Source organism: Pseudochaenichthys georgianus, chromosome 9, assembly GCF_902827115.2.
Source record: "Pseudochaenichthys georgianus chromosome 9, fPseGeo1.2, whole genome shotgun sequence".
Classification (NCBI taxonomy): Eukaryota; Metazoa; Chordata; class Actinopteri; order Perciformes; family Channichthyidae; genus Pseudochaenichthys; species Pseudochaenichthys georgianus.
The window spans coordinates 17,139,259-17,427,616 of NC_047511.1; the positions used below are offsets into that span (position 1 = coordinate 17,139,259).

Genomic DNA, 288,358 nt, shown 5'->3' on the forward strand with positions numbered 1-288,358 from the left:
AGCGAACATTTCACATTTCCGGACGACTACTCTGAGAGTATGATCAAACATAACATGGGATTTAAAGAACAACCATTACTTAATGGAGATGCAGTACCATCGGTCTTTCTGGTGTCATCACCGACCAGGACACCAGTTCGGCCAGTAGAGAAATCGCCCTCTGCAAGTGTGAAGCGACGGAGGAGCAGAAGTAGTGCTCGGAGTAAGAATAAGGTATGTTATAGCGCATTTCCATTGCAGCGGCTAGCCCCGTTTTAACGTCCAGGCCAGGACAGTTTTTGGTGGCCTTTCCATATAGCGTAGTACCGGCTAGTGTGTATTTCCCCCCAGTTTTTCCGGCTCCATAAAATCGTGATTCTATGGCCAGGGACAACGAAGCTGAGTATGCTAAACTAGAGAGGGAATCGCTAGCAAGGGTGGTACTACATGCATACATATAGTATCTTATATAATCTTCCCATTATACACACATGCATTTCCAAACATTTGGACTACCTATGTTGCAAATGTATTATCTTTTCAATTTACACACGGCATCTATTGCACGTCTGTCCGTCCTGGGAGAGGGATCCCTCCTCTGTTGCTCTCCCTGAGGTTTCTCCCATGTTCCCTTTAAACTGGGGGTTTTCTTCGGAAGTTTTTCCTTTACGATGTGAGGGTCTACGGACAGAGGGTGTCGTATTGTCATACTGATATGTATGGCTGAATTCCCCCATCCAATCTCTTCACATTGGTCAAAACTTGTTCCTCTGCTGACGAGTTCGAACTGAAATACTCCGTGTGTTGACAAAGTGAACGCATGGATGACGTCACGACCATCACGTGACTACTGAAAATGGCAAACATGGCGGCGGCCAGACGGAATATACAGGTCTTGATAAAAAAGAGCTATAAAATCATTATTTACCGGGGAATATCGCTGATTTCTTCAGGGTATGGTTTAAACATAACGTTTCACTAAATACTGAAGTTTTGATTAATTATCTAATGAGTGGACCATTCCTTTAAATGCTGTTGGCATATCAAATACAACCCTAACTGTACTAATAATGAAACTATAGCTATGCATGCGTCATCACAGCAGAATGCAGTCTATTAATTGCTCTCCTATTCCAGACAGTAATGGGGGATCTGGTATGGAGAGACCCCACAAAGATATCCTACTTCAGTGCTACATCTCATAAATCAAAAAACCTTCACTCTCATCCTCAGCCAGGCCTTTCCACATTCATCCTCTGCTGCACTGCATGCACTAAGAGCCAACAACAACTTCCTGCTCCCTTCTCACTGTTTACTGTAACAGTTGAGAAGATAAAGACACTAGAAAATCTACTGAGCTGTTATTCAAGAGCTGATTATCTTAGCATTGACATAAACATGGCAATGATTCCATTTAGCAAGCCACAAAGTCAAGATTTATTTTCAGGGCATACAACATGTACACAATTGTATTTCATTAACAAAAACCGTTTTAAAAAGACATCTGATTTTGACAGAAACAAGTAAGTGTTTGCCTGCAGTCCGTACAGAGCTGTTTTTAAAAAGGTCCAAACAGAGAGATTGCTGTTCCGACAGAGCTCCAACGCCCCCAAGCTTCCGTAAACATATAAACACCACCTGGCTTTCTAAATGTGGGCTGAAAATACACAAAATACACATCCCTGCCCGTCTATTCCCTCTTGTCGTATGCTGGCTCAGATCCTCAGAGGATTATCCTCCAAAAGTATCCGATACAGTCAGTCCCAGAACACTGATGTTCTTTTTGTTGGTGGAGATGAAGAAGCAAAGAAGCAAAGAAGCATAAATGTCCTTGTGTTGTTTATTTTGAAATGCGTTTCAATACTACTTGTCTAAACTGCCTCAATTAAGGCTGCTTTGATCCAGATAGCATTTGGAGTTTGTTTCAATTATCCTGCCAGTACTGTTCAAATATCATCTGTGTTTATTGAGCTTAGAAACTATTTATAGGCATGACATCCTCAAGCCATGTCTATAAGGAGTATAGTATTCTTTATTACAAAGTAGGTTACTTATACTTTTACATTATAACTCTTAATCAAATAAGAGCTGTTATTAGACTTGAATTACATGGATCATCATAGCAATTGATTAAAGTATGCTGCTGCTGATTTAAAATCCAACATTGTCCATTGGCTATAGGCCTTTTCTCAGACAACAACAATGTAGCCTAGAATAAAAAAAAAAAAATACCATTACGATTACTTAATGCTGGCTAATATCTTTTTCTACCTGATGGCTCCCTTGCTGAACCTCATACCTGTTTGGTGTTAAGGACAGCCTTTCATAATGTCCATCGATAATAAAATATTTTATTACATTTCATTTATATTTAGTTCAGACAGAATATGATTAAGAAGCAAGCCACAGCCGCTCTGCTCAACCAATATAAAATAAATGCACTTACTGTGGTAAGTGTAAAAGTGTTACCCTACCTGTGTGTTTCTGAAGCAACATTATTGCAAAGACATCAAAAGCTAATGGCCCTGCAAACAGATACTGACCCTTTGTATACTGTAAGTAGAAATAAATTGCATCGCCCTGCCCTGGAAACTTAAAGAATGTCTGAATCACTGAAGTGCCCATGAAGGTAAGTAACAATTGCTCACTTCATTTGTTTTGTTCTTGCTCCTAAGTCAAAGCCAAGAAACTGTATTTCCTCTCTCCGTCTTCACGACTGCCCAGCACCATTTGTCTGAAACTTCTTCTGTGTATCAGATGAATCTATGCTTCTTTGCAGCTGTAAGAATAAGAAAGTCCTTGTTTTACAAGTCAAGATAAGTAACAGTTAACCTTTAAGCCATATTGTTCTTATCATTAAAACACCTATGAATGGACCTGATTATTTCTGGCCTGTACGTCAGTGGATACTGCAGCACTAGCCAGGCCTCACTGTAAAGCTCCAGGAGATACGATACAGTAACCTACAAGGGCCTGAAAGGGGAAACTGTTTCTCAAGCAAACCTGTAAATTCCTAACAGATTTAGCTTCTGTGATTGAAGGCTGTGTTTTGGAAGAGCAGTTGAAAGAAGCTAGCAACACAGCAGGATTTGTTTCAGAGCAAACACAGATAACATGAGCAGACAGACAAAGGGGTCACTGATCCGAGTTTTACTTGTAACAGAGAAAGCACCAAGGCCTTATCGAAAGAGGTCTGTGAATTACAGTGAGCCTCTTGTTTGCCAGCCTGTGCTCAGCCAGGCATGATGGTGTACCACTTAGATTTATGTTCAACCGCAACTACAAATGTAGCTGTTGAGATCTTAGAGGATGAAGTCAAACAGAAAAGAAAGTTGGACTCTTTTAGTGCTGATATCAAGATCTTACCCGTCTTGTGTCCATGACTAAAGTTGCAAATAATCCATTTGACAAAATAACACACCCAGACTATATCTATAGAGTTTGAATGTACGGCACCACAACACCACAACGCTTTTACAGACTGATACAGCTTCTGCAGATGTAATCTTCAGGTGCACCATTCTCATTTATCTGTCATTCTCCCGGGGCGTCGTCTTTATCGGAGTTCTTCTACGGCAAGGAATTTGCAAAGACTGCAGATGAAACACGGAGGGTTTGGTTTCAGCAGAGTCACTACTGGCAGCCTTGAGAAGAGGAGATAATTACCCCTTTGACAAGCTTTGATCACAGGTACAGTTATTTTCAGAATGTCTGTGTTGATAGAACAATGAGATGACAGCCTTGAAAATACATATACATTTGCCCTAGTTTGCCCCCCCCCACCCCAATGCTTGGATTCTCAATTGAAGCTCTGTATAGCACACAAAGAGACAGGAATGACAAAATGAGGGTAGTTGACATTAGCTTAGCTGTACATAACACTCTTTTGATTTGTACAAGTGGAGAAAGGAGTACTGAAATGTTCTAGGGGAGAAAAACGTTGTGGGTAAGTCATCCATGACCTGTAAAAACTGTGGGTGGAATGAATCACTGGTTTCTTTTTTGTCAGTAAATTATTCAATAAAATGACACAGCGATCAGCCCTATGCTAGAATCAGTAGGAGGTATGAAGTAAGGAGTGATAACGCTGGTGGGAAGAAGAAGAAAAAAAAACTCAAGGTAAAGATGAAACCTCACCACAAAGTGCATGTCTTTGAAATTGCATCCAGACCACGGTGCAGCTCTAAGCAAACACGCCTCCCACACTACCTGCCTGGGCTAAACTAAGATGCGGCAAATTGTTGGCGGGGCCACCCACTTGTAGGAAGCACGAGAGCTTTGTGTGTGTGTTTGAAGGTCAAACATGTCGAGTCAGTCAGGCTTTTTTTGTTCCTTTCTGACCTCAAAATGTAAACAAAGAATCTTATGAGTTCTTTATTCCCTGTTTATCATGTCCTCTTTTCCAGTTCCACAATTAGTCTAATTTTTCGTTTGTAGTTCAACTTGCAATCCACCTTAAGAGCCATTATGCTTGTCCATGGTTTAGCGCAGAGGTGCCCAGTACGTCGACCGCGGTCGACCGGGCAATGCTGGGTAGATCACGAGTCATTCATAAAAAAAAAAATCCAGCTCCGTTCAAATAGACAAAACAGGTTTTGATCCCTCCTCCCTTGGCCTCCCTGCCACTTAATTCAGGAGTTTACTTGATTGACAGAAAAAGCGACCTATCGCTTTCCAGTCTGTTAACCCAGAATGCAAAGCGATACAAAATCAGTCAGTGCCGGGAAAACTCAAATTAAGTTCAGAGACAAACAAGAGACAAACAACAAATTAGTGCGGGACCGAGCAAGAAGCTAAAGACATACCACTTCCACCCAGAATGGGAGGAAGAATATTTTTTTGTGATCTCACATTCAAAGGTTATTTGCCTTATTTGTAAAGCAAGCGTCGCGTGGAGAGGCATTATCGGAGTGTTCACAAGGCATATGACAGCGACTTCCCTCCGAGGAGCGAGTTGAGAAAGAGAAAGGTCATGTATTATTGCTGCACAAACATTATCTCGCAGTCTTAGTGTCGCCAACTCGTTTCTAACATGCAAAAAGACAAAAGAAATGCGTCTATGGTCGGTGTATTTTTGATCTTTCCAAATCGAGACGAAGAGCTCTCTCTCTCTCTTCCCGTCGGTGTGTGCCGATGGGGGGGGGGCAGTTTACACAACACGCAGGCTGCTCCATGCAGCAGCAACAACACGGCGGGGATGGCGGAGAGAAGCGCTCCAAGGTGTGGTTAAATGTTACCCGTCTTGAGGTGGACAATGCTCGTTACAGAAAGTGCAATAAGAGTTTAGCATGTAAGGGCGGTAACACGAGCAATTTGTCTAAACATTTAGCAAAAAATGCACCACATTCCAGTGTGCGAAAAAGTACACGTCCCACCGTCCGGGACGTGTTATTTACAATATCGGACAAGTAGATCTTTCAATTGACTTGTCCGGCGGACAAGTGACGTTTTTCGCCCTGATTTATTGACAAATTATTGATAAATTCAGTTTACAAAAGGCAGAACTCATTCGCAAATTGTCCGTGTCCGCCATTGTTCGTTTAGAAATGTTAGTTTTGGTTCTGCTTGTCGATTCATAAGGAAATGCATCTCGCCGCTTTCTGTACAGTTAGACGGGGGCGGAGCGGGGTGGGAAGTGTAGTACAGTGGCAGGGTTGGGAAGCAAAACTCGGTTCCGAGTAGGAACAAATAACAATTGTCCGGTACCGGGATTAATAAGAGTTGTGAGGACAGGAGGCGAGGCCGAGCCCCGCGGACTGCAGCTTTCTCTCTATGCTCCGTATCAGCTGATCGCTGCACGGTGCAGCTCAGCGTCTCTCTCTCTCTCTTTCTACACACAGCGGATCCGCTGCCCGTTTAACAGCCTCATCTTTGTCAAACTTTCTTATGTTCTTTCTCTAACACGTAATGAAGGTTATTAAGCGTTTTAGCTCCTGAGTTGTTCATATTGACCACCATTTCCTTTATGAAGTGAAGCAGCCTCCCTCCCTGTGTCCTCGTGCTGTCCGCACATCCCCGGACCCCCAGACTCGGAGGAGCACAGGGATGTCAGTATTGTTTATGAAGCAGGGTATAGAAAGTACATTATTGAAATGAAAATACTATTTATTTACTTTTACAAACAGCATGTGTATTGCTGGACTATGAAGGGCCGTGTAGGCCAAAATTCAAACTCACCTCACACACACACTACTGAAAACATCTGGCCTTGCACACACACTACTGAAATCCTCTCACATTCACTACTGAACACCTCACACACACACTACTGAAAATTAAGCCTCACACACACACTACTGAAATCCTCTCACATTCACTACTGAACACCTCACGCACACACTACTGAAAACATCTGGCCTTGCACACACACTACTGAAATCCTCTCACAGTCACTACGGAACACCGCACACACAACACACACACACACACACACACACACACACACACACACACACACACACACACACACACACACACACACACACACACACACACACACACACACACACACACACACACACACACACACACACACACACACACACACACACACACACACACACACACACACACACACACACACACACACACACACACACACACACACACTACTGAAAACATCTGGCCTTGCACACACACTACTGAAATCCTCTCACATTCACTACTGAACACCACACACACACACACACACACACACACACACACACACACACACACACACACACACACACACACACACACACACACACACACACACACACACACACACACACACACACACACACACACACACACACACACACACACACACACACACACACACACACTACTGAAAACATCTGGCCTTGCACACACACTACTGAAATCCTCTCACATTCACTACTGAACACCTCACACACACACTACTGAAAATTAAGCCTCACACACACACTACTGAAATCATCTCACGTTCACTACTGAACACCTCACACACACAATACTGAAAATTAACCTCACACCCACACTCCTGAAAAACATTTTACTGAAAGGTTCTCAGTAGGGAATGTGCATGTGTTTCACCTATAGAGGCTTCTCAATACTCAAATTTCCCCTCCTCGACTCCCCTCCTCGACTCCCCTCCTCGAGACTTAGACCCGCCCACAGGAGATGCGAGCGGAGGACCGAGGAGGGGAACCGAGGAAAGAGGAGGGGAAGCAGCAGACGTTTAAAGAAATGAGAACTCCTCTCCTCTGAGCGGTCATATTAAAGCGACGTCCGTTCATTATTACGTGGCAACAGCTGCATCAGCTGTCGAGTGTTTTGTCATATTTTATAATCTCTGTTAGATCAGCTGAACATTGTTCCCCCACATATTTACTTTGAATTCATTGAGAGTGCGGTATAATGAGACAATAACAGGCTACAGATGCGGACACACACACACAAATATATTTATATAAATATATACAATTTAAAGTATGAGAGCACTCTCATAATAACGTAACACAATCAGAGACTGGATATATCCCCCCCCCCCCCCTCTCTGGTCGCTGAAATGGGGAATTGAAATTACGGGCCAAAAGTTGTATTTGCAAGTATTAAAAGTAAGGACATCAAACCAACTGAGACCCGTCTGTCCGCGGCATCTGCGCACTGTACAACACACACCTACACACTGTACAACACACACACCTACACACTGTACAACACACACCTACACACTGTACAACACACACCTACACTGTAGGCTACCACACACACCTACAGCTGCTAAAGCATAATCAGGCTACAGCCGTTGTGTATTTTATTATGTGAAGCACTAAATGGTTTTAGAAAAATATGGACTCTTTGTAGATATCTACTAAACTAAAGCAAATAAAGAGAGTAGGTCTGTTATACTGAGTGATATATATTTTACACACTGCTCTGCTTTCTGCAGGACCTCACAGCTGTTCTCACTGTAAACATCGCGTTGCGATGAGAGCAGGTTCTCAAATAATATCCAGGGGATGCATGCAGAGCTGTCATTGGCTGAGATAAGTCCGGCCGTGCGTCACGCCTCCACCGTTCCCGGAAATGCATCCGCGGAGGAGCCGTGGAGGAACCATCAGTGTATCCTCGGTTATAGCTCCTCCAGAGAGCCTCCTCGATGCTCGATCCTCGGTCCTCGGTGTGCATTTAGAGAAATGAGACGTCCTTCAAAATGGCGCGCTGAAATTCATTTCCGGGTCACTACCGGAGGACCGAGGAGTCGAGGAGTCGAGGAGGGGAAATTTGAGTATTGAGAAGCCTCTTATGTGTGTGTGAGGGGATTCTTGCTGTAACGGAAGTCATTCTAATGTAACGGAAGTCAGTGGTCTCTTTGCTAGCCCCGTTAGCTTCATTAGCTCCAGGCTGCTACTCCGAAGTGTTTGTTGTGTTGATGCCTGGTGGAGTATTCTTCATTGAAATATCGCACGTATCGTATGGCTCTGCGGTTCAAACAGACCGTCCATGAATGCAGTTTATTCGGTAAGTACAATTCAAGCACTTTATTTCTTACTTGTCTTTTTATTCAGCTAACAAGCGAGACGAAGCTACATCTGTGCTAACGATGCTATCCGTAGCATACAAGTTAAAACATAATGGAGAAGTGTAACACATTAAGAAGGTTTATACTGTAAAACATAAGGCTTCTCGGTGAGGTTGGTAAAATAAGGTCATGCTTGTACATTAGTTAGTTTGCTAGTTAGGTAACTGTATGCATTGTTATTGTTAATTTAAAATAGCTATGCTCGACGATGCAGACAGCTAGCGTCACATTAGTGTTGAAGAGCAGAGTACTGTATGAGATTAACCTCACTATAAGATCTGTGTATCTGAAAATATGAATCTCACGTTTCCAGTTGGTTCCAGAAATAACGTTGACGTAGATATTGCAATATGGTTTGAAACTAGCTGGAAATAAGGTCTGTGGTTGAGACGCATTTAGAGACGGGTCACGTTTTGTTCAGCCGGATAATATCCACATGTCTACCCTACTTTTATAATTTTCAAATCATAAATCTAGTTGCCATAAGCAAAATGCTAACGGTATGCTTAAAGGAGACCTATCATGCTATATTGAAATGATATAGTGTATGACCATACCTATATAAGGTATATTATACATTTTATTTTTCAAAATACCAAACAGATCATTTTTTAGTCATTGCCTCGTTTCGCTCATTTTTCGCTTTATTCCAAGCCCGTCTTTGAAAATTCTGAGCAGCAGCTGACCACGCCCCCCTGCAGAAGAGGCAGGCATGAGCCGCGTTACCATATGCTTGCTGTGATTACGAGTGTCGAATAAACATGTCATCTCAGAGCAATGCATTGTGTTCAAGCATTTATCAATTTGATCCAGAAACTGACCCTGAAGCAGCGGAGGTTTTGGTGGAGGTGCAAAAAATCTCGGTGCAACAGGACGTTTCTGAATGGTTTAGCTGACAAGCTGTTGTCCCTATTTATTTTACTCTGTTACGATGCTTGCTCCTTATTCCGTTCATATTTGGCTAATTAGCAAGAATGCAATGTGTACAGTTTTGTAACGCAAAAACAGCGATATATATATATATATTTATAAAGGGAGACATTCATATTTTTCAGCATATATACAATGGCCTCATTGCGTTTATTAATAGTTTACAGTCCTTTTCTTCCAACATCGTGCAACAACCGTTGGAAAGTGAATACCTTAGGATGATAAAAAGTATAACTCCAACAACACCTCAGTTGTCAGCAATGTGTGTAGTTTCATGTGTTTTTTAAAGCTCAGTTATTGACTTCTTTGTGCAAATTGCGCCACGATGCCTTCTGAACAGTGAATGTGTGCTGCATGGAGATACCACAGGTAACATTTTTGATAGCTTCACTAAGTTGTCCGTTTAGAGAATACATTGTTCACATGTCATTCAATATATGTTTATCACAATGTGTCAAGACGGATGCAGTAACTTGAGGACTCTGTAAACCTGTATGGTGGACCATCCTGGATTGGAGCCTGTGTGCCTGAATGTGTTCTCCCTGCAGAATGCATTGAATATTTACAGAGCTGAACCTGGTGGACTACAGTTGAGACAAATAGAGCAGTGAGTGGTTTGTTTGTTTTGACTGAAATTGTAAAACGAATGCTAATATTGTTCATGGAAATAAATACTGGTGTATATGGCTTTATGCAATCTTTCATTCTGTCATTGTACATGTACTATTATATTATATACTACACAGCAATGGCATAACACACCGATGTGTATGACAAAAAGGTCCACACACACACAACCTTATGCTTTTGAAATCAGAATATTCTTTACCCATCCAAACATGAATAATCACGACACATTTTGATATCAAACTGAACTTTATTGTCAAAATCAACGGTTAAAAAAACCCATAAAAAAAAAACTAAATGTAGCCTACTTGTATTTTGTATAAATGACACTAAATATTTTTACAAAAGCTTTGTGAGCTGGTGCTGGGGCTTCCTTGGATGCAGGATCAGAGTGGTGATTCCGGCCTGCGTTGTCCTCAGGATACGCAGGGAGTTTCCTGATCCGTGAAATGTCGATGTTGGGTTCAGACAGCAGCCAAATTGAACCGTGTAGCATACCCGGCGATGACCTCCTCCCTGTCAGGTCGCTCATAATGGTGCAGGGTCCACAAAGACTTGGTCGAAGATGATGTCCATCAAGTTGGCCACGTAGGGCTGTGCAATGGTAAAAAAAGCACAACAAAAAATGTGGTTTAGATTAGTATATGCATGTAAAAAAACTGAAACTTCTTTCTAATTTTTTTATTTTATATTTGTAAATAGTTGTATAATAAATATTTTAAACACTTACGGAATGTGGGGTCAGTCTTTACTGGTTTTGCTCTGCATTCTCCCTTCCTGGCCTTTGGGAACTGCAGTTTATACAGAGGGGTTTCCAGTGGATGTAGTGGCTTGTGCACGCCCAGCGTATTCATTGTAGTGCAGGGCTGCCAGGTACAGTCTTTCATTTCCGCCATGATAAAAAAAAATGTAAATAATAGCAAAGGATGTACAAATTGTCACTGATTAGTAAGTATGTGAGGTGCTGGCCTGTAAAGAAGAACACATAGTTAGAACAAAATCATCTCAACTTAGTATTCAGGATGAGAAAATACTATTTGGATAAATATAGTCTGAAATCCCAAAAGATGGGGCTAAAACTCTCTATTTAGCAAAACTCTCTATTTAGCAAAGCTCTCTATTTAGCAAAGCTCTTTGCTTAGCCTTTTCCAATCTGAGTTAGTTTTGAACTGTAACGTGCATGCTGTGTTTCTGACTCAATGCAGGTGATGTGTTGGAGAGGGGCTGAGCTCATTAGACTGACTGTAATGAGTGCTAGCCACTAATTAGCCTGTTGCTAGAGGTAAGGCCTTGTCAACAACAACAGACCAACGGGGCTTTAGCTCAGTTTTACTCGTGGTGTGTGTGTCCCCTCGCATACATACACAGTGTTGTATCCTAACACACCCCCATGTATATTCATAGTGCGCAAACAAGTAAACACACAAAAGCTTTACATATAACGCTGCAAAACACGGCATGTCTCATTAGCGTAGCTTAGCTTACAGATCGATGATATCTGATCGTTCTTACAGACTATAATCACAAAAGCGTTTACATATAACGCTGGAAAAAACGGCACTTGCCTACAGAAGATTACGTTTGTTATTATAACTTACTCAATATGATTGTAGAGGATACAAAATACTAATAAATAGGAGAATAAATACTTGTGTTATCGCCTAGGGCGTGGCTTTACAGCCTTCACACAGATCTCCATTACGGCAGTATGTCTGAACATGTTAGCAAATGCCTGATAATTCAAAAGACAAAGCAAAGACTGCGGAGCGTACAAAATAAAATGCTACAAAAATATATAAACACCTAACCGATTACTATTTGGGTTTGAGGCGACATTGATACGGCGAAGCTACATGCTACAAGCTAGAGATAGCTTTATCAGGAAAAACACCGCTAAATAAAAACGTACAGCTTCAAAATTGGATGTGTCCTCACTGGCCTGGTCCCGGATGGTTGGTATTGATCCCGGGTTTAGCATTAGTTTGGAGGCATATCCGTGTTGGACTTGAGAGAAGTTAATAAACATGTCCGTGGTAAAATGTTTGGAACACACAAACAGAAATCTTCCGTGGTCTTCTGGCACATGTCCCTTGTAAATGAAGTCTAGCCATAGATTCATTTCTTTTTCCACTGATGGCATTGCATGCAGTCCCCTGTCCCGAGTCTTGCAGCCAACAACAGCACAACGTTTAACTGGCTTAGACATCCTGGCAAGAGCAGGCAAAACACAGATGTGACTGGGGTGTTGATTTTTTTAGCCTGCCGATAGCCTATATGCGAATGAGAGGTTTGGCAATGCACGTGGCCGTGGCTCATTCCCCTGATAGGTGGAGAGTTGACCAATAAGCGGAGCACTTCTTTGTGACATAGAAAAGTATTGGAATCTGGATCCGTTTTTTTCAGATCCGTTGCAGTCCCTTTTTTAGAGATTTGGCGAAGGAGGAAAATAGAGAGGGTTGTGTTTTCTGACACTTGGTGAGTTCCCTGGAACACCGAGGACACATATTCATGTATAAAAAGACGTACAAAGGTGCATTTTGCATGATAGGTCCCCTGCAGCTGCTTCAACGTCACGCCGATTTAAGATCCATATTCAAACATACAGATTATAAATGGTACAAGTTGAAGCGTTTGTTTGAACAGTTTTCAGGAACTTGCTTTCAAGCAGAACTTGAAAATGTACATAAATAGCTGACGTTAATAATGCTAACTAGCGAGCTAGCTGTGTAGATCTGCTGCACTATTTACTACAGCCGGCTGTCCGCAGCCGACTTTATAACAGTATTAAGTGAAAACCATTCAAAATATTTTATAGAATAAATCCGTTATCCAAATCCCATAAAAACACAAGACAACCAGCAATTAGACAATACCCTGTGTCGGATGAATGCAAGCTGATATTGTCACTTTTTAAAAAACCTAAATAAGGGTTGTTCCCTCTTGTTTTCTCTGTTAGGATAATACTACAGAAAATGGGCTCCGCGGAAGGTGACACCCTTGCAAACCAAAAAAGAGAAATACAAGTATTTGTATTCCCCCCGGTCTGCACGTTTTACGTTGCTTAAAGATATTATATGATCGATGATCTGATTGATGATGTAATATGAATGATAAGTGCGACACGTCGGTGTCTTCTCTGCATACGGCAGTTTAAACTGTATTTCCTTTATCCTGTAATATGACTTGAGAGATTTAAACTCCGCACACTGAGTGGATCTCTTTTCTATAGACGCCGGAGGCGGGCAGCGTCAGGTAAAATAAGTTATTTAGCCTTCTCAAACCTGAGCCTCACGCGCCGCCTATGGGGGATGTGCTAGTTACTTATCCGACCGGCCCACTTCGGTACCGGCCCATCGGGATTCGTCCCGATGGCCAGTCCGCCACTGCACCCAGCCCACGTAAACTGTCAACGGGGGGAGCCTCGCTGCGGGGAAACGGTGGACCTAGTGTCCCGATCGGAGTGGGAATAATAATAATAATAATCCGTGCATTTTATCCATTCATTTCCCCAACATTGTGGTAAAAAAAACACACGTTTAATCCACGTTGGAGTACTACAACTACAAAAAGCATCGGTTTGTTTTCTCATCAGTAAATGCAGACCGGCTCAAACAAACGATTTTTAATCATCATCCTCACGATCATTTAATCTATCATATGTTCGCCGAATTGACATGAAAGCACTAATAAATGTAGTTTCATCCACTTGAGTTTATAACCACAAAAATAATCGATTTGTTTTTATATCACATCCGACGGGAGGAAATTCAGCAGCTCTCACTCCCGATTTTTAATCCTAATGTAATCATCATCTTCACCACGATCATTTATGTTTATGTCGCCGAATTGACATGAAAGCACTGACAAATATGAATATACTGTAGTCAACTTCATTAAAACGTTATTAACGTGCCTAAACTCAGTAATTCACCATTTACTACGCATGACACAACACACTTTGTCCGTGTTTGGCTCTCGAAGCGTTCCCGCATTGACGTCACTTCCGGCTTCCCCCCAAAACTTCAAAATGAGTCGAAGGAATTTCCCCGCGATGTTCGAAATTATTGATATTAACGAACGGTATCGCTTTTTTCTTTTTTAAACTGACGGTTCGGATTACTCGTTAGCCCAATATTTCATTGCACAACAGTTGTTGGGATGGTATCACAGGCTCTTTAAGGTAAGTGAACATGAAACTATTCAGCATAACTTTTCAATAATAATCTACGGTATTTATTGAGTTTTGGGATATTACTTGCATACAAATCTATACATGCCTTAAGGTTTCTAAAACATACAATATGTGGTAAATTCAACAGTTGGACCCAGCAAAGATTCACATTTTTGCACGATTTGTTATTGATTTGTTGCCGTTACTTAATTATACTTTTAATAAATTCAAGTCAAGCTTAGTTACATGTGATGGTAGCTATATGCTCTACCTGTGTGCCACCTCCGCAACCAAACTGTATTCAAACTCTTAAGTACCAGTTTCTATCTACTTTAAACAATTAAAAATACACAATCAACTACATTTATTGATATACCAATCTTTATTTTTGGGGGCCTCTTCTTCTTTTAAATTAAACTTTCAGACATGAGATATTGAAATACAGTAATAGTTTTGTCTATTTAAAAAAGAATGAGCCATTCCTTACAGTTAACTTCATATTTCTTATTGTCTAAAGCATTTATGACACACATTTCCCCCTCATATTCACAGTGTGGATCAATTGAGACAGTGTGGAGACCTTTGGGAGAAACCTCAGCGTGACGGATGTCCTGTCTGTGGGTTTGGCTGGAGAAGGTGGAGAGGTCTTTCTTGGGATGAGGACGTGGCCTGATGGAGGAGGACCAGGTCTGATGAAGAAACCACCTAACTGCATCTGTGAGCCCATACTGGGCTCAGCTGCCACAAACAAATGATGGTCCTGTTTGACTTTGTGTTCACAATAAAAGTGTAGTTTCTTAGTGAATGTCCTGTATTGGTCTTTAATCTGAAATCAGCTTTTCATTTTCTTCTTGCCCCTCTGAGGAAAACGGTGAGGCAGTTGTTGTCCTTCAGGTATGTCCTTTCCTAACAGAAATGACAAGAAACATATGACATTATTGCAGAGCAAGTGTGTTATTTATGAAACGTTTGTTTATTTAGCGGCTGTAGAAATAATGTATTTTTTAAATGTTAATGTTTTTTTAATTCATCACTTTGTACTACAAAGATAATCAGATAATGAATGAACAGTCTGCAGTTAATCAACATTAAAATATCTTATTAAATAATATTCAACTGCTTGGGTGTCTCACTGCAAGAACCACTTTTACCACGTCTTTTACAGACAATATGTAGAGACAAATGGTAGCAATTCTCACAATGTAAAATAATAATTGCCTTAAATACATTGAAATGTGAAAGCTGATTATAGTTGTTACTTTATCTATTTAAACCAGAACGTTTCTCGATTCCTTGTACCTTTGAGTCCATGCTGAGGTTCACTGATGTTAGGAATAGGTCTGTCTCTCGTGGTCAGCATCCTCTGGTCTGTCTGCCGCATCACCTGGAAACTTTAAACAAACAGATTATATATATATATATATTTCCCCGCGATGTTCGAAATATATATATATATATATGTATATATGTATATATACGTATATATATATATATATATATATATATGTATATATATATATATGTATATATACGTTATATATATATATATATATATATGTGTAAAGTAACAATGTGTTGGTCACAGACTTTTTTACATGCAAATGTCATGTGATAATCTTTTTGTTATCCTTAAAGAAAGTGCTGGATATCAAAGCCCTTACTGTATCTTATCAGTTGGATTGTGTATTATTGTATAGTTGTGGTCCTTTTTTATTTTAGAACTCGTTTTCATGACAGTCAATTTAAATATTTGTCCTATGCCATATTCACATTCATTTGTAACACACACGTAAGGGTAAAAGACAAACATCTTCAACAAATGTAAAGCAATGAATAAGCTTCATTGTCACAGAAGCACACATAACGTCATATCTAATATTTAAACAAATAATTTCCTTGTCCCTAAAGCATTGACTGAGCTATTTTTCATCCTCAAATGCAGGCATTAAGTTACATGTTCATGTTCTGCTGCCACAATAAGTCGGTTTCTCCAGTGTAATGATAATAAAATGCTAAGTAAGTATTGGTAATAATATTAATAAAAACAACGTTTGGGTTCGTTCGTTTAATATGATGAACGTTAACCAGTAAGCTTCAATAATCAACTCCAGCTCAACAAACCATATTGCAATATCTACGTCAACGTTATTTCTGGAACCAACTGGAAATGTGAGATTCATATGTTTCAGATACACAGATCTTATAGTGAGGTTAATCTCATGCAGTACTCTGCTCTTCAACACTAATGTGACGCTAGCTGTCTGCATCGTCGAGCATAGCTATTTTAAATTAACAATAACAATGCATACAGTTACCTAACTAGCAAACTAACTAATGTACAAGCATGACCTTATTTTACCAACCTCACCGAGAAGCCTTATGTTTTACAGTATAAACCTTCTTAATGTTTTACACTTCTCCATTATGTTTTAACTTGTATGCTACGGATAGCATCGTTAGCACAGATGTAGCTTCGTCTCGCTTGTTAGCTGAATAAAAAGACAAGTAAGAAATAAAGTGCTTGAATTGTACTTACCGAATAAACTGCATTCATGGACGGTCTGTTTGAACCGCAGAGCCATACGATAAGTGCGATATTTCAATGAAGAATACTCCACCAGGCATCAACACAACAAACACTTCGGAGTAGCAGCCTGGAGCTAATGAAGCTAACGGGGCTAGCAAAGAGACCACTGACTTCCGTTACATTAGAATGACATCCGTTACATTAGAATGACTTCCGTTACAGCAAGAATCCCCTCACACACACATAGGTGAAACACATGCACATTCCCTACTGAGAACCTTTCAGTAAAATGTTTTTCAGGAGTGTGTGCGTGAGGTTAATTTTCAGTATTGTGTGTGTGTGAGGTGTTCAGTAGTGAACGTGAGATGATTTCAGTAGTGTGTGTGTGAGGCTTAATTTTCAGTAGTGTGTGTGTGAGGTGTTCAGTAGTGTGTGTGCAAGGCCAGATGTTTTCAGTAGTGTGTGTGTGAGGTGTTCAGTAGTGAATGTGAGAGGATTTCAGTAGTGTGTGTGCAAGGCCAGATGTTTTCAGTAGTGTGTGTGTGAGGTGTTCAGTAGTGAATGTGAGAGGATTTCAGTAGTGTGTGTGTGAGGCTTAATTTTCAGTAGTGTATGTGTGAGGTGTTCAGTAGTGAATGTGAGAGGATTTCAGTAGTGTGTGTGCAAGGCCAGATGTTTTCAGTAGTGTGTGCGTGTGAGGTGTTCAGTAGTGAATGTGAGAGGATTTCAGTAGTGTGTGTGGAAGGCCAGATGTGTTCAGTAGTGTGTGTGAGGTGTTCAGTAGTGAACGTGAGAGTATTTCAGTAGTGTGTGTGCAAGGCCAGATGTTTTCAGTAGTGTGTGTGCGAGGTGAGTTTGAATTTTGGCCTACATGGCCCTTCATACTGGACATGTGTAAGCGTCTTTGAGTTTTAGAAAAGTGCTAGGCCTATAGGCTATAAATATAATAATAATAACTTTATTTGTATAGCACCTTTCATACTTTTCATACATTGCAGTTCAAAGTGCTTTACATCAGTACAAAATAACACATACAATCAGTGTAAAACAAGCAGCAAGAGCAAAGCATAAAGTGGGATAAAATAATTAAAAAATAAAAACATGGGGAATAAAACATAGAGAAATAGTGCAATGTCAATCACAGAGAATAGTGCAGTATAATAGTGTAAAATCAGTAAAATGCTTTGCTAAAGAGATAGGTTTTAAGCTGCCTTTTAAAAATGCCTAATGTATTGGCTTCCCTAATATTGTTGGGTAACATGTTCCACAGTTTTGGGGCGTAGTTTACAAAGGCTGCATCACCGATCTTCTTATGACTCTTTCTGGTGACCTCTAATAGACCTGCATCTGATGATCGCAGTGTTCTGGCGGGTGTGTAGTTAATTAGAGAGTCAGCAATGTAGCTGGGTCCTTGTCCATTTAGAGCTTTGTATGTGAGGAGAAGCACCTTACAATCAATTCTAAAAGTTACAGGAAGCCAGTGTAGAGTAGCTAAGACAGGACTAATGTGTTCCCTCCTTTTGGTATTCGTTAGTAGTCTAGCTGCAGAGTTTTGAATGAGCTGGAGTCTTCCAATATCTTTCTTGGGGAGACCAGTGAATAGTGCATTGCAGTGTCTAGTCGGCTAGATATAAAAGCATGAATTAGCTTCTCTGCATCATTTTGATTTATGAATGGTCTTACCTTCGCTATGATTCTGAGATGAAAGAAAGCTATTTTGGTCACTTTGTTTAAATGGGCGTTGAAGTTCAAATCTGAGTCCAGGATGACACAGAGACTTGTCACCTCCGGTTTAATCCAAGTGGTTAAACTTCCTAGATTATTTGTTAGCATCTCTCTTTTTGAGATAATAATAATGTATTATTATTATTATTATTATTATTATTATTATTATTATTATTATTATTAGGCCTATGTGTTGGAGAAGTGTGGTTGGACTCTGTCTCACAGGCAGGTTGCAGTGTAACATCAGAGGAGACTGGGCCAATTGTACATTCTCAAACTGCACCACTTAGAACTAACTAAACAATGCAGAGATTATTTTTATATAATTTTATTCAATAACCGTAACTAAATTCAACAGTATGAAGTGATTTGTAAATAGGAATACAGATTTGACTTAATGTTTTCATAAATATATTTTTCTCCCAGTTTGTCATGGGACTTATTTTTACCCTCTCAAAGAACCGGAATCGAGAACCGAAAATAACCGGAATTGAAAAGCAGAACCGGAATCGTTAAAATCCAAACGATACCCAACCCTATGTGTGATGCAGTAAAATGTTACCGCTCACTTACGTTAGCGGTGTCGTAAAAACCGTGGGAAAGTGTAAAATACGATGACGAAGAAGAAGATTCCAGTGGCCCCAATTTTTGTCCATTCTGGACAAGTGAAAAATGTATTCGGACAAGTAAATTGCCAAACTCACTTGTCCATGGACAAGTACTCTCTAAAAAACTTTTTCTCACACTGCATTCAGATGGAGGAATGCACCGGGTTCGACTGTCTTTCTTGTAGCTCTGTAGCCCGGTCCACGAGTAACGTTTCCACGTCACGTGTTATGTATGCTAGCAGCAACACACTCAATTATACAAACATGGGTTAATGATTAGAGGTAACAGAGTTATTTAGTTTGTTAAAGTTTCAGCTATTCTGTTTACAGTTCTGTCATCAGATTATTTAATACGATTTGTTAAAACACTGTTGTTTCTTTTGATGTGAAATATTATTTATTTAATTTAAACAAAAAGCAATGTTAGTTTTGTAAAAAATGTGTTAAGTTAATTTAATAATATATGTATTTTTGAATCAAGTATTCATCTTTATTGTCTTCATTGTTAGTTTCCACATGCCTAAAACAACCTCAAGCTAAATCTAAAAGTTGATGGCTAAATAAGAGCTTTTGAGAAATTGTGCAAGGCATACAGTAATAGTCCGAATAGTCAATTAATCGTTTCATTAATCAATAGATTAATCGATTATCAAATTAGTCGTTTGTTGCAGCCCTATTGTAGTTATCCCATGTATAAATAAAACGTGTTATTCAGCAACCCTTGCAATTTGGGATATTATTTTGGGTTGGTAGACCTCGGTGAGCTGGTCATTTCAAAAGTAGTGTGGGCACCCCTGGTTTAGAGCCTGACGTCTCCGCTTATGTCGCTGCTCTCCCAGCAAAGCCAACAGCCATTGCAAACTACTTCCGAGCTGTTTATTATTTTTGCTCTTTTACTTACAAAGCCACATTAAATAGCAAGCACAACTTTTGCAACACCTTTCTACTCTTTGTTGTATTCGCCATGAACTGTTGTTGCTCACGTAAATCCCGTCCTTGACTCTGACGTAAATGTCCTACATATGAAGCACTTGACTCTTTGTGCCAGGCAAAATATTGGTGGTGAAGTTGAACCAATTTTTGGGGCCAAGAGCCGTCACAGTGGAAACATCAAAATGTGTTTCGCAATTGGGCTTTGGCACTAAACTCACCGTGGAACTGCCAAGGTGGAAAAGGGGTATTAGGTTTTCATAGTCTTTAAGTGCATTCCTCCACTCCATTCATTTCCATTTTACCTCCTCCTGTATCCTACTCATTAGACCTGCACTGATGTCATTCTCATGAAGGCTCAGGTGGCTCAGTGGGAACTGTATCCTGCAAAGCAACGCCCCCATGATGTCGTTTCCCCCCACGTCACTGATGCCGTTCCTGTCCAGATCCACCTGTCGCAGACTCAAGTTCTCTTTCAGCGTGTCGGCCAGCAGCCTGACCCCTGGGTCTCCCAAGTTGTTCTCGTCTAAGATGATTTGAGACAGGGAGCTGTTTCCTTTGAGGCTGTCGAAAAGCTCCTTCCACGCCGCCAGATCAGCACCGCTGGTTTGAGCAAGCCCCAAGTACTGAAGGCATGAGTGGTGCTTCATGTATGATGCTAACACCTTCACACCGTCGCTGCTCAAGCCATTTCCCCCAATATCCAATTCTAAAAGCGTAAAAACCCTGAAAGAGCTCCACCTAGTGGGGAGCTGAAGAAGCATATTCTGCTCGGACGGGAAGAGCATGGCCTGCTGGATGGCAGCAGCAGCTCTTGTTGTTTGCTCCTGCAGCTCAGCAATTCCATTCAACAGGGTCAGCACTCCATGGTCACGCAGTTTGTTTCCAAACAAGCTGCAAAAGAGAGAATAAAATGGTAACCATGGAGATTTATGTGGATTCCTCCATGAAGCCATTTCTTTTAACAGTATGCCCTTGCACCCTGATACAAAATCATTTCCTCCCCTGTATGACAATTTCACATTGTTTTTGTATGTATTAGTTTAATTTGTATTAGTGATGGCTCTTTGAAGGGAGCCGGATCTTATGGCTCCGTTCCTTTCCGAGAGCTGTTCAAAAGAGCCAGGTTTTTTTTTAAGAGGGCGGGGTTAATAGGTTTATCTGCTAAATAATCACCAGGATAATGATTGACTGTATTGCCAGAAATCTACTTTTACTCACAGAAAATGTATAACTTGCTACATCTCTCAGCCAGCCAAACTACTACTCAAGCAGCATGCATTATGCCATCATCTATGGCAAATTTGCATTCAGGAGAGCAAGTTCATTTAAAGGCGAGTGGATTTGTGGCAGGCAGTGAACCAACGATAAAAAGAACGGCTCTCACCATGTAGGACTCGGTTCCTTCGTTCTTACCAAAGAGCCGTTCAAAATAATCGGATCGTTCGCGAACGTCACATCACTATTATGTATGTTTCACAGCTTTAAGAACTACAGAAATCCGACTCGGCCATGGTTTAAACATTTTATTACGCCTGAATTCCCATGATTACGAGTTATTTATATATTTTTCTAGAAATAGCAAGCATTTTTAATAACTGGATATAAAGCTAGACCTATTACGTTTAATTTAGTTTTCTTGTGCTCTCAACTGTATACTGTTGTTATCTTGAGAACATTTAGTTATCTTAAGATTTAGACAAACTTGTGATCTTGTTATCTGAACCACTTTTGTTATTTTAAACCAATGACGTAAACTACCTTACAAATGTAATCCGATCACATGAAAACAAAGAAAATGCTTAAACCATGTTTCTAGGGCTGCCACAAAGGTTGTTCAAATTGGAAAAAGATATCTGATCATCAGAAATGATATTGATAATTAGTTTATTTGGTTTGCTTTTTTTAAATTAAAACATTGAACATTCTCACACTTCTGAGAATATCCTTTAGGTTGTTGAGATGTATATGTGCATTTTGATCATGGTTCGGTAAATTATTTCATTCCTTTCATGAAAATGTTTAAACCGCCGTACATTTTTGGTTTATTTAATCAAAAAATATATGAACTACAGTCCAGATTATTTGCCTGACAATGTGGCTCAGACTTGTAACTTCCTGGAGTGTGCGTTGCTTGCCTGACAACTCCACAGAGCTGTGCTGAGCAAAGCTAACTAGCTGCATCTCTATATTTGATTCGCAGATAACAGAAGGTTATCACCAGAGGCATTTCTAATTCACATAAAAGAGATGGATTCTGTAATTCAACAGTGAAAGGCTAAGATTTTATTCTGCAATGATGAGGCTGTCCTTGGATTATAGCTGTGTCAGTTTTATACCGCTCTAAGTCATTGGAACTCTTTTTTTAAATTAAGTTACTGAATATTCAGCGTACTTTTTGAATACAGAAAAACTGACCAGATTGTCACTCTCTCAGATTTTGGTGTAACGCAGATTGGTGGCGCCTGGGACTTACTGTAAGCCTCTGACCTGAGACTTCACTCTCAGAACGTCCAGCAGGATGTGGGCCCCATATGGGCCGATAAGGTTCAGATTGAGGTTTAGCAGCGTGACCTCGGACAGGCTGCTCTTCAGGGCGCCCGCCAGGCTCAGCAGAAGTTCGTCTGTCAGGTCTGTGTTCCTCAGTACCAGCTGCTCCACCTCATCGGACGTGCTCAGCACCGTCATCATGGCGTCCAGCTAGGGACTCAAAACATGAGAAAGGTAGGGAGGAGTGAAAACGATAGTTACGTATGTAATTACGGTTCTATGAATACTGGATGACCGCCAGTAGCGGTGCTTTAGCACTGGATATATTCCGTCTCGCGCATGCGTAGGTCGAATATTTATATCAACAAAGTCACGTGTGACCTCGTATGACCCCGGAAGGCAGAAGTTCCGGTGTTGTCAACGAGTTCAGTCCTATGGAATCTTCTCGCGGAAACACGAGATTCCGAGTGACCAAGAAACTCTGGCGGTCATCCAGTATTCATAGAACCGTAGTGACATACGTAACTATCGTTCTATTTCATCCTTACTGACCGCCAGAGGCGGTGCTTTAGCACTGGATGACCTATACTAACAGAGTCACGAGGAAGTCTGAATACTCCCCCTGCTATAAGGATGGCCTAGGCTGACTCTGCAGGAGGACCACACCCAGCGGGTGAGGGGCGGCAACATTCACCCTGTAATATCTGGCGAATGTGCTCTGGGATGCCCATGTGGCCGCAGCACATATGTCCTTCCATCTTAGGGAGGAACGCTGTGTTCGGCCATAAGGTGACACCTGAGCCATCTGAGTTCCACCTCAGACACGAGCTGTTCACACAATGACGTCCGCTGGCGCATCATAAACACGTCGGATAGTGAAAGTGCATTCGGATTCTCTAAGTACCGCAGTCTCTTCTCCTAAGTCCTTTTTAATTCTCCTATCCACTATCCCTTAACCCCGTGACGTTTCACTCAGAGGTCAAGGAATAGACGATAGGGTTAGAACTTAGGAGCTGATTTTTAAACTATCCGACTGCAGCCAAGCAACACGCCGACCAGGAGCGGGGGCGAGAACACTGCCTTCACTGGTTGAGTTGATAACGAATTCCAGATGCAGCGTAACCGGGAGCGGGTGCAAGAACACAGCCTCCACTAGCTAACTGCTGAACGTAAAGAGTAGAGCAATGCTCCTACACGCCGAACACAGAGAGGGATGTACATGTCCTACACCACGTTACCAGCAGAGAGAGCGGGAGCGAGCACTGCATTCACCTAGGTGGATTAGATAAGGACATTTAACAGGGCAGTTTAGCCAGGCAGCTGCTGCTAGAATGAAGCAGTGCGTCTACCAGGAGCGGGGGCGAGAACACCGCGCTCACTGGTTGAGTTAATAACGAATGCCAGATGCAGCGTAGGCGGGAGCGGGGTGCGAGAACACAGCCTTCACCAGCTACCTGCTGAACGGAAAGAGTAGAGCAACGCTCCTACTCGCCGAACACAAAAGGTATGTAACTACACCCATGTTACCAGCAGAGGGAGCGGGAGCGAGAGCACTGCCTTCACCTAGCTGGAAAAAAAAAGAAGTTTCAGCAGGACAGCCTATCCAGTCGGCTGCTGCTAGAATAAAGCATCACGTCTACCAGGAGTGGGGGCGAGAACACTGCTTTCGCTGGTTGAGTGACTGTGTCCAGAGCCACCCCAATGAAGGTTAGGCTCTGAGAGGGGTTCAGACAACTCTTCTCCATGTTCACCATGAGGCCTAGCCGGGCGACATGAGAGAGAAGGAGAGCCGTGTCCTGGATCGTCTGTAACCGGGATGGTGCACAGATTAACCAGTCGTCTAAGGAGAGGGAGAGTCCGAATGGAACACCCTGAACTGGAAATGACGGCCTCTGAAGGCAAAGCGAAGAAACAGTCTGTGATGAGGCACAATAGGCACATGAAAATAAGCGTCCTTCAAGTCGACGGATGTGAACCATTCCCCCTGGCCACGGTACGAAGAACATCCGCTGTGCTCAGCACATGGAAAGGTAAAATCTTTAGGAACTTGTTGAGTCCCCTAAGATCGAGGATTGGGCGAAGTCCACCGCCTTTCTTCCTTACCAGGAAATAGGTCGAGTAGAAGCCATGGGGTCCACAGGCTTGATTGCACCCTTGGCAAGGAAAAACTGACAGCTCCTGATTTAGGGCGATTTCTTTTGCCAGGTCGCTTATGGTGGTCATCTTGACCCGGCTGAATACTGGGGGCCAGCGTCGGAACTGAAGCTTGTACCCTTGGGTTAGGTGGAAACCACCCAGGGGTCTGAAGCTTGAGCTACCCGGTAGTTGAGCTGCTGCTGGGAGAGATAACCAACAGCCGGCCCCAGACCCTCAGTACCTTGCCCCCCGGCCTCTGGCTCTGGGGGGGCGACGGTTAGGCACCGGATACCGAGGCTGCCTTGGGGGCGAGTTAACAGGACCGTAGCGGGCCAGCCCCCTCGTGGGGCGCTGAGGCCCATGGCGGGCACCGGGGTGAGCCGGTGGACGGAGAGTCCTATATGTCTCTGATAAGGGTGACTGTGTCAGCCAAACCTGGCGACGAGTCTGGACGAGAGTGGACATCAGGGGCCCAAGCTCTCTAGACATCAGAGCGAACGCCTGTAATGAGGCGTCACTGAGGCTGGTAGAGGAAGCGCTAAGAGCATCCTGCTGCGGGGAAGCTGAGAGGGCGAGCATGAGGTGAGAGAGGGAATTGCCTATACGGCCAATGCGCTGCATCGTAAGCCTTAGTGAGGAGGTAATCAGTGACCCGACATTGGAGTCGAGGTCACCTGGCCTCCGACCTCAGAGCTTCGTTAGGGGAAACTATGAGGGAAGCAATGGTAGGCTCAACAGCCGGTGTGTGGTCAAAGCCAACTCTTGCCGCATCCTGCCTGGCTGCCAGGGCTCGGCCATCGGACGCAAGACTGTAAAGAGCCTTAGTGTCCTCCAGCATGCATGTAACTCCCTCAGATACTCACAAGAGGGAGGAACAGTAAAGGTTGCGAAGAGTGCGCCTAAAGAACACACTGGCAGGCGCTCTTTCGGGCTGCTGCGCATCCAGCTGCTGGTGAGCCAGTGCCATGCGAATGACGGTACCCATGGAGCCGTCATCTGCCTCCTCCGAGGGACCATGAGCTGAGGTACAGGAGCCAGGCCCAGAAGCATGGGATGGGCTCTCCCCGTCATACTCATCAAATTGAGTGGCTGAAGCTGCCATCGAGAACACATCGTCATCTAGAACCAGCTCAGCCACAGGTGGGCAGCGGCGTGCTCTGCACGGGCACCAGAATGGAGAGCCAAGAGGAGTGACTTAATCTGGGCTAGCTCAGTAGTGAGTAGGTCCACCCTGGAGGACAGCCTATCAGGCTTAGTCCTCTTCTTGGGCGGTGCACCCGCAGCCTCTGCGGCCCAACGCCTAGGATGGGTAGGTTGGGCTGTGCAGAGTCGACTGTGCAGGGGGAAGGCCACCCTCAGTCAGTAGTTCAACCTCGGCTAGTCTAGCAGCTCCTACCGCACGAGCCATGATGGTGCAATTCATGCATGGGTCCTCCGAAAGGCCCTCCCTCAGATGCTCGAGGCCAAGACAAGAGGGGCAAAGGTCATCGCCATCCTCTGGTTAAAGAGGAGCCATACAGGTGTTAGAGCCGTTAGACTCAGCTGACTGTAAATAACTGGGCCAGGAAACAAATATGCAGTGGAGGGGAGTGAGCACAATAGTAGTTAGCTTGAGCGTGAGCACTCTGCTAACTGGGGTGAGAACAATGAAGTCAGTTAATGGTTTTATGCCGTGAGAGGAGAGCGAGAATACTCTCTCCACTAGCGCCGTAGCGAGTTAGCCTAAGCGAGAGCACTCTGCTAACTGAAGGATGGAACGGGCATTAAACCAACTGTGTGCAGTGAGAGGGGAGCGGAAACCGTCATAGAAGTGTTCAAATCTGGATCAGTCTGTATCATATCTGTTGCAGCCCCTTTTTAAGAGATTTGGGTATAGAGGAACATAGAGAGGGTTGTGTTTTCTGACACTTGGTGAGTTCCCTGGAACACCGGGGACACATATTCATGTATAAAAGACGTACAAAAGTGCATTTTGCATGATAGGTCACCTTTAACTTTGAGCGAGAGCACTCAGTTAACTGGAGGATGGAACAGGAACCAACTGTGTGCAGGGAGAGGGGAGCGGAAACACTCTTCACTAGCGCTGTATCAAGTTAACTTTGAGCGAGAGCACTCAGTTAACTGGAGGATGGATGCACTTTATATGTCGTTGCCACTCCTTGCATATCATGTATTTTGTTTTTTTACCATGTTTGTAAAATGTAATTTCCTTAAATGTTTTATGTGAGGGAATGGAAAGTAGCTCAAAGCTAAATCTGGCACTGTTACGCTTGACATATTTAAATGTCTTAAGTGTTTATTACAGTGCATGTCCCTGTCAAATAAACGATTAAATAAAATAACCAATTGTGTGCCGTGAGAGGGGAGCGAAGACACTCTCCTCACTAGCGCTGTAGCAAGTTAGCTTTGAGCGAGAGCACTCTGCTAACTGGGGATAGAACAGGAACTAATTGTGAGCTGTGAGAGGGGAGCGAAGACACTCTCCTCACTAGCGCCGTAACAGTTAGCTTGAGCGAGAACACTCAGCTAACTGGACGATAGAACAGGTAAGGAAACAAATGTATGCGGTGAGAGGGGGGCGGAGACGCTCCCTTCACTAGCGCCGTAACAGTTAGCTTGAACGAAAACACTCAGCTAACTGGACGATAGAACAGGCAAGGAACCAAATGTATACAGTAACGGCCCATCCACACAGCGGCGTGGGTTGACACTTGGCAGTGGGCGTGTCTGAAGCTTGGGGACTCAACGTGACCAACAACCAATCACATGAATCTCCCGCCCCCGACATAGCAAAAAAGGAAAAGCCTGGTTCTTCTCCACTATTGCCAAAATGGATGCCGGTTTTGTAGCAAGGGTAGCACGGGCAAGTGTAGTAGCAAGGGTGGCGTCGCTGTTGGGTACATCCGATACTCAGAAAACGTCTGCAACGGGGGGAATACCACGTTCTGGTCCAAGAGCTCCGCCTGGATGATGTACTGTTTTTACTGATAAACCACTCGTGATTTCAACAGGTTTTCACATGAACAATTATACAGAAGACAGCACATTATACATCGACATACATTAAGCTTCTGTATCTTGCGTATGTTGTAACTGACAAACGACATGAACAAGTGAAGACACAGTATAGCCATAACATACTTTAAATAACTTTTATTTATAATAATGTATATGTAATATTGTGAGTGAAGTGAGTGCAGTGATGAGTGTAAAACATGTAGTGTGGATCAGTATGGCTGTAAATAACAAAAAAAAAAAGATTAATCAGTCTTCCTCCTGCTCTGCTTCAAAAAATGCCTTATGAATGGCAAATTTCAGCCTTATTTTCTTTGCCATGGACATCCTTCGCAATGAAGGCAAGAGGCCCCGGAGAAACAACTCGTGCTCGTCCTCCTCCACCACTGGACGAGGTTGAGGTAGTGACATGGAGAGAACAGGAGCGATGGCTGACAGCAACCCTTTCTCAAAGGCGGACATCTCCCTTCCCCTTCTCCTTTTTCCCCGGCCCTCAACATTATCCTCCTCCTCCTCTCCTGCCTGCCCTGCCTCAGCTTGCTGGCTGCTGGCTGGCTGAGTCTCACCAAGGCTTTCATCTAGCTGGCTTTGGCTCTCATCCTCTGGCACCTGGCTGGGGTCAGGAGTAGTACAGGGGGGTGGAGGCAGGGTTTGCCGGGGGATATTGCTGGACGTCTCACGGTCAATGAGAAATGGGGTTAAAAAACCCATCACTGCCGTGAAACGCCAGGGCTTATATCCCCCTGACGACCCTGCCCCGCTTCTTTTTGCCTCCTTCTCCCTAGCTTTCTCCTTCCGGAACCTGTCCCTCAGAGACTTCCACCTTGTCCTGCACAATTCCTCTAATGAAATGAAATAATAAAGTTAATTTGTTGAACTACTTGAAGAATTGACTAAATTATGCCTACATTAATGAAAAGCAAATCCCTTTATCACTGTCAATTGCATAAAAGGTTTTACATTCACACTTTATATGATGAACATTTATGACATTAATGTCTATGGTGCTATTTTATGCTACATTCCATGCTGGCTAAATATACTGTCTATGCCTGCAAGCTGTCCATTCAATGTTAAAATGGATATATCAAATCAAGTTTTATTTATATAGCACATTTATAAACATTTATAAACGATTTTTGGTCGAGCCAAAGTGCTGTACATATAATAAAACTAGCCTACAGTAGAGACACGTTACAGCTAATACAACAGCACAGTTTGTTCAGAATATCATATATAATATAAACTCCCCAAACTGGCGAAAACCTACCAGTTCCACCCACTGTCTCTGCCACGTCCCTCCATGCCTCGCTCCTCCGGTTTGTATCCCGGTAAATGAACAGAGACTGATCATACAGCACCGGGTGATTCACTACCGCTATAATTAATTTCTCCTCCATTTTTTGGAATATGAGGAAAAGACCTGCGTAGTCTCTCCCAGCATACACCCGGTTTGATTGGCTAGCGCTGTACTGGCAGATTTGCATAAACGGGATTTCATTGGCTGACGCCTCCGTCGAGGCGTTGGAAGCCTCAACGCACGCCGCTGTGTGGACGGGCCTTAAGAGGGGGGCGGAGACGCTCCCTTCACTAGCGCAGTAACAAATTAGCGAGAGCCCCCGGCTAACTTGTACACAGTTATCTCATTAGCTTGAGAATAGATAGCACAATCAGCGATAAATGGTAGCGATCTCACCGGCTGACGTGCAGGAGCGTCTGCTTTTGACCGGTCCGGAGCTCCTAGGGTCCGAGCGGTGAACACCGCAGTCCCCTCCCTTGGGAGGGCGGACAGCTAGCTCGTCGCAGCCTTTGGAGGGCGAGCGTTTTCCTAGCCCGCAGCTCCGATCGAGACGGTCACAATGCTACAGGTAGCGATGAGCTAGAATCTTAATTTTCAATAAGCTAGCTTGGCTTCTACTCAAAAAGTAGTAACCTGCGCAGCGAGAAGATGAAAAAGGACTGAACTCGTTGACAACACCAGAACTTATGCCTTCCGGGGTCATACGAGGTCACACGTGACTTTGTTGATATAAATATTCGACCTACGCATGCGCAAGACGGAAGATATCCAGTGCTAAAGCACCGCCTCTGGCGGTCAGTAAGGATGAAATAGAAATATATTTTCTATTGCATGACCTTGCTGGCTTATGGGCTACCACATGATGTTGCAAGGATCACCAATAAATGCAAGTACATTATTGAGATTCTAGTTTATCTAATTTGCCAGGCAGAAAGTTTTGTAGGATACATCCATTTTGCATCATGATCCCAAGAATATCATTGGAAAACTTAAAAGGAGAATATGATGAAAAATAAGAATTCCATTACATTGATTTCATGGCCAAGGAAAGTTGAATCAATGTGTGTGAGAGTAAGCCAGAAACCAGTGAAGTCTGAAACGTGTGATGTCATCAGGAGACTCGCAGAATGTTTTTTTTCTTGTTATAACCAATTGAGCAGTTTCCTATTGTTGTGTTATCAGCTCTGGAACAGAACATTTCTACATACATTCCCCTGTGTCCTCTTAGTGTTATTCATATCATCTTTTCACAATTCATCATGTAGGCCTATAGGGAAGCTTGCTCATGTGTATTTATATTTTTGGACTGTCTTAGGCCTTTGGAATAAAAAAGTGATTGAAAAATGGGCCCCTTTAAGTAGTTTATAGTTTGAGTGTGAGAGCAGCATAACTCCAAAATGTGGCCAAGAGTGAGATGTGAGCGGGGCAGGTGCTGGAGGTTTTCTAAACATAAAGACGGGCCGAGAATACAGAGAGACATATGGTCTGGCTGTCGGCCACCTCCACCATGCCACTCTGCTAGACCTTGAGGAATTTTTTAGCGGCTATTGGAAGGTTTTTCATCATGATGGGAAAACGCCTGCCTGTCCCAGATAAAACTCAGTGACCATTTGTTACCACTATGTGTGTTAACCTCCAAATAATGGTTATTTTGTTACAATGTTAAATGATGCATGCTAACGAGGTAAAGGCCCTTCCTGTAATTGTCATAGATTAGATTTTTTTTAAATAAAAAAACATATCTAAAATACTGACACTGATATACTTGGCTATCCCTTTGAAACTGCTTTAATATATAAACGAATAACATCTTGAATTTCCACTTTTTCAGTTTTATCACATAAGGGTGACACCTCAGTGACCATCATTCAAAAATATTGCCTGTAACTACTTCACACTAACGGAACATTTGGCACTTCGATCACCAGTTCTAACGAACATGTATGCACGCTGCTGCATAATGCAGGAATGGGGTCATTTGGCTCCCATTCGGGTGATTTAATGCCAATAGCTTTTTCTGGCAAGAACACAGATTCACCACAGTAGTTTGTGTCGTACACACACCTGCGCCTGCAGGTCTTGTTCTCTAACAGGCTCTTCTCTGCCAGCACTCTGGCTGGCCGTGTCCTCTTCTTCCTCTGGCTCTCCATCAGGCTGCAGGACCGTGTCACTTTCTGCACTGCGCTCCACATCTGAGCCTGCCGCTCCAGGGAACGATGACAGGCTCTTCTGAAGGCGGCACCTCTCCAGGACTTGGCATTAAAGAGGAACAAAAACAACTCAGGCGTAATCAAACTTTCTCTCCTATTGCCAAGTGCACACATCGATATTAATAACCAGTGTTGGTGTGAGAATGTAATAACAAAATCTCATATTCAATTTGAGCATTCATGTTCAATAGAGGAAACAGATCTGCGGACTATTTAAACAGCAGGCACGTGCATGTGAAACAAAAAGATGAATAACCTCTCCTAGGGCTGGGCAAGATATCAATATTATATTGATATCATGATAAGAGACTAGATATTGTGTTAGATTTTGGATATTATAGTATAGGTTTGGCTTGTCCTGGTTTTAAAGCTGCATTACAGTAAAGTGATGTCATTTTCAAAATGTACCAGAATTAAATGATTCATGTTAATTGCCTTTTCAATCTTAGACGTTATATCTATTTTAATTGTGATTATTTATCAAAATTCACATAATGATAACATTTTGTTAAAGCATCAACGATCAACACTGCAATACTGACAGGATATCAATATCAAAGATATTGTGATATTAGTATTTTCTTCACATCGCCCAGCTCTAACCTGTCCCACATGTTGTATATCTTCCTGCAAGCACACATTGATCAATGCATCACTTATTAAGCAAATTCAACAATTTGGTTCTAAGTGTATTACATAAATCAGTAGCAGCACTCCAGAGGGATTTCCATGCTGCAGTTTTTTACTCACTGTTTGCCTTGAACCAGTTGTGTTTGTTCGGGCCCTTCTCCAGCGCGGTGCTCATTTCCACACATTCTTTATAGAAGTCCTTCAGTCTTTCCCCGTCTCTGTTTTTCCCATTTGATCCCAGCTCCTTCTGTTTCTCTCCATTCCGCTTAGTCAGCGCTTCCTCATCCTGCAATGAATCTGAGCAAAGAAAATGTCTTGTTCCTTAATTATGTTTTCAGCCGACGAGAAACATTACATGGAAATACCACATACAGATGGAATAAAAGCAGCTGAAATAAGAACTGTGCTTACAAAGAACTTTGCTTGTCTTGTTTAATGTCAGCTTCTCTGTCTGCAGCGCCATGACATCGCCGGTTGTTTTCTTCTGTATCTGTTCATGTCTTGGATTCAATGCTTGTTCTTCACATTTTACTGTCGCCGTTGACCTCTGCGAGACCTCTGAGCCCTTGCTGTCTCTTTCCTCTTCCATTTTATTTCTAGCTGTCTTGCCTTTGCTCTCTTTCTGATTAGTTTGACCCTTTCGTCGTTTCTTCTTGGAGGTCTCTTTAATCCCTGCTACAGCGGGGTCTTCGCTGTCTGTAGATCCACCACCTCCGTCCTTGATGTGTTTTCTCGTCCTCCTTGATAATTTCTTCTCTGGTTTGGCTGGGATAAACAGAGGTGATGATGGACATGACTCTGCAGAGCCTGCATTGGAGACACAAAATAAAAGAGAGAAAAAATAAATGCTTTGTGGGATAGTTTGTCTTTAAACCAATCCATTGAAATGAAGGACTGGGCCTGAAACATTTTTGATGAATAAGCTTTAGGAAGTAATGGAAAATTGGGACAATCATTTCCAGGCTATGTACCATTGCCAGGGCTCTGCTCTATAGGGAGAATCAAGTTCTCCTTTGTGCTGTTGTTCAACTGCTGGCAGGAGCTGTATTTGTTTCGGAGACTTGTACATCTGAAAAAGATGGAAAAGATGCTTTCATTATGACTCACATTCCCTCCCATGTACCAACACCAACACTATCCCCTCATGTCATGCAATATGCATCCTCCTTTGGCAGCCAACAATACATCAGATCTGCAGAGCAATGGGTTTACCCGATTGGTTTTGACTGGAGCTAATTTTCGAATATTCTGCCAATGAAATGCTGCCAGAGTTTGAAATCTGACCTGTAGCAGGGCAGCCCACCAGCCAGCCAGGCCAGTCTGAAGCAGCTCTTCCTGCCCTGCTGGAAGCCGGGAGCGTAGCGGTACTCGCAGCAGGAACTGATTCTGGCCACCATGATGCCGTTAACGTACAACGTAGCACTGAAGGGGAAGCCTCTGTGCCTCTGAGAGATGAACTGGAACTGCTCTGGGAAACATAAGGAGAAAATGTTATGAAACATTTGAAGGTTGAAGATGATTGTGTTTGATTGTTCTAACAGATCCCTTGTGGTTATCTGACTTTCTTTGCTTGGCTTGTGTTGACATGAAGGTCAAAAGGTTTAGAAAGGGTGTTCCTTTTGTTCTAAGCTCATGGTGTTTTATGACAATTGGCTTTGTAGCAGCAAGGACATAAAATATCTGATGTTGAAAGTATTTTGGCTTGGGACCCTGGACGGTCAGTTTATTTGGTAATCCACATCATTGTGAACCAGGAATTATTAATGCAATACAAATCAATGAAAAGTAAATATGACGTCATAAAAAAGCTTTGTTGAATACTATAGACACTTGCTTTGTTTTATTCCTTCATCTCACAAAGCTACAGAAGATTATGTTATCAGATCGCGCACACACACTTCCAGCAGAAATACAAAACATCTTTCTATTACATCTGCCTGACACCAAGTGATAGCTGTACAGTGTGTATCGTGATGTAGCAGCAACAAATATGTTATAGTCTTGTCTACTGACTTAGTTTATCAGGTCAAACATCAGCCCTCAGTTCTTCTTTCACACTACTTCAACTGCCTCAGGCAAATATCCTCACCACCCATTTCACAATGTTTCAACATGTAAAGGTGGATAACACTTCCAATTACACTCACCTATGACACTAAATACTATTTTGAGCACATTTGAAAGCCATTCTAGCAATACAGGCACATATTTGACAGCTCCTACCTCCGGGAGTCACCACGCCTTTGAAGACACAGATGTTTTCCCCTCCGTTGACCTGCTGGAGTACTTTCAGCTCATCTTGAGTTGACCCCAACACTGACCCCCGACGACCTTGTCCCAGGTAGGTCATTGTCACAGTCACGTTGGATTTCTTGGCCTCTTTTTGTGCCTTTAGGTTATTCTAATATGTTGGAAGAAGACAGTGGAAAGACCAAAAGGGTTGACTTTGAATTAGGTTTGATTTAATTGAACTTTAACAGATGTGAGATTACCTGTTTTTTGGGGTGATCCCCAGTCCTCTGAGAGTTAACCGACGAGAAAGACCCTCTTCTTTTGTCGTACAGGTAAGGACAGGACTGACTCAGCGTCCCTCTGAGTGAACTTAGACTCGATGCCTTCGTTGTGATGGCTGGCAGGTAAACATCGCCTTTACCTGTTCTGCTCGGACGGGTTGTTGCATCATCCAGCTTTTAAGGGTACAACAAATGATAAAGGGGTGAATCCATCTCACATCATATTTTGATCTTAATGTAAACCCTATAACCTTCTTTAACAGCACAAAAAACATATTGAAAGTAATTAATTCACGTAAATCGCTTTATATCATGGCAAGAGGACATTGAAAGTATAGTTATTGCTGATACCGTAACATTAACTTGTTGAAATGAATAATGATAAATAAATGAAATAAATCATAATAGTTGAACAAAATACATAAATATAGATAACATGACAATAAAATCAAACATCTTCGTAATTAGAAAAGAACAAACTAACATTTTGAAAGCATTTGTGGTCATAAAAACTCATTATCTGTGAAAAAGCTGAAAGCCTACCTTGTAGATCTCCACAGTGTCAGGGTTCTCGAGGACGAGGAGTTTGCTCTTCGCTCTGATCAGGCTAGCGATGGAGTGAATCATTTTAGCATCTCTCCCGGGCTGAGCTGGGATCTGAAAGTGAAACAACCCTTAGAGAAGCTAAAAGTAAGTGAGACATGGTTCATAATAAACTTGAGTCAGACACTTACAGGGGTATCTCTATCTCCCCCGTGGACCCCTCTATAAAAGAGATCCTGGAGGAGACTCTGGCTGTTTCTTCTAGTTCTTCTCATTGATTACTAAGGATAAAGAAAAAGAAAGTATATATTTGAACACACAGCTCTTAAAATACACCATTTCATGCTTTTAAATATATGATTTGACCTAATGCTGCCTGAGGATGCCGGTATGAACTGGTTAAACTACTGAGTGTACAAGTGGAAATTAATTATGTCTTAACACCAATAATTTAGTTTCCCCACTGTTAACTTACAAACCTCCTTTGTTTGCAGACAGCCTGTCAGTGACGTATCTGTAACATAATCACTTCGTACACGGCAGTGTCATCTGCTGGGCTGCAGAGGAGGCTGCCGGCAGACAGCAGACCTGGGATCAGAAGCCCCTGTATGCATGAGTTAGCCTCAGATGGTCAAATTCCAGAAATATGGGACTTGTGATGAAGAAGGCTTTGAAGTTTCTCAGATAATCACTTTACTGCAGTAACCATACCCACCATAACCTTCCTTGCACCCGTTAGTGGCTGGAAAGAGAACAACCTATTGAAGTTTCTCCCAGAGCATCAGCACAACAAAAATGTGGAAAAGAAACAACAAATAGTTGCCATGTGTTGATGTATTCAGTGGGACCAAATGTCATTCATATTGCCTTTGTACAATTTATCACTCACCTTTTTCATTTCCAATAAAGTATTCAGAACGTTCACTTAAGTAAAAGAAGTAGCCTGTGATGCACTAAAGATTTTACTGAAATAAAATTACGAAAAGATCAGCACAAAGATGCATAAAAAATATAAGGAATGATAAATGAGTGCATATGAAGTATTGTAATCCTTTAGTTTGACAAATGTTATTTATGTTATACCTTAAAAGTTGTGTAAATACATTCTCATCCTGAAGTTATCTGTCTGTAACATTTTGTGGAGTAGAAAAACATTAACATATTTTCTTTAAAGTTTAAAATAGTGGATAATGAAAATATTCAAGCAAAGTAAAGAACAATGTATAGTACCCACCACTTTAAACATGTTTTAAATGTTATTTAAAACTAAAACTATTCTGTGACAAACTAAAATAGCAATTCTTAGTACTGCTGTCTGATAAATACCTTTAATATGGTGTTTTTTATTTCCCCCCCAGTCACCATTTTCCCATCAAACCCTGACAGGACAGAGATCTTACCTGTTGTCTTGACCGGCTAAGCAGCTGAATGTCTCTTTCCACCAGGCGATCTGATACCTCCAGGCTGTTGATCTCCTGTTCTCTGCTCTCTTCACACGGCCAGCCGCCGACACCTGAGCAGCGGACACCTTTGGCACCGAGCCCCCGTCTGCTGACACTGTTTCCTCATCCATCTTTAATCTACCCAGACTTGGACATGTGACGTCCTTTATGATTATTTTTCTCATAAAAAGCTACATTAAGGTTTCATAATTTGGTTCATTTGAAATCTTTTGTGTGTCACTATCTTGACCTCAGTTTTTGTCAGGAGACTGATGCCAGTATTTTTGCTAACTGAATCATCGTTAAGCTGTGAAAACCTCTTATATTTGATCCCTTCCATGCCAAAAAGTGGGTGATTCATTATGATTGGGAAACACAAAAGACATTTTTGAACTCAGAATATTGAAGTGGAAAAATGTACGTCTGGTAATAAGAGCACTATTTTTACTAAATTCTAGGACTGTTAATTTTGTTTCCCCTCACTTCCATTGAAAACATGTTAGGAAAGTATAACTTCCTGACCAGTATCTCATGGGTGAGCAGAGCACGTTGGACCCAAGTGAAGAGAGACAATGGTTTGAACAGAAAATTAAATGTATTCAAGGTTGACTGGATATACAGAGACCAGAACACTTCTTATTAAACTCAAAGAAACCACAGAAAACCAGGATTTGGTTCCAATAGTCCATTTAGCTTAGGAACCTTCCTAACCAAGTGAAATGACCCGGAAGTACGTCAGTGGCAGCCATGTTAAGTGCCGTTCCAATTCTTCAAATGATAGCAAAGGAGGTTTCAAACTTCCTTTATAACCTCCTTTAGCTTAGGAACCACTGGACCTCCCTTGACGAAAGGAGAGGAGAAAATGCTGCCCCACAATGCATTGCAGCCGCAGCATTTGCCTTCACTCAACAGTCGGCCGTTCACGAAAACAACCGATTATGACGGAGAAATTATATCATGAAAGTTACGGTGCTTATTAAGCATTTTAAAACGTATGTGGTAAGTTGCCAAAGTGCTTTGTTTTGAACGTTCATCAGTATTAATCAAAAAGAGAAATATGAACGTTAGTTTTTACTGAAATTATCAAATAAAGTGAACATTTCAGTCTATACTGAGCTGTGTGGAGTTTGTTCAACTTTTAAAAGATGTTTGAATGGTGATATACACAGTGATAGATGTTAAGGACTAACATTTGTATTTATTTTAAGATCTTTTCATAGTTCATACAATCATACGTATTGGGATCATTGGTATTAATGTGGACCGGAGGGAGAGGGTGACGACGAGCATAAGTTTCACTTTCCTTTTTTATTTCAAATCCAACTTTGGTCATGAATAATATGTTTCTCTGTTGTCCACGTTCATAAAGCATAAAACAACAGCATCAGAGCACGGTGCAGAGTCTCTAGATGAGTTTACAGTAGTCCCTCCTTCTTATTAAACATCCATGTTGTAGTCCGCTGTATAGAACACTGTAGTTTCCATAGTTTCCCCACAGCAGCAGACACACATTCATGACGTCCGCTGGCGCATCATAAACACGTCGGATAGTGAAAGTGCATTCGGATTCTCTAAGTCCTTTTGAATTCTCCTGTCCACTATCCCTTAACCCCGTGACGTTTCACTCAGAGGTCAAGGAATAGGTGATAGGGTTAGAATTTAGGAGCTAATTTTTGGATTATCGGAACGCAACCCAGAACTTAAATCCATGCAGAACAAATCAGAGGATAAGACACAGCTGGGCAGGACAGGAAAAACACAAGGGCACCAGGTGAACAGAATCAGTGATCAGACAGGAGGGAAAACACAGAGACAGGAAGCCACACAGACAAAAGACAGAGGGTGAACACCTTTCAAAATAAAACAGGCAAACAGACAGATATTGACACAGTATGAACATCCACAAATTATTACAGCAAGGAAAACCTACATCAATGTTCATTTGGGCTCCTACATTTCTATTTTAAGAAAAGTTTGAAAAATGGTGCACGTACCATTCACACTTAATTTGCAAGTAAAAAATATGTAAGAAAGAAGAAAAAGGCTAAGAGGAAAGGCTAAAATACAGGTTTTCAGAAAAAAAGCAACAATAATTGTGCAAAAGTAAACTCTTTTTTTTATGAAACAATCCCAATTCAGGGTCCATTTACATGCTTTTTCCAGAGCTTTCAGGGTTTCTCCAGGGCTGAAGGTGAAGTCAATCCTAAGTGCCTTAAAACTGCATTATTTCTAAAAACCGCCAGGGGGCGACTCCACTGGTTCCAAAAAGAACCCGATTGTTGCAACCTGATCTCACCAGAATGTGTGACTCCACCACGACTCTTTAACACCGCATTGCGTGGTGGACTCACGAACTTTGTTACATTTACGTGTCTGCACCACGCAAACAACCCCAATGTAAAGTGAATGAGGCTCTTTTGTTGTGGTGCACACACGCATTTCTACAACATCCTGCAGTGAGCTTTTATTCTATAAAACGTTTTTTTAAATCTACTTTATAGCTTGTAGTAACTCACGGGAGGCTTCTTTTATTTTATTTGTACTCATAATAATTTAAATTTTTCGTCAGAATGTATTATGGTGCATTAGTTACGCATTTTTGTTCTCAAAAAACAGTGCATTGTGTGTAATACAACTGTGATTTTTATTAGATTAGTTAGTTTTTAAGGAAGGCCAGAGCTTCTGCTGTGTCCAATAGATTGTTCCCTTTAGTTAACGTTTTTTAAAAGAACATTATATTCCGATTTGATCATGTCCCCTTTATTGTATTACGGAGAGCAATGTGAGCATCCATTCCCATTGGATAACGGAGGATTTTACCCCGGAAGTAAGTATTCTCCTTACTGTCGATTGATTTTACAGTGCTATCTGCACTACTCATCAACTAAAAAATACCAGATTATCCTTGTTGATTACACAACATTGATTGGTTTAAGTTGTGTGCAATGCTTTTGTAATTTTCCCCTTTGATTCGGAGAAACAAATATTTGTTCAGTTTAGGATGGCCGAAGACACTTTGGCCGTTTGATTGGGGGTGATATCCAGAAGTCAGGCTGACTGAGGCTCCCAGGGATTGACAAAACTCCTTCCAAACTCGAAAGGTGAACTGGGGACCGCGGTCTGAGACAATGTCGGAAGGGATACCATGTAACCGGAAAACATGTTCTGTGAGGAGTTGGGAGGTCTCCAGGGCTGACGGGAGTTTTGGAAGAGCAACGAAGTGAGCCGACTTGGAAAACCGGTCTACTACAGTGAGGATTGTGGTGTTGCCCTGGGAGGGGGGCAGGCCGGTAACAAAATCCAGTGCGATGTGTGACCAGGGACGACTAGGGATAGGAAGGGGCTGGAGCAACCCTGCAGGAGACTGGTGGGAGGACATACTCCTAGCACACGTGGGACAGGCAGAAACATACTCCAGAGTGTCCCTGTTGATCGTTGGCCACCAGAAATGTCTCTTCAGGAAAGAAAGAGTGCGGTTTACTCTGGGATGGATTGAGAACCGGGAATTGTGGACCCACTGTAGAACCTTGGAGCGGGCAGCATCAGGAACAAACCAACGGTTCGGAGGACCATTGCCTGGGTCTGGTTGCTCTCTCAATGCCTCCAGGATGGTATTATTAATCTCCCAAGAGAGGGCGCCTACTACACAACTCTTGGGAAACATTGAAGCATCTGGAGGCTCGGGAGAGTCAGGAGAGTATAGCCTAGACAGAGCATCGGGTTTTACATTCCTGGAGTCAGGGCGGAAGGTGAGGCAAAAGTCGAAGCGACAGAAGAACCGAGCCCACCTGGCCTGTCGGGAGTTCAGTCGCTTCGCAGACTGGATGTAGGAGAGATTCTTCTGGTCCGTCCAGACCAGGAAAGGCTGCTTGCTGCCTTCGAGCCAGAAGCTCCCTGTTACCAACATCATAATTGTGCTCCGCAAGAGAGAGGCGACGTGAACAAAAAGCACAGGGATGGAGGATGTTATCAGGACCAGCCGTCTGAGACAAAACTACTCCTACTCCAGTGTCAGACGCGTCCACCTCCACAACAAACTGCTTCTCTGTGTCTGGCTGAATAAGGATGGGAACTGAGGTGAACAAGGACTTGAGTTTGATGAAAGCTCTGTTTGCCTCTAGAGTCCAACAGAACGTGATGTTGACGGAGGTGAGTCTGGAGAGAGGTGCAGCTACCTTACTGAAGTTCCGGATGAAGCGACGGTAAAAGTTGGCAAATCCAAGAAACCTCTGGAGCTCCCTCCTTGTAGTTGGGACTGGCCACTCCACCACTGCCTTGATCTTTCCAGGGTCTGCCTCCACCTTGCCCTGGCTGATGATATAGCCCAGGAAGCTGATCCGGTTCTGGTGGAACTCACACTTCTCCGCCTTAACATAGAGCTTGTTCTCCAGCAGTCTCTGTAGGACCCTGCGGACATGGTTCTCGTGTTCCTCCTGATTCCTGGAGAAAATCAGGATGTCGTCTAGGTAAACAAAGACAAAGCGATTAAGGAAGTCACGCAAGACATCATTGACCATAGCCTGGAAAACTGCTGGGGCGTTAGTGAGACCAAAAGGCATGACCAGATATTCAATATGGCCCAAATAGAGTGTTAAACGCTGTCTTCCATTCATCCTCCTAGCGGATGCGGATCAGATGATAGGCGTTTTGAAGGTCAAGCTTGGTGAACAGGGTTGCCTCTTGGAGAGGTTCAAAAGCTGAGGTGAGAAGGGGTAATGGGTACTTGTTCTTGACCGTGATATTGTTTAACCGCCGAAAGTCTATGCAAGGTCGTAGTAACTTATCCTTCTTGCCTACAAAGAAGAACCCGGCACCCACAGGAGAAGAGGAGGGACGAATAATACCAGCAGCCACAGAGTCCGTGATATAAAGCTCCATAGCCTCTCTCTCAGGACGGGACAGATTGTAGAGGCGTCTGGAGGGTAGAGGAGCTCCAGGGAGCAGATCAATTGGGCAGTCGTAGGGTCGGTGGGGAGGAAGAGAGAGAGCCCTCTCTTTGCTGAAGACCCAACGCAGGTCGTGGTAAGTAGCAGGAACACCAGTCAAATCTACAGATGCATCAGAGCAGACAACAGGATTTGGGGAAACAGAAGTTGAAGGTATGGCAGAACACAGGCAGTTAGCGAGACAGTGCTGATCCCATTCAATAATCCTTCCCTTAGCCCAATCAATGTGTGGGTTGTGAGTACGTAGCCACGGGTAACCCAAAACCAGAGGTGTGGAAGGAGAGGATATTACCTTTAACTGGATAAGTTCACGGTGGTTTCCGGAGGTGATTAAAGTCACAAGGGGTGACTGTGCTGTGACTGAGGAAATGATTTGTCCATTTAGAGCATAGGCAGTTAACGGTTCCTCTAGAGCAGGGGTTCTCAAAGTGCGGCCCGCGGGCCAATGGCGGCCCTCGGAAATGTTTCTGGCGGCCCGTGATAGTTAATGTGACACGCTGAAATGCATGTGTTATATTTTAATCCTCCATGGTTGTATCTAGTAAGAATTAGAATGGAATTTAAGAATGGTAATATTGCGCCCCCTGGGTTGTCATTCCTAAATTATGAATGACAGCTTGTGGAAAGTTTGCTAGACTACTGGTTGCATGGCAACTAGGCATCTCGCGAGTTGCGGTAATTGGTTAGTACAATAAAGAAAGGATTTGTTTTGGAATTATTTTGTGTTCCGTTTTTTCTTGGGCGGCCCTCAATCCAATATTGGGTACCTAAATTGGCCCTCACTCATCAAAACTTTGAGAACCCCTGCTCTAGAGGCTCCATGCAGAGTCCCAGCTGTTCAGCTAGCTCCTGGTCCAAAAAGCTATCCTCCGCACCAGAATCAATAAGACGTTGGACTCGTCAGGAATCCCAATCTCACTGACGAACCTCCCAGTTTGGCCGTACTGGGCAGTTGGGAATGATATACCCATTCTTTCCACAATACAGGCATTGGCCTGCACCTATCCGGCGCTGACGCTCCTCCGGAGAAAGTCTAGCACGACCCAGTTGCATGGGCTCCTCCTGAGAAGAGGTGCGCACGCTGGACGACGGGGGAAAAGAGGAAGGTCTAGACACCAAGTGAGCAGAGTAGGAGGAAAAAGTAGGAGGGCTTACTGAGTGAGGCTGGTGAATCCCTCCGTGTCCGCTCAGCTCGCCGCTCCCGCAGACGACCGTCCAAACGAGACACTAAGGAAATCAGCTCTGAGAGATCCGCTGGAACGTCTCGTGCTGCCAATTCGTCCCGAAGCTGGTCCCTTAATCCTCTCAAAAACACCGCCTTGAGAGCCGCCTCGTCCCATCGAGCCTCTGCAGCGAGTGTGTGAAACTCAATGGAGTAATCAGCCACTGTCCAGCTTCCTTGTTGCAGGCTAAGCAGCTTATTCTCGGCGGAGCCAGAGGAGTTGGGATGATCAAAAACAGCTGAGAACCGATCAGAGAAGCTCTCAAATCCATCGAAGAGTTTAAAGCCTCTGCCCAGGTTAAAGCTCTCCCGCGGAGCAAACCCAAAACAAAATTGATCCTCGTTGCTTCCGCAGCAAATGCAACAGGACGAAAAACCTTGTTACATTGAAACAAAAAACCTCTGCATCTCTGCATTTCTCCACTTCTCCGTGAAATGGCTCAGGATCGGTGATAGGAAAATTCTGGCGAGGAGAGGGCAAAGGAGCTGGACTGGGAGTGGCCTGAGATACTACCGTCGAAGTAGTGAGAGCGGAGATCTGGCACGCCAACTCGGAGACATGAAGAGCCATGGACCGGTTACTATCAACCAACGCTCGGATAAGCTTTTCGTGTTCACCCAGGACGGAGCCCTGACTTGACAGGGCATGAAGGATTGGGGTAGAATCCGCTCCGGATCCTGCGGGGTTCATTTTTGGCCAGTTCTTCTGTTAAGCTCCTCGTAAAGAGACACAAAACTTGAACCCGCTATGCAAGAACACTGGGACGGAGACTTAGGTGAAGTGTCAAAAAGACTGGATTTAATAAGTCCACAAAAAACCAGGCAGGGGACAAAGCAAACTCTGAACAGAGTGGGGAGAACGTGGAGCAGGGCTGAGATCGAGGTTGGGCTGGACGTGGCAGGCAGGACGGAATGGAATGTGGAGTTTCTGGAACAGGCAAAAAAGAGAACAGGATTAGAATACGAAAAAATCCAACAGGAAGAGTTTACAAAAGAACTAGAAAATCTAGTCAGCCGGAACTGGAGTTTACCACTGTGAGTATACGAAGAACTGGCGAAGTCTGATGATCGAACCGGTAATCAGTGATGATGAGAAACAGGAGCGGAGGTGAGTTGGCGGAAAACGGAAAGTAGGTCAACCACGCCCAGCCAGGAAGACAGACAAACAGATAGACAAACAAACAGAAAAAAGGAGAAGGAGATCCCGCAATACCTCACAGAAATGTTGTTACGGCCTCAACCTCTACTCCGCGGTAGTGGCTTGTGCTGAGACCCGCAACATGAAAGAATACACGCAATAACCGGTACTTGGTAACGAGCATTTATTGATAATCAGCCGTTTGCTCACACAAGCGAAATGGGAAACAAAAAGAGGTCTGGAGGACTGGCCAAAAGGAACAAACAGAAGGAGGGAACCCGAGCCAGCCACACCACGGGCCGTAGGACCCAGAACTCCCCCGCCTAACCAGAAATCAAATATAAACCCTATGGGAAACAAAATAAAGCCGCGAAAACTGGACTACCAGGTCCTCCAGGCTAAACATAAACACATCTGCAAAAATATGGCCTACAGCTCAAAATGGCAAAGAGGTATTCTAAGGACAGTGTCTCCGGCGTTAGGATAGGCGAGACATCCTTCTCCTCCAGCTTCTCTTTATATATACACACGGCTGAGTGGAATTTGGAACACCTGGGCAGAGGCGGAGCCAGGGGCAGACCAGGTGCACCTGGTCTGCCCCTGGTGCAGACTGGCAGACCAGGTGCACCTGGTCTGCCCCTGGGGCCCAGGTGCACCTGGGCAGAGGCGGAGCCAGAAAAGAAAACAAGGAGGGGAGCACGTAACACATGTCTACACAGACATCCACTCAAAGTCAACAATTTTTCTGAAGAATGTGCTGACATTTAGATTTCCATGCCTCTTTTTGTCTTTCGAGTCCGTCTCAGGATTAATGCCCAGGATGCACCTGAAAACAATAAGCCAAGACAACAATTTCAATTTTACATAGATGTATATGTTGCCTCATTTATTTTAAGGCACATGCAGCGGTGCCCCTTTCAATTTAAGTAAAACCTGTGCCAAAGAAAGAAATTAGTATTTAAAGCCAAGCAAGAGCGATACAAGCAAGAAAATCACTTAATTTGTTGTGTTATCAGAGGATGGTCTGAATACAGTATTTTACTGTGAAATAATACAGTAACATGTTGTGAAATCCTGGTAATCATTGATCCTGTACATTCACAGTAATTAACTGTGCCTGCATTGATTTCACTGTGACATTCAAAATTACAGTATTATATTGTGAACATTACAGGTAAAGACTGTAAAGTGGTAAAACAGTGATTTATTGTAAAATATTACAGCTAAATATTGTGAAATTATGGTAATATTTTACAGTGTAATTAGGGCCAGGGAGGTTTGCACCATACATGGCTGGTTGACAGAGGAAATCATCTCATTCACATGAGGGATTAAGAAAAGTAGACATGATCAGCATTTCCACCAGTGGATATAAAACATGTGAAAATAATTAAAATGTAATTGCTTTGAAAAAAGTGCCTCTCTGCCTGTGCAGTCTTTGCAACAACACTTTATGTAATGACAAAGCATTAGTAAAAAAAAATACAAAATGTTATTCAGTTTCCCATTCATGTCATGGGTCCTCGCCCTTGACTCATGTATGCATGGTATGAGTGTATTTTTTTAGTGTAATTTTTGTTTGCCATTTTTGCATTTTGCCTGCCTCCTCTTTCTCCAGGAGAATCTGCCAGTCCATTCTTCTCCTCCACCAGCCTGCCCTCTCATTCCACAGATCCCTTTTCCCCCTCACCACTACTTACCTCAGCCCACTGGATTGTTTCAATAAAATCAATTACCTTTTCAACCATCTGCTTGTCCCAGCGTCTGCTCTTGGTTTCAGTCTCAGAAGCCTGACAATTCATAATGTATTAACACTCACATTAGGTCCTAATCTACTGCTAACACATTTCCCTGCAGTGGTTATTACAAAATATGTCACTTCTTGAATATTATAAATGCATGATTGTAGTGGCCAATTGTCCAAAACAGGAATGTTCAAAGGCCACTTAGTCTAGGAGGCGAATTTGAGTATTGACTCCCGTATGTTCAAGAAATCCAAATACCTTGCTCGTTCCATTCAAGTGCTTTATTAGGAGGTTCAATGGATCAGCTGGTGGCCCAATGCCGACGTGTGTGGTCAAAAACTTTTTCCAACTTCCTCTCTAGACTTCCTGCTGTGTCACGCTGGCAGCGTCATTTATACCTGAGCACGCTACTACAATCTGCTTTCTATAAATAATAACAAAACATAAAATTAGAGCTATCCATAAGCAAGATAACACGTTACAAAAACAGTATAATAACAATTCATAGTTAGTCAGCTCATTGAAGTTCAATTAAAGAATATTCAATTGGCTCACCAAACCATAATTAACTACCATAAAATAATGTGCCTGAATGGCTCTTACATGATATAAAAAAAATGTCAATGTCAATATAAACAAAAAAAGCTGTTATACATGTTTGGAAGACTTTGAATATGAGTCAGTATGATTCATGCTTGAATGCATAAAACAAACATAAATGTTAAAATGTTTAATGTTTGTTATGCGTTATGCTTGCTATTTCATTACCATGTTAATTCTAACATTTTCATGAAAAAAAAAACTACTCACATTTTGTAATGACTTAATAATAATCTACTTCAAAATGTTAAGGCTTTTTATAACAACATGCAGTGAAAAGTTATAACTGCAGATGTTATTAAATAAAAAAAAGTAATAATGCATTACATTTTGTGCAGTACATACATATTACATAATCTGATCTGATGTTGTTACAGCCTTGCCATCACATGGTGTTATTGTAACAGCCATATTCCAGCTGTTGCCCCATAAAGACCTGCCTATTCCCTCTTCCTCTGTCCTCAGTTGTCTGAGTCCAGGCTCAAGGGCGTATGGCACTCAACTCTTTCCAGGACATGCCGGGGCCCTGCCTGCCAGTAGCTTTGCCGATATCTGTGTTGATAGGTAATAGATTAAGAGCGGTGAATCAGCTTAGACACAGGAAGTGCTCAAACATTTGTGTGAGTTTATCAAATTTAGAAGTGATTCCATGTCAGCCACAGCTTGTTACAACAAACCTGACTGATAGTGTGTTCAACAAACTTAAACTAGCTTTATTAAATGTCAGGTCTTTGGCAGGAAAAACATTTTTAATCAATGATTTTATCACTGAGCACAATCTCGATTTTATGTTTTTAACAGAAACTTGGATTGAACAAAAATAACAGTGCAGCTGTTCTTATTGAATCTCCCTCCCAACTTAAGTTTTATGAGTCAGGAAAGAATGCATAAGAAAGGGGGTGGAGTTGCTATTTTGTACAATGATTCCCTTCAATGCAGGAAGACATCTTATGGGAACTTTGCTTCTTTTGAATATGTGGCCCTTCAGCTGAAATGCTCCTCTCTAGCTCTGTTCCTAAATATCTATAGACCACCCAAATACTGTGCAAGCTTTTTTGATGACTTTACTAAACTGCTGTCTATAGTGTATATTGGCTTTGACCGTCTAGTCATTGTTGGTGATTTTAACATCCATGTTGACAACCCCCAGGACAGAGGGGCTAAAGAACTGTTTTGTGTTCTTGATAGCTATGGACTGACTCAGCATGTGACGGAGCCCACGCACAATAAGGGGCACACTCTGGATTTAATCATCTCAAAGGGTCTAAATATCTCTGAGGTTGTGGTGACTGATGTTGCACTCTCTGACCATTCCTGTGTTTTCTTTGAGAGCTCTATTTCTGTTCACAAAAATGTGCAAAAAGAGGTAACCACAAAGCTATATTTAACTGAAAATACTAGGGAAATGTTTACTCCACACTTGCCCCTGCTAACATCTCAGTAAATGAGCTAGTAGATCATTTTAATTAAAAAATTAAAAATGTTATAGATGCCATTGCTCCAACTAAGGTAAAGGAAGTGTCTGGCAAGAAAATATCTCCATGGAGAAAGGCCATGACCGTGAGAACAGAAAAAAGAGAGTGTCGAAAAGCTGAACGTAGGTGGCGAAAAACAAATCTCCAGGTTCACTTTGAAATCTATAAAGAGAGACTTGGCCTTTATAATTTGGAATTGAAAAAGGCACGACAGTCTTTCTTCTCTGACATCATTATCAAAAACAAAAACAACGCACGTGCCTTGTTTGCTACCGTCGACAGACTAACTAACCCCCCAGTGTCAGTAGCCTCTGCATTTCTATCCACCAGGGCGTGCAATGATTTTGCCTCCTTCTTCACTGACAAAATTCAGAAAATCAGACAAGCAGTCAGTGCCTCTGCATCAGGTACAGCAAATGTGTTGTCTCTGTGTCCACTTAAAATCAATTCAAACACCATGCCACAATTCCATCAGATTAATGATAAAAACCTAGAGGACATTATACAACTTCTGAAGTCCTCCTCCTGCTGCCTTGATATTATTCCAACAGGATTTTTCAAAGATGTTTTTCGTTGCATGGCCTCAGATCTACTTCATATAGTAAACAAGTCTCTTCACTGAGGTGTTTTTCCACAGGCCCTGAAAATTGCAGTCATTAAACCGCTCTTAAAAAAGCATAATCTAGACGCTTCAGTAATGAACAATTACAGGCCCATATCAAACCTCCCGTTTCTAGGTAAAATCATTGAAAAAGTAGTCTTTCAACAGTTGAGTAATTTCTTGCATTTAAAAAGCTGTTTGGATGTATTCCAGTCAGGCTTTCGTCCAAACCACAGCACTGAGACTGCTCTTGTAAAGGTCTTCAATGACACCCACTTAAACACAGACAGTGGCAGAACTTCAGTGTTAGTATTATTAGATCTCAGTGCTGCGTTTGACACTGTTGACCGCAACATATTACTAGACCGACTAGAAGACTGAAACAGTTCTAAATTGGTTTGAATCCTACTTAAAGGACAGAAACAACTTTGTTTCTATAGGTAAATACAAATCTGAGTTGACAAATATGACATGTGGGGTTCGTCAAGGCTCCATCTTGGGGCCTCTTCTCTTTAACATTTACATGCTACCACTGGCTCAGATAATGAAAAACAACAAAATAAGTTACCATAGCTATGCGGATGACACACACATTTACATAACCATTTAACCAGGAGACTATTCTCCAGTTAAAACATTGAGTAAGTGCATTGAACAAATCAATGACTGAATGTGTCAGAATCACTCCTGTTCTGAAATATTTACACTGGCTTCCTGTGTGTCAAAGAATAGATTTCAAAATACTGCTGCTGGTTTATAAAGCACTGAATGGTTTAGGCCCAAAATACATTTCTGATCTTCTGCTAAATTATGAACCATCCAGATCTCTCAGGTCTTCAGGGACTGGTCAGCTTTCTGTCCCCAGAGTCAGAACTAAACATGGAAAAGCAGCATTCAGTTATTATGCTCCAAATATCTGGAACAAACTCCCAGAAACCTGCAGGTCCGCTGCAACTTTTACTACTTTTAAATCCAGGCTGAAGACTTGTCTTTTTGTCGCTGCTTTTAATTGATACTGAGCCGTTGTGTTCATCTGTAAAGTGGAACTTCTGTGTGAACTATTCATATCTTAAACTGCACTGTAACTTTTTATTCATGTACTTTTTATTCATGTATTCTTTCTTTTAATGTTTCTTTTATTATCTTTTACTGTTTTTAAATGCCTTTGTCTGAATATCTTTCATTTTTGTAAAGCACCTTGAATTGCCTTGTGTTGAAAGGTGCTATAAAAATAAACTTGCCGTGCCTTGCCTTGAATAGTTGTAATGTGTGCACACCTCATCTCTCTCAAAAAGCCTGACCCTCGGCGCACATGCACACTGGCTTCATGTGGCTTCTTGTGCTGGGAACATCTAAAAGGGCCACTGGAGGGCTGTGTGTGCCTACTGGATCCATTACACCCATAAACTGATAGGGTGAATGAGTATATTTGGCTTGGCAGTCCAGCATTCGTTTCTGCCATGTTCACTGAAGCAACATGTCAGTTTAGTATGGGCTGCACAGTCCTCCGCCCTGCAGCATCCATGATGTGACACATTATGAGAGTGCAGTTGATTCGTTATATTCCTCTACCCTGCATCTTTTAAGGGCCTAATATTTGTAAAAGTCATCAATGATCAATGTAGAAGTACAAGTTGCTACGCCTAAGATTTGGAAATTGATTGTTGATTGTTGAGTTTATAAGCTGTGTTAAAGCCATATATCACTTTTTTATTGACAGTTTATGTAATATCCTGCCCTCAGGGGACACATTGGATTACTGACCATACATCCTGCCTCTCATTGTGAGAACCAGAGATGCAGAATACATTTCATTTCCTCCTTTTCTTTTCCTATGTATGATTTAACTAATATGAAGCAGCAGTGGTCTTTTTTGAAAGACGGCCTTCATGGAAGGAAACAATTATTTAGCATGTCCACAGAGACGGTGGTGAATCCATGTGTTAACATATGGCTGGGTTTACATACCTTGAAGAGAGCAGAGGAACTGACGTTGGGTGTTTTAACCATTTAAAGGGGTAGCTACCCCAAAAAGTTGAAATGCATATTGTTCCTCTTACCTGAAGTGTTACCTATACAACTAGATTGTTTTGGTTTGTTTCTGTGTGTAAGAGATCAATTCAAATCAAATCAAATCAAAGTTTATTTATATCACAAAACATGTTTGTCTCAGTGGGCTTTACAGATTAACAAACATGAAGGACATGTCTGCACTGCAGTCATCTAATATAATGACATCATGATATTGTGACCGAGCAAAATGTAAACATTACTAGCATCCTCCTCGCCTAAGCCAGTGGCGTAGCCCCCATAGGGCTCATTGGCCCACCCTGAGAAAGCTTCGGTGTTATTTATTTTTATTTTTTTTATTATTTATTATTAATAATAATAATTATTATTAATTATTCACCCATTGAGAATATCCAAGAATTCAAAGTGAAATTCAAGTGAACAAATATCGAGTTTTATTAATGTAAAAACTGATTGTTGGTTCCGGCCAAGCCCCCAGGAAGTGCGCCGGAGTCTGATGAGAATATTCGTTGTGGTCAAACGGCGGTACTACACTTCATTTAGGTTGCTGGGCCCGGAAACACTTTTTCCCATTGACAAAAGGAAAGAGTGGTCTGTAACTCGTTGGATAATTTTTTTTAAACTAAATAAACTACCCAGTATGAACACTTGTATAGCCCTTATTAAAAACATTCGTTCCTCAAGTTGTAAAAATGTGCTAATAACGTTATTCTGAGAGTTATTTCCCTCTGCATTATGAACGTGCATCTAACCCACGGGACCGCGCCGCCCGGCACGTTCAAGTTACGTGTTCAGCACTACATGCGTTTCTCTTTACCCATGGATGCACAATAACAACGGACCATATCGCCTTACTGCCATCCCACGGAGCTGTAATAATGGATATATTGCACATGTTTGCTGTAATTCATCATTTGTAAAATATTATACTACATGGGCTGTATGATGTAAATCTTGTACCGTAAATGTTGTATTCAATAAAGTTAATATTACCGACGTAGATTAACGTTCCTGTAGCTTCTTATTGCACTTGCAATTGTTTTAGTTACTTGTGGGCTACTTAACATGAATAATCACAGTTACTATCCTTTTACTCCATCACATTTCAAAAAGAAATAGGCTATTGTTATTTTAACTCCACCACAGTAATCCATCATCAGCTTTACTTTTTAGATAAAGTTTTAACTCACAATTGATCATAACAGGCTTCAACCAGTGGCGAGCCGTCAGGGCCCTCTAGGCCCTCTGTGAGGGCCTAAGATATTCTAAAAAATAATATTTGAAAACATTAAAAAAATAAAATGTTATTTTTAATATTTTTTAAATATTTTTTTGTTGTTGCATTTTTCATTAGTTTTACCAAAATAACTTGATTTAATTGTATTTAAAATAATATTTCAAATAAATACATCCTTCGAATCTGCCTGTTCAGTTTCTGTTGGAATGTGAAGGGTTAAATTCCGTCTCTGCAAGTTACTGTGAAGACGGGAGAGCTTGTTGGTCCCTCTCTACATTCACAGAGGGCCAGCTATAGTAACTCAACGAGAGAGTAATGTCAAATGAGAGTATTGACCAATCATATCTTCCCTCTAAATGGGCGGGCTTTATTATCGCGGACTTTATGACAAGTTCCGCCCGCTGTGAGGTCTATGCAAGGGGTGCAGTGATGCGTCCTAAAACCCGGAAGTAAGCTGCGCTCGGATTCCCTCGACAGAAAGCAGTGGAATTTCTCCATATGATTTTGGAAAATAGCTTGAAATAAGGTCTGTGGAAAACGAACCTGTTAGATAAATGCACGTTTTGTTCAGCCGGATAATATCCACATGTCTACCCTACTTTTATTAATTTTGAATCATAAATCTAATCGATAGATTTATGATCGATAGATTTATGATCGATAGATTTATGATTAGCATAAGTTCGTTCATGATGGCTCACTTCAGTGATAGTGATGACATCGTTTGCAAAATTATTAACCGAGTAATTTTCAAGATTGAGTTACAATGATAAACTGGAGTGGCAAAGGATCAGCTGAATGACCCGCCATCAAGTGCTTCATCCAAAAGGACAGGAGGATGGACTTTGTGTTTCAGTGATTTATCATCAAAGGTAGGCCAAAGTCATTTTCAATGTAGGCCGCCATGCCGACGTAATTCATTTGTAATTGTTACTTGGCTGTGGGTGCCCTGTCATGATAGGTGTTTATATAAATGGTGTTGTTTTGTGTGGTAGAGGGTCGCTGTCATTGATGCGTTTTGCACCCCGGTCCGCTGTTTTGATATTCCGCTGAAGTATACGCTGTGACGTAATATCTCTTCTTTTTTCTCGAGGGAAGGGGGGTCAGAGGGCCTAGGTATAAAAGTCACGGCTCGCCACTGTTCGAATCTGCCTGTTCAGTTTCTGTTAATTCTGTTAATGTGAAGGGTTAAATGCCGTCTCTGCGAGTTAGACGGGAGAGCTTGTTGGTCCCTCTCTACATTCACAGAGGGCCAGCTATAGTAACTCAACCAAACTCAACGAGAGAATAATGTCAAATGACAGTACAATTGACCAATCATATCTTCCCTCTAAATGGGCGGGCTTTATTTTCGCGGACTTTATGACAAGTTCCGCCCGCTGTGGGTCTATGCCATGGTCCAGAGCCGTATAATAGAAGAGTTACGACATCTCCGTTCACTCCAATGGACCACTTTTTTACAGCAATGGCGGATCGTGGAGCCTCTCAATCGTTCCCCGGAAGTTAGCGCCAAGGCTAGCAGAACTGTGGAGTTGCAGCATAATAGACCGTCCGTGACGGACTTTTAAAGGTAAGAAGAAGTTTAAAGATTTATATTGCGGATATTATCAGTACATCTGATTCTAATGAACATGTGTATTAAAGGATGTCAGTGGATTATCCCTAAATTAGTAGATTTAGGGAACGTTTACAGATAACGGATCAAGCTAGGATACCGAAGCAAGTTAGCAACACACGTTGAACAGCCTTTTAATTGTACATTCCGTTCTCTTAATGTAATTTCGTCCAACGTTGTTGAATTATAGAAGAGGGGCATCTAAACGGGATTGTATGCGGGGGTGGAGGGAGTTAAATATTAGATAAATATAACTTTGGTGCGTGTAAGAGTGAGTGTTTTTAGCAGAGCCATATTGTGTCCTTGTGATTCTGTTGATTATTACCTGTCTGTATAATGTTGCAGCTCAGCTGATTTTGGATTGATGGCAAAGGGAGAGGGACTTAAGTGAGAGTGAAAACACAAGGTAAGTTTAATACTACTGTTTTATATAAGTAAGCATACTAAACATGTATTCTATCACTGTATTATATAAGTAATCTTGTTAGTAACCTACTGTATGGCAGGTGGAGGGGCAGTGATGTTACAGGTGGAGGAGCAAAACTGCAAGACTGCAAACTCACAAGACAGAGAAATAAAAGTTTGTTCTCCAGAGAAGAGGTTGATTTCACTTCAATTTTTTCATATTTTCTAAAGATGTGGAAATGGCACAAAAAAAAACCTGAGAGCTGTAACCAAGACAACTGTAACAACATGAGTAGAGAGCCACCAAGATGTTTCAAGTCCCTCTCTTACTCCATTTTGCCAACCCAAACTTCCAGGTACATGACAGGACACCTTGCTTGTTTTTGTTGTTTGCGCTCCTCTGGCTGGGTGCTGGCAGGTGGAGGGCAGTGATCCCTTCCCTTCTTCCTTCAATCTTTGAGACTAATGTAAGTAGAAGACATGGCACTGTAAATGTTCGAACATTTAAAATATTATACCACTTAAAAATAAGAAATATTACTTTTGTTACTAAGAGTTCATACTTATTATACCTGTGTCACCTTTCACACTATCGCTGTGATCATGATCTATGGGCTTTGTAGATACAGGGGCCCTTCTCTTTTTGACCACAGGGCACGAAGATGGTGGGTATAGCCTCTGCTCTCAGCCTAGTCTTGCCCTTTTTTGTCTTGACAAACGAGTGACTTGAGGTTACTTCACACACAGAACAACTCAGTTTTGTCTGCCCACATACATATTCCATAGTGGTTGAATACACAGTATTAGGAAACACTTTATACTTACTGGACATGTTATACTCATTACATACTGTATATAAAATATGACCAGGAATGTGAGACAACTTTATAGAAATTCATATCACATCTGTTACTGATGCCATTTGTCATACTTTGTTAAACTCACAAATAATAAAGTTCCATAACTTCAGTTGGGAACAGAGACCACACCTTATCTCCCCAAGGCATTTCCCATCCAATAGGTGTGCTGTGTGTGTATAACCCTTTCTCCTGTCTGTTACTCCCTCTTTCAGCACAAGAACCAGAGGGGGATTCAGTGGAGCCTGAATACCTACACTGAGACCCTCACCCTGCACCCTGAGTCTCAACTCTCAGTGTTTTTCAAGCCTTTCCCTGTTTTTTTGTATTAAACAAAACATTAAGCTTTCCCAATGGTGTGGTTTTCGTTTTGTGAAAAAGTGCAAATGCAGTGTTGGTATATAATTACATCACATATTTTGTTGCTGTTGGTCGTGAAATTGCTCCTGCTTCCTCCGCTCTGTGTCAGTGGGGAAGCCGTACATTCGTACTCCTTTCTCGGAACGATTTGAGCATCCCCAGGCAGCACAGAAAACCATGGTGGCGACTAGGAGGCAGCACAGCACACCAGGACAACACGGAGGAAAAGGCACCGACAAACTGCATGATATGCTATTCAATGTTTATTGAATTCCATGTATTTGCAATGGATGTTCCTAAAACAACACATTTATCATCATCATCATCATCATCATCATCATCATCATCATCATCATCATCATCATCATGCTGCTGCTAGTCCTTTGATAGCCACCTGTCAGTCTCCTGTCCTTTCTGAAAGCCATAAAGATGACATTAGTCATTTAGATAACTTGTGTCCTGAATTACCATGGGATTACTGAAACTACCATGAATTCAAGAAAATGGTAGAAATTAATCTAATCTGAATTTTAAAGCATTAATTTAGATCCCCTCCCTCTAAATATATCAATACACATTAGAAAGTGATGCTCCTGACTACCATACAAGTTTAAGAAGATAATATTGGTTTTAAAGAATTCAAAGCTATAAATAAACAGCAACAGGCTCTTTAACCAAGGCACTGTTAGCCTAACATGTAAACTAGCTGTTCACACTAATCCTAATATTATCACTTAATATTAGCAAATTCTATTATTTTTTAAAACATATTGATGTAAATACATACACATATCGATTTGTTGTATAAATATTGCAAATCAAAACCTTTATTTACTAATAATTACCAAAAATCGTAGTTCTATCTCCTATTATCAATGCGTTCACATTTTCCGCCATGAACTTCCGGGGAACGATCCTCGTCTACATGAACCACGTGACGATAACCGTTTTTGGACTTCCGTTGTCGTAACTCTTCTATTATACAGCTCTGCCATGGTCTATGCAAGTGGTGCAGTGACGCGTCCTAAAACCCGGAAGTAAGCTTCGCTCGGATTCCCTCGACAGAAAGCAGTGGGATTTCTCCAGAGGATTTTGGAAAATAGCTCGAAATAAGGTCTGTGGAAAACGAACCTGTTAGACAGTGGTGTAGTGGGCGTTGGACGTCACGCGGGGGTACGCCGTACCCCCACTTATTTGGAGCATGATCTTTTTTGTAATAGTCTAATAAATATAAAATCATTGCCAGTGTTATCAGTTGCAAGTGTGTATTTGTTGTAATAATGACAAAAACATAATACATTTCACAGTAATTATAATACCAAAAAAAACGATTTCCTTAAAGGAGACCTATCATGCTATATTTAAATGATATAGTGTATGACCATACCTATATAAGGTATATTTATACATTTTATTTTTCAAAATACCAAACAGATCATTTTTTAGACATGCCTCATTTCGCTCATTTTCGCTCTATTCCAAGCCCGTCTTTGAAAATTCTGAGCAGCAGCTGACCACGCCCCCCTGCAGAAGAGCAGGCATGAGCCGGCGAGAGTCACGTTACCATGCTTGCTGTGATTACGAGTGTCGAATAAACATGTCATCTCAGAGCAATGCATGTGTTCAAGCATATTATCAATTTGATCCAGAAACTGACCCTGAAGCAGCGGAGGTTTTGGTGGAGGTGCAAAAATCTCGGTTGCAGCAGGACGTTTCTGAATGGTTAGCTGACAAGCTGTTGTCCCTATTTATTTTACTCTGTTACGATGCTTGCTCCTTATTCCGTTCATATTTTGGCTAATTAGCAAGAATGCAATGTGTACAGTTTGTAACGCAAAAACAGCGATATATATATATATATATTTATAAAGGGAGACATTCATATTTTCAGCATATATACAATGGCCTCATTGCGTTTATTAATAGTTTACAGTCCTTTTCTTCCAACATCGTGCAACAACCGTTGGAAAGTTGAATAACTTAGGATGATAAAAAGTATAACTCCAACAACACCTCAGTTGTCAGCAATGTGTGTAGTTTCATGTGTTTTTAAAAGCTCAGTTATTGACTTCTTTGTGCAAATTGCGCCACGATGCCTTCTGAACGGAGAATGTGTGCTGCATGGAGATACCACAGGTAACATTTTTGACAGCTTTACTAAGTTGTCTGTTTAAATACATTTTTCACATGTCATTCAATATATGTTTATCACAATGTGTCAAGACGGATGCAGTAACTTGAGGACTCTGTAACCTGTATGGTGGACCATCCTGGATTGGAGCCTGTGTGCCTAAATGTGTTCTCCCTGCAGAATGCGTTGAATATTTACAGAGCTGAACATGGTGGACTACAGTTGAGACCAATAGAGCAGTGAGTGGTTTGTTTGTTTTGACTGAAATTGTAAAACGAATGCTAATATTGTTCATGGAAATAAATACTGGTGTATATGGCTTTATGCAATCTTTCATTCTGTCATTGTACATGTACTATTATATTATATACTACACAGCAATGGCATAACACACCCATGTGTACAACAAAAAGGTCCACAACCTTATGCTTTTGAAATCAGAATATTCTTTACCCATCCAAACATGAATAATCACGACACATTTTGATATCAACTCGAACTTTATTGTCAAAATCAACGGTTAAAAAAAAAAAAAAAAAAACTAAATGTAGCCTACTTGTATTTTGTATAAATGACACTAAATAGTTTTACAGAAGCTTTGTGAGCTGGTGCTGGGGCTTCCTTGGACGCAGGATCAGAGTGGTGATTCCGGCCTGCGTTGTCCTCAGGATACGCAGGGAGTTTCCTGATCCGTGAAATGTCGATGTTGGGTTCAGACAGCAGCCAAATTGAACCGTGTAGCATACCCGGCGATGACCTCCTCCCTGTCAGGTCGCTCATAATGGTGCAGGGTCCACAAAGACTTGGTCGAAGATAAGGTCCATCAAGTTGGCCACGTTGGGCTGTGCAATGGTAAAAAAAGCACAACAAAAAATGTGGTTTAGATTAGTATATGCATGTAAAAAACTGAAACTTCTTTCTAATTTTTTTATTTTATATTTGTAAATAGTTGTATAATAAATATTTTAAACACTTACGGAATGTGGAGTCAGTCTTTACTGGTTTTGCTCTGCATTCTCCCTTCCTGGCCTTTGGGAACTGCAGTTTATACACTGGAGGGTTTCCAGTGGATGTAGTGGCGTGTGCACGCTCAGCGTTTCTGCCAGGTACAGTCTTTCATTTCCGCTATGATAAAAAAAAATGTAAATAATAGCAAAGGATGTACAAATTGTCACTAATTAGTAAGTATGTGAGGTGCTGGCCTGTAAAGAAGAACACATAGTTAGAACAAAATCATCTCAACTTAGTATTCAGGATGAGAAAATACTATTTGGATAGATATAGTCTGAAATCCCAAAAGATGAACCAAAACTCTTTATTTAGCAAAGCTCTTTGCTAAGCCTTTTGCAATCCGAGTTAGTTTTGAACCGTAACGTGCATGCTGTGTTTCTGACTCAATACAGGTGATGTGTTGGAGAGGGGCTGAGCTCAGTAGACTGACTGTAATGAGTGCTAGCCACTAATTAGCCTGTTGCTAGAGGTAAGGCCTTGTCAACAACAACAGACCAACGGGTCTTTAGCTCAGTTTTACTCGTGGTGTGTGTCCCCCCTCGCATACATACAGTGTTGTATCCTAACACACCCCCATTTATATTCATGTGCGCAAACAAGTAAACACACAAAAGCTTTTACATATAACGCTGCAAAACACGGCATGTCTCATTAGCGTAGCGTAGCGTAGCTTACAGATCGATGATATCTGATCGTTCTTACAGACTACAATCACAAAAGCTTTTACATATAACGCTGGAAAAAACGGCACTTGCCTACAGAAGATTACGTTTGTTATTATAACTTACTCAATATGATTTTAGAGGATACAAAATACTAATAAATAGGAGAATAAATACTTGTGTTATCGCCTAGGGCGTGGCTTTACAGCCTTCACACAGATCGCCATTACGGCAGTATGTCTGAACATGTTAGCAAATGCCTGATAATTCAAATAAAAGACAAAGCAAAGACTGCAGAGCGTACAAAATAAAATGCTACAAAAATATATAAACACCTAACCGATTACTATTTGGGTTTGAGGCGACATTGATACGACGAAGCTACATGCTACAAGCTAGAGATAGCTTTATCAGGAAAAACACCGCTAAATAAAAACTTACAGCTTCAAAATTGGATGTGTCCTCACTGGCCTGGTCCCGGATGGTTGGTATTGATCCCGGGTTTAGCATTACTTTGGAGGCATAACCCTGTCCCGAGTCTTGCAGCCAACAACAGCACAACGTTTAACTGGCTTAGACATCCTGGCAAGAGCAGGCAAAAACACAGATGTGGGTTGATTTAGCCTGCCGATAGCCTATATGCGAATGAGAGGTTTGGCAATGCACGTGGCCGTGGCTCATTCCCCTGATAGGTGGAGAGTTGACCAATAAGCGGAGCACGTCTTTGTGACGTAGAAAAGTATTGAGATCTGGATCCGTTTTTTTCAGATCCGTTGCAGCCCCTTTTTTAGAGATTTGGCGAAGGAGGAAAATAGAGAGGGTTGTGTTTTCTGACACTTGGTGAGTTCCCTGGAACACCGGGGACACATATTCATGTATAAAAGACGTACAAAGGTGCATTTTGCATGATAGGTCCCCTTTAAATAATGATGATTTGTCATCACGCTCGTGACCCTGCGGAGAGCTGGGGGTGTGTGTCAGTCACACACCCACTGGGGAGAGCCAGCTCGCCGCCCGCCGATTTTGCGGCAGCTCTTTCCCTCAAGAACGCTAAAGAAAAAGCTCTATAATGGCAGGCAAACATTTTTTACATGACTTCTTTTTTAAAAAGAATATAATTCACAAGAAGAAAGAGGCTAGTAGCACCGAAGATACAAGTGAAGCTGCTACTAGTACTACATCATCAGAAGAGCTGCCTAAAGACATGGATAATGCTAGCACTAACGTTAACGTTAGCTATAGCAACGTTCCCCTAGCTAGCTCAAACTCACCTTTCCCAGATGCATGGACGGAGGAGATGTGGCGGAGAAAACAAGAGGCATAGGCCTACCCGTGGATAGACTGCAAAGCTGGGAAACTGGGCTGCAAAGTTTGTTCATCCATTTCGGATTTATCAGTCTTCAAAACACAAGGGGTGTGTGTGTGTGTGTGTGTGTGTGTGTGTGTGTGTGTGTGTGTGTGTGTGTGTGTGTGTGTGTGTGTGTGTGTGTGTGTGTGTGTGTGTGTGTGTGTGTGTGTGTGTGTGTGTGTGTGTGTGTGTGTGTGTGTGTGTGTGTGTGTGTGTGTGTGTGTGTGTGTGTGTGTGTGTGTGTGTGTGTGTGTGTGTGAAGCAGCGCTGTCTGCTTATTTGTGCAGGCTAGGCCTAATCAGATTAATTTCAAATCCAGATTCAGTTGTTTGCATAAATAGGCTATATTTTTCGTTTCGTTTATTTAATAAGTTAATTTCAGGACAACTTTGGGAATTGTGTTTGTTTGTTATGAGTTTTAAATAGATTGAGAGAGAGAGAGGTCTGCTTAGTTGCAATACTGTAGTTTATGCAATTTAGGCCTATACATTGTTTTTGTAATTTATGTGCCAGTGTGTCCATGGTTTTGAATCTGTGTGTGTGTTGAGCGCAGCGCCGTCTGCTTTTTGCATAGTAACACAAGTGGGACAAAGCATACCGTTAGTTTCTGTGGACCTTTCTGCCCGTTTTGTGAGTGCACTGCACGCGTGCGCACTTGTGTGGCATTGTTTGGGATTACCTAATTCAAATAGCGTCCCCCCAGTAAAAAAATCCCCACTACACCACTGCTGTTAGATAAATGCACGTTTTGTTCAGCCGGATAATATCCACATGTCTACCCTACTTTTATTATTTTCAAATCATAAATCTAAACGATAGATTTATGATCGATAGATTTATAATTAGCGTAAATTTGTTCATGATGGCTCACTTCAGTGATAGTGATGACATCATTGCAAAATTATTAACCGAGTCATTTTCAAGATTGAGTTACAATGATAAACTGGAGTGGCAAAGGATCAGCTGAAGCAAGTGCTTCATCCAAAAGGACAGGAGGATGGACTTTGTGTTTGAGTGATTTGATCATCAAAGGTAGGCCAAGTCATTTTCAATGTGGGCCGCCGTGCCGACTTAATTCATTTGTAATTGTTACTTGGCTGTGGGTGCCCTGTCATGATAGGTGTTTATATAAATGGTGTTGTTTTGTGTGGTAGAGGGTCGCTGTCATTGATGCGTTTTGCACCCCGGGCCGCTGTTTTGATATTCCGTTGAAGTATACGCTGAGACGTAATAACTCTTCTTTTTTTCGAGGGAAGGTGGCGGGGGGTCAGAGGGCCTAGGTATAACAGTCACGGCTCGCCACTGGCTTCAACATATACATTTTTATATATTACCAAGTGGTTTCATGTACAACCCACACAAGTATCATGCTAAAGGAAGCTTTGTTGCTTGGATATCACTAGATCCTTATGTCAGCGTAATATAAAAGTACATAACGATTGATGTGTAATTTAGCATAATTTACTAGCTAGCTGCTAGCTGCTAACTGCCGCCTCGTTAATATAAATCCAGTGCCATGCTGTCATGAACGCGCGGTGCTGTTACGTGTACGTAAATTCACGTGCTTAATGTGAACGAGCCTTTTGGGCTACTTCTCAGGCATGCCGGGTAATCTGTGACGTTTCGCTCTCTCAAAAGTTGGGCCATTTTGTCATCATGCGCTAATGAGCAGCTCTCATAGGAATGAATGAGGCCCGCTGTAGGTACCAGATGTGTTCGGGGTACCAGATGTGTTCGGGTGTATTTCCGTCGCATCCGTCATATTTTACGGCAACTCAAGAGGGCCATGATGGTCAAATTCCGAACATTTAGACATAGCCGACACTTCATTCTTTACTTTGTCCGTTATTATATGTAGAAGATTATACTTTTTCTTCGCCATGTTGTTTCCATAGCAACAACTTCAAACAGGCATAGCCTACACTTCATTCTTTACTTTGTTCGTTATTATATGTAGAAGATATACATTTTTTCTCCGTCGTGTTGTTTCCATAGCAACAACTTCAAACAACAACAACTAACCGCTAGCCGCAAAGCTAGCATCACAGCCACTGCTCCGTTTTCAGAGACTTTGCACACGTTTTTCACAAACATTTCGTAATTATCTAATCTAGTGGCCTTATAAAAGTGTTGGCTAAGGTAACGCAGAATATATATATTTTTTAATTGTAAATAATTAGAAACATTATTTATGTGCACAAGTACATGGGACCCCACCATAGCACCCCACACATAACAAGCTCTCCCGAGTTCCTCCGGCTGCAGTTCCGCAGACGGCCGGTGTGTGGCAGCAGAGCGCTGGGAGCAGAGGGAGGTGAGTAGACGGATATGACGGATGATGGATGCGACGGAAATACACCCGAACATATCTGGTAGCCCGAACACATCTGGTACTGACACCGCCTCCCACGCTGTATCCAGTTCTTATTATACATCCATGGTTCCGGCACGCGCCATAATAACGTGAGAGAGGCAGAGAGCTGCCTGCAAAATAAATGATAGCTCAAAGTTCACTAATGAACTTTGTTTTTTTTTAAAAAGCCAGACTCCAAGAAGAGCCCCCACTGCCCTCATCTAGCAGCGATCGATACGATCATTTTCTGATAACGATGAAATAGCCCCGTCTCCCTCTCCCCACGTCTCCCTCTCCCCACCTCTCCTGCTGCTGCTGGGCTGTCAGAAGAAAAAAATGTTAACGGAAACTCTGCCGCACGGTTCCCTCGTCCCTTGGAAGAGGCGGAGAGGTGGGTGTTTTTCGGTCAGTCCGGAGAGATATACACAGGGTTGGGTTGTAACGGAATACATGTAACGGCGTTACGTAATCAGAATACAAAAATCAAGTGTATTCATCTGGCGTTACATTTGAAAAACGAGTAATCTGATTACAGTTACTTTCGTAAACCTGAAGTGAATACATTTTGGAATACTTATTGGATTTATTGGTGGAAAAGTTTCCTCACAAAATGTAATATTCATTACCGGCAGAACTGTGTGCACTGCGCTGCAGCGTGTCTGTGAGCGAGAGAGATGCAGCGTGTCTGTGAGGCCCCGCCCCCGCACGCAGAGAGAGAGATCTCTTTTAAAATATATCGAAAGTTAGAAACGGAGATAGTTAGATAAAATGTGCAAAAACGTTTATGTAGCATTTCTTTATTGTCGAAATGATGACATTTATAACGGGATCAAATCAAAGTGAATGGCCTGCTGCTGCTGAATGCATGGAGCAAGTGACTGGAAAAAGTTTTAAAAGTTATTACATCGTTTCAGATAATAATAATAATAATAATAATAATAAATAATAATAATGATAATTCATTCTATTTAGGGGCGCCTTTCAAAGCACCCAAGGACACCTTACAATTCATAACATATTCTAAGGAGACCTGCTCAAGTAGTTCCACATGAAACATAAAAACTAGGGCTGTCAAACGATTAAAATGTTTAATCAGATTAATCACAGTTTAACAATTAATTAATCATGATTAATGACCATTCTAACTATGTCAAAAGTATGCCATTTCTTTATGTATATTGTTGGGAATGGAAAGATAAATGAAAGAAGGCGGATATATCCATTTAACATACAGTATCTATGTTTATTATAACATTTTTCTGCGTATCAAAATGAAAGACAACCCACACACCTTTTGTAAGAGATTTTGTGGGACAACTAGTCCGCATTCCAAATCTCTGCGCGTCCCTAACAAGCTGGTTATCATACAGGAAGGAATCCAGAGCATACAATTAACCGTTTAACAATAATCTACTTTAATGGTAATATGACAATGCAATACAATCAATACAGTACAAATTCAATACAGTTATCTTTGGGATCCCACATTTACCTGATACTCACGTGAGCCAGCCAGAGGAAAGAGACTGAACACAGCCTGGTTCCTGTGTTTTATACATTGCTAACAATGGGAGGAGTTATCTGAGCCTCCCTTCCAGGCCTTTGGCCTTTGGCTGCCCAAATATCACCAACACCTCACTTCTTAAGTTTCCCCAATCACAGTAGCTTAGCTTCATTATCTCCTAGATCTGAGTTCACTGTAAGTCAAACCCTCACCTTTGCTGCTCTCTTGTGGTGTAATCTGCCGTTGCTTACCCTAGCAACTCTTAGGTTAGCCTTCGGCGCGCTTTTGTTTACTTCCTTATTTGCTTTCACTCACTTCCTTATCTGGTTTCACTCACAAGACTGCCCTTGTGAACTGTTGCGCCTGCTTGGTGGGTGATTTAGTGTGAGAACAATGAGTTCTGCAACCTTGTGGCTTATCAGTTTGGACATAACAGGATGCCTCTGTTCTTAATCTGGTTGACCCCGCGTATATTTTCACTGAGGCTCCTCAGAAGTTGGACTTTAACACCGTACTGTACTTTTCCACTCAGACAGCTCAATGTCTTAGCTTTTCCATGATAGGCCCACTATATCTTATATTCACTGCCACATTTGCCTTATCTTTATCCTTCAATCCCCCTTTTGCCCCATTCTAATCATTGGGGCAACAAAACAACGCTATTGTTTATGTACATTTATGTCAGCTGTTTTAGGCTTCTGTCTCTCTTTCCCACATTCTGCCATACGGTGGTACTGGTGGTGCTGTCGGGAAAGTGTCCATTGCTGCCGCTTCTTCTTCATCTTTGTTTTTCTTGTAAAAGTTCTTTGGTGTATCAGTGTAGGTGAGTGTCTCTTGTGTGGTGTGTGTATGTGATGCGTGTGGTGTACCGCCTACTTTGGGGGAGCGGTCCCTTGTTGTGCCTCCTCGCCGGCTGTTATCTCCTGGGCCGCCTTTGGTTCTCCTGTTGTCTCCTCCTCCTCGGTGATAGGAGTGTTGTCCTCTGGTTTCTCCTCCTCTGCGCAGACCACGTCCGTGATGAGGTCGTCTAGGGTCCTTCCCGGAGGTTTCCCCACTGCGCACTGATTCCAGTGGTACCAGATGTCTCCTTTTCCTTCCAAGCGGACAGCGTGAGATGTCCTCTGCATCACCCGATGGGGTCCAGAGAACCTGGGTCTCAGCCACTTGGGTCTGATTGCTTTCAGCCAGACGAACTCCGCAGTGTTCGCTTCGTGTTTCTCGGGTCCCCCTTTTGCCTCTGCAACCTGGGTGGAAAAATCTACCACCAAAATCCCTCAAGCCTATGCTCCGGGCTCTGGGGCCCTCAGCCGTTTGACCCACCACTGCGTAGGCAACTTGGAGCCTGTTGGTGGGGTGTCTTAAAACAACAGACGTCTGTGAACAGGTTTTCTAAATTACTTGTGCAGCTTCAGAATCTTAATACTTGGACTGTGCCAACTAAATAAGAACCCCAACATCTTTAGGTAAACTAAATAACATATTTCAATAGCTCTGAATTTCTGACAAGCATCTGTGTTTATTTTTAAATGAAATCCTTGAGATCCCATTAAAAATCTAAATATGATTTGAACTGCTAATGTTTCTTGTAAAGAAACACACTAATGTTATGGATTCAAAAACAACCAAAATCACGATACTAACAAAGTGAATGGCTTCCTGGTGATACTGCTTCTACCCGTCAGTGCTTAGATATTATCCTGCTGAAAAAATAAATACAGAATTCCAACAAACTGTCCTCAAATGTCTTTCTATTATAAATGTAGATGAAATGTATATCCCCATAATGACCTAAACAATAAAGTCTATGGCTTTTACTTCTTTACCAGACTAGTTACATGATGTTGTTTAAATTACATTGTGTCTCATTACATTACTATGTTTTAGCTTTAACTGTAAATATGTTCTTTCTACATTTCAAACCTCAGTTACTTTAATACCTGTTGAAACATTACTCACAGGTCAGCTTCTTCAGTATTCCATTCTGGAATTACATCTCTCTGGTAGCCCCTTGGCCACTGATTCTTTATCTGTGTTACCTGTTATAACTCAATCAATATTAGAGACATGTCAACATTCATAAAACAGTATCTTATCCCCAGATATGGAGCAGGTCAATTCTAAACCTGTCAATCAATGGTCAGATTGAACATCCGAGTTGGGGCAGCAGGTTCCTTTCAGTCCCTAAATCAAAAATGTACATTGTGAAGTTTACACTCCCCCTTTTTACACATTAACTCATGTGTAAACAAAATCCTGTATGGGAAGAAAACCTTCAGGTCATAATGGATTATAAGACAATACCAAACGTTTTTCCCAAATGTACATCCATCATTTCCACAGTAAACACTTCAGTGAAATGAAGTGTTTCTCTCCATCTTTCAGTCCTAAAAGAAACAGAATCTTTTTCACTTTCTGCAAACCACCACCTCCTGTGGGAGTGAAATATCATCAAGCAGATTAGAAACGGGTCACATGTGGGCGGTTTCCCCTTTTGTGGAATGTTTAGGAAACCTCCCATTTCACACATTATTATCACACAAAAATAATGTGTTAGTCCAAAAACATGCTTGATTAGTCATCGTTTTAAATCATGCAGTTGCACTGATCAGATGCAGACATACACTCACTCACACTCACACTGTCAGGTTGTAAAGTTAAGTTTGGTCAGGTACACCTCAGAGTCAGTCATTGAGAGTGCCTTCCCAAGTTACCCTGTCGGTCAGGGTCAAAGGTCAGTTGGTCTCAGTCTTTTTGGCCATGTATCGTGCTCTGCAGAGACTCCGATCTTCCAGCACAGGCCAGCATCCTCCGTCTATAAAAATCTGTATATATGGAGCGCCATCATTTATTAATTCACAATTACAACTATAATGTTCAAGATATCTCTAACTTTTCATTGGAACAGCGGTTTCCCAAATTCCCTGAAAAGTGTTAGCCAAAAAATGTCACTTCCTTATTGTACTACTACTATTACTGCAATTCATTTACACCTAATTAGTATTAAAATGACTAATAGATCTATTTCAGAAACTTGTGTACATCACTATTATCTTGTGTCAAAACATTACTAGGATCTGTAAAGCTCTGCTATGTATTCCATAACTCATTCTATCAATTTATCTTCAATTCTGGTGCACTTAAAGAACAATGTTACCCTCTTTAACAGTGCGTGGAACTCTGGGTGTCCGAACATGCAACAATTACTCCCTATTTCATCAAGGATTTAAAAACAGAAGTCATTTCGTATGTCCATCCGAAAGCCCTCCTATGGTAATAACTATGCCACAATGGTGAAACCAGTACCTCAAATTGAAATACTATATTTTGTTTAGAACCAGCTTTCCCTTCAACATGACCTATATAAATAAATATTTGTCTGATCTTATAGAGCTGTTACTAAAACTCTCCCTTTGAACTGATCAATACTGTAACAAATATAACAAACACTACCAAATTCACACATGAATAAAAAGTCGAGTGCATACTTCCTTCATGCCCCCCCCCCTTTCCTATCAGTGTGTTTTAGAATGATTTTTCACTTCACTTTAATAGTTCTCCTCTTTTCCGCTATTTTTTATTTACCAATTGACTAATTTATGGTCAATACATCTTCTTATCTTCACTTATTTATCAAGTCAATTCAAGTTCTTTACAATACATTAGTAGATACCTTGTGAAGTATTCACAATAACTAATCCCCTCTAGGATATGAAATCCATTCATCTTTAAGCAGATACTATTTCCTTATTTATCTTTTGTTCATGATAACAATGGTATAACAACCACACGTTTTACCCATAGCTAGTTTCTATAACAAGATTATTATGTGTGACATAATAATCAGATGTCTTGTTTGCTAACCAAGAATATTAAACTTTAATCTTTTCAGCATTCCAGACCATCATATAAACAAGCAGCCTCCTATCTAAACACTAAGCATTAAGGTTTCTACACCACCAACTGGGAAACTCTTGCACAATTATGCTGTAAAATCATTGCATCCTTCCTCCAGAACAATCTGAGACAAGCATGTCTCAAGATCTTGTCATAATGAGCACAGTCAGTGATGCAGCTGTAGTCAGTGGCAGGGTCCCCAAAAAAGCTAGGACCGGCCCTGGTCAGTGGGCTCCAAGGAAACTCTCCCTGGCTTTGAGATGAGGGAAGGAATCACTTGGCAGACACACGTTGTCCTCTGTACGGCAGAAATCCCCCAAAACCGCAGTACCTCTTCACACCACTGTTGCCTTGACAACGAGGCACAAGCATAATGTCAATATCTCCTCAGAGATGCATTCTTTGCACACTTCTTCTGTTCGCAGTGAGCAACTCTTCACCAACACACTGATTCAGAGAACCTAAAAGGTGGTGCAGAACTATCCAATGCTGCTGTAATCACATTCAGCTACTGAGAAAAACTCAATTGAAATCTCTCTCCCAACGGGTTACAAAATAAAACGGCTGAGTGTCTATATGGTCAGGAATGCTGAAACATGTGAATGTTAAAACAAATCAATGGCAGTAGTCTACCCAGATTCTTTACTCCATTAAAAGTAGTAAAACCACATTGTAAAATCTCTTTTGTCTAGTTGAAGTCCTGCTTACTTCATCTTTAAAATCTTCTTTAATTTGAAACCAAAAAAGGTCTTCCTTCTCCACCATGATCCCCACTCTACATCAAAGTCCATACAAACTGATGATTTATCTTTAGAAACCATGAGGAATGACAGTTCTCATAAAACACTATTGTTCCTTACTCCAGTTCTAAACCAAATGAGCCAGACAGGAAACCCCCTTTAACCACTTGCTTATTCTATTCTTTTTGAAATTGTTTATCTAAGTTGTGTTACAAGCAGGTTAGATCTGTAACAAAATACAAAACTAACTGTATTTAGCGCTATAATTGAAAAACAAGTAATCTGATCATATTTAATGAATATATATGTTTGAACACTTATTATTGCCGGAAAGGTTTCCTCACAAAATGTAATCTCCATTACTAAAGCTCAAACCTAAACAAATCATCACGGAACAGTTTTCTGTCCTTATCACTTAATTGTCTCAATACAAACTAAAAAGCATTGTGAAAACTCCCACTCTTGAGAACATCTCAACACTTTATTCCATCTGAGCACGAGTGTTTGACAGACACGCCCTATTAATCCAAAACGGTCTTTAATGGTATCAATTGTGGACTTCCTTAATATGAATTGTAAATGCAAAATATGTTCTCTTTAGAACACAGATAGGACAGTAGCTGCTGAAACTGGTTAATAGCAGTTTTCTGTCAACCTAGTTAAGCATGTTGTTGTTATATCTAGTAAATATATTTTTATTTCATGTTTACTCACAAAACAATATGACATTATTTAGAAAGAAGTTTTACTCTCTCTGAACTCTTCAAAACATCTACTTATCTTTCTCTTTCCTCCCTGTGCCCTGCAGCGGCCGGCTCAAGTTTCCTCTCATCAATCACCTGTGCGTTTGTGCAACACCTCTGTCATGCGTAACCATTTAACAGATTCATTCTGACTGACAACCTTATAACAACCTCCCGTTTACTTTCTACTCTTTCTTCATAAACTTACAAACACAATTAATGTCTACTAATGATATTACAAAAACACTAGGTGGAATAATCCACTATTATGTTCAATTTGAATCAAACTTTAACCTGCTTCATATACTCAGCAAAAGCTATTATTACTTTCCCTCAACGATACTGTATGCAATAAATGCCTCTGAAATATAAGTAAACTTCTCAGTAAATGACAAATACCACGAAATTCACAATGCAATGTTTCTTATTTATTTAAATATCTACGACACATTGATCTATTAATCTTCAATGTTATTCCCTCCTTTTTCAGAGGAAAGCTGTGAAGTGGGGGCTTTCTCGAACCCACGCCTCCAGCCTGACTTCGCATATCGTTATCTGACTTTTCTCCCTTATCTTATTTAACGTGCTTCCCCCCCCTTTCAGCCACTAGATGGCAGCAGCAGAGCACAAATGAGCTTCACTCTTCTGAGTGCATTGTCTGAGTTCCACAGACAATCGCTCACACAGGTATTTTAGGTAAAAATCACACAGATTTATTCCCCGTACAGTTTGTCCAGCTTGATAATGTGATGTTTATTTCAACAGACAAACAAGACCCCGCTTCGACACCCATAAAGAATGTGACCATTCCATGGGGCATCTTAGCGAGCCCTTTATCACACGTTAGCTTTTCAAATTAAGGTTTACAGACAAAGGGAAACGAGAGCCGGTCCCGTCACAATTTCGGTGAGGTTTGCGTTCTCTTTCCCCTCGATTGAACATATAGCAGACCGCTGGCACTTAGCTTTTAGCCTTAGTCTGCTATTTAACCCCAGTTTTAAACGGCGACCCGATCTAAAATATCGAGTTTCCAGGTTTTGTCGTGCAGGAATATAACCTCGCAACCCACAAACTGCACCGTTTCCACGCCACTCAGGAATAAGTATACCTGAGGTCCACGCCAAACTGCTCTATTTTACGTTACGCCAGGACTTTCTGTCTACCTTGCGATCAACGTTCACGTGTTTTATATAACTTTCCTAACATAGTAAAATATGCATTGTATATTCCATTTAAACTTCAAAAACACTGTGAAACGCCTACAGACAATCCTAAAGTTTTACCTTATTTGTAGTTGCAGGGCCCTGCTGATTGTCTGAGATGTCTAAAAGTGTTTGTTCCCGACCCATTCCGGTCGTCCGGATTCTTCCACAGCCTTGTTTACCAGGCACGTCGGGTCACCATTTGTAAGAGATTTTGTGGGACAACTAGTCCGCATTCCAAATCTCTGCGCGTCCCTAACAAGCTGGTTATCATACAGGAAGGACTCCAGAGTAGGGGTGGGCGATATTGAAAAATATGTTATCACGATATTTTCAGGCAGTATCACGATAGACGATATATATCACGATATTTTTTCATGTCGGTTATTATGGTTATTTTTCAAGTTACTTAACAGTACAAGCACCTACAAGGTAACAGAAACTAAAACAAAAAGGAGTAACAGACCAAAATAGCATTTCAAGCTGGATTTATTTCAGAAATGAAACCCTGAATGAACAAGTGAGCAGTGAACATCAATAAACATGAAAAGGAGGGTAAAACATAACTAAGTAAAACATAAAACATCAATGAGGAAAAGTCAGTGCCAAACAATTAAAATGTAAACTTTAGAGTAGACTTGAAGTGTAATAAAAGACTTTAGCATAACTGAAGGGAAAAACATAAAACGCCACAGCCTCAGTTATGTCTTTCCACCGTTTGCTAGTCTTTTCATAAGGAGCCCCTTTATGAAATGCCTGCCCTATGGTTGCTCGCTGCAAAGAAAGGGGGCGGGGACTTTGGGAGCGTGTCAAACAACCAACAACTCGGACTGAACGAAAGCAGAGGTGCGCTGACATTGTGAAATCGATCGGGCTTGATATATGGTGAAATTAAAATCAGTAGGTGAGGCTGGGGGAGCGGGAGGGGAAGAGGCTCTCCGTCCGCTGTCATAGCCCCCTGCGCCGCGCACGGAGAGCCTCTTCCCCTCCCGCTATTTTTTTTTTTTTTTTTTTTTTTCTATTTTTTTTTTTATCACGATAGGATGATATCTCTGAAAAAGCATATCGTGGAGACCTAATATCGTCACGACGATATATATCGTCATATCGCCCACCCCTAATCCAGAGCATACAATTAACCGTTTAACAATAATCTACTTTAATGGTAATATGACAATCAATACAGTACAAATTCAATACAGTTATCTTTGGGATCCCACATTTACCTGATACTCACGTGAGCCAGCCAGAGGAAAGAGACTGAACACAGCCTGGTTCCTGTGTTTTATACATTGCTAACAATGGGAGGAGTTATCTGAGCCTCCCTTCCAGACCTTTGGCCTTTGGCTGCCCAAATATCACCAACACCTCACTTCTTAAGTTTCCCCAATCACAGTAGCTTAGCTTCATTATCTCCTAGATCTGAGTTCACTGTAAGTCAAACCCTCACCTTTGCTGCTCTCTTGTGGTGTAATCTGCCGTTGCTTACCCTAGCAACTCTTAGGTTAGCCTTCGGCACGCTTTTGTTTACTTCCTTATTTGCTTTCACTCACTTCCTTATCTGGTTTCACTCACAAGACTGCCCTTGTGAACTGTTGCGCCTGCTTGGTGGGTGATTTAGTGTGAGAACAATGAGTTCTGCAACCTTGTGGCTTATCAGTTTGGAAATAACAGGATGCCTCTGTTCTTAATCTGGTTGACCCCGCGTATATTTCCACTGAGGCTCCTCAGCAGTTGGACTTTAACACCGTACTGTACTTTTCCACTCAGACAGCTCAATGTCTTAGCTTTTCCATGATAGGCCCACTATATCTTATATTCACTGCCACATTTGCCTTATCTTTATCCTTCACTATCAATCATCAAACCGTGGGGTCTTAATTCATTACGTGTTGATTTCTATCAACGGGGGAGTACTTCAGGAAAGTCGACAGAGGGGGTGGGCAGCTCGTGGAGTACTTCGTGACCACAGAGTGTGAACGTTGTGATCAGCTGTTTTAGCGCAGTTCTCCAGTGAGGGGGGGGAGTCTCCCTCCGCAGCCGGTTGGCGTAGTTTTGGCACAATTCCGTTGTACAGACCGACGTTAACAGCAGCCCTGTCTGTGCACACGGAGACCGACTCTGTCGTCCGGTGATCGAACCGCCTTCTGGAAAAGCTTCACAAGTACGTCGGTACGCAAATGCGCTTTGTGACACAAGTGACGGTACGCATTTCAGATTACGCACATAACCTGCGTACCAGTTAGTTATGTGCACCCCTGTACTACAGCAAAAGTATTCTCTGTCTGGACTTCCTGCAACAACACAACGTCGTTATCTTGATTCTGATTGGCCAGAAGACATTATCAAAGATGATCTATTGAGAAGTCGATCACTACGTGACAAAAGTTTTCAAAACCGTGGCTACTGAAATCAATCTTACTAACTGCTGTCTGTGCAATTTACTCCGCGCGAGTTGGCAGACTTTATTTTTGCTTACTTTAACATCATTTTTCATGGTGGGGCTAAGCCATTTCTTGGTATGGGTGTAGCCTACCCCAGCCATACCCTGGCGCTGCCACTGGTGGTACGTATGGGGCGCGGGCATAGACTGTATATATAAATGGACGTAGGGTCCGTGACGTCACCCATAGGATTCTGCAGAGTTGCCGTGAAGCCCTTAGTAGGCGGAGTCGGCCACTAACGGCTCGACAGTGACGTCAGAGTCTAACTCCCGCCTTCTCCCGCCTGCTCCAAATAAGGGCAAAGAGGCGGTGCTGAGGCGGAGCCGAGGCGGGACAGGGCGGGACCTGCTGCCACCGAGCGTGACATTCCAGACCTAGCTCAGGCTAAGAAGCTAAGCTAACATGCTCTCAGTATTAAGCTAACAACCTATGCTAACAACCCAGCTTGCGGTCACTGCTCCTCGTTCTCGGCATATTCTGAAGGTAAGATACCCTGTAACTTTACAAAACTTGTCCTTTTGATTTAAATGTTCTTGAACCTACACTATACAATTGTTTTTTAAGTGCTTCACCGTTTTTCAAATATAAATGTCATTTGTAACTAAACGTTGTAAACTAGCAGAGATATGGCCAGTGTTGCGTGAATTAAATGTGATTAATGAAATATGACTGTAGAAAAAGAAAGGTGCTTTTATATTGATTAAAACATTTTTATTTATTTCAGCATTAAGAAAAAAGAAGATGGCAACCTCCTCCACGCCAAACTGCACAACCTGTAAGTTGATGGTCCTGGCTTACTTTACATGACTTCAGATGGTTGACATTACACACAAACATACTATACATATACATGTGTGCACAATTGTAGATAAACAGCACACAGTATATAAATATATATATATAAACTGTGTGCTGTTAATCTGTTTTTTGAGGTTTTGCTCTCGTTACTTTTAACCATACAGGTGTGATTTCATAGTTATTTTGTATGTTATTGTCAAAGGAACAAAATGAGCAATCCTTTATACTTAATTTGATATTCCTCATTATCTGAAGCATTTGTTACTCTCATTTATTTTCCTCCCATAGTGACTGTATGGATAATCGGAGACAGCTATGTCCGGCGTGGAGCCCAGAGAGCTACAGAGACCATCGGCAGCAACCTTGGCCTCGACCTGAGGGTGTGCTGGTTCGGTTGGGGTGGACTGCGCTGGAGAGGTGTCCTCCCTTTCTTTTCCTACTCACTGCGAGGAAGAGCAGCCCCGGATGTCCTCCTCATCCACTGTGGCGGCAATGACTTGGGGGATGTGCCCAGTGTTCAGTTGCTGAACCAGATGAAGGAGGACCTGCACCAGCTTCACCATCAGCACCCTGGCTTGAAGATCATGCTCTCCCAGAGGCGCCGGTGGAGGGCTGGTGCAAATCCTGTCAAAATTGACAAAGCCTGGAAGTTTGTTAACAGTGTTATGGCTACTTTTGTTCATAGCCTAAATGGTGCCATTGTTGACCACTCCAACATTAGACATGACAGTCCTGGGCTGTTTTTGTGAGATGGAGTTCATTTTACCCCTAGGGGAAATGATATTTTTTTAAAGTCACTAGCCAATTGCCTGAAAGACCACCTCCAAAGACTGTGAACTGCTAAAATGTCAGTATCACTGTTTTTGGATTTGGCCTTTAGAGTATGTATTATAAGGCCCTTGCTAAGCCCAGACTGTCATGGCTAATGTTGAGTTAGATATTACATCTGTAGCCATAACACTGTTAACATGGCTGCTCTTCCTCTTCCCCACATCCCACCCCCCCTCTTCCCCCAATGGACTCTGTAGCTCTCCAGGCCCATGCTGGGCATGGCTGTCTTTAAAACCTTTTATTTTGTTTGTTATGATGTTTTTTGTTATTTTATTTGTTAAAATAATTATGTATTTATGTAAATATTGAAAATAAATTATATTCATATTTTCACTTCTTTTGTCTACTGCTTACTGAAAATGTTAGCTATCACATCCAAATGGGACTATCAAATGAAAGGATAAGCTTACCATACAATACAGAAAACATTACACATTAAGGCTCAACTCTTTTCCCAAGCCGGAGCAGTCTGAAAAGAGTCCCAAGTTTAAAAACACAAAATCTTGACAATGAATACTACGCTGTCATTTATCATGACAATGCAAACAACAGGAAGGTCTCCCCTAGTCCCATGTATTTTGGTATCAATGTCATAAGCATACCATAGAATGTAATTATGAAGTGCAATACCCACAATCCCTACAGGGTTGTAACGTCACAGAAGATAATACCTTTTAGAGAGTTTCTAAATTGTTCAGTATGCAGATACATTTTTTTTTACAATAGAAACATTTTTCTCCATAAATGTTCCCACATGTTGTGAGCATCAACTTTAAATCTTTTGTCAACAAATAAAAAACATCTTAATTTCCTTTAGGACAACATTTTGTTTATAACACCACTACATTAACAATAAGCATAGGAAAATGATAAATGTCAACATTTAAGATTGTGCTTTTACTCTTTATTTAATCAGATCTATTTCACATTGAAAATGTGATAAACACACATTGAAAATTACATCTTGCATTTTATGAAAAGTAAAGGTTTTGACTTAAGTACACTAGAAAATAAATTAAAGATGTGCAACACCTGTATCAGTAATTAAAATGATATAACTTATGTACAGGGTTGGGAGGGCTACTTGCCAAAAACAGTAACTTAATGTGAGTATCAAGAAGATATAAAAGTAATGTAACCTGATAACTTTATTTTTGTTTTGGATTACCTCAATATCAAATGCAATGCAAATAAACACAGGAGAGAAGAAATATGAATATGATTTTTTTACTGAAATGTATAATATAATGCCATAAAGCAGATTCAGGCAGTAGGTGTATAGATTCACAATGAAAGTATTATCCTCCAGAACAGTACGGCTTCCAGAGAAGAGATACCATTTGATCATTTTACAACAAGCACTATATGCTCTTTTTAGGTTTTGAATAAGATTGTAATCCTGAGTTTCCCTATTATTAGAAAAGTCAAACTAATGCGATTACATCTCTTCCTATGTATCTACGGATTACACTTTCCTTTTTTTCTATACGATCTTGATTCGTGTTCGATGTAATCCATTACTGCCTAAGCCAATACAAGTCATCACTTTTGGAAAATTGTCTCAAGTTATAAATGATGCCTTCAATGTCTTTCACGTGGAGAAGACATCCCATTGGCCGAGGCGTTGCAACTTCCCTCAAGCGTCCTACATGAAAGAAAGATCACATGTTAGAAATGTGTGCACAAACTATTCAGTATGACCCGTCTTAGTTTAAAGCCCAAGTGTAAGAGTGAACAGAGGCGGAGTTTGTTTGTTGGCTGCTGCTACCCAAACCAACATCCTCCTCACAAGCATTGGCTGTTGGAACGTCATTACGCTCCACATGTGGAACAACAAAGGCTTCTTCAGGTGTGCCTTGTATCATAATGATATTGCTCTGATCAGCAGCAAGACTGTTTTCACCACTACCATGGTCGACATCTGCAACTTCCTCATTGCTATTAACAGTCGAACTAGGAGTGTCACTTACCTCGTCATTGCTACTCACCTGCTTCTCCTTCCAGGCTGTTGTTCTTTGCCATTGGTGAAATAGAAAATGGTGGGCACTGCAGTGTTTTTCAGGCATCTCCTTCCCTAATAAAAATAATAAACAAAAACACATCAAATAACTTTTTGAGGTCTGTAGATATTCAACTTTCTTTTGAATAATGTTGTTTTAAATGTAAGAGTGCATTATAAAAGACAATAGAGGGCCAACATGTTAACTATGCAGTTAATCTATTCAACAATTACGTGTTTCCAAGATTCAGATTCAAAGGATTTATGTCATAGCACATAGGCTACAGTGTAGGAATGGCAATGCAAATCATCTGTCCCGAGCTCCTCCAACAATGCAACTTAGTTATATAAGACATAAAACAATAAAAGAAATTCAAAATTAAATTAAGAATAATAAATTAGTGCAGGCAGAAATCTATATACACGTAAATATAATAAGACATATGCAAGAACAGAATGTAAAGAATTAAATTAAATCATTTTTTTTTTTACAGTGATAGCTGTTAAGATAAATAAGTTATAAGATGACAACAGATGAATGAATGTTGCTATTAAAATAATGTAAAAAAAAGGTAATATAATTCATCTGTTTTTAACATAGAGTATGTGGGGGAAATGGCAATTCTCTATCTATGATAAAGAGTCTTTGCATAAATTGAAGAGAAATGTGATGGTTTGCAAAAAAAAAAAATCGATTTCTATGTTTCTTTACTTAACTGGCAAAATCTTAATTTGGCCTTTAATCAAAAGAACATTACTCATCACTGATGTCCAAGCTGTGCCATAACAATTATTTAGCATTGTATGATGTATAACATGTATTTAATTAGTAACAACAATTTACACTCACAAATGGAACCAAGTTATTATTATTTTTAAAAAGGATCTGTACCCATGAGTCCGTGCTGAAGGGATGACTCTCAAAGTGTTCACTGCACAGGCGAGAAGAAACGTTGGGGGTCCATTTATTCCTCCGGATGTTCAGCACCCACTGGTCCAGCCTGTCTGGATCACCTAAAGGAAACCTTTATTCAAAAATACATGAAAACCGACCCAAAGACAACAGGAGGGTTAATGCCATATTCACTTAATAACGCATGAACAACTTTTACAAATATTTCTATATAGTCTGTGTTGGTAAATGTAATCTAGGTTGCACATTTCCTGCTGAAATACATGCATGGGCCTACCAAGTTACTGCGTGGCACTTTGGTTTTGATAAAACAGTGTGGTTCCACTATATAAACGTTACATTCATAATCAAACGAGACAATATGCAAGATAAATAGCTATTTGTTGTTATTCTTAATGCTTGTCAGTCACACGTTAAGAAAATAAAATAAGTACCGATACATAGCAGAACAATTGTGGCGATGTTCAGCTTAATAAGCCTTGTTCAACATCATTTCTTTAGCTAATACTATAGCGGGCTGCAGGCGAACCAATTCCGCGTTTCGCTGCATTCCTTGATCTCCAGTTATAACGCCGGGCTCCGCCGCTGGCCGAAGCTAACGGAGCCGCAAAGGGCTAGCTACGGCTCCGGTTAGCTTCGGCGGCGGACTCCGGCGGCCACCACTGGGATAATTGGGTCCCCTTTTAACATTTGCTCCCATTTAGCATTATGGGCGTTATAGCCATAGACTATAAAAGTCTTACCCAAGGCTGAATCATAAACTAAACTGTATATATATACACATGTATAAAGGGTTACGTCCTTAGCTGGCTAATAAGCTACATAACAACCTAAGCTAACAAGCACACAAACACCTGCTAACGGGGTTAACATGTATAATATTATCATTTTACTCACCGAAAAAAGCTGAGAGTAGACTTCTTGGAAGTTCTGTTAGTACATTCAAGCGCACAGCACGACATCTTAATTGTCTGGTATATCACCACGAACACGGCTAAAGCTAAAGGGTCAAGTACAGTACTATGACTAACTAACGTTGTAGCCTCTATGGTTGTAGCCTAGCAGAGTGGACAAGTTGCTGTTAGCTGACAGTAAGGCATGTACGTGTCCATCAACGTGACCACGCCCTAATTAATGCAAAAACTTTAAGACCTAATATAAATAAAAGGGTCGTGTTAGAAAACAATTCACTCACAGATCCATAATCATGAAGGTGGAATCTAACTATATCGATAATAAAAATGTATGGAGCCAGGGACAGAAACATGTTTTTTTCTACTGTAAATTGGGGATTTTAACATGGGGGTCTATGGAAATTGCTCCTTTCTGCAGCCATCGCCTATCGGCCGATATATGAACTGCAGTGTGTGGCACTTCCGTATTGGCTTCCCGGCTGTTCCCCAGAGTTTGCCGCTTGGGCGCGGGCCATTCTGCACATGCGTTAAATGCGTTAAATATTTTAACACAATTAATTCAAAAAATTAATTACCGCCGTTAACGCGATAATTTTGACAGCACTAATAAAAACATAAACAGAACAACAAAAGGACATCATACAGCATCATTTACATAATTATCCACATAAGCAGGTACCAATAGCTTCCGATTGACTAGCATCCAACCGAGCTTTAAAAACATTTAGTGGCACCAGATTGTTCAGTTTCCATTTAATTTGCAGACTATTCCAAGACAGAGGAGCTGCGCATCTAAAAGCTGTCTTCCCTAAGACAGTCCTAGCCGTTGGCACATTTAAAAAAACCACTGCATTCGATCTCAGGCAGTAGCCACTTACAATTCTCAGAGAGATCAGGGAGCAGATATAAGATGGAAGTTTCCCTAACATGGCTTTGTATATAAAAATGTACCAGTGACTGAGCCTCCGTACAGTTAGTGAAAGCAAACCAGCCCTTGCATACAGGGTACAGTGATGGGTTAATGCTTTACAGTTTGTCACAAATCTCAGTGCACTGTGATACGCAGCATCTAACTTGACCAGGCAATTGGCAGGTGCATTCATATACATCAGATCCCCATAGTCCAGCACAGGTAAAAAGGTCACAGTGACTAGCCTTTTCCTGGCCTCAAGCGAGAAACAGGACTTGTTCTTGTAGAAGAAACCTAGCCTAACCCTCAGTTTTTTTAGCAGGTTATTGACATGAAGTTTAAAAGTGAGACAATCATCAAGCCAGATACCAAGGTATTTGTAACAGGCAACAACTTCAAGTTTTGTTCCTTGCGTAGTTACAATATCTAAAACAGGCTCTGGTGTCTTTTTTGCTTTTGAAAAGAGCATTACCTTGGTTTTATCCACATTTAAAAGAAGCTTTAATTCAGAGAGCTGAGTCTGAATAGTGTTAAAAACAGCCTGTAATTTAACAACAGCCTCTTTAATGGAGGGACCTGCACAATACATCACAGTATCATCCGCATAAACATGTAAAGTAGCTTCATCCACATTATCACCTACGCTGTTAATATATATGGAGAATAAAAGTGGTCCTAAAACAGAACCTTGTGGTACACCATTAGAAATGTTTAACCACTCAGAAGACAGTCCATCAAAATGAACACATTGGGACCTTTCAGAGAGGTAGTTCACAAACCACCCCACTGCAAGGCTGGATATGCCAATACTGAGTAGCCTCTGCTTTAAGATGCGATGATCAATGGTGTCAAACGCTTTGGAAAGGTCAATAAACAGAGCTGCACAACTCTGCTTATTATCTAAAATACTAGTAATGTCATTTACCACTTTCATTGTGGCAGTGATGGTGCTGTGTTTCTTTCTGCATCCTGACTGATGCTTAGACAGGATATTATTTATAGATAAAAACTCCTTTACTTGTTCACTCACAAGTCGTTCGAGCACCTTAGCCAGAACTGACCATTTAGAGATTGGCCTATAGTTATTTAAAATAGTTGCCTCCCCTCCTTTCAGTAAAGGCAAGACATAAGCAGACTTCCATACTTTTGGAATTGCATTTGTGCTGAGGGAGAGGTTAAAAAGAGAAGTAAGAGGTGGAGCAATAAAATCTGCAGCTATCTTTAAAAAGAAAGGTTCTAAGTTGTCCGGGCCAACCGGTTTCCTAGGATCTAACTTGGATAATGCTTCATGAACAATACCAATAGTTAAAGGAGTAAAACTGAAAGGGTTTTCCAGACCACATTGTTCAGAGTCAAGGATTGGAGCGTTCACAGAAGCAGAAGTACAGTCAGTGACAGAATCAAACATAGAGCCACAAGACACAAAATGCTTATTAAAGCAATTTAGCATAGTAGCCCTGTCTGATATAGTGCCAGATGCTGTGGTAATGCACGGAGGTAGCTCATTTGGGATATCACCAGTGGAAATCGATTTTATGGCTTTCCAAAATTTCCTAGGATTATTCAGGTTTTCTGTGGTAACCGACAAATAGTACTTTGATTTAGCACTTTTTATTTGAGATGTGAAGCTATTTCTTAGCTGCCTAAAACGTAGCCATTCTACCTCTGAGCCTGATTTCCTAGCCTTAGCCCAAGCATTATTTCTCTCATGAAGTAGACTGGACAGCTTAGCAGAAAACCAGGGATTGTTTCGTCCCTTCACTCTAAATTTACGCAGAGGTGCATGTCTATCTATAATTTTCATAAAACCAAGATAAAAATAAGACCATGCAGTTTCTACATCAGCACACAGATTGATTTTACCCCAATCAAAATCAAACAGATCATGTAAAAAACCCTGCTCCACAAAGTGTTTTTTGTCTCTCTTTGTGATGATACGTGGTTTAACCTTTTGGAACTTAGTGTCCCTAATTGTGGCGACAACACAGTGGTCACTCACATCATTAGCAAATACTCCCACAGATGAGTATTTATGTGGAACATTTGTTAAAATTAGATCAATTAAGGAGGATTTATTTGGGGACTTAATATTTGGGCGAGTAGGACTGTCTATAATCTGGGTAAAATTCAAAGAGGTACACAGGTTTTTAAAATCCTCTGACACAGAAGTTAACCAGTCCCAATTAAAATCACCAAGCAGCACTATTTCCTTGTAGGAAAGTTGTGATAACAGTTTTGCCAATGACGATAAAGAGTCCTTGACAGCCGAAGGGGCCCTGTAGCAGCCCACCACCATGACCTGTTGACCCTTTGTTACCTCAATATTCACGGCTAAAAATTCTAGCTGTTTACTAACAGATTTGGAAACCATATTGGTTACACAAAACTTATTTTTCACATAAATGGCAACGCCACCACCTTTTTTAGCCCGGTCAGTACGATATACACTGTAACCATTTATGTAAATGTCAGAAAAGTTCTATGGATTACCCTGAGTAACTGGGTCATTATTTATCGAAGAACATTGCTGTTGAGTTTTTCAATTGTACGTTTTCGTCACTTTGAGCACCAAAAGTCAAGAGCCATAACTCCCACCAAAACATTTGCACTACAAGTAAGACGTAACATATGTTTTTTATGAATTTGTACATTTATTCAAGTACTGTACTTGAAATGTATCAAAACCAAACAAAATATAGTATTTTTTTCTGAAATGTGCCATTTTGCTAAACGAGTAGTACTTTGTGCTTTAAGAAAGTGTGAATGCTGATAGGTTAGTGTATTGTTTAAAATGTGCACACAGTTCACAAGATCTGGCTTATTTAAGAAGTTATCGTATCATGTAAGCCGATGTCTGTTGCAGGGCCAATGAAACAATGATAACAACTTTATTCACTCAACATGGTTTCCTGTTAATACAGGCCTCCCCAATGATGTTCTAAATCATTGTGTCAACAATCCACCAGTATTGGTTATGAATCTTAATTAATAGGCTAATCAGTGATTGTATATGGATAAACTTCAGGTCATTTGTCTGTCAGACTTAGCTTTCAAATAGATACTCTCATGTCATTTGGTGTTGAACCAGTGATTTATTTTCCAAATGTGTTACCATGCTAGTTTTTTCACAAAACACAGAGATGCACAGCAGAGCTCTGCTGCTCATTGCTATAATGAATACATATCAGCTGCCATGTCTTCTCTCGTACTGTCATGTCAGCATTTCACCACTTGAGGGTGCAACAAGACCAATCACACCATCCAGCTATCTGTCATATTAATTCATTGCAGAGGAGGGATGGCTAGCAGGCCTTCTTGCAGCTCTCCCGGTGGTCTGCTGTTCCTCTGTGTCTCATTACCTCGCCGTCTGAAGTGCTGCATCATCTCCTACTCCTCTCAGACACACCGACTCGTGGCTGCTAACTGGCAGGTAGAGTTGAGTTTTCACACAACACTGGACCTGCAGCACAGCACACACTGCTGATCCTGCCAGGCAGTCTGGGGAGGCAGCAGTTTGGCACCTGGTTGCAACACTGAATCTCATTTCATCCAACGGTTCTAATTAATTTAATACCGAGAAGAAGCAGTACATCAGGGGACGGCGATATTATCTGAAAACTGGGGATTGGCAGATGGGAGAACCGAGTTTTTTGCACATTGATTTCACACTTTACCAATTAATCCTAGCATGCCGACACACAACACACAGACACACATTTACAAGTATGCCCTGTCAGCAACTTTGCAGTTAGCAACATTTGGAATCATTTGCTAATACATGACCTTTACTCTGTTGCTGCAGCCTTTTACTTCCTCTGGGGATTATTCTAAAATACTGTATGAAGCGAAAGATTTATATTCATTAACGCCTAAAAAAATTAAAATGTTAATGATGACAACATTCCTGGAAAATATCAACAAGTTAGCATTACTGACCGGGTAGAGCACCAACATGTGAGCCCCATTTAGCACCACATTGTATCTAATTAAGAATAATGGTTTGATGCCGACATCATTATGCATTTATATCAATTAAAGTAAACATCAATGACAAACTGCATTTTGATGATCATGAGCCCCTTTTGATAACTGTTCAGGTCGTCATGTAAAGGTACATCCAAATGTCAATCTTTCATAAGCTAAGCTAATTAGCTCAAAATGTGGGCCATGTCTTAAAAACTTAAAAAACATTTTCATATATATACACTGGAGGACAGTGCAGCATTTTACCATAGGCAACATTAGACCCTTGTGATCCATCCTTGGTGCATGGATGCATTTTCAAAAGTTAACTGTTTACACAGAAAGGTTCTTTACTTGTGTGTGTTCAGGGTTGTTAGCACCCACCATACATAAGGTTTGACTATAGGAAATCACAGTTTATGATATCATCCATCTGGGATCTTAAGTAATCACAACATCGATGGATGGCACGAATGGCCGGTTCCATCTGTCCACAGCGGCAGGGGGGCCGGAGCTGCTCCCAGTTGGAGACGGCGGAGCCATGTGTCAAACTGCCCCCTCTGAGTCTGTGACGTGGTGCAGGCCGCATGTCAGGGAACAGCTGACAAATGGAAATCGGAATGAGGACTAATTCCTAAAAAAAAATGATATCCATTATTTTATAGACACAAGCAATGGAAATGAGTTATTTAAGGGCCTACAATTATTTATATTAAATAACTATAACACTGTGCTGTTAATTCCATACCTGCCTTGTTTTCACATTACGTCACACAGCAGATACTGTGTCTGTTAAGAACTCAGGCACTTAGGAGGTAGGACCCAATTGCACGACCCGGGAGACAGAGGTAAAGTATTGGTAAGATACTTTATTTTCCAAAACAAAAAGCAAGAACAAAACTTTACAATAGCACGAAGAGAGCATATACCTGACTGTGGCAAGAGACAAGACCTTCCATGGCGAAAGACAAAAACGAACTGACAAGGAACACTGGGAGACTGGGGAATTTAAACACAGGGTAACAAGACACAGGTGGGAACAATCAGGGGCGGGGCTGACACTGATGAGCACAGGAGACACAGGTGAAAACAATCAGGATATTAGACACACCAGGGAAACTAACGACAGACAGGAAAACACAGGGGGAAAGACCAGACAATACACAGGGAGGAAAACATGACAAGGAGAAAAGCAAAACACCCACTACCAGACACACAAAACTAAAAACGTAACACAACACAATAATCGTGACAGTGTTAATTGAGTGTGATGCAATATATTCCATATTTGCGTGTATTTTCCACTATGTTATTTTTGGTGAAGTATAATCTTTCAAGGTATTTTCAGCCTTGTAATAATTTCTTATTTTTTACATGCAAATGTCCAGGTCTGATCACCTGCTGATATTTCACACTGCGGGGCAGTGATCAGGGGTAAGCTATGCTTTCTACACATTGAGATTGTGTTCTGGGATTCAACCTGACTCCCGGGGACATTTGCACGTGGGTTTGCTCTGATTTATACACGTGTTTTCCTAAACAGTCTGGGATCATATCTCTTGAAAAAGAGATCGATCTCAAGGGACAATCTGGATAAATAAAGGTTTGAAATATTAATGATATTAATATTAATATTATATATGAATGACCTGCCATCTGTCTGTCCTGATGTGCAAACACAGCTATATGCCGATGACACTGTGATAAATGTGCATGCCAACACAAAGCAAAAGGCTGCTGATAAACTGACCTCAGCTTTAGTGCTGATCACTAGCTGGCTACACCGCTCCTGTCTTCAGCTTAATGTCAACAAAACAGTTGGAATGTTTTTCACAAAAAGAAAATGCAGCATCTCAGGTGAACATATTAACATTGTGCCTCAGGTTAAGTACCTTGGAATCATTATTGACTCTAATTTAACATTCAAAACACAAGTCAAAAAAGTGACCCAAAGAGTCAAGTTTAGCCTAGCACATTTTAAATACATAAGAAACACAATGACATTGAATTATGCCAAATTATACATGAATGCCATGATCATGTCACATCTTACATACTGTCTCACAAGCTGGGGGCAAATTAACAGCTCCACACTGAAGCCACTAGCAACCCTGTACAAACAAACCCTCAAAGTACTGGACCAGAAACCTAACCGCTCCCATCACTGTACCATCCTCAACAAGCATAACATCCTGAGTTGGGAAGATTTAATAAAGTATAGGAACATCGTTCTGGTTTACAAAATCCTGCACAATACAGCCCCTCCACCTCTTAGCTCATTGGTTACTCAACGTAACAACAACAGACGGACCACTAAGCTCCACACGTGGCGACCTATCAGTCCCATTCAGGAAGAGTACTTTTGGTCAGTCATCATTCTCGGTCACAGCAATACAAAACTGGAACTCTCTACCCACTCAAATCAAAGACATACATACACATACCACCTTCACAGCTCACTTAAAAACATGGTTCACTGAGAACTACACCTCCTGCACACACTAGTCTGTGTTGAGTATGGCGTGAGTGTTACATGTTGTGATCATGGATGTTGCCCCTCGTTTCTGTTATGTGATTGTGATGTGCTATATGTGACATGTACTGTATATAGTAACGTGTGTTGTTTATTGTTCTCTTTTATCCTCACACCGGTATCTACTTGTCTTTCCTCCTTTTTATTTTATTTTATATATTTTCTTATAACTAATGCTGTTGATATATTGTAATTTTAAGGGTGTCTATTACCATCTGGCTGGGGACAACAGCTGGAAATTAGCTATGTCGGCTAAAGCTGTACCATTTACTGTTTTTGTGACAGTTCATCGATGGGGACTGTCCACGACACTATAAATAAATAGACTAAACTAAATGAAATATCCATCTCACTATGTGTCAGCCGTAGCCGTGCACAGGCGACACGTCCAGTGTGTGGGTGTTTTTTGCTTGCTGTGATTGGCTCCTACCCCCATTAGACCCGACAGGAAAATATGCTTTAGGCCTACTACACATTAATGAACTAAAACTATCTGTGGGGTGATTATAGAGGGAGACATCAAACCCAAATTAGTCAGCCTGGAAAGCGCATTACAATGTTTTTTGTCAATTTCATGATTCATATTTTTTCAAGTTTCCTGACACTGTTTCTGCTGTCTGACACATTTATTATTATTTTTACTTTCTGATTTGCTTATATAATGCTGCTCAATTGTTCAACCACCTGATTTCAAGTTTGTTTTACTTGATATACCTTTTTTATTTATTATTTTAAATATAATTTGTATTATTATTATTTATATATTTATTTGTTATGTTTCCAATGGAATATAACTTGTTCTCTCGGCTTGAAAGGTAGAACAGAATTGTAATTAATTTATTGTTATATGTGTACCAAACGTTATGAACCTCAAACATATTGTGGTTGACAAAATTATATTTATGATTTAAATATGTTTTATTCTAAATCTGTGTTGGAGTAGGTTACACTACACTCTACAGTAATATTGTAAGAGAATGACGTTACCTCAGCAGAATAGAAGAGTGATTATGTTACTACTGTACGGTATATTTAACCTCCATGGTGATACTGTAGCTCACCATCTGATGGCCTATTAGAAAACAGGACAACAATGACAGAGCTGATTAGTGTGTACAAAGAGTCAAAAGAGGGAGTACAAGGTCTGTGATTACATCAGCATTTCAGGTTATTATGTATCAGTGGACAATAAAGAATAATAAACTATGAATGCAATGACGTGGAATCAAACAATCTTTTCAAATAAAAAAGATAAAAGAAACTTTGTGACCTTATAAAAGATTATTAGTAGCCATCTTTGGAACTTCCACCAATAAGATCTAGATGTAAATCCTTATATGTCAGCATTGAGTACCAGAAATATAAGAAACACTGAGGGACAGTTAAGAGAGGCGCCCCTCAACCTCTCAGCTCTCAGATGGTTTCTGTGAAGTCATTCTAATGGAGTTTTACCCAGAGGAAATGAGTGTGTCTGACATGTGCCTCTGCAGTTCTATGTCTGCCTTCATCACTTAGTGTCCTAATGGAACAAATATCTGCTTTCTTTTCCCAAACAGGCAGAGTAGTGTGGAAGGGAGAAATATGTTGCTTTTAGGGTAAAAAGTACAATCTACTCCAATGATAAGAACAATTAAAAAAATGGCTTTTAAGTATCTTGCTTTTCAGGGATCATTTCATTGTTTGGTGATGGTGTTTTTAGAAGACTGTCAGGGCAAGTTTTAAAGTCATGTCACACTTGTCTCTAAATGTTGATGATTGACTCTTTGAGAATTGACACATGATACATGGTACATGATCAAACTATAGTGTGGTTTGAATTTTAGAGCCTATCAATAATTAAACTTAAGAAAAGTGTTGCTTAGAAGTTTATTTTTCTCTTTTTTGTCCAAGCTTCACATATCAAAACTACATCTCTGCAGTCAACAATGATATCATCTTCTTTTTGACACATGACACCTCATCATAGAAGAAAACCATCATAGCATCTTTGAGGCAGGGATATCAATTTATCCTGTGACAGCTGCTCTGATAGACCACGATGCAACAGGAAAAGCCCATTTGCTGTGCTACTGAATGTGTGAGCAAGAATCATGATGCTAATTGCTTACTGAAAAGCATTGAGGTTATTGAATTTAGAAGTATAAGACACAGTACATTTTAATTTGATGGTACCCCATTTGTTTGGTCTGTTTCGTGTAATCTCTCGACATTCCCCTGTGTAATGTAAGCTAAAGGTAACACTAGCTCAGAGCCTTTACAGTGGTGTGTGGGCTGATACTGAATAAAGCTCTTTTGAGACCTGTCTGAGGAGCCAATAACAACATGAGCCTGATTCAGCAGCTCACTAATGATCCGACTCGGTTCAGAATCACAGCTGCCCACACTCGGCTGTTGAAGTATCTGTAATCGTTTTATGGACGGCTGTTTGTTGATAGATTAGCAAGGATGTTATTAAAACCTTATTAATATGTCTACAGTTTTAATAACAGGAACACGTATAAGCAAACAGGAAAGCCAAGATCAGGGCTTATATGAATTCATTTAAAGGTGAAACTATTATGCACTAGTGATTTTATTTAAATACGTTGCTTCCATTATGTGTCTTCTTTCATTAGCTAATCAGATAACGTTTAGGAGAAAAAAGAATTGTCCTAATATTATTCATCAACTGAGGAAGTATAGTTGTTATATTTGTTAGATTGTTTACCATGTACATTTTGATATACTTTATTAATCTCCGTGGGGAAATTGTTTCTCTGCATTTGACCCATCCTAGTGTTAGGAGCAGTGTGCTGCCATTTTGAACGGCACCTGGGAGCAGTGTAGGGAACTGTGCCTTGCTCAGGGACACCTCGGTAGCACTCGGTCTTGCCGGGACTTGAACTGGTGACCTTCCAGTTGCCGAACCAAGTCCCTATCGACTTCGCCACCACCGCCCAAAAAATCAACAATATATATATATAATATATATCACTATGTATTTAAAACCTTTTGGTTTCATTCCTATCTGCTCTCGAGGTTTCTGTTGAAAGTATTTTTTCATAATATACAATTACATATAAAAAACCTGGCCTTATCCAATGTTTAGATTTTCTGTTTTCATTCTTTTTTCATTTGCAGCCAACTTTTCAGAATGTTGTAAAACATCATAATTTCCTACAGTAAAAACATCTTTGTTTTATTATGCTGTACAAACCATAAACACGTCCTAACTAGCTTGGCCTTTGAGCAACTTTACAAGGAACAGTTTTAGGATGAAGAATGTACAACATTTTACAGATATGTTTTAAGATTCTCTGTGTCCCCTATACTCCAACCAACATCTTTAAATATCCGGCACATACCATACACTTCTGTGAAAAGTGAAACCAAGTGAGGCTTCACAGCTGTTCACTTTATAGTGTCCTATTTTTCAGGTCCATTTCACAACCTCAATATCGATTCCCCTCAACTGGGCACTTTTTTTACAACTGCAAAAAAGAGATCTGAATAACCTTTAAAGATCATACGTGGTGATATCAGCCTAACGCTGGCTTAGTTGATGTTCCTTTTACACAACTAAAAATAGGCATATTATGTGAATTTGTAAGTGTTGTGTCACAGCAATACATTTAGGATGAAGAACAACAACACCGTTCTCACTAACTTTGCTCCATTTGACTGCCAGTTTAGCTATTGGCTTTGCAACAAAGTTTATGCCCCAACCACTTTAAATGTGAGGATGCATCAAAGAAGATATTTTAAGTACTTTTAGTAATGCAGTCTGTATCTGTGTCAGCACTTACCCCACTTTTAAACATGTCCTGTACAAGGTGTGAGGGTTTTAGTGAAGGGACTTATGTTATATGTTTGTAATCTTTAATGGTTTCATTCGTAAGACATCAAAAATGTACACAATATAATAAATCAGATAGCAAAGCCACATGCCTATCAGAATCAATAGAGTATGGGTGGTCTGCATATGTGTGTTATGCATTTTAAAGGGGATAAAATCATTAAAACGTAACATTACCCATTTAAAAAATCCTTTGAAAAATAATTTTAACATAAAAATACTTTAGTAGACTTAAACGGAAGTTGGAACATATACATTAATTTCTGATTTGCCATTTCAACAAAATTTCCTTCAATATTAATGTATTTATCCCTTCTCTGTTTTTTCTATTATTATGAAACATATTACTTACCCATCAACAAAAATACCCAACCAGCATTCAGACATATTTCAAAGATGATTTTCTCTCACTGTGAGGGCGGTGACGTGTTAAGGTTGAGGTTCACTGCCATGCTTCATTGTTATGACTGCTGATTGACAGGGAAGTCTCCCGGAGACAGCTACAGGAGGACGAGTCTGTCGTCAGCCAGCAGACACGCTCTCTGGCATGTGAGGTCCAAACAGAGTCAGCTGCCGGAGGTCTTCCCTCACGCACCACCACCAATCTGTGGACTACGTCACTCATGTCTGACTCAAATGATGGAGGGTCACCTTCAATGTGTACAATGAGTTTGATTGATACAAACAGAATATGGTAGTCAAATGGCAGGACAAATGGAGGATTTATACTTGTTCATTGGCAAGCTGTCCAAGGCTGATTTAAAAGAACACTCACTCATTCATGTGTTTGTTTTCCATTATGCCCATGGCACTAAAGTTCAATGATAGCAGAGTCTCGTCACCATGTGTCACCTGACTTTTGTGTAGATTTATGAGTGTGAGTAAGGGACTCTTCAAATGTTGTGTGCATTCGCTTTTAGACCCAGCTGTTGGTCAAGAAATAGCTGGAATGAGTGAGTCATCGGTCTCTTTTCTTCAAGGCTTTTTATAAAAATCTAAAATTACCCTGAAACGAGGGGTTACGTATGGTAACCGTTGTTATATAAGCACAGGCGGAGCCCTCTACTGGACTCTATGGGTACTACCTTATCATGTAAGCATTCACCTACTGAGACTTCTATAGACGTAGCCGGCACCGGGGCGGGCCTACCTGAATGCGCACATCTCACCGTATAAAAGGAGGCCTCGCCTCCTGACCGTCATCCTACACCTCTCTTCAGCGAGCGGTATAGGACAGACAGTGCTCCGAGTAGAGGGCTCCGCCTGTGCTTATATAACAAGGGTTACCATACGTAAACCCTTGTTATATCTCTCACAGGCTCCGCTGTATACACGCACTGTTGTCCGACACACCGTTCCACCTCACTGTCCCTGACTGGCTTTAGCGCCCGCTGCGCCTCACTCACCTCTCCCTCGGTTGTAACCGTGGAGAAGTCCGGGCTGCGGCTGAGAGAGCACATCCTGATGCGCTTACCTCGCGAAAAGTGTGCCCGGAAACAGTGCTGAGGGCTCCCCCCCATACGCCTATAGGCAGACGGAGAAAGGGGGTTCGGTCTGAGTGCCGCCCCGCTCCGGTCACCCCGAATCAACAAGCAACTCGGTTGCACCGACAGAGCGGTTAACTCGGACACTCTCTTGGCTGACGTTAAGGCAGTGGTTCTCAAACTTTTTCTGTCAGGCCCCCACTTTGGAGAAAGAAAAAAGTCGGGCCCCCCCCAACACAAATAGTCAGGCTCAGTGGCGGTGCCAGAGATTTATTTTGGGGGTGCTGTGGGGTAGCTTGACGTTTCATAGAGGGTGCTCAAACATTTAGAGTTTCCCATTAATGTACCGGGCGCGACAGTGGAATTTTCTACTGCAACAATCCCCACGCATATACACAACGTACCCGCAACTGTTACAATGAAGGCTCGATAATCAGCTCACGGCATATAGGTGTAAGCAGGGGTAAAGTGCTATTTTTACAGGTGGTGTGTGGACCTCACATAGGGGGGTCCAGGGACAAGCTCCCCCGGAAGATTTATTTTTAAACATTAAAGTTTAATGCATCAATCTGGTGCACTTTGAGAGCAACATGAAGAGATCTATGGATACCTCTCTCAACACCCATATGAAACAGATTTACTTTTTCTTTATGGATATTTTACAAATCAACCTTTTAAACTTTATTCTTTTTTTACTGTCATATAGTATTTCATACCTGTTTTTAATTTATTCTCTTATTTTTGTATAACTATAATGATCATATAAATGTGTGCCTCGGAAATAATTGTTTACATTAATGGTGACCAAAACGTTTGAGACCCACTGAGATAACACTGACAGTCCTTTAGCTCACTGAGTCTCTCAGTCTGACAGGAGAGGACTCTCCTCCACTTTGTTGTTGAAAAAACACCTTATATCTGTTAGCGTAGCTTGCTAGCACCAGAAGCTAACAACAACGATTTCCAGTACCGGTGCGCTCTCTCTCGCTCGCACACACACACAACATGGCTCGTTTCACACACACGCACAGTCAAGCTTTAATGAAACATAGGCTAAGGGGAGCTGGGGATATGCATCAGCTGCTTGTGTGAGTCGGACAGTGAATACTTTAGAGCGGCCGTTGCAGTGTGAGCTAACCGGGAGCTAACGGGAGAATAAACTCCCGTGGAAGAGCAGCCAGCACTGCAGCGGTCGGTAAATGCTGCAGAAACACATTAATAAACAATGAACCACGGCACTCTGGAGAAAAGTATAAGGTTGGAGAAGTGGTTATTCAATTTATTCTGGCTTCGTGTGATTAAAAGCAACACGATCATCGACCCGACGCAGTTGTTGTTGTTGTTGTTGTGAGCTGCCGTTGGGGGGCAAATCAGCGATGTAAACGGTGACGCCATGACGCAGCAAGGGCAGCTCTGGGGCGCCAGTGGGCGGTGTGCACAGAGCGGGAGCTGAAAAGGGAAACCGGAGCTGAACCAGAAAAGCTCCCGCTCGGAGCTAGAAACTGAAAAGCGCTGGTGTGAAAGACGCATATGAGGTCGTCAGGTAAAAGAAAACTCTCATGCCGTGGATGCGCAGCGGTTGGAGCACAGTTGCCGCACATTTGCTGAACGTGCGTGGGGATAGGGAGGAGCCAAACGGTAATCTGTTGTACTCGTATGCTATCCCCTGGAAGGCAAAATGCAGATTGCTCTGGAGCAATTTCCAAATGAAAGTATGCATCTTTCAGGTCGATGGTGGTGAACCAATCGCCCTGTTGCACTAGCCACATTAACTGTTCTCATTCATAACACTCCGTTCGATGTCTCACTATGGGATGCGCCTCATCGCGGAGCAAACAGAAGCATCAATCTCATTACGCCAATCCTGATTGGCTGGTGATCTTGACGTCAGCGTCAGGGGAAATCACCCCCTATAAGTAGCTTGCGCCACAACGCATGCGTCATTCAAACACCTCTTCTCGCTTCAAAGCACATCTCACAGTAGCCGGGCAAGCTTCACTGTCCACAGACTGAACCCAAATACCCATTTCGGTCGACGGGCGCTCGCCGGCTACTCCTTCTGCTTTTTTTTTTCCCCAAGTACTAACGCTGTTAGTACTTGGAAAAAAATCGACCTCGCCCTTCTCTACGAGAAAGTAAGGTAGGTCCGATTTTTTCAAGCTAGCAACACACTTGTTGCTACTGTAGCTCGCTCCCTCTCTACCGACACCACGGTAGCGAGGACGTTTTTTCTTTTCTCTTCCCCACGGAGGGGAAAAGGATTAAAAGAGGAGCATACTGCCACACCAGTCAGTATTCTCCGGGAATAAAAGACCCACACCGTCCTCTTTCCCCGGATTAAGGACAAGGGGGTAATACCTTTTTTTCCCGTCCCACCTGTCGAGAGCGGGCCCTCTCCACGCCACGAGGCGACAAAGATGGACGCCCCTCTCCCTCACACCAGAGGAGTCAGGGACTCGGTGGCTCGACTCGGTGGCTCGACTCTGCGGCTGCGGGTTGAAGATCTCGGGCACAGACACACACCAGGTCTGTTCGTCCTGCCTCGGGCTGGAACACGCCCGAGGTGCCATCGACAAGCCCGGCTCATGCGGACATTGTGTCCGCTTCACTGTGAAGAGCCTCTGCCGACGGCTAGCGAGACAAGCTAGCCTGTCGGAACAGGACCCCCCCATGTCTAATGGACCCGCCGGCCGGCAGTCAAGACACGGGGGCGTCTGCCACAGAGAGCGAACCCCTCTCCATGTCGGTCTGGGGCTCATTGTCAGCGATGGCCTCAGAACCGGAATCCCGCGCCCTGACAGGCCGGGACCCGGTGACGACAAGACACGCGGGAACGGGTTCTCACCATGTCCTCACCATGGTCTCACCCGCAGAGGATGTCCTCAAGTTGGACTATGAGGAGGACGAGGAGGGGGACGCCCTGGCGTTCCTCCTGTCCGAGTCGGATGACCAAGAAGAGGACACCTTCATGTCACCGGCTAAGGCTGCAAAGCCTGGAGCGAGGGCTGCTCTCCCAGGGCGACAGCACACCAGCTTCGCCCGGTCTGAGCATGGACCTGCAGGCCGTGTGCAAACGCGCTGCGGTCAGACTCAACGTTCCGTGGCCTGAAATGGCCAAGGAGACCTCCAGGTCCCGCTACGAGGGGAAGCATCTTCCCCAAACAGCGGGCAAAGGGAGGCAACTCCTCCCGGTGTTTCCGGAAATGTTGGATGAAGTGTCCCTTCAGCAACAAGGTCCCAATCCAGGGTGCCTCCTCCCTGGATTGCGATGGAATGGAGAGGCTCAGCCTGCTCCACATACCGCCCATGGAACCGCTGGTGGCCCCTCACCGAGCAGGAACCCCACGCTGCCAGCAAGGGCGGACCGCTTTCAGTCCACAATGACTGAAAAGTCCTATAAAGCTGCAGCGCTGTCCGCCAGGGCCCTGAACGTGTCCTCGCTGCTAACCGCCTACCAAGCGGAGCTCTGCGAGGACCTGTTGGGTAGCCCGGGAGCAGCCACTCTGGACGAGATGGCAGCGGTCACGGACATTTGCCTCCGTGTCCAGCGCTGCGCCGTCCAGGCCACGGGCAAAGTCATGGGGATCATGGTGGTGCAGGAAAGAGCGAGATGGCTCAACCTCACCAACCTCCCTGACCGAGAAAGGGAAGATGTGCTGGATATGCCCATCTTTCCCGAGGGAATTTTCGGCTCCGCTCTCGCCTCCATGCAAAGGAGGTGCGAGACGAAGAAGAAGGAGGACGAGGCACTCCACCTCTGCCTCCCTCGAAGGGTCCAGCCGCTGCCCTCGCAGCAGCAGTCCTTCACCCAAGCAAACTCTGCCAGGTTCAAAGCACCGGTCAAGCAGAGGTCGCAGCCCACCCCGAGTCCCCAGCCCAGGCTGGAGAAAAGGGCAAGTTGGCCGAGAAATTCTCCGGTTCCGGCTGCAGCTCAGGCTCAGCCAACCCAGAATTTCGGCCAGCAGTCGAGGAAGAAGAAGCGAGCGGCGTGACAGCCCCTCCTTTTCCCCTCCGTGACTGTGTTCCCGCCACCTCGAGAGATGCCTAAACACCATCCTCAAGTCCGCACAAACACATGTCACATGCTGATTGATTCCTCTGTCATAAAACATTTGCCGCTGACGTATCCAGGCTTCAGGCCGAGGGCGCAGCTCAAAAAGATGAAAAGAAAATCAATAAAACCAATAAACAGCCCGCCAATTCTTCCCCTTTTGAGAGCAGCTACGGCATCTCTCAAAAGGAGGATTATTGACAGGTCTGTGAAGGCACCACCGCCACGCGCACGCGCAGTGCCAGCTGGGTCTTTAAGGGCACCACCGTCACGCGCATGCGCAGTGCCGGCTGGGGCCGTAAGGGCTCCACCGTCACACGCATGCGCAGTGCCGGCTGGAGCCGTAAGCGTGACATCTCAGCCAAGCAGAGTCAGATTACGCAGACAAATGTCCTCGTAAAGCACCCGCTCAACATGGGTCTCATAATAAAACTAAACCCCGCGTGCCACGGCGTGCGGAGAGTATTGGTTATTATGTAATGCGTAGTGGCACTACACCCGACTTTTCTAGTGCGGGACGCGACTACGGGTGCTGTCCTTTCACGGAAGGTGGTCACCACGGACGCATGTCAGACAGGCTGATAGGGTATCTACGAAGGTCGCCCGGTGAGAGGTCTCTAGAGCAGAGACCTCCAGCGGGCGCACGTAAATTACCCGGAGCTTTTAGCGGTGTTCCCCACCCTAAAACGCTTCCTGCCTTCTCTCAGAGGACACCATGTCCTCGTGAGGACAGACAACACGATATTGTGTATGCACCGCCAAGGGAGGTTGCGTTGTCTCCAGTCACACACACTGGCACACAAACTGATCCCTTGGAGCGGCAGACGTCTCCTCTCTCTGAGAGCGACACAGGTACCGGGAGTGATGCACCTCGGGACAGAACTACTGTCCAGAGGTGCACCACTCTATGCAGACTGGACTCCACATCCAAGGATTGTGAGTCCGCTGTGGGTGCGTTACGGCGGAGCAGCGTTAAATCTGTTCGCATAAAGAAAAAATGCTCAATGACAGCTGTTCTCTTTAATGCACGATTTAAACGCACTGTTAGGCGGGGACACACTCGTACACGATTAACCTCCGGGTCCTCTGTGCGTGTTCCCACCCCTGGCTCTGTTACCCCCAACTCTGGCCAGAGTGAGGGAGCAACACCACACACTTACTCTGATGTTTCCGCCCTAGCCCGCAACGTACGGACTGGCGGAGATATATCAGCTGTTGTGCGGGCAGCCATGGCAGCCCCCACCACGCAGGGACAGATTGTCTCAGGCGGGGGGGGCGATCCTTCACCCACGTCCATAGCGCGGGACACTATGGGCCTGGCCCGTGAGCGGTACAATCTGAATACAGTGGGACTCCCTCAGAAGGTGATAAACACTATTCAGAGTGCGAGAGCTTCCTCCACCAGGTCTCTTTACGACTGTAAGTGGAGGGTGTCTTCAAGTGGTGCCTTCAAGAAGGACACATCTCTTTTCAATGTCCTGTCGGGGTGATTTTATCATTTCTACAGGACTTGATCGATAAACACAGAGCTTTCTCCACGATCAAGGTGTACCTGGCTGCTATTGCTGCATGCCATGTGGGCTTTGAGGGTAAGACGGCTAGCCAACATCCTTTGGTTTGCCGGTTTATGAAGGGAACTCGCAGGCTCCTCCCTGTCTCCAGGTCGCTGGTGCCCTTATGGGACCTGGCAGTGGTTTTAAATGGGCTCAGAATGACCCCATTTGAACCCCTGGAAGGAGCTGACATGAAACATCTGTCACTCAAGACAGTGCTGTTACTGGCCCTGGCATCCGCCAAGCGGGTCAGCGATATTCATGCACTGTCTGTACATCCCTCATGCACTCAGTTCGCCCCAGGGCAAACGAGAGTGTTGTTGAAACCCAACCCTGCCTTTACACCAAAGGTGGTTGGTTCGTGTACCCCAATTGACATTGAGGCATTTCCTCCGCCGCTGGTTTCGTCCGGGGAACAGCAGCAGGATCTGTTGTGTCCGGTCCGGGCATACACACATATATGGTCAGATCAAAAGAGCTTCGTCTTAATGACCAACTCTTCGTGTCCTGGGCTAACCCTCACAAGGGCAAGCCTGTTACTAAGCAACGGCTCTCCCACTGGATCGTGGAGGCAATTGCTTTGGCCTATACGAGTCAGAATTTGCAAGCACCTTCGGGTCTGCGGGCTCACTCGACTCGGGGCCTGGCTACATCCTGGGCTTTGTTCAAGGGTGTTTCCATCCAAGACATCTGTGCAGCGGCGAGCTGGTCCTCGCCGCTCACTTTTGTCCGCTTTTACAGGCTAGACGACTCCGTTCCAAGCGTGGCCCGAGCAGTGCTGGGCACCTTGTTGAGTCGGGACTCTACCTGTTAAATTCTGGTTGATCGGTGATTTTCGAGATAAGCTCGTCTGGCAATACGGGAGCTACAATATCCCATAGTGAGACATCGAACGGAGTGTTATGAATGAGAACTATAGGTTACTTACGTAACCCCAGTTTTCAGAGTAACATGAAGTGAGATGTCTCACCAGAAGGCCCTCCTTGCTATGGTGAAGCGAGAAGAGGTGCTTATTTTGAATGACGCATGCGTTGTGTCGCAAGCTACTTATAGGGGGTGATTTCCCCTGACGCTGACGTCAAGATCACCAGCCAATCAGGATTGGCGTAATGAGATTGATGCTTCTGTTTGCTCCGCGATGAGGCGCATCCCATAGTGAGACATCTCACTTCATGTTACTCTGAAGACAGGGGTTACGTAAGTAACCTATAGTTTTATAGTTAACATGCGGAATTTTCTGCAGGCAATGTGGCGATTCAGGCAGCGGAGATCTAGAATAGATCTGAATTCCCCTGTCTTCTTGAGAACCAGGAAGTACATGGAATAAAGACCCCTTTCTCTGTGCTGAGGGTGCACAACAGACACCGCCTGTTTTTGCACCAGAGCCTGAATCTCTGCTGAGAGGAAACCCATCTCCTCCTGGGATGACAGATTTATCTCTTGCATGCCTTTGAATGGAGGTGGGATGCTGCAAAACTGGAGTGAATAACCCCGTTTCAGCGTCCTGTCCATCCACTTTGTTAACACACACAACCTTGTGTTAGGGGACAAGCTCTCAGCTGTGGGGCCCCAGCTATGAAGCTGTGATACTCTCTGGTGACCCGTTCCGCCGCAAAACTCCCCGTGAAGGGTCGACACAAAAAGGGTCACATTTTTACTGAGGTCCCTGAACGCACCGCCGCGCTTGTGAGCGTGCGCTCCAACATAATGTCCCCTTTACTACTACGGTAAAGCGCATTAATCAGAGTCTTTCTTTACTCTAGGCGTAGTGTGTTCCCTGACAGTAATACGCCGGCCATAATGCCCCTGTACCTCCGCTCTGATATCACTTCCTGCGGTTTATCACTCTCATCTGCGCATGCCCACTAGCTACCTCCCTTACAGCAGAGCCATATAATATAATTCTATCTATATGGCGCTGCCTTACAGGAGCTACAATCGGGGCAGCGAGTGGGGAATTTGTACGGTGAACATTGTGTATGAGTGTAGAATTTAGATATCAAATGACACTCAGACTTGGATACAGATCAACCTCAGGTTTATTAGACTAGTGTTTTTCAAAGTGGGGGCCCACTTTTAAAGTTACATTTTATTTATTTTTTTGATTTTATTAATAACTGCATATCTATCAATCTATGTGTCCTTTGATGCCAATCTTTTAATATTTTTTACTTATTCATATATATATTTTTATTTTTGAAATCACACGACCGCCCTTCAAGCCAATCAGAATCAAGCTGTCGCTACTGAGAGTGAAACTGAGGCCGTTTCTCAATCTCGAGGATACTGGCTTCCAAGCCAATATTTCAAGGATGCTACGTCATCGAGTGCCGCCGAAGGACTGTTCCAATCTCCAGCACACTTGGAATTCCACCGAGGCCGCGTCCTTGGTTTGGGGGAAATTTCGAGGCTGCACATGGATAGACTTCGGCCGTTTCTCAATCGCGAGGATGCTGGCTTGGTAGTCGCATACTTCCAAGTCACTTCCTTCAGAAATGAAGCAAGTATACTTCCAAGCCACGGCTACGGAAAACGAAGAAGAATGGAACAGGCTAACAAGTGTGCCACTCTCTCTAACAGTTTCAACATAAACTGTACCAAAAATAAATACCTCACGATGTCTATCTAATTATGAACTTGCTTTACTTTCACGGAACACATTTTTCGTGATAACAAACAAATGTAACAAAGTAACATATTTACCAACACATGTTCTACGCCACTACATACTTACATTTAAATGTGTGCTGTGTCGGTTCAGCCATTCTCCGCAAGGGTTTTTAAAATTGGTCCGTGCGCAAAGCATTGTGGGGATTTTAAGGACAGGAAGTCTACCCATGTGCAGCCTCGAAATTTCCCCCAAACCAAGGACGCGGCCTCGGTGGAATTCCAAGTATGCTGGAGATTGGAACAGTCCTTCGGCGGCACTCGATGACGTAGCATCCTTTAAATATTGGCTTGGAAGCCAAAATCCTCGCGATTGAGAAACGGCCTTCGCCTCCTTAAAATCCCCACAATGCTTTGCGCACAGACCAATTTCAAAAACCCTTGCGGAGCTGACGCAGCACACATTTAAATGTAAATATGTAGTGGCGTAGAACATGTGTTGGTAAATATGTTACTTTATTACATTTGTTTGTTATCACGAAAAATGTGTTCCGTGAAAGTAAAGCAAATTCATAATTAGATAGACATCGTGAGGTATTTATTTTCGGTACAGTTTATGTTGAAACCGTTAGAGAGAGTGGCACACTTGTTCCATTCTTCTTCGTTTTCCGAAGCCGTGGCTTGGAAGTATACTTGCTTCGTTTCTGAAGGAAGTGACTTGGAAGTACGTGACTACCAAGCCAGTATCCTCGCGATTGAGAAACGGCCTGAGTATCTGCTCAGCTTTTGGAGCAAGTGAGAGCTAGTGAATATTTCGCTCTGCAGCTGGATGAGAGCACGGATGTAGCAAATATTGATGTTTATATATATATGAATGTAAATATGTTTATTGTTAATATTACTGTTGAATATTATATATAATATTATTAAGGCATAAGTAGCTTTAAAAAATGCTATAAATATATGTTAATTCTTCATATTACTGTTCAAAATTATATAATATTATAAAGACATAAATCACTTTAAAAATGCTTTAAAAATATGTTTGCTGTTGATATTACTGTTTAATATTGTGTTAAGAATGTTTATAACAGAAGACACAATGAATTTAATGAATGACAAACAAAAGATAAATACAAAAAATGTTTAGAACAATAACTGATTATTAATTATTAATACAAATATATATTAATAAAATGTATTAAGCTGTATGATTCATTTGTCATATTCTCCATCATAATGTACTCATAATAAAATAAAATAAATGCAACAGGGGGGTCCCCGCCAGACGATAATGCTAGGGGTCCTTGGCATGGCAAAGTTTGGGAACCCCTGTATTAGACAACATAGGGATCTGTGCATTATATAGGGAGGAGGCGGGATTCCCCCTGGCGTCCCGGATGGAGAGACCTTCTCCCCCCGTCGAGACGCTTCCTCCCCCCGCCAGTAGGTGAATGCTTGCATGATAAGGTAGTACCCATAGAGTCCAGTAGAGGGCGGAGCCTGTGAGAGATATAACTTCGTCTCCTCACTACTATGGCATACATACAATTTGGAGAATAAACTATTTATCAACACCTGTTCCTCTGTATAATGTCCACCTGTTGCTGTTACACATAATACAAAGTTCAGTTAGCCTCTGATACAGGGCCGTAGGAAGTAGGGGTGCTGAGGGTGCTGCAGCACCCTCTGGTGGAGGACAGGGGATCTGCACTTCCACTAGATTAAATACAAATATAATACAAAAAAAGCCGAATTTCAAAAAAGTCTATTTAATGAACAAGGTAAAATAAAATGTGACTTTGGTAAAGGACCAGATGTCCACCAAACAACATCATGATTTCTCTCTGTAGCCGGTTTTGAAGATAAATAATTTAATACTACTTTTCCTTTTTTTATTTGTCCATCTTGATGCAGGTCCAGGAAGACTTCCCCACTTTCACGAGGAACCTGTTTATGATCCAGTTAGCGGCCTGTCAGCAGTTTTTTTTTATCCTCACAGACCTAAATAAACCCATGACCTCCTAAAAATGTGGGATTTTACTGCCGAATGGCTCAAGCTGCTCTACGGGCAGTACAAGCTGTCAAGTTCACAAAAGGGCAAAATGAAAGCTGGCAGCCAAGTGTTTGGGTGTCTCTGAGCTCTCTGAGGAGAGTCTGTTCTGGATATTTCAGAGGAGAGAACTTTGATCATCTCAGGAGGGCCTTCGGGGAAGTCTCATATACTCCAATATGGATAATTCAGAGGATCTATTGTCAGTCTTTAAACCTCAAGACCTTGGAATCTTCTCCTGCTGAATTTAATCTGAAGGTCTCGTCAACAGGTGTAGAGCAGCTGCTTCACTTGGTGTGTGTGTGTGTGTGTGTGTGTGTGTGTGTGTGTGTGTGTGTGTGTGTGTGTGTGTGTGTGTGTGTGTGTGTGTGTGTGTGTGTGTGTGTGTGTGTGTGTGTGTGTGTGTGTGTGTGTGTGTGTGTGTGTGTGTGTGTGTGTGTGTGTGTGTGTGTGTGTGTGTGTGTGTGTGTGTGTGTGTGTGTGTGTGTGTGTGTGTGTGTGTATATCTATTGGATTTATCTGCATAATGCTAGTGAGTCAGTTAGCCCTAGAAGCCATGTACTAACAACAAAACAGCAGCGACTACATAACATTTGCATTCGACCTATCTTCCTCGACCTTCACGAGATGAATCACTATACCTTTTCAGGCGTTTTAGCTGGACACAGTTATAAATACATGCGTCCTGCTGCATGCTGTAGTCACGCAGAAGAGCGTTGCAATGGGTGAGAGATTTGCAGGAGGGAGCTGACGGGTTCCTGTTCAGACAGTTACACATATCTGGAGCCCTGTTGTGAGAATGTAAAATGGTGAAGACTAATGCTTCCGTCCCCACTAATGGTGCAGTCACAGTACACTAGAGGGAAACATCTCTATAACAAGCAAAAGCGAGTACCTTCATCCATGGAATCTTCACCACAGCTCACACATGCATGGTTTCCTGTTTGTGGTATCAATCACATCAATTAAGAAGAGAAGCTTATCAGATAACAGAAATCCTATTCGCCCCACAGTGAGGACATTTACTGTAAAAGGGAGTGTGCAGATAAAAGGAAAAAAGGAAATATGTAGATTAACATATTACATAAGAGAGGCAAGCACAGCAAAGAAGCACAATGGATATTAATGGAGTCACATCTGAATCTAAAATAAAGTACATGTCTGGAATTCCTCCAGCATGACAGTTGTCAAAAGGAAGCTGAACCAGGGTGTGACAGGAGGTCTTTGGTTTCAGGCTGAAGGGATGGGGGTGCAATGAATCATTGAAGAAGTTGCATGCGGGTGGGGGTTGTAGCCAAGGGGGGGTTGCGGTCAAGTACAATGCCGTTCCAAGGGGATGGCTGTGACAGGCAGTAGTTTAAGGAAAGACTGCAGGGAACAGAGCGGTGTGTGGAGAGATAAAGCAGGAGACCTGACTGACACCAAAAAGCTCCGTTGAGGCAAATCTTTACTGCAGAGCCTGAGCAAAGTGCTGAGGGGATAAATCATGGGGGTGTGCAATGAACAAGGGTAAGAATATTTAAATTGATTCAGAGACTCTTGGGTGGTTCTTTAAGAAATGCTAAATTGACTAAAGGGATGTTTTGTAATTGCAGCAAGGTATTAGCACTTGGAAGTAACAGCGTCAGGTGATATTGTGACTGTACATCACACGATTAATTAAAGCATCGTTTTTAAATGAGCTATACAAACCATGGTTTTATACATATATAAAGTGAAAATGTATACCATCAAAAATACTAATTTAAAATTGGTATATTGGTAAATATTGGAATAACATAAGCTTAATACTTCCATTTAGAGTAAGTTGTGACCTCAAAATCACTCAACATGTTAATTTCTACTTTATTATTCATTTATATTTGATCTCTGTGTGTTTCAGGGCGATCCTGGAGCCAGAGACCGGTCATAGGTTGATCAAAGACAGAAAAGGAGGGTCCCCTCGCAGTCGCCGCACCCCCTTGTCCCATCGCAGACAGCTCAGCAAGAGAAAAGACATGATGTTTGTGGGTCAGTTGCTGCATTCAGTTGTACATCTTAAAAGTAGAGTTTTAAAGCATACTGACTTCTTGCTTTAAACTGCAGCTTACATTGTTGTAGTTCTGCGCTCTGGATGGAAGGCAGAAAAGATAAGAGCCCATTCTTTGGAAATAAGTATTCTGAAATAAGTTATCTGGTTGCATTGTGGGGAAAAGTAGGATGAAAGGAAACAAGTGGCAACCTCCAGGTATGAAAAGTGAAGCCAAAGCAGTAAGTGCCTTGATCCTGCATTCTGTCTGAAGGTGACCTGACTCATAGGCAAAAAATAAGTCAGATTTAGAAGTCTATAAGAGAACGACCCTGATTCTCAATTGCTCGTTGCAAGCTTTCAAAACAAACTGATGATCAATATGTAAATTATGGTCCCATTAAAAGTGGAATATGTTAAAGCAGCATGTTTAAGGGCATGGCTAACTCGTGATTGACAGATCATACCACAATGTTGTCCAGTGCGGCTGCTATCTCTTTGACCTATTAGCAGTTAACAAAAGTAAATGTAGCATTATGTTTGCCTCAGACCTTGAACAGTGTTGGGTCCTACTGTATTTAACTTAACTCTCTCAAGTTTCTTGTCCCAAATAAACAAAATGGAAATATCTAAACAACAAGATGTAACTATATTTTGGCCTCTGCTGCATCCATTTTGAACATTTTTCATTTAAAATAGCCCTTAGAAGCGTCCCAACTCTGTGAAAGCCCTAATACATTCTTAGAATATACCTTCACAAAATGCTTTACAATTAAATGATATAGTTGCAAATCTTAGCAATGATTGTGATTCTCAAACTGAGCCGGCTAAATTAAATGTTTTGCGTGAACAGTTTTTATCTACTTTTAAGTAAACATGAGCCTTTTTTAAGAAGTTTGTAATGCTCATTAAATGTTTCAAAACATCATGGTCTTCTGAGACCAATTTAAAGACCATTTCCTGCTGAGTCTTACACTTTCTGCATGGCATCAGTGCCGTCAAGGGACTACTGTGGTCACCTTTGACTGTAATTGCTCCTAGAGGCAGATGCAGGGGAGGAATTTCTGTTATTATTGAGCCAACATATAATTCTCTAGACAACTATCAATGCTCTCCATTATTATGTGTTTCACCTCGAGCAGAGTCTTCAGAACAACAGTTCATCCCCTCAAGGAGAGTCAGGCAGGATGAAACCAGACACAGAGAGCTGCAAAGATAGATTATAAACTGTGTGAACACATTTAGCCTCTATAGTATTTAAATAACGTGATGATCATATTGAAGGAGAAGGGCCGAATCAACTTAAAGCGTATTACATAACTTATAGCAACGTTTTTGTGCATGCAAAAAAATAAAGTTATGAAAATTGGCATACAATGTCCTCTTAAAAATATTCTGACAGGTGACAAAATAAAGAACAAACCTCAGTGAAGGAGTGGAGGAACATAACACGCCTTAAAGGGGGAACTGAGAATAAAACATGCTGTGACTCCAGTCCTGTGGCCTTTTCAATAAGCAGTTAGAATCAGAGATGTTGTTAAACAGCATTCTGTCTACCTCCAGCATCAGAACACAAAAAAAGGAAATACATTTTGAACGATTTTCAGAGTTCAAGAGGGTTGTTAAGTCCCTGCCAAAAAGCTCTGGAGCTGCTCTGGATGTTGAGGGTTAATGTTTTTTATTTCATTTGTCACCCATCTGTGCATTTGCAGTCTTGTAAATGATTTTTCACTTTCCTGGATCGCACCTCTTTCTGCCAAGCATCACCATGGAAACCAGACAAAAAAGCTCAATACTATCAGGTCCACTTTCATTTGTTTACTGCTTTAACAGCATGTAGAGAACTGCTAAATAAGTGAAATATCATTGAAAAAACAGGAAGTACTGTGAAAGACACATTTTCTTCTGTCCCAATTAATATAGAAAGGAGGAAGAAGGTATGTTTTGACATAGAAATTGTATTTAAATAATGCGTTTTGTGTTGGCAGTGGGGGGATGGACCCAGGAGGACCCATCCTGTTTGGTAGAGCAGTTCTGTCCTGAGTACAATGAGTGGCGGGCTGCAGCACGCATGGTCAACAATCGTGGCAAAGTGGCCGTGGGCACGCTGGACGGCATGATCTACACAGTGGGGGGGGAGGACCACATCCGCTGTTACAGCAGTGTGGAGAGGTGAGACACAGTACAGGCTCTGGACGTCTTTGACTGACAGGTTGTGCATTCATTTATTTTGTATCTCCAAATGTCCAACTTCATATTCTCTCCCATGTCATGTTTACCTTGAGCTCCTCAAGGCAAAGGATTTCTTGCTCTGAGAACCTCATTTCAGCATTTAAACCCATTGTGTTTGTTTCCTCACATTGGATTTCATACCCGTTATATCAAAGTGCTGATTTAATAAGAGGCTGTGCATTTCTTATCAGAAAAGCAGCATCAATTAGAAATAAGAAAACACCTAAACACTTACTCCATGACAGAAACGTTTTTTAAATCAGGCAAGGCTGGAATGGCATCCAAAAATAATGAACATCGAACAAAACAAAAATAAAAGCTGTTATTTTGTGCTGTTGTATTTGCTGTAAAGTGTCTCTAGGCTATTTTTATTATATGTACAGCACTTTGGCTCGACCAAAAATCGTTTATAACTGTGCTATATAAATAAAACTTGATTTGATTTTCAATATCACAAATATACTTATTAACATGTTTTTTTCAATTCCATCATCACATACAGTACATATAACTAAATCACTTAGGTTCAGCATTATGACAGAGATAGCTCTTCATGTATGTGTTGTTGTTGTTGTGTACATCACTGAACAGCAGAGGTCAGCATTAAGGCAGAAATTCAATGAAGACCCTCAGACCACAAGCCATCTTTTTTTGTCAGAGGCGAACTTAAGCCCTAACTCTGGGATTTCCCTCAGCTTCATGTTGCCAGGGTATCTATTCCTCATAGGCTTATAAAGTCTAAAATAATCACACACACACACACACACACACACACACACACACACACACACACACACACACACACACACACACACACACACACACACACACACACACACACACACACACACACACACACACACACACACACACACACACACACACACACACACATCCCGCTTCCTCTCCTCCTCCTCTCTATCAGATGTCTCATAGGAACTGGCTCTGTGCCCACTTCCCACAGACAGCCACTCCTTATCTGAGCTGCAGCCAGCTGACCCCGTAATGATCCCCCCGTTTGGCTGCAGCCCAGCTGAGAACGACCTGTCCCAGACTGATCAGCTGTTAATGGCTGAGGGTTGGTGACAGCCGGTTACAGCACTGATATTTAGACGGAATTGCAGACGTCAAGAAAAACAAAAATGCCAAAGTGTTTTTTTGTGGGATGTGGGTTTCATATGATGGTCTTAAATGGAGGGAAAACATTTGTAATAGCCCCAACAGTGGAGAAGAAACACTGGCAGATGTATACAGATGCCCAAAACATTTGTATTTCTCTCAGTGCCGATGTCTTCCAAAAGCACACAATTGCAGACACCAAAAACAAGATACACACATGTATATGAAAGCATGTGCCTGTGTTTGTTCCACTCAAGTTGTTATTGGCAAAACCTGATGTCACACTTTGACATCCGCACTCCTTGACCCCCCCATTGGCAGGTATAACCCCAACACAGACAGCTGGAGCACAGATGTAGCACCCTTGAGCAGCCCCCGCAGCGGAGTGTGTCTGGTGGAGATGGACGGATACCTATACGCCATTGGAGGACACGATGGCATCGCTGCTATTAATACTGTGGAGAGGTACTGAGTGCTACAAAATATCTATCTCTTTTCTTGATATAACCTGTGAATCGTCTTAAGGGGAGACACTACAGGTACATATGGTAAAGATTTAACTTACATAACCATAAACCTTCCCCACATTTTTTTAAATGCAAATTAGTCTTATTCTAAATATGTGCTGCTTTGCTTATACTATTTCCAGCGAAAAAAACTGAACAATTATTGTCCCATTTGGTTACTTTTTGTGTAGATCTTTGTGTAACTCCATGAATCAGAAAATGCTGGCAACACCCAGTATAAATGTTTTAATAAATGTAATGTTAGACAAATATGGCTATTAACAATAGAATGACAAACCCCTTTGTACAAAAAACCATTTAAAATAAAATGTAGATTCAAATGAAACTGGCAAGTTCAGTGAATATTAGATTAAATGAGATGTCTGGCTCAGAGCATGAGAAATATATCATTGTAGGCAGCCTTTCAATTCATGTAATGTAAGATTTAATCAAATGTGATACATAAAAAGAAAATCAAAAATCCTTTTAACTATGTCATCATGACATCGATCTTACCCAAGTTCATAACTTACAGATGCTCAAATATTTTCTAAGTTTTCTAAGCCATTAACTAATTCGAACTTTACTAACTTTTGGTACATTTTGGAGGAATCTAAAGACACAAATAAACACAGTTACAGTAATTAAACAAACACCTTAATTAGAATTGTGAATGTTTTTGCCTAAAATATATCATGCTTTTGCCTCTAGTGTCTTGCCTTACTGTTAACAAACACTGAGTTCAAAACATTTCCTGAACAGTGGGACTACTATTTTTCCAATCAAAACAACAGAATTTAAAAGGCTTCTCTTGGTTTTTCTAAGAGATGATTTGTCTGTGTTTAAATCACATTTACATTTTTCATAGTAAGACAGGCTGTCTCGTATGTATATCTTGAGTGAAGTTATAATTATTTTAATTGTCTGACATCTCGCATTACTGTGAAAGCAATCTGAAGTGGCTGACTCAGAGAAAGGAACAAAGACATGGTTTAATTTGAGTTATGCAATAGCATGATTCTGAAAGTCAGACTACTTTGGTAAATTGGTGTTGCTAACCAGATTTTCTTTCATTGTTCCAGGTATGACCCGAGCATGAACACATGGAGCAAGCAGGCAGCGATGCTGGGCAGACGCAGTGGGGGGGTGGCTGCTGTGCTGCAGGGTCAGCTGTACGTGATGGGGGGCAATGATGGGGTGATGGCTCTCAACTCAGGTGAGATATGTGGTTACAGATAAAAGACCATGTTTGATATATCGTAGCAACTTAAAATCAGTTGTCTAGAGAGAGATGGCTGAGGAAACAATTGCTCAAAAACAGTGTTTGTGTGTTTATGCTCCTAAAATGTAATGCTTGAAAGCATGGCATACTTTTAGTGAGTAAGTCCCACTAGAGAGTAACATACAACCTTTAAAGATCTACAAGAGAGCATAAAAAGTATAAAACACATAGATGTCGTAAAACACTCCCTGGACCTTCTATAAAACACCAACACACAAGACATATACACTGAAGGGGATATCTGCATGTGGGTGACCTAATAACCCTTATAACAGTTTATCTTCCTTATCCTTATTGTGCATGTTATAAAACACTTAATTTCAAACCTTAACACTTTAAAATACGGCTTACAATACTTCAGGAACCCAAACGTCAAACCTCAGCTCTCACAAACTGTCAGCCCAACACCCAAAGTAATTCAATCTAAAATCAATTCAAACAGAGCGGTCCAGCAAATCATAACAACATAGAAACTGTCACTAACTAATGTTGGCCGTTTTTGTTTTGGTAAATTAATAAAAGGATACATTTATTCGAAAAAGTGCTCGCCATTGGAAAACTCAATTAAAAATGCATTCCAAACACTTGTTTTAATTGACTGCCAGAGCTTGTTGAGTGTTTGTGTTAATATGACTGGCATAAATTATACTAAAACTTTGAATCAAATAATAAACAAAAGCAGCTTCAAGCCATATCATGAATGTATTTATGTGGGAATGCTGCCTACCAACAGCCAACAGTTGTTTTTCTGTAGCTTGTAGGCATTTTGTGAATTGACTTGTTTCCAGTACTGATGGAAACAAAAAATCTCAGCTGTATTTGACAGCCTTTTGACTTGTGGGATGATTTACAGTAACACACACACACACACACACACACACACACACACACACACACACACACACACACACACACACACACACACACACACACACACACACACACACACACACACACACACACACACACACACACACACACACACACACACACACACACACACACACACACACACACAGCAGCATTCCCAAGCCCCTGCCCTCGCCAAAGATAAACAGGGTTATGTTTGCTGACAAATTCAGTCTGTGAGAAGTGCACGTACGTGAAATTCCCACAACCATTTTTGGATCACATCAAACTCACGGTCTATACTTGGGAAATTGGTTGGAAAATAGCCTTATAGACATTTATATAAAAAGAGATACTAAAAGGATCGATAGCTAGTTTTTTTTTTCGACAGACACATTTTGAGTGCCTTATGTACACCTAGAATTGCATTAGATCAATATAGCCTAGACATATATTATTCTATATAAATAAAAACAACTCAAAGTTAGTCTGGAAAAGTTAGTGTTACTCATACAGTGTAGCAGATGTGTATTATGTGATATGGCCCCTTATGACTCCTGCTATCTTCTAAATGTCCCCCAGTGGAGCGATACAACCCTGTAGACGGTACCTGGTCGATATGCGCCCACATGCTGAGTCCCAGGGAGAACGCGGGCTGCGCCGTGTACCTGGGACACATCTACGTGTCCGGAGGCAGAGACGAGCTCAACCTGGAGCTCTGCGGAGTGGAGAGGTTTGACCCGGACAACATGCGGTGGACTCCTGTCAAACGCATGAGGAGCAAGAGGGACAATGTAAGTAATGGATCACTAAGAGACCGGATCAGGTGTCAGGCCTCCCCTGTGATTTAAGGTCCAGTTTATTTGTACATTCTAGATGATAAGAACAGACAGGATGGAGGGAGGTAATGTGACTGACAAGACTGAGTAATGGACACAATTTTCCTTAGGAGATTACCTCTGAATCTTCAGTAGAAGTTACGGTTCTCATTATATACGGCCCAGAAGGGTTTCCAATTGACCATCTTCAAATTCAGCATGTTGCCAACGATATAATCCATACATTCTGAACATCTGACTTTTAGAGGATTCCCAGACCGTCCTAAACGTCAAATTAGAGGATTGTTCAAGGACCTTACAGACCTCAGAGAAAAGGACTCATGGCATAATCAGGGATATGGATTCATAACTGTAAAAATACTGATAATTTGTATCATAAGTAACTAGCAGGTTTTATAGAAGAACATAGAAAACTAAATATCAAAAGATCCACTTCTAGTCTTCTAGACTTTTAGTATGCCATGTTTGTTTATTATGAGTTTTCCCATTTAAATTCATAACCTTCAGGGATTTCAAGGACCATCAGGCAGCCATGCTTTTACTAACAATAATTCCCTTGAAAAGCAAGTGTCAGCATGTCTTGATAACCGATCCCATGCTTAAGTAAGACTTTATTAAAGAGTCTCTAACCATAGCTATCTACAACCAGGGACCAGTGCCTGAAGCTGGTGGTTTTCTTGGCCTTGTGCACTGCCAACTGACGGATAGGATCGTGACCCCCCCCAAAATCCATTATTTTGGGGGGGGGGGAAAGCACGTGCGTGAACTGTCAATGGGGGGGGGGGGGGGGGGGGGGGGGCATGCTTACACAGCGTAAAGCATAAACTCCCAGACATTTCATGATTTGTACGGCAAAGTTAGGTCTGGAAACGGTATCATTTCCTTTTTGGCGGGCATCCATAACACGGCATGACACCGGAGCCCTGCTGCGAGTAATTTGGCGCTGTTCTGAGTTTGTTCTAATCCGTCAAAATGACTGCTTTCAGATTTTTCCGTCATTGTTAAAAAAAAATCTGAATATATTCGGTTAACGAGACCTCTGCTGCCAACATGTTTTAATTTGGGATCAGAAGCTGGCCAATATGTGAGAAGATTTTTATAAATGTGAAGTTAAACATTATATCTAATTAGATCATTATTGTTTCAATATATGTGTCCCTCTCTTTTGCGAATCCCTGGCTCCATTTCAATTATAATTTGGATCCCACAGTGTAAATGTTTTTCTTTTGATTTTCTACACAAGAACACAATACATTTGGGGGGAACTAAATTGTAATCTTTGGCATGCCATGGATCGATTGGCAGGGATCATGTTTATTATAATGTTCACCATTTTTGTTTAGCATGTTTTTGCCAATAAATACAAACAAAGATGAAGCCGATAGTAATACAATTAGTGTTGCAGACTCATAAAACAAATACAGATCAATTAGCAATTTTGAGCCGTTGATAGCCCCATTTGAAAAAAGAATGGCTCACAATTATTACAATTCATCCTTAGGGAGAAACAAATGTCTGTAGCGTCATGGCAATCGATCCTTTAATTATCAAGACATTCCAGACAAAATGCAAATGTTGATGTCATTGTAACGATGAAGGAAAAGGCATCACACAACTCATTCTCTGGGCAACATGAATGCACAAAATTGTTTTCCAATTGATCTAGATTTTTGCAGAATAGTTTAATCAAAAACGTGTTTAAAGGTCAATGGATCACCAAAATGTCATTGCAATTAATTTAGTGGTTGTTAAAATATGTTGGTCTTGACCAACATGTGGAAATGAATATCCATAGAGCTATGTTGCTATCAAGGCTGAAAGGTGTGTTGATCGTTTTTGTATGTATTTTTGTCATCTCATACCAACTGTTATGTTTCGTGCCTCAGTTGTCCCTTGTAGTGTTCAATGGAGCCTTGACGGCTGTTGGAGGCTCTGATGGTGTCACCAATCTGAAAACAATTGAAGTGTACTGTCACGTAACCAACACATGGAGGTAAGAGGAACATCTATGTTGGGACAACCCATAGATTGTTTACTGCTAACTGCTGGGCCTTTTTTAAATCGAGCCAAGCCATTAGTTATTATTCCAATGTTTTTCCATTTCTTGTTGTTGTGCTTTACAGGGATAATCACGTCCTAATTACAGAAGAATACAATATATCTTATGTACCAGGACTAACAGTCACATTTTTTTGCATTAGGATAACATTTTTGGGCTTTTTTTTTGTATTATCCTTTTTTGCATATACAGCAGCCATGACATGCTGGCTATACAGTAATCAATACAATGGTAATTGATATGAAAGCATTTACACAATGGGTTATAAACATGCAAACAACGACAACCTTGTATAACAAGTAAAGGTTAGGTTTTATGGTGTGATGTATATGCTAGTATAGCAAAAGGGGGTAGTGTTTATTTTAAGAAAAACGTTGAAAAAATAATTAAATGAGTATCCCTGGTATTTAAAAAAAAATAGAGTGGTAGGTATAATAGGATAATATTCAGTTGATAGTATCAATTCATAGCGTGCAGAAAAAGTTGATTGACTTTGGTCAAAGTCATGCAAGACAATAACTACAAGTGTTAAAGGTCCCATGACATGGCCATTTCTACTGATCATAATTCCATTGTTGAGGTATACTAGAATAGATTTACATTGTTCACTGTTCCAAACTCACATTGGTTTCTCATACAGCATCTCTGTATAGTATGTGTATTCACTGTCCTAAACGGCTTGTTGGAGCTCCTGCCCCCCCTCCCTGTGAGCCCACTGTGCTCTGATTGGTCAGCTCGCCCACTCTGTTCTGATGAGTCCACCACCGTTACAGCGGAACATCAGTGTTTATCTGTTACAATGGCGTTAGCAACCAGAAAACGACACCAGTAAGGATAAACAGAAGAGAATGCTGCGTGGGGTCTGGGTGCCGTGTTGGTGGGACGTTGAGGCTCGAGGAGCGGACAGTGTGAGCTGGATTACTGGTGTTGTTTCCTGGTTGCTGCGTGGGGTCTGCGAGACAGCGAGACACCGCGGAATTCCGTGGAGCCGCGGCTGAAAAAAGATAAGGCTGAGTGAGTGTGTGTGTGTGTGTGTGAGGAGCTGTTACGTCACTTTAACCGTTACGTTACTATACTTAGGAAGAAAAAAATGGAAAAAGAAAAATCTCCAACGAGGCGTTCTGGGGCAGCATAGACAGGTCTTTTCGGTGTTAGAGTTTTACTTGCTACAGGGTGTACTTTGAGGGTTTGTGACTTTGTGTTTGTGACCAAAATAAGCTACATAACACACAAGGGCAGTGGCGTAACTATCGACGGTGCAGCCGGTGCAACGCACCGGGGCCCAGAGCCTGGTGAGCTAGCTAACGAGAGAGGCTGGATTTGGCTGTGCCCAGCGGTGGTCCAACAGTTCCCCCAAGGGCCCCAACCGATAGGGGACTATATGGCGCTATTGAGACCCCCGACGCCAAAATCAAAAGCTATATTATAGCAACCGGTCCATGTAGGCCTACCGGCCCATTCCCCAGAGACAAACGTCAAGGAAACAGGTTTAATCCTTTTCTTAGTTCGCTGTGCCGTTGTCAGGCTGTGGCGGTTTGAGGCCAGGGCAGGCTGTTGTTGATAGCCTATGTGGCGCTTCTGAGTGGTTGTGTATGTCCGTGCGTGTGTGAGCGCATCAGTGTGCGCTTATGTTTGGGGTGATGGGGGGGGCCCAAAACAATAATTGCACCGGGGCCAATCACAACCTTGTTACACCACTGCACAAGGGGATGGGTAATAACCAGATAAGCATGCCATGGGACCTTTAATAATGAAGAAGAGAATAGAGAATAGTCCAATCATCCAAACTGATTGCTGCTATTCATTGAAATGTAAATGTAACATTAATGAATACTATACAGATTTTCTTGTGATTATGAAACCATTGTCAGGAAATTTCAAGCGTTGGACAAAAATACTTGATATCCAGAGAGTCTGCAGTTACAGCCAGACAAATAAGTCACTTTGTGATTCATGCACCGAGCTCATATAAGGCTCCTATCTAATATATGCCTTCAGGCTGCTTACTGAATCTGAGTGCTTCAATGTCTCACTGTTTTCCTCTCCATCTGTTTTTAGACACTTTGGAAGCATGAAGAGCAAGCATCCAGGAGGCAGAGTGGCTGTGCTATGCTGAGACTCGACAATGCTCATATTATATGAATAGGACAGAGGTGTTAGAGAGAAATAGCCTAATGGATGTACGCCTGGCTCCACAGAAACATTGTGATATGGTTTAAATAAGGCTGCATAATGGCCGTATAATTGAAGAGTTCACTCTAAAATGAGACATCGCTGCATTACCCAAAGCTGCAGCTGCCGGTACAAAATGACTACACGTAATAAATTAGAGGACATTATAGGCTAGGACATTTTCATTAAAGTTATGGGTCTTTTTATGTGTCGAGCTTAAAAACATACCCTTTTAGAAGGATGAATCAGCAGCAAATAAGTTTCAGGTGTTATATGTATTTGTGAGAGAGTTGGATTTAGAAATAGATTGCACCATAATAATAGCCAGACCAGCACTGGATGTTTAATATATCAGCAAATTCATCAGCCTTGCAATTTAAAAAATGTCAGAGTGCAATGTTCAAAGTGTTAGAGTTTAAAAATAATCACTGGTGTTTCACAAAATAAAATACCACTAGTAAATATATTGATGTGCATGTAAGAAAGTAACATGTATGAGCCAGAAAGATGGAGGTGATTGGATTCTTTTTTTGGGTTAAAGCAGGATTCAAGTGACAGGATACACAATCTTTTGAGCATTGAGTATTTTAGTCAATTTCAGCCTTGATGTCTTGTAGAGGGATATTTTGAAGGTGAAAAACTCAGTTGGCTCTTGGAAGTGGAGAAAGCTACTGAATATTTTAGAAGTATGGGCTTGTAAAGCAGCATAATGATACAGAGTAATGATGTGATTTATATGTTATGAGCCTTTTGGAATTGCTACCAAAAAATGAAATGTAGATGTTCATCATATTTCTATATGTTGTATGTACACTTAGCATCTGGGAATATCTGTGCTGCTATAATATTTTCAAATAGCCCTTCAGCATTGACTGTAAACATATTAGTCTATCATATTTCATCATTTAGCGTGTGTAAACATTTGCCAAAAGGCACTTCAGCCACAGAACTGGTAAGAAAATGGGCTGGATCAAGTTGTGGATAAGAAATCTGTGGGAATGAAGATCCTGAGTGAGATAAACGAATGAGTGAGATCTGTCTGTTGGCATGGGAAAGCATAAGTGGCTGTGTGGGCTTTGAAATGATGACGCTCAGTGCTCTTTCCCCTGGAGAATAATGGGCTGAAATGTGGAGAGGCTGAGCACAAGGAACGCACACAGAGCGACGCGGCTTTTCCAGAGAGACACACAACCCAGCGGTGTCTGCCTATAGTCACTTGGTGAACACAGAATGAATATTTTTTTCAATATGAGGGGGACGATTGTGAGACAAATAGCAGAGGACAGAGCTCTTGCAGGTATGTTTTTAACAAATGAAACATAACAGATGTTGCCTAAAAGTGATTGTTGATTACTATAAGTTAACTGGGCTTTGCATGCACTGTGTATATCCCCCATTATTGATGTTGAATATATCAAGAATAATCAATAAATAACTTGTTATGTTGGGGGCTGTAGTGGTATAATTCCATTGTAATGTTTTTGCAAAAGTCTACACAGGCAAGTTAATGCCTGTATAATAAAGATTTACTTGCGTCTATTGAATGATATGTAACTGTTATATAGCATTCACAAGTACATGCAGTACAGTTGCACTTTCAACATCTTACCACCAGATGACTCTGACTGATGAACAAAAACACACACACACACACACACAGCCTACACTAGATCCAAACTGGCATTTCAAACAATTACAATGCTTACAATGCAATCAAAAAAAGCCACAGTCTTGCATCTCCACAACAAAGACAATGTGACTTTATTTAGCAAATGGGATGGGCAAAACATGACGATGCACAATTACAGTTTCTATTCTTAGGTTTATCATTTCACTGAAAGCCTTTTTATGAGAAGTTTTCTGTCAGCATCAAACATCAGTATCCACAGAATATACCACAAGTAGCCCACTCGTGTAGATGGGGAGGCACTAGTGAGTGGCCCCCTAAGTGCAGCTCTGTCCTGGAAAGGAAAGGATGCTGATGCTGACAGGAGAGCATGGAGACCAGCAGGGAGTACAGCGTGCCCTTATTTTCAATACACTAGCCAATGTTATATGACAGCAACACAGCGAAGGAGAAAGCCACAGATGAGGTAGCCTATTTACTGTGATTTTAAGAAACGTAACAGCGGCTGAAAAAGGTTACATTCGAGCTCATTAAGATGAAAAAAGTCACGTGGAAACGCAGGTATATAGGCTAGTCGACAGATTAGCACAAACAAAAGCAGTTTGTCCTCTTTCCGCCAAGCAATGTAGTTCGTCAACACTAGGAAATAAAGTTGTTGCTAAGCGACAGTGGTGACGGATTCGCGAGCGCGCATTGATATTTAAATGAACTGTCAGGTGTGCGATTAATTACTACTGTTTCGAAGGCGTGTCGTCCAATCAGCAACGAGGACCGGGACTATTTGTTTTACTCTCAAACCTAAATAAACCGGCAGCACAGTCAATTTAGTGCCGATAGAAAGCTAGCTTGTCAAGTATCGGTGTTTTTGTCGCCAATGCATCGCTTTTATTTGACTGAAAGCTTAAGCCTACTCCCGTAGACTCTTGTCTGCCCTCTGACTGCTGGAGTCTACTTCCCTCCCCTTTTTAATTACCATTTTCAACGATGCCAGACCTCTCACAGGGGCGCCTGGATGGGAAACATCCTCCTCTATCACACAGGCAATGCTGCACGAGCAGTGCAGGGAGGTTATCTAAACCTAACACATGTTTACGATGATGGGACCTCGGGCAGACACGAAAAAACAGCCAGGTAAACCAAGTTAGCAAGAAGTTAACCCATGTGACTTAGCCTATGTTCCTTCAGGAAGCCTGACTTTACTCACAGTGACTTACAAGTTTATTTAGCTTTGGTGTATTTGTATTATTGAGTTTCTATGCAATAACATGGGACGGGGAATGGTATCTGTAGTATTATGTAAATCCTCACTGACTTAATAGTGTGTGTGTAAGTTTAATTAAACCCTTAAGCTTAATTAGTTGTATAGTTTATATGATGTCATAGCCTACTCCTTAGTGTTGCAGTGGTGCTCAGATGGAAGGTAGCTAGCTTTGCTGTTGATTGACACCCTAATGTTAATGCTTGACCTAAATGCAGATGTTTTTGGTTTATCAGCTGTATTCAAATGAAGTTGCTAAAGTATGCCTGTTTTACACATGGAGGTTGTTGTGTGAGCTTAATGGTGTCACCAACAAACTTATCTTTGCATATGGTGACTATGATACAAAGAGGAACCCCTGTCCAAAATAATGGATTCATTTTTGTATAATCATACTGTAAGGTACATTTTTCAGATGAAAACCTTAACCTTGAAATCATAATTTATAGATGTGTATGATGGTCCCTGCTTTAAGCTGCCATACAGTAAGTAGGGCATCTACCATGGGCCTACCGCAATACATATTTATGAAGCAGACTGCAGATTTTCACAGACCTTTTATATGTCAGATTTGATCACACTGGACCATGTTAATTTAGAGACACATTTTATATGTACCCTGCATGTCCCCCCCCCCCCCCATGCTTCCTCTGCTTTCTTTCTTATACAATTGCAGTTTTCTCTCCATTAAGGGGAGAAAGCCTCTTTCCGGGAGCAATTCTCCTCCCTGTTGTTGTGGTCACTTTGCCTCATCCATTAAGTCATCCCTCAGAGGTTTTTAAGAGGACAAGACTCCTTTTGTTGGACTTCCAGACATCAACTCTTTTGAAATCAATCTTGTCACCTGGCTTATCTAAACCTCTCCTTTTCCCCTCAATTCAAGTAAACATTGAGGTCAATGGTTTAATTATACTTCTGGGATGAGCTCTTTTATTTCCCATGTACCTCTCTTGTCTTTTCTTTCTCCCACCAGGACCCTAATCTGTCATCTCTCCACTCTCTTTCCTCTGTCTCCGCTTCTGAGGGTTTGTGCTTTCACTGCTTAATAAGGGGAGAGCATGTGTCTGGAAGCTATTAGCCCACTCAAGTCTGCCCACACTGTACTATGATGACCACACACACACACACACACACACACACACACACACACACACACACACACACACACACACACACACACACACACACACACACACACACACACACACACACACACACACACACACACACACACGCACACCACAACACACACACACAGTTATTGTTCCCTGTGGAGGCTTTAGGAGGGTCTACAGAGATCTCAACGGAAGACCAATACATAATTTGATTGGATATTTTGAAGCATCTTAGAAATAAGTCTAACATTGAATCACTCAAGTAGAAACATATACACATTAATGAGCCCCTCATATTCAGCCAGATTGCAAATGCATTCGCATTGTAGGTGTTTTAGAAATGGCAGTGTCCTATTTTTATTTATTTTTCTCTCCTTGTGTTGTTTTGTGGGCAGAACATTGGTTTAACAGCACCTTGATAAGGCGATCCTTCCTCACCACTGTTGCACACATAATACCTATACAGTACTATAATATACAGTGCAGACCGCTGCCAAGGCCATTTTTGTGAAAAATAATGCGTCTTTCCATTCTGTATCAAATTCTGCTTCAGGATTGAATTGGTTGGCCCTTGGCTCTTGCTTAACCCTTCCACAAAGTTATGAAGAAAATCTGGACTGGGGTTTTTCTGGAATCCTTCTGAGAAAAAGACAAATAATCAATCACACTGAACAGAAAAAATAATAATTTTCTTTTTGAGATGAATCCACCTAACATGCTACTTACAATATACACGTAGAAACAACATCACTCTTCTAGCATGAGTCAGACAGGGAACACATTAACATCTAACTGTACCGTTAAAGAGCGTTACTGCAGTGAATGTAATCGGATCACAGCCTTGCTAAGTGCGGAAGTGCTGAATCTGTAATATGTGTGTTTAAACTCTCTCACTGTTCCCCTTTCTCCCCTTCTCTTGTCCGTCAATCAAAAGAGGCAGCCATGAACCCGCCACGCCGGACATCAAGCCCTCCACGCCGGACATCAAGCCCTCCACGCCGGACATCAAGCCCTCCACGGAGACCATCAAGTTCTCCTGATGATAGGTAATCTACCGAATCCCCCTGTATGTGACACCGTAGGAACACAAACCACTAGGCAGCCAGCTTTTATGCATTACACACACAAATGCATGCTGTCATCACGAAGTAGGCAGTTTGTCTTTTCATAAAAGTCACTGCCATAATTTGTGGTCTACTGTGATGGTGGAAAACAGTCAGTTCTTCTTTTTTAATTATGCACACGCTTGTATATGTCCATTTTATTTTGTTGAATAAAACACGACACTTGTGAGATAGGACAGTAATGTCAAATCCTGTGTTTTCATGCATGACTTGTTTCCACTCAGAGAATCAGGTCCACGTTTAGCCTTTTTTTTCTTAATCCATCTGTCAAAACATTTTAGGTTTAAACTTTGTTGACCGAAAACAGCTTACGAGTTCGGCTAGAATCTTCACTCAAGTGTAGTAATGCATGCCATGTTCACTTAAAATCTGTATTCATGGAACAGATAAATGGGCCCTTTTTTTCCCTTTGCACTGATGGTTGTTGTTCAAGATGAATGAAGCGGTGGCTTTCAGTAGCACATAAAGCCCCCGGACATTGTGCGTTGTGATTTCCAACAGTGCGTTGTCATTATATAGCCCTGTAACTGCCTTTAGACTTCCAGCATTTAACCTTCCTCCCAGTCATTCTCTTATATTTATCTTATCCAAACAATCGTAGGTTTCTTATTATGTTAAGATATTCCATTCTTTTTCTAGATTTCAAGGTTCAAAGGTTTGAATGTCATGTGCACATAAGCTACAGTGTATAAATGGCAATGGAAATCTTACGACCCGAGCTCCTCCAACGATGCAACATATATAATAAAATACAAATAAAAAATAGTGCAAGAAGACTACATACAGATTATGATTTATACAAGAACAGAATGTCAAATGATTGTACAGTAAGATTAAATTAAGTATGGTTTATTACGGTGATAACTATTTCGATAAATAATTAAATTGCAAAATGACAAACAGATGAATGTTTATCGAGGCACTTAATAGAGCTCCGGTGTTCAGCAGCCTTATTACCTGTGGAATAGCAGAACACATGTTGTTTAGCAGATTCCTTCTCCCTCGCAGGCCCTCCACTGAGAGCGTGCAGATGAACAACAGCAGCAACTCGGGCGTGATCCTGGATATCTCGACTCTCAAGATGGCGGAAGTGGACACGGAGGTGCCTCCTCTTCCACCTCGCTATCGCTTCAGGGACTTACTGCTGGGGGACCAGACCTTTCAGAACGATGACAGGTAAAACACTTGTAATACGAAATATGAGAGACGGCTTTGAGTTGACTGTGTGGGCGTGTGTCCATACAACTCATTTATGTTTTCAATTGTGTATTTGATTCCACTTGGAGTTAACTTTGTGCTGCGTGTTGTTGTTTCACACTGCTGTATCCGTGTTTCCCGAGCAGCAGCTTCATCTCCTTCTACCTTGGTTAGTTTCCCCACATTTCCAAGAATGACTTCTCATCACAACTCGCTAGCGTTGTGGTATGACTTATATTGAGCTGTTTTATGAGTAGGTGGTTGGAGCAATGAAAATAGAAATGGAGTAAGGTTTTTAGTTTTGTATTGAGAAAGTGTCTTGCAACTTGCACACATCTTGTGGCTGAATGCACCGTCGACTATATGGAGTACTACTGGATGTTGCTTTTCTGTCTCTGTGATTTGACCTTGTTTAATTGTTGCATTAGTACAGTTTTGTAAAACAATAGCGAAGACGCAAGGAACATTACAAGTCGTGTTAATATGGTCTGTCTATTTTTAGATAGAAATTCCTACACTGAACAAAAATATAAACGCAACACTTTTGTTTTTGCTCCCATTTTTCATGAGATGAACTCAAAGATCTAAAACATTTTACACAAAATAACCATTTCTCTCAAATATTGTTCACAAATCTGAAAAAATCTGTGATAGTGAGCACTTCTCCTTTGCCGAGATAATCCATCCCACCTCACAGGTGTGGCATATCAAGATGCTGATTAGACAGCATGATTATTGCACAGGTGTGCCTTAGGCTGGCCACAATAAAAGGCCACTCTAAAATGTTCAGTTTTATCACACAGCACAATGCCACAGATGTCGCAAGTTTTGAGGGAGCGTGCAATTGGCATGCTGACAGCAGAAATGTCCACCAGAGATGTTGCCCGTGAATTGAATGTTCATTTCTCTACCATAAGCCGTCTCCAAGGCGTTTCAAAGAATTTGGCAGTACATCCAACCGGCCTCACAACCGCAGACCATGTGTAACCACACCAGCCCAGGACCTCCACATCCAGCATGTTCACCTCCAAGATCGTCTGAGACCAGCCACTCGGACAGCTGCTGCAACAATCGGTTTGTATAACCAAAGAATTTCTGCACAAACTGTCAGAAACCGTCTCAGGGAAGCTCATCTGCATGCTCATCGGGGTCTCGACATGACTCCGGTTCGTCGTCGTAACCGACTTGAGTGGGCAAATGCTCACATTCGATGGCGTCTGGCACGTTGGAGAGGTGTTCTCTTCACGGATGAATCCCGGTTTTCACTGTTCAGGGCAGATGGCAGACAGCGTGTGTGGCGTCGTGTGGGTGAGCGGTTTTCTGATGTCAATGTTGTGAATCGAGTGGCCCATGGTGGTGGTGGGGTTATGGTATGGGCAGGCGTATGTTATGGACGACGAACACAGGTGCATTTTATTGATGGCATTGTGAATGCACAGAGATACCGTGACGAGATCCTGAGGCCCACTGTTGTGCCATTCATCCACGACCATCACCTCATGTTGCAGCATGATAATGCACGGCCCCATGTTGCAAGGATCTGTACACAATTCCTGGACGCTGAAAACATCCCAGTTCTTGCATGGCCAGCATACTCACCGGACATGTCACCCATTGAGCATGTTTGGGATGCTCTGGATCGGCGTATACGACAGCGTGTTCCAGTTCCTGCCAATATCCAGCAACTTGGCATAGCCATTGAAGAGGAGTGGACCAACATTCCACAGGCCAATATCAACAACCTGATCAACTCTATGCGAAGGAGATGTGTTGCACTGCGTGAGGCAAATGGTGGTCACACCAGATACTGACTGGTTTTCGGACCCCCCCAGACCCCCCCAATAAAGCAAAACTGCACGTTTCAGAGTGGCCTTTTATTGTGGCCAACCTAACCTTCAGTGTAGATGTTCCTCTTGCTTCACATTGAGCATCAAACAACCGTCCCTTGGCCCTTGACTGGTGCTTTAGTCATGCTGAAATGTTTGGGAGTCTACTAAGAGCTACATTATTGCCGCGTTTGAAAGGCAAACCAAACGGATGCTTTTTACTGCCCAAGAGGGGGAGACTTAGCCGAGCGTCAGCCACAGCCGAGCACTGCGGAGCTCTCCGTGGTGCTGAAATGAAGCCATCTCACTGGAGGATCAGCAATCTCTTCAGCCGGGGCTTGCGAAGACCACAGGCAAAGCAGTGCTTTATCCTCTTGCTCTGTCAGTAACCTTACATCTAAAGCTGACGGGAGATTCTCTATCATAACTCAAATCAGTCACGACTGTTGCCTTAAGGGTCGAGGTTGCTAAATAAACTGAAGAAAGACAAAAGGAAAGGCAGTAGCTTCAATTGAAAGCTCAGTTCCACATCACAATAAAACTAACGCTATATACGATATACACCACTGAAACCTCACCTCCCATAACATCTTACTGTTCTCTTTCTTTTATATACCTGTGTACATTTGAAGGTGTATCCGAACTGACAGTACTTAGGTATACATCCTTCTCTTTCAAACCTTGCTTGTTGTCTCATTCAGGAAAGAAATGGCTTGATAACCATTGCATTCATCCCGCTGCGTAACTGTATCGTTGCTTAATAGTTTTATCGCTGGTTGAATCTGACACACAAACCATGTGTTTGTTATCTCTTTACTCCAGGCTCTCGGTTGTCCGTAGCAGCCGCAGCCATGTTTCGCCATGGATCACCTCCCATGGCTTTGGATTAGTGGGTAGTGAATATCATCACTTATGAGATCTCATTTTGCACCAAGGGTTCTGTCACATTGGTCGTTTTCTGTCACCATCCGCTCTTTCTCTGTCGCTGGATCTCTCGCTTTGCTCCCCCTCTGTCTCCAGAGCTTCCTGCAGTGAATTGCTGTCGGTATGTTTTATATCAAAGCGAGCTCTTTTGTCTTCACATGTATAGCAGCAGTCTAGTATTTGACCATTCCCCCCCACACACATTAGTCTGTGTGCGCTCCTAAGGGATTCAGCGATGTCTTGGTATTCAGACTACAGATCCTTATCGAATTTGTATTTCTAGCTGCATGCCAGTTTTATTAATAGTGATGACATAACAAATGCCTGTAAGCCAAGAAGAATAAAAAGCAATTCTGACTCACAGTATGGATTACACTGAATAATAATGACATGAACCTTATCTTTACCTTACCTCATCTTTAAAATACGTATGCATGCATGCAGCGTCTTGAAGACCTTGAGATGTTTGAATATGTCGATCAGGCTGCTTGAGAATGCATGTTGTATTCCCGTGTGTGTGATTTGTCCAGTAAGTCCCCTGTGAATTGTTTTGCTGATCACTATTCAATTGCAAAGGGTAATTAGGGTGCGTTTCTGGGCTACCAACACTTGTTTGACTCAGTGTGTACATGTGTCTGTACATGTTGTGTGTGCTTATGCTCAGTCTTGTCAAACAGCTATTGAGTAATACAAAGATGCAGCCTTTATTGCTTCAAAACAAATAAGAGTTGTAAACTGCAGCTTCTGCACACCTCTGCACCGTGCGTGTTAGGAAATGAATGAAGACGTTGTTATTGATTGTGTGTTATGGCGCTTTTTTATAATTGTTTCCGATCTCTGGAGTGCAAACGGAGGCAGACCACGCCGCGGGGCTTTGGTGATGCTCCATCTCTCGGTTGATGATCTTCCTCATGCTTCTTGTTTGTGATGTTGTTTATTTCCTGTGCTGATGCCTTGTCGAGTGTCAAGCCACGAAGCAAATGAACCCCCTGAGGGAGAGTCGGAGCCCCCCGTCCCCTGTCCCTCTCCGTGCCCTGATAGCCTTTTGCATCTGTTTCATTGCATCTATCATGGTGGGCTATGAGAGGGAAAGGCAGTGGAAGGAAATACTCAGGCAGTGATAACTCACCGAACATAATAACTTTGCTAGAAGATACGAATGTCTACATAGGAATGGGTAATGAAGGAAATGAAATGTACTTCTTAACATCCCATATCCTTAAAGTAGTGCTGCAACAATGGCCTAGTGTTTACGGACTTTTCTTTGCAAGAGAAGGTACCTTCCATTGCAGGTTGCAAGTTATGAGCAGTTTAATTAAAGCGTCATATTTCTTTGCAAGTTGAACAAATGTAACACTATCCACATTTGTTAAAGTACTTTCAGAGCGGACTGGACTTGAAGGGAGACGGCCTCCAGAGTGCTGAAACACAGCCTTTCAGAAGGAGGTTGAGGACGGGTATTTTCAGAACGACAGTATGGAAACCATTATCTATTCCTAAACATTTAGAGCAGACATACATTTTTTGGGAAACCAAACCAGGCATTATATGTTTCCTTTAAATGTCCGGAAATCTCAACAAATGCAGCCCAAGGTTAGAAGAATGCACTCCTCGTGTGTTTTTCGATGTCTGCCAATCCAAGAGGATTAAGGCAGTAATCCCTTCTGTGCTGTTAGAGTTTGTGTGTCCTTGTATCTGTGTCTGTGATGTGGGCGTACAGTGTGTGTGTTGGGGGGGGGGGGGGGGGGTCTCCTTCCTGAGCTGTCATTGTCTTCAGGGTTGGGTGTAAGAGGGCCATAATTATGGCTTCGCTGTGTGGGTGCTGAAGAGGAGCAATCACACTGAAGTCATGAAGTCTGACTAGCGATTGGTCTGTCTGTCTATGTGAGTGTGTGTGTGTGTGTATTGTGTGTTCAGGTATATGGACACCGGTATGCACACCTGAGTGTCTGATTATACATCTGAGTGCGTGGGTTTATCTCTCTGTCTGTCAGCCAGCGGAGGGGGGCTAGCCTTATCATCAGAAATAGAAACAAGCCACCATGACACTTTTTTTATACACACCGACAGGGATGGAAGCAGAGCAGCAGAGAAGAGAATTGGTTCCATCTATCTTATCCTCTGTGTGTCTAATCTTGTTTTCCTCCTCTAATCAAGTCAGGATTCTGATAGGAGTCATGTGGACAGAGTGAAGAGTGTTGATTGGTCACTGGTTCAACTGTAACACCTCGTCGTGAGTCAAATAGTGGCTCTTGGCATGGTGACCCGACACTGACGCACGTTCTGCTGTCAGGCAACAGCTAGTCCCAGTCACAGATCATTCACTTGTGTTGCTGCGAAAATGTTTTATCTCCAATATGACAGCTTTTCAGCAGAACAGCAGAGGCCTGGTTTGTATCTTGGTCAAATGTTCAATCGCTCGATCTTTTAATTCGTGGATTTTGATTTAGATTCATTTTTAGAACCAACGTTGGTGAGTTTTCTTTAGCAACATGTGCTTCCTAAACAATGTGTTTCTGATTTATCAAAAATATTCTATGTTTTGATGTGAGGATAGCAGTTGTATCTCTCTGATGGCTCCTTTTTAAAAAAAAAAAAAAAAAAAAAGTCACACACATCCAGTCACATATCTCAGAAACTCTAAGAGGTAAACAGACACAACAATTGTACACTGATGCTGGCAGCAGCTGTTTATGTACGCGGATTCTGTGGCAGAACCGACCGCTGGGATTTGGCGCTTCAACGATTTTCCATCTGAGTTTCTGAGGCTGATGATAAGATGGAGGACAAAGGTGGGGGGAGGAAGAGGAAGGGGAAGAGGACGATGGAGGAGATGGAAGAAGAAGAAAGTGAAGTATTCAGATGAGTGGTGATTGACACTGATATGAGGAAGATGATGGGGATGATTAGATCCATTAGGTCACGGAGGACTGAGCGCCCCCAGGCTATGTTCACACAGGAGACCCTCTATGCTCAGAGCCAAAATACTGCTCATTTTACAAACGTGTCGGTAGGTTTGTGTGCTATCGGTTATACAGGTTTCATTCCACAAGCGACATTTCATCTCAACTCAAGCTAATTATGACAATATTGGATCAATTAGATTCATCATTGGATTGAAAGAAACACCTATCCTACGTTAGCTTTAATAATTTAGAATATAACGTGTGATAATAACTCCACACACATCCCTTATTTACAAGTCCTTATTTATGAAACTGGATGTGAATTACAATGTTGGCTCATGATTAATTTCCCTTTATAGTTTGCTAATTAGCTTTCTGTTTTATTGTTGAGTCTGAGGTCCTGGGATGTGTCTGGCGAAGGTTAACGAGAGGATGCAGAGGGGTGATGCACTTCGGAAAAATTGCATGCCTCGCATCTACGCGTTAGACAAAGGTTAATGCGTTGGACCTTAAAGTTTCCCATCGTTATGGCGATGCAAAGTCTGACGTACTTGAAAGGCTGAGTGTTGTTGCTGGTGACATCCGCTGTGAAACTCCAGCTTGCAATTTGGACCATAGGTGGCATTAGTCACCGCCATCAGCACAGAGTGGGTGGGCGACAGTTCAGTGCCGCTAGACTTCTCATCAGCAGCACAGTGGCTGCGTGTCGTTTTAAGAATTACCATTGTTATAACAGTGAAGCAGAGGCCCCCAACATGTTGTCAACCTCCCGCCTGTTTTGTCACATTTTACGGGGGTAGTTTCTCTAAGGATTTGTGCAGCCAGTGAGCAGGAACTGGAATGTGAAACTGAGGCAGAGCCGAGGCATCCCTGAAAAGCTCGATTTAAGATAATTCATTTGTGTTTTAACACAGCGGAGGTATTAGTAAAATGAACACGGCGTGCTTAAGCTGAAAGAAATGAATGTGTGTGTCTTCTAAAGTGTTTTATTACATTACAGTATGCATATTCTCAGAGGGAGATCTCAAATGGGACATTGGGACAATTAAAGGTAGGCCGCTAAGAGAGAATTATCAGAGGGGTGCAGCTCAGAGAAGAGAAATGTCTTTTTTACACTTTTTAAATGTGTTCATCTCTTCTGGGTCTCTGCATCTTTGTGCCTAGCAATCTCTGGCGCACTTGCCTGGTTAGCCCACATGGTTTTTCTTAGCACCTTAATTAGCATTTGTGGAGTTGGCTTGTCAGACTTCAATAGGCAGCTGTGATGATGGAGGCACAGGGATGAGGTTGTCGGCACCGTGGAGGGGAGTTCCACCGGCGTGGGTGAGTGTTGAGACCTGCAGCGTCACACAGAGGATTAGTCAGGAGTCACACAATCCCCTCCACCCATTCTCAGAGATCTAATTAAATATGCATGGTCTAAAGCAGGGCTCTTCAATTAGTTTGGAATGGGGGCTGGTTGATGAAAATGATCCAAAGCAAGGGGCCGGGAAAAAGATGGCTTGAAATATGAGCAATCATATTAAGAGCTTCAGACGCAGTAAATAGTGGAGTGCATATATTGTGTTTAATTCAATCAAACAACATAGCCCCAAGGCCTTTATAGATCTAAATGGCAAGTTCAGAACTCAGTAGGCCGACGTGTGAAGCTGATTTAACCATCAACATCATTTAATCTGATTTAATTTAGGTGAAATTATCTAATCATTCACGCAGAGATGCAATACATGACAGGAGTTGTCACTACAGTAGCTAGTAGGTGGGTTCGAAACCCGAGCCCGCTCCAAGTTTTCAGGCACTGTCTTTCCCTCTATCTCTCAATGTAACACCCTCTCTGGAATAAAGGCACTCTGGCCTATATATATATTTGCCCCAATTACAATCCGCTTAAAATACCAAAAAACAATTAACATTAATGTCTCTTACTGTATTTGCATTTGGATTGTCTCTAACAGGATTTGACTGTGGCAGCCTTAGAGGGATGTTTTATTTGTTATATCTACTGTCTGTTCCTTTTAGACTCCAACTATTAATTATATATGTGTTCATTCAAACACAATCTGTTATTCCTGCTGTCAATATCTTTAACGGCAAGCTATATATACAAAGCTTTATAAGATGGGCCTATTCGTAAATGATGTATCTGATTTGGCAGCCTATTTGTTTATATCTTTTTATAGTCAAGACAAACATTAGCATTAAGACGGTACAGTTGTGATAACTACAATTAGCTATAACTGTTGATGGCTCATTACTTTTGTATTATTCTAACAGTGGATACTTTATAATATATTTAAAATATCAATGTGTTGAAATGGGACAAGAGATTTTAGTTTCTTATATTTGTATTTAGTTTAAATTTGTATTTTTCTGATCTTATAAACTGGATGACACACTTTATGGACCACTTTTCATCTCAATGAAAGGTATGTTGACTATGTTTTCAATACAGACACATTTTTTATAAATTGTTTGTTAATAATGTATCAAAGGATCAGCAGATTTTATTAAAACGTCATAAAATGTAACACTGAAAAACATTAGCATAATATATCATGCTGTCAACAGAAGATTGAGCCAAATGTTCAAATGTGTCAACAACATTTGAGTTTATTTGATCCAAGTAAGCACACATGATTCATGAAAAGCTTTATGGTACATTCTGAGCAAGTAGGCCGTTATTCAAACTCCCCGGGCGCTGTGCAATAGCTGCACTGCTCCTAGTACTAGACTCCTGGTACTAGGATGGGTTAAAAGCAGGGGCCACATGTCACTGTGTGCTGTGTGCTCTGCATGTGTGACCATTAAAGAGGGTTTCATCCCTCCCAATATATATATATAAAAAAATTAACAGTTTAGGTAGACAGGTAATTACTGGACAAACTGCACTGTGATGAATAACTAAAGCAGAGATTAAAAGCTGTGGCTGGTGTCCAATTAGGAAATATCTATATACAAGAACAGGCAAATAAAAGCCTTTTTTATTCAACTATAAACACAACAGCTACTTACTGGCACAGCGTCATGCTGGGAGCGCTTGTTTTATTCATGAATATTTTGAATATGGTCTTTAATGTGGTGGCCTATAAAGGGACAAAGTGAATGCACCCCCATACATTCTGAATTGTATTTGGAAGCACAAAGTACGAGTGAATAATGCACATTTCTGTACCAATAGTATTTCCTTACTCTTACAAAGGGACTCATGTTTTCAGGGCACATATACGAGATTGAAATGAGGATAATGTTTATTTTTAATAGATGAAAGAATGGCTCTAGCAAACCCATTTTACACAAGTGAATATTCTTCATTTCTGAAAGAGAACATAAGGTTATGACCAGTACATGGGGAGTAGAATCTTTTTGCACGAAACAGCCATTGGCAAAAATACAAGCGCAAAAGTGTGTGTGTGTGTGTGTGTGTGTGTGTGTGTGTGTGTGTGTGTGTGTGTGTGTGTGTGTGTGTGTGTGTGTGTGTGTGTGTGTGTGTGTGTGTGTGTGTGTGTGTGTGTGTGTGTGTGTGTGTGTGTGTGTGTGTGTGTGTGTGTGTGTGTGTGTGTGTGTGTGTGTGTGTGTGTGTGTGTGTGTGTGTGTGTGTGTGTGTGTGTGTGTGTGTGTGTGTGTGTGTGTGTGTGTGTGTGTGTGTGTGTGTGTGTGTGTGTGTGTGTGTGTGTGTGTGTGTGTGTGTGTGTGTGTGTGTGTGTGTGTGTGTGTGTGTGTGTGGCTAGACTTCTTCCTCCTCTCTGGTTGTGCGGTGCTCAGGCAGACAGCTCGCCCACAGCAGCGCTAGCTCACTGCCTTAATATGTTTTGACAGAGGAGGCATTATCACAGCACTTGACACACTCATCTGCAGCACGGAGCAAGAAGCCCAGGCGCTCCTAATGAGAGCGCAGCTTTAAAGAGAGGCCAGGATGCTCCCCACCACTTTAATTATCTTAACAGCTTCAGAATGTTCCTAAAGGCAGAACGAGTAGGAAATTAACCCGTTTTCACATGTTCTCTATACTAAAAAAATCCATCTGATAAATCTGGTTGTTTTCTCTACAAATAATGAATGTATTTTTGAGCAATACCGCTCTGCTGCCTTCTTTTGTAACTGTGCCACTTTCAATATCAAAGCTCCTCTGTCGCAGCATGGTGTCTCTCCCAAAAACTCTTCCTTTCTGCTTTCTTTTTATGATCTCAGTGGCTGGAAGGTAGTCATGTCGTTCAAGTTTATTTGCCAAGCGTTTCAGAGGGGAATACTATAACAGCTACACACCGACGGTATGCGCTAATAGGCTTCACTGCAGCTCTCTCTCTCCTGGGGTTATATCCCTGCGTGTGCTGACCTTATAAATCCAGCCTGAACCTGATATATATACCCAGTGTGAATCTGAAGCCATTGAATCTGGCTAATCATTCTGCGATGATTCTAAAGCTCTGGCTACATTAAAATAGCGTGCATCCTGTAAGAACATGCCCCAAAACGCCTGTAAGATCATTATACTGTATGAGCTGAAAAGGAGAAATATTCTACTCTGTATTCTGGAACAAAGGAGGATAAACTGGCTAATAAGTCTTTAATATATTTAAATTTGTATAATTCATAATGCTTTAGATTTAGATTTTTGTTTATTTCTGCAGTGTAATTTGCCTTATTTTTTCCGCTGGTTGGGGTGCAGATTTTTGATGTTCCTGAAACATGTTTAAGGGTGTTAAGCAGCCTGTTCACGTCGTACTGCATTAGTACGACGTGACGGGAGATAAAACCCCTGCCATCTGTGTTATAACATGTACAGTATATTACCTTGGCACTGGCTGATGCCTGTTTCTTATAGTACAACATGTTTTTGCACTGCTTCTGATTTCAGATTAGACTCACACAGCCTGCAGTTCTCTGCCTCACCACAAAGTGTCTCTGTGCTCAAATCAGTGCTTCTACACCTGTTTCTCCTACTGATGAACTTGTCTGCATCCTTTTCTTTCAGTGTCAAGCATCATGCACTAAATTGATACCATTTACAAAACCTCCACAATAACAGATCTGTTTTATCTCATGATTGAATAAAACCACGTTGTTGTTTGATCTGCCTTTTTTTTAGGTATGGTTTTATTGTTTTCTTTCACAGACAGCATAATGGCAGTATTATGCTGTTCACGGATAAATAATTTTTTTAAATATATAAAAGAAATCGAGAAAACATAATCAATCACAATTAGAAATACAACAAGATTGGTCACCTGCCTGGATTGTGGACAAAAAAAGCGCTTTTAGCTGTATCTTTGTATGACGATCATCAGATTTGAAGAATTTTGAAAGGTTTGTTTATTTTACATGATCCCTATCAAAATAATCCTTTGTAAATAAATATATTTTAGTTTGCCACAACATGCATATAGTTTAGGTGCTTGAGTTGCTGTTTGGCTGGAGAGAAAATAACAATTTAATTCAGTAACCATAACATTATCACCAATGCCTTTAACAGGCATATTGTGTCATATGACAACAACTTGGGCTAAATCAGTACAAACAGTCTATTGTATAATAGGGACCAAACTGCTCCACTGGATCTGTCAAGAGTTACGTTTTTTTTGTTTTTTTTTGCTCACACCTCCTAAACTTTTATTTTCCAGTTGAGCATTAAATCAACTCTTCACAGCCCCCCCCTATCCTGAGGCTACTAACAATGGGTAATGTAATGTGTTTCCTGAAGGCTGAGTTCCAAATGCCATGCGCAGTGAATGTGGATTGTATTAAAGGTTGCCTAAACGCATTACTAATGAGATTTCAGCTCATATGGCTGCTCAGGGCTACATTAGAAATAAACTGCTTCCTGTAAACACATGATCTCAACAAGCTTGCATATCACTATTATAAACAGGATAAATTAGAACCCATCTTTACAAAAAGCTGCTTTTTAAGGAGTACAATGTAGAAACTGGTCATTTTTACCAACTTGAAACGGGGAGAGACTCGTTATTACCATCTATGCATCGTCTCCTGTGTTGTACACATGACCTGTTGTTCAACCAATTTCCTGGTAGACAAGTAGACACTACAGGAGGGTAAAACATTGGACTATAATTTACACGTTTTCTGATATATTTTGTTTAAATTATGTAAATTGAATGTTCTGCATAAAAATAAAAAAAGAACATGAACAGATCCAAACACTGGAAGAATCCAGGTAAATTATTTTCTTTGATGAATAAGGGTAAAAGATTTTGACAGTCATTTTTGTATATCTTATATCCAAATACAACTCCCAAAATCACAACATACTGTTAGCAGCCATAACATTTTTCTTTTATGGATAAATGTTTAAATAAATCATGCTATAGATGAGATAGTATATCAGTGCTACTGTAATGGAGATTTCTTTGCCTTAGAGAAAAAGAAAAGAAATATTTTTTAGAAAACTACCTTTGCAAGACAATACAGTTAATTGGGGTCAAACACTTAACTCGGATATCACAAGGAAACATATGGCATTATCTAACGCTAACTTTGAGGGAATAAAGGGGAAATCATTTAATGTTGTGTTGTATACAGTATGTTATAATAATAATACATGTTATTTATATAGCGCCTTTCCTGGTGCTCAAAGCGCTTCACAAGCAAGTAAAGAAAAATAACAACAAAAGTAAAAAGTGCTAGGCTAGGTGGAATAGGGACGAGGGGTTAGTGGATTAGGAGTTGAAGGCAAGAGTGAAGAGGTGAGTTTTGAGGGCTTTTTTGAATGATGTGAGAGTGTTGGCAGATGTGACGTGGCTGGGGAGGGAGTTCCAGAGTGAGGGGGAAGCTGCTGCGAAGGCCCTGTCACCCCAGGTACGGAGCTTTGTCCTGATGGGCTGGGCTGGGCTGGGGTGTGTCACTGGATAAGGTCACAGAGGTAGGGGGGGAGAAGGTTGTTGAGAGCTTTGTTATAGTTCAATTTTTTTAAAGTCAATGCTGTGTTTAATGTGGAGCCAGTGGATGTCATGGAGGATAGGGGTGATGTGGTCGGAGCGTCGGGTGGAGGTGAGCTTGCGGGCAGCTGAGTTTTGGACATATTGAAGTTTTTTGAGGGTGTATGCAGGTGAACCTTAAAGAATGCTGTTGCAGTAATCAAGACGGAATGTAATGAAGGCATGGATCAGAGTTTCAGCAGTGGTGGATGACGGGGAGGTCTGATGCGGGCAACGATCTTTAAGTGGAAGAGGGCGTGTTTTTTTACCTGGTTAACATGAGGGAGGAAAGTGAGGGTGGGCTCGAGGATGATGCAGAGGTTACGGACGTGAGTGAAGAGAAATAGATTTTGTTGATAGGTATAGCTGTGTGTTATCGGCATAACAGTGGAATTTGAGTTGGTTTTGAAGGAGGATTTGTTGATTTGGGAGGATGAAGATGATGAACAGAAGGGGACCAAGTACAGGACCCTGAGGGACACCATGATTGACAGGGACCGTGGGGGATTTGGAGTTGTTGATTGAGATGAATTGATGTATGTCAGAAAGATAGGATTTAATTTATATATAACTGGGAAGTTCTTCAAAAAGTAGTGTTGTGTAATACCTCACTAATGCCTGTAGAGTGAATCGACAGGACAGGCCAGAGCTAATTTCAGTCGCTCACTCTGCAATACAACACATGTTTTTGACATAATGTGAACATTATAACCTCTTTACTTTTTGTTGAAAATGTGACTTAATTTGACTTTCAATTCTGCCATTTCTTACACATTATAACTTTAACACCTGTGCATTATTGACTGCATATCAAAGCAAACCCGAGAGTTGGAGTACCTCGATCAGTGGTTCTCAACTGGTGGGTTGCGACCCAAAAGTTTGTTGAAAAAATTCAAACTTTTATTTTGAAGGCCCGATTTTCTAACGCTGTGCATGCAGGCGTTGGACTGGAAGTACCGGAGACCATAAACGGTTTTGAAAACTTCTGTCACATAGTGATCATCTTCCCAATAAAACATCTTTGCTGATGTTTTTTCGAGTCTTCTGGCCAATCAGAATCAAGATTGTTGCCGGAAGTCCCCACGGAGAATAACTTTGCGGTAGAACTATTCTTTATACATCCATGGGTACAACTTCAGATAAAAATGAACATATGATGAAATATGACCCCCGGTCTGATGACTGACAGGTCACAGAACAATGGGAGCTATACCCTTACCCACAATTTAAAGTAATTCACACAAACTATCTCCTCTTTACTCTTCTCGCAGCAAGATGTCAAAACAAAGTGAAACATAAACAATGGCATAACATATTATTAATATGTCGGGTAGCAATAGATTTATTTATTTTCTTCTCAGAGTGTACCAGAATGCGTAGTTTATATGTTTTGTTAGTATTTCTAAAAATCCCCCCAGACCCCCCTTCTGGGGTTGGGCTTTCAGCATGTGCCTTTTTGTGTTATACAGTTCAGCTTTAATTCCATCATCTCATTAAAACTTTTTTTAAAGCGTACTTTAGTTCTGTGAAGGGATATAACTACTTACTAGTAGTACTTCACTTTAATTAGTAATATATGCTGAAAAGCGTATATATTACAGCACCATTTCAGGTCGCGATCACAAAGGAAACCACTGCTCTCGATAATATTCCTTATTTACACGTTTCATTAGGGTGCTCCAGTTTCTTGCAACTTTTCAATCTCATGCAAGTCTGATTTTAGAAAACAAATGAGCTATGCAATTCCAATTGAATTCTCTTGGTGGACTGGCAGCCTGTGCATTTCACACCCTCTGCGTAATGTATGCTGTGAGGTGCTCAGGCCCTCTGTAACAATAAATCAGTTAAACCTTAAGAGGTTAAGGAGGACACTTTGATTTGTGTTTGCTCTCGTAGCCCACAGGCAGGGGCGCCGTAAGGGGGTGAAAAGTTAGGACGATTCTAAGGGCCCGTGACTGACAGGGGCCCCAAAAAATGTTAGAACATTAAGAACAAATGTTTAAGTAACCTTTCATCAATCTTCAATAATTAACATTAATAGAACGTTAAATTGATAATGTACTCACTAAACTTACGATTCATTTCACTTTTTTTCTTCCAAAAGTTAATTATCCAAAGCATCGAACACCCCCCTCTATTTAAATATAATGGTTTGGTCCTGCCTCCAAACGCTGTGCGGGGCCCTTTCTAGCAGCAGAGAGTGAGAGCATGTGAGGAGGCTAGTACTTACGTGTGTACAATGTCTCAACGACTAACAAAGTCAGGCTTTCAAAAAGAAAATAAAGGAGAGAAAGACAAGAGAGAGGGACTAAAGGGCAACAGTATGTCACCCAGTTTTTCAAAAGAATAGGTGGGTGTGGTCTATGAGTAGTGGACATTAGTCTGTTAGCTAAGCATAGTCCATTGTAAATAATAATTGTAATGTTTTGCTGACATTAAGTACTGTTACTATCTTCACAGAAAATGCAGAGGTTTTTCATTTCACTGCTCTTTTAGCTGACATTTAATAAATGCAGGTACATTTTTAGCAGATATTCATACTAAATCAGTTGTCCCTCCCCCTGGTGCCAGGACCAACAGTTCCATCTTTAGGCTCCGCAGCCCTGACCCCCATAAGGCTTTGCAGTCTTGCCATGCTGTCCATTGAAAGCCAGTTGCTAGAAAGCTGGACTTCAAGGACTTGATCAGTGACTTTGCCTGTAAGAAGGCTAGGCGCTGGGCTCTTGGTGAGTAAGGCTGAGCCAGGGCTCGTAATAACTGTTAAAGGGCAAGGCTCTGGTAATGTTCCATTCAAAAATGTTATTAAAAAGGCATGTACACCATAAAAGATGACTATTGAGGTCTATTGTCAGGAATGTTAGTGTTATATCAAATAGTGAATTCTACTGCAGCAGAATGTTGCACGTCTGCACAGTGTTATATGTTCACCGCTCAGTGTCAGTAAATATTGTGCAGTTAGTATTGGACTACAAGATAGATGCAAGCCTGTACAGGTAGTTATTTAAAGCATAAATGAGTGGGTTGGGTTCTGGAGGTGTGGTTACAGCATTGTGCTTGGTTGGCGTGACCTGTGCCTGGTAGGGTGACCAGATCCCAACAAACCAAATGTGGGACAAGGAGTATGGTTGTGTGGGACAATGTGGGACACCCTCTCAACAGCACCCCCCAACCCCCGGAAGAAAAAAGACGTAACAAATATATAACAACTGAGCAGAAAGTGAAGTCAAAATGCAGTTTTTTAATAAAGAAAAGTAAACTAAGGCAGCAGGCATTATTCACTTCAAGTATTTAGAAATGCATCTTCTTAATTCAACTAGTCAGTATTACCTGTACAAGTAGGCACAACATAAATTAACAGATAAAAATAAAACCAACACTGGCCAGGAGGGAACAGAAACATAATAATACATCAAATAAAATAGCTTTCAGTTTTGTCCATCACAGCAACAGAAGATGGGCCCCCACACACAGTGTGTGGGCTATTTTGTCACCTAGAACCACTGGTGTCTTTGACTCTGTCAAACAACTCGCCACAGAGGCAGGGGCAAGCACATCTGTTATTATGGACGCTGCTTTTGTACGACCACATGACATTTTCTTTGCTATCTCAGAGTTTGGAAAAATGGTCGGCGCTAGCTTGTTACCAGTCATTTGACCGGTATGAATGGGAGTGTTGCACTGTATGGTAAACACTGGTTATTTCTGCTGCTGTTACCGTCTGAGTGGCCATCATTTTTTGGTTTGAGTAGGAATGTCTCCATAGAGTGGGATGTCTCTTTTTGAGCGACACGTTTCTTGTGAGAATCGCATTCTCTGTGTCTTTTGATGTCGTATTCACCGCCATGTGAAATTTAAAAATTACTCTTGCAAAGATTGCAAAACTCTCTGAGAGTCGCCCTGCACTGGCTGCACCCACGTGTAAGTGTCTTCCCAGTCTTTGTTGTATGTGCATCTTCTTTTCTTCTTAGCTGTAGTTTCAGTTTCCTCCATTTCCCATAACCTGCTGCGTCGCCTGTGTTCGTTGTTGTTGTTTGGCGGGGTGGGGGGGTGTGTGTGAGTGAGTTACTCTCATTGGTTAACACTTGACCAGCACCCGCCGTGTGTTACAGTTTGATTGACAGCAAACACAGCCCCCTGATGATAGCCTTCCCTGCTTTCTCAACAGCCATTGGATGAATCTGATTTTAAAGAAAAGCGTTTTAGCCAATCAAAATGAAATATGCGGGACATCGTCTCAATTTGCGGGACGCACCAAAAGTCGGGAAAATGCTGTGCAGTCCCGCGCAAAGCGGGACATCTGGTCACCCTAGTGCCTGGTGGTGGGGCCCAATGTGATATATTTTCATGGGGCCCAAAATTCCTGGCGGCGCCCCTGCCCACAGGCTGTGAAAAAACCCAATCAAAGTCACATTCACAAACTAGATCAGCTGTAAACACAATTACTGTTAAATGTAATTAGTTGTATGCTTCATGTGTTCTACTTTAACTGAAGCGGCGCTACATTTGATTTACGTTATAAAGTTGTTTTTAACAACTGCTGCACAGTAAATATTGACCTATGGCTGATAAAATCATAATAAATATATTAATGTTTCCCAGTATACCCCATTACTTAAATATGTGACTTGTTTATAAAAAGCGTGTTAACCTTATGCTCTTCCTGAATAAACTGAGAGATAGTCTATTATGGTTATACTCAGGTGTCACGTGTTTCATGCAAAAGTATAATCATTCCATCATGCAGTGTTTATCCAGGCCACCTGCTCATTAGTCTGTTGCATCTCATTATCCAGGCACGTATTTAAAACCATAACAATATTAGAAATGAGTTGATTCATGACGATTTCTCCATAGTGAGGACGGCTTGACATAATTCCATTTTCTATACGCTTTTATTTATTAAGAAGATTAATTTGCTTAAATATCAAAGGCGATGCACTGATGGAAGGCGAATCATCTGAACGTTGATTAGATCTAAAGGAATCGTAGATCATTTGACCATCTTCGTTATGTAACCCATCTGGGTTGGTTTCGCTGTGCGCTTGACGTTACATCGTGACGACGCGTGAATCTCAGAGACGGGACCTCACATCTCCATCAGGGATGGAGGAGCGCTCGATCAGCAGGAGTCAGCCAGGTGCTTCCCTCACAGTGTCTGACAGGAACCAGTGATGCAGCAGGGAGAGAGCTGCTCTCCCTCCGCCTTCTTGAAGCAACAGTGAAACGGGGATGCGGTTTTCCGGCAGTGTCGGTCTCTGAGCTGCTGTCACACCAGGAGGAAACATATTGCCCGCTCTCTGCTGGAGGTACCGCTCGGGAGGCAGAGAGCCATGGCGGGCGCTAAGCTTACTCCCTCTCCCTCCGAGATCGACCCAGACGTGAAGACCGAGGCGCACAAAACCCCCGAGCCAACATGGGTCAACCCCTCCAGCCCTCTCCGGACCATGGGCTCTTTCGGGAGCGATACCGGCCAAAGGTAGCTGCCGTAGATCCGCAACAAAAGTCGCATGTTTCTGAATGCAGCTCGCTTGCACACATCCGATAAATAACATGGTGCTGCGACTGCACGTGCATGCTGCATAAAGTCTCACTAATAACTTGCAATTATCCGTAGGGCAAAGGTTGCGCTGTGATCAATGTTCCATTAAATCTGATCCCGTTCATTTAGATTCACAGGGAAATGTGTAGGAATGTGTAAGCGTTATATTTCCCCCATTGGGCTTTAACGATAATGCATGCAGTGAGGCACTTTCGCTACCGACAGCTGAATGATTGCTTCTGCCATCAATCATTCCCCTCTGATTAATGGGCTGCAGTGTAGCCTGATAGTGATGACATAATATAGTGAATGCTGCATTCTCATCACAATTGTATGGTTTTGTTTTATATTTTATAGGGTGTAAAATGCTGTTATGCCACTGCATTCAAAGCTGAAGAACGTTTTTGCACATAATGCATCCATGTTAAATGATACAATGAAGATGCAAACCACAGGAGATTATGTTGACATACCTCCAAAAAGACATTTCAACATATGTCTGCACCACTCAATAGAGCCTGCATGCAGGCTTTCACAGTCAGGACCCTCTGCTATTTGGTAGACAAATTAGATAGAGGTTTGTGTGAGATGGCATGAACCAGTAGCAACTGAGGTGAACTAAATGTTTTTTTCCTTTTCAGCGAAGAAAGAGCTCTAGATTTATAGACATTATAACTCAGATTGGCTCTTTATCTACTGTAGGTTCTTTGAGGTTTGTTTGGCCGAAAACAGAAATATTGTGCTTGTTTGGCAGCAGTTCTGAGACTACTGCACAGCCAATATGCTGGTGGTGCAGTGTGGTGTTTGGTCTCTCAGTATTTACTGCACATGTTTTTCTTGTCAATATTTATTTGATATTGACATTTATTGCAAATGTTTGGGATCAGAAATGTAGTATCTGCTGCAGTAGCATTTGTTATGTCATGCAACTGTTTTGATATCAAACGTACCAACCATGGCATGGGGGGGGAAATGACATAATGTCAGTATTGTCAAAAACGTTTGGCAAATAATCCTTCAAATTATAAGGCATTATTATTATAATCATTATGAAGCTGTACTTGTTTCATATGTATTAATAATATCCTTGCTCTCCCTCCTTCACTTTCACATAGACCCATTGAAAAACTGTCAGCGTTGCAGTTCCACAACAAATACTTGAGCCATACAATCCTCCAGTAAACTTAATACATACACCTCTACAAAGATTTCGACTGGGACAATACATCTCTAGCTTAGCTGTTATTTTGGAGGACAGACCTGGAAGGATGTCATGATGAGTTAGGGAGTTGGCAGTAATATCATATACTCAGAGAAAGTAGATGAATTGGCAGCTCAGAAATTCTTGAAATGCTTTCTATCTAGCGTCTTTCTACCTTTTTATTCTGATGAAGTTAATGCAACAATAATACCCCAACAAATCAGTTTACAAATAAATGATTGTACCAATTTAACCTCGGACACTGTTAAATACGCCATGTGGTACCTCCCAAATGATGTTTACTCTTCTTAATATTCTGACGTCCTTTAATTTAAATTATTACAAATCACAGATATCAACAGTTTATTATGTTAACTTGCATTCACACAACAAGAATTGCAAATACTGTGAGGTTCAGCTAAGGATGCTAAACATGATATTGATGTTAGGTGTACTGTACTTGCTTCTCACGTTGTTGTTTATGTTGACAATGATGATGAATAAAGGTTTAAGCCTTGACAGAACGATCTATAAATTATCAGCTGACATCTAGTCTTTATCGGTGACTATATTGAATGAGACTTGGCTTTGGAACCGGAGAGTTGCCGGTTCGAGCCTTGCGCGGACCAGGTACGGAGTGTAAACTGGTAGCTGGAGAGGAGCCAGCTCTCCTCATGCTTGCAGATCTGTCAGAGCAGTCAAAGTCTTAGTCTTACAGAAAACCAGTAAGTCAGCTGACAACTGCTCTGAACGGGCAGAAAGAGGAACAGATTGCTTTCAAATCACATTTGAGAAGTTTATCGAAATTGGCACATTGCTATATTGCAATGCCATGCTGTATTAATCTGATATACTCTGCATGGCTGAGGCTATAACATGTAATGCATCTGTTGGCTAGTTGCCGTGAGCAAATAGAATTGGACCACTATCAATCATTCAAGAGGTTGCCACTCATAGCAACAAGTTCTCCTATCTTAAATGAATGGATGAATGTTCAACCTTGATCGCGTCCTGTTACTTTACTCTTTCAGGAAATTAGACTAGTTTACATATGTTTCCTAACTTCATTCACTTCTTTTTTATTTCCACACAGAGCCCATGTATGTCTCCTCCAGACAGGCAGGATGTAGTCAGGAGTCAGAAAGCTTTTTACGTTGTGAAATGCGATCAGCGTGGGATTTGTGTCCAGCTGGCTCGAGAATAAAAGCTTGTGGAGGGTGGAGCGAGAGGATCAATATTGTGGTCCATTTAGTACACTAAAGAATGTATCTATCTTTGCATAATGTACAGCACCTGGGCGTCCCCTTGATGTTTGTGTTTTATAGGATTCTCTGAACAGAATTGACAGCTAATTAAAGTAGGCAGTAAAACACTCAATGAGACTTGGAGGATCTTCAATAACAGCGGGATTGACCATCTTTTAAACTCAGGATGTGGTCAAAACAGAAACTCACGCAGATTTATCTTGGCATCATCAGCATCGCCACCACATTGTCTCGCTGTGAGAAATCTGTTTGGAAGATGGGCGTTTGGTTTGGTCTGCTGGTGTCTAATGAATCAATTGTAGAGCTCAGTGGGAGCTGTTAGTCATATTCTCATTACTGGGGGATTTACATGGAAGTCTTTTTTTTCAATATAGGCCAACAGAGAAGCCGGATATTTGATTGACTGATATGCAGCATAGACTTTATAGCATTCCTGACGTCTCAGCAACTCAAGTTTCTACAGACTGTACATGTCTGTCAGTCAAAAGTACTTTGGCTTTTATCGAGTTTTAAAACTTTTTACATTTGCGTTTCTTTATGATAAAGTCTTGTACAGTCAGCAGCAACGCCTCCTCCATATAAAAGCTTAAAGCTAGACCACGTCAGTCGCAATTCATGTTGTTCACTTTTTGATTGATGCTTTCACAGTTTGATGATTTCATTTGAAGTTTTCCTGTTTTTGCATTTTTCTTTTAGTGGACAGTTAAAGCCGAGCTATAATGGGCATATGATACATGCTTTAGATAAGAATGTTTTTAGGAGGAATCTGGAAGAAATCTGTGTTTCTAAGATGGATAATAGTCACATTTAAGGTCATTTATCCAAAACAAAAATACTGAATGTTTAAAATATTGTGCATCATTAACAAAAAAAGATAGCAGTTGAATAGTCCAGATATGGGTACAACAAAGTGGAGCTGACTGACACTTGTGCTTTTTTAATTGTCTCCAAAAATAATTTCCCTTTTAGTAAATTGAGTTTCCGGGCAAATTCCCTTAAAATCTTTAATTTAGTTAGGATTAGATTATCCTTCTGTGCACCAAAGTCGACCTTTACCTATCTTCCCTTTTCCTCTTAGATAAATCGATACTGTAGGTGCTTTATTGATCCCAATGTGGGAAATGTTTGCGTTGCAGCAGCATAAAAAAACAAGGCAATGTACATAAGAGAAATGAAGACACAAGAAATAAACAAGTCCAAAAATATTTCTGAAATAGAAATAAAATAGCATTACAAAGTTAAACAAATATATATACATGTGGACAATACACATGTGGAAATACACATTTCCAGTAACAAATATAATGCAGGATATTATTGTGCAAGAAATTGATTATTCAATATTAAATTGAATACAAATGTACAGCGGGAGTTTAAGTCCATCCTCTTCTCACACAAACCTATTCTTTTAACACATCAAACACGTTGATGCAGACATCATCTTTAAATGTAATGTAGTTTAGCATGACGTGCATTATACAGTTACTTGTTACTTAGAAATATCCTGGAACTGTGAATATCCTGATTTGTCTTAATCCAAAGGTGTTCCCTTAACAGCTGCCTTGTGTAAAAGATCTCAACAACTAAATGAGAATTTCTCTTTGTTAAGCAATATTCAGTGGGGAAATAATTGAAAGGTAATGAACAAGTGTTTTAAATGAATCCTAAGATGACAACTAAATGAGAATTTCTCTTTGTTAAGCAATATTCAGTGGGGAAATAATTGAAAGGTAATGAACAAGTGTTTTAAATGAATCCTAAGATTGAATGTAGATGCAATAAAAGAAAAGCAGTTCACTAAAAGAACTGAGAGGGTATGCTTGCAATCCTCGAATTGTTTACAACCTCAATTATTGTATTCTCTTTACAGTTGGAGGTTGGCCTTTTGTGGTTGCTTGCCTATACTGTAACACCAGTGTTTTGTTTTGTTGTTTAAATCATTATCATTTGTACTTTATCACAAAGACATAGACAACATGATTGTCCATTATTTTTCATCACGTTGATTACTTTTTTTATGCTCTTTTCAAATTCATCGCTGCCTAATTACACTGTGTTGATAATGATTGGATGTTCATTTCACAATTTATTCATTGTGCACACTTCTACAGAACGTGTCAGTCGGCCCTTTTGTTTAAATGTTTATTTATATCGCCCTGCTTTCACAGAACAATTACGCTTTCATTTTGATTGGAGAACCCAAGGTTTAATGAGGGGTTTTAATGTGGTCCATGGGGTAAATTACAGTTCATGTACAGTAGTACATCATCCGTGTTAATTAAGACGAAATCTCAGTAGTTGTCTTGAGAGATGAAAATAACACCATGGTTGCTACGCATGCCCCTTAAAAAAATGAACCATTTAAAAGTTCTTGTCTATCCGGAGGAGACATCTGAAAGCATATGCAGTAATTGGCCGTTAGAAGAGTCCCTGTATAACTAAGATACCAGTGTTTGCTTATACATACTGTAACAATACGTAGCACTTGTGCCACAACATCAATCACACACTCTTCTCACTTGCCTTGTCCTTTTTCTTAAGGGCATTATTTAACAGAGAATCAATTAGAAAGCCTGACGAATGTGGGATAATTGGAGCAGATCTGTCAAACTGAGGGGCTCACACAGTCCCTCTGTGTGTCAGCTGAACTGAATCTGAGGCGTGCCCCAGAAAAAACTCACAACACCAGCACGCACTTCATGATCTGTTGTTTGGGAGGAAATGGAGAAAAGCTTCCTGCTTCGGATGAAATGCTCAGCAGAGAGCTTAATGATTCCTTAATGTCTCTGATGAGTCACGTATTCACACTAACTACATCAGTAATCTGCAATCTCAATTTGTGCCCATCCCATCCTGGCAAATAAAGGCACATGACATTGATGCAAAAATCATATAGAAAGTGCAGTACAATATAGCTTCACTTATAGCCATTAGGTTTTGAGTATTCAAATAAAGATGAAATATCCCCAGCCCAGAGATGAAGGTGGGATAGCTTTTATTGTCTCAGGATGTATTTATTGCATTGCCCAACCCCACTTAATATGAACTTGCTGAAGCTTTACGATCTAAAACTTTGATAAATACCATCATTTTTTATTCAGAACTTGTTTGCTGTAAGTTAGCTAAAATACATGATTAAGTGTCCTGATATATGAAAGTAATGGATGTTGCTGAAACTGATTTCTTTTTAATTCTACGACACTAAAATGGCCATTAAAATCCAATCCATAGTATTTTAATGACTTGCTCATAGTCATTTTCACACCTGTTCAGGTCATTTTTAAGATTAAGAATCACAGCTGGTAATGTTGCACAGAGGTACAGTATGATATACTGTTGCTATGGTTACCTGCAGTGTAATATGGGCTACCTGGAAACAAGGTTCAGCTGTTGATCTGACCTACTAGTGTGAGGTTTTCTATTATAAGCTTTTAACAGTTTGTCAAAGCTAGATTCTGTCAGGTTTTACAATATGTTTTTGTCCAAATGCTTTTTATGAACAACATTACTTTAAAGGTCCCCTATTATACTATTTTTCATCAATATAGGTCTCAGATATATACAAAACATGTCTCGAAATACCAAACAGATCATGCATCCCATAAACCCCTCTGTTTCTGACTTGTTGCAAAAGTGCTGATTCTCTGTCTTTGACTTTAGATGAAAATAAACTGTTGAACTGCTGTGGTCTTTTGCCGGGCTCCGGTGATTGGCAAATCTGGGTGATGCCTTCTGATATGATTTAGCATGTTTGGCGTGTTTCCATTAGCATACCACACCGCTATCGAACAACAACGACATACCGTCCTCGTCCGATCCACCACTCGCACTCCATCGTTATTGTAGTCCACAGGGAATCCGAAATGTTCCCACACAGCCGATTTAAACGAAGCAGGTGGGTTCTAGCTCCTGTGTGTTATCTGAAATCGCCATACTAACTTTTCTTCTTCTTGTATTTTGTTCGTTTTGTTGTGTTTTCTTCTTGTTCTTCATTTGTTGTTTAAGGGCGGCTGGCAAACAGCTTTTAGGCGCAATACCGCCCCCTGGATTATATATAGATACTGCCCTGAGTGACAGACTTTTATCCCACTCATAAAAAAAGGCGTATTCGTCGTGTGACTGCATGTGCCGAACCATGACGTCCAAGCCGTGACGGTTCGGGACGAATACGGATACCGTTACACTCTTAATGTTTATGTATAAAAGACATGAAAAAGTGGATTATAATAGGTCCCCTTTAACAAATATATATTATACCCATAATAATTACTTCAGGGCAGTATCTTGTTGTTCTGTGTTTAGTCTCGTTCTTGTTGTATGTGACAGATTTCCTTCTTAACCAGGTCTTAAGTTACTAAAACCGACTAGTCATATCTTTGGAGGTACTTGATCTGCCTCTGTGGCATGTGACAAACGAATGGGAGCTGTAGTAGGTGAGAAAATGTTGGCAAGCTTCCTGATGCAGTTAAACATGGTGAAAACTACAAATCCCATTTGCCCTTGGAACTGCTGCAGAGATGGTGTATGTGTGTGAAGCCCTCCCACTGTATATCCGTCAGGCAGCTCTGAGTGAACGTAATTGAATGCATATTTTTGGAAGTGCTGCTCGTTTTGCACTTGTTGTCTCAGCCCAGCTCCGTACATGTGAGTCCAGATCCGCTGCAGAGAGGGTGAAGATCTATGCACGTCCTTGTTTGGTGTATTTTATCATATATAGAATAAGATGTGAAGGGCATTATGCTATGATGCTAACTGCATGAATGTTTGCCTTTTTTTATTTCTTTGGTTCATGATGAAGAAACAGGAGGATTGTGTGATATGTATGTTGAGAGCTAATGGAGGCAAAGTGAGCCTCTGTTTATCTGAGCTAAAGCTCTCAGCAGCCAGATTGCATCTTTATTGCTCCTCAAAGTGTTGTTAAATAGCAACCACATGGACAGAGATCACATTAGAGGGGGTGAATATTGTTCTTATACAGTTTCCGTAATGAGCGGATTTTCTAAATCGCCCTGATTCTGAACTACATTTCCGAAGGGACAGTAGACACACAGTGAATCACAGTAGCAGGGTCATCCTGTGTACAGTGAGTTTAACCTGTCAAGTACCTGAAGAATAAGTCTGTTGCATGTCCTTCGTTACAGTTGAGCTTTGCTGTTATCAGAACATATCCAAAATAAATTCACAGCAATCCATATTTTCTTAACTTTCATTAAGTTTATTTTCTTAAATGCCCTACAGGTCTAAAATAAGATGTGGTAATCTTTCATACAATATCATTTTTTTTATTCATTCAAGATCACCTACAGACTAACTCCTCTCGTGAATTACAAACTTCAGGCAATAATGGTTGTTTTTCTAAAATATGGCATTCTTGTTTAAATCGTTTCAACTTTTATGGTACAAGAAAGCGACAGCTGAATGCACATTGTGGACATTAATATGTTTTCAAAATGTGAATAAAAGCCATTGGAAGAAGACAATCAAATTGGTTTCTTGGGGCCGTAATAATTGGCTGCTTTATTGTTGAGACGGCAATAAACGTATTTTTTTTCCTGGAATGGAACAGGTCCCTCCTTGTGACCAACTACTTTCTGGCTTTTATGAACAACCCGTTAATTATAGAAAGGTGCAAATGGGATTATGATTCACCAGAACTAACTATAGTATGATCATGCTTGAAGTGAATCTGCACTTTCCTTGTTGTTCTGAGTTTGATTCTTTATGGATTATGCACTTATTGTAAGTGGCTTTGGATAAAAGCGTCAGCTAAATGATATGTTATGTAATGTAAATGATGTTATTTATTTGGTGGAAAAACGTAAAACTAGACAGCCTGGACTGCCAAATGTTCACCTTTTTTACAAGACACATTCAGCTTTCCTTCTTTACTCCCCAGCAGATAGACTTTGATTATTGACACGCTTCAAAGGGTTATCAACTTAAATTATATATAAATCAACTATCTGCTGAAATTGATATTTTTAGACATGCTGTGGACTGCTCCTTGAAGCATTTTACTCACTAGACTTACATTATACTGTACTAACACATATCTGGATTGACAGAACGGTACACAAAACAAGACATACTGTAATACAATCTTAATTAAGTAATAAAAGAGTGTACAGTGTTTCAAAGTTAAGGGGCTCAATGTACCCAGTTGCATCTTTCAGTTGTATTCCACAGAAATAGTTACACAGGCAGGATCTATGAATGGAATCAAAAGTATAAGCAATACTTGTGTATTTGGGAGTAAAGTACATTTTATTTTTACTGTACTGTATGGTCTTGATCAAAATGTTTACCAACCCAGGATTGTCTGATCAAAATAGATCAAAAGTTGAATTTACATTTCAATCATTAGATATACCAGAATCGGACTGGATGGTTTGCCAGTTCTTTGTTATGGCAGACCTAAACTTGATAACTACTAATTATACAGTAAAACCTAGTTTGAACAATTTTCTGACTTATATATTGTACTTTTGAAATTAATGAAAAACATTTAATTTTTTTGTAATGTTTGCATACTAATAAGCTATTCAAAATAGTGTTCTAAAGTAAAAATCAATAACCTTTTCTGTATCAGGACAAACATTTAAACTATGCATACTTAGAGATAAAATATTCTCTGGTGAACAAAACAAAGAAACGTTGTTCTCTGTTTATCTTATACATCTTATAAAATGTGTTCTTTACATTATACTTGCAATTTTTTACATTTGAAATGTGCATAAATCTACATGCATGAAATACTATAACTCTGGTTAAGATTAGGGAATGCGTTTCCAGACAAAGGCCTGACCCTATAGAGCGTTCAGGTCAATATGCTCATCATAAAATCAAATTGTGTGTTTAACCTTTGACCCCTTGTCCATCCGAATTGTCCATGTGTTGGTCGTTAAAATCAATATGAGGGTATGTCTCTCTGTCTGTGAGTTCCCTCAGTGTTACAGCCTTCCCTTTTCTCCATGGTCATCTCAACCAATGAGATGGACTCTTTGGGTGTGTCCACTGATTTCCTGTGGTTTGCATTAAGTGCTCATCTGTTCTTCAGTCAGCTTAAGCACTGTTTTTTAATTGTGTTAAAAAAAGTCTTGCATGCACCCTGTGAATTACAAGCTCAGAAATACATTGTGTATTTCCCTTCGAGCTCAGATGCAATTCCCACTGTAAATAATTATATGTGCTTACGTGTGGAGTGTGAAGGTGACTTAATGAACCTTGGTGGAAATGTCCTGACAGTAGGCTTTAACTGTGCAGTAACAAAGCAGCTGCTAAAATACAAGATCTGATCTGATATCAACTTGCTTACATCGGATCAAATCTTGCTCCTTCTTGCTGCACAGGCCAAGTTGGATTCTTCCACAAGGTCATACAAATGGTTGCATTCTGACTCAAAATGCAAGTGAATACAAATAAATCGCAGTGGCATCCTTTCATTGCTCTTTCCTTCCTTTTCCTGCTTTCTCAACCCCACTCTCTCCTAACCTTTGCCTATCTGTGTTCATATGTGCTACGTCCAGGTATCAAGAGGAGTACAGTATGGACTCAACCAATGCCCAGTAAGTTCCTGGCAGCATCATGCTTGCATGGCATGGATTGTGTCTGCTAAAATAACTGTACACAGGGACTGATTTACAGGCACTGAAGCATATGTTGCAGTGTCACACGTTGGATTTTGCAAAGACTGGATGTGGACATAATGCCTTGGAGGAACCATCACCATTATCTGTAAAGTAGGCAATGATTGTCATGATAATGGTGCAGAATGCTTAAAATAACCCATTCATATGTAGCTACCTTTTCAACTATTCTTGTGGAAGACTAAAGGAAACCTTTAACTCAACACAGATTTGTCACATTCGATCCAACCACAGTAAATGGTGAAAAGGCAGCTTGTGTGTTTCAATTAACTTCTTCCAGGGGTATTATCTGTTCCCTGACTGAATGTGCACACTCTGTCACTGTTGTCAATGTAAGTACTTGAGCTCGAAGCATTACTCATGTGAGCGGAGATGAGATCAGACTACAATCTCTGGGTTATGTTGGTTAAATAGGTCCTAAAAACAGCAACATGTCAATTGTTTGTGTTGTACTCACTGTGTACTGTGCATGCTGCTGAGTCACCCTCCATACACAAGTCTATAATAGAGTATCAAGACTTTATTATATTCAAGCTGCTGAGATGTGGTGATAAAAATGATTGGAGCATGGAGGATGCATCTTCAACTGACAGTGAAAGAATGCTTTAAGTTGGATAGTGATTTCCCATTCAGTATTTTGTTAACCCTTCAGCCTGAAGTACTAAGCTACATGTTGCTGTTCCACTAAATATATATGTGTTGCTTGATTTGAAAGAGATGGCTCCAGAAAGCTAATCCTTAATACATTGGGGAAAATATAGTATATTATGCCATATAAATTGATGTATGGCAGAATTGGTTCTGGACTTAATTAGAATGAACTTTGAATGAACTTCTTGCAAGACAAATGAGTGTGAAAGTGAAATGGATTATTTAGCCATTGGGGAAAAAAAAAAAAATCCCGTCTTTTCTCCAAGGGCATTTTGAAGTATTTTAATGGTTTGCACTGATTATACTATTGATGAAGCCACCAAATCCCCAAAGTGCCTTCAGCTAAAGCAGGATGAACGCATAACAACTATCACAACCAACTGTGATAGGCTAAGACATCTGTCAATCAAGCAAAAATGCCTCTCTTTAATCTTTAAATCGGTGAAAAATAGTCATTGCTTGTTTTCTGACCATCATTAATTCAATACATGACGGCGGTTCTACATGTCAAACGCTGGAAAGGTTCCACCACTTGGTTGTTGTGTGTAGCCACTTGATTGAAGGGCTGGGGCAGTGATATTGTTGGAAAGTGAATTGTAATCCTTGGGGATGTGCTTAATGGAGATCTACACGCCTGTGTCGACATGAGAGTGGGCCCTTCATCAATGTTATTAGTGCAAATGCTGTTTACAGCATTCCACTATAGTACTTCAAATCTTTATTAGTGCGAATGCTGTTTACAGCATTCTACTATAGTACTTCAAAACTTTATTCTTCCCCTTAAACTTATTATTTCAGCCAATACTTTGGCACTCCATAACTTCAGCTTATTTTCAGCTACAGAAACCATTCAAATATTAAACTATTCAGCCTGTTCAGGAATCGATGGGAAACCTTCAACTTTTTCAAAATATTTCATACTTTTTTAAATATTCAGCTTTTTAAACTCTTTTTTTTACATTGAAGTCAATGGGAAGAGCCTTCAAATCAGCCAATACTTTAGCTCTCCATAACTTCAGCTTACTTTCAGCTACAGAAACCATTCAAATATTAAACTATTCAGCCTGTTCAGGAATCGATGGGAAACCTTCAACTGTTTCAAAATATTTCATACTTTTTGAAATATTCAGCTTTTTAAACTCTTTTTTTTACATTGAAGTCAATGGGAGATGCCTTCAAATCTTGTTGTCCTACACTTTGCGCCAAATGCATCTCCTTCCACATAATTTCAGCTAGACACTTCATTCCAACTTTCAAATGACCACAAGACCTTCAGCTATTCAAACTTGACTTTTACTTTTGATATCTTTTAAACATTCTGAGATATTGAATTTAGTTTGGAGCTTGGTAGAGAGGCATTTTTCAGATTTTTACATTAGAGTGGATGGAGCAGCTCGTGTGCTTTGATCTCAAAACAGAGTGCAGGACAGCTCAAAATTCTCCCCCAAAAATGTTTTAAACTTGCCATACTTCCCAAACCCTACACTCCTCAGACATATTTTTTCATGGAAAACGTAGGAAAACCTCTCCTAGGTTGGAAAATAAAAATAAAATAAGAACAAATATTAGACAAAATGCCTCTTGAGGGCATGAAGTGACAAAAACGTTCAACATTCCTCCATTGAAGCCCATTGTAATTTCAGAGGCAGATATTTCCTCACGGTAGCAGCCGCACACCTTTAGTTAAACTGCCAAAAAGGCCACATTATTAACCCAAAACTACACAAAAATTAAACTTCAGATACTCAACTTCGTTGACATGCTTCACGTTTTGTTACGGTTCTTCCACAAAACGTTCACATGTAAGAGGTTTATCTCGCATTCAGAACAATGGAAACCTGTGATCTCTACAGAGCTCGTTAGCTCAACTATAAACACCTGTGTAATGGAACACGATGATGTCATCACTCCAACTGACATGCAGCAGACTTCAACAGTCCAGCTGTGAAGACGATTCTGGACAGTTTTGAGATTTCTTCAAATGCCGTTGCCATGGCAACACAATGCTCGCCTTGAAACACGGTTTTCTCATAGCTTCAGTGAAAATACTCCAAACAGCCCAGAACTTCACAGGTTTGATAACGATGCAGCCATAAATGCATCTAAGCGTAGTATGGGGTGTCATCAAATGTCGTTGCCATGGCGACAGACCACTCGCCATGAAACACGATGAGGCTGTAAATCCAATCGACACTGTCCAATCGTCCCCCAATCTTCACTTGTATATCACCGGTCCATGCCTCAACAGCTCTACGACAAATTTGAGATCTCACCATATGCCGTTTCCATGGAAACGCATCCCTCGCCATAAAATATGATGTCACTATAACTCCTATGCAAATGTTCAAAGAGTGCTCAAACTTCACATGTGTGCTAACAGTCCAGCCGTGAAGACATCTCCAGGACAGTTTTGAGATTTCTTCAAATGCCGTTGCCATGGCAACACAATGCTCACCATGAAACACGGTTTTCTCATAACTTCAGTGAAAATACTCGAAATGGCCCAAAACTTCACAGGTTTGGTAACAATGCAGCCATCAACACATCTAAGAGTATTATGGGATGTCATCAAATGCCGTTGCCATGGCAACAGATCATTCACCATCAAGTTAGTTCAAAAGTTTGCAGTTCAAATATTCTTCTGCTTTCTCAAGCCTTTTTACATTCTTTTCTCATCTTAATACAAATTCATTCACTTCTACTTATATCTGATATTTAACTCCTTCAGCCTATTTTCAGCTGCAGAAAACATTCAACTATTACATTATTCAGCTATTTCAGGACATCAAGGCTATACATGTTGTTGTTTATACCTTTTTTTAAACCTTTTCTTTGAAATATTAAGCTTTTTCTGCATTTTTTTTGCTAAAAGCAGCTACCATTCAGCTAATAACACATTCAGCTTTTTCTGCATTTTCAGCTAAATTCAGCCATAGATGTTCACAGTTTACAGCATTCGCACGCATTTTCTGCAGGAAATGCATTTTCTAGTTATTTCAGCCAATACTTTGGCACTCCATAACTTCAGCTTATTTTCAGCTACAGAAACCATTCAAATATTAAACTATTCAGCCTGTTCGGGAATCGATGGGAAACCTTCAACTTTTTCAAAATATTTCATACTTTTTGAAATATTCAGCTTTTTAAACTCTTTTTTTTACATTGAAGTCAATGGGAAGAGCCTTCAAATCAGCCAATACTTTAGCTCTCCATAACTTCAGCTTATTTTCAGCTACAGAAACCATTCAAATATTAAACTATTCAGCCTGTTCAGGAATCGATGGGAAACCTTCAACTTTTTCAAAATATTTCATACTTTTTGAAATATTCAGCTTTTAAACTTTTTTTTACATTGAAGTCAATGGGAGATGCCTTCAAATCCTGTTTTCCTACACTTTGCGCCAAATGCATCTCCTTCCACATCATTTCAGCCAGACCCTTCATTCCAACTTTCAAATGACCACAAGACCTTCAGCTATTCAAACTTGACTTTTACTTTTGATATCTTTTACACATTCTGAGATATTGAATTTAGTTTGGAGCTTGGTAGAGAGGCATTTTTCAGATTTTTACATTAGAGTGGATGGGAGCAGCTCGTTAACTCTAGAGTGCTTTGATCTCAAAACAGAGTGCAGGACAGCTCAAAATTCTCCCCCAAAAATGTTTTAAACTTGCCATACTTTCCAAACCCTACACTCCTCAGACATATTTTTTCATGGAAAACGTAGGAAAACCTCTCCTAGGTTGAAAAAAAGATAAAAAAGATTAAAGAAAATGCCTCTTGAGGGCATTAAGTAACAAAAACGTTCAACATTCCTCCATTGAAGCCCATTGTAATTTCAGGCAGATATTTGCTCACGGTAGCAGCCGCACACCTTTAGTTAAACTGCCAAAAAGGCCACATTATTAACCCAAAACTACACAAAAATTACACTTCAGATACTCAACTTCCTTGACATGCTTCACGTTTTGAAATTTCACAGATATCTGTTACGGTTCTTCCACAAAACGTTCACATGTAAGAGGTTCATCTCTCATTCAGAACAATGAAGCCTTTGAAGTCTATAGGCACCTCGTTAGCTCAACTATAAACACCTGTGTAACAGGGTTTCCGCTAGGATTTTTTCTCGCCGGTCAAATGTCCGGGCAGAATTTATTTTACCGGACAAATTTGAAACTTACCGGTCATGTTTCAATAATAATAATAAGAGTTGTGCAGCAGAGTTGCTGTTAGCAGGTTATTACCGGACTATGAGCAGCTATGCTTCAGTTTAAAACTCAGTTCACGGGGCTCATTTTTATATTGCTTCAGTTTATAATCGTAACAGATCGAAAAATTCAGATTCATTTTTCAATAAATCATTCCACAAACAACAAACAACATAATTATTACATTCAAACAAACTACTTGTAGTAGATAACGTACATTATTCAAAAGTTTAAATTAACTTTGAATAATAACACGGGAGAAACGGATCCTCTCTCTCTCTCTCTCTCTCTCCCTCCCTCTCTCTCCTGACAACACGTCAGTTTCTCAAGCAGCTCCTGCAGCTCGCTAAACAGAGGGCGGGGCTTCAGGTGATTATGCAGAGCTGCGTGTCTCGGTCAGACTCAGCAGCTGATCTGATCTCTCTCGCGTCCGGTTATACTTCACTCGCGTTTATGTCCATATCGATCAGATCCAGCTCTCCTGATCGGCCTTTATAGAGAGCACCGATCAAACTATTAAGAGTGAATATCGGCCGATAATGACCGGCGGCCGATCGATCGGAGCCTCCCTAATTATTACCAGACATTTTGACCGGCAGGTTTTGAATTTACCGGTTTTTAATAAATGTTACCAGCTAAAAACCGGTAATTACCGGCTAACGGAAACCCTGCTGTGTAATGAACACGATGATGTCATCACTCCAACTGACATGCAGCAGACTTCAACCGTCCAGCTGTGAAGACATCTCAGAGACACACACTCTCTCTCTCTCACACACACACACACACACACACACACACACACACACACACACACACACACTCTCAAATACAGACACACACACACACACAACTCTCTCTCTCTAGCCACACACACTCTCCCTTTCTCTCACACACAGACACACACTCTCCCTCTCTCTCTCACACACACACACACACACACACACACACACACACACACTCTCTCTCTCACACGCAGACACACACTCTCCCTCTCTCTCACACGCAGACACACACTCTCTCTCTCACACGCAGACACACACTCTCTCTCTCACACGCAGACACACACTCTCTCTCACACACACACACACACACACACACACACACACACACACAATCTCTCTCTCACGCACACACACTCTCAAACACACACACACAACTCTCTCTCTCTCTCTCTCTCTCTCTCTCTCTCTCTCGCCATAGTTTTTGAACGGGTGGCAAAATGGTCAGATATACAAGTCAATGCATTCTTATGGGATGCAGTGCTGCAGTTGGTTGTCTTTGATCTCTGGACACACACAGGTGTTCTGAGTAGGTGCTCAGGAATAGAAACAAACACTGACAGACTGGACTTTAACAGACTGTCTCAGCCTATTATTTTCTGTCTGATGGAGACTTCATACTGACTTCAACAGGTTCCACATATTTTATACATTATTGGTGACGTATGGTTTTAGTCAAAAAGTTTGCAGTTAAAATATTCTTCTGCTTTCCCAAGCCTTTTTACTTTCTTTTCTCATCTTAATACAAATTCATTCACTACTACTTACATCTGATATTTAACTCCTTCAGCCTATTTTCAGCTGCAGAAACCATTTAACTATTACATTATTCAGCTATTTCAGGACATCAAGGCTATACATGTTGTTGTTTATACCTTTTTTTTAAACATTTTCTTTTAAATATTAATCTTTTTCTGCATTTTTGTAGCTAAAAGCAGCTACCATTCAGCTAATAACACATTCAGCTTTTTCTGCATTTTCAGCTAAATTCAGCCATAAATGTTCACAGTTTACAGCATTCGCACGCATTTTCTGCAAGAAATGCATTTTCTAGTTCTCTCTTGTGATGATCATATTTTGGAGAAATCAAGGCTGACAGAGCATACTGTGTCTGCATTATTTGTTTTTATCTGTAAAACAACATCACCAACACATAAAATACCTGACATGGCATTGAGATACTTCCTGTGGGTGCAGAAAGTTTAACTCATGTGACAACACAACAGGAAATAGCGTGTTGATGTTTCAGAAAACCCCAACGTTTGGTGTCATCTCATCAGAATCAAACGGCAGCACAAGCATCTCAGCATGTTCAGCAACAGCACATTATAAAACCCACAACCTCATTTCAGTCAAGGGTGCTCGAGGTGCAATCTCAGTGGGTGCTCAAACCACCTCATCGTTCCTCTAGTCTAGTGAGAAGTATCAGAAGGAGGATTTTTCTGTCTAACACAATGTGAGAAATGTTGCCTTTTATATCTGAATGCTTTATTAGTGCGAATGCTGTTTACAGCATTCCACTATAGTACTTCAAATCTTTATTCTTCCCCTTATTAGTGTGAATGCTGTACAGCATTCCACTATAGTAATTCAAATCTTTATTAGTGCGAATGCTGTTTACAGCATTCCACTATAGTGCTTCAAATCTTTATTCCGCTTAAACTTATTATTTCAGCCAATACTTTGGCACTCCATAACTTCAGCTTATTTTCAGCTACAGAAACCATTCAAATATTAAACTATTCAGCCTGTTCGGGAATCGATGGGAAACCTTCAACTTTTTCAAAATATTTCATACTTTTTGAAATATTCAGCTTTTTAAACTCTTTTTTTTACATTGAAGTCAATGGGAAGAGCCTTCAAATCAGCCAATACTTTAGCTCTCCATAACTTCAGCTTATTTTCAGCTACAGAAACCATTCAAATATTAAACTATTCAGCCTGTTCAGGAATCGATGGGAAACCTTCAACTTTTTCAAAATATTTCATACTTTTTGAAATATTCAGCTTTTAAACTTTTTTTTACATTGAAGTCAATGGGAGATGCCTTCAAATCCTGTTTTCCTACACTTTGCGCCAAATGCATCTCCTTCCACATCATTTCAGCCAGACCCTTCATTCCAACTTTCAAATGACCACAAGACCTTCAGCTATTCAAACTTGACTTTTACTTTTGATATCTTTTACACATTCTGAGATATTGAATTTAGTTTGGAGCTTGGTAGAGAGGCATTTTTCAGATTTTTACATTAGAGTGGATGGGAGCAGCTCGTTAACTCTAGAGTGCTTTGATCTCAAAACAGAGTGCAGGACAGCTCAAAATTCCCCCCCAAAAATGTTTTAAACTTGCCATACTTTCCAAACCCTACACTCCTCAGACATATTTTTTCATGGAAAACGTAGGAAAACCTCTCCTAGGTTGAAAAAAAGATAAAAAATATTAAAGAAAATGCCTCTTGAGGGCATTAAGTGACAAAAACGTTCAACATTCCTCCATTGAAGCCCATTGTAATTTCAGGCAGATATTTGCTCACGGTAGCAGCCGCACACCTTTAGTTAAACTGCCAAAAAGGCCACATTATTAACCCAAAACTACACAAAAATTACACTTCAGATACTCAACTTCCTTGACATGCTTCACGTTTTGAAATTTCACAGATATCTGTTACGGTTCTTCCACAAAACGTTCACATGTAAGAGGTGCATCTCTCATTCAGAACAATGAAGCCTTTGAAGTCTAGGCACCTCGTTAGCTCAACTATAAACACCTGTGTAATGGAACACGATGATGTCATCACTCCAACTGACATGCAGCAGACTTCAACAGTCCAGCTGTGAAGACATCTCAGAGACACACACTCTCACACACACACACACACACACACACACACACACACACACACACACACACACACACACACACACACACACACTCTCTCTCTCTAGAGCCACTCTCCCTCTCTCTCACACACACAGACACACACTCTCTCTCACACACACACACACACACACACACACACACACACACACACACACGCAGACACACACTCTCTCTCTCACACGCAGACACACACTCTCTCTCTCACACACAGACACACACTCTCTCTCTCACACACACACACACACACACACACACACACACACACACACACACACACACACACAGACACACACTCTCAAATACAGACACACACACCATCTCTCTCACACACACACACACACACACACACACACACTCTCAAACACACACACATAACTCTCTCTCTCTCTCGCCATAGTTTTTGAACGGGTGGCAAAATGGTCAGATATACAAGTCAATGCATTCTTATGGGAATGTGCTGCAGTTGGTTGTCTTTGATCTCTGGACACACACACAGGTGTTCTGAGTAGGTGCTCAGGAACAGAAACAAACACTGACAGACTGGACTTTAACAGACTGTCTCAGCCTATTATTTTCTGTCTGATGGAGACTTCATACAGACTTCAACAGGTTCCACATATTTTATACATTATTGGTGACGTATGGTTTTAGTCAAAAAGTTTGCAGTTAAAATATTCTTCTGCTTTCCCAAGCCTTTTTACTTTCTTTTTTCATCTTAATACAAATTCATTCACTACTACTTACATCTGATATTTAACTCCTTCAGCCTATTTTCAGCTGCAGAAACCATTCAACGATTACATTATTCAGCTATTTCAGGACATCAAGGCTATACATGTTGTTGTTTATACCTTTTTTTAAACATTTTCTTTTAAATATTAAGCTTTTTCTGCATTTTTTAGCTAAAAGCAGCTACCATTCAGCTAATAACACATTCAGCTTTTTCTGCATTTTCAGCTAAATTCAGCCATAAATGTTCACAGTTTACAGCATTCGCACGCATTTTCTGCAGGAAATGCATTTTCTAGTTTGACACTGCATGGCATTGATTCATAATGCTGCTACCTTTTTTGAAGTCTTTTCAAATGGCATTCTATATCTGCTGTCTTTGTAAAGAGGTGTGTGAAACGCTGGTGTGATATGACCATTTTTCATCCTTTTTAGTACTACCTTCAGAAAAGGACATTATCTTTATCTTTATTATCAAAAGTAAAGTAAACTAGAGAATGCAATTCCTGAAGAAATTGCTAGTGGGAAAGCTTTATGCTGAAAAGCTGACGCTAAACTGCTATGCTGAAATGTAATGTGTAAGAATAAAGTGAAGAATTTAGATTGAAATGATACATGAACACTGGGGGCTTGAATGTGTGATGAGAGAAGAAAAGAAAGTAAAAAGGCTTGGAAAAGCAGCAGAAGAACTGCAAACTTTTGAAATATCTTGATGGCGAATGATCTGTCGCCATGCCAACGGCATTTGATGACATCCCATAATACGCTTAGATGCGTTGATGGCTGCATCGTTACCAAACCTGTGAAGTTTTGGGCCGTTTGGAGCATTTTCACTGAAGTTATGAGAGAACCGCCACCGTTTTATGGTGAGGGATGCGTTTGCATGGAAAGATGTCAGATTTGACGTAGAGCTGTTGAGGCATGGAGAGGTGATATACAGGTGAAGATTGTGGGACAACCGGACCGTGTCCATTGGAGCTACTGCGACATAGTGTTTTATAGCGAGGGATGCGTTTCCATGGCAACAGCCTATGGTGAGATCTCAGATTTGGCGTAAAGCTGTTGAGGCATGGACCGGTGATACTGTATACAAGCGAAGTTTGGGGGACGATCGGACCATGTCCATTGGAGTTACAGCGACATCGTGTTTTATGGCGAGGGATGCGTTTCCATGGAAACGGCATATGATGACGCCCCATCATTGACGTAGAGCTGTTGAAGGCAGGACCATTAACCATTATCTGAAGTCTGCTGCTCTGAGCATGTCAGTTGGAGTTATGATATCATTGTGTTCCATGACACAGGTGTTTATATTTGAGCTAACGACGTGTCCAGAGATCAAAGGTTTCCATGGTGATCAGTGAGAGGAGAGCATTTTCATTGTTCTGAATGAGAGATAAACCTGTTACATGTGAACGTTTTGTTAAAGAACCGTAACAGATATCGGTGACATTTCAAAGCGTGAAGCATGTCTAGGAACTTGAGCATTTTGAAGTGTACTTTTTGTGTACTTTCGGGTTAATAATGTGGCCTTTTTGGCAGATTAACTAAAGGTGTGCGGCTGGCTGCTGTGGTGGGGAAAGGTGAGGCTGAACTTACAATGGGTTTTAATGGAGACATGTTGAAAGTTGTTGTCACTTCATGCCCTCAAGAGGCATTTTGTTTAATTATTTTGCTTAATTTTTTTTTATCTTTAAAGCTACGAGATGTTTTCCTACGCTTGTCATGAACAATTATGTCTTATGAATGTAGGGTTTGGGAATTATGGCAGGTTTAAAAGAAAATCTGTCCTCCACTCTAGCTGTGACATCTCTAAAATCTGAAGAAGGCCTCTTTACCAAGGTCTGAACAATGTTTAATATCTCTAAAAGTAAGAATCAGATTAATGCTGCTGTGTCAGCATTCCCACTAAATTAAATGTGCTCTTATGAAGGATACAGATTGGAGGACATTCATATTTTCAACAATTCGCAATGGAATTTCTCGGAAGGACCAAAATTAAAAATCAATCATTTTTGGTATCTTTTTCACTCGTCTTAACCAATTGTCATGACCATAATTTTTTTCTTTTTTTTTTTAAATGATGAAAATGCTGATAAAATGTGATTGCCTTGATCAGAATATTCATATTAGAAGTACACAAAGCTTGAGTATTTCCAGTACCATTTTTTTTGTAGTGGTTGCTGTTGGTTTGTTAATAAACTATTTAAATGTGATTTACTGTACTTTTATTTGGTTATGCAACAATTTCAAACGGAATGATAATGATTATATTTACAGCCATCATTCTTTTCTAAAAAAACATACTGAAGTATCAAAAACTTCTTTCAACATCAGTGTTTTTTTATACAGTTACTATTAGGCTCTCTTTCTTAATCATTCTTGACCATTAACAGATTCTAGACTCCTTGAACTGCTTTTGTAGTCAAATGCCCCACATTCATAATTAGTACTACATCCTCTTGCTTGTGTATTTAATGTATTCACATGTCTAATTTCTAAGCTTTTCTATTCATAATTCAATGTCCGGTATTTTGGTAAATTTCTTTGATAGACATTACTCAGAAATACCAATGCTTGGCACGCAGGATCCCTTTTTGGTCTTTTTCTAAAAGTATGACACTCTCAAGCTCCGAGGTCTTAGTGCTTTCTTCATTGGTAGAAAACCTCAAGCGCATGTGATTTGGGTCTGTAAAACCTAGACATTTTGATTCACAGAACCATACAACAGGTACGCATAATGTCCATCACCCTGGTCATTATTGCCTAAAGAACCCCAACAATGTGAGCATTCTCGGGGTGGATCTCCAGAAGGGTTAATTCACTATAAATAATCATGTTGTTGTGATTGACTTCAACCAGCATCCTCTCAAAGCCTTTTTAAGTTTCAAGAGTTGTCAGGGTTGAACATGTTCTATTATTGTCTCTTTGGTGTAGCAAAGAAAGAGGGAGGTCTCTCTTACAGTATGTTGATTAGTCTTTGTCAGTGACTACCTACCTAGTTTGTTATCCAATTATTCAGCAATGTTATCTTCACTTCAGTCAGCAGGAAGATGAATTTGTTATAACACAAACAGTGTAGTCGACTATAAAGTGAGCAGCACTCTTATTATGACTGCTCATCACTCCTTGACAGACCTTGAAAGACGCAGGACAACTCCTTTGAGTCAGCGATTCTGATTCAAGGCTTTGATATTGTGTGCTGCTGTGCACTTCCATTTGCAAGTGCTTAGTTTAGAACAAACTGCAGGGTTTATAGGTCTTGAACACACACATCTGCACATTTAGAGCTAAGACCCTCTCTAAAACTCCCACTTAGATATAACAGTAGAGCAGCACACACAGGGTATGGAGGCCTAAACAGACCACCAGAACATGTCCTGTGGTTGCTCTTTCACATATTTGAACTGAACTGTTTTCCTCTAGAGATTTGCCAAAATACTTTCACAGTAGCAATGAGAGCCCTTTTCTATTTTTGCCCTGTAAATGAGGCTATTGGAAAAGTACCTTTGCCATGGCTTACATTTTTGAGATGCAGCTTTGTGAACCATGAGGCAGATGCGTACAAAGGACTCTGACGCGTTTAATTTTCATATCAGAGTGTAATATTGTAGAACCGTTGCAGGCTTTGTAGGCAGGCGCATTTCTCAAGCTGGTGCAGAGACTGGTTGCTTCTGCAGAGAGGGGACAGAGCAAACCTGAGATCTGTAAATAAACTGTATTTATTATTTATCATTATATGTATAGCCTGTGATAGGTAACACTGCTGTTGTACTGTTTACAACACAAGGCCTTGTAGTATTGATATGCCCTAAAGGCTGGATCTTATAAACCTTGATAAAGTGCATTGTTTACCTCTGATTGGTTGCAGATACCTTGGCTGATAACTTCCATATGTGTTGCTATGCCAACACTTGTGGTAATAAAGTTGATTAGACATGGATACTTTATTTTGATTGTACATTATGTAATGCCCTCTACAGGGATGACCACTTAAAGATCAATGGTAGAGAATGCTGGTTTAATTGGAGACGGCATCATCAGGTTTAATGTGTTATCGCTTCCTTTAAGAGTCTCTGTGATATTTCACCCTCAGGTGCTATTGATATAGCCTAATAGCTAACTGACACTGCTGTTAACCTATGCTTGCCTCTGCAGCTCCAATATTCCATATGGCAAATAGCATCTGTCGGCTGCTACAATTGACATACATATTTTCCATCACTAAAATTAACGCAGGTGTTTCATGAGCTCTGTTCTGTCGGACAGATTATCCCGAGGTCAACAAGCTGTTCGATGTTTATTCAGCGTCTACAAAGCAGTTGTAGTCCCTCTGTGTTGCAGGCAAGGGTGTGTACAAATGTAATCCTATCACTGCAAATTGTCATGGCGTACTCTGGGTGTTTGTGCGTGTACAACTTTAATACGCTTGATCACAAATCTAAATCTCTGAGGTTACACTTTTGCTCCTCCACATTTGTCCCTGTCACATATTCTGAATGGCTGGCATATTAAAGTCTCTACCAAGGCCACTTTCCAGTAGAGGAGATTTCTCAAGCTATTGTGACTATGTTAAATATCCCTGGCTTATTCTCTGCCTACCATTTTTACACTTAAGGGAAGTAAAGGGAGTGTATCTTAATTACAAGCTGCCTGCTGGCTTCGTGGATATTCAAACTGCTCGTGTTGATAGGCCAAGGCTGGCTAATATCCATATATTGGGGGTGTTGGTGTACAGACTACAGAGATGCCAAAGAAAAGAGGGTAAGTTTTTAAAAGGTATTGCCCTGGGTCTGCTGTAGTGACTGGCAGTCGACAAGCGGGAAACAAGTGCACTATGTAGTGAGGCTACTTGGAATCATTACAAATGCCCTGTGCCTGGTAGAGACTTATGTAACCATTTAAGTTCTAGTGCAGTGGTTCTCAACTGGTGGGTCGCTGACCCGTTTCGAGTGGGGCGTGGATGTGTGAGTGAAGAAAAAGTCAAACTTTTATTTTGAAGGCCCGATTTTCTAACGCTGTGCATGCAGTCGGCGTTGGACTGGAAGTACCGGAGACCATAAACGGTTTTGAAAAACTTCTGTCACATAGTGATCATCTTCTCAATAAAATATCTTTGCTGATGTTTTTTCGAGTCTTCTGGACAATCAGAATCAAGATTGTTGCCGGAAGTCCCCACGGAGAATAACCTTGCGGTAGAACTCTTCTTTATACATCCATGGTTACAACTTCAGATAGAAATGAACACATAGTGAAATATGACCCCCAGTCTGATGACTGACAGGTCACAGAACAATGGGAGCTATCTACCCTTACCCACAATTTAAAGTAAGTCACACAGACTATCTCCTCTTTACTCTTCTCGCAGCAAGATGTCAGAACAAAGTGAAAAACAAACAATGGCATAAAATATTATTAATATGTCGGGTAGTAATAGATTTATTTATTTTCTTCTCAGAGTGTACCAGAATGCATAGTTTGTTAGTATTTCTAAAAATCTCCTGGGGAGAATCCCTGCAGACCCCCCTGCTGGGGTTGGGTTTTCAGCATGCGTGCCTTTTTATATAGTTCAGCTTTGATTCCATCATCTCATTAAACCTTTTTTAAAAGCATACTTTAGTTCTGTGAAGGGATATAAGGGATATATGCACTGTACTTCACTTTTATTAATATTGTATGCTGAAAAGCGTATATATTACAGCACGATTTTTTGTTGAATAGATTTGAGCGCTTCAAAATGTTGGGTCGCGATGTATTGACCAAGTAAAAAGTGGGCCCCGAGGCCTGACCAGTTGAGAACCATTGTTCTAGTGCTTGTTAATTGCGTGAACGAAAACAAGTAAAAGGCTCAGCTTTTCATTTGTGGTCAAAGGCTATAACACTAACACTTTGGTCTTCAGGTGTCTGACTGGGACACCATTTCTTCTTTTGGCTCTAATTCGATAATTCGATATCAAAGGACAAGATGTCATATTAGAGACCACAAGCTTTAAGAGTTTGAGGGTTCCTATCCTCCTATGGGCGACAGTGGCGTTCAAACATTTATCTTAAACAAACAGCAAAGCTAGAGGAGCTAAAAAAAAACCTGCTAGCATGGCTCAAGGTGTTCTAATTCAACACATACAGTTCACCCTGTCTGGATAAAAACAGCCTCAAACTGAGTTAAACGTCAGCACTTTAACCTCATATTTCTTCTATATTTCTTCTATGTTTTTAAATTGTAAAAGCTGGCACAAGAGAAGAGATATTAACAAATGCTTTGGTGTGTCTTACCTCACAATAAGATAGCAGGGAAACCCTCACTTTAAATATTCATAAAAGAGGCTACATGCCACTGATGCCTAGGCTTGTTATCGTTGTGTTGTCAAGCCAACGCAATTCCCATGTTAAACAACACAATACGGATTTTGTCACTGAGGTTATCTTGTGGTCACATGTCAGGTTTTGCTGTTTTCAGGTTTGATGTGTAATTATAGATGACTGTAGGAAAGCTGTGTACACATGAATCCTGTGCAGCTGTTGTGTCTGTTGTGACTGCTATTCCAATGGAGACAACAAACAATATTGATTCTCCACCACCAATCGAGCATTCATTACAGTCTTTTACTGCTTCTCGGGTGACGCACCAGTCGATACACTTGGTTTACGCAGTCGCCATATCGCAGAGTGTGTTTAGGTTGGATGGAGTCATGGGGATGGGGGTTTGCAATGGTGCCTATAGATAAGTCAGTGTGTGTGTGTGTGTGTGTGTGTGTGTGTGTGTGTGTGTGTGTGTGTGTGTGTGTGTGTGTGTGTGTGTGTGTGTGTGTGTGTGTGTGTGTGTGTGTGTGTGTGTGTGTGGTGTGTGTGTGTGTGTGTGTGTGTGTGTGTGTGTGTGTGTGTGTGTGTGTGTGTGGCTTAGCCAGTTTTTTGTACTGGAAAAACATTTCCTGCCTTAGAAGCTGTCTCCATGGCGATAAAGCAGGAAAGGAGGGGATTAGCTGGAAGATGGTGCGTATCTAATGTTCTTACTTCCACCTACTCTCTTTATCGACACATACGTACCTCCCTTGGGTCTTGGCTTCTGTAATTGCCCCCCCTGCGCTCTCCTCTTTTTCTTTGCACCCTGATCTCATTGTGTCAGACAAAGAAGAAGGATGTAAAGGTCCTTCCTGAAACTGAGAAGCCGCTGTTACTTCCTGAGAGGCCGCTATTATAGAAAGTTGTAATAAGCCTACCTTACATTTGACCTACAGCTACATCATCTTCCGTGCCTAAGTGGGCATTTGGTCAAGTTCCCAAGCTTAATTAAATGTCATCTGCTCAATGTGAGAAAGACAGCATTGGATATAATACAGTATCATTTTAAATGGCAGGTGATTTTCAATTGTTAATGGACGCTTTAATGTAAGTGATAATAATCATGCTGTCTCATGATTTGAGTGAAGGAAAACGTTTTTACCCAAAGGAAACTGACTTTCTTCCAAACTGTAAACAACATCTAGAATACTCTGGTTTGGTACAAATATGTATATTAATATTACAAGCAATTCTAAATGATTAAACCCTCCTCGGTGCCTATTTCATGCACTAATTGATAATTTGTGATTAATGTCCCAGGGGAGCAATTAAAACCCTTACCTTGGCTTATGTGTCATGTCCCCACAGTGTGCATTTGATTCGCAGCTAGTGCAACATTAAGAGAATGTGTGTGGAAAAATATGGCTTCAACTGCTGCACATTACAATTCAAGATCATATGCATCTGTTGCTGGTTGTCGCATTGAGAAGGGGAACTGTAGACAGCGTAATTACTGGCGGTAAATGGAGGGTAATGGAATAAGACTTGTACAGCTTTTCTGCAGTACATTCCCACAATGCAAATGGTTGGTGTTGTTTTTACTGGAAAGCTTCAACAAACACAATTGTGGCACTGGCACAACTATCTTTACAAATGTTTCTTTCAAGATTTGCCAGGATTTGCAAGAAATACATGTCAAACTGCAGGATGCAATCAAATGCTGGGATTTGAACCCCAAAACTTTATTGTGTACAATATGTACTGAGATGTAAGCCACCATTGAGGGTTGGTCAAATTGTTGTTGTTCATTCTTTGAGGAGATATGTTCTTTTCCAAATCAAACGTTTTGGACTCTTTATATGACACATTTATTGTAAGATTGATTGGATGAAGGACGTGGGTGATATGTTATTTATTGTTATCAAAAAAATGAAATACTGTATTCCAAAAATAGGTCAATCTCACGCTATTTCGAAATTGAGCATGGGTGAAAGCATTCCTGAAAAGTTGAGCAAAAGCTCTCTAAACAAATGAATGAATAGCATTGGTTGTGTAACATGTGTGTAATATGTATTATATGATATCATTCAGACCAGTTATTAGTTAGTCATGTTGGTATCAGTACTGAAATGTGGGTATTGTCCTGTACCCAGAATGCGAACATGTAAATGTGCCTGGATCACATGTTGTTACATTTACTGAACAAAGCAATACCTGTGCAAATTCATTGCTTTATCTCACACCTGATCAAAAAGCACTATGGAAAGATTGACACTGTTTGATCAAATGTGTTCTGCTCTTCTCTTTGTGTATATAATGAACAGCTTATGCTTAGTATATGCATCATCTGTGTAGACTAACACTAACATCATATCACTGCCCCCCCCCAACAGGGTGCAGGTGGAGTTCTATGTGAATGAAAACACCTTCAAGGAGAGGCTGAAGCTTTTCTTCATCAAAAACCAAAGGTCAAGTAAGTACATCCACCAGGGAACATCACACTCCCTCTCCTCCCTTCACCCTTCAGCTAAATTGACAAATACAATCGGGGAAACTGCTGTCGGTGATGGCGCATTATAACGTTCCTGCCTCAGTTTAGTTTCTTAATTACATTAGTTTCCTCGTTGTAATATATTGTATATGTAGGTGTGCGCACTGTGGCCCAGCAAGGACAGAGAGTGTGGCTCATTTATTGAGAAAGGAGGCAGCACTGCAGTGTTTTTGTCAATAGGACATAAGACAACATCTGAGAAAAAAAAATGGTGCAGCTTGGTGCATTGTGTCTGAACGATGCTCCAGTTTTCAAATGGAATTAAAGGAACTCTGTCTCAGGTAGAGCATGTTGTTGACATATCCTGAGCACTGACACTGCTGTCTTCCCCTCAACGTGTCATTGTCGCTCAGCCGCCACAGTCTGTGACAGAAAACGACAGGCTCTAAAGAAAATGTCGCACATGGCTGCAGGGGTCTGTTGCTCTATGCCATTGCAATTCTGCTGTTTGTTTACCTAAATCATCGTACCATTGACTCTGGCCTCATCTGGAGAGGTTGTGTCACGAGAGATTAGGTAGCTGCAGAGGCTGATGAGAAATGTTTAATACAACTAGCACTCCTCCGCTGCCTAGCAAGCATGTCTGCAGCCAAGTTCTGCACATTAAGTGGTGTGTGCTTATCAGTTCATTACTCAAAAAGGATTATGATTCCACAAGCATTATAACTTCTGTGCAATCCCACCAGTCATTTATCTTCCAATTGTACTCCTATTCATGAGAAGCCCATACATCTCCGGTGTTTTTATGTGTTATTCTTGGAGGATTTAGAAGCTACGTCAGAAGAAATTCGTTGTGACAGGGTGCCAGAGCAGCATAAAACTACATTAGTAATGCTTCAGGGCTTCTACAGATCCCGTCTCTTTTGGCCTTTCACTAAAGACGTTTTTAAGCAAGCAAACTTAAAACAGTGACAATCTAGTTGCATCTGTAGTCTCCTGTTGGAACACAATGACAGAGTTGTGACAAAAACACTGGATATTTAAACAAGCTCATTTTCCGGTGATCATCACTTGCATCAGGTTTTGAGTCACATGAAATGATATGTCTTGGTCCACAGGCCTGAGAATCCGCCTGTTTAACTTCTCACTGAAGATCCTCACCTGTGCCCTCTACGTACTGAGAGTGAGTCTGGATGACCGCGAGGATGTCAACGGCGACCCATGGTGAGAGTCACACTCCATTTCTGTCCAAATGTTTTGATAGTTGCTTTTTATTTGCTGATTTGCAGTTGTACATTTTGATGATATCTGGCTTCAGGAAGCAGTGTTTGCTCCTTTTGCTATCTTCTAATCCATCTCATTATGTATCATTTTATTCATTCTTCTCTTTTATCTTATTCCAAACCAACCAGATGACTTTTCGTATGCCAGTGGATCTTTCCAGGAATATCTTCCAGTTGGCATGTCCAAATAGCAACAAATGTGAACGATATCTTGAGAGCAGAGAACACCAATATATATGCAAATCTTGTTTTCAACACTTCTAAGGGGGGAGACGTTTACTTGAGATTTACTCCTAAAACCACATTAACATGAATTCCCTTGTGTGAATTTGATTGCTTGAGGAAGTTTTTTTTTTGTTGGTGCGTGTGAGTTGTTCTCCCTGTGCAGTCATTTGAAAGTGGTGGATTATTTTTATTCCTCTTACTGCCAGCAGCCTTTATACACATGTTGAGTTTGTTCTTTATTGAAACATACAAACTGATGGGATTGTTTCCCAGCGGGTGTGTTTCCACTCACATCCACACACACATTCTCACGTTCTTTTTTTTTGTGTTCCTGTTTTCTCTACAGTGCAAAATGTCAGAATAACAGTACAGCAGACTCGGCAGACATCAACTGGTATGTTTCGAACAAAATGGCATTTAATTCTAAACTGAAGTGAGTTTATTGTCTACCTGGACATAAAGCGTCTTATGGTTTTTGACAGGTGTGTGATTTTCTGGGTTACCAGACGTGAACCTGTATGGGCGATACAGGTGAGGCGGATAACATAACGGTGAAAGTGCACATAAATCAAATTCCCCTGCATGAAATGAGGCTTAATGCAGGATTCAATCCAACGCACTAGCAGCCATGTATTAGCTAAAAGCCTTGCATTTAGGTCGAGCAGCCAGAAGAGATGAGTTTGCAGTTGCTGGGTTCATTAATCTCCTTCTCCCCTTTGCTGCAGGTGACAGTGGCCTTAATCAGTTTCTTGGAGACCATGCTAATCACATATCTCAGCTACAAGGTAAGGGTCCATCCACAGTAGACAGTTTTTCTCTTTAATCCGAGCTGATGCCTTACAGCAGTCGGATCGAAGTCCGGCACACAGTCTGTTCTCTCTTACCGGCCCACACCTCTTAATGTCCAGTCCAAGTGCCAATGCCGAGGCCAAGCTGTTCAAGACACAGGGCCAGAAGACTTTTACAATCATTTTGGACTAGTTAGTTTGCAGGGCTGGAAGTGCTGTTTTAATTCATGAGATTATATATATATATATATATATATATATATATATATATAATATAAAGAGCAGACTTTTATCGTAATGAACTCAAGATTTCACAAAAAGAAAAGGGCAGTCTTTGTGTGATATTCCTCTACTGCTAATGAGCACACAAAGGCAGAGGGAGTCTTTTCCCTTTCATATACAGTAATGTGTCTTTTAATGAGGTGGACACATATATTTAAAAAGAACTTGCAATGTAACTTATTCCAGTAACACTAGAAATATAACCCACAATATTGTCATACAAAAATGTATGAAATGTTTCCAAAAGTATGTGCAGAGCTCAAGCAAACATCCGGTTACTGAGATCCATTGTGGAAAAATAATTTATTACAGTTAACATCCTGTGCGTCTAGCTCGATTCTATATTACTAAATAATGTTAACATGCCGCTCTGGTATATTTAGCATTAGCACTTCATTTATCATTAATAAATCAAAGTAGTGTATTAAATCACATCCACACCACACAACCTCCACCAAGATAAACAGCACTTTATTTTGTATACTGTAATATTAAGGAGAAAAACTCTTTGCGGTATGCTATGTCCTTAGCATACTAACGTCAACATTAGCACAACCACAACTCCTGTACAGGAAGCTAGCCCTAGCATAGTTTGCTATCATTTGAAAGATCAGGACTGCGTTATGCCAGGAGCCAGGCTGCATGGAAATATAAGCGTTGCTGTGCTGCTCTGAGACTGGTAGTGTCTCTTGGACATATTCTTAATGTTGTGATGCTTTTATATCTTTTATTTTCCCTTTCACAGAAGGCTGTTTGGGGACTCATGTTTTTTTCCCCCATGATGTAATTTAGCCTTGTAAAACGTTTCAAGCTTTTATTTTTCCCTACCAGGCTTTTTAATAGCTCTATCATAGAAGCCACCACCAAACTGCTCATTTCAAACTCCGCTGTGCACTCGATATGGGATTTGTAGTCAGTCTCACTCAGTGGATTGGGGTCAGTCATATTTGATTGTTTGTTGTATGATCTTGGCTTTTTTAGATGTGCTGTTAGAACTAGGCGTTACCAATTAAATAATTCATATTCCAGTTATGCAAGGGAACTAATTAACTTCAGAGAACATAAAAGCAACAGTAGAACATTAAGCATACTTTAATGTTCAAAGTGAACTCTGCAAAGTCGTACAATCTGGAGACATTTTGTTGTGATCTTTAATCACAAAGATTGTGATAATGATGAAGTTTCTCCACCATTGTCATGCAATAAAGACAAGCTCTTGTTTGAAAAAAAAACAGGTCAATGAGAAGTGTTGTTTCTGGACCCAACATTAATTTCTGACCTCTCCATTATTGCTTTTATAGACTCGGATCAGTACTGACAATATGAATATCAAAGAAGCATGTTTAATTGGTGGCATTTACAACTCAACATAATAATCTGTTGTCCTCTTGCCTGTTTCATGGTATTGTGATCGCTTAGAAATTAAATGTGTTATCATCATTATTTCTGGTATTACACTTCTCTCCAAAACCATCTGCGCTCTAATGGTTCAATGCATTACTTTCCATCATTCCTTTCCAGGGTAACATTTGGGAGCAGATCTTCCAGATTTCCTTCATATTGGAGATGATCAATTCAGTGCCATTTATAATCACAGTAAGTTATTTATTTTAACGCCTTGGCAATCAATATGGTCCAGTAAAGGATTTACTAATGCATGATCAAGGTCATTTTGGTTTCATGTGTACCATCTTTCATCCAAGGGCATATTAATTGTCTTCATAGCCTTTCCTGTATTATGATTTATGTTTGTGATTTTATTCCACTGATGTGTTACACCTTTCTTCCTTCCTAAAGATCTTCTGGTGTCCATTGAGAAACATATTCGTTCCTGTATTTCTCAACTGTTGGCTTGCCAAAGGTGCCCTGGAGAACATGATTGTAAGTATTCGCAATAATGTGTTAATTATATTGTGCAAACTGTTGCTGTATTAAATAAAAGAGAGCACACAGAACATGTTTGTTTGTCTTTTATTTCTGAGGGCTTCGATGGTACTTATCTTTCTTGTGGCGGCCATATTGGATACCCTTATAGTAGAGAGCTGGCTATGACAGCTAAATGGGATTATACAATCAAGCTGTATGAAGAGACACCAATGTGTCAATGTATGTTTTTGAAGCTAGTGTTGTTAAATACATAGATGTGTAATATTGCATTAGCGCTGGCTACTTCAATAAGTTAGCCTGCTGGCTAGTTATTGGGTATCACACCAACTACATTCTCAGGTTAACAAAGCGAACTGTTTGTAAAACGAAAAAAAAGATAAAGATTTTTTTTTTTAATCCATTGCGTTTATTATGGGTGATTAGTTTTAGATGGAACAGAGGCACATCCTTATTAAAAGCATTTTTTCCAGTTATGTATCTGTATGGATATAAAGAGAGCTACTATTACTAAATATGTTCTATATCAAAGTGAGAACAACTGTATGACATGGTATATCCTGTTTCCTGATTGGGGTTAACATCAGATATTCAAACTAACTATTGAGCGAACCTTAGTAAACCTTGCTTTTACATTTTGACACACTAATGATCTGTGTTGCCAGGTCAGATGAGAGTATGTTGCCCTGGAAAAAATATATTTTCCCCCAAACTATTTTTAGGGGAGACCACAACACTTTTTTAAACGAAAGCAGAGCAAACAACAGGGGAGCCTAATTAAAAAAAAGAGTGTCAAGTGCATGAGGGAAACAAACAGAAAAAACACCTAACACTTGTAGCATAAGAACAGCAGGGATACAAAAGCCAGGTGCACATAAACCTGCTGTTTCAGTGTTACTATTGTCCAGGTTTAACCATAGGTGCAAAGTGACTGGTACATAGAATTCAAAGCTATTTAATGATATCCAACTGGTGTAGTGTGTCGTCTTGCTGTGATTCGGATGAGGCCATGACAGTAAGAGCCTCATGCCAAAGCGGTAGTTAGGCAGATGGTAGAATCTCAGGCCAAGCAGCGTAGCACATGGAGAGAAAGCAAGGACATTTGGGGAGGCGGTGGCAGGCAGAACATGAAAATGCAACTAAAAATGAGTCATGAGCTCATGAGCTTTCAAGATGGCTTAGCAGGAAGTACAATATGGTATAAAAAGGGGGGACAGTGTTGTTGGATAAAGATTGTGTTTGAACAATGTATGGCAGATTTTTGTACATATTAAATTGCATCCAGTCTATCTTCAACGTCAAGACAATAGCTCACTTTTCCTAGTAATGTTTGACTTAAGTTTTGATTGAAATTGTATTGATGACTTCTCAATGTTATAATTGGTCATCTAGATTGGAAATATTTCTAATTTTGCACTCATTGGTTTGGATATGGTTACAATGAACTCTCTTCTTTTGTCCAGAATGACTTCCATCGTGCCATCCAGAGGACTCACTCTGCCATGTTCAACCAGGTGTTCATCCTCATCTGCACCTTACTGTGTCTGGTTTTCACCGGGTGAGTGAGCCTCTCTTCTTCAGACGTGCATCTCTGGCCATTACAGTTTTCAGACCAGTTTACTGACCCACACTGTTTTCTGAGCTGTGTACAACATGACCCTGAAAATATTATCTCTAGTGCAGAAGCAGTATTGTGAATGTCGACGCTAGCCTAAGAATATTTGGAAAAAGCTATACATGTTATAATAATAGAGATTTAAAATGTAGTGCTATTGGGCAGACGTGCTGTGCTGTTATTGGCACAGCATGTCTGGCAAGATAGCATTTAACTGAAAGATACCATGAAAAAGCCTACAAAATAAAGAGTAAGTAAGCTAATATTATGAAGCCAGTTGGAATGTAATGTAATATCCAATTGTATTTTGAGGTCATGCTGGAAGAAGTGAGAAGTCAAATGAGCTGCCTATGAATGAAACTAGTTCCTAGAATTATGTGTGAATGTATTGACTATGTTAAAAAGTACAAGGGTTTTATAATTTTAGCTAAAGAAAACCAAATTTTTTGACAAACCTTGATTATTGCAGAGCATTTATTCTATTATATGCAAGTATTTAATTTACAATAGACATTGTTAGGCCTACATTTCAAACAAGTCAATTTAAGACATTTGAAGATCCCAGAATACCCCTGATCTGCTTGGAAAGAGCTAATTGTAATTACAATAATATTCAAAAAATATAACGCAAATCATTTCAAAGACTGGCATTTGTTATCTTGCATTCTGAACGATTGTGACCAGTGAGCCGATGTGAAAAACACTATCAACAAGACAACACAGCAGTAAAGGTGTTAGATTAAGAGAAGAAGCCATCCTTCTTTATGTCTCCTGTCTCATTGATCTACCCTTTTATAACTCAAATGTATTTTAATCAAAGCTGTTGCTTCAGCTGACCTTTAGCTCTTCAACAGAATCACTGTGCCTAGGCCATCACCCAGCAGCCTCTCTACTCTCACTCTTTCCACTGAGACATCTCAACTCCCATGAGCCTCAGGGTTTCATTCATTCTCCATCACAAAGGAATTGTCTCAGGCAGTGAGCTGGAACTGACAGAGCAATCAATGCTGTCACTTTTATTGAAAAACTGATATACTCTGATGCTCTTTAAACTTGAGCAAATTGGCTTTGATATCCAGTTTGCGAGGCTAAAACACACTGACATCGTAGGATACACATCCAAATGATCTTTACCCATAGGAGACATGTCTGTATTGAGGATCATTGAGTATGATGTCTCTTCTTTCTGCAGAGCTTGTGGGATCCAGCATCTAGAGCGAGCCGGGAAGCGCCTGACGCTGTTCGACTCGTTCTATTTCTGCATCGTCACCTTCTCCACAGTGGGCTACGGGGATGTCACGCCACAAATCTGGCCCTCCCAGCTGCTAGTGGTCATTCTCATCTGTGTTGCCCTGGTGGTTCTCCCACTGCAGGTAATGACCCTGTGAGGCAAACTCAACTCTGTTTTTTCCCCAAAGTGCAGTGAGGGGATTCACATTTCAGATCAGAATGTCTCACGATGTGCTGCTGATGTACTGATCACCTTACAGGGGTATCATTCAATATTAAGCCATCACTTGCTGCATCAAATATAACATTTAACTAAGTGCTCAAAAAGGTCATTCTGGCTCACTCCTGCTGCATAAATCTAACTTGCTGTGTTGTTGTTTTTTTAGAGATAACAAACGTGTCCATCATTTTAAATGTTACCTGTCACTGCAGAGATAGAGGGTGAGAGATAGTAGTTAGGAATGAGCTCCTGCTGCTGGCAAACTATTGCTTTAGTTTAGAGTCTGTGTCCAGACAGAAAATCTATCTTTCTTTTATTATTAATCTCAGTCTTGTTATATTTGACATCACGTCAATGTTGTTACCATTGTGTCAGTTTGAAGAACTAGCATACCTGTGGATGGAGAGCCAGAAGTTAGGAGGGAACTACAGCCGCCACCGGGCGCAGACGGAGAAGCATGTGGTGTTGTGTGTCAGCTCGCTGAAAATTGACCTCCTGATGGATTTCCTCAACGAGTTCTACGCTCATCCCAGACTACAGGTACCAAAACAGTGGATTTTATTTCAGAAAGTTAACTATGTAGTCATATTTAAGTACCCCTAATGGAGGCTTTTTACTGTCAGAAAAAGAATGGTTATGCAGCAAGCAGGACTATAATGACTGTAGATTTATAGATCATTTTACAGAAATTGTATCTCTTTATAACAGTAAGTGGTCTGTGTAGTATTCCTGTCGCATAGTCAAATCTACATTTACCTCAATGGGCTTACCAATCTCTGCAATTGCAGTCCCTAAATTCAGATGAGGGAACCCTCCTAAAAGAAACAAAAAAGGATAAATATGTCATGTGTACAGAATAACTGCATAATAAAATTGACTTTGAATTGAATTTTCCACAAAAATGACCTACTGTACGCTGAAGAAGTAAAATGCTTAATGTACAATCCCACACACATAAAATAAAACCTGCAGCGTGATTTAAGTCAAATTGATGTTTTTCAGGACTACTATGTGGTGATCCTGTGTCCGACAGAGATAGACATTCAGGTTCGTCGTATCCTGCAAATCCCTTTATGGTCCCAGAGGGTCATCTACCTGCAGGGATCGGCCCTGAAAGACCAGGACCTGATGAGGGCCAAGTGAGTGAAAACGTGGCATGCATGCTTACCTTCAGACCAGCATAAAGACGGACACAAATACACTACTGTATGTTGTTTACACATTACAGTAAGCCTAATGGAAGGATCAGTCATGCCATGCTGAAACATTTTCGTTTAGAGAACATGAGTTTTTCCCCCCTTGCGTTTTGCTGACAGCTCCGATGTCACACAACAGCAGATGGTTTTCATGCTAGAATGCAGCTTAACCTTTTCAGCCTTCGTCTCAGGGCATTAGCACTTGTAGCTTCTTTTTTTTAAAGCATTGATCTCTCTTGATTGGTTGAATGTTCTCCTCCCTAACCTGTGTTTCTCTCTGTCCCTCTGTTCCTCTGCTCAGGATGGATGATGCTGAGGCCTGCTTCATCCTCAGCAGCAGGAATGAGGTCGACCGAACTGCTGCTGTGAGTCTAATCTACAGGGAACCTCCTCACAATAACAATATTTGATCGGAGCAATTTCCCTTCACACTCTCCTTCCATTATACAGTAGCCCAGAGGGTTTGAGATATTCAAATAATGTTGTGATTATATTGTAACTGCCATTGAGATTTGGGAGCTCACACACAAGTCACTGAGGCAACTTTATGCTCCATAAAATTCAGATTGCTTTTACAAATGAGCCACTGGGTGAATGAAGTGGAGCTATTTCTTCTCCCACAGGATCACCAGACTATTTTGAGGGCTTGGGCTGCAAAAGATTTTGCTCCAAATTGCCCTCTGTACGTCCAAATTCTCAAACCTGAAAATAAGTTCCATGTTAAGTTTGCAGGTAAGTGCAAAAAGGCTACCAACCTGCCAAAACAAAGTCATTTACGCATAATTGTTTTAAGTTTGATGTAATATATTGTTGCAATGTATCCTTTTCAATCAGATCATGTAGTATGTGAGGAGGAGTTCAAGTATGCCATGTTGGCGCTGAACTGTGTGTGTCCCGCCACGTCTACCCTGGTCACACTGCTGGTTCACACCTCCAGAGGACAGTGAGTACACGCTACCATTTTACAATTACTGCTACTAACATTAGCAATTATAGATTTACAGTGACAGCCACAGTCAGAATATCCTTTTTATAACTGTACAAGTTATTATTCCAAAGCGAACAATTTTGCCTATAAAATATAAAATATTTTTTGAATGGATTAGACAAACAAGAGACTATGTAGGAACACTTTAGAGATGCTAATAAAGAGAGTGTGTCCCCTTAGAGAACCAGGCTGTTTCCAGTGGTTATGCTAAGCTAAGCTAATTGTATCCTGGCTTCATCGTCTTGTGCACATGAGAGAAGTATTAATATTTTCACATTTTTGCAGCAGGAAAGCGGTGAAACTTTAAAAAAAAAAATTGTTTTTACTGTCATTAGTTATCCCAGCTTTGAATAAATCAGCAAAGCTACTTAGAGATGTTGTTAAGTGGTTTTTTGCTTCATTTCTTTGAAAACAATAGCAAGAGAAGATACCTCGTCCCAGCCTAACATTACTTTTGTAGGGCTTCCATTCATTGAGATTAAAACGAACCAATGACTCATTAGTAATGCGGGTGCGTTCACACCTGCCTTGTATATTCCCGGTTGAATCGAAACCCTGGTGCGTTGAGCCGCTTGGTGCGGTTCATTGGGTCGGTGTGAACACAATCCGAGACCTCTTAAGTGAACTACACAACCGGACTCTGGTCCGCCTAAAATAGGTGGTCTTGGAGCGCTTGCTTGCGACCTCTGGAGCGGTTCATTGCTGGTGTGAACGCAGTCCGCACCAAAACATAGGAAGCGTAGTATTTACGTGTCACAAGAATGCGGATATCTTCAAAATCTTCAGCGAAAGAGTCTTTCAAGACATCCGCGGTTGTTTAGTTAAAGAGTGAAGCAGAATGAAGTGTTGAACAGTGTTGTGTAAAGTAAAAAAATCTCCGTCAGCTACATAAAAGTAAGAACACCTGTCGTCGGTGAAACGCCCCTCCTTACTGCAGGAACGTCTCTCATTATATGTATTATAATGTTTTTTAACGGACTTTATCTGATTTATATAATCATAGCGCGGAGCCGCTAGTGTCTGTTGATCTCCAGATTAACAGCAGCATGAAAATAACCTGCCGATGCTCCATGGCGGAGGCCTCCGGTAGAAATTGCCAGGATTTGCGTTGTTTGAAGCCCCCAACCCCCCTTAATGTCTGACCAATGGTTGAACAGCATTTCCGTGCACATGACTTGTGTTTAAAGTGTATCGTCCGTTTGAGTTTTGCCCGTGTGAACGCAAACCGAACCTTCTGAAAAATGAAACAATGTAACAAACTGTCGTCTGGTGCGCACCAGGGAACGGACTATTAGGTGTGAATCATAGGTGTGAATGCACCCTAAAGCAGTTCAACCTCCAAGAAAAGTTGTTGTTAAGTAAACGTTGAACTCCTTACTTTGAGTGCTCTTTTAATGTTCAATATCTCTTTGAGTAATCCTTCCAGTGTAGACAGATTCAATTCCGCTTGAATGATTGATAGAAACAAAGATGACAGCAGCTTGTTTACGTACAGACTGTACCAGGGGCCTGTACTACGAAGCTGGTTCAACCTAACCTGGATATGTTTGAGTTAGTCGGTTGGCCTAATCCAAAACATACGCGCTCTCGCTAAACGGTCCTACGACACGGGTTATCAAGTGGATCGCTCAAGCCAGCCGTGTCCTATCTAGTTAGGTGCGCGTTCACATGAAAGGGGTGGTATCTGGAGCATTCGACCAATCACAAACATGGAGAAGCATACTGACAGCGCAGCGTCATACTTCCTGAATGAAAAGTCAACTATAATATTAGACATATGAAGAAGTTAAACTTTAAACATCCATGACTTAAACACTTTATCCAGGATAAAAGCCATATAGCTGCACCTGCAAGGTGAATACAGCTGGAAAAAGTGTTTGAATGCGTACAGTATGTGACACTGTCAATCAATCAATCAATCAATCAATCAATCAATGTTTATTTATATAGCCCAATATCACAAATGTTACATTTGTCTCAGTGGTCTTCACAGTGTGTACAGAATATCAGTATGACAATACGACACCCTCTGTCCTTAGACCCTCACATCGTACAAGGAAAAACTTCCGGAGAAAACCCACAGTTTAAAGGGAAAAATGGGAGAAACCTCGGGGAGAGCAACAGAGGAGGGATCCCTCTCCCAGGACGGACAGACGTGCAATAGATGCCGTGTGTAAATTGAAAAGATAATACATTTGCAACATAGGTAGACCAAATGTTTGGAAATGCATGTGTGTATAATAGGAAGATGAATCCACGAGGATATCCATCCAGGACCGATGATCCAGGACTACAGCCACGACTCGCGATCCAGGGCTCGCGATCCAGGACACAGGACTGCAGGATCATCCATGACTCCGGATCCCGGCGTATATAGACACCAAAAAGAAAGACATTTGGGGAAGCTGGGTTAATCGGAACATGAGAGTACACAGGTATAGACAGAGAGAAGGAAGAAGTAAGATGTCCCCCGACAAACTAAGCCTATATCAGCAAAACTAGGGGCTGAATCTAATCAGCCCTAACTATAAGCTTTATCAAAAAGGAAGGTCTTAAGCGCACTCTTAAAAACGGATAGGGTGTCTGCCGCCCGAACACAAACTGGAAGCTGATTCCACAAATGTGGAGCTTGATAAGAAAAGGCTCTGGCTCCCATTGTACTTTTAGAGATTCTAGGAACAACCAACAACCCTGCATTCTTGGAACGCAATGCCCTAGTAGGACAGTAGGGTATAATGAGTTCTTTAACACTGTAAGTGTTGCACGGCCAGATACGGCTCAGTTGACTCAGATAAGGAAATATATGATACATTATGATGTGATATGGCGCAGACTGTACTTAATGTTACTCTGATGTCGTGGAAGATATTTAAGTAAGCTTTCTTAACGCTAATGTTATAATAGTCAGATTGCTCTGAAGATGGGAGGTGATATTCTATTAATGTTCACGTTCACACAGTCGGTAATTTTTGAAGGCCGTCTTTCCTGCAACGGCAGCTTTTCTGTATTTCCTTTCTCCTGTAATATGACTTGATCGCTTTAAACTCCGCACACTGAGCTCTGATTGGTCAGCAGGCGGTGCTTTCACTGAGTTGAGCTCTTAGCCTGCAACCTAACCTGGTCCCGACCAGGTTAGCCGCTAAGCATAAGTTACCAAGGAGATCTAGCCTGCTAAAAAGAGAACCAGCTTCGTAGGACCGGAAAGCCGGAGTTTTCCCTGAATTTAGCCGGCTAAGCGAAAATCCTGCTTCGTAGTATACCCCCCAGGTGTGTGTCTCTGCAGAGCTGAATACTGTACTGTCAGCCTCTGAAGAAACTTTTTACTGTCCAGTCAGTTTTCATCACCAAAGTTCCTGCTCGGCAAAACATCGGTCTGAATGTTTCATATTCTGTGCAAGGTGGCCACTATATCTTCACTGCTGTCCTGAGCAGAAACGAGGCTCATCAATTTTTTATTCCCATTAGGGGAAGCTGCACAGGGGCTGTGAAGGTGATAGGGAATGTGGGTGGACTTATTTTTGGCTGGTGGTTACAGTATATGAACTTTATCACTTTGATTAGAGATTATGAAGGACATGAATTGCATAAATAAATTGACTTTATAGGGTCGTGAAAGGTCAACCAGATTGTGGAAATGAAAGCTGTTAGGTACCAAATAAAGTCTGAAATGTGTTATAGTTCTTTTTGTGTGGCTGTCCCTCATTCTTTAGTACTTTAGTCATTTCCCTCTTCCAATTCATTTTGGTCTGCTGCTGTCAAATGGAGTTTAAAGTTATTCATATCACGTGTTAGCTCCTAGTGTAATGCCGGTCTTTGGGTTGTAATAGTTGCGCATCCTGAACCTGCCCTGACTTATTGCAAACTTCATTTTAACAAATACTACCAGCCACAAACTCTGGTCTTAACTTTTCTGATTGATTATTTTTTCAACATTCTGAAATGTGTATTTATTATTGAAGAGGCCTTTGTTTATAACACATAATTCATTTTATTAGAACTGATCATGCATTGCAATATTATTGTTAAAGATGTTTTTTATTGTTAAGTTACTTGTGAGATTTTTTTTTCACAACATTGCTCTTAAGCCATATTAAGACTGTTGTTTGGCCAATAGTTCATTCGGTCATTGTAGGAATCAGACATGTTGTGTCTCTGTGCAGTATATAATATGATAATGCTGTTTCAGGGAGGGGCAGCTGTCCCCGGAGCAGTGGCAGAGGATCTACGGACGCTGCTCTGGAAACGAGGTCTACCACATCCGCTTGTGTGACAGCAAGTTTTTTGGGGAATATGACGGAAAGAGCTTCACCTACGCATCCTTCCACGCCCATAAGAAGTTAGTAAAAACGTCCACTAGTTTAATCCCGACACATTACAGTGATATCATTAGACTTTAAACCTTGCATACCTGTCTTACCCCTCAGGTACGGTGTGTGTTTAATCGGAGTGAAGAGGGAGGACAACAAGAGCATCCTCCTGAACCCCGGCCCCCGCCACATCATGGCCGCCCCCGACACCTGCTACTACATCAACATCACCAAGGAGGAGAACTCTGCCTTCATCTTCAAACAGGAAGAGAAGCACAACAAGGGCATACCCGTCAGCGGCCTCTACGACGCCCCCTCCAGGCTGCCCGTGCACAGCATCATCGCCAGCATGGGTGAGACCGAGAATCAGGGGCAGAAACATCTTTTTAGAAGTCGATAAAGAAAGGAAGATTGAGGATGATTGTAGTGTTGCGAGTTGCAGACAGTTTCACATTTGTTTGGTTGAAAGATTGTCCATGTCCGCAGAGAAAGTGGATGCTTTTGTTGCGTTTCTCTGACCCTGAACTGCACTCACAATGAGAGATTGTGAGTGCTGGCTGCCTTGGTGATGCTGTATGCTTCCGCTGACTGTTATGCATGACTTCTTTCTTACATGCCTATTTTACTTTCTTGGCTGACATTATTGTGTTGTGCTTTTTCTTTGACCTGTGAAAGTTGATCAGGCCACTGCATATGGTAAGTTTGTGCATGATGCATCACTTTTTAAAACTGAAATACCAGTAGACATTTTAGAAATGTTACAATGATATACAGTTTATACAAGTTTTTATTTTCTTACATTTAAAAAAAGGATATATGTGTTTTTGCATATACCATGTATCCGATATGCCTGATGTATGTAATGCATATATCATACATCATATAACACACACAAATATGATGTATTTTTTAAGGATTTATTGACAATCACACAATGTCAATAGAAGTTGCATGCTGTTTTTAAAGCCCAAGTACAGTCGCAGGATACAGAAAGCAATCATTTTGTTCCTCAAGGTCAACTAAGCCAAGCTAAATAAGGTGATATTATATTGTGCGTGTGTAAGTGTGTTTCTTTGTGTACGTCTTAACATGGACCTTATTTACTTTACATAATGAACATGCTGTGTCTGAATGACTGCGTAGTTAGCGGAGCAAACATAACCCTGTGTTATTTCCAGGCACTGTGGCCATTGATCTCCAGAACCCCAGTCCTCCCGAGGAAAGCAGCAAGCTGACCTTGCCGACGGAGAACGGCGCTGGAAGCCGCCGGCCGAGCATTGCGCCCGTCTTGGAGATCGCAGACTCCTCCGCCATCCTGCCCTGCGACCTCCTCAGCGACCAATCAGAGGACGAGAACACTCAATCAGACGAGGAGGGATCCGTAGGCTCAGAGTAAGTATTATTGATGCAGAGATTTGCTGGTTCCGGAAGGTTGGTGGCTGTAAAAAAAAAAAGTGAAATGTCCTCACTGTGGAGGCGTGTATCTCTTGATCTGATGTCCCCTGCCCTCTTGCTCTTCGTCACGTCTCAGTGGTTGTAGGAGGAGAGATTGATGGGTTTGGAATAGGTGTGTAATCTGTGTGTCATGAGGCTGTAAAGTGCGGACATGGCTGTGATGAATGTGTGTGTCATGACGGGGAGGGTCAGCACTTTCCCCTCTCGAGTGATGTCTACTGTTGTGTGTCCTTGCATTGATCCTCGCCCCTCAACGCTCATTTAGCAATTCAGCCAGAAATCGGGCTATCTGCATATTCTATTCTTCCTTTATGTGTTTTTTTCAATATGGCAGAGTTACCTTGAGGAAAGATCGGGGCCTCTGAACCTCAGCCCATTTATTTTTGAACATTATTGGGTCTCGTAAAGTTGGACATTACATAGTCCTCCTAACCTCTGAGCCTCTAAAACTGTGCCCCATGACAGTGTGTCTTCTTTAAAGAAATGTCAGACACAGAAGTAAGGGAGATGAAGTCTGCAGGAAACACACTGAGGTCTCACAGTGCCCCCATGTGGCGATGAGGCTTTGGAGGCTTCATATAAAAATCTATTTTATCGGTAAACTAGAGGGCATTGTGAAACTGATTTAAGGTAATTACAGGAAAAAGAACCAAATTGACACTTGATGCAAACACAAAATGAGACGAAGGTAGTGAAGAGCTGTGCAGTTATACTCCCTTATACCATCGTGTATAGCTAGTTAATAATAATCCACACTAATAAGATGTGTTTAAGCGACTATTTTTTGATAAATGTGGAGAGGAAGGATACTCAGTTCTGAGATGGTCATTTCTAGTGGAAATTTGACAAAAAGCTATCTGCACAATATCTCTGTATTGTTTGTTGTTTTTTCCCCCTGATATTCTTGTTTGTTAACCAACAGTTTTGTGAAGGGTTACCCTCCCAACTCACCCTACATCGGCAGCTCCCCCACTCTGTGCCACCTCCTGCCACAGAAAGCTCCATTCTGCTGCCTTCGTCTCGACAAGGTAAATTCAAACGCAGGAATAAAAGAATAAAAACAGCTCAGAATTAAACCACAAACACTTTCACTTCTTATCTTATTTCTGCAAAAACCTGACTGACTCCCTCCCTGATTGTCTGTCTGTCAGGGCTGCACACACAGCAGCTTTGAGGATGCCAAAGCATACGGCTTCAAGAACAAGCTGATTATAGTGTCTGCAGAGACGGCGGGAAACGGTCTCTACAACTTCATCGTCCCTCTGCGCGCCTACTATCGGCCCAGGAAGGAGCTCAACCCCATAGTGCTGCTGCTGGACTACCCGTAAGACTTTTAACCATCCTGTACGTTTGTTCTTACTCCTACAGGGATGCAAACTCACTGACGTTTCCACAATAACTTCAAAAACCCATAGTAATGTGCCCCATACACATGTACCTACATTAGTATCTTGCTAGTAGACTAATGAACAATAATTCTACATTAGTGTTGATAAATGATTAGTGGTAGTAAAAAAAAGAATTGCTATTTGAGAGTTTGACATACCGTAGTTACAAAATCATCTGCTCCTTTTTACAGGGGATATTTAGAGTTGCGGAAAGAATTACGTGCAGTAGAAATATATGGGTTAACCTTGCTTCCAGATATAAAATAATATATTTCACATTGTTATTATTATTATTAAAAAAAACGTGTGCCTTTTTGTGTTTATCTTTTGCATTTGTTTGCGGTCTCATGTGGAAGTGCTTTTTTATGTTATCAATTTGGAGCAACCAAATTGCTTTCAGTAGAAATATTGGTTAGCTTTGCTTTAAGATAAAACAAGAAATGGATTCTGCATTAATCATAAACAACCTCTCTTTCTCAAGAGGTGTGTGTGTGTGTGTGTGTGTGTGTGTGTGTGTGTGTGTGTGTGTTGTGTGTGTGTGTGTGTGTGTGTTGTGTGTGTGTGTGTGTGTGTGTGTGTGTGTGTGTGTGTGTGTGTGTGTGTGTGTGTGTGTGGTGTGTGTGTGTGTGTGTGTGTGTGTGTGTGTGTGTGTGTGTGTGTGTGTGTGTGTGTGTGTGTGTGTGTGTGTGTGTGTGTGTGTGTGTTAAAAAAAAGCATCAATAACTTCGGACAATTCTCTACGGCGCTAAAACTGATAAACCACTAGCCATGATAGTGAGACCCTAAGGGGTTTCCATAGCAACCAGTTACATCCTACCCTTGAATGTAAGGAATAAACATATACTGTTCCCCTCTTGTTGCCTAATAAACCATCAAATACAATTCAAGCAGTATTTGCCCTGTCCTGATCCACAAACACATTTAAATGAATTACAGCATCAGTGACATCATCTATCTCCGGGGTTTTACAGAAATGACGAGTGTGTGAGCTTCATAATGTTTCTTGTCTCCCGCAGGCCAGACAACCACTTCCTAGAGGCCATTTGCTGCTTTCCAATGGTCTACTTCATGGCTGGCACCATCGATAAGTACGTTTTTGGATCATAAAAAAACTGCTCACTTAATAAGCTCATTCCGTGGTTCATGTTTAAAATGACTTGATTAAAATGCAATATGATTCTTAGCAGGTGTTGGCAATCACAAAACATACTGTAGCTTCAGGGTCCGGTTAAAGGAAGGATTCACTATTAAAAACCATGCATGTGTAGACCCAGCATATTGAGATTCCAACATTCAGTCATCCAACAGTCCACCGTCAGGTCCTGTTCAAATAAAGACTGCACATTATGAGGGTATTACAGAAAGGCTGCTGCTTCCTAAACTCAAAGTGTGCAGATATCAGAAGCACAAAATCCATTAAAAAGCACAGACAGCAGATGTTGAATGTAAGTGCACAGCTGGATTGGGTACACCAGCTGTTTGTAAAACAATTATGAAGTGTGTAAACTCCTTCCTAATTCCTAATTAACTGGTAGCCAGCTGCTAACTTTAATCATAAAATAGCTTATTCAGTAAAGACTTCAGTACTGTGTGGTTTGGTTGTGCATCCCATCATAAGCAATCCGCTATGTCAACAGGAAGTCACTGCATCAGAACATACTTGCCAAAAATAACAGTTTTAGGGGGGACATATTTAAGTACACTTAACTTTCTCCTGATAAAGATTTCCGTGTATGCAACTAGATCATACCAGGTTTACAGAGTCGCTGGTAGCTTAGCATAAAAAGACATCCACCTCCGATGCTAACCTCTGCAGTGGAATTTGGTGATTTAGTGTCTTTATCATTTCAGATGTTGTGGTATTCAATTGAAATCATTTTGATCAAGTGTAGGGTCATGTGTTAGTGATACCATGTCATTGTGAATACCCACAAGTCATCACTGGAAAATGTACTGACTGTAAATATTTAGAAACAACTATAATCTACATGAGAACTGAAGTTTGTTGTGCAACCCGTTCAATTATTTAAATTAATTGATGCATTAATATTTACTCTACACTTTTAACACTTGTTATTATGAGGCTAAAATGCTGCATCTAGTTCTTGTAAATGGAGCAATTTGCAAACCAAGGTAGATGATCCAGCTTTGCCTAACGTGTGTGAACATGATCAATTATTAGAACAAATTGCACTTTACAGATGTATGTTTTATTATTGTTATACTATCTAAGGACAGATATTTCCTGACGTGACGTAACAAGCTCTGTTGTTTTGTGAATGGACCAGCTTGGACAATCTGCTCCAGTGTGGAATAATCTACGCCGACAACCTGGTGGTTGTGGACAAGGAGAGCACCATGAGCGCTGAGGAGGACTACATGGCCGACGCCAAGACCATCGTCAACGTCCAGACTATGTTTAGGTAACACGGGAGCATTTTTGTACAAACACACAGTGAACATGTTGTAGTAGTTGTGTCAGACTCCACTTGATCAACTCCCTGTATAGTAAATGCTTGTTTGTCAGAGTTTGGTGAATGAGGTAATCGCTAAGACAAAGTACTGTTGTTAAAAGTAGTCTTTTACTTAGCAACAGAGATTAAAACCATCCATCACTGCCTCAGCACAAAGCGTTAACATCGCTCTCTGTTTCATCCCAGGCTGTTCCCCAGCCTCAGCATCATCACGGAGCTCACACACCCGTCCAACATGAGGTTCATGCAGTTCAGAGCCAAGGACTGCTACTCGCTCGCGCTCTCCAAACTGGAGAAGGTGAGCTGTGGAGAAGTGAGAACACCTTGAGACTCGCTGGCTATCACTTTGTCTTCTTGTGTGAATGCTTTCCAAAGGCAGATCAGAGCTGCTTTTATAGAAGATAGTCTGTAATATATAAAAGTGAATACAAACAAAAATGTTTTATTGAAAAGCATTGCTAAATTGAATTAAAAACAAAAATATTCAACCTGAAGAAGTATGTTCAAATTCACAGATTTTTCAAAGTTCAGGATCCAAAGAAATACATGTTATTTGTTTGAAAGAGTACGACTTGTGGCCCAGATTGTGATTTAGGACTTTTTTTTCTATTTCTTTCTTGATTTGACTTGTAAAGCGAGTTTTTGTTCTAGGAAAACCAATACATAAATACCATTTGTTATTGTTATTATTTGTATTATTATTTAAATATATCATGTAACTCTAGGGATTGAAGGACCTGTTAGTTTTCCCTCTCTCATCGCACGGTGAAACATCACTCTTGAATATAGGAGTGTGCTGAAGCGAAGTCTTTAGATGTATTTTGCTATTATGATTTGTCTTTAGCAGTAAACATGTTCTTTTCTCTTCCCCCTGCAATTTCCAGAAGGCCAGAAGTGAAATTGTTATTATTGTATAATAGATAGAACTTTTCTCTGTCCCCGAAACATATTATTTTGTGCAACCTTACTACTTTTTTATGCGTCTTTATGATGGTGAATGGAAATAATAAAACACAAAAAAAAGACATGAGTTTCATCTTGACTCTCGATCAAAGTCTTTGAATCCTTTCTGAATCCCTCATGAGTCGTTTTTCTCCCACCTTCACGGTGCTTACAAAACACTCTCCACCTTTTCAAAACAGGCCTTTTTCTTTTTCCATCATTACTTCTTCTTGGAGATGGTGCAAAAGAGCAATAGTTCAGCAAACATATCAGGAAAAGGTTGTATTATCTGGTTGCTCTCTTCCTCACACCTTCTTGTTTCTCTCTTCAGATAGAGCGTGATAAGGGCTCCAACCTGGCCTTCATGTTCCGGCTGCCCTTCGCTGCAGGCAGGGTGTTCAGCATCAGCATGTTGGACACACTGCTGTACCAGGTGGGATCACATGGAAACACCTCAGAGGTTAAACATGGGGCTTCATCGTGAGAAGTCATATATATTGTTTCCATCAATCTTAGATGTCTGTGCAGCCAAGTAACCCAGAAGCAGGTTAAGGGATAAGATTATTTTCTTTTTTTAAATATGGATTTTTGATGACAACTTTTTTCTGATAATATCCGGTGAAACAAGTTGTATGTCAAAGGTAAACATGATTAAAGAAAGTGTTGCCCTCTAGAGGTAGGGTCCTGAATGAAAACACTTCCACATACACACTTCACAACACTAAACCTTTTATCGACTCACAAGAAATAAGGAATACAATTAGCAAATAAAATATGTCCCTGGTTCAAAGGGGATTTGTTGGCACCTCAGGACACATCCTTTGCCACATCCCTCACTCAAAACAGATGTACATAAAAAGGTTGATTGTTATTGAAACTCCAGAATCGTGCAATAGGCAACACAGATGTGTCTAGCAAAAGGGAACGGGAGCATCTGCTTTAATAATTGAATGGGTCTGGTTCTCCCAATATATTAAAATATGTATATCTGTCATTATTGCTGGAGTTTTTTTTGTCTGGGTTTGTTTTACTTTCTTCTCACCGCAGTCATTCTCTATTTCCACAGTCGTTTGTGAAGGACTATATGATCGGTATAGCGAGGCTTCTTCTGGGTCTGGACACCACGCCAGGCTCTGGGTACCTCTGTGCTGTGAGTACATATCTTCAGACTTAGATTTGAGAGGAAATGAGTTTGTGCTTGCATCTCTTTGAATCTCTCCCTCCATGCCCAGATGAAGATCACAGAGGAGGACCTGTGGATCAGGACCTATGGCAGACTCTTCCAGAAGCTTTGTTCCTCCAGCTCTGAGATCCCCATCGGGATCTACCGCACAGAGTCCCACATGTTCTCCACCTCAGAGGCAGGTTCACTTTGATCAAACGCTCATTTATTTATTCCCTCATTTTGTGTTTTGTCCATTCCTTCTCCTTTCTCAACCTCAACAAGAATCATGATGTTCTTCCTTGCTTTGCATTTTCTCCTGCTATCATTTCTCTTCTCCTGAAATGCCTGTTCTGCCTTCCTCGCTTAGCTTTTATAATCTTCCTAATTATCCCCTTTTAATGCTCGACACGTTACTTTTCAATCATTGTTTGATCCTTCATGCATTTTTCACTTCTATTTGTTTTACTCCAAGCGGGAGGGAGATTAAATATGGGAATACAATTCTTTTGATACATTGTTGACAAGAAGTCCCCAATTACTTTAGATTTGTCATTAGCCTGTGCGTTTGATGAAATTGAAATCATAGTCTAAATAATATTTGTCATGTTACATAATTTACAAGTATACAAAACAACACATGATAACATTTACAAATGCTAACTTGTGTTATTTTCCGACCATTTTAATTGTATAAAATACCTATTTTTGCTATTTACTGTTCTGATTTTGATAATTTTGCATGATTTGGATGCCCCCATTTTTCATTGCATTTATTTTTGTTTGGATGTCTGTTTGTCTCGTGTTTCAGGGAAAGGACAGTTATGCACAGGTAAGAGTGGGATGCTTTTTCATTTGGATATTTCACTCAACCTTTTGCATAAAGAGCACGAGTATCAAACATTGATAATGATGGCACCTGAAAATAGCATTTAAAAGTAAATTATGACACAGCAAATACTGTACATCTTTAAAAAATATATATATAAAAACATTAAAGCTGACCTATCATACAAAATGCACTTTTATGTGTCCCCGGTGTGTCAGGGAACTCACCAAGTGTCAGAAAACACAACACTCTCTCTTTTCCTCCAAACCCAAATCTCTAAAAATGGGGCTGCAACAGATCTGATACAGATTTGAAATTCTCTGACGTCAGGAACGAGGAGCTCCGCCTATATGGCCAACTCTCGCACCTATCAGAGGAGACAGCCACGGCCATTGCCGTTCGAAAGCGCTGGAGACGCTGTAGTACATATGCCAGGCCTGTAGGTGGCGCTGTAGTCTGCCATAAAAGCAGCGAAGAAGACTTCTCACAGAATCAGCCCTTGCAAAAACAGGGCTAAAAAAGAGCAAATAGAGCGAAATGAGGCATGGCTAAAATGCATGATCTGTTTGGTATTTGGAAAAAAAAACTCTGCAGACATGTTTTATATAGGTACGGCCCTACAATATATTATTAAAATATAGCATGATAGGTCCACTTTAAACAGACACACACAAAAACACACTACTTTTTATTTTGTATTTTTGTATTTTATTATATATGTTGCATTGTTGGAGGAGCTCAGGTCATAAGATGTTCATTGCCATTCTACACTGTAGCCTTGTGCATATGACAATACAACCTTTTAATTGAATTAAATTTGAGACACACACACACACCTGGGGAGGTGACACACACACACACACACACACACACACACACACACACACACACACACCTCTCAGTACCCAGTAACCCAGCGTTAACACCGCCTCCCTGTCCTCCAAGTCTCAGAATTCCATCAACGTGCCGCAGGGCGAGGAGCATCGAGAGCGCGGAGAGTCCTGGAAGGAGAAGAAGGCCCACAGGAACTCCACCACCAGTGACCAATCAGAGCACCCGCTGCTGAGGAAGAAGAGCATGCAGTGGGCGCGGCGGCTGAGCAGGAAGAACGTGAAGCCGTCGAGCCGGGCGGAGCGCATCTCGCAGCAGAGACTCAACCTGTACCGACGCTCAGAGCGCCAGGAGCTGTCGGAGCTGGTGAAGAACCGCATGAAGCACCTGGGCCTGCCCACCGTGGGATACGGTGAGTGGGGGGGGCTGACGGCAGCATTTAGACAGACAGACATGATTGTTAGGATGCGTTGACCAAAGTAAATTCACTTTTATAGTCGATGATATATGACTTATTGTAAAGCCACGGTAAATAGAGTATGTGAGCTTATTAATAATTTAGTTTAGGTATTTTCACCAAGTACTTAATCATAATTAATACTAAGATACCTGAAATGAATAGTAATGAAATGATAATGTTTCTTGCAGATTGGATGCTCAGTTCCCTAAACGTTTCTTTAAAGCCACAGCACCTCCGGGGGCAGACATCATTTAATCGGTTGAGTTAAACATAAGTGGGGGTAGCTTGACATTCTCAGCATTAAAAATGTACACTTGTGGTTAGTGCTGCGTACCGGTACGCCGAACCGGTACTGGACTTGTAAAAAGTTTCGGTTCAAGTCCGGTTAAAACCGGAACGTCAGGAACCGGTACTTGGACTCGCAAAAAAACTAGCACTTACGTATATTCTGGTGTCTGTGGTTATTTAAACATTCCCTGATAAACGTTATTCAGCGTCAATAAATGAGTGCTAATCCCAGTGTGCTCAGTGTACAACATCACATGTCATTTCACCTTCGATTTACGGTTTGAAAACGTAGAATTTCGCCACATGCTAATGCTAACCGGAAGTGAAGAATTTTCAGAATAAAAGTTTTAAGTTAATAGTGTGAACTTTCGTTTTTTTCAGAATAAAAGTGATTTAAATTAGTGTTTTTAATTCAAAATTACGCCATATCAACATTGATTTTAATTTCTAACAGTATGTATTGTAGAGTTGTAGAAAATACATGGTGCACAGACAGTACAGTACACTCTGACTGTACAGTCACTAGAGTGTAGCCTATACTGTATATTAGGTGTGTAACAGTGTGATGCGTATAGTCTACTCTACACTCTACCTTTCAGCAACGTTTTAGGGATTTAGGCTCAGTCAGCTCAGGGACTGTTTGGTTACTTTAGTTTGGTAAATGAAATAAATGTTTGAACTTTGTAGTAGTTCACTGTAGTTGCTGTCATAAGTCATTTGTAGACTAAGTGGCACATTTGTACTTTGTAGAGAAATGTAGACACAAGTTGGAAGGGAGCACAATAAACCTGATGAGTTTGAATTTGAGTTGATTATGAGTTAATTTTCAATTGATAATTAGCTCACAATAAGTTCACTTTAGTTACTCACACAACTTGACACAAGCCATGGGTTCAGGTCCGGACTTATAAGTCCGGACCTGAACCTGAACCTCTGGACTTGAGTCCGGACCTGAACCTGAATGTGAGTCCAGGTACGCAGCACTACTTGTGGTGGTACATTTTAAATGTACGATTTACAGTTATGAGAGTTGAAAACAGTTTGGATCCAGCTTCACAAATGTAAATACATGCTAAATCTTATAGGGTGTTGGACTGTTCATCAGACAAAATCATTCTTATAGTTGAGGCTCTTATTGTTTAATTATTACACATTTTTTATTTCATATGATTTCAATATATCCATTAATGAATAATGGAAATAAGTGCAGCCTCTAAAACGTAAATGTTATTTTTTTGGACTGCCATGCGGACAGTTTCGCCTGTTTTTAAATACAGTCACATGACTTATTCAGTTTTGAGAAAATCTGAAATAAGTCTTCTCTTAAAAGCACCGTGGCCCACATGATCTGTCCTTCCCACTGAGCCACCCATGTATTATGGGTTGCTTTGTTTTAAATGGACTAAGTGGGTGCAGGAGGCATGTATACAGTGATGTTGTGAAGCTACAAAGTGTTAAAAAGCCAAACCACATCATTTAGTCCGGTTTTGTCTTAATGATACATATGAAGGTAAGTAGCAATATAACATTTACTTACGTTGTATTCACCAACTTTTTAAAAGGCAAAACTACTTGAAGGCAAAGCAAAAGTTCCAAGAACACACTAAATGTGACCTACTTTCTACAACTAAACCTGGTTGTTATGATGCTCCACCCACTCTCAACCAGTTAAATGATGTCAGCTGTGAGAGAGTCTGTGTTTAAAAACCCCACTGTGTGTCATCTGAACTCATCTCACCATCTACAGCTGTGGTGCCGTGGGTGTTTACTGTAGAGATCATTAACACCGCACTACATCATCATTACCCTTTAAAAAAAATAATCATTTTCTCTCATCAGTTTCTCCCTCATCAAACTCCTCCATGTGCCATCACACACACTCACCATTTCACACTCATCATCCTCATCATCATCCTCATCATCATCAACACGTCATGCATGGAGATGCAGGAGCAGCAAGCCTTGTCTCAATTGCAAATGAACACAGACTGCAATTGCCTGCACTCAATATCTGCTCACGTTTCTTTTCCTCCCAGCTTCACGCTTCCAAACTAAAGCAGAATCATGCTCCAGCTGTGTCTAAATATTATGTAACGTGTGGATTAAATACCTTTCAGGAAGAACCCCAAAAGCTCCAGATCATCTTATGAACCATGAATGTCAGTGAGGATTACTGCAGCAGGATCATAACATGTGACAGATGAATAATTCGGAAGTGATTCTGTGCACACACCAGTGCATGGCTTCTTTGCATCGCTCTCACCTTTTTTTGAAACGTCCTTTTTTGAAACTGCAAATGCCTTCGCTGCCTGCCTGATTATTTTCTATTTCTTGTTTTCCTCTGTTCCCCTCCTCTCTCTCTCTGCCTTTTTCTCTGACTCTTGTGTCTTCCCTCCTTTGGCTTGTAGAGGATGTTTCTAATCTCACTGCGAGCGATGTCATGAATCGAGTAAATCTAGGATATTTGCAAGGTAATCCTGTGTGCCGTTTATAACTGGTGTACAACAATGTGAGTGGCTGCGTTCCATCTTGTAGGAAAGGAAGTTGTCCTTTCACCAGCATCCACTGCAGTTTGCACTGAATAAGAACTAGAACTTTTAAAGGCTTTAGTGTTTGTCCTCACCATTTTGTTGGTAGTTAACATTTTGTAGTTAATTATAAATGAACATAATAGGATATTAACAGTGAATGCTGTTGCTTAGAGTTGCAGGACATTTCAGAGCACCCGTATTCAGAGGGGACCAAGCCGTCAGGTTAGCTGGTTGATCAGTGTTACAACTCTACTGCATGAGTGTGTGTGTGTGTGTGTGTGTGTGTGTGTGTGTGTGTGTGTGTGTGTGTGTGTGTGTGTGTGTGTGTGTGTGTGTGTGTGTGTGTGTGTGTGTGTGTGTGTGTGTGTGTGTGTGTGTGTGTGTGTGTGTGTGTGTGTGTGTGTGTGTGTGTGTGTGTGTGTGTGTGTGTGTGTGTGTGTGTGTGTGTGTGTGTGTGTGTGTGTGTGTGTGTGTGTGTGTGTGTGTGTGCTGCCAGAACGAGTGGTACATCAGCAGCCAATCTCTCACTCTCTCTCTATCTGGTCTTTTCTGCATTGTGTTCCGTGAGGTGGCGTCCCCCAAGGCTAGAGTACTGCAGGGTCCAGAGTATGGCTTAAAGAGTGGAGCGGAGCGCATTGGGTCTGTAGATGGAAGGCTAGATGTACAGTTAAAATGTGTACGTTAGGTATATATAAAGACCAGAGGTGTGCTGATGTAGAAAATGAAGAACTGTGTCTGTTTTCATACATCAGGACACCTCCAAGTGTATTTTCACACGTATACCATGGCCACTTAACAGCAGACAAAATGAGAAGCAGCTTCACTTTTCTTAAAGTTTGTTTATATTAAGTTTAATGCACAGGTTGGTCTTTTCCTGCTAGTTTGACGTAACGAATACTGCAATTACATATAGTCTGTGCGCTGACTTACCTGTCAGGAAAACATGTTTCTGCTTCTGTATTCCAGAATATTTCATCTTGTTTATCTTAAATGTTGCTGACCTCCAGTTGTTTAACTTCTAAAGTGCACTCTAGGAGTATATTAAAGTTAGCAGGGAGCTGAAGTAGCGGAAAGCTTCTCTGGCCCTGAGAGCTCAACGCACTGCAAATGAAGAAGAACGGCAGGTAGACGAGCTGAGGAAGGAATATCTTTACCAATTTGACAACACGAGAAATCTGTTACCGTAGTTGGCAGTGCGCAAAGTGCTAATATTATGTAGACCGTTTAGGAATAGTTCTTAAGTCTAGACCAGCATCATTTGTTGATTATTTTGGACTTTTTGTATGTCTGGTCTTTAGCAAGTGAAACTAAGTTGGAGGTCAGGTGTTATTTCCTGTCCTGCATTTTCTGTTAGGACCCTCAGCCTGCTGGAAGGTGCTACAATTGAGCAATGTATACAAAATGACAGCGCAGTTTGTCTCCGATAACACACCGACCTGACTTTCTGCACCTACATTTGAGGTTTCTTTTATTCAAACTATAAAAAAAATCAGAAATGAGTACTATGTGACCATGGTATAATCCATCTCAAATACACTGAATAGCCTACTATATAAATGTCATGTCTCCTCTTACTGATACTATTAGTTTAGCAGAATAAGTGTGTGTTCCTGCAGCAGGTGGTTCTCTTCCACTCTCCCGATGTGTTCTGCTCCACTCTCAGTTTGGTCGGAGTCGCTCTGCGTTTTGGTCCAGTGTGAAGGATGCTGGAGCATGTCTCTCTGTGTCTGTGGATGTGTCACATGTCCCTCTGGGCTGCGGGGGGGTGGGGGCTGAGTGTCGTCCGTTTGGCATGGCAACCTGCCGCCTTGGTCCAGTGTGGAATGCGCAGAAGAAAATATAGGAAAATGGGAATGTGACAGGAAACGATTTGTGGCGTAGCCGCGGACGCTGTCTGCATGCTGGCTCCGTCCTGACGCTGCGCATGGGGAGCTGTGTCGGGGAGCTGTGTCAGGGAGCATGGGCCACCCCAACCCCCCCCCCACCCCCCACCCCCCACCCCTTGTTCCACAGAGTGCCCTGTCAGTAACGGTTAGCCCTTCTCTCTCTTCCACCCCGCCTGGCTTTATAAAGGGCCACAAGCAGGTGGGTTGTCATGGAGACACTTGTGCCCTCCTTTACCTTCCTCCGTCCATCACGCAACGCAAGTAGCAGCTGCTGCCAGACACAGACAGACATAACACACACTGACACACACACACACACACACACACACACACACACACACACACACACACACACACACACACACAGTAATGTGACTCTTCAGGGGAATGAATGTTAAACTCTTATTGATTCTTAATAAAACGGTTTCCACTGTGGAAGCAATAAAACAATATTGTTGCAACTGTTGATGCATTAAAAACATACTTAGTGCCTACTTACCCACTTAATGTGGAATAAGACAACTCAGTTTCTTGTGGGCTGCCATTTACATTTGGATCCCTTTCTATATCACAACCAGGCTCATTAGAATAAACCTCCATCCTTCTGATGACCTCCACCTATGGCTGGAGAGCTAATAAAGCTTGCTCACCAGCCTGAGCAGGCTGGGCATTTTTTTAAAGGGGGACTTAAAGAGACAGGAGGCAAAACAGATCGATTTAGACAGAGATCCTGATATTTTAATATACACAGTATAAGAAATATTACATGTTTTTTGTTGATATACAGATGTAAACATGTTCAATTAAAAACTGTAAAATGGACCTGGAAATCTGTATTATATGTCCCCTTTAATTGACTAAATGATCTTTAAATCTAAATGGTAAATATTTAGTTGAGCTAGAAAGAATATTAGTAATTTATCAAAAGCTAAATAAAAAAAGCAGTAATTTAGATCAAAAAGTATAAATAGTTTAAAACCAAAAATAAATAGTAAAAAGTTTAAATCAAGTAACATACATTTTAATTATAAAGCTTTAAAATAATCCATTCATCCATAACAGGAGTTATTTGTTTTGTATTTTTTTGTGTTGTATGTAAATAAAATGTGTAATATATTGTTATTTTTTTATATATATCAGTATCGGCCTCAAATCCAGTATCTGTTGGGCTAATCGTCAGAATACTATTGAACCCAATGATCTATTAAGCTATTTATTTCCTACCAAAAAACTGCATTGTCAGTTTACTGCAATTAAAGTGTAATCTAAACTGTAACAAAGATAAAAGCCGACCTGCAGTACGGCATCACTGCTCCATACGTGGTCCTCACTCAGGTTAAAAAGTGGGAGTCTCGTATTTTGAGGGTTCATTTCCTGTTTAATGGAGGAGGACGGGGGGGGGGGGGGCTCCAGAGCGGCTCTGAAGGTCTCCTCTGTCTTTCTCTCCAGACGAGATGAACGACCACCAGAACACTCTGTCCTACGTCCTCATCAACCCTCCTCCTGACACCGTGCTGGAGCTCAACGACATCGTGTAAGAACCACAGCTTTTCCCATTACTCTCTGTGTACTGAATCAGGGCAGTGCATGTTTATATACAATGACACTGGAAAACTGAATGTGAATTATCCCATCCTCATGCATATTGCAAAAGAAATGTGGAGCAAATCTTGTAATATGTCTGTAATAATTTGACAAGTTAAAAGCATGTGTAAACCTTCATTTCAACTTGCAATATCATCATTTTGTATTACTACCCTTGATTATCTGCTCTCTCTTTCCAAAGTGTTATTCAAAAACACATTTGGACTGTCTTTATCTGAAGTTAAAAAGATATACTGTAACTTCGGTTCTTAATCCCGGCAGTGCCGTCTCTGGCTTTCACTTCTGGCTTTTCTAAAAATGGGCAAAGAGGTGGAGATGGTGCGGTCTGGGTTTACCGAGCAGAGCAGACTGCTACCAAGAAGCGTCTTTCTGCAGCACGGTCCAAGGTTCTTTACTCAGTCATACGGACATAGCTACAGAGTAGTTATGCCGGTGACAGTCTTAGGTCACAGGCTTCTCCTACAGTGCAACACAATAACACAGATAAACAGAACAATATAGTGCAAGTAAATAGTAAATACAAAAAGAAAAATAGTTTGAAATAGTGCAATAAGAGTCTATATGCAAGTTATTGGAATGATATATTAGAGAAATAGATAAATAATTACTAAGTAGCAGATGAATGTTATGGATGTTGTTACAATAGTTCAGGTGTTTAACAGTCTTATTGCCTGTGTGAGTCTGGTGGTTTTAGTCCGGATGCTGCGGTAACCAGACGGCAGCAGACAGAACAGTTTGTGGCTGGGGTGATGGGGGTCTTTTATAATCCGGAGGGATTTCTTCCTGAGGCGCTGGGAGTAGAGGTCCTCCATGGAGGGCAGCTCCGTCCTGGTGATGTTCTGTGCCGTTTTCACCACCCTCTGTAAAGCCTTATGATTGAGGGCGGTGCAGCTGCCGCACCAGGCCGTGATCAGGATCCTCTCTATGGAGCACCTGTAGAAGGTCAGGATGCTCTCTATGGTGCACCTGTAGAAGGTCAGGATGCTCTCTATGGTGCACCTGTAGAAGGTCAGGATGCTCTCTATGGTGCACCTGTAGAAGGTCAGGATGCTCTCTATGGTGCACCTGTAGAAGGTCAGGATCCTCTCTATGGAGCACCTGTAGAAGGTCAGGATGCTCTCTATGGTGCACCTGTAGAAGGTCAGGATGCTCTCTAGGGTGCACCTGTAGAAGGTCAGGATCCTCTCTAGGGTGCACCTGTAGAAGGTCAGGATGCTCTCTATGGTGCACCTGTAGAAGGTCAGGATCCTCTCTATGGTGCACCTGTAGAAGGTCAGGATGCTCTCTATGGTGCACCTGTAGAAGGTCAGGATGCTCTCTAGGGTGCACCTGTAGAAGGTCAGGATGCTCTCTATGGTGCACCTGTAGAAGGTCAGGATCCTCTCTATGGTGCACCTGTAGAAGGTCAGGATGCTCTCTATGGAGCACCTGTAGAAGGTCAGGATGCTCTCTATGGAGCACCTGTAGAAGGTCAGGATGCTCTCTAGGGTGCACCTGTAGAAGGTCAGGATGCTCTCTATGGTGCAGCTGTAGAAGGTCAGGATCCTCTCTAGGGTGCACCTGTAGAAGGTCAGGATCCTCTCTAGGGTGCACCTGTAGAAGGTCAGGATCCTCTCTAGGGTGCACCTGTAGAAGGTCAGGATGCTCTCTATGGTGCACCTGTAGAAGGTCAGGATCCTCTCTAGGGTGCACCTGTAGAAGGTCAGGATGCTCTCTATGGTGCACCTGTAGAAGGTCAGGATCCTCTCTAGGGTGCACCTGTAGAAGGTCAGGATCCTCTCTATGGTGCACCTGTAGAAGGTCAGGATCCTCTCTAGGGTGCACCTGTAGAAGGTCAGGATCCTCTCTATGGAGCACCTGTAGAAGGTCAGGATCCTCTCTATGGTGCACCTGTAGGAGGTCAGGATGCTCTCTATGGTGCACCTGTAGAAGTTGCAGAGTATCCTGGAGTCCATGTTGAACCTCCTCAGCCTGGGGAGGAAGAAGAGCCGCTGTCGAGCTGTTTTGGTGATGGTGGTGGTATGAAGAGTCCATGTCAGGTCCTCAGTGATGTGGACACCGAGGAACCCGAAGCTGCTGACTCTCTCCACCGTAGTCCCATTGATGGCGATGGGGGCGTGTCCCTCTCTCTGCTGCTTCCTGTTAATCCATTACATGGTACTTGTTAGGCGCTTTTATCCAAAGCGACTTACATACATTCAGTACTGTGGATAGTCCCCACAGGAGCAATTTGGGGTGAAGTGTCTTGCCCAGGGACACAACGACATGCTGACTGCAGTGGGACTCAAACTCGCTATCCCCTGATTCGAAGTCCAGCACACTATCCACTGAGCCACAGCCCCTCCCCCATTGATCCACAATCAGCTCCTTTGTTCTGCTGACTACATGATGAGCTGAGATAACTTTTAACATACGGATGTTATCATGTGGTATTCCTAAACCTAGCCTGCTAGTATTGGTAACTGTGCTGATGAGAGGGCGTGTCATGTAGCCTTTACGATCTGGAGACCCACATACTCCCATCCTTTGACATCAATCAAAGCATCACGCCGCTAATTATGAATAACTTTGAGCCTTTATTTAATTTAAGCGTTTGATTTATAAAGACATACACACCAGTCCCTCCACCTCTCAGTTCCTGCTCCATGCTGGCAGATGATGACGATGATGATGATGATGATGATGATGATGATGATGATGATGATTGTAAGGGAAACTTCTGTGTAGCAATGCAGTGGGAGTCACCGACTCAGGAAGGAGACACGGGGAGAGCTGGAGCTTCGATGTCAAACACTGATGGTTTATTTGGAGCTTCGGTCGGAGAATTCACTTCACAAGTCACGAGTCAGAGGTTCTGACTTCACGGGAGAGTTGCCACGTAAAATGTGAAGAACTCTACCCCAGACCCGTGTATTTAGCTAGTTCAGAGAGAATCATCAACATGCTGCATAACAAGATAGAACCATAACACCTATCAGCTGACGCCAACAGGCAGGAACAGGGAGACAGAACACTGAGAGCACAGCAGCCAAGGTTACGAGGTGCGTGTGCTCAGTCAGGACAGTTTGAACTGATAAACTGGGTCAAAGTTATGGGCCTTGAAAAATATTTCCCCAACAATGATGATGATGATGATGATGTTGTTGTCCTCACAGGTACATCATCCGGTCCGACCCGCTGGCTCACATGCCCGAGGAATCCCAGACGGGGCAGCCCCGCAGGAACCAGCAGGACTTTGTCTCAGAGACGAGAGACGAGACTCACCTCTGAAGCCCCTCAGTCCCTGACACCCTGACACCTTAACCCCAGAGAGCATGTTCCTCTCACAGAGCCAATCCACATCATGTGTCTCTCAGATCAGAAAAAGAATCAACATTTAGAGAAAGATGAGAAAGCTACCGTTTCCCACTGAGCTGCTACCGGAGGATGGATGAAGAGTGCCTCGTCATCGACCCCACCCCTCGCACACCTCTGTACTCGCACACGCCCCCCTCGCACCAGGAACAGGAAGTGGATCACTGAGGGATGATGGGATGTTTTGAGAGGTGTTTAGACGGTCGTAGGAGGTTTAACGTGCACACACTGTACAGGATGTTAGAACATTTCACTCAGGGGGGAAGTCGCCCACTTCCTCTACGCCCTTTTCTGTCTAAACCCACTACGAAAATAATCCAGAGGCAACTGCATCCTCCGCCACATCTTAATCGCATTCCTTACAAGTAAATGCTCTGAGTTTCTATTGATTCTATTAATTACGTCTGCTAAAAACAGACATTTCCATTTTCTTTATAAGCACAAACTTAGTATAACTAAATATAGTCTATAGCGGCACTTTTTTTGGCCATATTAGAATTGTCAGCATTTTTCTCTGTTGTGTTTTGGACACTGATTTTTGTTGTGGTTATTGTCAAAGAATGAATATTGTTAATTTATTTCACTATTTTAAGTGTCCCATATGATGTCTGCTATACAGAATGTGCCATTCTTTAGTTGACTGTTTTTCTTTATAAATATCTTTACAATGATTTGTACATTACGTGCCATTGTGCATTTGCTTTATGATATCATTGTTTGTTTTGTTTAAGAGCCTGACTGATTTTATTTGCCGGGCCAATATATAACCCTGTTTTAAATTATCGAAAATATGTCATAGAAGTTGAAATGTCCACGTGGCTATTTGAACAAAAAGTTTGACCACAAAATGTTCTACTTTTGTTTAATATATTTTTAGAGTCTTATTTTTCTTAGCTTAACGTATGTATAATCATGTGTTCCTTGTTCTTTCATTTGTAGTTGTATTGAAATGTACACACATTTGTCTATTCAAATGTGAAACATATCACTCAGTACATATCTTAGTCACAACTCTAATAATCACATTTAAAAGAACAGTTTTACATTTCTGAAAAAAACATATCTTGAGTTGACACCATTATCATGTCTGTGTGATAATTATAAAGCTAAAACCAGAAGGAAATTAGTTTAGCTTAGCCTAAAAGCTAAGGTAATCAAAGCAGGGGGCAACAGCTAGTAGGACCTCGAAAGCTATGATTAAAAAGTAGTTTTCAAGGTTAAATCTTTACAAAAACAATGTAAAGTGGATTTTTTTATTTACTTTTGTGCTGATTAAACAAGCTATTTAGTGTTACTTAGTGATGTTAGGAGGCACTTTCATGCTAGCTGTTTCCCTCTGCTTTCAATGTTTATGCTAAGCTAATGTCCTCCTGGCTATGGCTTCATAATTGCCAAAAAACATTGACTGGTATTTTTATTTATTTATTAAAGCTAGAAAGAATATATTACAAATAATTTCTTTACTTGAAGGTATTCTTATATTTGTTAAAAGAAAAACTAATATTGGGCAGTAACTATCAACAGTGCTTTACCTTAAAGGTCCCATGTCCTGGCCATTTATACTGATCATAATTCCATTGTTGAGGTCTTCTAGAATAGATTTACATTGTGCAATGTTCCAAAATCACATTGTTTTCTCATACAGCATCTCTGTATAGTAGTATTCACTGTCCTAAACGGCTTGTTGGAGCTCCTGCCCCCCCTCCCTCCCTATGAGTCCACTCTGCTCTGTTCTGATGAGTCCACCATCGTTACAGCGGAACATCAGTGATTATGTGTTACAATGGCGTTAGCAACCAGAAAATGACACCAGTAATGACAAACAGATGAGAATGCTGCGTGGGGTCTGGGTGCCGTGTTGGCGGGACGTTGCGGGGCTCGAGGAGCGGACAGTGGGAGCTGGATTACTGGTGTCGTTTCCTGGTTGCTGCGTGGGGTCTGCAGCGAGACACCGCGGAACTCAGTCTGAGCACACACACACACACGATCAGCACCGCGGCTGAGAAAAGATAAGGCTGAGTATGTGTGTGCGGAGCTCCGCGGATTGGTCCATTTGGACCTGGGCATGGTTACGTCACTATGACCAGGAAGGAAAAATGGAAAAAGAAAAATCTCGAACGAGGCGTTCTGGCAGTGGTTCCCAACCTGGGGGGCGCCAAAGATCGCAGGGGGGGCGCCAGGCCTGAGATGATTTGAGGCCAAATATCATATTTTTTTTTACATATAATTGTAAGGCAAGACATGATTTTCACTAAAAGCCTTGTCTCTACATTACAATAAAATATAAAAAATAATTGACTAATTAATTGTAATAAAAATTCAAGTTAGTAGCTATTAAAGGCATAAAAAAACAGAAATGTATAATTCTTTCTTTAATAGAAATGTTTCTTCTGCCCGTAAAGTGTCCAAACCAGGCTTATCTGGATAAGCGCATTTTTAAAACATAGTCATTGTCCATGCCGGTTTCAGTTGGATTATGTGTCACAGTTGCTCCGATCAGATCGGTCTCCTCCATTTTGTAGATTATTTACGACTTTTGAATCCACATAAACACATCGGCAAAATCCGGCTTACTTTGAGCATGTGTTTTAAATAGTTTAATCCCTTTGTGAATTGTTTCCACTTCCGCCGTCCTTTAATTTCTTCATTCAGCGGGAATCCAAATTAATTAATCCTGAGTCCAATAACCATCAAAGTCACTCCAATAGTGCTCCTTAATTACGCTTTCATCCTCCTTTAACAAAATACTTGACATTCATCCTGTTTGTGACAGTAGTTGTAGCATTTTTGAGACTTTTAAACTTGAATTGCTGTTGCGTGCCCCCCCCCCCCCCCCCCTTGTGTGTGTGTGGGGGGGGGGGGGGGGCGCAACTTCCAACAGGAGTCATTTGGGGGGGCTCTTGGGGAAAAAGGTTGGGAACCACTGCGCTAGAGGGTGTACTTTGAGGGTGTGTGACTCTGCAGACCGTTTACATGCAGAAAAAGCTACATAGCACACAAGGGGACGGGTAGCCTAATAACCGGAGAAGCATGACATGGGACCTTTAAATATCAGCCACAGAAATTAAGCATGGATCAGGCTCTAGTGTTTTCGTTTTACTCTCGTTTAGTTAAATTATGTTGAAGTCTCTTAACTCAAGAATGTTCAGTTCTACTGGTAGCAGAATGGTTTTGCACAGACAGCGCCGGCACATTTCTGTCCTGTACCGTTTCTATTTTGAGCGCACTTGACCTGAAAACGAAGTGCTCTCCTCTCCAGATGATACAGGCCACACCTCGTGTATAAAGCAGCGTCAGAGTGCAGTATTTAATCTTGATTTATGTTTGGTTCTCTGTAAATAGTAACTTTATATATCCATTGTTTTTGTCGTTTTGTTTCGGTCTCTTCCGTGTGATCGAAGTGAGAGAGGACTTGAAGTATGTTTGCACTAAGCTCTCTGGGGACGTGAAGAGCAGAACAGCATGACCCTTTAATCTGAATCTGTACGACACAGTGGAGTATTCAAGCATTCCTGTGGTGCGATTCATCTTTGCCGATGTTTGAAAAAGCGTTTTTGGTTGACTGCCATTCTTATTTATATGTTAAAGAAGTGAAGTAATCTCAGATGGATTTGTTTTTTGTTGTTTTTGAGCAATCTGCTTTTTTTTAATGTTGACCTGTATGTGTTTTGCCCCCATTTGAAATGTACTATGCTGAGATGTGTCAGCAGTGTCAGTTTACAGAGCAGGCGAGCGGAGGAGTGTGAGCGACCGCGATGGAAGATACAGCTGATCCATCCATTAACGTCTTCCTCTCTCCTCACGCCTGAAAAATCAATACACTCCTACTTAAAAATACCACGAGGGGGCATGCAAACACTCAACAGCATGTTTTGATATACAAGCTTGCCAAGAACGATACATTTTGTACATTTAGCAAGACGTCCCAAGACTAGGAACCCCATAATCCAGTCAACTGCTTGCAAGTTGGAGCCATTATTTGATACTATGTATTTATATGAATGGAACATGCATGTTGTGTCCAGGTGTTATCAAGAAGCCTACGTATTATGTTTACCTCCAACTGTATGCTCTCAAGTCGTCGTCAAAAAGGGGTTGATCCATTTTGTACTATTTCTTATGGGAAGCAAGTGTTCTTCTCGACGTATAACATATGAACAAATAAACGCTGCATGCAGCCAGATACGAGGAATGGAAAGTTGTTTTTATTTGGCCATACATTGTACTTGAATGGTGAATATGAGTACAATCACATGTAAAGGATTTGTAGTTTAATTTTATTTGATGAACAATGATTACATTCAAACTACACAAGCAGGTCATGTTAAAGGCTCTGTTAAATTAGGGAAAGTGTGGGATTTCTTGGAACTGCACCCAACCTGACTGTCAGTATATCTCACACCTGTAGGTTTGTCTTTTCAAATAAAATGTGAAACAGCAATATAATTTCATACCAGTTTCTCAAATGCCTTGCTCTTTAAATGTGGTCTCGTCTAAAACCCCAGCATATTCAGTTAAATATGATATAAAACAAAGAATACAAGAAATCTACACATTTGAGGGGGCTAAAAACAAAATCCCTTAATTAGACAGAGATCTATTCATCTTCTCGCCAACAAAAGCAAATGATTATGTATCCCTAATATAAAACGATACCTTCAATTGCTGACAAAAATCATGCTTAACTGCACAAGGTGAAATAGTAATTATAAGAGTGACAATGAATCGACACTATTTGATGTCAGGTACGTGTTCATCCTCGGCCCCTCGACCCCTCTGCCTCTGCTTGGTGACGTGGATCTGCCTCCACCGGTCTCGGGTGGTGCGGCCGTGGTTCTGGGACACCTCGTGCAGGAGGTCCATGAAGGCGTACTGGTTGCCCGACAGCAGGGTCTCATCATCGGGCGAGGCTCCACCGGAGGGAGCCTTCATCACCCTCTGCCTGCTCGCTTCACTCCTCGTCTTGCTGCTCTTGCTTTCAGCATTTCCTGCAGATTTCTGATCTTGGTTTGGAGCCTGATTCAGGTTCTGATTCAGGTTCTGATTCAGGTTCTGATTCAGGTTTTGAGTCAGGTTTGCAACATCCTGAATCCCCTCCTCCTGCTGCTTTAGCTGCTCTTCTAGCCTGTCAGCGTGGGAAAGGTCCTCACTGAGAAAGAGGGTCTCATCGTTTAGTTTTAAGGCCTGGGATGTCATGCTCATTTCTAAGGGACCATCTTGATTTTTCTCAGTTTCCCCTTCCTGCTTATCCTGATCAGAAGCAAAGGGATGCTGCTCTTTCTTTAACCCTTTCACCACCTCACCTGAACACTTCAGTGTCCAGTCAGTGAACTCTTCAGAGCCCTCCTCCTCCTCCTTCATTGTACACCTTGCCTGCCACTGACTTGCAGTTGGAGGCCAGGTGGAGATCCTCCCTATCACTCTCTGTGACCTTTGACCTGCATCAGTGTCCTGTTTGTTAAAATCCTCAGAAGTCGGTTTATTCTGGACTGTACCAATGCTCAGATAAGGTACAGTGCCAGTATGTATAGACACACAGCGCAGGGTTTCATCTAGATTCACAACAGCATTGGCTTGTTTAGCATCTTTTATTACATTGGTTTCATTTGTGGGATTTCCTGTCTCACTTTCTCCGTCTACTCCGGTGTGCTCTCCCTGTTTCGGCTTCACTTCCGCTTGGTTTTCTGTGTCAGTTGTCTGAGCCTCAGTTTGTAAAGTCACTTGATCTTTCCCAGGAGTACAGAAAGGAGACACAAAGAGAATAGCATTTGCTGACTTAGCTCTGACTCCAGTGAAGGATCTCCTCCATCCCGTCTCTGAGTCCCACCGGCTGATTTCTGTCTTCTCAGAGTGTCCCGGAGACTGAGATCGGCTGTCTTCTCTTAACTCGTCCCTGTTTTCTTCTGGACTGATGGGCATCACGCTTTTGTTGCTGCGTTTCCTCCTGTGCAGAACTATCAGGAAGCACAGCGCAAACAGGAGCAGCACCACTGCAGAGAATAAGTCATGTACAAGCATCTGATCATATGGCCGAGGAAATCCAACTGAAACATGCAACAAACAAACATAGCTTACCTATCACACCAAAGAGTGTGCAGACCATGTGTGTAGCGGTTGTTGGTTGGGGTGTCACGCAAGTATCTGGAATAAACAACAGATGCATAAAGCAAGGCAAGTTCATTTATATAGCACCTTTCAACACAAGACAATTCAATGTGCTTTACAAAAACTAAATACTTTAAGAGCATCAAGAAATAGTGCAGCAGAAACACGTTATAAAATGACATTTAAAAACAGTCATTAAAAAGCAAAGATAATAAAAGAAACATAAAACATGAATACCACAGGTATATAATAAACATGAATATACCTTTCGAGTAAAGCCTCCCCGAGACCTTTTTAAGTTTTCCAGAAACTTCCTTCTTTTTTAGATTCCCTAAAAACGTAATGTTTATAGATTCCCTGAACCTTGGATATTTAAACCTGTTTTTTGATTCCCTGAACATATCATTTGAAACCAATTTATTTTAGACTCCCAGGGTTTAGGGCTTTCAACCTGTTTTGATTCCCAGAATCTGGACTCTAAACCTACAGACATGTCCAGTGGTCCTGGTGGTGCATAAAGCACACATTATATAAAGGCTAAATGTCAAAAGCAGAACCAGGCTTACGAGTGGGTGTAGGGGTCATTGTGGAGGGGTCAGAGGGTTTAGGATGGACAGAGAACTCTGTCACTGATGTAGTTGATGTCACACGAGTTGCTAGAGTAAACAACAGACAAATTAAAGAGAGCAGCTGTTCAAACAAGTCTTCTAAATGTAATGAGATACAATTGGTTTAATCTACGCCAGACTCAGTGACAGTCCTGCTGAGAAGTCATAAGATCTAAACAATCCATATTTTAGAACAAGGTACGCTAACAGATTTGTTTTTATCAAAATATTATCTTCAATAAATAAATCCAAAATAATGTCCTTCCTTATAGTTAGGAAGCAATGCATGAGAATATAACGAGCTCTATGAATGACCACAGGGTGGTGCTGTTGACAAAGAACACATTTCAGTGAAATAGGTGGGCAACTTTTTCAATATCCTGAACAATATACATAATATGTTCTTTCCATGTGTTCTTGAGTTTCCAATATCTTAGTTTAAGAGACACATGACAAATAAAACTGATTTAAAGAATAAAGATGAAATACTTTTTGAGTTTTGTTTTTCTTAGTAAAAGAGCAAAGATATTCTGTGAATTACTTCTTTTTTTCCTTCTTTTAATGAAGGCAATATTCAGTCAGTCAGGTGGGGGTTGTGGATGGCCTGAAGTTAAAGGTTCCAAAACAAAAGCCCTTTATTATCAGACGTTTATCGATATTATAAATAAATCAATAACACGATGTGCAACTTTATTACTGAACATGTTATGAAGCAGCTAGGCTCCAGTAAGCTGCTCAAAAGAGTTCAGAGTTTTCATTGTCACTTGTATTACTTTTTTTCACAGATTTCTAGCTAGACTTCTCTTCCCAATATTTTTTATTAAAATAAAAATAAAACCTACTAAATGAATCAGACTTTAAAGTAGTTGAAGCGACCGTGGCGGGTTCAGGTTGGACAGAGGTTCGTGTCTCTGATGGATGTCGTGGTGGATGTGATGCTGGAGAGAATAAAATAAATACTAAGCAAACACTTATTCAAAACTCTAATGGAAAACAATTCAAACCAGAAACTAGAAGAAGAGCGACATGTACCGGTGTGTGACGACATTAATGTCGGTGCGTCAGTGGGTTTGGGTTGTAGAGAGGTTAGTGTCTCTGATGGAGTTTGTGATGGAGATATTGTTACAACGTTTGCTAGGAGGGAACAACAGAGATACTAAGCACAAATGATATATTGTAAAAAGTGGGGAAAATCACTATGTAATGGTAAATGTCAAATATCAAACAGGATGTACCAGATGTGGATGTGTGGCCTGATGTGAGGATGGTAGAGGGTTTGAAGGATGGAGTTACAGGCGCTGTTGGTGGTGGGGGGGGGCATCACACACACAGACACGTTCCACACTCGCTGACCCCTCAGAGACGGAGGACTCTCACAGGTCACGTCCATCGGTCTGTCCAGCAGAGATCTGTTCTGCAGATCTGAGCAGAGCAGCAGCTTTAGGTTTCTGCAATGACTTCCTGTTTTCTGAATTTTATATTTGACTAACCTTTCAGGAAGTCCACAAAGTCTCCAGCCCCGCAGGAACAGTTCCAGGGGTTCCCGTCCAGTCTGACCCGGATGGACCTGAGGGACTGGAAGACCTGAGGGGAGACCCAAGTCATCCTGTTCCCAGACAGGTCCAACTCAGCCAGGACGGAGTTAGAGCTGAACGTATTTTGATGGATGGTTCTGATCTTGTTCTTATTCAGACTGAGCCTCACGAGGCTATCGAGGCCGTGCAGCATGGACTCATTCATAGCTTCTATCTGGTTTCCTGCGAGGCTGAGGTCTCTGAGGATATGAGGACCACCCAACCACTTTGGGTTGATCTCGGTCAGCAAGTTCTTGTTCAAATTGAGATTTGTGAGGTTCTCGAAAGAACTGAAGGCGCCTTCAGCGATTCCTGTGATTCCTGATTTCTCTATCTGGAGGTGCGTTACAGACGTGAGGTTCTCACTGCGTAACACAGTGGAGTTTATCTCCCCAACGCCGTTCATAGAAAAGGCCAGATTGGATATACCAGGAGGGAAAACTAAGAAGCACAGCATTATTATTATTATATTTAGGCACGTGGAACTTGAAGAAGTTACCTTCAAAGAATAGCAGTTTGGACATGAAAACATCTGCATTAAAAAGAGTATGATAACCTCTTAATTTTTTTTTGTAAATGCAATAAAAGGAAACCTCAATGTCTCACTGTTAATGAAACCAAGTACGGTACTCCATTTACTACATTTTTTTGTATTGAGCAATTTCAAAGTAATGTTTTGCTGCCATCTAGTGGCTGATATACACAATGTATCATACCCAGATTTAAAGGGGCCCTATTCTGCTCATTTTCAGGTTAGTTTTCTTATTTTGTGGCTGCTCTGATGGGTTAGCTGACCGGCTTGTTGTGTTCCAATGTGTTAGAGTACCAACCAATAGAGGCACAAGTGCTGCTTTGTGATGTCACTATGTTACTGAAGTAAACAAAGACTAAAATGGAGGCGTTTCAGGCAGGGGGGGGGGGGATTAGCCTTTGCAGAACATTTACATTCACAAAAACCTATATAACGCACTGCGGGAAAGGGGAAACACCCAAACAGCATAATAGGGCCCCTTAAAGACCTCCTATCATGCTATTTTTAGGAATATATTATGGGTCTCAGATAGGGGTGGGGGAGAAACTTTTGGATTTTAGCCTTTGCAGACCATTTACATGCACAAAAACGTATATAGTATACAGGAAAAGAAAAACCCCATAAGCATAAAACAGCCCGTTGAACCTTTCTGACCATGATAAAGAGATACATATGTTCAGATATGAAAAACGTTTAATCCATGCAGGTCAATATCACAGTAATTGTTTGTCTGACTACCCTTTTAACCAACTTCTTCATCCTTCAACACCACAACTCTCAAACTTTTTTAGCAATTATTTTGAACACTGGAGTGGAATAAATTACATCACAATACATTTAATTACAGGCTTAAATCATCCAAATATATCCAGCTTAACTTAAGGTCCATACCTGTTGGCATCTCTTGGCATAATAAAACGTTTTCGACTCCGAAACACGACTGGCTCAGATTCACATTTACCAGCATCAGCACGAGACCTGCAACCACTGAAGAGAAACAGAGGAGTCAATGCTGCGAGTTCAACATCAGTTACAAAACGTTGGAAGAGGAATATGTGCAGTTTACGTTTCATGATAACTGATCTGATTGACTCTGTAGGGTCTACAGCCTGGACTCTGCCTGCAGTGACAGTTGGTCAGGTCGGGGGGGTCTTGTGATCACCTGAAGCAGCAGGTGTGAAGAGAAACACTGTTGCCATGGTGGAGCAGAGTTTACCATGGTAAAGAGCGCGGGCACTGAAGACGCTGTTCCAGTTGGGTGGTGGAGGGTGTCAGGGTGAGGCGGCTAGCAACAAGGGGGGCCCGGAGATGTTTTCACTATTTAGATTTCTTACATTAGAAAACACAGTATCATGTTGAGTGATGCATTTTTTAATCCCAGCTTTAAAATGTTTATACAACCATGTGATATTAGTGTTACAATGTGTTGGAGCACAAGCTAAGTGTCACGTATGGGATCCCACTATGTTACAGAAGTCAACAAAGGTCTACAATGGAGGCATCTCAGGCAGGGGGGGGGGGGGGGGGGGGGGGGGGATTAGCCTTTGCAGAACATTTACATTCACAAAAACCTATATAACGCACTGCGGGAAAGGGGAAACACCAACACAGCATAATAGGGCCCCTTAAAGACCTCCTATCATGCTATTTTTAGGAATATATATTATGAGTCTCAGATATATACAAATATGTGTTTTGTTCAAAATATTAAACAGATCATGCATTTTAGACTTCCCTCATATCCCTCTGTGTCAGCCCTGTTAGAGAAAGGCTGATTATCTTCTGGCCCCGCCCCCTTTTGAGCACCAGGCACACTCAATTCTGTGACGATATTACTTCATATCGCAAATCTGGATCAGCTCCGTTGTACCCCCGTTTTTTGAAATTTGGGAACGGAGGAAAAGAGAGAGGGTTTTATTTTCTGACGCTGCGTGAGTTCCCTGACACACCGGGGACACATTTATGTATAAAAGACATCAAAAAGTGCATTTTGCATGATAGAAGACCTTTAACTCAAATGTGACGAAAAATAAACAATTCTGTGAAAAGATGCAGCATTGCCTGTGGTAAAAAACAAAACTTCTTGTAAGTGAGCAGTAAAACAAATAAAAATACACAAATAGTGGTATACAACAAATGGACAAATCAAGCCATGAGAAAAAAGATTTAAAATGAAAGGTGTGACTTTTATTCACTTGAACATTTATTGTTTCAGTGCTTCCATTTTGTAAAATAAATAGATGGCATGGGATCAAAGATAAAATCAATGAAGATGAAAAGTACACGAGTGTAACAAAATTGGTGACCAAATGCCGGTACAATCGTTTAGTTAACATGAAAAGAAACTTGCATACAATTACGGATCTGCCACCTAAAAACAAGTCAATGCAGCAAATGAGAAATCAAGTTTCTGTTTTTGGAGACAGCAGTAGTATCAGCTTTACTTGTCAGTATTCACTCTTAGTGTTTGGTTTAGTTTGAACACATTTTACGGCAGCAGTGTTATCGATGAGTTTGTAGTTTTCATGCCCATTCAGAAAGCTAAGATTCCCCAACAAACGGAAAGTAAAGTGCTCGTGCAACACTTCTGGTTGATCTCCAGGCCAACGAATGGTTCAAAAAGCACTTAGATTTACAGAGAGAAGAGAGACGACGTGGCATTGTTCGTCCACATCCTAGAGGAATGTTCTTTAATGTTGGTACAGAACTGAACCACCCCCCCCCACACACACACACAAACCCTTTGTGGATATATCAAATACTGTCACCCCAAGTATGAACGGAGCGGAGAGAAAACACCCTCCCCAACACGTATGTCCCGCTCTCGTGGTAAAAGATGGGACAGGCCGACAAAAACACCCAGGAAGTGGGGGGGGTTTACATTGCATGACAGAAGCTGTCAACAAGTGTCCATGAGTGCACCTTTATACAGGACAATCAGAGAGTGCCCAGTGGAGAGAGGAAACACAACTAAGCTCTAAACATCAGAGAATTCCCGTTATGATAAAAACACATAACATCAGCTCTTTCCCACGTTGCTGCAATCATAAAAAACGCTGAAGCAAAAAAAGAAAAAAGAATCATCATTTCTGTACCAAAACCTACCCTTCTCCCTCTTATGACACCCTCGGAAAAAAAGGATGTTTTGACAAATAAAAAGTATTTAAAATGACTGTTTTCAATGCAATACACATATCCAGTGCTACACGATCAGCGTCTAGATTAAAAAGCGGTCGAATAAATAGGCGGTAGTACCACGATGCGTGAAAGGCCAACAGATGTCTGAGGGAAACCCCGAGGGCCCCCCCCCGTGACGAAAAGAAGAAGACAGTTCAGAGCAGCAGGTTTTTGGAGATCCCTGGTGAGGCAAAATCGGCAATGCCAGCCTGATTCGACAGATTTGAGTCCACACAGGAAGAGATTGTTGTCCGTTGTTTCGCAGAGCAGTCCCACAAGGGTCCCTTTCGTCGGATTTCCCCCTAAAAGAGCGACAGAATTCCCCCAAAGTCCCCTCCTTTTTGTTTCCCGAGACAGAAGGAAGGACTTTAGTGCTGCAGCTGAGCTCTTGACAGTGCTGAACTAATAAATACTTCATGTAAAAATGAACATCCACCACACATGAGGAAGATGGAGGAAACAAAATGCCACATGCTTGAGTCGTGCACCTCGTAGATAAACTAACTGAGCCAGCATTCCTCTTGTTGATGTGACCACCTGTGACGCACACACGCACACACACACACACACACACACACACACACACACACACACACTTCCCTTGTTTTTGTCTGGGCCCACCTACAGATGCGCTTGGCATCAATGCAGTCATTTAAGGAAACAAGCAAGATGGTGGTCAGATGATTTGGATGATGGGGGAGGGGTTAAAACTGGCTCTCTGTTATTTCCCGCTTTTCTTTGGCACGGTGCCTCTCTTGGCCTGCCACAGGTGGTTGTGGATGGTGATGGCGTCCACGCTGACGGACACAGTCTTGGCGGGGATGACGGTGAACTGCTTCCTGTCGGAGCTGTACTTGTACAGCTTGTCGATCATCTTCTTGGTGATGGTCTTGGGTCCCGTTCCCGTCAGCTTCTGCATCTCCTCGATGTCGGGGAAGTACGAGTAGAGCGCCCGGAACTGGCAGCCGCCGTCACGGAACAGGATCATCAGGTGGTTGGACTCGCACTTCTCCAACTCCTACAAGGAGAGGAGGGGAAACACATGGAGAAAAGGGAAAAGAATGATAGGTTAATATAACGTTTGCTTATATTATATTAGTTTGTGAGGGTGAGTCTGATTTGAAACCCAAAAAGGATGACAAACTTGATCTAAAGTGTGTAAGATATTTTTTAAAAGTGTGTAAGATATTTTTCCTAAAAATGTTATTTGAAAAAGTTGGAGACATGGTATAATTAAAGACAAATAATTGAATTGTTACAAAAGCAGATATATTCATAATAAGAGTGACACCCTGCGTTTGTGTTATTTAACCTCAAAACGTAACCCATATTAAGCTACAGTGATTTACCTCATGTTGCAGGTTTTGTTGTTTTTGAGGAAATAAACCTATACTGTAGGGCTGCACAATTAATCGTATTTTAAAATCGCAATTCCGAGTTTGGCTTGCAACGATTATGAAAACAACATAATCGAAATAAAATTATTATTATTTATTTATTTTTAATTAATTTGTTATTTATTAATCTTTTTTTTTATTATTGGTTTTTCAGTTGAATTATACTTAAAGTTCAGGGTAATCAACTGTTAAAAACATACTGTTTTTTTTTTTCAATAAATGGATGTTTTCAAAGTAAATGGATAATCGTTTTTAATAATCGTGACAACAATTATTGACCCAAATAATCGATATTATGATTTTTGCCATAGTCGAGCAGCCCTACTGTATTGTACAAGTTTAAACCTGATTCCCAACTCTGTACCGCAAACATGAATCAGAAAAAGTATTCCGCAATGTTGCAAAAAATGGTTGCAGAATTACATATTAGAAGAAGCCGAGTACAGTCAGACGTCATTTCTTTGAACAGAGCAGAAGCAAAGGATTAAGCAGGTGGATGTGTGGTGAGAACTGACCTCGAGGATCTGGTTCTTCTGAGGCTCGTTGACTTTGCCAGCCAGGCAGCAGTGGGAGATTGCATTGTGGATGATTGGCTTATTGGACTTGGCACTGGGCTCCTTGAACAGTTTGGGACCTAGAGGAGAACAGCCAGTTAGACCACACATCTTCTATGCAATACATAACAAGAGATTAAATAATCTGTCAGTCAGATTAGTACAACCCATCTGAAGCGTACAGGTCTGTGTCATGCAACAGTGACCTATTTGTGTTTTAACAATCACTGAAATGGATTAGTAATGTTTCTTCGGTTACTGATGTGTGTGCACTCACCAGTATATTCAGCCATGGAAGTGATGGAGGACGCGGTGGAGCCGTTGTCCCAGTCTCTCTCTGCAGTTCGGCTGTTGTTACGGCTGCCTGGAAACGACTCCACAGAGTCACAGCTGGAAGACAGAAAGACAGGAGGTGGAACAAACAGTATGACATTTGTATTTGTAAACATCAAATCTTATTCATGGACAAACAAGACAGAGTATTCTTAAGCGCAAGCAAGCAAAACAACATGTGTGAGAGCCGTACCGCTGAGAGCCCGCCCCTCCAGAGTTGACGCTGTCAGCCTCGTTGGTGGCGGCGGAGGCCAGGGACAGGCTGGAGCCGGACTGGGCGCTGCTCAGGTTGTCAGCTATAGAAACAGAGAGGGTTACTTTCAAACATCAAAATATAACTTCAGGAGCGAGCGCGACACACGGGAACTCAATAGCCGTTTGACTGAAAGCACTGGATTTACACTTTTCTTCAACACTGAATAGCTTTGTTTAATGACTTGTTGATGATGTGAGCATTGGTAATCTTTATTTCACACAAGCTGGCCAACTTCATTTGAAATGATAATCATGAAAAACATCCTGAACTGTATGCGTCAGTATGACTCAATATTTGGACCTCAGTCATGTCAGCATCAACGTGGTATTAATAACCGACGGACGTGTGGTAAGTGCAGTCAAACTGGAAAAGACTGGCTCAGCTGGAACAAACTAATGAGCGGCACCGTGCTGAGACATGTAAAGAAGAATGTAACAGCTGAATGTCAGACCGATTATATAACATTCTTACATGTGGAAGGGCACTTGGAGAGATTGTCTTGGAGGGATTCCTCTCGGAACACAGACTTGGGTCGGTGTTGGTGTTTCTGCTTGGGTTTGGGGGTTTTGGGGATTTTGGGCTTCACCAGGCCTTGTTCCTCCAAAACCTCCTGCTGCTTCCTCCGCAGATACTCCTGCTTTATCAGCTCCCGCCTCGTCTTCTCGTCTTCTTTACGCAGGCGGTCCTCCTCCGCCTTTTGTCTGGTTGTAAAACAAAGAAGGTTAATTATAGCGTCTTCTTTAAAGAGAGATGTGATGCTCAAGCTGGTGAAGGGAGTTACCTGGCTTCATCTCGTTTGAGCTCTGATTCGGATTCCAGTTGTTGTTTACGGAGTTGAGCCTCCTTGGCTTTCTTCTGCTGCTTCAGCAGAAACGCTGCTCTCCTCTTGGCAAGCTCATCCTCCGCCTTCTCCTCATCCTACACAATACAAGCCTTTTGAGTCACTGAAGGATGACTAGGTGGACCATCAGAAAACTAATGATCAAGAGTGCTGTAATATACAGGAGGATTCAACAAGTAGCCCAGTGGAGGAAGACAATTTAAAATCATATATTTAAATAAATGTCCATATTCATGCAAAGGCATTACCTTGAAGAAGAAGCCCATGCCGGACTTCTGCTCTCCATCCGCCTCCGTCATGGAGACCACCGCAGCCTCCTGCTCCTCGGGGTCTTTCAGCTCCGACAGGTCCACCTCGATCAGGTGGGATCTGTTGCACTGCCCCTCGTCTGACGGTACATTCTCCTTGCCTGACCCGTCTGAAGAGAGGTCGGGCCCCCTCAGGGTGCTGGACAGGAACTCTTCAAAGGACACTTCTGGGGCAGCCACCGCCTTCAAGTCCACCCGGGCCGGCAGGCGGATGTTGGCCTCGTCGTGGAGGCGGAAGTTAACGCTCCGGATGTGGCCGGAGCCCGGCCTGTCGATAGTCTCTGCTGCTGTGGGGGTTCTGGGGCTGTGGGGCTGCTCGGCCCTGGGGGACCGGCCCCCAGCTAACTGCCGTACGTGTGGTAATGTCTCTGACCCACTTTGGGTGGGGGTGAGGGTCCTGGAGGGCTGCCGGCTCTGCTCCTTAGCGATCTTCAGCTCTGATGGTTTGGACCTGGAGCCCCGGGCGGAGGTCAGCTTGGGGGGCTTCCTGGTGGGCGTGGTGCAGGAGGTGGAGAGGTGCTCCACGAACTGGAAGCCTGCCTTCCCCTTAGAGTCACTGTTTTTGTCCGTGGTGACAGGAGGAGTTGGAGCAGGGCCCGGCGAGGGGTGTGCGTTCTGTTTCATCAACTTGTCCTGCTGCAGAGACAGCTGCATCATCTGCTGCTGGATGCTGCCGATGGCGTCGTTCAGCAGCTCGATGGAGCGGCTGCACTCATTCAGGTCCAACTCTTCCTCCAGGTAGAAGCTGTCGCTGGTCGCTACCTTGTCTGCTTCCAAAGCTGCTGATGGGGGTGGTCCCGCCACCTCTTTGCCCCCCGTCACGGCACCAACACACATATCATCTTTACTTGATACTGCCTTCTCCCGACCCAGCTCGTCTTTAGAGATGTCGGCTTTCAGCGGGTTGGGTAACGTGTCACTCTTGCCTTTCTTTACGATGTGCAGGAAGGCTGCCTTCCCCAGCTTCTGCCTCTGCCTCGCTGACAGCACTTCCATCTTCTTCTTCTGGTGCTCGATGGCACGCCGTTTCTCCTCCAGCTGCATCCGGAGCTGGATGATTTCAGAAGAGAGTACAATAGAGCCGCTACCATCGCCTATACGGCCGCATCCTCCCAGTGGTGAGGAGGGGCTTTGGTCCCTTTTAAGCCTCCAGGAGGACGGGAGGGGCCCGCTGCACTCTGACCCATCGGGAGTGGTCCTCTGGGAGCTGGAGGCACTGGATCGAAGGTCGTGGTTGCTGCCGAAGCGCTGCTGCTGCGCTTTGCGCTCGGCGAAGGAGGTCATGCGCACGCTGCCGCTGGCCTGGGAGTGAGCGCTGAGGCAGGGGCTGGAGCGCCCGCTGCCCCCATTCATGTCTTTGTCCTCGTGCTCTTTCACATTCATGTCCTCTTGGAGTTTAGCCGACTCTTCTTCCTCGTCTTCGTTAAAGGCTTTGCTTGGCCTGTTGGGGTCTTTAGTGGTAACAGCTTCGTCCAGATCCTCCTCCTCCTCGTCCAGGTCTTCCAGCTCCGCGTCCAGGACCTGGCTAGGTTTTGGTTCTTCAGAATCTGAGTGAAGGTAGAAGCCCCCCGCTGGCTCTCTGGGCGAGGGGTCCATGCTGCTGGTAACAACAGGGTGGGACTCTGCCGGAGCCTGTTGAGGCTCCTCCGACAGGTCCGTCTCCTGACCTGGAGGGCTGAAGGTTTGGTTAAGGCCGGAGGGAGCTTTCCTCCGAACGGCCGACGTAGATCCATCTCCTCGGCGCAGAGAGCCCCTACCTGAAGAGTGCGGCCCCTCGCCACTCTCTTCCTCCTTGTTTAGGCATACAGACTTCTCTTTCGCTGGCTTGATCACAGAAGGCATCAGTGGTTCTAGGTAAAAGCTATCTGTTGGGGGTTTTGGACCCAGCCGAAGGTTTGGGTCCCGCGGTGGCAGCTGCTTGCGTCCCTTCGACCCGTTTGGGTATGACGGGAGCTTCAGTGTCCTCCTCATCCTCAATGTTGACATTACCCAGAAGGCTGTGGCCGTTCACTCTGCGCATGGCAGTCTGTAGAGGCTGGTGCACAGCACTCTGGTGTTTAGGTGTGACGTTGATGACGTTGGACGCCAGGCTGTCCTTGCTTATGGAGCGAGCCAGACTCACACTGTCTCCAGAGGCAACGTCTGCGTCACTGTCTGTGGCCGAGTGGAACATGTAGGGGCCCAGCGTGGACATGGGTCTGCAGGACGAGCGCATAGGAGAAAGCTCACTTTTATAGACAGATTACAACAGAGTAGCAACGATTAGCAAGATAATCTTCTGCCATTTCGATCATTGATAAATCATAAGAGTAAGTGTTCACGCAAAATGACAGAAAATGCTGTTTTCAGCCTTTCAGAGACTGAGGTTTCACGTTTTTATATCATATCAAACTAGATATTCGTTGGTTTTGGGTTGATACAATTTGGACACCACCTTGGAAATTGGGATGGACATATGTTTTTAAATAGGTTCTTATATTTTTATAGACAAAGGATTATTGGAAGAAATTCAGCAGATTAATCAATAATAAGGATTACAATTTGGAATGTGTATACATCCTACACATGTTATTTTAACTTACGTTTTCAGACATATTGGCATGAATTGCAATTTAAATAATTTTCAGCAGCTTTGAAAAGGTGTCATTTTCTCACCCAGTATAAGACAACAACATCCTCTGCCTTTGTTTCGGATCACATCCCATCAGGTTTTAGTTTTCTACTATGGTATTTACCTCTGCCTCTTGTCGGGCCATGCAACCACAGAGGCTCGGGGTGGTGCTTCCATCTGAGTCAGGGAGTTGGAGCGGCTTCTGACACCTAATCAGACAGAACAAGCTCATAAGTATAGAACAGCTGCTGGTCACCATCATACTGTATGATGAGTAGCAAGGCTGTATCTTTTGGTGGGTTAAAGAATGTTGTCCTTACCCGCCACATCTTCTCCTTGCTTCTGTTGCCTCTGTCGGAGGGGCAGGAGTGGGTGGGAAGGACTGAAGGTTGGACCCCCTTTACTAAAAGCCAAAAGAAAACAAGTTTTCTAGCAGATCAACTAAATCACTAATTTCCTTCAAACACTATTGGGAGAGCAGATCGTGAAAAAGTATACAGCATGACATTATTTCCACAAAAACAGACCAAAGCCAAATACTTTACCAGACATCAGACGAGATGAAAAAGTCCTAAGTGTGTGTTCAGTCCCATTTAAGATAGCTAACCTAAACCCTTACTTCATAAGCTCCAACAATGCACACACAGACAAAGACACAATGCAATAATGATCTGAACTTTGTGCAAATAATGATTGAATCAGTGAGGTGAGAAGAAGGCTTGATGAATGAAGAGCAGACACTGCTGCGTATCTACCTGTCCTTGCACTGTAACTGGTCAGGAGATAGGATCATGATGAGGTGGAACGACAATGAAAGCAAGAGAAGACTTACAGGGGCTCAGAGTCTTCGGGGTGCAGGAAGTACCGGTTACAGACTTCAGGGCTGCTCTGGTTATCGGCCACAGCAGGGCTAGCCAGGAAGCTGCGTTTGGTGGCGTTGGAGATAGGCACTGACGGGCGGGCACACTTGGGCTGAGCTGTAGCTCGAGCTGAGGAAAGAAGAAAGAGAAGGGTGTCGATTCTGCTAAAACCTTTAGTGGCTGACACTGGGAAAGGGATTTATTACTAGTTGTGATCCAAAAATAATTAATTAAATAAAGTGGTTGGCATTTAAATGGGATGAGACATTTTGCTCAGAAATCTCGCTAATGAATTAAAATACCCAAAGATAAAGAAGTTATAGCTATACATCCTTATACTTAGAATCAGCTGATCCATGATTATGTAAAAACTATTCATCTATACATGGATTTTCTCATACCATACTGCAGACTATGGCATCTACGTGTCATCCCATCTACGTGTAGCACATGTATACCATGCCAAAGAGGCCACTTGAGCCAGAAGGTGGGGAGTTTGCAGCTACGCCGTGTACTGCTGCTAGAATTGAATGATGAGTCGCTAAGTTTCGTTTGTATCCGGAGTGCAGTAAAGACACCGGGACGCTTACCATCTTTGAACTCTTGCAGATCTCTGGGCTGGACAAACTCGGGCTTGACGGTCTCAAACCACCAGAAGAGCTCAGCAATGAACACCATCACATTGTGCTACATAAAGAGCATAAGACATTACATTATAAAGTGTAGAACAACATACAATTTCTTTCAAAAACAAAAATCTGTTAAGCATGAGAAAAACAACATGCAGATTGTGTTGCTGCCGGATATAATAAATGCACATTTGTATTGAATGAATACACAGTCACTTGTTGTACCTTGAGCACAAGTGGCGAGTAGAGCATATCCTCCAACGTCAGATAGAAACTTTTATTCAGATACTCGTTGGCGAACTCTTTGAGTAGCCTGATGTTGTAGAGGCTGTCAGCGATGGAGGGGACTTCCTTCAGGCAAATATCTGATCAGACAGCAGGGGGGAAGAGTCATATTGGGACAACTCCATGACCTGAGGGCTATAAATGTCACACTGACTGTACTGGGACAGTAAGCCATGTGCAAGGGCCAAAAATAGACTCGCACATGGATATTCAATTCAATGTGTGAGCAAAGACAGCTCGATGCTCTTCACTGGAAAAGTATTTGAGAGCAAACTGATAGAGTGAGTTCGAGCTATTGAATGTGGACATGTGAGTGTGTCAAAGTGCATGCGTGCGAGCGCAGCCTACCCTCCAGCTTCATGAGGTCCGGGCAGTAGTAGTTGACCACAGTGAGCATTGCAGCTCCGTCACAAACATCCCTCATCAGGTCCTCCAGCAGAGGGAAGAAGGGCAGCTGTCGGCCTGAAGCGTGCTCCCGGCGGTACCGTACCTAACCAGCCGGCGAGGGGGAAGAGGTTTTATGAGAAGAAGAAAAAACGGCAATAACAAAAGATTGTATACAAGAAGTGGACGTAGCCTTTGGGTCTGAAGCCAAATATGTAACAGCCGTAAACCTGAATTCATTACCTCGGTAAACATAAAGGGTTTATGATCTCCCTTGCTAATGTCAAGTCTTTTTCAATACAGAAATATGTTAATTCTGTAAAGTTAACTAATGTTGCATTTAGTATGTAAGAAATGATAAAGCTGCCAGTGCTTTAAAGCATGGTTAAATGTTTATTGACACGCTGTCACAGCGACTTGCCAATCAGGACAGAGCTTTAGCAATTCCTCCCCAGCTTTACCCTCATTTCCAAATATGGAAGTTTGTGGCCTAAAAAACCCAAGATGTCGAGATTTTACAACGGCAGTCCACTTCCTATATAAAATCTTTAAATAACAGAACTCCATGGTTCCACCAACACAACGTAAAACATCCTAAATGCAATGACTAGTGTCACAAGTACAAATCTCTTTTTGTTGGGAGATTCACGTCTGAACTAGTCAGGGCATATATTGGTCTCGGATGTTTCAGCTTCAGTGAATGCTTAAAACTATTTAATGATCAATAGTTCTCCCCCGGAGATTCAAAACAAAATATTTGTGGTTGTCTGATCAACAGCTGATCATCAGCAGGTTTAGTGTCATTTTAAGATGATGACGATGACACAACATGTTGGACCGTAAACAGCCAGTTTAGGGAGAACCCTCGAGACCTGGTGATTGGTGGGAGATGAAAGTGTTTGAGCGGTGATATTATGAACAACACAGAGGTGATGGTCAGCCTTCCTCGGGCCTTAGAGGGAAGTAGGCTAGCAGCAGTGGCCAGACTGGGAGACAACCACTGTCCCACTAATGGAAAATCAGTGTGTAAAACGTAGTCACTCATTCACCGTGGATGCATGCTCTACGCAGCTTGTAAGAACGGGCATTTTCAGTATTCATTTCAGGTTTCACAATTCCTTGATGAAAAAGTACAAATCAACTGAATACTCCATACTGTAGGCCCGTGAACCCATTATAGAAGCTTAACATGGAGCTCAAATAGAGACCTACATTAGATTTAGAGCAACATCAATATAGAGCACACAGGATGCCAAATCAGCCGTACTGACTGGTACTACGGTTTGCAAATTGTTCTGCATGACTTAGAAATATTCACGTTATACTGTGAACTTGTGAAACATTCATAAAGAAAATGAAGCAAAGTTGTTGAAATGAAGATTGAATTAGCTTTGATGTCCGTCCCGTTTTAAATAAATGTGCAAGATACTGGTACAAAAGACTTAAATAGATCATATTGCAATATAAAAAAGATATATCGACGCAATATTAGATTATGGCAGAGATAGGCTAGATGACCCTATGAACTCCACCACAAATAATATAACACAAACTGATTTAACCCAAGGAAACCATGTGATGACATTGCACGATTTAAAAACATCTACAATACAAAACTCATCCAAATAGCTACAATTATTTGTATCTTAATAACTTGTCCAGCATTTACTCTGCATCGGGATGCCTTCCCACAAGTTATACAAAACAATACAGAGCTAGAGCTGAAACTACCAAGAACTCCAGTACAAAATAAGCTCTACAGAAAAAAGACTAAGAGGGAGCACTGTACCGCTTCGGAGAGCTGCTCTGAGTCCAGCATGCAATGGGCCAGCTCGTGCATGACATCAAGCTGACATACACAGAAGAGAGCAGATATACTGTCAGAGGAGAGCGTGTGCAGAGGGAACAGAGTGTGAGAGCAGAAGAGAAAGAGCGCCGGGGGGGGGGGGGGGTGACAAAGCAGATCAGTGAGAGGATGTGGGACTGCAAAGCAAAGCAGTGGTGTTAGCATTAGGCATGGATTTCCTCTTATTCTCACTGGGCAAGCACAGCCAATCCACATGGCCTTCTTATGCCTGGAATGAGATAGTACACATTGCTCAAATCTTTTGAACATTTCATAAAAGCTGGGACTGACCTTACACCTCTGTGACATGTTTGCCACAAGCAGGAAAAAAAACAAGGGGGAAAAAATGGTCAGATTTCCTTTCTTGCCGACACACTGGCGACAAGCAGCACAGAATGAGCTTGGATGAGCCGTGGTGGAGCGTGTACGCACAACAACACAGAACTATGCGTGCAAGGGGGAGAGGGGGAGAAATGGGGTTATGGTGGGGAGCTGGCATCAGACTTACAGGGACTAGCTTCCAATACCATTTGGAGGGAGACTATCCAGTTTGCAGGGACAAGAGAGGGGAAGAGGGGACAGATGAGGAATAGGAGCAGAGATATTAACAGGTCAAAGGTCACAGACAAAAGGAACAGATCTGCTTCTGGTTTGAACAGAGAAAAAGAGAGCAGGGTCAGAACAACTCCAAAATGCCATTAGGGAGAAACATTCCTTTCAAAAACGAACGATCCTGCTGTTGTGTTGCAAAGACACCTGATACAGACTAGTGAACACTTTTTAAAGTCCCCATAAGCCAAATGTGTGGCACTGCTGGGAGAAACCTTTTGGCCCTTTTGGCTCTTGTATTTGAGGTTTTTGAATCGTTCAGCTTTAAAAGAAGCGATTGGACGATTCTCTATGTGGCTTTACCTTTTGGTGGCTGGGGGACTCCAGGGGGTGGTGCTTGACTTTATGCTCCCGTTCCGCAATCTCCCTCATCTTCATGTTCACCTGCAGTAAAAATAAAGACGATCAAGAAACCACATTATGTAGGTCATTGGTAATGGCGCCTACTTTCTCTGTAGAAATCTGGAAAATGTTTTTCTGTACATGCCGCAGGCGAGTTATCTGATCACACCCCTACCGTGACAGTATGTTTTCCTCTCTGGTCCAAAACAGACAACACAACAAAAACCTGTACATTTTCAAAATAGTCAACTCCATCTTTAAATACTTGTGATGGGCACTTATCTGTGTATTCTGACATGTAATGTCTCAACAATAAATAGATAAATCATTGGTTTACTCCTATTTTTTTATATTCGTTTCAAATCTCAAACAGACAATTTCCTCCTTCCAGACATTGCTGGTGTGGGACATCATGATATGTGATGGACACACTGAGTCACGGCTAAGCTGCTTCAGGCTTTCAACCCGTTGAAAGATGAGTGCAACATGAGCCTGGGCCTCTTGTGTGTGCACCAGAGCCACACTCCTATCCCTTGGCTTGTCTCTGAGCACCAGAGCCTTTCAGGCCTTAAGAAAACAAGTTGGCCACTATAATGTCAGCGTGAAACTGATTATTCAAACCACATTAAAGCAGCCTAGGGTCATAGTCAGATAGACATTTAGGAAATACAAATACTTGACTCAATGCAACACGTTTTTAAAATTCTTCTATCCATGTGCAGCTGTGTTTCTTTAAAGTGCACCTATCATGCTATTTCTAGGCAATAGCATAAGTCTCTAATATATAAAAATATATAAAAAACATGTCTATGAAGTGTTTTGCTCAAAATACCAAACAGATCACCCATTCTAGCCATGCCTCAGATCCCTCTATTTCACTTCCTGTTTCAAAAGTGCTGATTTGGGGTAGCCTATAAAGCTTTAAAAAAATAAAAATTGATTAAAAAAAAGGAGGGGGCTGAGCTCATGCGGGACCCGGCAGCTACCGTCTAAACTAAATGCTGCCGTGATGAAACGCCATATCATGGATTATCAAGGATTATCTCTGAAGCAGTATGGAGCTCAAAGGCTTTCTCTCTAGCCGGTTATACCACAAGATGAGTTCCTTTTTATTTCCTGCTTCTTCACACACATGCTCTCCAGTACAAGTTAGCTCTGAGTGTTAGCGATGCTAATGTAAACACCGACCATACTACGTCCAAAACAGTCGGGCATTGTTTCTGATAGCAACTTTCTGATAGTGCCGTGGGTCCACATTTCCGATATGTCATATCGGACGCAAATCTGGATCAGCTCCGTTGTAGCCCCGGTTTTAGAGATTTGGGTACAACGGAAAAGAGAGAAGGTTTTATCTTCTGACGCTGCGTGAGTTCCCGACACACCGGGGGGACATATTTATGTATAAAAGACATCAAAAAGTGCATTTTGCATGATAGGTCCCCTTTAATTGTTGTATTCCCCTCTGTGCTGTGTGTACCCACCTTGTTGATCCAGAAGACCATGGCGTCCTCCAGGTCAAAGGGCAGCTCCTTGGAGGCACTGAAGGTAGAGAAGCGTTTGACAGAAGTCACCACTTTCTCGATGCTGATCATCTCCACTGTGTACGCCATCATCAGGGCATCAATCATGGGCATGTGAGCACTCTGCATGAGGGAGAAACAGAGGACAATTCCATTTCATTGGATTTTCCCTGCTTTACGATACAATTATCAAGGAAGTCCAAATTGCAATACAATGCAAATGTAACAAACAACATACAACACTATTAAGCTGATTAGTAAGGTAGGAGACAACTCTAATATAGTGCCAATGTATGCTAATAATGCTAAGTGAAAGTGTTTAGTGAATTTTACTTCTGATAAAATTGAGGAAAGGCTTCATACAATATACAGTAGTACTCCGCAATACCTGGAAAACGACTTTGATGTGTGTGTGTTCAATTGGTGGGCTTCCCTCCTGGGTATTAATTAAAAAAATATGTGTGTATAACTATGGCCAGTAATTAACCAATATTATAAAGGTTATTTTCTGTAATAAAAGGGACCAATTCTGAGATGTATAACGGACGCTATTGGTAGTAGATAGTGTTAGTCTACTACAAATAAACACGACGTTTATCTTCTGTTAACTTGATTTATTCCATAAACGTACATAACACCAATACAGAGCCATTAACGAACAGTGGACCTCATGCTCCAGGTCTAACACAGACTCACTGCGCATGCGTTACACAGCCTCAAGAGAGCAACCTAGACTACCGTATATCCTGTAGTATAGGCGCAAAGAGATTACATGTTAACAATCTCATTCTATCTTTTTAAAGAAATAAACTAAACAAAAATAACTTTACATTGCATGAATCATAAAACAATCATACAGTGACTTAAAACAAAAATGTTTAAATTCCCTGAGTAGTCAACATAAATTAGGGAAACATTTAAGAAACAAATACATAAACAAAGGTGTTTTCAATGTTCCATTTCAACAGACACTTTAACCCAGATCCCATTGTCCTTCACTGAGTGCTTTTAAGAGCACAAGAGCCGAAGCTCCTTTTTTTGTGAGACAGTCAGCGAGCTGAGATTTTGTGTCTGACCAACGCACCTGCTTGATCCTCTTGCTCTGTATGAGCTCCTTAATGCTACTGATTTCCAACCTGAGTCTCTTCTCTGTGACTTGTTTTGTGGACTTGAGCGCATCGAACAGAGAGTGGTTATCAGTCACACAGAGTACAGGGGGTGCATTCAGTCCAGCATTTCCAGTAGTGAGCTCAGAAAATAGTGTGGCTAGAAAAATTGCATTGTCTACCCCATCTGACATGGCAAGAGTTTCCCCTGCAAGGGTACTGCGAACCACTCGTCTGATTTTCTTTGAATGCCAACAGAGGGGGGAAAACTTCCCTCTTTCTCCCATAAGTGTTATAAAAGTACCTCCCTGTGTGCCTCCGTCTGGGAGGTTTCCAAATGAAGCATCACTGAAAACTATCAAGTTCAAAGCATCACTGTTTCCCAGATGTTGAAATCTAAGTGTCACCTTTTCAGACTTTAGTTTACGGATGATCTTATTAGCATCATGAACAGACTGTACTGTTGCCCCTTTTATATTAGAAGCCAAACAACATGAATCAAACATTACATCAGGTCTTGTCTGTTTAGCAACCCATAGGATCTGTCCTATTTTTGATCGTAACTGCTCTCTCTCAGTTTCGTTGAGGGGTTCATTTCTCTGTGTGGCCCGACTTGCTTGTATGGGAATAGGCTCCAGGTTCTCCATGTAACTTTGTTGATGTACCTGAACTTCACCGTTAACAGTTACCAAATCCATTCCTACATAGGAGAACTTTTCATGCTCCTCACGCCCAACCTTGAATGCAGACTGCAGTTGGGGGATCACATTGGATGAAAAGTTTGATGAGCCTGCCCAAAGAAAATCATCTACATGACACGCAAGCACCCCAGTGACCTTACATTGCTCATCCAACCAGTAAAAGACTGCCGGATCCACCTGTGACACTCTACCACCAGTACTCAGCATGATTTCCTTCACTTTGTTGTACCAATATAGTGATGCATCTGCAAGACCATATACACATTTCTTTAGTTTCCATACAACATGTTGACATCCTGCCTCTAGAGGGGGGCGGATATAAATATCCCTGGATAGCTCCATACCTTGCAAGAATGCAGATTTGATGTCCATAGAATGGACTTCCCACTGGTTTTGACATATCACTGATAACATAAGTCCAAGTGAATCTGTGGCACATATAGGGGAATCTTTCGGTAAATCTTGAATATTCAGCTCTTCAAAACCTCTGGCAACCAGTCGGGCTTTAGGCACTATACCCTTGGGAGTGTCCTTAAGACTACAAACCCATCTGGTGGAAATGCATTTCTGCCCTGCATCTTCAACTTCCTCATATACATTATTATTGTGCCAGTTCTTTATTTCTTCCTGTTTAGCTGCATCAAATGAGATGTCTTTGGTTACAAGTACATCAGCTTCTCTGTCTTCTGTTTCAATGTTGAGATTATCAACCTGTGAGATATCAATTGATTCCTTTTGCCCATCACTACCATCATTCTCTAGATGTTGCATGTTATACCAGGTTTTATATTTCCCCGTAGCCTTGCCTGATCTCCCTAAGACTCTTGCTTTAAGTAGAGTATTGTCACCTCTGTTCATATATGTTACAGTCTGTCCTGTTTTTAAACTCACACCTGCAGAAGGGGCAGGATTATTATGGGCATTAGGCCTATGCGCCATTTCAGTTTGTGTTACGCTACTCAAAGTATTTGGAGGATCGATCGCTTCACTTGTATTGGCTTCCCTGTCACCGAATTGTTGTTCATTCTCTGTATTTTGCTCACTGTCTAAACTACCAGTTGCATTGTTTATACCTTGCTCACTTCCTGCTTCTGTGTCAGCATCATTTTGTACCATTTGCTCTTCATTAACCTTTGTGTTCACCTTGGAAAGCCTAGAGTGATGCACTCTCACTAGACAACCACCATGCCTCACAAAAACAACAGCCCCATCCTGACCAATAACTATCCCTGGTCCTTTCCACTCAGTGCATTCAGCTCGTTTGTAATACACCTTGTCACCCATCTCATATTTCTCATCTGTGGGTCTGAGCTGCTTACGTAGTGCTCGTCTTATCCTTTCTGAGCACTCTGCTTCAGTAAATGCTTTTCTAGAGGCATGCAAGGCTGAAATGTGCTCTCCTACTCTAGCACTCATAGTGGTACCTTCTAGCGCAGGTGGTTTATCAACCAGTACAGAAGGAAGGTTGGGGTTCTGGCCAAACACCAGTTGATGAGGACTGTAGCCGTGCACATTGAGCATACTGTTCTTAGCCATGAGAGCCCAGTCTAGGGCTGTTTGCCAGTCACATCCATTTTCCCGTCTGACCTTCTGGATGATGTTGGTGAGGGTCTGATTGTGTCTCTCCAGTAGCCCATTGCTCCAGGGGCTGTATCCAGCCGTGGTTTTTGTCTCAATGTTAAAGTTCTCTGCCATGTCACGGAACTCTGCATTGTTGAATTCTCCTCCATTGTCACTGTAAATTCTCCGTGGTGGGCCGTGGACACTGATCCATGTATGAAGGAAAGAGTTCACCATCACAGAGGAGTTCTTTGTTTTCACAATGCTTCCAGCGCTGAAACGTGTAAATTGGTCAATGATGTGGAGGTACCATAAACTTGGTTCCAACTCGTGCAGGTCCACTGCCACCGTTTCATTGTACTCTGAAGCCAGAGGCAAGCCCACAGCAGGCTTCGGCTTGGTCTTGCTGTATCTCTGGCATATGTCACATTCCTGTACTATTTGTTGTAAAATAGTGTCACAATCTTTGTCTTTATTTCCCGAACTGCGGAGGAGTCGCTGTAGTCTTTCTGCGGAGGCGTGACCAAACTGTTTGTGTAGTTTCAGGAGAGCTTTGTGTTTCTCATTTGAGGTCATATTTTCTGTGACTGTAAGGACCTCATCTTCATTCTGGCTGTCTTCTGTGACTGTAAGGACCTCATCTTTCATTTCAATTTGATTCAATCCTGTGTCCTTGTCTCTGATATCTATACAGTAGTGTCCTGAACTGGTGAGTTCAAGAGGGATATTCTGTTTAAACATCACAGCTCTATCATTCTCCATGTCCAAGATGGTTCCTGCCCTTTTCAGTGAAGTCTTACTCAGAAGTAGTGGGATATCAGCTTTGACTACTTCAGTTTCCACTCGACATTTTGTCTGTCCTATTTTGGCAGGCAGGTGCAGTATTCTGGAGGAATGCACTATATTTCCATCTCCAAAACGGAATGGTCTGGAGCTTGGAGTTTCACTTTTCACAATCTGGTTCACTTGACTTTGACTGAGATCAGCGACAAAGCTGTCCAACCATTTTTCTCCACACACTGTGCGGGTACATGCAGTGTCAATGATAGCCGTCCCTAAAGACTCCGTTAGGAATACCTCTGATTCAGACAGTGAGGCTTTAGTAAACAGTGTAATGTCACATTCCTCTACCTTTGTTCCATCTTCAGTTAGCTTTACTTGTTCGCTACTCTTGTGAGGACAGTCTTTAGCCCAATGGAACGTGCTCTGACATATAGCACATTTTGATCTCTTACCGAACCTATCCAGTGGGTTGGTACCCTGTGACTGTTGCCTTTGTTGTCCAACTTGTCCAAACTGCTGCGTTGTTGGACGTCTGAATCTTCCTTGTGAGCGTTGCTCTGTGAATAACGCTTCATCGTTAACATGTATTCCGTTTGATGTGCCGCCTTGCACTCTCCCCCCAAAGATCCTCTTCAGCGCGGACTTCATTGCAGCAAACGTTAAATCTGTACACGCAGTCAGCGCCATTTGTCTATTTTTCTCGTCTAGACAAGCCGTGTCCAAAAGTTTAAAAGCTAGCACGGCGTCAGGAAGAGTCATGTCGTACTTTTTCATTCGGTTGTATCGCTGTTCAAAGTCAATCACATAGTCCGCCATGGACACGGAGCTCTCCTTTTTGATACAGTCAAAAAAAGAGTAAGCATCGTATGCGCGGTCTCTCTCTTCTTTGAGAAACATGCCATCTAGTTTTGCTAGCAGTGTGTCCATACCATTGTCGTTGTTCAAATCCACAGCGGGTATTTCCATGGCGATGTCCCTTGCCCTTCCTTCCAGCCCCAGGACAACGGCGAGGGCTTGTTTCTTCTTATCAAGTTCAGTAACCAGCTGCCAAATGGCGATTTCATTTTTCCAACACTCGTATGGTCGGGATTCGTCGAACTTCGGTGGAACTTTGTAGTTAGCAGTAGCCATCTTCTGCTAACCATCCTCTGCTACCAATGTTAGTCTACTACAAATAAACACGACGTTTATCTTCTGTTAACTTGATTTATTCCATCAACGTACATAACACCAATACAGAGCCATTAACGAACAGTGGACCTCATGCTCCAGGTCTAACACAGACTCACTGCGCATGCGTTACACAGCCTCAAGAGAGCAACCTAGACTACCGTATATCCTGTAGTATAGGCGCAAAGAGATTACATGTTAACAGATAGTACATGTCATGGATGAGATAAATAGTGTTTTCTAGTGGGGCAATCCCAAGGTTCCTATAAAACTGTGTAGCTTTAAATAACATGACATGGATTAATCAAGGGTGACGCCTCTCATTCAGCACAATGGCTGTCTGCCTTTACCCGTCTTTGAGAACGGTCGTATCCGCTACAGTTCTCTATCATATAGACGGTTCGGCCACACGAGGCCGACAGGGAAACGCAGATAACGATAACGGGTCCAAAGGTGGGTAGATCTGCCTACGAAACGCTCTGGGGGGCCAAACGGCTCCGTGTCTACGCCCTATACGATCATTTTCTGATAACGATGACGCAACAGCCTCTCCCCACCTCTCCTGCGTCATTGCTGATGTGTTTCGCCAACAACAACAGTTTTCCGAGTGTTTCGAGCCAGGTCCCGGTATCTCGCAGGACAGTGCATCCAGCAGACCTCCCCCCCGCATGGCAGAGTTTCCATTAGCCGAAACCTAAAATTCTCAGGTCAAAATGTTGCATATTGTTTAGGTGTCCTTTGACACTCAGGCAGTCATATCATTAGCTAGAACTAGCTAGATCTGATCGATATGGACATAAACACGAGTGAAGTCTAATCGGACAGGAGAGAGAGAGATCTGAGATCAGCTGCTGCTGCTGACGGGGAAAAAGAGCCCGGCCTCTCCCCACCGCTGCGGCTAAATCCACCACGGAGAATAAACAGAAGGGCAACCATGGAAACCATGCTCGGATGTCTTCTTCGCTGCTTTTGGTGTATTTTGTGTAGCGGAAGTAAAGCGCCACTTACAGGCCCGGCATATGTACTACAGCGTCTCCAGCGGGTTGAGCTGTCTCGTGTGGAAGGACACATTTCTGGTGCCTATTGCGTGTGGACGGAAGACTTTTTTGATAACGATTTTGGTTTGTTTGCGTTACTGTTCTCGTGTGGCTCCAGCCTTTATCAAATCATGAGGCCCAGCAGGTGGATCCCTGCTGACAATGGCCTAACACCTGGTGCCTTCCAGTAATATTGTTACTTATTGATAGTCACGGTGGGATTTAACACGGACCAAATACTAATAAATCGTTGTTCCCAGCTGTCAAAACAAAAACCTATTTTTCTGAATATCATTGTATGAAAAGAAAGTCCAGTAAAGGTTAACCATCACAATTATGCAGCACATGAATCCATTACAACAAATATAAATGTCTCAGTCAGTGCCGTGTGCATCACCTAATTGGTGATTAAAGTGCAGAGAGATATGGCTCGTTAACATAACAAATGAGATATCTGAGCTTTCACCACAGCACGACCTAAATGGACAACACTGACAGTAGCAGTTAGAATCTACCTCCAGACAAACCTAAACGGTAAGATACAGGTCGGGGGGGGGGGGGGGGGAAGTGAATAAACAAAGGATGAAGACCTAAGAGGATTCACTAAAAAAAGTATTTAAAGGATGATTCAGGTCTGTGCAAAATTATAGTGTCAAATGACTTCCTTTACTAATCAGGTGTCGTTAAGCAGTGCTCAATAAATAAACAAAAGGGCAAATATAACAGCATGTCATGATGTGCCGTTACATCTTTGTTCTCCTCCAACATGGAGCCCCATGGTGAGGGCTGCTGCCGCCCTGAGCTGTCTGTGTGTATGACAAGAAGACAACACACACAGGTTTATATGGGCTAAAGAGCATGGCTAGCTTCTCAAGGTTTTACAAGGCCCAGCCGTTTCCCCCAAACCATAATCAGACATGGTGCAGAGGGACTTTCTGAAGGTGCAGAGTCCGCTACATTCACACAAAGTAAAAAAAATGCACGTTGCTATAGAAACGTCTCGTCAACTCAGCAAAGTGGGTGGGGGGTTCCAGCGGGCTATCAGAGATAAGCGCTGTCCTGCTCAGGATTTCCCTTCCCCTCACCAGGCTTTGTGTCTGGCTGCGATCACACCGGCCTGCGTGGATTATTTTTGTCAGGCCTCTAGCAGGAAAAGCAGACGCGCATCCCTGCTGAGCCGAAGCCGGCAGAGAGGAAGCCTGCTCTACACCATAGCTGGTTTCCATGGTAACAAAAAAGGTAGGGAGCTGACTGATACCTCATTCACGCCAATGCAACTCCAGTTCAAGCTCCGTGCTAGAGCTTTTCAAGTTCAGATCCGGCTCTTCGGTTTAGCTCCGGCTCTTTTCACACCGCCCAGAGTCCGACTGGTGCTGCGTCATTGCGTCATCGTTTGCGTCATGACGTAACCGTTTGCGTGCCTGCTTCATAAAGCCAAACCGCGCGGAAACCCTCACAGCTGACACCGACAACAACAACAATGGCCGATTGTGCTCCAGCTTCCTCTGAACCTCTTCGGAAGATCAGATTCCCAGCAGGTAGCTGGTCTCTTCAGTGGACCACTGCTGCTTGTTAAGTTTCTCCATCGTTGTGTACAAACTGGATAAAACGCCGGCTTTTTGTTGTTGTTTAGGAGTTGATCCCGCCCCCGCCCCCGCCTCGACGTACAGTAAGCGTGGCGTATATGGTGCTTTTGCTCTAGCCGGACAATTTGTTGGTGCTTGAAATTAACCGGATTCCGGAGCTAAGAGGCTGCTCCGCTGCGGTGTGAACAGGAAAAGCCGGTGCTTTTCAAACTCCAGCTCCGAACCGGGCCTGAAACACCATTGGTGTGAATGAGGTATCTGTGAGCGAGTTAGCAGGTTGGTGTTTATCTATGCTGTGTGAGCTTAAGTGCTCTTGGTGAAATCGTGAGACATCCGATCTCATTGCTACACAGAGGAGGGAGGGGGGTGTCCTGTACTTTATTCTTCACGCTGAGACGTGGTGCTGCTGATGACTTACAGTACCTGTAATTGGTACTGTAATTACTAGGTAATAGGTAGACTACACAAAACTTCAGTAGAGCCTAGCCAACAACAGCGTCACGCATAAGATCTTTTCTGACATCATATTGATATTTTCCATTAAAAATCAAACTAAAGACTAGTAGGGTAGAACGGCTGGATAAAAGTATACCAACAGGGTGATCGAGGACAAAAAGGGGAAGATTTCCAAGTGCAAGAATTTAGCAAATGCTCTTAAAAGATTTAACGTAGGTGAGAAACATTTCACCAACAATAAAATCCATTCTAAGAAGAATTAGCACAAAACTAACCCGCTTAAAACGGATGATTAAACTTCAGGTTCTGAGAGGACACAGGCCCCAATTACTTATTGGAATGATTTATTTGTGTATGAATATACATTTTAGATAGAAGTGGATATCTTTGACGGAGTAATAAAGTCAGTTGATGTTTATGTGAACACTCATAAACCCAATACACACTCAACATAACATTGCATAGCAATATAACACACATAAAGCAATCCCTAATCATCACAGCCTTATCTTGCATGATAATCCTCACACGACCAGCATGAGTAACAGTCAAATTCCACCTCTTACTTTGAATAAGAAATTATAAGGAAGCGGCCAAACCTTCAGCTAAATTAAGCAGAAAAATATGTCTCTAACTCACCTATATCTATATGCAGTATATATCATATAAACAAGGTTTTAAAGTACACAGTAGATATTAGTTCCGTATCTGAGATGGATTGAACTGCTGGATAGAAGCAGAAGCCTTTTCCACTAGTCTCTCTGTGGAAAGATAACACATCAGAAGCAGGAAGAGCTGTGGATGTTACAGGTCATGTGCAAAGTTGTTAGATCCTCTGCCCTGATTTCCTTCTTCTCTGAAAGGAAATGTGTGCTACAGGTTGATCAAAGCTACCTCAACATCATGTATTGCTTGCCTGGTGCTGAATGCAATAGGAGTATAAAGCCAACACATGTACCTAAACATTAAGTCCAAACACTCACCATTTTGATGGGCACACAGGCCAGGTCCTCATCTGTGACGGGAGTATCGTCACTTTCCACAACATAAATGCCCTTTCTGGACAGGGCCTGGATGACGGACAGGTGGGACTGAAGGGACGCCGCCTGCTCCGTCTTGAGGATGAGGGCGCAGACACGGCAGTAGAGCTCGCAGGACAGCAGCAGGTGGATGACAGGCGGCTTTATGTGTTCCTGCTCGTACTGGTCTGTGTAGAAGGGGTCCCTTAAATCCTCTGGAATATGGTCTGCAATGAAGAAGGTGGTTAGGGAAGCCATGTGTTGTTTAAGATAGACATATGGGTTAGCTGGTAAAACACTATAGTAAGATACCGTATGAATATGACAGTGCTACATCTCCATCTGCTTCAGCATACACCCATCAAACGTTTTCAGCGTCAACAGGACACAGGAATGTGACAACTTTCCATGTAATATTTGTTCTACGCCTGCGTTAGTGTACATGGAGCAAACATGGCCGTTTGTAAGTGTAAGTCATAGCTTACTGCCTCAGGAGCTCATTGGGAAACAGATCCTTGCTAATCTGAGTGCTCTGTGAGAGCAGGCCTCTCAGGTGACACGGTGGGCTTTGCATAACAATACTGGACTCAAAAAGAAAAAAGAGAGAAAAGGAAACAATGACCTGCACCAGAGTTTCTGTTGCTTTGGATGTGAAGTCACTCGATAGCAGAAATCACAGCCATATAAGGGCAAAGGTTGAAGCAGTTGACTTCAGGCATGTACACATCATTTATACTGCAAACAGAGGCTTAAAATAGTCTGAAAATCTGTCCAAAACCCTGCACTATATAAAACGATGTGGTGACAGAAAGAACTGTTTTCTGTTCAATCTGCAGAGCTGCAGGAGCACAGCATAAGCCGTATGGGTGCATGTGAAGGGGTCTTAGCGTCTGCTCTGACTGGCAGGACAAAGAGAGACACACGTCAGCAAACAGGAAGGCAGCTCCTTCCAGCTGGTTTTGTAGATCCTAGTACATGGAGCACAAATTAACTGCCCAGTTCAAATGGAAATCTGCTTTCCGGTTCAAATGACTATGGGGACACCATTTCACTAGAATTAATTTGTGGCTATTGTAGCGTATTGTGGTAGGGCGACGGACTGTGATTGGACATGTGTGGCAGTCAGCAGTCATTTACAGTTAAGTTAATTTTGCGGCCTACATCATATTATATTTTGTGGTTTTATCCTAATGTATAAATGTGTGGTATTACCCCGTAAGTGGCAACCGTCTTGATTTTTACTCAAAAGTATCCTAGAATAGGATCAAATCCTTGACATCAAAAGGAGAGTTTCTAATATATTCAGTCTTGTTTTAAGATCGCTCCTGACCAAAGTGCTGCTCTGTTCTGTTGTTGCTTCTTCCTGTGCAAAGTGGTGCATCACAGTGTTGTCATGGAAGTGGGGATATCCCAAACCTTACAATAGGCTCAGGACATCTCCGTCAGGGAGTGATTACGAGCCTTTAGTTTGACGCATCAAATCTAACATACAGCTATAAAGATATGTAAGAATGAGATTGCATGATAAGGTATAAACTGAAATGGCCATATTAATATGATAAACACAACCCTTATGTAAGTCGCTGCTGATGCTCAGACAGAATGAATCATGCTCACTGTGTATGCCGCTGCATTAACACAACAGAAGCCTCGCCGACAAACTGTCACTGCACAAATTAGCGCAAATAAGGATGTTATTGTACAACAGCATTCATCTATTATGCACAGCTACAAGTAGTGTGGGTCATTCCTAGAGAGCTGTGTCTCGGTACATAGACAGACTAGAACAGGGGTAATGCTTGTGTGTAAAAACAAAAGGGGTCTGGCTGGGGAGAGACTTCACGTTTGACTTCATTACGAAGACAATGATGTTGTGTGGCAGCTGCCCCCCGCCCGCCCTCCTGCCACCATGGGCCAAGCAGAAACATTTAATAACAGAGATGGGGTGGAGCATGAGGATGTGCTCTGGCTGAAAAACAACTGGGATGTGCAACGGCAGAGTCAGCGGAGCATGAGCCGCACCACAACACGAGCACGGCTAAGGACAAGCTGAGGAGCCGCTGTGTCAGCAGGACAGGAGAGCATGTGTACAGACATTGTGATCGCCAACCGCACGGTAATGAATACACACTAAACACACCTGAATCCCTGACCATCCCCAAACATGACTACACTTAATTAAGATAGAACCACGTCACTCGTTTATACGCCGCTGTTTGTTTCTGGCAGTACAATGTCCCGCAGTTGTGGCGAAATGTCGCTCCTCTGTTTTCATTTAAACAGCTCCTTATATCCGTTAGCATCTGGTGCTAGATAGCTGCGCTAACAACAACAATGCACGTAAGGTCTCTCTCTCGCTCGCTCACGCCACACATACACACCCTCCCGGTCCTCCCGATGGCCAGTCGGTGCCTGCCGGTGAGCGTGGAAGTGTGGTCTGCCACAAGCGGGCGGCAGGAGCGGGGCTGTCAGCAGCAGCTTGTAGATGGTATTTTAAACTCGATGCGCTCTGAAACTACGGGGCGGCCGAGGAAAAAAAAATACACATACGTTAATCGCGTTAAAATAATTAGTGGAGTAAAAAATATTTTGTTATCTGTATCGGTCTTGAGAAGCAGGAAGTTATCGGTATCGGTTTCAAAAAACCAATATCGTGCATCCCTACATAAGAGCCACAGGGGGGGAATCAAAGGGGCCTAGTATATTCAGTTCCCAGGGGAGGAAGATAGTTGCGGCTGCACCTGAGAGATGACTCGCTCACTGCTGCCAAAGCTTTGGAGAAAATGTGTGCTTTCTGTTGTAACTGTACGTCCAAATCATTTGCGATGCATGCTTATTGCTTGTGCAAAGATGTTGTTATGCTCCATCTTTATGCGTGCATCGTTAGCTAGGGCCAGCGAGTACAGACAGTGAGCTGAGCAAGCAAATGCCTTAACTTAATGAACATGCTAGGGCAAACGCTGGGCCTAAAAAAAACAGACAGTAGCTTTCCACCCACAACCTGGATTACCATGAAATCTCCAATCGTACTGTCAGTTGTTTATTATGAGTGCCTGGGGCAGTAGGAACATCTGTGTAATGACCACAGATTTAAATGTGACCGCAGAATGCAAAGACAAGCTTGTATGAGCCTGTTAAATCCTGATGGACGATTACATTGATGCAACAGACATTCAAAGCAGTGAATGAAGGGCATTGTGCAATAGATAGCCAAGGCTTGCACTGACTTAGCTTAACTTCTACAATAAGGAGACACTGTGTTGCAAACCAAAAGGTAGATACTAGCAGCCCTGGATTAAAAACAATGGCGGCTTTCTGTGGTGTTCATCCTGCAACCTTTCCAGGAGGGATGATTAAGCAAATGCCAAACAGTCAGGATGTTCTCCGTTGCCATGTCTGCGTTAAGAGGTTAAATATTTATAATGTGAGAGGAGGCTCTAGGAGAGAAATGAGGTCAACATTCTCACACAGCAGGTTTTTTTTACCCATGGATAATATATATAGGTATGCACAAAGAAACACTGGACTCCAAAGCCTATGATAATATATAGTGTATCTGATCTGAAAACATGCCAACAGTTTAGTGGCTGGTAGATTTGAAGGGTAGGAGTCTGTTTCAAGAAAAGTACATTTGACTGTTCACTGCTCTCAACATCTGTGGATACAGTTAGGATAAAACAACACAGCTGACAACCACCACTAATTCAAAAAAGCTATGATGTTGTGTAACTTGGTCAAAACCAGTATATGCCAATAAGATAGTTATTGGCAGTATAGACAACTGGGTGTTAAAAACCTCTAAATATAACTTAATAACATTCCAACAGCAGCACATCTGTCTTTGGAATCAACATCACATTCATTTAACAAAACAATAATCATCATGAAGGTAAGATTGGTTGCAAAGGTGCCATATCAGCCTTGTAGACTAGGTTCACAGCTGTTCAAGAAAACGTTACACTAAAAACATTTTTAGAAGATATCTCCAATTGACTTGATCACCTCAGACTGCTGATCTCATATATCTTCAGATACATCTAAATACAATTTGGCTAACCCTAACCGTAGATTTTGTCTACCCGAACTTACATAGAGAACATATTCGAAGATATTTAACAGCCACTTACCAACAGGAATAACACAAATTACAGCAAGCAAAACCTGTGTAAAGGTTCATATGGCCGCCTGACTTTCAAACTAACTGTTAACTGACTAGGAAGACTTTAGGTTTACCCAAACTTTACATCTACAATACATTCTTCTAAACATAAAGAAAATATGAATAGTTTGCTTCATCATGCACTAGCTGCACCCAGGAAGAGAAAGTGCACTTAGGACATGAAGAAAACAACAGAAGATAAGCAGTAATAGTGCCCGGGGTTTCCAAGGTTGCTTGTTCTGCAGCCACAAGGACATTTCTACTTAAGGGTTGTCCTCAAATGCAATTCCATACAACTCATCTTGTATTCATCAGTAGACTGTTGCAAGCACAGACAAGACTGAAAAGCCCAGTTACAGGCCAATCCCATATTAGGGGGGGGGGGGGGGGTGCAGATCAGTATTTTCCATGCTCTGAGTCCAGACTGCCAAATGAACCCTAATCCTCAATTCCTGTCACTCAGCCTCATTTGGGTTCAATCTCACTGGCCGACAAACAAGCATGGAAGGATCTGGTGAGTCAGTGAGGGAGGCTTCAGCTGCTGCCAAGTGTCATGGGGGAATTCATGTTGGCTTTCTTTCCCTTTTCCTGTCTATGTTTCATCATGGAAGTTTAACACAATGGTGGCAGTACGTGGATAACATTTTGAAAAAGTATGCAACACTAACCTCTGAAATAACTATGATATGAGGAAAATATGCTGCAGATACCACTATCCTAGTTTTTAATAAACCATATACACATATATATAATATATACATATATATATATATACACATACATATACATAAAGTAAGTAGGTCATGTAAGCCAATGGAAATCTAAAGAAAATAAACATATTTATTGTTTGTCCAGCATAATGTAAATATTATTACTCACCAATGCCATATGCTTTGGCAAACAGCCACCGCAGGTTGGCAGCTATTTTTGCTCTGGCAGAATCGTACATCTCCAATGGTACGAGGTCCATTGTGACGTCCGAAACTCCAGCCAAGTCCACTTTTCTTCTGGTGCTGTCCCCGCCAGCACATAAATCAACATCCATCCTGAAAAAATAAACATGTTCCATTATACTGAACACAGTGCCGAGTAGAAGACACTCGCCATCCATAATCGACAAAGTGGTAAAGTCATCGACATGGCTTGTGAGAGTGGCTTGATGCTCTATTGGAGTGATTATTCAATTATTAATTAAATAAAATCTCCATCTGCTTTAAGGTGATGATTAAGTAAAGTACTGCTGTAGTTACCCCTCCCTTTAGTAGTCACCCAGGCTCACATCTCGCTGTTTAGAGAAGCTCCAAAGTGGCATCTTTGCTGGCATAATCACAATCATTAAGTCGATGCTTGATGAGTGTCGGGACAGTGTCTTTGCTTCATGTGGTACTTAAATGACTACATTAAAAAGGCCAACAGTGACTGAAAACAGTGCTGTATTCAAATATGAAACGGTATGGTCATTATGAATAGCAAATGGTATCTGATGTTGGGCTGTAACTTGTGTTTTTCTCTCAATAAAATATCATTGTATTGCTTGAACCAAAATGACATGCAGGAAGCCCATGTTGACAGTAAGAAACGGAGAACTCTTACTGATAGTTGAGGAAGCTAACCTATGCCTCTTATTGATATTACCCAAATCCGGCAACAACAAAAAAAGCCACCCCTGAAGAACATGTTTGGTGTCTCAGTGAAAGAAATGATGTCCTCTGTCTCTTAAAACAGATTTAATTCATTTGGTTCATATTTTTGTTTTCATGTTGTAGTCAGCTCTCCTCTGAAGCACTTGTAGCCCAAAAAAAATCGTATTATTTATTACTGTATGCCGGGCCATCTGCAGTGGCCTAGGTCTAGTAGACTCATGTTTCTAATCAGAGGCCGTATCAAACTCAAAGCACTTTCAGGCTGATTTGCTGCCTAGATATTACCATCGCAATATCGCATTGGTCACTTGTTTTTGCTGGACACGACTCCATAGTATTGAAATGAAGGACCACAACATTGTAGAAAAACAAGCGCAAACACCTGCTTAACATTACACAGAAAATGACACTAAGGTAGTTTATGACGTAAGATAACAACATGTTATATCGTGGAATATCCTCAACTTACCAACTCAACATTATGTTACCCAGAGATGGAAGAAGTACTACTCAGATGGTCTTTTTAAGTAAAAGTAGAAGTATCAGAAAGCAGGAATACTCGGTCCTGAATTTAACATGTTACTCAAGTACAAAAGTATTGGCATCAAATTATACTTCAAGTACCAAAAGTAAACGTTGTAATTATGGAGATTGGACCATTTGGGAATTATATATATATATATTATTTTAGATACATGCATGTGTTTATCAAAGCTGGTAAAGGTGGAGCTAATATTGATTCCTTTGTATACTGCAGGATTTACTCCAGGTATAACTCAAGTCTTATTTCAGTGTTGATTGCATTTCATAACAGTAATCAGAAATCTGCAAAGTAACTACAAGTATTAAATAAATGTCGTTCAGTAAGTAGTAGAGTACACAATGTACCTCTTAATTGAAGTAGGGTAGGAGAACAAGTGACATTTGAATACTCAAGTAAAGTACAAGTCCCTCAAAATTGTACTTAAGTACAGTACATGAGTAAATATATTTAGTTACTTTACATCACTGATGTTATCATTAACGTCCCAATGCTGGCCTGATGAACAAGCTAGGGAATAGCTAATAACCTAAATTAGCTATAATCAAAACATTAGCTTTGTACCTGGTGATATGTTAACCTAAACAACGAGGGATGAGCCGCTTACAGACATGGTACACATTTGCCTAACATTAGATTAGTTGCACGACCATGCATGCAGACGTAAAGCAGCTCGCTAACCGTTAGCTAGCTGATGTGTACTGTAACGTTAACGTTACAGGAGCTGCATTCGTCGGCCCCGTGTGTGACGTTAGCAAGCGGGGAAGACGTTACCTTGAAAGGTGTGGTGTTTCTCCAAGTCACCCTTCAGTTCCGTTGGTATAAACAGTTATCCAAGGTCCTGCCTCGCTTTACAGTGGCCTGTCGTGTAGAAAATACACCAGCAGCAGCGGTGCATCGTAGCCAGCTAATAATGCTAACAGGGAGGCGAGTCTGGATGGTCTCCTCCCAGCAACAAGACCCGATCCGCGGCCTGTGTGACAACCGCTCCACGGCAGGCTTTCCGCTCAAACAAAACGCCAGGCAGAAAAAGGGGAGTGCTCTCCGGTGAAGAAACACGACGTACAGAGGCTTTCCGTCTTAAAATCTATCTCTGTACTAAACGCCTCATGTTAGTTACCAGATAAACACATACCTAAGTGGCTGGCGCTCTGCAGGGAGGACCGGTGGTGTGTTCGCGCTCTGCCCATAGAAATTTAATTATCATTCCAGCCTTGGTAAAGCAGCGACTGCGCATGCGTGATTGTCGTCCAGACTGTTACAAGTGATACTGGTAATAACAGCCAGTTATAGACCAAGAGCTACCCACACTCCTAATTATAATGTATTCATTTTAACAGCCATAGCAGTCAGTTGGCTCAGATTCTGATACGGTATAAACCTGCTTAGTTTTGATTAATTATATGTATGTAAACACTAGACTCTTGCTGACTCTTGCATAATGTGGACTCAATCCACTCACATGACCAGCTGTTCTCTTCTAAATTATGTCTTTATTTCATGAATTTATCACAATATATCTACACGTTTGTATTGTTGTGTTCCTGTGTTGTCCTTGTGACATTGACCAATAACGCCATCTAGTGGTTAAATGAAGTGTCTTGAAATATAACGTGTTTTGTATAGCAGTGTCAACTGTATTTTAACCATAGACTGTATACTAAAGATGTTAACCCACTATGCAGACTGAAAATCAGTGTTGGTATTCTAACCACAGGTAAAGAAGTGTGACATTAAAATAATATTGCAAAACCGAGAATGTAAATTAAAGTGTTCTCTGGCCTCCACATATTTTACATATGTTTATCTAATTAAAATATATTTATCAATAAATTATCTTTTGTTACACTTCTGTTAGTAGGTATATGCTTATTGGATCAGAAATCACCCAGAGTAATTGCGTGCAACTCCTGCTTTAAAATAAGAGATGTGGCCTTTCCATGACTGCAGGGAGTTTATTTTGAGAGTCTGTTTATTTTAGTAATAACTCCAATTACTTTAAAAGTAGACATTATTTTAAACCAATATATATATATGAACAAAAAATGAATAAGAGTATTCTTATAAGGTTAAAAATAAAACCTAGGTTGTAAAAATACGTTAAAAAAAGAAAGCACTATTACTCTCAATTCCTGATTTAAATGTGTCTGAATTCAGCTTCCTATTTATATTTCAAAACCTGACTACATACAGAAACATTGATGTTTCAATTTGTAAGGCGTTTTGATTATCATGTTTAATCTTCCAATACAAAACCGAGTCCATGCAGGAGTTCCATTGTGGGAAAGCCTTTGAGGACTTTGCTTGCCTTAGAAGATGCTTAAAGGGTCAAAGCATCCAAAACATAATTTCCCCAACAACTTTTTGGATGTAATGCAGATAGTGTGTTTGCCTGGCATGTTACAACTATAAGAATGTATATAACTAGAGAAGGAAGAAGGCTTTAAAGTTTCATTATATAAGATTCAAAGGCTTTATTGTCAGAAGCTAAGTGTAGTGAGGGCAATGGACATCTTTAGACCCAGGCACCTCTAACAATGCAACATAAAACAATAGAACAAATACAAACATAACAATGGACTATCAAAATAGTACCAGAGTAGTAATACAATAGTGCAAGGTTATGTTGCAAGACAAATGTGCAAGTAATGCAGAAGAAGTGAACTATACATGCAAAATAAAATAAGCATTATGTGGCAAGTGACCACATAATGCAGAAGTCTATACATGTTGAATAGAATAAGATAAACAAGAATGTCAAATTAAATAATGTTTATTTCAATAAGACATACATTTGTGAATTGCAAATAGATGAATGCTACGGAGTTGTGAAGGCACTTCAGAGAACTCAGCCATTGGAACTCAGGAATGTAGAATGTGTCAGTAAAGATGATGTAATACTGAATGTTTTGAAGAAGACACAAGGACCCTGGTCACTGCAGGTCTCTCAGGTGGCATACAGATCACTCACTGCAGTTCACACAGGGTTATAACACACCAGGTGTTATCCCCGCTACATTGAATCCACATTATCAGTAGTTTGCAGCCATTTCTTCACAATAAGAAAATGGACAGACGTAAATCAGTCTTCTCCATGCAGTACCTCGACTCTTCTTGGCTCCCGGGAAATCATTCCTCTAAAGACATTGAGGTGAGAAAAGAGGAGACAGAAGAGGAGATAGAGGAGGAGATAGAGGAGGAGATTGAGGAGGAGATTGAGGAGGTGCAGGAGTTTGCAAAGGAGGCTGAGAAAGACATTAAGAAAGATGTACACTTCAAGGAACAGCCCTCTGACTCTAGCAGGAGCAAAGACTACAGCTACTCTTCTGTCGATGAGGTAAGATAAGAGTTCCATCAAATATTGTTCAAAAGTAGACATCTTTAACATCTAAAAATACTGCACATAGACAACACAATTATAATGTTTTATGTTTCACAGACAGAGGACTCTGAGAGATCTAGGAGATCTAAGAGATCTGAGAGATCTAAGAAATCACCTGGTCTTCATGAAGCCCTGGAGAAAGAGAGAAAAGCCAAAGCTGCTCTTGAGGAGGCTTTGAAGAAAGAGAAAACAGCTACAGCTCAACACAAAGAAGCCCTGAAGCAGGAGCGAAAAGGAAAAGACGCTCTTGCAAAGGCTCTTGAGAGGAAGCAAGCTGAAAAGAACTCCCTTCGTGTTGAAAGGGAGTGCCTGAAGGCACAAATGGCTGATTTCAAAAAGTCACAGAAAGAAAAGCTGAAAGACACAATCTCTGAAATGACCTCTGAGCTTGAGGAGGACAAGAAGGTGATTGAGAAGCTCCGGAAAGATCTGCAGGAATCGAAAAGACAGATCTCAGAGCTGATTCTGGAAGAAAAAGAACTCAAGGATCGTCTCAATGAGCAGCAGGAGGAAAGTCTGACAAAAGACAATGACATTGAATCCCTGCGCTCAAATCTCCAGAGTCTCCAAAGCGACAATGAAGCCAAGGTCAGCATTGTTTCCTCAATGCAGGAGAAAGTGAACCAGTGGGCTTCAGACCTCAAAGAAGAGCGTACAAAAAGCTGCTCGCTGCAGAGGGACCACGAGGCTGTTGTCTCCGAGCAGAAGAAGGATGCACAAGAACTGGCCCGTCTGACTCAGGAGAACCAACACCTGGCCTCTCAAAACAAAAGGCTGCAAGGTGACCTGGAAGCTGCTCTAAATCCACAGCAGTTTGAAGAGAATCAGCTTCAGGCAGAAAGAGAAACTTGCCGCAGAGTGGAGGAGGCCATTAGGAAAGAGAAGTCTAATTTCTCCATGGCCAACAAAAAGATCCAGAGCCAAGAGAAAGAGCTGTCTGAGAAGACTCTGGCTTTGGCAAAGAGCCTGACAGCCGAGAAACTTCTCAGGTCGTCTCTCAAAAGTGAGAAGAAGCGCTTTGAGAAGATGGTTGTAGAAAAGCATGCTGAAGCTGGACCACTGACGAACCTCACTAACCAGCTGAGGGAAGCATCCATGTCCACAGAACGTCTGAGGAACGACATGCAGACATTGAGGATGGAGAAGACAGACATCAGGGCTAAACTCCATGTCTTGGAGAGAGACTATGACAGAGTGAGATCTGAACACAGCGCTCTCTCTAAGCGCAATGAAGAGATGCTGTCACGGAAAGATGATACCATCTCGGAGAACCACTTTACCATCACTAAGCTCCAGTGCGTGGTAGATGAGTTCAAAGCAAAGGAGTCAGAGACCCAGAAAAGCCAGGCAGAACTGGAAGAAGCCTTGAAACAGGACAAGACGAGAAACTCTGAGCTGCAGCGGAGACTCGATCACATCTCCTCTGTTCTGGAAAAAGAGAAAAGCAGGTGTGAGAAGCATCGTGTCGAGCTCAAGGAAGCATTGACAAGGCAGATTGAAACTCTGGAGGAGAAGCACAGGTTGGCCGGGGTTCTGCAGAGAGCTCAGGAAATCTTCCCCATGCTTCAGGAACAACAACGTGCAGAGACAAACGGACGACACACCAGCGACTCTGATCTCAGGCTCAGCGAACAGAAGACGGCCCTGGATGAGAGCAGAACGGCGCTGTACCACCTGCAGCAGGAGTACACTGATCTGGGGAGGAGGAACTGCGACATCAATGCTGAGTATCGTAAGCTGCTTAAAACTCACAGTGCCCTCCAAGTCAGACATGAGAGGCTCAGCTACGCACAAGGAAGCCCGCGCCCAGACTTCAGTCCACATCGCTTCACTGTGAAATGGATTGAAATGTGTAATGTCTAATTAAATGCATCAAAAATATATATACAGTGGCAAGAAGAAATGTGTTCTAAAATATGGACTGATGTTCACCTAAGGTACAATAATCAACTAATACAATCCGTTTTTACTACTAGCACACAGCAAACATTTATAATTGTGTATGTCTGTGTGTGAGATACAAACAGGGAGATCAAATGCTGTTTCTCACAATCCGGAGGAATACAAATTCAAATATTAAGAAAATATATACATAAATGTATAACATCCTGGACACCCAAAGTGCAAAACACCTCGTATATCTTGCAAAATGAATGACTGCATTCAAAACTACATAAACACTTACCAAAACCAAACCTTTGCACCAAATGTCACACACTTTGTACAACCAACTACACACAGTGGTGCTTAATCAAAAGCACACTCATCTTTGAAGGCATTATGTAGAGGATTTTGCATAGAAAGATCGTTCAAGTCTACACAAATATGTGCAGAAACACAAATATACTGTTATTATACTTTTATTTTTCTCATAAACAAATTGATGCAACTTTCATGCACAACACATAGTTACGGTTGTGTAAACAAAAACAACGACTCTGTGAAATACAGTAAATGGAAAGGAAAACTTTGAGGAAAAATAAATACACATCATGTTTTTACAAATAAAACAGAGGAAACAAAAGTGCTAAGGCTGCATCTCAGAGGTCAGCATCCTGACAGAACCTTTTCCCTGAAGGAAGTGGGAGAGGTCACCCACAATGCTGAGTGCGTTGTGGGTGAAAAGGTCCAGGAGTGTTGTGAGGCACACATGAACCTCTCAGCAGTGTTCACTATGCGATGCAGGGTCTTGCGGATAGATACGGTGCAGCTTCAGAACCACACCGTGATGCAGCTGCTGCTCTCGATGGCGCCTTGGTAGGAGTGCATGATGGGGCCCCTGCTCTCCAGTTTGTGGATGAAGTAGAGGCGCTGCTGGGCTTTCTTGGCGAGTGACGTGGTGTTGTTCCTCCAGGAGAGGTGCTCAGTGATGTGGTTCTGCTCACCTGCTCCACAGCAGCACCATTGATGGTCAGTGGGTGGGGGGGTGTCGACCTGAATTTGTTTATAAATTCATTTTGAAGAATTCTTCTTGGATTTATAATGTTTTTCTCTAAATGGCATAGTGCAACAATAGCTGCTGCTAAGGGTTCAAATGAATATAATTGTGTACCAGTCCAAGCTGACATTTAAATTAAAAAAATGATCGGCGAGAATTTAGCTTTCAGCTAGCCAATCTGAGATAAGAAGGTAAAACCAATATGTTATGTTGAAACACGAGTCTGATTTAAAAAAAAAAAAGTGAATGTATGGACAAACTAAGTCAATAAATAAGTACAAAATATATATAATAGCTTAAGTATATTTCAACCTTAACGTCTGGAAAGTACTAACTGAAATAGAGCACTTAGACCACGCATTAGAAATAGAGTGCATAAGAGAGAGCACTTTCTTGAGGCAATGAGTTCGATTAGTCACCCATTCAAAGAGAACACTGAATCCAAATAATACAGCCACAAATAAAACCTTTAATGCAATAGTGATTGAAATGCAAGTAGCCAGGAGGCTGTCTGAACAAACAGACCGTGAGAGTATATTGCATAGGTTGTTAATTGGGGACAGTCCTGCATGAAAGCTGAGTGAAAAGAAAAACCTGTGCATCCAACAATCCTTCAGTGTCCCTCAGCAATAAAGTTCCTTTTCTCATGTTGCTGTTGACCATTTTGAAAAGGTGTCTGCTTTTCCTGTGGAAATGTTTTCTTTACAATCTCCCAGTGTTTGTTTCAAGATATTGCGGGAGTGGATACTGATGCAAAGCATGGAGGTGGTGGCTGGTCACTGGGTCACGGTGAATGTCCACTGCAGTGCAGAAAGTGGTGTAGAAATCCTTCTTTATTCAAACAACACTTTAAGTCACACTGAGACCTACCAGTCCATGAGCACATTTCACAATGGTTTGTAAAAACAACATTTGAATCATTAAAATTGTTTCACATTTGTAGATAAGCTTGAGGTTTGCTAAAAAAATGCTATAAATAAGAACAAGTTGCTAGTTTGGCTTCAATATAAATAATGTAATAATACATAGTTCAAACAGACACTTCTCTCTAAAAACATTTAAATATTTTCAAATATTGCATTTACGAAACCATGTCTTGTAGTGCTCTTATTCAAAAAGTTCTCCACAGATTAGTTAAAGCCATTTTCAAATGCCAAAGTAGAATGGGGTGAGCAGAGGTTTGCCATAAGGACAGGTTTAGAAAAACAATCTCAGCCTCCCTGAGCAGAAAGTCACATCAATACCACATTTTAAATATTGAATAAAAACACTCAAAAGCTTGGCAAAACACACCACCCTCCATATTGGTTTGTAACTCTCAGTACAAGCAGGAACAGCCTTAGCATGCCTTTTCATAGCTTGAGATGTTCACTACTCGATGCAAAGGCTAATATTGTTGAACACCCATTGCAGTTCACACGCTTCGAAAACTCGAATCAAATCTATTTCTTTACAGGTCAACTGAAGTCCTTTGCTATTGCACAGAAATACAGGGTATTTTCAATGGATAAAACTAATGACAAGGCAGGTTATATCGTGACATTTTGGTTTGGTTTGACAGCATAAATGTCCACTGCTCTCAAGGAAAAGAGTAAACCAGAAGACCCAACACAGGTTGCGTCTCAAATTCTATTATTTCTTTGTGTATGAAGATGCTTTCCCCCTGCAGCGTGACGTGAACACGCATCTTCATCATTCAAATTTAAGGTTAAAAAAAAAGGCAAACCCCTTTTATATTAGGCGCAGCTTCATTTCCACATTCCACTACAGCCTGTAGAGACTTCCTCAGTGCTGCAGTGAGTGATATTCATAGAGGTGAACAAGTGCTAAATGAGCGCAACATGATAATAGGACATTCAAGAGCACGTTGACAATAAACACACAGGCCTAATATTTCCTTTTCTTGTAAAAACATGACTAAGACACAAACAGTTTAGTGTACAGCTTTCATCTAAAAAGGCAAGAAAGTCAAATAAATATTCTTGAAGAAGCCCAAGGACAAACGTTCTCCACTTTTTAACTGAGAGGCGGTTGACTTACAGTGACCACAGGTGTGAATGGAGCGAGAGGTACCCGGTCTGAAAGCCCGTTTGACACGAGCTTAAACAAACAGCCTCTCAATTATAAGCAGTTACTTTGATAAAAACTAGAAAAAGAGGAAAGAAAAGCAAATTGTGACACTGACAGAAGTCTTTCAAACATTCACCACAAATGAAATGTAACAATTTAAAGAGACAGACACAACTGTAATTGACATTTAAATATTGCAAAACATACAAAAACAGTTTTCTTTGAAGTGTAAACATTGAATTCATGTCTGATGTCATTTCTGCACATGGAGAAATTATATAAAATAAATCATGTCTGTCATGACTATCAATTGTTCTCATTAAAATGTAAAAACAACATACTAAATCTCTTTTTTATTATTACTGTAATAATGTTTATGTTAACATTTCTTCCGTATAAGTGTATTTACTGAACTGTTATAAATAGTTTATATGTGTAACATCTGAACTCATACTCCTCCAGCTTTGTCTTTACGAGGCAAAAACAATACTCGTGTCTCTGCGCACCCAGAAACACACACATCCATACCCACGCTCACACTCACACACACACACACACACAAGCTGCCGCAGTCACACAGGGGTCACCAGGAGGCTCTATGTGCGATTGAGGGTCTGGAAGATTCTGGATATTTGGAGCATGACAGGGCCGGTCTCAGGGTCGTTCATCCACTGCGTGCTGTTCAGAGGATTCTCCAGCATGTCTTCAAACGCTGCACACAAACACAGGGGGAACCCGTAAGGAATATATGTTTGAAAGAAACAGCAGCCTTTCAAATATCTTTAGAATTAAATGTAAAAGCGTTTTTGTTCTATAGATTTACTTGATGATATACATTTTCTATTGGTTACTTCTCGTTAAAGGAAAAGTAGATTGTTAAGGTCTTTTCACACCTAACCTGTACAGCTCAAAATAAAGCCGGTGCTCGTTTGGTCCCTTTTGATTGGGGGGGTGTTAAAGCTCGAAATCAAACAACCAGCTGGAGATCACTTGAAGACACAAAGCGTATCAACCACTTCACATTCTGATAGCAAAGTGTTCGCATTAAATCAAAAGCTAAGCTACGATTAAACGCATCTGCTGATTGCGTAGTCTTTAGGAAGCAATCCTTTTAACTGTATAGCCTATGGTCCGAGTTACAAAATAAATCTGTGGCGATTTGCTTGTAACTAATGTATGATGTAAGAAGTGTAGTTCCATGAAGCAGACCAAAACTAAGGAGACTACTCCGGTAGCTTGGTTTGACAGATGTTTTTGCAGCACCATAGTGCCATAGACACTTATCACACCAGCCCAAAAGAGCTGTACTAGCCAGACAAACAGACTCACGTTTTTTGAACTAAACCAAAAAGGGTAGGTGGTAAAGCACCCGAAACAAAAAGTGCATTTTCTCTTCTTTTGTCAGTTAAGTTCATAGCATTTTTTAAATTAGGTTTTTTCCCCCCCGTTTCTTTTCAGCCTGCCTCGGTATGTTTGCTACAGATAGTGATGTATCATTTTGTACAGAATGAGACTGTAATGTCCTGGAGTTTGAACACTCCTACTTTACCTAGCAGGGTCTTGGGATTGGTGAGGCCTAACTGGACCACTGGATTCTCCAGAATGGCTTGGAACAGCGGGCTGTTGGTGTCGATGCCTTTGTCCAGATCTTCTGGAGAGGGTTTCCTGTCCCCCAGCAGCCACTCACACTGCAGCACGGAAACATGAACAGTGAGAAACCAAAACTCCCATATGGTTTGAGAAAATACATTCATATTTTGATGGAGGGCACAGTATAGGATTTCTATTCAGATTATTTCCTTTTCCTTTCAAATGGATATGGTAGGTTTTGCATTGTTGGGCCACACATGGTCTTTGTAAATGACTGCAAATAGGAAAGCTTTCTATCAAAACCAAGAAGGCCAAATCACTGTCGGCTGCTGCTGTATTTTTTCTATGCTTCCAACTAATTTACTGCTGTAGCAGCTTTGCTTGCAGACACGCCTGCCGTGGAGGAGTGGACCTACCGCAGCATCCTGTTGGTTGTTATTAACCCTCAGAGCATCAACCACTTCCTTCTCATCAAACCCCATCTCCATCAGCGCAATGACAGCCTGCAGAAACAAAGAAAAAGACAATGTGTTTAGTAAAAAAAGTTCCAGTCTCACAAGACACACCTGTTCCACAGCTGTTCCCTTGTTAAACTCTGCAATTAGGGAAATGAGAATTAAAGTGACATAAAAACCTTATGACTAAAGCCACTAAACACTTAATATCCATGAGTGCACATTCCAATGTCTTTTTATAAGAGTCTGCCTCTGTTCATCTATTACATTTCTAAATACTGAATGTCAGATACAGACTGAAAATAATAATTATTAATAAATAATTGTAAGATCTTGGAGCTAAAGGATTCAGTCAGAAATATGTGCTCTATAGAAACCTCCAAGATGAGCTATATGAAAGTATGTAAAAGCCAGCGTAGTACTGAATGAAAGCTCAGGCAGGATGAAGCCACCCACTCTGGAGTCTGGTCTGAACTCCCGTTTCCTGCGGATCCTCTTGAAGATCTCTGTTAGTTCGTCCTGCCTGCTGCTCTCTTCCGAGCTCGCCTGGCTGGAGAGACTGCGGAGAAGGTTAGGAACAGAGGCGGAGGCAGAGGCTGAGGAGGAGGCTGAGGCCAAAGGGCCCGGTGTAGCAGCTGCGGTGGCTCCTGCTGCCCCAGAGGAGTCCGGGGCAGGTATAGGTGCGTCTACAGAGGGGTCGTCTACATGCTCAATAAGCCACTCCATCGCCTGGGTGACTGACATGCTGCAGAAAGAAACATTAGATGAGGAAAACAAAGTGTTTTTGTGCTGACCTATTCCAAATCGTTTGAGTCATTTCCAGTTATGAATGAGTTGTTATTCAAAAAGACTTACTGATTCAATCTAAGGGCTTTGATGGCTCTGCTCTCAGGGAAACCCATCTCAGTGAGCTGCTGAAGGGCGGTTTCATCCACCCGGTCCTCTTCATCTTCATCCAACATCGCTACAAGACGAAGAACAACAAAGAGATCAGATATCTGAGAATAAGAGTTAGACAATGTGGGAACTGTCTAAGACAATACACATGAGGACTTAAAGTGTTCCAGCAACAATACACACTGAAGTACTGCTCAGGCAGGTCAAAGAATCATTCTGAAGGAGGTGTACTGTGTCTAATGACAAACACGACAAAACAAACCATCTCATTTCTCAATTCGTAAGAGCAATAAAATAAACTAAATTCAATTGTGGCTCAGAGGTTTGCATTACTGCTGAACCGGCACCAGCTGAGGCTACGTGGAGTTATCCCCAACCCTGTGTTAGCTAACTCCAGGCGCTCACATTTCACACGTCAACTGCAAACCCTGTACTGCCCTTAGATGTAAATGTTGCTTGTCCTTGCCGTAACCTGCCTCTTGCGCAATGAGGTTGGCTTCCACAATCCCTCAAGGTGTAAAGAGAATTAATAGAGGGATGTTTTTTTTTAAGATTGCCCTGTTCAAACATTTAAAAGAATAATAAATTCTAAACATCCTACCTCAGGTTTAAACATGTATTTTGTGTTTCTACAAAAACATATTTAGATGCTTTAATTTTCGAAAATGTTTTAACCCCCATCCCGGAAAATAACCTTCTGCTCCGATTGGCTTCTAATGAAATGGCATGTGGCATAGGAAGGGGAGCAACATCTGATTGGCTTGATGAATCCTAACTGATTGCAATGTCCTATGTATTCTATTTGTGGGTAAGTAGCAGAGGTCGCGTTAACCGAATATTTTCCGTCTATGACGGATTTCTTTTAACAATGACGGAAAAATCTGAAAGCAGTCCGTCATTTTGACAGATTAGAACAAACTCGGAACAGCGCCAAAGTTTCCCCGCAGCGAGGCTCCGGTGTTAAGCATGCCTGCCAAAAAGGAAATGATACCGTTTCCAAACCCAACTTTGCCGTACAGATCATTGAAATGTCTGTGAGTTTTGGCTTTACGCTGTGCGCACTCCCGCGAGGTGCAGTGGGCAAGCATAACACGGCGCTAACAGTTCACAAGCGTGCGCCCCGCCCCCTCGTTGACGGTTCACGACTGTTCGCTCTCGCTCTCTCCCTCCCTCCCTCTCTCCCTCAATGTGTGTGCACAAGCAGAGAAAAGGTGACTGTTGATGATCTGTCTCCTTTATGGCATTGTATGCTTTACCATTGGCCTTTTTGAAGAGTTCAACAGCATCAGGGTTCAAGGCAAGAAGTTTCTGGGCGACTTCGATGAGAGAAACCAGGATTTTTCTTAGCTCCGTCTGAAACTGGAACAACACAAACAAGAAAAATACTTAACATATTTGATCCAATAGCACATGTCTAAATTGGTAGGATAATTATTATTCATACAATGCATTTTAGATTTAAATCTATACTTTTTTGTGATTAGTTTTAAAAACCCTGTAAGTGAAATCTTCTTACATCTCTGATGTTATGCTGGGTGACAGTGCGGTCAGTGTGGCGCGTGGACAGATTGCCGGTGGCTTTCAGAATTGCATCTTTGTCTGGAGCCTTGTTATCTTGCTTCTTCTGTGACAAGAAGGATAGAAAACAAAGAGAAATAATTAAAGGCAGGAAAAATAAGGTCACAACATTTCTGGTGCAGAATTTAAAATAATAATAAAAGCTTACCTTTTCTTCTGAACTAACTTCTGCCATCTTTGGAGGGGTCGGCGGCGGTCTTTTCTTTATGAGCAGCAACACTTCTACAACATTTATGAAACTTGGTCAGTTCAGGGAAGACAGTGTGGGATCGTCATGATCGGGTTAAATAGGTCATTACAAACCTTTATCTTTTAGATTTTCATCAGCGACAGTTTTGCTGTCTGTGAGGACTCGCTCTGTAGCAGCATGTATGAGTTTATGGTGGGTAAGTGTTTTGGGGTCTTCTAGACTTCCGTGCACATACTGTAAAAACAAAACACAATATAAAGCATCTTAGCAGACAGGACAGTTTATATTATTGCGTAATTGACCAATTAATCATACAATCTAGAATCTGCAAGAAAAAGTGACATCTTCCAACTGTGTTTTCTGTTTGACGAAAAGAGCAAAGCTGTAAATATTGTATTTACAATGTCATAGAACCAGAACATAGGAAATGTTCACATCAGAGGAAGCTACAATATATTTGGCATTACACTTAATACTTTGTTTAAATTATTGGTCAATATTGAAAATTGTTGTTCATTATTTTTTCCGTCAGTAATTTAAAGCTGTAACAAAAACAAGTACAGTTTACCAGCAGCAAATACATGATTAAAGCTAAAGCCAAATATCAGACCAATACATATCTCTTTGTCATATAATTGTACATTTAAAAAAGACTAAACAAAACCAGAAAGCGTCTTTGAGTTTTTAGAAAAGCGCTATATAAGTATCATGTATTATTATTAAAACATTAAAAAAAACCTGGGACTGAGAGATTTTAAACAACTCTTTTTATTAGGTTCTATTATAGACGTATCTACTAATCTTAAAGACAACTAATCAACTACTTATTTTAGCACTAAAACTATAAAAAGGTAGATGATGTCCAAGTAACGTTAGTAAATGAAAGGCAGATGTCTGGTAATACATTTCTATTTCCAACGTGAACTCTGTGTTCATTTGTTGTTGTCACACAGAAATGTGTAATTGAATCTGCACACTTCTCACGTCGTCATGAGAAACAAACATTAGTCTGCCACCTGAGGTTATGCTCTATAGGCCATAGAAGGAGAAGCTATACGAGCTGTATAATAATAGACAGCCAGTAAAGCAGCATGCCTCTCTGTCTAGCCACCACTGTTAACAGAAAAGGGGCAGAGACGGACTTTTAGCTAGCTAGCATGAGAGGGGCAGCCAACCTGCTAAATTATAAATAGCAAGGTCTACCCAGTTACTATAAATACAAAGCCAGTGACACTGACAGGTTACACAGAGGGTTGGGAAAAATGCAAACACCCCAGGCAGAGGAGTGACAGGACAAAAAAAGCAACAAGGGAAAACACAAACAACCCAAAAACCTACATGTTTCAAGCACTTCTCCTTCAGTTTCTCAACAGTGGTGTCTTCCGTGACCTCCTCCAACCACTCCGTGCCGTCCATGGTGCATATATGTATTTTTAACACTTTCCCGGCGAATATCTTCTCCTCCTGGACGAACATAGCTGCAGTCTGAGGGGGAAGAGTACCAGTCCAGTGACGTTAGCTAGCAGCAGTTGCTATGTGCTCCTGGCAAGCTAGCGTGCTAATGTTAGCATCCAGCTAGCCGTCACTCCTTAAATCCTCCGACAGCTGAGTAACACAAGGCGCTGATTAGCTGAGGGCCATCTCCGCTTTCCTCTGCCGGCTTTCGCTGCGGTGCCAACCGGCTAGAGTTCTCCGTGACCACCGAGTTGTTTATTATTCCCAGCAAACAGACAAGCTGCTAGACAGCGAGTACCCTATTTTTACTGTAATATTTGAACTTTGAACTTCAACGACGCAACTGCGCGATGCATCATGGGGGCCGTAGTTCTTATGAGGCAAAGGCCGTCCAGTGGATACAAAATCAGCCTGGTTCATAAACACAAGTGTAGTGTTGCCTGTGTGTACGGTGTGTACACACGTATCGTATCATTCTTGTTTTTTAACTGGTTGTTCACTGCCCATGTAATTGATATAATTTAGATTTAAATATATTTACATTTTGTAATTCAGATGTTGAAACATTAGAACAAATCTTCTTGTAGTATAACTTCAACACTTTTGGATACTTTCCAGTACCTACTGGGTAACTTATTACCTAAATATTCCTATTTTAACATGTGAAAATATGAAAGTTTGCCTTCCATAGGAGAACAAAGAAACGGAATATGGAAATAATAATTTGATTATATTGGCAAAATATTTAATTCACAAATATGATTCCCACATTGTACCCATCAGGCATCAGTTGAGCTCTGGTACTTAAACTAAAATAACTATACATGAAATTCACCCCAGTTTTAAAATACACCAGTAGTTAGGCTGTCTGAAATCAAAATGTGCAATGTGGTAAGCTTAAATATTCCCTTAATGTGTAAGGTTTTACTAAAAACACAGAAGCAGACAGGAACTATAGATTACTTCGGACCCAGTAAATAATTGTTTTCCTAGTAGTGAAATGAGGCAATGGAAATACATATGTCATGCAAAGATTGCTTTATTTAGTTTTAACCTTCCATGTTTCCACAACATTAGCAGTAACTCTACAGCTGAACCTTATATTTCGGTCACTCAATTGTAAAATGTAACGCTTATACTTACCACCACTAGAGGGAGACACACACAGTAAAATAGTTGTACTTGGCCCTTTCAAAATGTAAATATGTGCAATGCTTTATTTTATGAATAAAAGTCCCTTTCAATTAAAACCTATTGATCTCAGCTTGGAATTATCGGAAGTTTTTACTGTATTTATAGAACTACATCTATAATTACTTACTAGCTAATTGCTTGTTTCACAGTGTGTATACTCAACATGGATCTTTAGTGATGGTGTAAAATAATAAATAAAAATTAAGACAGTTATCATAAGTTCAAGACACCAGGTGCCTTTTTATTATAACAAGAACATGTTTTTACAAATTGAAAATGAAAAGGGAAAAATACATTTCTTGTAAAGTATACATTTATACGGGGAAGGAAACATATTGCAGATATCATTACTACAACCTAATGTTTAGAAAAACAGAACAAACATTTTGTAAACTCTACGAGGGTGTATCTCACAAAGTACTGAAGCCGAGACAACAGAAAACTTGGCCAACAGTTTCTTTTTCACAAACCAAAGTGTAACAAAAACATTTAATGATATGCACAAATGGTTGCAGTGGATTTAATGTGTTACAGAACAGTAAATAAATATTAATTTATTATACCTCAATATTTATGTTTTTTTTCTTTTTTATGAGAAAAATGTCTCCTAACAATATATCTATTTGTAAATACTTCGAATTGATTTATGCATAAGGGACATTAAAATACAAAATATATATTCTGTTGTTTGACATTTTAGAGGCTGTTGACTGGTGCGAGACCTATCAAAATTGCATGCTTAAGACATCAGATTTCTTAAACAAAATCTTGCTTACAAGGGAATTATACAAAAAGGAAGAACACAGCCATAGGCTCAAACTAATAGGAGGGAGAGGGGAAATTCCTTTTCCCTCCGGACAAGATCACACACTGTGGCCAACGGGCCAGTTCTCAGACACCAACCGATACTTAGGCCTGTCTTAATTGCCAATCTCCAAGATGGCTGTATACTGTACAACATATCACATCTCCAACACATCTCTACACATGAACACAATCAAATCTAGAGGCACAACGTAATGTTGTCCCATTGATTCAAGAAATGTACACAATTGTAGAGAGCGTAACTAAGAATCACGTGATACTTTAAAAGGGGGGGGCATTGTGAAAACATACAGGACATGTGTTCTGTTAACAGTCACAACTCGTTTATCAACGACTGACTAAAATATTTGCCACACTAAGAACAAATTGAAATAACACTGAACTTAAAATATGCTATATAAAATGCCCAATAATCACAAGTTTATTTATAAACAAGATTATACAAAAAAACGAAATATAAACAAAGATTGGGAAATCATATGAAAAAGGCAAAGACTAAAACTCCTTGAGGAAATAAATACCCAGTGTGTATGCTGCGGCTTCACTGCAGAAAATAAATGCTAAAAGAAAAGAGACTAAAGGACTCTCTCTGTCCTGCGTATGACCCTGCACCACGGATCCCCACCATTTCTGTAAGCAGGCAATGCGTATAAATAAGGCATTAATAAATAAAAAGAATGGATGAAATAAAGGTATAGCTGTTAGTATAAAAGCATATAAAAATGTCCTATTAAATCATGTTTACAGTTTTGCCCTTTTTCTTTTCTATTTTCAACAAAGAGTGCCTCCTTATAATAAAAAAATATACAGCAGCTCATCTGGGCGGGAAGCTTGTTTTTTTTTATTTGAACTGTTCAGGTATATGTCCCATCTGAGACTGCATGCTCGTCGGTGGACTTGAAATGCCCTCCGACCAGTCGGACATGTTGGAGTGAGGAGAAGAACTGGACCATTGGTCGGGGGAGCCGGGGGAGGGGGTCAGAAAGGGGTGATCAGGCACCTGCACCTGGTGGTTTGGGGTGTTGTCCATGGGGCCTGAATAGCTGTGTTGGGAGGGTGGCGTGAGGAACTGGGTGCTGGGCATGGACTGGCTGATGATCTGGGTGTCCTGCGGCAGGATGGTGTGGATGGGTAAGCTGGAGTTCCCGCTGCCCTGCTGGAGCTCCGGGGAGCCCAGCTCGCCGCTGATGAAGTTCTGGCTGCTGGTGGTGTTAGAGTTCTGGTGCTGCAGCTGGATGCTCTGCTGCTGCTGCTGCTGCTGCTGCTGCTGCTGCTGCTGCTGCTGCTGCTGCTGCTGCTGGAGCTGCTGCAGGTTCTGCATCTGCTGCATCTGCTGCAGGATGTGGGGCTGCGGGCCCAGCCTGCTGTTCTGGATCCCCTGGTAGCTCATCATCTGAGACAGGCTGTTGGCAGGGTGGCCGTTATGGAGCGCGGCCATCATGCCGTGCTGCAGGGCTGCCTGACCCCCGGCTGCTCCTCTCATGGGGTTAAACTGGCTGGACTGGCTCATGTTGCCGTGCATCCTGGACAGCCAATCGCATTGGCCATTGATAGCGCCCTGACCACCAGCGCCAGACACAGGCATGTGGGTGAGACGGGGGGGCAGCGGGTCAAACTGCATTCGAGCCAGCTCCTGCTTGTTTGGCATCACCATGTGGTTCACAGACAGGTGGGGGTCGGACATACCCTGCAGATGGTTCAGGGACACAGGCGACTGCTGGAAAGGGGACGTCATCATGGGCGGCGAGGCCACGTCAGACACATAGCCGTGTGGAGACTCCAACGAGTCGACCGGTGACAGAACACCTGAGCTGTCCAGCAGGTTTCCGGACTTCCCGTCCTGCGAGTTCTTCTTCTTCACCTTCATGTCTTTGCCGTCCTTGCAGCCGATGCCCTTGGCGCTGGGCTTGCGTGCCTTCTTGCCCTGGCCCTGAGGCTGGTGCTGCTTCATACCCAGGTAGCCGTTGGGCGAGCAGAGGGGGGGGGACAGTGTGGTGCCCATCGACCCTCCATGCATGTGAGGGCTCCGTACCAGGTTGTAATCGTCCATCAGCCGCACGATGTCGTGGTGCATTCTTTCCTGCGCAATGTCTCTGGGCAGCCGGTCCATGTGGTCGGTGATTTCTCTGTTAGCAAAATGGTCGAGTAAGACCTTGGCAGTCTCAAAGCTTCCTTCCCTCGCAGCCAAGAATAGAGGCGTTTCCTCCTGAGGCAGACAGAAAGGAGACGGCGTGTTTAGAGACTTTCAGGAATGCTGTTTCGGAAGGACGTATCACTATTTGTCTTCTTAGCTTTTAATGTCTAAATAATTCATTTTCATACAATTCCCATATCCTGGTTATTCATTGTGACTTTTATTTATTTCTATCAATGAATTATTTTCTTTCAAAATGTTGTCTGTTTTTTCCCTTTAAAAAAATTAATCTTTTTCAGTCTGTTTATGTTTTGGGCTGCATGTTTGTATGGAAGATACTACATGAATGCATCTGGGTTGTTTTACAAAACTAAGAGCAGTTTTTCTCACCTTGTTATTTTGCATGTCCTTGTTGGCACTATTCTTGAGAAGCACAATTGCAGCCTCCACGTTATTTACTGCTGCGGCCCAATGCAGGGCTGATTTACCTGCAGAGGCAAAAGAAAAGGATTAGTATTATAAAGCCTTTTTAGATGCAGTTAAAGCTCTGATTTAACTACATAAGGTACTTAATTGCAATGATTTGAAAGCTTATATCATTAGGATAAAATGGAAAACTTACCAAAATCATCGATTGTATTGACGTCAGCGTGACAGTTTATGAGCTCCTCCACCATGCCCTCCACGGCCAGCCTGGCAGCCAGGATCAGGGGTGTCGTGCCGTCATGCATGCGGGCGTCCAAGTCTGTAGCACGGTTCCTAATCAGAATCTAAAGAGACACATATCACGTTACTCCCTTTTATTATTTTGACTTCTGGTCTGCAATAGTATAACGATTATTTGACAGCTTTCCTTTTTAGGGCTGCAACCATTTTTGACTGGAATTTTACCAATGAATTGTAAAGTCTGTGAAATGTAAAAATGACAATCCTCATTTCACACAGCCCAGGAATCTTCAAATAGTTACATTTGTCTAAAAATCCAAACTCAAATTATTACATTTAATTAATTAAGAAATATAAAGAATAGGAAAGCAGCAAATCCTCCCACTTGAGAAGCTAGAAAGGACTAATGTTTGGCATTTATATTATATATTTTAAGATTATAATTGACTGCTAATTCAACTCAACTATTTAATCCAAGAAATAATTAAGAAATAATCTTGGCATCGAGAACCCACCTGGAAGACCCCTTGAGCGTCAGCGGCCACAGCGGCGTGGAGAGGCGTCCGGCCCATGTTGTCCTGCACGTTGGCGTCTGCGCTGGCCTCCAGCAGGCGCTTGGCGGCGTCAGAACGAGCGTAGCGGGCGGCGAGGTGCAGAGCGGTCTCCCCCGTGCGGTCGGTCTGGTTGTGAAGGTTGGCGCCCTGGTAGATGAAGTCATTGATCACGTTGGCGGAGGCGTCCTCCTCTTCCTCACCACTGTTGCCTGTTTCTAAACCTCCACCGCTGCAGGAGGCGATCATCAGCGGCGTGAATCCATCTGGACAGGGGGGAGAGGGATAGCGTGATTTAAAGGAAGGACTTGTCCTGCATGGTCAGCACAGCCCCAGTGACGGCTACAGGAGCCTCACTTCAAAGCAGCAGGCAGATCAAACCAAAGCAACATACAAATCGAATGTGGATTTGACACTTTTGCCTGTGTTGAATCATCACAGCCCTCTGCTTTCGATAATGGATTTTGATCAAGGCCCCGGCGCAGGAGAAGCTTCAGAAGGAAGGCGAAGCTAGGGGGATAGAGGCCGGGGCTTGCTAAAGCTAGGCTGCTGCAAAAACGGAGAATTAATATCTAACTGTGAGAGGCAGCTCAGTCAGTGGACTTGAATAGGTTTTCTCCTCTTCAAAAGGATAGCAAGCCCCACATCTCACAGATTTGGTCTATTCAAGTGCATCGATCCCTGACGGGAGGGAAAAAGTGTGATCTAAAGTTGTTAACCCTGTTACTTTGATTGTTTTAGAGCTTTTCTTCTGGGCATTTGGCACTTACTACAAAATTGGGTTTTTGCATTTGATGCCCTCATGGTTTTTTGTAATGTGGAATAGAAAAGATAACAGAGGCCCATTACTGGTCAAATGATTAATCTGATCAGGAATCAGTGTTTCCCCCCAGGCGCCAGGCTTCCAGCCGGCTGCTTTGAAGAAGATCCTTTACCCTCAGGACATGGGGCTTTAGCTACTCCTACATGCGCGATTATACACACACAGAAAACGCACACACTAGAAATGTGAAAGCTCAGCTCAGAAAAGGCATGAACCAATTCAGAAACACACACTCCCACTACTTACAAATGTTGGTTTGAAAAGTTACAAGTAATTTGTGAAATTACTTTTAAAATTAACAAAGATAATTTTGTGTAACAAAAATCGATGATTTTTTTATACCTTTAATCAACCTGAATAGGTTACAATTTCTTTCAAAAAGGGATTATATTCATATTTTGTCACAAAATTATAACTAAGCTGACATATTAAACAATTACATTTTATCTTTAATAAGTTCTTGAAGAAGTAATTTAGAATAACAATGAAACAAAGATAGGTTCAAATACAATGTTTCTATCTACATAGAACAATTGTACCTAATGGTAAGTGAGTAAGCACAGGTTCGGTCACCCACCTGGTCCCCGGACATTGACATCCATGCAGTCATTCTCAATCTCGCCCTGAGGGGGTGTGGGGGCGATGGAGGGGACGCGCAGGTCGGCGGCGTCCAGGTGCTGCTGCGTCCACTGACGGTGGTCCGTCTGGTTGTCCACCTCCAGGATAGCCTGCTCGTCAAACTGCTGCAACAGAAACAGCAGGATGTGATGCAGATGAAATTCAGCATTAGAGTTTAAATTAAATTAAATGTCAGTATATTAAAAAAATATATTTTAAATTGTAATGCATATATTGTAAACATTAAAATGCAAAACAACATTATCTTGAGTCCCATATAGAGATGAATTGAAAAGATTCCAGAATAATTTTTTTAAGAAATTGTTTTTGCAGTTTAAAAACATTTAAAACTCCTTAAAAGCTCCGTTGAGGTGTCATATTTTTGTTTCCTTACCCTAAAGCGCTTTGCATCCGAAGGCTCGTCTTCTCCCCAGTCATTGTGCGCGTCGTCTATGAGTGAAATGTCCGAGGCGTTCTTCAGTGGCCTGTGAGGAAGCAGAAAAGCCAGTTAAGATCCATGAACTCTGCCGCCTCCATCTCATCCAAGGCACTCACCATTAATGGTGCAGCAATGCCAAAAAACAAAAGCATTGATTGAATCCATACCCCACCCCTCTGCCCCAACAAGTCAATTAATGCGCAACCTAAATCCGCTATATCATTATCATTAATGATCCAGGCAAAACACCCCTTTCCCAAATTTGACTGATCACCAGTTACACCCATTTTGACCATCAGAACTAGCCCTTCACCTGACCCGCGACGAAATCAGGTACCTGAACGCCACTCTGCGAATAAACAAAACTTACTTTAATCCCACAGAATCCTCTCCGACAGGCTCTCGTCTCTTCTTCTTGCTGGTCTCGGTGGTCTTGAAGCCCTCGGGGAGCCAGAGGCGCCCGTGCTCATGGCGACGCTTTCGGGCAGCCACCATCCCCACTCCAAGGAAGGCCAGTATCCCAATGCCGGCCAGGACCAGGTAGATCGGGTAGAGGTCCTGCGATGGCGGGGGGTCCACACCGCCTGGTAGGAAAAGTGAGGACATGGTCAAGACGTGGGCCGACCCAGGATCAGCCCGAGTGTTGGAGTAGAGCGAGTCCGGCTCTTCCTCGCCCCCACGGTTCCCACTCCAAAACACACCACAACCAGCAGTAAGCGCCAGGAACTGACTGACGATCCTCACCGTTTGTAAAGCTAGCTTCTACTATCTATTCAGTAATAATCAGAATTGCTAAACACTTTTCATCAAAAAAGGAAAAAAAAGGATGGGGCGTGATAAAAAAGAAAAAAGGGGAAAAACGAACATCACCACCTCCTCTCTCCCTTTTCAACCCAGGGTACCAAGAGACAACTTTACCATTTCTTCTTTAAGAGAAAAAAAGGAGGGGGATTAATGAACTTCAAATTACTGCACGCGCTTTAAGCTGTAAAGACGAAGGATTTATTAGGATCTTCGAGATAACAAAGACTCCCAACTTCTAGCACACTCCCGATCAATTTTTCCCCTTCTCTTTTTTTCTACTAACGATTTTGAAATGATAAACTCCCCCAACCTAAACCCTTGGAGATGCATTAAGTCCTGGTATTACATTCGGCGAGGTGAAGGTTGCAGCAGCCCCTCACACTGTGGGATGAAGTGTGTGTGCGTGCATGTGAGAGTGTGTTATCTGCGGATGTATATGTGTACATGACTGTGAAAGGCAGAGAGAGACAGACAGATAGAGATGGAGTGTTATATTGTGTGAGTAGGGGGTTGGTTGAGTTGATTTGCAGCAATTAACCATTTTGGAGCCTGAAGCCAGTGGATTTACACACAGAGGGAAGGATTGATTGTTTAGGCCATGAGATTCACAATTGCATTTGTTCAACGCTGCATAACAAATACACAATCAAAGAGCGGTAGGGTTAGGACCCGACCAGAGGGCAGGGCGGATACGTTCAGTTTGAGAGGAACAGCACGTGTCTTACCCTCTGGTGTGCATGAGTGTGTGTGTGTGTGTGTGTGTGTGTGTGTGTGTGTGTGTGTGTGTGTGTGTGTGTGTGTGTGTGTGTGTGTGTGTGTGTGTGTGTGTGTGTGTGTGTGTGTGTGTGTGTGTGTAGATCGTAGAGCAAGGCCTCAAAGGATTGTACCAGCAGGGCACATTCATCTACATTACAACTCTCGTGTTTTAGATTTTGGGCTTTATTTCTGTTTGTACTGATCGGACAATTAATAACCAGAATTATTTATTTGAGTTGTGTAATTATCAGAGACCGCTGTACAAAAATGACTTTATAGTTGCGTGGAAATGCAGATAAGGCTGGCAAGATAATATTCTATTTTCTTTTGTATATGTAAATTTGGTGTAAATACTTTTTATTCATATTGATTTTTGATTACAACTTATTTTCTTAAGTTGTTTATGTTTGCACCATCATACACCAAAGCAAATTCCTTGTATGTTTAATTGACCTGGCAATAAACTTGATTCTGATTCAATATTACATTTTGTAAAGACGGAAACCAAAAGTTAGTCCATCCCTCTTTAAAATGCATATATAATCTATGGTCTTATTGTTTAAAATATTAAATAACTAAGTTTTATTGCTGGGCACTACAGTGTTCAGCAAATGTTACACAAATGAAGTAGAATTGCAAACATTAGGGACTAGTTTCAGGGGCGGATTAAGACACAAACCATAACTGCAGACAAAATAGTTCACAATAACAGTAATATCTAGATAACATTTTAAAATGATAATAATGCTATCACGCGAATTTGTCTTGTGTGTTTCGTCTATTTTCTTTGGCAAATGTATTAAACTCATACTGTATGTGTGTGATGTATGAGGAGGTAGACACATCGAGAATTGAAGGACACCACAGTGGGCGCTGGATTAATTTACAAGATATATTCAGATGTGTATTATTAACATGACTTGGTTCATTGTTCATCGTCAATGCCGGTATATTGGCACCCCTTATGTGGAATTGACTTAAAGTGGACCGATTATGCTATATTGGAAAAATATATTGTAGGGCCATACCTATACAAAACATGTATGTGAAGTGTTTTGCTTAAAATACCAAACAGATCACCCATTGGAGCCATTTATTTCTGAACCACAAGGACATTACGTTACACATATTCTCTCCAGTAGCCTACAGCGTTAGCTCCATGGCTAGCTCTGAGTGTTAGCATGCTTGTAAACACACAGCATATTACTCCCAAAACATGTTCTTTCTTAAGTGGTTACTGCTAGAACAGTGCCATTATATGTATTATATATATAACAACTTTACTCTAAGCCTCCAGCAGACATCCTGCTGAATACACAGACACACAGCTGCGACTGTATACGGAGACGATAGGTTGGGACGTGTCATGTCGGCCGGATGTCGCCAATGACGTTATGGGAGCGAAAATTCTGGATCTGTTTGTTAGCACCCCCCTTTATTTAAATTTTTTTTTGAGATGTGGGTACGGTGGAAAAGAGAGAGGGTTTTGTTTTCTGACACACCGGGGACACATATTTATGTATAAAAGACATCAAAAAGTGCATTTTGCACGATAGGTCTCCTTTGAAAAGAATCATGAGGAAGAACAGTTACCCAGTGCAACATGATGCTTCTCTACTGAAACACATTTTATTTGAACCATGGAGAACTAAATGGGATGTACTCACTATAAACTGCTTCGATGGTGTAGGGAACGTCCAGTTTGCCGCTGGAGGCCAGAGCTCCGAGGAAGGCAGCAGCGTCATCGGTGCTCTGGAAACACTCGGTGGACTGCTGGAAACACTGACGGTTGTCCACCTCCAAGTGAACCACAGAACTGAAGAGAGAAGAGAAGGCACACAGAGAGGTCAAGTCACATCTACATATTTAAACCTATGATTTAAAGCTATTTTGACCACTGAAATGGGAATTTTAAATACTAAATTAAATGAATGTAATGCATGAAGATGCCTTTATCCAGCTACAATCACTGATGACAGGAAAGATAAGCAATCAGTTACAATCAAAGCCTAATCATTGTCCTTTTACTGTGTGACGCACTGAGCGCCAATATTTGTGAATGGGAAAGTCGATGCAATAACGCTTATTTGTAATAGAGAGTGTGTAATCTTGTGCCACACGCAAGATTTTACCTAATTGAAATACATGCCAATATAGACAAGAGCACTTGTCTTTCTCGTGCAGGTTCAGCTGCCACAAAAACGGCAACCTCTTTTTATGAATTAGCTCCCGAATCCTTAAAAACGTGGAGTATAGTTAAAGACTAACACATCTCAGGGTATCTTTGCTCACCCTTTGATCTGCAGGTGATCCAGCTCCCTCCTCACTCTCCTGCTCCCGCCCACCACGTCTTTCAGGCTCCTCTTCATCACGTTCAGCACCTTGCCAGGAACCTCTGCCCAGGAATCCACTGAGCGCTTAACTGTGTACTTTTTCAGCTCGTGATCGTTCCCGTAGTATGGGTACACCATCGTCTCGCCCTTGGCGTCCTTTCTGAAGACCACGTTGGTGCGGAGGACGCGGCTCAGCTCGCGCAGGAAGCCGAAGGAGTTGTTGAGGAGCTGCACGGGGGCTATGTGCACCACCAGGACCAGCTGGCCCACGGCGAGCTTCTCTGGCATGCTGTTAGCGCAGTCCAAGCCGTCCCACTCACACTCAGCATTGTTGCAGCCCTGGTCGCAGTGGCCGTCAGCGTAGTGGTCTTTGCAGTACTGGTCATACAGAGGACTGCAGAAAAGAGGTTAAGTTAGGGGTGCAGTTCATTATATTCAGTATGACCACGTTTAAGAATAATAATACCAAGCACTATTAAAGTTTTAGATAGCAATAGATGGCCGCATCACAGAAAACACAAATATAGACTTAAAGGAGTTAAATAGTTAAATCCTGGCCTGGAAAATAAAACTTTAGTGCATTGGAATAAGTAACCATCCACAAATGCCAAACTGTGTAAATTCGAATTTTTCCATCTAAATAGAAAATACAATAATTGTTTAGTTTTTGGATCTGCTTTGATCTGTCAGTGGCACACTACGGCCTGTTAAATACAATTCCACTAATATTTCAGTTTGAATTTCAACTCCAAACACTACTCACTTGCACTGTCCTTCCAGATTCTGGCAGTCAAACCCGTCGTACAGACACCCGGCGTTGTCACACTGCGAATCACACTTCCCATCGTTGAAGTACCGCCAGCACTGCAGAGAGGCCGAGCAGTTCTTCCACGGATCGTCGAAGTTGAGCGAGCAGTCTCCGTTGTCCCAGCCACAGGCGTGGTTGTTACAGAGCACGTCGCAGTACTCGTTGTGCTGAGCTTCCTCGCACAGCAGGATGTCGCAGCCGACCTCCACCTCGGGCGGCGGCAGCGGGATGTCGTGTCCGAACCCTCCTTGGAAGCTGTAGTCCAGGATGTGGCAGCGGAGGCCGTTGAAGTTGTTGGGGCAGACGCAGTTGTAAAAAGGCGCCTCGGTGGTGTACTCACACGTGCCACCGTTGTAACAGGGGCTGGAGTTACAGGGGCTGTCTGTGGGATACTGGCACTCCGGCCCGGTGAAGGATGGGGTGCACAGACACTTGGGGTTCTTGTGGCCGGAGATGCAGGTGCCTCCATGACGACAGTGAAGGCTGCCGCAGGCCTGGGCGTCATATTCACACGTGGAGCCGGTAAAACCCTGTTAGAGGAGGGAAAAGATTCAAATGAGGATTACAATCTGATCTTGGAAAATACTTCAGATCTCATTATTATATTGTTCTATTTAAATAATCATTATAACATATATTATGTGTGCATGTAGGTCGTGTGTGTGTGTGTGTGTGTGTGTGTGTGTGTGTGTGTGTGTGTGTGTGTGTGTGTGTGTGTGTGTGTGTGTGTGTGTGTGTGTGTGTGTGTGTGTGTGTGTGTGTGTGTGTGTGTGTGTGTGTGTGTGTGTGTGTGTGTGTGTGATTATCAGAGGACACAAATGTATTCTCATGATGACACAAGTTTGGTCCCCATGAATTTTTCTTATAGGATAAGTTTAAAGTAAGAGAAGGTGGTACTGCTTCCCGAGGATAGTGACATGCACAAGTCAAATAATATAAAGCTGTTCTATTGATAAAACATATATATATATATATATATATATATATACTGTATATATTTTTAATCAAATATATAAAATATGGCAGTTAGGCCTTTTGGAAAAAAAGAGTGGTTCAATCCTCAATTTTCTTATTTTAAGGATAATGTTAGAATAAAGGATGTAGCGTGTTTTTTGTATTTCTCTGAACGTGATTTAACATAATATTGTTACAAGTGACAGTGATCTGCCTGTCTGTGTGTGTTTGCTTGAAAGTGTGTAGGAGTGTTTAGGTACTCACAGGAGGACATTTGCAGATGAAACCGTATTGTGTGTTGCTGGCTACGGCGCAGGACCCTCCATTGCGACACGGCTTCCCCTTACATCCATCAAACACGGTTTCACAGCGTTCACCTGAAGAGTCACACCCATATATTATGTCACTCTCAAAAAATATCCTCAAATGGTACAGTTTTCCGAGGTTGTTTAGTCCAGCAGTTCAAAACCGAAATAAATATATAATCTATGGTCACATAAAACACATATAAAAGCAGTCAAATCCTAACTTATGAGAACATTTTTTTATTTCTTACTTTAAGCAATTCATAAAATAACTGCAAATGCAACAGTAATTGATTAGTTTACAGTGTTTCATCTCTATTTCAGTGCAAGTTACATTTTGTTGTTCAGTTTAATATCATATCTGTATAAGGCCAAAAAGGCATATAACAGGAACCGAATAAAAGTAAAAACAAAAACGGATTATTGTAGAACATTAGAATAAGAAAGGGCCCTAGGAATCCAAATGTTTTTCATGGGCTGGGAATCTGAAAAAACACCTCAGCAACAGCACATGTTTCTCCCTCATTCTCTAAACTGACACAAAATGGCCACCTTGTTCCCCCCCGACCGGCTGTGTACCTGTGTATCCGGTGCGGCAGTCGCAGCGGTAGCTGTTGGTGAGCTGGATGCAGCTGTGCGTCCCCCGAGAGTCACAGGGGTTGGAGAGACACTCGTTGACGTCTCCCTCGCAGCGCTCCCCTACGTACCCCGCAGAGCAGATGCAGTGGTAGCCCCCCACTCGATCCACACACTTGCCCTTGTTGAAACACTTGGGCTCGTTGGTGACCGGGTCGGTGAATGGGTTGCAGTCGTCCATGTTGATCTCACAGTGCACACCTGAGGGAGGAGGAGGGAAAACATCATCAGCTTTCAATCGGAAAACAAACGCATTAACGTTCAGAACCTTTTATAAGGACTGCCTGATCTAAAGCCACAGGCAAAAAGACAAATGTAGTGTTGGAAAAAACTGCCTCATAATTCCCTCAAAATGGGAAATGCCTCATTGCTGCAATGCATTATGAGCTTTGAGGGTAAAAGCAGGAACAAACCTCAGAAATACAATGAACTACTTTAAGAATTAGAAGTCAAATGAATACTTATGGTGTCCTGCTTCCACACGGTAACACTCTTTAAGTTAAAATAGAAGCAGAACATCGCAGTAAGAAACAATTATTTTGTAAGAATGAAGTAAATAATTTAAATTAAGTTTATATATTGAAAAAAAAGAAGAAGTTTATATGGTTAATGAAATAAAACAAATCTGAATAAAAAGGGGGGAATAATAAAACCATAAATATAAAAAATGCATAATTTAAGGTTCATTTCATTTCAAACCTTTATTTAACGAGATTGGTCCCATTGAGATCATAGATCTCTTTTTCAAGGGAGACCTGCAGCATATAGGTTCCACATGAAACGTGAAACAACTGCAACAACTACAAAAGGTTGATTTTCTTAACATTTTTGTTAAGGCCTCTGACATTTTATCTTAAATTAAAAACTCTTTATATGTCATCCTTTTTTGTATATGCCCAACTCCACTCTGGCAATTTGGGCAACACACCCTCCCCTCACAAGTGAGAGAAAAATCAATGTCATATTTGACAAGGGGAGGAAAGGATGGAGGCAAGACAGGAGGAGGAGTTTTGCAGACATGCCCCGGCTGCTGTTAAGCCCTAATTAATGAAGCGTGGAGACAAGGGAGGAGAGGATGGAGGGGCAGAGTGGTGTGGAGGAGTGTGCGTGGGGTCTGCTGACCTTGGGTTCCCCGGGGACAGGAGCATTTGTAGGTATTGATCAGGTCAATGCAGGTGCCCCCGTTCTGGCACGGCTGGGAGAAACATTCATTGATCTCGTCAGAGCAGTTCGTCCCCACGTATCCTGGCAGACACTGAGAGAGAAGAAGAAGAAGAAGAAGGAGCCGAGAAGGAGGAAGAAAAAAGAAGGCGGAGGAGGAAGAAGAGAGGGGAAAGTTTAATCAATGTGTGACATGAAACAGAGATGTTTTTTTTTGTTTACCTGGCTGTTTTCTGGCCTCCATCCTGCCAAGGCCAGCAGATCCAGAGGAGATTAACATAACCAAACATGTTCCTGCTATTTATAAGCAGGCCTCTTCATTAGCAATGACTGGGGTTCTTTAAGCTCGAAGGATGCATGCTCTACATTCAGGCATTTAACACATTTAAAAATAAAGGTTTGAGTTTCAAAATAAAAAAGTAAGACAAGACTTGCAAATTGATTAAGTTTATCCAAGATGACAGATGACACTCAATTTGCAACATTAAATTAAAACATATAAACTTGCTTAGCTGGTTTTCATTGGAATAATGTCCAAATTAGGGTTATCTTAACAAGTTACTAAAGGTATAACACCAACAACTGGATGCATATTGTTTTAAGTGCTGTTACCTTGCAGGTGTATCCGCCTAAGAAGTCAGTGCAGGTGGCTCCGTTCTGGCAGGGGTTGGGGGTGCACTCGTCCACCTGCTCCTCACAGTAACTGCCAGTATATCCAACCTGGCAGTGGCAGTAGTGCACGTTTCCTGCGTCCAGACACTGACCCGAGTTACGGCAAAGAAGGGAAACGTCCAGTCCTACGCAGACAGGACGAGACGGTGAGCATTTCATTTTCACAAACACACTAATTCACAATATATGATGTGATTTTGATATCCAAACCCAGGTACGGCACAACTTACCTCTCTGTTTGGCCGCCACCTCACAGGAGACACTTGGGACGTCACAATAAAGTCCCCCCCAGCCGGTCTCACACTCGCAGTTGTAGGAGGTTCCTCTCTGCCAGCAAGTTCCGCCGTTCTTACAGGGAGACGTGTCGCACCAGCGGACCAAATTCTGGAAGGTTTAACGCAGTAAACTCAGTCATTTACATATAATTATTTAAACATTTGATGAAAACTTTGATTTGGTGTTTTGTGGTTCAAAATGATTATAAAAGTAACACAGAGCTAAACTTGGTTCAGATTGTTTATTTCTTATTATGTATGCAATGTTTCAGTGTTTACCTGCACACCACTAAAAAAGTTCGCAACAATACTTTATACCGCTAAATAAAGTCAAAGACAAACAGGCTAATGTAAAGCCCCTCCCTGTCCGCCTACCTGGCAGTTGAGCCCTGTGTATCCGTGAGGGCAGGTGCACTTGTATGTGCCGTAGCTGTCCTGGCAGGTGCCGCCGTTCAGGCAGGGTTTGGAGTCACACTCGTTGATGTCATGCTGGCAGTAGCTCCCAGTAAAGCCCGGCGGGCATAAACAGGTGTAGGTGTTGATGCCGTCCATACAGGAACCCCCATTGAAACAGGAGCTGCAGAAGAAAGAAGAATAGATTGTTGTATGAAATCAAACTCAATAAGATGTAAAGTAGCTTTCAAGGAAGAGAGGACTAAATAAACTCTCATCCACTGAAGTTGTGTACTCATTCACTTCTGATTTAACCATAGAAAGTTACCTAAGAAGAAATACTTTTTATTTACTCCATATTCAAACTCCCTCCCGGGAGCTGCCATGATAGTTGAGACAGAAAACCATTCCTTGCATTTTAACAACTCTACAGTTACAAGCTCATTTAGAGTTCCGGCCAGCTAACCCACTAGGTACTGTAGGACAGCTGCAACAGTGCTGCAGTCAGCTGGTGCACATCCACCCTCCACCAGAAGGGGCAGTGGTGGACAAGAAGATGGGCTCTGCATGAACAAGTGAATAAAAGTGAATCTGTTGATTTGTGTAGATACACACATAGTTCAGTGTTCACCTGACTGTCTTATCTCTTATAATACAAATGGTTTGAATACATGTAATAGTGTGTAACTGTTTCTTCTTTTTTATATCTGATAACATGTTCACACTTATTTATAATTGTTCTGTTTTAAAATGTGTCTTTGTGAAGAACCTTGTTGCTGAACCTGTTTGCCTTTTAAAGTGCTATATAAAGTTGCATATACTCTGTGATATTACCACTGTGTACCTCTCAGTGCAGTCAGGCGTGTTATTTTCACAGTGGATCCCGCTGAATCCGGCCGGGCAGGTGCAGGTGTAGCTGTTGACGCAGTCGGTGCAGTTGGCTCCGTTCTTGCAGGGGTTGCTCTCGCACTCGTTGATGTCCTCCTGGCACTTTGTGCCCCTGAAGCCGGGCTGGCAGGTGCACAGGAAGCCGTTCACCTCGTCCTTACACAGGCCGCCGTTACTGCAGGGGTCTGTGGGAGGAGGGGCATCAGGATAAGCTAAGTGAATGTGTTTTAAGCCATTTGTTAAGCTCTTGGTTTGAAATGAATGTCGAGTATTTGATGAAGCAGAGTATGTAATGTACGAGAAACTTGAGAACGTACTGGGCTTGCAGTCATCCACGTTGCTTTCGCAGTTGCGTCCGGCGAAGCCCGGTTTGCAGGCACAGCGGTAACTGCCCAAAGTGTTCTGGCAGGTCGCTCCATTGCGACAGGGATTCTTCACACACTCTTTGATGTCCACCTCACATGTTTGACCTTTGAGGGGTGGAAAAAGGAAGATACTGTAAAGTACATCTCTCTTTTGTTAAACATTGCCACATGTATTTATTTATTCTATACTATTCTATTGACTTGTTCCTAGTTGTTAGTTGCTTTCTGAAGCTAGGCACAGGGATGAATGATTTGAACAGTAAGATTGTGTAAGTAATAAATAAATGTATTTTTTTTTATTGATATACATTCTTAAATAATCTGGCATTTTTAGCAAGACCATACTGGGAGAAAGAACATCCCGAAACTAGAGTTCTGTTGTAAAATGGGCTTTCTTTTGTTGGGAATTCATAGAGGAATTGTTAACTAGTTCCTTTAGGTCACACAGGAATGAAGACATTAATGTGTACCTTGCCATCCTTCAGGACAGACGCAGGAAAAGCTCTGATAGTCCTCTGACTCCTGACACACTCCTCCTTGCTTGCAGGGTTTAGAGCTGCAGGGTGCCATCAAGGTTTCACAGTTCTCTCCTATAACACACAATCAAAATAACATTTTTAATACAAATAAATGACATCTGTTATGTGTTTAACATTACCTCTACTGCCTGATATCACCTATGAGTCATACACTTGGAGATAACCCAACCCAAATGGACACAGAATCATCTTTCAATCAGTGCTATCAGAAGATTTTAGCCAGGTTCTGTCAGTGTGAGAGGCCTGCGGAGACATGTCCCTATCTGTTTCCATAACACACGGCTCCTACAGGAAGCAGGGTCCAGTTTCCGGCCATTGTGAAACCATTTGCTGTTCTGTGAGACAGGAAGCAGGCAAACAGGAAATGTGTCAAGAACCCCTGTTCCCACCCCGACACAAGCGAGGTGCCCTTTATTATTTAAAGTCCTGTGGATTTTTCCGAAATAGACGACTCGACAAATACGAGAAAACGTAACCTTCGCCTTTCCATCATTATCTGTTTTGTCACAAAATAAGTGAGATGGCATGAAAATATTTTCCAGCTCTCTTATCGGGATGCTTGTGTAACACAGAAGCAGAAGGAGTCAGAGGTTCCGTGCCATTCAGCCCTGAGGGAGTCTTGAGGCTGAACTTTCCTCGACAGTTATTTAACCCCACGCACATGTTTCCTCTTTGCCCAATAACTTAAAGCACACAGGCTGTGGAAAAGGAAGGACATTTCTGAACACCAGGCCAACACATGGGTGTATCAAATATGTTCAATAATATTTTCATACCCGTGTAGGGCAGGACACAGTTGCACTTGTACCCAGCGACATCGTCAATGCACGTCCCCTGGTTGAGGCAGGGGTTGGAGGCACATTCATTGATGTTGGTCTGACAGTTTGGGCCTGCGGATAGAGCAAACAGTATTTTATACACACTTCAGTTAAGAGGTAAACCAGTCAAATAGTTTGGAGACATATACAGGCTTAAACATCAACAAATAATAATCCACACAAATACTGACCGGTGAAGCCCATGCGACAGTTGCAGACATATCCGCTGGTCATGTCCTTGCAGGTGCCTCCATTCATACAGGGGTTGGATTCACACTCATTGTTGTTAATGTCGCAGTTTTTACCGCTCCAGCCAGAATCACACAGGCATTTATAGCTGTCGTAGAGAAAAACAATAAAGTATGATTAAAAGGTTCTTTGGAAGTGTCATTGAGCAGTTTGTAGAAAGTCTCACCCGTTGATCTTGTCATCGCAGTGGCCATGAATGCAGGGGTTGCTGAGGCACTCGTTGACCTGGGAGAAGCAGGTGGTGTCATGGTAACCTTCTGGACACACGCAGGTGAAGCTGTTGATGCCGTCGATACAGGTGCCGCCATTGTGGCAGGGGTTTATGGCACACTCGTCGATGTTGATGTTACACATGGTACCTGAGAAAAAGGACAGGATGCTTTACTATCCTGTAGCATCATTTGTACAACAAGTAGAAAACATATTATTATCACCAGCCTGCCACGAGGCAAAAGGGAACTGGGAAGATTAATCACACTTTCAATTCAGTGTGCTAAATATGTGGCTAGAGCTGAATAGCCTAGCTTAGCATTAAGACTAAAAAACAAAGGGAAACACTTAGTCTGGCTTTGTCAAAAGAAAACAATCAACCATCAGCACCTAGAGTTCACTAATCAACACATTGCATCTTATTTGTTTATTCCACACCAAAAATGAAAAACTATAAGGTTTTTTTACAGGGGACTATAGGAGCTTTCACACCGGAGTACTTTTCCCAGTATAGTTCTAATAGTTCTTGAAATGTTGCATTCACACCAAAAAAAACAGAACTAGAACTTAGTTAATGAGAACCTTTTCACCCCCTTTTTAGTCCCTGCTAGAGAGCAGGGACTTTCCTGGGAGAAAAAGGTTCCCATTTCTGATTGGCTGGGCGAATTGCAAACTACGCCGCGTAAAACTCAGAAAAGCCGCCATTGTATTTGCTGGCATTGGCATTAGCATTATTAGCCCCTCCCAGCTGCTGGGAGTCCCAGCAGCTTCTACTGAAGCCAGTCTCCAACTCTGGGGACTTCCGGCCGGGGACTTCGGGTGGCAGTATACGCCGTGAAGTGGTTTGCGGCCTGCCAGTAAACCCAAAGCAGAAGAAGCAGAAGAAGCAGAAGAAGAAGAAGAAGAAGAAGAAGAAGAAGAAGAAGTAGTGATGTCAGGAGCTTCATTTGCCTAATCCTCCCCCAGGGAACTTATTCCGGTGTGAACGCGATCTGCTCTTTAGTTCATCAGAACTAAAGAGTTCTGATGAACTAAGTACTGGGAACTAAGTTCGCAAAGCGCCTAATGTGTGCTACTAGGAAGTCATTATGCTAAGCTAGGTTAACTGTCTCCTTGCTTTAAGCCACTTGAAATGTTTGGCTCTATGAAACCTGATGTACTTATATGATTCTGTTTTCTTCAAGGTTGTGTCTTCCTGGTCGAATGCACTTATTGTAAGTCGCTTTGGATAAAAGCGTCAGCTAAATGCAATGTAATGTAATCAAATGTTTAGTCGACAGATATAACACTTCTGATAAAAATGTTGGCAAGAAAGAGAATAAACGTCTTTTGTAAAGACAGTAAACTGATGGTTTTTAAAATTGTACAATAATTTCTGCAACAGCTGTCAAGAACACAATTTTGCACTTCATGTGAGGTACTATATGAAATACACAGAGGCAAGTCACATAGCATCACACAAAGCCGCAACACAATGAAATCTATATCTCAGAGCAGCCAATGTATCAATTTCCAGAAACATGAGGGGTTTTTAAGTCCCTCTTTGTCGGTCACTTGGAGCATTGACACCATTCAGCCTGGTGCCACGCATAGCATGAAGGCAGCCCATTTAGCTTTAGAGCAGGGACCGGCTTCCAAGCTTTTAAAAGCTCAACTTTCAGGAATCTTTCAGGGAATCTTTTCTCCCGCTCAAATCCCAGGTGACTGTGTGTGCCAGAGTGTGTGTGTGTGTGTGTGTGTGTGTGTGTGTGTGTGTGTGTGTGTGTGTGTGTGTGTGTGTGTGTGTGTGTCCTCTCTTTGCACAGGAGGGCGGCTTGTTGTGTCCTAACAGCAGCAGGTTGGGGACAGGGAGGAGCTGGAAAGTGATACTGGTCGAGCCTCAGCGGAGCGTACGCACTCGCTCGCCATCTGTCACCCTCCCCATCAGGAAGGCTCGCTCATCTGTCCTTACGTTAAATATTACACCTTAAACACTCATTTATCTGCTGGTCACCTGAGATAGCAGCCATGTTTACCTGTCTTAAGGTAACTATTGGCATAAGGTAGCCTATTGGCATATTGAAGGTCTGTCATGATTCAGTAGGTATTAGTATTAATTAGTATTTTGAAATCAAGTGGGTTAAAAATGTTATTCCCACACAAAAGGTCATACGCAATAATGCTGTCTGTGTAGAATAATAATAATAATGCTTACCAGTGTAGCCGCGTTCACATGCACACTCGTAGCCATTGATCTTGTCGATGCAGGTCCCATAGTCACAGGGATTGCTCTTGCAGTCGTCAATGTTGATTTCACAGTTGATTCCTGTTGAAAGACGTATTTTAGTATCCGTGAATGTCATTAAAAAGTAATGATTACATGTGTTCTTGTATGCGTGTGGCAGTCACCTGTGGTGCCCTTGAGGCAGCTACAGATGTAGGCGTTCTCCCGGTCCTGGCAGGTGCCTCCGTTCCTGCACGGCTGGCTCAGACACTCGTTGATGTTGGTCTCACACAGACGCCCGGTGTAACCCGGCTTGCATTGGCAGCTGAAAGAGGCCAGGCCGTCGATGCAGGTGCCGTAGTGGCAGGGGTCCGAGTAACACTCGTTGATGTCTGTCTCACAGTGCCTCCCAGAGTAACCTGGATAAATTAAAACATTTGTGTTTTAACTGTTGTACTAATCTTTATTACATGTTTTTTCCTAGGGTAAATATAATTGGTTTATTTTATTTCTGCAATTGCAAACCTTGCAGTTTGCCTTAAAAAACTAAACTGTTATGTTCAGCTTTAATCAGCACTTGTTTACCTTCAGTGCACTCGCAGGTGTACTTGTTTGGGCCGTCTGTGCACTTGGCGCCATTTTTGCAAGGCGTGCTGGCACACTCGTCGATGTCTATCTGGCAAAGGTTCCCAGTGAAGCCTGGAAAAACAACAAGGGGGGTTACTGTGTGCATGTGAGCATGAAGGAGTTTCTGTTTTTGTGTATGAGTGAGTGTGTGTGTGTGTTCTCACCATTTTAGACCACTCATAATCCTGAGTCCATACTCTCATCGAATCAGAAAATCTGCATGTTAATTAACAACTGTGCAACACTACAAACTCTCTATTTTCCCTTTCACTTCTTTTCAGCACGACTCCAAAAGGAGACGGGAGGGTGAGGGGCACCAATTCGTTCAAAGTGGGGGGGGGGGGGGGGAGGGAAAGAAATGAGGGAAGAATGAAAGTTGCGAGGCCTCCTGACCAAGAGTTGAGAGACAAAGGAGGGCCTGTCTGCTCAACGCAACGCCAAACTGAGCCCGTTGCCTCCTTTGTCCCCAAAAACTTTTCCATCACAATGCGCATTCTCCCGTCTTGCTTTCACCCCTTCTCCACCACCCCCTCCACCTCCCGCCCGTCCGCCTCTAAAAGCCTCGCTTGACCTTTGACCTGCAACTATTCAAACTCCTTGTCATTCAAAATCTACCAGCGGTCTTTCCCTTTGCTTTTTCCCGGAGTTATCCTGATCTCAGCTATTTTCTCTTCGTCCCCCCCTTGTTCCCATGATGGTATAGTCCAGGTACTTGTAGAATGTTGTCTGATGAAGAGATAAAGCCCTAGCTCCCCTCCTTCTCCACACCACACAGGAACATGCAGGTGGTTTGAGCTAAAAAGACTCAGTTGCTGCTCAACTGAAAGGGGGAGCTGATTTCTCACAGTGGACTTTGCTAGAAGCATTCATGAGGACATGCATGTGTATTTTCATCTATACACAAACAGTATGTAAAAACAAACTCTTTTTGTGCAACTAAAAAGAAAAAGTACTAGAAATTTGCCAAAAGATTATAATTTGGATGTCACATCAGGTAACAACTGGATGGTTTATAAAGAATTGGATGGTTTATAAAGCGATTTGTTATGCTTAATAACAATTCGCTTATAATTGTTGAATAACCTTTGACATTTTCAACAGTTTAACGATTTCTAAGATATTTTTGAAGGATTTTGAAAAAGCTTTGGCAGTTTTTTTTCGTAATTTCTCTTTTAATTCTGAACGTATTTTTAACAACCTGGTAACTCAAATGTTGCTTTAAAAAGCGTTAGTAAAACATTTTATAATCCAGATTGATTTTTTTTTTAGAAACTGTTTGACCTTTCTGTTCCTCTGAGTCCTTCATATTTTCTAAATTAAGTGTTTGTTTATACAATATGCACATTAGTAAGCCATCCTACAAACACTTTATTAAGGGTCACTGTTTTAGTGACTGTCAATTTGTATGTGACTTACAGTAAGTTTATCAAACTGATATGCAGCCTGAGAAAACATGTTATGCCCTAGAAATGACATTCTAACCACACTTAAACTATTCGATCCACAATAAAAAGCTGCCTAAACAGCATAATCGAAAAGTGGAAGACCAGCTGTTTTGCAGAGTGAGAGGGGAAAACAACACCAGTTTATTCTGCAAGCAATGTTGCCAGTTTCCAACAGCGAGAAAGAAGCCTCAGAAGTGTTTGCCAAGATGTGACGCAAAAAGTAAAATGTCTTTAGAGTTCTGATACAGTGCCCTGTGAAAGAATGTCTCACCCAGATGCACAAACAAGCATACTCACACACAAGCTGAGGCAGAAGTGCACACACACACATCATGCATCCCAGCCGCCAAAGAGGGGTTTATCCCCAGACTGCAGGAATCAGACATTTCAATGGCTCTCAGTGGGGTTTCCATGGCTATTCCATGTACAGAAATAATAAGAGGGGACCCTCGCCTCGGGCCTGGCTCGCAACGGGGACAAATTTACATCTCAAGCAGGGCGGTTAAGGCCCCTTCCCCTTCTATACCCCTCCCTGCCTGCTTCAGCATAACGGTCCGTGCCTCTAATACCCCCCACCACTCCATCCACCCTCTCAAAACAACACTTTCACCACCACTTTGTGCTGCTTCCTCACATACACCCTCTCTCACTGTCCCACAGTTTTCTTAGGCGTTAAGCTCTTCTGTCTTGTACTCCTTCTATTCATTCTAAAGCTTTCCTGTTGGGGTGTCCCTCTTTCTTTATTTCTTTTATTTCTAGCCTTCTTCCTTCCCTTCTCAACAGGAGGAATCCTGCCTCACTCCACCCAGGCCGCCTTTGATCCACCCGACTCGCTTCTTTATTTTTCTCCCCGAAAAGAAAGAACGTGAAGAAGAAAAAAAAATCACTTCCACCTCAATGATCCCAAAGAAAGTATGCAAAACAGAAAAAAACACTTTTGAAGATCGCTCCTTTGCTTTCTTCTTTTCTCTCTATCCACATTCAATAGTGGCATTCCTTCACTCCTGAACAAAACATCAATAGCTGTCCAAATAATGTACACCCAATGGCATTTCTGGTAACAAAAAAAGCGCTTAAAAACACAACTGCAGTAGCTGCCCTCAAAATAGATCAAACCATTACGTCATCCACCATCAGAATGCAGAACATCTCATGGTATAGTGCCGGCTATTATTAGCTCTCGCTTGCTCTCAGTCACAATGTAGACTCTGGTTTAGATCCACACGTTTCTGCTCACTCGTCAGACTTAGCAAAAGTTATAAGAAACTTGTTCAAACTTCCCCTGGCCTTTCCCTATAGATTATTTTCTCCCCTCTCCTCCTCGACTGCTGCGTTCATTCTGGGCTACCCGGGCCTGCGTAAGCCTGCCTCAGGGCGGGGATTAGTGCCCGTCCAGAAAGGTGTTTGTGTGTATTTGTATTTGAGTGAAAGAGAGATAGAGTTAGAGCGTAAGGAAGAGAGATCGACCTCTGTGCCCCCTGGCCCCATGCCTCCCCCCTCTGCAGCAGTACGCAGCCTCACCTGTGGGGCACTGGCAGTGGAAGGCGTTGATCTTGTCGATACACTTGCCGTTGTTCAGGCAGGGGCTGTTGGCGCACTCGTCTGTATCGATCTCGCAGAACTCCCCCTCGTAACCTGGCCAATTAGCAAGGGAGGATAGGAGGGGTGGGGTGGGGGGGTAGATCGGTTAGACAAGAGACACAGAGAGAGGCGCTTTCACACTGATGTTATATACATACACCGCTGTAGCTAATTTCAATTATACACAGAGGCTTTGTGAAAACCAGTAGGACTGCAACTTATTTCTCGTGTTATCATAGTGAAACGTGGCCATCGTAATTCATGTTCAGTTTAAGAGGACGTAAACCAAACGGTGCAATTGATTGAGATAATCACTACACTTTCCCATAAGTTGAAGAAAGTTGAGAACATTTAGAAACTATTGTAGAACTGTAGAAGTTTGGCATTTTTTCTGACTTATATTATTGATCAATTATGAATATAGTTATTTTCTGTCATTTGACATTTCAATTAAAACAATTAAAACATTGAAATCATTTAATACATAATTTCTCCCTTTTTAAATGGCTTTAAATACATTAAAAAGTATTTATATATTTGAATCAATGTAACAATAACAAAGAATGCATTATCAATTTATAAAATGTCCCTCCCAATGTCTAGAATGTCGGTGATTACTCTCACAATGTCTTACCTGGCATGCAGATACAGTGGAAGTCTCCTATCTGGTCCAGGCAGGTGGCCTCATTCAAACAGGGGTTGGACATGCACTCGTTGATGTCCAGCTCGCAGCGCGGCCCCACGTAGCCACGCTGGCACTTACACTGGAACGAGCCCTTGGTGTTTATACACTTCCCTGCGTGCTCACATGGGTTGGACCCTGTTTAAAGCAAATCCATACTTTAGCTTTACGTTACTTAAACAGCGTATTGTGTATGTACATGACCTTACACGGAGCCCTCTGACCGCAAAGACATGACTTGGCTTTTATTTTGCTGACATTATGAGCACAAGTATGGGAACCAAAGTAACAATAATATCAGGAAAGAAGGAGATTATATAAAAGAGTTATACATGTGTTTTGAAAAAACTTTCTTGACAGTCGTTTTTTGTCATTTTTGGGCTGAATATAGGAAACATATGTTCGATTTCGTTTTACCCAGTGAGCACTCGTCCACATCCTGATCACAGGACGCTCCGATGTACCCAGTCGGACAGGTGCAGAAATGGTTTCCGCTGACAGGGTTGGTGTCACAGTTGGAACCTTTCTGACACGGGTTGCTAATGCAGGCGTCCTTCAGCTGGCACAGCAGTCCTGGTAACACAGAAGATAGACTTTATACTCCATCCTGTCCAGTTTAAAACATTAAAGAGAGTTACTGCTAAAGTAACGCGTGGCAACATGGCAATTTACTGTGAACCAGCACAGAATTAAAACCAAAGATTAACAATTATTTGGGGAAGAAAAAGGAGGTGAAAAAGACATGCCTCCAGTAAAATAAACTGATGGATTTCATCACAGTGGCGTCTTCAAATGGCAGTGAGAAGATAAGTTAACTGAACGTCTAAATGCAGAAATTATAAAGTTATTAAAAGAGTATAGCGATATTTCAAACTATATATTAAGATCAGTTCTACTGATAATTTGATAGTTAACAGTTACATAATAAAGTTCAGTTTTGTCTCTTTCAATAAATAAATTAAAATCCCACGGTACAATATTGCATTCTTTCAATGTTGTGTTTATTGTGCATGTTGACATTGCAATGGCGATAAAAAAAGATATATTTCAAACGAGCAGTTTGAAAACCAAACATTATCATTTATTTCACTTTTTCTCTATAGACTTTTTAGCCTTTAATTTAAGCCTTCATTTCCTGTACCCTTCACAACACAGCATAGAGTGTAATCTCATCATAGAAAGCTATCCTAAATAATTGTATCATATAAGGCTGAAACATGTTCATATAAAACCCTCTTACATACTAAGAGCTTATTAAAGATAAATACCTGTGCGGCCCGGCAGGCACTGGCAGTGAAAGGAAGCCACGCGGTCATGGCAGGTGGAGCCCTGATGGCACGCGGCGCTGGCGCAGTCGTCGATGTTCTCGCTGCAGTCGTCACCCGTCCAGCCGTTCACGCACACGCACTGGTAGCTGCCGTAGGTGTTGTGACATGTTCCGCCATTTTGGCAGGCGTTGGGCATCAGCTGGCACTCATCGACATCTTCGGTGCAGAGTTGACCTGCGGGCGGATCAGGGGGATGACTGACAAACTCTTTAAGGCAGGTTAAACTAGTCAAAGTGATAAGGAACATCTCTATACAAACCTGTAAATTCTGGTTTGCACTGGCAGTTATAGGTGTTGACTCCATCTACACACGTCCCTCCATTCAGGCACCCATGACCTGGACAGTCATCAATGTTGAGGTTGCAGTTTTTCCCATTAAAACCTGTAAGAAAGAGTAAAATATAAATTACTGTCTCCAAAAAGTGGGGGCTGATTTACGGTTCTCGTTTACGACAAAGGGAGTGAAACTTCTCTACAGTTAAATGTGGTCAACGGTCTTTCTAAACCCCAAAAAATAAAGCAGGCAGCTGTGCCATCTGGAGATCTGTGGTTGTCTCACCATGTAATAACTCTGCTGTACAGATACACGACGAGAGGAGCCACCGGACTGTACATGTGGCATGTTGGATAATACAAATCAAAAAGAGGACAAGTCAGCCCTGCTGCTGCTCGGAGTCACATTTGCTCATCTTGTAAAATAATTGTTTAGGTCTAAAGTCAAGGCCCACAGCTAATAGTGCTGAAGACCATTTGTACAGCTTTTCTCCCCTTTCATTTGAGGTTTTCTGGTGAAAATGACACTTAAATAGTAAGTAGAGGCTTTAATGTTTTGTCTACAAGATTAGAAGAAAAGGGGAGTACCTGAGCTTTGCAAAAGTATATTCGTAAAAGAAACCTCTTCCTGTAAACATGTCTTTATGGGGACTTCACTTACCAGTCTATCAGTGGAATAGTGTATATAATATAAAAGGATTGTCAAGATGTCTCTAGGGACAGCTTGTTATGGACGGGAGTGGCAGCAGACAAAGACAAGGCAGAGAGAGACTGTGCGGAGGTGATGAGAGTGCAGGCAGGACCTAACGTCCCAGCAAGCTTTACTTCACCCCGCTGCTATGTGGAAAGGATGTTGTCCTTTGACCATTTCCTTATGATAAGCCCCAATGTCTTCCTGCTCTGCCTTGTTCACACACTGTACTGAGTCACACACACACACACACACACACACACACACACACACACACACACACACACACACACACACACACACACACACACACACACACACACACACACACACACACACACACACACACACACACACACACACACACACACACACACACACACACACACACACACACACACACACACACACACACACACACACACCTAAATGACATCATCCCCTAACCAGCAACTAACAGCAGTGACATCTTAGGGGGACGTGAGCGGCTTCAGGAACACAGTGCACTAAGAGATAATACGCTTGCGTTTATTCAAGAGGATCTTTAATGGTCCATTGGTTCATGACAGCATATAAAACTACCTTTAATTCTAAATTATTAAAGAAGTGAATTTGTTATTGACAACAAGACACTGTGTAAAGGCCAGAGAGAAACCTAAAGAGTAGCACAGTGTGAGTGGTGATGAGTGACTGAGTGCAGGGCTTGTGGGCAGAAACGGTGGCAGGAAAGCTAAATACTAACACCTTCAATATATTAAATCCGAACTGTCCATTCCACTGTCATACAAAGTGGATAATGCATCTGTATTTGTTTTCACACATCTTTGATGCCTTAAATGGAACAGCAGAGCTTATATCACAAAAGCCCTTCCCACTATGCAAGCATAACCTCCGTACCTGGCACACAGGAGCATACGTAGCTGGTCTCTCCCCTCTGGATGCAGGTGCCTCCGTTGTGGCATGGCGTCGGGTTGCAGGGCATGTAACGGCTCTCGCAGTGCTTCCCCGTGTATTCCTGCGGACACTGGCACTTGTAGCCTCCGACCTCATTGATGCACAACCCGCCATTCCTGCAGGGTGACAGGCTTGCGCCACACTCGTTGATGTCCTGTTTGCAGTTCTTTCCGGTGAAGAAGGCCATGCAGGTGCAGATGTAGTTGGACTCGAAGGCGGTGCATTTACCGCTGTTGGCACACGGGTTTGAGGCACAGGGGTCGGCTTGTTGGCACAGCTTACCTGAGGGCAAGGAGAAATTATGTTATAGTGTTGACCATGCTAGGCCTTTTCAGATCAAACATATTTGTATTGCGTTTCGACAATGCAAAAAAAGTTTGTCATGTAGAAATGGAAAGCAAAATATATGCATACAAATGAGACAGTGGTTTGTACTGATTGTATGTACAAAGAGAACAAATTAGAAAAAACACAAACAAACAATAACAACGACTAAAGTAATCCCCTACATTCACTGCCAGTGAGCCTCATACACACGATTATTCACCAGAAACATTGTTAAATGAATATGCAAGTAGTGCTGCGTACCTGGACTCACATTCAGGTTCAGGTCCGGACTCAAGTCCAGAGGTTCAGGTTCAGGTCTGGACTTATAAATCCGGACCTGAACCCATGGCTTGTGTCAAGTTGTGTGAGTAACTAAAGTGAACTTATTGTGAGCTAATTACATCGCTAGCTTCCCTTGACGTCACACAGATCTCGCGAGCAGTTGCAATATTTTGCGAGACTAATAATGGACAGTAATGGCCGCCATATCAGAAGCCGACACGATGTTTTTCGTCTTTTCTCAGCGCAAATTTCTCGATCTATGGAAGGTTTTAGATGGTATAGAACAAAAAGGAGAATATACGTAAGTGCTAGTTTTTTTGCGAGTCCAAGTACCGGTTTGAACCCAAACTTTGTACAAGTCCAGTACCGGTTCGGCGTACCGGTACGCAGCACTATGCAAGTAATACATATGCATATACATACATGCAACAAAATGCATATACTCATACACATCTACTGTATACATACTGTACATATGCTGCAGGTTAAGCTATACACATACTAGGCTTTTTTCTTAGGATTTAGGTCAACAACTAAAAATGGATCTAGAAAAACCAAGGTTGATCCTTTAAGACCCATCAGATAATAAGAAAGAAAACACTGCTCTGCTCTCATAATCCTGTTGTTTGTTACCTGACCATCCAGGGGGGCAGCGGCACTTGTACGTCTGGAGGCTCTCCAGCTCGCAGGTGCCTCCGTTGCGACACTGCGAGCTGATACACACGTTGTTGATGGGCGTCATGCAGCGGCGGTCGGTGTAGCCCAGTTTGCAGGTGCAGTTAAAGTCCACCGTGTTGCCCTTGGTCACAGCGCGACACATGCCGTCGTTCATGCATGGCGATGTGGTGCACGGGTCACTAAACTGGCACCTGCTTCCTGCGAATCCATTCCAGCACCTGAGGAAACACAGGTAGAGAGGTGAGCAACAGGAAGGCGAGAAAGGAGATCATTGCATCTATGAGAGAGAATAAATGATTCTGCAAACTCTTTAGCATAGCTTTGACCCTCATTTACAGAGTGACAAAGACAACAGCTACTAACATACCTTCAAGCTTTGCAGATAATGGAACAGGCATTTTGAAATGGCATTTGGGACTTGTGGCCACATTTAAGTAATAATCAAACAAAAAATGATGATGAAGACTTGTGACCGCATTGGACTTGTGACTAGGGGTCGACCGATAATCGGTTTGGCCGATTATCGGGGCCGATATTCCGCATTTGACCGATTATCGGTATCGGCCTTTTTTTTAATCAAATTGCCGATAAAACGTTGGCTCTGAAGCGGCCGTTTCTCTGGCTGCAGTCACCACTCTGTGTACACGAGCAATGTCCCGCCCACAGCGCTATCTGATAGGCTATTACTGAAGATTTTCCGGGCGGGAGCCAGCCAGAGAGGCGGGACCTTCTCAGATTACAGGCAGGTGCGAAAGAACGCAGACACAAGCAGCAGCGCTGAGCGGCAGAGACATACATGTGTTAAACCGAAGTTCAATAAACATCCCTATCCCCTATGCTGAAGTTTCAAAAACACCACGATCTTATGATCCAATTCTATCAGTTTCCCAGTTACAGGGGGGCTGCGAGTGGAGCCTCGCAGTTTTTCAGGTTGATATGTGAAGCTCATTAGCTAGCCAACATGTTTCTAGCAAATGTTTAGCAAAATATAAGAAGTGAGGCTACTCGACTAACGTTAGGTCTACTGTAATAGCCTCACTTTCAATAGTTTGCAAAACATTAGCTAGCACTAGTGTTTTGCAGTTGCTAGCAGCTTATTGGGATTTCATGCTAGATAGACAGATATAATAAATTAAGCATTATTGTTCGTTAAGCATGTCAGCCTGCAGCCCCACTTCTTGTCTCTCTCTAACTCATTGCAGATGGCTGCACTAAAGAAAAGGACACAGAGAGGAAACCAGTTGTAAGATGTTTAAAAGTTAATTAAACATAATATAGGCTATGCTTAAATGCATTTCAAAGAAGACACCAAGATTTTTTTTTTTACTGCAAATGTATATCGGTATCGGTCTTGAAAAAGCCATATCGGTCGATCCCTACTTGTGACGGCGTTGGATTTGTACTAGACGCCTCACTATTTTCGCCTTCGTGCCCTTATTGTTCTGAAACTTGTGACTGTGCTAATCTGTGGCCTCCTTTTTCTTTTTGCTTATATTATAAATGAATAGCTCCTTGTTTAAAGAGCCTATCTTTGTTTATATCGTTTTTATTTGAGTTTATTATTAGAACCAACCTCTTACCAAGAACACCTGGTCTTGTGTTGCTTCCCTTTTATCCAAACGAGCTGGGGACGTAACATATATGGGTATAAACAGTTTACTCAAGATCATCAAAAAACTGCTTCTTTCTATCTTCTCATAAATGTAAATGATCTTTTATTTAATTTCCGCCTTTAAAATTAGCATCACAAAGAGTGAAATTGGTGAAAGGGAATTCCCTAAAACTATTTTCATCCATCCAATCTTCGATTTCATCTCCTGCGGTACCGATTGAGGAGTTCACAGGGGTAAGACGACACTTCAGAGGAGCGAGGGCCATCTCTTTGTGTGCTTCTAAATCAGCTGCTAACCAATAGGAATAACGGTCCACTCTTAAAGGACGTTCCTGTCCCTGCTGTTTTTTACGACACGGCAAGACGACCATGAGAAACTATTCTTTAAACGGGACATTCCACTTCCTACCCTCACGCCCCCCCCCCCCCCAAACAATGTGTTTCAGACTGTAAAACAGAGTGATCTGAACAGAGGGAGGGGGGGGGGGACAAACTCCTGTGATGTTTCTCACAGGTCGTCTCTGAATCATAAACGCAGCATGGACCCCAGCGAACAAGTTCCCAGAGAGAGAGAGGAAGGTGGAGCGAGGGAGGGGTGGGGGGGGGGGGGGGGCTGCTGGGACACATTCACACATTTACAATTACAATGCGAGGAGTTGAAGGGTGTCCCCTGAGGATACGCACGGCTCAACAAAGGGGCCACACACACAGAGCTCATACCTACACAGTGTGCAGTCATGTACACACACACACACACACACACACACACACACACACACACACACACACACACACACACACACACACACACACACACACACAGAAAGATTACACACAAGTACTACACACATACGTTCACAGTTACATGCACATCAAGCTGTGAAGGAATGGGTTATCCGATAAAATGTTCCCATACATTCGAATATAATTAGAGTTATATCCGAGGTGTCTATTGTTATATTACTTATTATGTAAAAGTAACATTTCCTTCTTCCAGCTTGTATGTGTGATGAAATGCTGATGTTGTCTTCTTTACCTCACTATAAACCAGTGTTTTGAAAAAGAGATCAATGATCTCAAGGGATACACCTAATAAAGGCTTGAAATGAAGTATTATAACTTATTGTTCTAGCAAAGTGTTTTTTTTTTTTTTAAAGGAATGCTCACGTTCATATTGATGTATTTACATTTTTAATAAATGTTAACTTGGCCCATTACGTGACTATTTGTGTTGGGGGGCCTGACTTTTTTTTTTTCCCAAAGGGG

The 288,358-nt window shown here is 41.8% G+C and overlaps 7 protein-coding genes and 2 long non-coding RNA genes across 14 annotated transcripts in view; 3 read left to right on the forward strand and 6 right to left on the reverse strand.

Moving 5' to 3' along the window:
* Positions 1–75,738: 75,738 nt before the first annotated feature.
* Positions 75,739–77,334, reverse strand: LOC139434405 (uncharacterized). The gene is made up of 3 exons (XR_011643753.1): positions 77,112–77,334; positions 76,209–76,294; positions 75,739–75,865 (listed from the first exon to the last, which is right to left on the reverse strand). It is a non-coding gene; the product is annotated as an uncharacterized lncRNA (long non-coding RNA).
* A 4,713-nt stretch (positions 77,335–82,047) lies between these two features.
* On the reverse strand, positions 82,048–83,893 carry LOC117453022 (uncharacterized). Its single transcript, XR_004552815.2, has 3 exons — positions 83,849–83,893; positions 83,668–83,726; positions 82,048–83,553 (listed from the first exon to the last, which is right to left on the reverse strand). It is a non-coding gene; the product is annotated as an uncharacterized lncRNA (long non-coding RNA).
* Positions 83,894–102,371: 18,478 nt separating this feature from the next.
* LOC117452475 (kelch-like protein 20) lies at positions 102,372–115,334 on the forward strand. Its single transcript, XM_034091143.2, has 8 exons — positions 102,372–102,544; positions 102,918–103,045; positions 105,032–105,215; positions 106,716–106,859; positions 107,983–108,116; positions 109,614–109,825; positions 111,757–111,863; positions 113,988–115,334. Exons 1-8 carry the CDS (start codon positions 102,522–102,524, stop codon positions 114,043–114,045), a joined length of 990 nt encoding a protein of 329 aa, XP_033947034.1. The 5' UTR covers positions 102,372–102,521; the 3' UTR covers positions 114,046–115,334.
* A 1,395-nt stretch (positions 115,335–116,729) lies between these two features.
* Positions 116,730–202,738, forward strand: kcnt1b (potassium sodium-activated channel subfamily T member 1b). Of its 5 annotated transcripts, XM_034091137.2 has the most exons (35): positions 116,730–116,859; positions 119,036–119,147; positions 120,234–120,401; positions 166,586–166,665; positions 167,802–167,907; positions 168,538–168,585; positions 168,674–168,722; positions 168,917–168,976; positions 170,783–170,857; positions 171,059–171,142; positions 172,609–172,703; positions 173,953–174,133; positions 174,586–174,750; positions 175,213–175,349; positions 175,708–175,771; positions 176,030–176,138; positions 176,241–176,349; positions 180,581–180,730; positions 180,819–181,054; positions 181,377–181,397; positions 181,880–182,093; positions 183,079–183,184; positions 183,308–183,480; positions 184,561–184,632; positions 185,833–185,967; positions 186,205–186,316; positions 187,292–187,393; positions 188,027–188,110; positions 188,193–188,321; positions 188,934–188,954; positions 189,897–190,194; positions 192,939–193,001; positions 195,135–195,146; positions 196,397–196,481; positions 199,708–202,738. In XM_034091137.2, the coding sequence occupies exons 1-35, from the start codon at positions 116,814–116,816 to the stop codon at positions 199,820–199,822; spliced, it is 3,816 nt and encodes a 1,271-aa protein (XP_033947028.1). In that variant the 5' UTR covers positions 116,730–116,813; the 3' UTR covers positions 199,823–202,738. The 5 variants fall into 5 exon arrangements, with proteins under 5 accessions (XP_033947028.1, XP_033947030.1, XP_033947031.1 ...); XM_034091139.2 differs by lacking the exon at positions 195,135–195,146; XM_034091140.2 differs by lacking the exons at positions 192,939–193,001; positions 195,135–195,146.
* Positions 202,739–204,637: 1,899 nt separating this feature from the next.
* On the reverse strand, positions 204,638–205,825 carry LOC117452581 (uncharacterized). The gene has a single exon (XM_034091294.1). The coding sequence runs from the start codon at positions 205,823–205,825 to the stop codon at positions 204,638–204,640; it is 1,188 nt and encodes a 395-aa protein (XP_033947185.1).
* Positions 205,826–212,138: 6,313 nt separating this feature from the next.
* Positions 212,139–241,642, reverse strand: camsap1b (calmodulin regulated spectrin-associated protein 1b). The gene is given in 20 exon segments (XM_034090538.1): positions 212,139–212,920; positions 213,815–213,933; positions 214,131–214,243; positions 214,380–214,482; positions 214,914–215,143; positions 215,224–215,360; positions 215,532–217,461; positions 217,463–217,789; positions 218,327–218,411; positions 218,523–218,605; positions 219,035–219,191; positions 219,653–219,749; positions 219,917–220,056; positions 220,325–220,466; positions 222,715–222,747; positions 223,119–223,199; positions 224,639–224,800; positions 234,060–234,322; positions 239,134–239,300; positions 241,213–241,642. Coding segments are annotated over 19 exon segments (4,665 nt in total). The 5' UTR covers position 239,300; positions 241,213–241,642; the 3' UTR covers positions 212,139–212,623.
* A 1,629-nt stretch (positions 241,643–243,271) lies between these two features.
* LOC117452946 (restin homolog) lies at positions 243,272–245,701 on the forward strand. Its single transcript, XM_034091772.1, has 2 exons — positions 243,272–243,775; positions 243,878–245,701. The coding sequence occupies exons 1-2, from the start codon at positions 243,506–243,508 to the stop codon at positions 245,681–245,683; spliced, it is 2,076 nt and encodes a 691-aa protein (XP_033947663.1). The 5' UTR covers positions 243,272–243,505; the 3' UTR covers positions 245,684–245,701.
* A 1,506-nt stretch (positions 245,702–247,207) lies between these two features.
* Positions 247,208–255,323, reverse strand: ubac1 (UBA domain containing 1). Its single transcript, XM_034091185.2, has 10 exons — positions 254,877–255,323; positions 253,652–253,772; positions 253,497–253,570; positions 253,287–253,394; positions 253,027–253,129; positions 251,729–251,837; positions 251,330–251,618; positions 250,835–250,921; positions 250,378–250,516; positions 247,208–249,540 (listed from the first exon to the last, which is right to left on the reverse strand). The coding sequence occupies exons 1-10, from the start codon at positions 255,012–255,014 to the stop codon at positions 249,425–249,427; spliced, it is 1,284 nt and encodes a 427-aa protein (XP_033947076.1). The 5' UTR covers positions 255,015–255,323; the 3' UTR covers positions 247,208–249,424.
* A 1,080-nt stretch (positions 255,324–256,403) lies between these two features.
* Positions 256,404–288,358, reverse strand: part of notch1b (notch receptor 1b) — a 49,781-nt gene continuing 17,826 nt past the window's right edge. The window contains exons 3-34 of one of the 2 annotated variants that reach the window (XM_034090448.2): positions 285,436–285,698; positions 284,137–284,475; positions 282,535–282,657; positions 282,216–282,449; positions 281,365–281,520; positions 280,900–281,085; positions 280,206–280,319; positions 277,198–277,311; positions 276,798–277,031; positions 276,604–276,714; positions 274,366–274,558; positions 274,142–274,287; positions 273,909–274,022; positions 273,064–273,183; positions 272,546–272,698; positions 272,185–272,413; positions 271,323–271,524; positions 270,903–271,056; positions 270,613–270,797; positions 269,962–270,094; positions 268,783–269,040; positions 268,163–268,275; positions 266,900–267,474; positions 266,096–266,530; positions 265,471–265,619; positions 262,614–262,827; positions 262,199–262,289; positions 261,764–261,926; positions 260,328–260,629; positions 259,769–259,916; positions 259,537–259,634; positions 256,404–259,218 (exon numbers count right to left, since the gene is read on the reverse strand). In XM_034090448.2, coding sequence (XP_033946339.1) covers positions 257,854–259,218; positions 259,537–259,634; positions 259,769–259,916; positions 260,328–260,629; positions 261,764–261,926; positions 262,199–262,289; positions 262,614–262,827; positions 265,471–265,619; positions 266,096–266,530; positions 266,900–267,474; positions 268,163–268,275; positions 268,783–269,040; positions 269,962–270,094; positions 270,613–270,797; positions 270,903–271,056; positions 271,323–271,524; positions 272,185–272,413; positions 272,546–272,698; positions 273,064–273,183; positions 273,909–274,022; positions 274,142–274,287; positions 274,366–274,558; positions 276,604–276,714; positions 276,798–277,031; positions 277,198–277,311; positions 280,206–280,319; positions 280,900–281,085; positions 281,365–281,520; positions 282,216–282,449; positions 282,535–282,657; positions 284,137–284,475; positions 285,436–285,698 — 7,414 coding nt within the window. In that variant the 3' untranslated portion in view covers positions 256,404–257,853. Of the gene's footprint in view, positions 259,219–259,536; positions 259,635–259,768; positions 259,917–260,327; positions 260,630–261,763; positions 261,930–262,198; positions 262,290–262,613; positions 262,828–265,470; positions 265,620–266,095; positions 266,531–266,899; positions 267,475–268,162; positions 268,276–268,782; positions 269,041–269,961; positions 270,095–270,612; positions 270,798–270,902; positions 271,057–271,322; positions 271,525–272,184; positions 272,414–272,545; positions 272,699–273,063; positions 273,184–273,908; positions 274,023–274,141; positions 274,288–274,365; positions 274,559–276,603; positions 276,715–276,797; positions 277,032–277,197; positions 277,312–280,205; positions 280,320–280,899; positions 281,086–281,364; positions 281,521–282,215; positions 282,450–282,534; positions 282,658–284,136; positions 284,476–285,435; positions 285,699–288,358 lie in introns of both variants that reach the window. The other variant, XM_034090447.2, reaches the window with a different exon arrangement.

What these genes read in the sequence shown, in the direction of transcription:
- LOC117452475 (XM_034091143.2), top strand. Translation starts at nt 102,522, where the DNA reads ATGGGGGTGTGCAATGAACAAGG. An exon ending in TGTTACAGCAGTGTGGAGAG is followed by an intron (nt 105,216 to 106,715) that starts GTGAGACACAGT and finishes CCCCATTGGCAG; the next exon opens with GTATAACCCCAACACAGACA. An exon ending in TGAGGAGCAAGAGGGACAAT is followed by an intron (nt 109,826 to 111,756) that starts GTAAGTAATGGA and finishes TTCGTGCCTCAG; the next exon opens with TTGTCCCTTGTAGTGTTCAA.
- kcnt1b (XM_034091137.2), top strand. Translation starts at nt 116,814, where the DNA reads ATGTTTACGATGATGGGACCTCGGGCAGACACGAAAAAACAGCCAG. An exon ending in AGGTCGACCGAACTGCTGCT is followed by an intron (nt 175,772 to 176,029) that starts GTGAGTCTAATC and finishes CTTCTCCCACAG; the next exon opens with GATCACCAGACTATTTTGAG. An exon ending in CGCTCTCCAAACTGGAGAAG is followed by an intron (nt 186,317 to 187,291) that starts GTGAGCTGTGGA and finishes TTCTCTCTTCAG; the next exon opens with ATAGAGCGTGATAAGGGCTC.
- ubac1 (XM_034091185.2), bottom strand. Translation starts at nt 255,014, where the DNA reads ATGTTCGTCCAGGAGGAGAAGATATTCGCCGGGAAAGTGTTAAAAATA. An exon ending in AGGAGAAGTGCTTGAAACAT is followed by an intron (nt 253,773 to 254,876) that starts GTAGGTTTTTGG and finishes TTGTTTTTACAG; the next exon opens with TATGTGCACGGAAGTCTAGA. An exon ending in ACTCTTCAAAAAGGCCAATG is followed by an intron (nt 251,838 to 253,026) that starts GTAAAGCATACA and finishes TTCGTCTTGTAG; the next exon opens with CGATGTTGGATGAAGATGAA.
- LOC117452581 (XM_034091294.1), bottom strand. Translation starts at nt 205,825, where the DNA reads ATGCCCATCAGTCCAGAAGAAAACAGGGACGAGTTAAGAGAAGACAGC.
- LOC117452946 (XM_034091772.1), top strand. Translation starts at nt 243,506, where the DNA reads ATGGACAGACGTAAATCAGTCTTCTCCATGCAGTACCTCGACTCTTCT. An exon ending in GCTACTCTTCTGTCGATGAG is followed by an intron (nt 243,776 to 243,877) that starts GTAAGATAAGAG and finishes TATGTTTCACAG; the next exon opens with ACAGAGGACTCTGAGAGATC.